Source organism: Manis pentadactyla, chromosome 1 (genome assembly GCF_030020395.1).
Source record: "Manis pentadactyla isolate mManPen7 chromosome 1, mManPen7.hap1, whole genome shotgun sequence".
In the NCBI taxonomy this organism is placed as follows: Eukaryota; Metazoa; Chordata; class Mammalia; order Pholidota; family Manidae; genus Manis; species Manis pentadactyla.
Window position 1 is genome coordinate 9,022,207 of NC_080019.1, and position 285,412 is coordinate 9,307,618.

General features: G+C 45.2%; 2 protein-coding genes and 1 long non-coding RNA gene across 8 annotated transcripts; 1 reads left to right on the forward strand and 2 right to left on the reverse strand.

Moving 5' to 3' along the window:
* Positions 1-62,571: 62,571 nt before the first annotated feature.
* On the reverse strand, positions 62,572-169,806 carry DPYSL2 (dihydropyrimidinase like 2). 2 transcript variants are annotated; one of them, XM_036888778.2, is made up of 14 exons: positions 169,318-169,806; positions 123,644-123,732; positions 121,767-121,951; positions 89,668-89,832; positions 87,402-87,463; positions 86,790-86,870; positions 86,240-86,308; positions 83,082-83,202; positions 74,989-75,145; positions 74,394-74,535; positions 72,262-72,432; positions 67,662-67,841; positions 66,644-66,809; positions 62,572-65,378 (listed from the first exon to the last, which is right to left on the reverse strand). In XM_036888778.2, exons 1-14 carry the CDS (start codon positions 169,669-169,671, stop codon positions 65,287-65,289), a joined length of 2,034 nt encoding a protein of 677 aa, XP_036744673.1. In that variant the 5' UTR covers positions 169,672-169,806; the 3' UTR covers positions 62,572-65,286. The 2 variants fall into 2 exon arrangements, with proteins under 2 accessions (XP_036744673.1, XP_036744674.1); XM_036888779.2 differs by lacking the exon at positions 169,318-169,806 and adding an exon at positions 127,017-127,292.
* A 70,806-nt stretch (positions 169,807-240,612) lies between these two features.
* Positions 240,613-261,163, reverse strand: BNIP3L (BCL2 interacting protein 3 like). 3 transcript variants are annotated; one of them, XM_036888925.2, is made up of 6 exons: positions 260,976-261,158; positions 254,014-254,197; positions 249,824-249,896; positions 245,119-245,222; positions 244,840-244,989; positions 240,613-243,342 (listed from the first exon to the last, which is right to left on the reverse strand). In XM_036888925.2, exons 1-6 carry the CDS (start codon positions 261,070-261,072, stop codon positions 243,294-243,296), a joined length of 657 nt encoding a protein of 218 aa, XP_036744820.1. In that variant the 5' UTR covers positions 261,073-261,158; the 3' UTR covers positions 240,613-243,293. The 3 variants fall into 3 exon arrangements, with proteins under 3 accessions (XP_036744820.1, XP_036744821.1, XP_057364089.1); XM_036888926.2 differs by lacking the exon at positions 260,976-261,158 and adding an exon at positions 254,911-255,033; XM_057508106.1 differs by lacking the exons at positions 240,613-243,342; positions 244,840-244,989; positions 245,119-245,222 and adding an exon at positions 245,281-246,609 and having other exon boundaries at positions 260,976-261,163.
* A 149-nt stretch (positions 261,164-261,312) lies between these two features.
* Positions 261,313-280,263, forward strand: LOC118914248 (uncharacterized). Of its 3 annotated transcripts, none has more exons than XR_005025536.2 (4): positions 261,313-261,473; positions 262,985-263,070; positions 274,972-275,068; positions 280,185-280,263. It is a non-coding gene; the product is annotated as an uncharacterized LOC118914248 (long non-coding RNA). The 3 variants fall into 3 exon arrangements; XR_008999480.1 differs by having other exon boundaries at positions 274,975-275,068; XR_008999476.1 differs by lacking the exon at positions 262,985-263,070 and having other exon boundaries at positions 261,313-261,466.
* The last annotated feature ends 5,149 nt before the right edge of the window (positions 280,264-285,412 follow it).

Sequence of the window (285,412 nt, forward strand, 5' to 3'; positions counted from 1 at the left end):
TATGTAAGGAAATAGACATGTACATGATTTTGGTGGCAGTGTAAATTAGTGTTAACTACTTTGAAGAATGGTTTGACAAACTCAAAATTTTAAATGTGCCCGCCCCAGACTCAAAATTCCACTTGCATACATCTATTCTACAAAGTCATCCTACTGCACACGGCTACATTTACAAAGATGCTTATTACAGCACATTTTTAATTGTTTACTGTTAAAAATGTACATTTCTATTTGTAATTTGAACAAACCTCTAATCCACTAACAGAGGATTAGAGGCCAAATAATTGTCATACATCTATCCTATAAAATATCCAAGGATTTTTTTTAAAGTGAGGTAGCCCTATATCATGAAAAGATAGGTAATATATACTAAGTGGAAAAAACTTAATTTCAGGAAAGCATGTATGTAAAGTCTATGTAAAAAGGGATGTATTACAATTTTTTGTTTAAAAAATATGTAAGAAGTTCCATTACTACCAGAATCCCCCATTTTGTCCTTTTATAACCACACTTACCTCTCTCTCGTCACTTCCCCATTCCCAACCCAGCAACCGAAAACCCATTCTCCATCTGTAATTGTCATTTCGAGAATGCTACATAAACGGAACCATACAGCATGTAAAGCTTGGGGACTGCCTTTCATTCACTCGGCATAATTCACTTGAGGTTCATCCAAGTTGCTGCACGTGTCAGTAGTCCATTCCTTTTTATTGCTGAGTAGTATTCCATTGTACCACCGTTTGTCTAACCATCAAAAGGACATCTGAATAGTTGTCACTTTGGTGCCATTAGGGATAAAGCCACCAAGGACATTCATATGGTTGTAAAGGGCCACAAAGAGATCTTTGTGGGGATGGAATTCCTCAGTATCTTGACTGTAGTAATGGATACAGGAATCTACACATATAATACAAATGCACAGAATTAAATACATACTCATGTAAATGAGTACAAGTAAAACTGAGAAAACCTGAATAGGTGATGTATTTTATCAGCATCCGTATTCTGGTTGTAAGGCTGCCCTACAAGTTTTGCAAAATGTTACCACCCAGGGAAACTGGGTGAACTGTACACAGGATGTCTTCTACATGGGAATCCGCAATTATCTCAAAATAAAAAAGCTTAATTTTCTTGAAAAAGTTACTCTCTTAGGAACCCCAGGTAAAACGCAGTTTGATTTCTGTTGTTTCTTATTTACTTACTAAATGTCACTGATTGTCTATGTGTAAAATACTTAACAATCAACTTTGTTTTATAACAGATTGATCTTCTTGTGCTATTGCTATTCCATAATTGTAAAGGATCAAATTAATTTAACAAAATATTAATATCACTTGAATACTTTAAAAATCATAAGAATTAAAAGTCATCAGTAATTTTACTACTTTAAAAAATTGTGTCAAGGCAGAAGTTATCTTTTCCCCCCAAGTTCCCTCTTCCCATCTGCTTCTGACCCCAATAAGTTCCTATTCACTGCATCTCTTTCCTGACTCCAAAGCACATATAGATACATAGGTAGATACATAGAGAGATATAGAGAGATATAAAATGGACATATATATATATATATATATACAGATACATGTACTATATACACATATATAATCATATACATACATTTTTTTAATGAAAAAAGAATCCAGTTATGATCTGCACCTTGCTTTTTCATTTACTAATGTACCTGTAATGAACAATATATCTGGGATGAATCAGGACATCTAGGTCTATGTTGGCCACTTTTAATGGCACACACCATAACTTACTCAACTCTCCTACAAATGGACATCTAGGTTTTTTCCATTGTTTTGCTATTACAAGCAACTCTACCACATTTGTACATATCTTTACATAATAGTGATAATATTTCTAAAGCATAGGTTCCTTGAAATGATACTGCTGAGTCCAAATACAAATATGTTTTTTACTGTTTACTGTTAAAAATGTGTTAAACCAGAGGTATTACAAATTTTGTTTTACTTTATGCACTCCAGTATTGCTTAACTTTTTGTAATAAGCATATAACTTTTATAATAAATACCTTTAAAAGAAGGTATGGTATAAAGGCCTTCTGATCACTGGGTCATTCTCTCTAAGTCTTCCTAGAAATTGTCCCTACTATTCAGTACTTCTCAATGGAGGCATTTGGTGATGGACTTTTGGAAGTGTTGGGAGGACTCTGTCTGGTCAGTTAGTTAGTTGATTGGTTGATTTTGCTAAGTGTGAGCTCTCTTAATAAAGAGAGCTTCTACTGGCATGTAGTGGGTGGGGGCCAAGGGCACTACTATCTTGCAATCCACAAGACATTGCACGAAACACGAAGAGTGCCTGTGTGGAGAAACTCCAAATCCTATTTTAGAACACAATGTATTTCTTCCTGCTTTGGTTTTTGGTCTCAGTCCTTTACCATTAGCTACCATGGACATCTGAGGGCTCCAAATCGACTTGCTTTTTGATACACAAGTGCACAGATCAGAAAACAGGAAAAACACTAAAGATTCCAGCTGCTGAACTGAATCTGTATCTGGCCAGGTCTCCCACTGACAGTGTGGGGTGGCTAAGCAGCCCAGAATATTACTGGCATCTCTACGGCATGTGACCAGCTCTTGTTAAAGCAAACATTTCAGTTGTTGATTCATTGCCCACAGTTGCCCATTGTGATGACTGAAAAGTAAATGAACTGAAAATCATCCAGCAGCCCAATGAGAGATTCACACATTTTTATTTAGGAAACGTTATTTCCTAATGGAGCAACAATGAACAATAACAGTCCTTTGACCTCAGTTGAAGGGTCGCAAGATGGGAAGCCAGGGCCTTTCCAGAGTGAATAAGCTCCCCATCCTGAAACCTCGTGCTGAAAACCACAATTTGTTTTCAATAAAACAGTGTGCACAGTTATCGATAGGGCAGTTTCCCTGTTGCCTGAAGGACACCTCCAGCAGTCTCAGTCTGCAGTCTGGCTATTTTTAGGCAACCCAAAACTGTAGTATCACTGACTCCCTTTGATGCATTCTACAACCAAAAGAAGCAGCTAAATTAAATTACAAAGCTTAATGTTCTTATTCCTGGCCTCCCAGCATTACCCAGAGAGGCTTCTACTTCCATTAGAGAACACTCAACTATAAATCTCGCCCCAAAATGCGTTTGCATATGGCTCTGTGGACACTGACGGGCTCCAGGGGCTTCCTCAAAATTACCCTCCACTCGTCCGCTCGTGTCTGAACGTCAATGCTGTTCCTGGTGCTGCCTGGGGATGGGGTTTGGTAGCAGGATGGGAGGGTCCCCTGAGGGGTTCAGAAGGGAGGGGACATGGTCCAAGGGAGGCAGGCAACCTTGCCTTCACAACCAGCTCATAAAAGAGGGAGGTGGAGGCTGTCATTTCTCCCAAGCCCCTGACACAGAGGAAGGCAGTAAAAAGCCTTCAGTTTTATCCTCAAAGCTGTCTGAGATCACCCCCACGGTGAGCTGGCTCCCTGGTGGACAAAGCCTTAATTGGAATCTCGCTGTTGTTACAGCTCCAGTTCAGCCAGGATCATACAAAGTGCCACAAAGAGACACAGGCTTCATCGTCCGCTCACAGTTCTGTCTTCGCCTGGGGACACATGGCAGCGATCACAGCTTACTCATCTGGGCCAAACGAGCGGTGTCTTATTTCCTCCCCTCCGTGCAAACCCTCGGTGCAGCCGATAGAGGCAGGGCTCTTGGGTGACATCCCACACTGCTCTCTGCCAAGAAGGTCTTGTTCCCTATTTCTAAACTCGCAGAACAATCCCATTTTAGGACATTTTTTATCGGGACTAGTTTTTCGATACTTTGCATCACCTTTTTCCTTTAAAAATGATTTATCTTTTTTCCACATGGGGTCACTTTTCTGGGTCTCCCGTTGGAATGTTCTTGGGTCTCTGTCCAGTGTTCCTCTTGCTCAGTTAAGAAAGCAGCAGCCCTCACACTTTGCTGAAAGAACAAGCTCCAAAGACTAGGTTGGTGGTTCTCAACCGTGGCAGCACATTAGAATCCCCTGGAAAGCTTGTTAACAGTCCCAGTGCTCCCAAGATGAATGCATTTGATTCCATTGACATGACATTCAAGGTGGAGGGCTATAGGGACAGAGACTAGATCAGGGGTTCCAGGGTGTGGGGCTCATGGTGGAGGTGGGAAGGGTCTGACCTCAAAGGACAAACCAGGGGAATCTGGGGAGGTGTTAGAATTGTTCTGATCCTGACTGTAATGGATGCTGCAAGAGTCTATGCACTCTTAGAAATGTAAGTTTTTTTTAAAAACGCATACTACTGTGGATATTTTATTTTAAATCCCAGTGCCCAGGCCATATCCAGACTAATTAATTCAGAATTTCTGGGTGGGATCCAGACATCCATTATTTTTAAAGCTCCCCAGGGGTTTCCAGGGTCCAGTCAAGGTCAAGAACCCCTGGTCTATGCGAGTAATGTTTGCTGGACATAGAAAGCTGTTGCTGTGGGGAACGGTCCCTTCCATGGAAGGGCAGCTCCTTCCCCAGCAACCAGAGGCACTCCCGCAGTCAGCACCCACCTGCCACGGGTCTGGGAAGGAGGGAGGTTCTTGTGGTTCAGTTCTTAAAGAGATGCTTTTCCTTATGAATAGTGTACATTTCTGTCTTTTGTCTTCTGACCCCTCCCCAAGGCCAGAAGTAGTCTTATTAGACACAGAAAAGACTGGGATCCTATTCCTGGACTATTCGAAATTCCCTCTGCTCTCCCACCCCCCAACCATAGAAGGAAAAAGAGATTTAAAACTGGCACATGTGATCAAGACAGGCAAGAGTTTTGTGTTGGATAAGTTTAGGTATTAACTTCACTGGGCCTCGGGGCGCCCAAACATTATTCTAGGTATTTCTGAGATGGGATTTGGGGATGAGATTAGCATTTAAATCAAGAGACTGAGAAAAGCAGATTTCCCTCCCTAACGTGGGCTTCACCCAACCAGTTGAAGGCCTGAATAGAACACGAAGTTCTGACCCTCACATGAGTAAGAAAGAATCCCTACTGCTGGCCATCTTCAAACTGGGGCATCAGCTCTTTCCTGCCTTCAGCCTGGAACTCAAACATTAGCGCTTCCTGGGTCTGGAGCCTGCCAGCCTGTTAGCCTTTCAGACTAGAACTGGAGCTTCTCCTGGTTCTCAGATCTTTGGACTTGGATGGGGATTACACATCGGCTCTCCTGGGGCTCCATTCTGTCGGCCCACCCCGAAGATCTCGGAATTTGTCAGCCTCTATAATTGCATGGGCCAACTCATTATGATAAACAGATAGGTAGATAGGTAAATATATATTAATGTATGCGTATATATGTGTATATGTACATGTGTATGTATATGTATGTATATATTCTATTCTACTGGTTCTACTCCCCTGGAGAACCCTAATACAGATTTCTTAAAATTCACAGTCATTGGCCTAGCAGGCCTAAGCTACACCAGTTTAAAGGTAACAAGATATCACTAATGTGGGCCTTTCTAGAAATACTGCGGAAGATTTACATGCCCTGTCTATTGGGCGCTTCTGTTCCAAGGCACCACCTCAGGATCTGAACATGGACTTCACCCCCTCACGCTGCCTCACAGATCAGTACTCCAAAATTAACAGCAACTAGGAGAAGGAGAGAAACCTTTTCCTGCTTTTCCCCAGAGCATGGTGAATATCTGATCCTTGGAACAAACTTAGGTAGGCTGGTTCAAGCAGATCTTTGATTTGCTTCCATTTCCATTGTTTTGTTTCCTCCTTGGGAAGATATGAAATTCTGAGGCTGGCACTCTTTGCTGTCTTGGGAAGCTATTATCCACTCCCACATCATCTTGCTTAAAAGTCCTTGTACTTTTCCCCTGCATCCCAGAGGAGATTATAACATTTTTCTCCTCCTAGGCCTCCTTCCATTGTGTTCTGTCCACCCTGCAATTTTACCACCTTCAGTGTGGGTAGGAATTCAGTGTTGCAGTTTGAATGGCTTTGCAATGGTTCCTTCGTGTACCCCACTTCCTTCTTGGCTCCCCCTCTCACATTTTCATGTTCTCCTGTGATGAATTTCCAACCCTTCATCATCTAAACCTTGTCTTCCAGCATCTGTTAGGCAAACAATTCCCTGAAATGTTATTCTATTTCTGGAGTAGACTGTTGCAGACTTTATTCTCCATCTGAATACTCAGGTAGATGTTCCCTTTCATTTCTGTTGCAGGAGGATTTCATAAGCTCCATGATGAAAGGTTTTCTGTTGACTTAATAAAGCAAAGATATCCATCTGGACTCAATATTTACTAAAATTCAAGGTGGGGGACTGTCCTTGGCCCTGAACTCTCTCCACTAGGGCACTGACTGAATTTTACTCTCAAATATGCAGTCAGAGAGGGGATGATATATTCAGCCTCTGGATCAATTTTCATGCCTAGGAAGCTTTCATCTGATGTGATTCATTTAAGCAAAAATATAATCAAGTTTTATGTTCAGTACCTGACTCTCTGATAGTGTGAACAGATGAATTTCATAGAAAACTACAGTCTCCAAAATGTTCTGCTATTGAGTACTTGTAGTCTTTGACTCCCACAGAGCAGACTTAATTATGGGAGGTGAAGAGGGGGTGTTAGTAAACTTCGCACGAAGCGATGCACCTTTGCTCTCTCCGTCTCCTTTGTGCAGTCTGTGAGTGGAGGTAGAGCAACAGGTGAAGATGGGATAAGGGCGCCTCCAAGATGCAGCCACTCCACACATTTTTCATTCCTGAAGCGAAACTGAACAGTTTTGAAACATGCACTCTTTGTGTTTGGCACTCTTGCAGATGGTAAGGGTTTAATAGCAAAGCAAAGTTCCCAGTTTGAGAAGGTTACATTCTAGGGGGTGTAGAAATTTGTCACATAGTTGAACGCTCTGAAGGGCACCAGCAGGCAAGGGGGTGGAGTGGAGGAGGGGCTTAAGGACTTAGGGGAGGCATCTCATAAATTGATTTTTACCAGCTCTTTTCCTCCAGAATAAATATTATCTAGAATCCCAATACAGAAAACACAAAATATCCAGTTAAAATGGGCCCTCAGCTCCTTTTGTCCCCCTCAGGGGCCCTCAGGTATGTCCGTGAGCGTCAAGGGACACAGCTGGAAAAACCACTAAAATGAGCCCAAAAAGCACATTTTCAAAACTTTTAGTGGTATTTTAGATTTTTGAAACAACTGATTCTGAATGGATCTAGTTCCTAAAGGGAATGAAAAACCTGGAAGACATCATTTGGATTCCAAAAAAGTAAGAAATACTTACTTTAATAAGACTATTTTTCTACAAGGTTTATAAACTAACAGTTTTAAATAGTAGCAGTTGTGAACTGAAATCTACAAGTCGCTCAGACTATGACCTCCTTGTTGGACTAAAGGGATACTCTTCCAAAGGTAGTCCTTTGAAGAAAAGCACCTATTTGAATAAATGGTTCTGATGTATTTATTAAACACCAGTCCCACTGCTTAAAGAAACAAGTATCAGGTGTGGATGAAACAAATGTTCTGTGTTCAGACAGACTTGAGCTTGAAACCAAGATTCCTGCATGCATGATACTTATATGACCATAGGCAAGATTCTTAACCTCTTTGAGCTTAAATTTTCTCAACTGTAAAGTGAGACATTTCACAGGAGAGGAAATACACATAGCTAATAAACAGGTAGAGAAGGTCAACATCACCTTGTTCAGACAAATGTAGGCTAAGATTACAAAAAGATGCCATTTTACATCGATTTGGTGAGAAAAAAGAGTAAAGATCTGAAAATACCAACTGTTGGTGAGCATATGGAACTACTGAATTTCTTATAGATTACTCATAGATATAAAAATTGGTGCAACTACAATGGAATATTACTCAGCCATAAGAAAAAAACAGATCCTACCATTTGCAACAACATGGATGGAGCTAGAGGGTATTATGCTCAGTGAAATAAGCCAGGCAGAGAAAGACAAATACCAAATGATTTCACTCATATGTGGAGTATAAGAACAAAGGAAAACTGAAGGAACAAAACAGTAGCAGAATCATAGAACCCAAGAATGGACTAACAGTTACCAAAGGGAAAGGGACTGGGGAGGATGGGTGGGAAAGGGAGGAATAAGGGTGGGGAAAAAGAAAGAGGGCATTATGATTAGCATGTATAGTGTGTGGGGGGCACAGGGAGGGCTGTGCAACACAGAGAAGACAAGTAGTGATTTTACAGCATCTTACTACGCTGATGGACGGTGACTGTGAAGGGGTATGTGGGGGGGACTTGGTGAAGGGGGGAGCCTAGTAAACATAATGTTCTTCATGTAATTGTAGATTAATGATACCAAAATAAAATAATAAAATAAAAATTCCGATAGAAAAAAAAAATTGGTGCAACTATATTGAAAAACACTTTGGTGTGATCTTCTAAAGTCTAACATATATATACTCTGACTCAGCAATTCCACTCGTAGGAATACACACAAGAGAAAGTTTGACCCACATACAATAAAAGACACAGATTAGAATGTTCATAGCAATATCATTCACACAAGAAAAATCCTGGAGACAACCCAGATTCCTATCAGCTGGATAGTGGATACCCTGTACTCGCACAATGGAGTAGAATGCAACCAATAAAATGAATGAAATACAGTTACCCACCTATAAAAAGGAACCCAAGGCAATAAAAGGAACACAGGATTCAGGGGGATGGTCACCTTGGTTGGGAGGAATCAGCAAGAGAGAAGTAGAAGCCTATGACTAGTTGTAGTTATTGTCAGAGCCTAGCTTTTGTTTTGGGTAGTGGATTTGGTGTGTATATCACATTAATAAAATATATGCAACTACATAAATAAAAGTAGACCATGTATAGTATAGTAACAACAATGTGTCATGAACCTAGGATTATGATTAACCCATCTGTGCACCTGGGATCCAATGAAAATAAGATAAAATAGAATGGGGCTGAACAAGACTTACCTTACATTGATCTATATATGTTTTGCTAGAAATTTCCTTAAAATATGCTGTGGTCTCACTGATTATTACATTTGCTTATGAAGAAAAAAAGAAAAAAATAGAAATGAAACAGGGCAAATTAGACTTACTCCATGTGATGATTGAGAAGATTTGAATGACAATGAAACAACTTTGTAAAAGCTGATGCTTAGAAGTAGATTTTAAAATTAACTCCCTTTATAGTTATTCTTTATCTACTTCTTAACAATCACAATAATGTAGCTCTACTTTTTTTCACACTTTCTTGCTAAGATATGGAGTAGTGGGGGGGGAGGGGCACATTTATAGTAAAACCTAGTTCTCCCAACTGCTAGCTGGTGGCTTTGCACAAGTCATTTGAACTCAGTGAATATAGCCGACTCATTTAGAAAAAAACTTGAATCAATATACTTGAAACTCCTGGATCTCATGTCAGTTCATGTCTTGTGATTTTCTCATTTCAGGAAATATTATACTAATTTATGTAATTTCTTCTCTGTCATTACAAAAAGTACCCCAAATACAGAATAAGGTTATTAGCAGTCTTCCTGCTGGCATATATTCTATGGATGTTAGAATGGTTCCACAGTAGTAAATAACATAATACATGCTAAGGAAATAAGAAGAAATTGAAAATCCCCATTCCACAAAAATTCTTATCTGTGACCATGTTTCATTTAAGTCATCATACCTGAAGAGTTTAAGACGTGAACAAAGTATATTAAACTACCACAACTCAAACTCAGATTAATTAGTTAGTGCAGATCAAAGCCCAGAAAGAATAAGATGCAAGATGAATGCAAGAGGAGTAAGTGGATAAAGGCAGGACTAGGGGAGATCCAGAAAATGGAAGATTTCGGGCATTGGTCGGGGAGAATGAGAGGCCTGGTGCTACTGCAGATGAGGCTTACTGAGGAATGAGGGACTCCGGGGGGAAGGACGAAGAGGGCACTGCAGACAGAAGGTGCCTCGATCACCACTCCCCGAACTGAGATGGGGGTGGCCCAGGTGCAGGCGGGCACTCTCACACAGACACAACACGACCCTCACGCAGATGAAAATACACAAGCCGAGCTTCATGTTCCCAAGAAACCTAGGTAAGTGCACAATCATATTTTATTTTTTCAAGATAGCACCCCAGTGGGTATGAGAACTATTTTAGTACTAATTCAGTCGCTTAATCAGTTTTGTGATATATTTCCTGAGTATCTATTATAAAAATGTCACTACTCCACTAGGTGGAGGAAGGCATGGAAGGAAGGGAGTTCAGTGTCTGACTTATGATCAACATGACAGCAAACACAAGAGGGGAAGGGGGAAGAGGAGAGGAGAGAGAAGATGGAGAGGAAAGGATTCTCACATACTGTGGGTGACAAAGGAAACCGACTTAATGCCTTTGGAAAATAGCTTGTATTATCTAATAATGTTTAAGATACATACACTCTGCAACCCAAAATTCCACTTCTAAGCAATACACTGTCTAGAAATGTATGCTTATGTGCTCCAGAACACAGTCACGGTAGTATTATAATTGGCAATAGCCCAAAACTGGAAACAAAAATCAGTGGAGTACTATACAGCAATAAAAATGAAGGTGCCATGGCTACACACAGCAGCCGTGATAGGGATGAATCTTAAATACATAATGTGGCCAAAAAAAAAAAATCCACAAAAATATTCATTCTGCACAATTGCATTTTTAATGTTCAAGACCAGGAAAAAGTTAATTAATTTTAGGGATGCATGCATAGGTGATAAAATCACAAAGTAAAACAAAAAAGGAAGGAAAAAGATTGTGACCCATGTGATGGTTACCTTATATGTCAACCTAGTTAGGCTGTCGCACTGAGAAGACCTCACTTTCAGAAAACAGAACCTGCCAACTACACATCTCCATGTGGTCAGACTCTTTATTACTACAAGATCTATATTCTATGTTGATACAGTTCCAAAGCCATTGATCAAAGCTACTGAAACACTTAGATTTCTTCCTTTTTTTTGGTTTTCAGCAAGAGATGTCACTGATATGAAGGCATTAACAGAATACTTTAAAACATAGAAATGATCATCTTAGAATAAGAGCTCTTGGTTTCTATCATATAAGCATAGGATGCAATTTCTTACATTGAATCACTGGACACAGGATACAAGGGTGAAGACTGCAAAATCGGTTAGATTGAGTTTTGCGCATGAGCTGAGTAATATTTTTCAGTTATTTAAATAATTGTTTTGACATCAAGTAGATTTAACCACTGACTTCTACTTCCTGTACTCTTGAGTTCATGCATTTAGCATCTGGGAATATTAATAACCTTTATGATAATGGCAGTGACCCCATAAAGAGATTGCCAATGTTTGGGGGATATGCCGGCCCATAATTTCAGTTATCTCTGTGCCATTGTTCTCTCTGAAAACTTCCTCATTGCTTTTCTTTTTCTTTAGATATACAGGGACTCTTAGTGCAGCCTTCTTAAGTCTATAGCCTTTTTTCTCTTTTAGTTTATTACACTCATGAAAGAAAAAGTAGCCCTCCATAATTAAATCTACATTAACCAAAAAAAAAAAAAAAAAGGAATTAAGCAAAAGCAGAGAAAATGGGAGATGGGGGAAATATCTGAACAAATGGTTGAAATTGTGGGCGATTTTCCAGCATGATTTATGCTGCTGTTAATTGCCAATTCCCAGAAGCCTCTTCTGCCTGTTCTTTAATAGGAGAGGGGATGATCTATGCTTCGACCCGGATTGAACCTGGAATGATGGATGGCATGGCTATTAAACAATTATGCTCTGTGCGTGTGAAGGAAACCTCCCTTGCCTGGCCTGAAAGCTTAGCTCCACGGTTTGTAATTCCCACAGAAGCCAGAGCCCACACACACTGCATCTGAATGCCACAGTGTCAACTCATCTGGTCTAAAGGACGACATTTGTTGTGAAATCTTTGTCCAGGAGTTCATCGAGAATGTTTCACACCTTAATGCAAAACAGGGAGAAACATATTTGGAGGTCATTATTTAACTGTAAGGTGTTGTAATAGCATTAGTTACCTTACATAAAAGGGAAATTTCTTTTGAAAACCAAATTATAAATATGCAAGTGCATTGCCTCTTTTCCTACTGTACAGAGATAAGCACTGTTCATCTGTGCACGTGTATTCTTCCAACACATTCCGTAGGTGAGGGTGTTGTTAGGAGCTGAATGAACCTTTGTGTCTTCCCGAATTCCATATGTGGAAGCCCTAAAGCCCAGTGGGAATGTCCGTGGAGGTGGGGCCTTTGGGAGGGCAAAGGTCATAAGCCTGGAGCCCCACAGTGGGATTTGTATCCTCTTAAGAAGATGAAGAGCCCAAAGATCTGTCTCTCTCTCTCCATGTGTGCAAAGTGGTCATGTGAGAACACAGCCAGAGGCAGGTCCCACCAGGAACCAAACCAGCCGGCACCCTGATCTTGGACTTAGAGCCTCCAAAACTGTGAGAAATGAAATTTCTGTTGTTCACTTATAGCAGCCTGAGCAGACGAAGATGGGTATATTTTGTTAATATGGACCTGGTTTTCCACACCCCTTTCACTCCCATCTTTTTTATTTTGCCCAGGTGGGAAGTATTCTTAGAGAGAAAAGGGGGTGTCTGATACATACTCCTCTTCGCAGCACAGGGGTTAGAAGCAGGGGTTCCATTCTAGTTGTCTTCAAATCTACCATTTATTTGCTGTGTGACTTTAGGTAAACTACTTAACCTCTCTGTGCCTCAGTTACCTCAACTAAAATAGTATGTGTACAGTACCTACTTCAAATGGGCTGTTGTGTGGATTAAATTAGTAACTATGTATAGTATTTAGAACAATATCTGTTAAGCAGCAATCACTCTCTGAGAATTTGCTGCTATTATTCCTGTTACTGCTAAGGACCCCTGGATGAAGGATCACCAGCACAGAGCTGAAACTTGAGAGGTCAGTGGGCGACAGAGCAACGTGGCAGGGAGAGAGAAGAAGAGAACCCAGAGAGAGAAGCGTATGCCAAGACAGCTACCTGACCCCATCGGGGCTGAAAAGCAATATAAAAGAAAAATTGTTGTAAGCCCAGCCTGGGACAGAACCTTTTTGTATGATGTAATTCACAATCCTTCTGAAAAGAAATTAGCATTTCTGATCAAATGCTTGAGCAACTTTCTGATAAACTTTAATGAGATTAAGACTTATTCTGGGAAACCACGCTCTGCACTGTCAGTCAGGAGTCTAGCGGTCACACAACCCTGGGTGCGGGGGAAAGTTCTAGGTCTGTCTCGGTGTAATCATTCATTGTTTGCCCTTGTGCTCTCAGATGTGTGCCAGTTGGGACAATAAACTCTTTGGGCAAGTATTCCCTTCTTATTTATATAGTTTAACTTTCTATATGTAGTTTAACAGTGATCATCTAATCATTCTCTTTCACTTTAGATGTGTCTTCCAAAAGTAAATTTTTAGAATGCACTGAAACCTTTTTCTTTGCAGAATGATTAAAATAAAACTTTGACTCATGCTCTTAACTAAAAAACAAAAGGAATTCAATGAAGAAAAGACAGGCTTTTCAACAGTGGTGCTGAAACAAGTGACAGCCCCATGAAAAAAAAAAAGATCTTATGCCTTTCACAAAAATTAACTCAAAATGGATTATAAACCTTAAAGGTAAAATGCAAAACCATAAAACTCCTAGAAGATAACATAGGCTGACATCTCAGTGACCTGGGGTTTGGTGGTGACCTTTTAAATACTGTACCAAAGTATAACCTATGAAAGAAAAAACTGATTAATTGGACATCATTAAAATTAAAAGTTTCTCCTCTGTGAAAGACATTGATCAGAGAATGAAATGACATGCCACCAACTAGGAGAGAATATTTGTGAAACACATGTCTGATAAAGGTTTGGCATCCAAAATGTACAAAAAAATCTTAAAACTCTGTTGTAAGAAAATTAAGAAATAGGCAACAGACATGAATAGATATCTCACCAAAGAAAATATACAAATGGCAAATAAGCCTGTGAAGAGATGCTCAACATCACATGTCATTAGGGAAATGCAAATTAAAACAATGAGATACCACTAACACACCTATTAGAATGGCCAAAATCCAAAACACTAAAACACCAAATGATGGCAAAGATGCAAAACAACAGGAAATTTCATTCATTGCTGGTAGGAATCAAAAAAGCACAGGCACATTGGAAGACAGTTTGGCACTTTCTTACAAACTAAACATGTACACTTACTATAGGATTCGGTAAGCAGACTTGAGTATTTACCCAAAGGAGTTGAAAACATGTCCACATAAAAACTTGCACGTGAATATTAATAGCAGCTTTATTCATCATTGCCAAAGCTTGGAATCAACCAAGATGTCCTTCAATAGGTGAATGAATAAACAAACTGTGATACATCTATTCCAGGGAATATTATTCAGCATTAAAGAGAAATGAGCAATCCAGCATTAGAAGACATAAAGAAACACTAAATCCACATCACTAAGTGAAAGAAGTCAGTTTGAAAAAGCTACATGACATTCTGGAATCGGCAAAACTACAGAGACAGTAACAAGATCAGTGATTGTCAGGGGTTGGAGGGGAGGGATAAACAGGCAGAGCACAGGGGATTTCTAGGACAGTGAAACTATTCTGAATGATACTATGATGGATACATGTCATCATACATTTGTCAAAACACATAGACTGTAAACACAAAGAGTGAGCCCTGATATAGACTGTAGATTTTAATTAATAATAATGTATTAAAGTTGGCTCATCACTTGTAACAAAAGTACCCCTCTAATGCAATATGTTAATAATAGGAAATTGGGAGGGCGGGAGTGGATGGGCACTCCCTGGGCTTTTTGCTCATTTTTCTATACACTAAAACTGTTCTAAAAAATAAAGTCTATTAATTTTAAAAGCACTGTTTTCTTTCTAACAATAGATTGTACCTTTACATGCTTTCAGATTTTTTTATGTAAATTAAAAATTAAATGGGCAACAATGGGATCATATTATCAGGATTCTTTTGTCAACTTTATCTGTTTTGGTAACTGTATATTATGAGGATTTTTCCAAGATACTAAATACTCTACAGTATTATTCTGGCTATATTGACTTCCACTTACATGTAAATAAGTGATTATACCAGTTTCCTAGTTTAGATATTTTGGTTGGTCCCAACAGCTGGTGAATAAGTAGCACTGTGATAACATTCATTTAATTATATTCTTTCAAGCATGAGTGATTTTAAGCTCCTAAAAGCAAAACTGTTTGATAAAGTCATATGCGGAGTTAAGGCTTTTCATGTTTATTGCAAAATTTCCTTCCAGAAACATCCCAGTTTTCACTCCTGCCAGTCTGTTTCCTTGCCAACCTGAGTATTATCATTATGTAAAACCGATGCTAATTCCATTGGCAAAAGACACCTCATTATCATTAGTTTCATTTGTATCTTACTACCGATGAGCTTAAATATATTCCAATATGTTTCTGGCTGCCTAGAATTTCTTCTGATTTTACTGGAAGGTATTTTTAATTACTCAACATATTAAAGTAAATGCTGGCCAGGGTCAGTTTTATTTTTTTTTAAAATACTAAATCTCTAAATCTATAGGCCCACATATTTAATAATGGTTAACTAATTTAAAGAATGCTTTTAAGTATTAAGAAAAAAACAGATGACAGTAACTCATTTTCTTCAAATAACTTTAGATTTATAATTTTCTATTCTGTTAGTGACTATTAACTGATATAAACGCTAACACATATTAGGCCTCTCAATTCTAGCTGGAAATTCTTAAAATAAGCTTTTGGGGTACTGCCCATCTTGTAGAAAAGACTCAATCTACAGGAAGACAATAGAAACAAAGTAAATGCTAAAAAGCCCGAAGGTCCCTTCTACATGCCAACCTCTCCATTGGCCTGTATGGTGGTGGGCTTGTGTGATTTGAATGAACTGTTCGCTGTGATTTGCCTGGATTCCTTGAAGTCTTAGAACCGTCACACAGAATGCTAGATGATAAATTTCCATTTTACTTACTTTTGAAACTGCCCATCCTGTTACCAACAGACTTACAGCCAAATTCTTAGTTTCATGAAGAGAAGGCGAGGAAGTTCAACAATAGACAAGCCATCTCAATTCATCTGCGAAAGATGGGAAGTGAATGGAAGCAGGTAGCCTAGAAGCAAAGCTTTGAACTCAGCGGTGGAAGCCTCAGGCCTGCCTGGCCAACGAGGAGGATGGGCTGGAAATGGGGCTTTAACAGGTCTGTGTATGTAAAAGTTCACTACACACCTACCCATATACCACCACAAAGCAGGCAGAGAGGGTAGGCGCCTACATACTCTTCCCAACACACTACCAGAAAAGACAGAAGAAAGAACAACACATAAATTAGAGGATGCTCTTTTAAAACAAAATAAATGCTGCCTTGCCATTGGCCAAGTAAGGACGACACAATTCGAAGGGCACTTATGTAACGACTCACCCGCTGCCCTCTCACTCAGGGAGCAGATCACGTCCAAATCTGTCTTTTTATCACCTCGTATTTAGAGAATAACAAGCAATCAAAGTTTACAAGACATGTGAGGAAAACCTACAACATAAAAAGAGAGACAGACTAATATAAACGCCCTTCAGGCAACCGGATTCCTCTTTTATTCCACTTGCTATCAACTATGAGCACAATTACAAGTTCGCCAATTCCCAGTGAACAGCTGCTGTTACCTCTAAAGATACAGAGCCAAGATGACAGTCTCAGTATGTGAAAGCTGATCATAAACTGAGTCAGCCAGCTAGAGGCTTCTATCGGTGACCGTCACAACCACAGGGCATTGGAGTCGGCTACGTATCCCCCGTACTTCGCGCACCGTAACCACAGGATGGTCGAAGACCTAGGCTCACGGTTAGCAGCTGCCATTCGTCCTTTGAAGTTTTGGGGGACAAGAAATGCTATGATTCACAACTCAGTAGGAACAAGAGAAGTTTAGCTCTACCTGTGTTCACACTTGCTCTCACTGGGAGGGAACCTGTCACATGACAAGCCTCCTTTCCCTGCCTGCAGTCCCATGTGCTACCATTTTAATCATGGGAAATAGATGGGGCGTGAATACTGCGGAGGATTCCTTCAGGCCCCCAGGAGAACTAAGCCACTGCCCTTCTGTGAGTAAATTCATGTCCTAGGCATTGAAAATGACAGCTGGACATTTCTATCAAAACCCATTATTTTTGAGAGAAGCCAGGAAATGTCATTTTATTGACTCTTTCAATTCCTTTTGCTTCCCTGAGTTCAGGGACTTAGGGCGCTGCTCTATTTTGCTTTCAAAAATAGAACTTGAAGCAAGTAAGTGGGGTGCTTCCTTGACATTTTATAGAGAATCATTTCAAACAAACTCCTGTATTTGCATCTGAGTTCTGGACATTTGGGGGTTTCCATCAGTGCTGGGTGTAGCTGTTGTTAAATTGCTTCAGCGGATTGCTGAATACTTCACTAAGTTTGGTGCAAACCTCACAATCAGGATGCTAATTTGTTTAGAGGAGGTGGACATGTAGCAATTAGAATGCATTCTCAGAGAGAAGAACTGAGAGACACAGTCTCCGGTGTCTTGATTCTAATGTTAGAAAGCAAAAAGCACCCTTCGGAAGCTTCACGCATGCTACCTAAGGCCAGAACGAATGCAGTTTGTAACTCCTTCCCTGCAACTGCTGAGAAGAATATAGTAGTACAGTTATCACATTTTAAGAAATTGTGATGAGAAGTGGGGGGCATGAATGAGTGAGCCTAAACTTGGCTGAGTTTCAGCGGTGGCCATAGCACACTGACAGAGGATGGCCCCAACATTGCTCTTGATATCTGGAAACAGAATCCCTTGTGTTGTCAACGGATTCTCACGGAAAGGTCATGGGATGCACACCAGACACTCCTTTAACACACAAGAAATCTGTCTAAGAGCAAATGTGGCCCACTCTGTATCCTTAACTCTGATCAACTCTTACCGAGTTAGAGAAGATACAGAGAGAAACCCTGCCCAAGAGCTAACATTTATAAGTAACCCCAAGTTCAATTCTTACAAAGTAAGTGCTTTTGGAAACATTAGTGCCAAGGAAGCAGTTGGTATGACATTCGTACTTCGGCCGTAACCATATTCAGTGACGATAGAAGCTTCCAAATATCAATTGCTCAGATCCTGTGTAAGTTGTAAGCAAGTGTTCCAGGCATCCTGTGTGAATAGACTTTCTATGAGCAAGGCATAGGCTCGTGGTGGATGAAAGGAGGAGCTTCACACACGCTAAAGTGAACTTGACCCTAACTTGTATAACAACATTGCTCTGGATTCCTAGAACTGGAATTTTAATTCTTCTTGTAAGCTCCAAGGATCTACAGGAGCAAACAATCCAATGTTAGCTCTTTGACCTTTTTAATATCAAAACAGTAGTTGTCAGCAAACTTAACTCAATGCACTTAAAAGCTCACAACGATGAGCATTCAGAGAAGCTTCTAAACAATAACTCGTTGTTATCAAGGACTAGAATCAGCGCTCTAAATCTTGCACTGTCCTTCCTGCAATACCAAGGAATCCACACCAACCATCTCTTGTGTTTTTATATTGTCAAACACTCAGTCACAAGACTATGGATTTTCTAGCAAGGGAAACAAATAGTAAGCCTACTGCTGTGCTGAAAATGTCTTCTTGAAACGTCCCTAAATCCTGGCTAACACTGTTTTTCCTGTTGACACACTTGTGCTAATTATATGACTTGTTGGATGATACAGAATTAGCTTATTATATATCTGCATCTTCCTATCACTTTCTAACAAATATACTTTCATTTTCTAGGATGAGAATTCAGCACTTGAGCTTATATGATTTGGTTCTCCTTGAATCTCCAAGGAATGGAGGTCAGATACGCACAGAAGTTCTGATTTTCACAAATAAGCTGAGGTTTTTGATAGAAGCCCCAAGGTTTCCAAAATATCAGCATTAATTCAATAGCAGAAGGCCTCAGTTTCCTTGACATTGTCAAGAATTCTAACCTTTACCCACTGAGAGTCCATCTGCTACTAACAAACTGGTAGCGATGCTTGGCATTATGAGCTTTTAGCAAAAAAATTTACTCTGTCAAAGCCTTAACAAGTGTAGACAGAAATCTGCAAATACTACTGCCATTGTTTAAGGATAAAAATCAAATTGTTGATACTTGGGGCCCTTTTCCCCTTTAAAGTTCAAGGGATCTATGCCCATTGATCACTGCCATTTTCCTTCCCATGAGCAAAAGCATATTTTTTGTTTTTATTTTTAGCTTCATCAGCAGGTACGAGAAAAGACAGTCACAGCCCTGGAAAGCCAGCATTCTCAAAAGCATCCACACATCCTGTCTTGTTTGGAGCCAGCTTCAAAACCCTGGAGCTTCTTCCAAGTTCTGGAAAGCACACACGGCCGCTCCTTCAAGTCTCCTTCAAAAAAAAAAAGCTGTTGTCAAAGTTTTGCAGCTTCTCAAAGACCCTGGCATATTTTCTTTATGCAACAGTCTTAACTATGGTGGCCCTGTCAGGAAGCCTCTAGACACTGCTGCCACTCTCCAGGTAGAAAGCACACATGCAAGAGGTTGCTCGTTCAATTCTCAGGCAATCACCAAGGCATGGACTAGAGCCGCTTCCCGGAAGGCTACTTCTGCAAATTGAATTAGTGAGGGCAAACATGTTAGGACAGCAAAACGAAAGTATTCGCATTTATCTGATTAGCTGTCAAGCAAACGGACAGCAGCTAAGACGCCAGGATTGTTGCCTGAGCCAAGAATCAACTTTCGCACGGTTCTCTCTCACTCCACAGCCTCAAAAACTCCACGAATCCCTGGTAGTTCCACTGTTCACAGACAGAATTCTTGATATTCATAATGAATATATTAGTATAAATTGTGACACCTCCCATGAAGGTTAATGAATAGGGAGGTAGGAGAGGGAAATGTGGGGAACAGCTGGCGGAGTCAGGGAGCGATCCACTGACTGGAGCCGCACGACATGACTCTCAACTACAAAGGCACCACCTACTCCTTCCAAGTCCACGGCCGGGGAGCAAACGAGGACAAGCAGGGGAGCTTCCTAACGGCAGGAGTGAGGATATTCCCCACGCAATGCCAAGCCAAGCTTCCGTCCTGGCAAGAGGGGATGTTGATGGAGCTTCCAAAATCTGCCATGGACTGGGCTAAAACTCAGGGGTTAGAGCTTGATCAACCGCTCCCCCAGCAGTTAACATTTATAAATGACCCCCCAAATTTCAAGGATTGCACTCCAGGTGTTCTCATTCCTGGACTGGTGAAAAGCCTGTGCAGTAGACTCTCAAGTGAGTCTCAGTCCTGGCCACAGGGGTGCAGACAGAAGCATCCACATGTTCTGAATGCCCAGGATTCAACTGTAAGCTGCATCCCCCACCTACCCACTAAAAGAATCTATTCACATAAAGCATTAATGACCGATGTGAACTTTACTGAAGATCTCACTGAGGAGACAGTGCAAGGACAGGTGTGACATCACATAGCCTACTCCCTAAAGTTCTCATTAAAGCCCTTCGTTGGCCCAGTCCCCGGACCCAGTTTGCATTCCCAAAGCTATCACTGGGGCCCTCCAGTTCACTGGACCCCCTCCCTTGGGGGGTAGCCAGATACCATCTTTATTATGTTACCTGCTCCAGGAGGTGGCATTTAAAATCCTCACTCATGGTAGGCTTTTTTTTCCTAAACAAATTCAGTACTACTGCAAACAGGAATTATGGTGAGTGAAACCACTTACACTGATAAAAGCAACCACATCATTAAAAAGCAAAGGAAAACCAGCCATGGTAGTGGAAGCATCAGCAATACAGAATCCAACTCAGACAGTCAGGGTCATGATTACGTCAGCTGAAGCATATTGGTTCCACGGGCAATAGGTCTTGGTCAGCAATGGGGGGTACCCAGGGAACTGGAACAAGGTCCTGGAGAAAGGAGCCCTTAGACATCGGCAGAGGGTCAAGGCATAAGGTAAAAGGGATTTGCAACAGGGATGCAGGTTCAGGAGGGAAATAGAGGCAGCAGCCCAGTCCTAAAGAACTGGAGAAGTAGGAAGTGCTGTGACTCAAAGGTGACATAGTTACCTAGAAGTCATACATAACCATAAGGTCAGTGAGCCCAAAGCTTTCACTTCTGAGAGGCTTCCTGCTCCTACTCAAACTTGGGAAGTTCTAAACCAAGTGGGAGGACCTCAGTGGCTTCACCTAGGAGGGCCTGGCCCTTAAGAAGGACCAAGGGGATGCTGCCAAACTGTGCATCCTGGGGCAGGCGTTGCGGTTTGATGTTGCTCTTAGTAATGGAGTTTGAAGTTAACAAAGTTGCATTTACATCCTTCTGGAAAACAGACACTCCCCAGCCTTGTCATTCTGATTGACGACTTCTGAGAATTACCTGGATGGTGAAACTATGAGTTATAAACAGAATACAAAATTATAGAGCAGTCTCTTGCATTTTTTTTCCAGCTTGCCTTTCAAAATCTTTGGTCTAAGACATTCAATTGTTTTCTGATTCTACCTGTTTCTCAAGTCAAGAAGCCAAGAGTGAACTAAACTCTCCAGATGTTCACTTCATTTCATTCAACAGAATATGCCTCCTTTAGTTATTTCCTTCCCAATTTTAATTATTTTTCTTAGCAAATAAGACTCAGGGCATATAATGAAATAATTTGACGTTCCATCTCAGAGTATCTTTAAAAGTATTTTGTTGTAAACAACCTAAACTCCCAGCATTAGGAGAACAGGCTAGAAAAGCATAGTTCAAGATAAAGGACTAGCACGCAGCCATTCAAAGCAATGTGAAGCAGACAAGGAAAAAATCTAGTGAAAACTATTAGGCAAAGAAAAGTAAAAGGCTAATTATCCTCAGGACACTCCAGAGGATCAAATACAGGATCTGACCTTAGAAGAGATAACCTGTGCCCCAAATGAAGTCACAGGCGGTGCTAATCTATAGCAGCAGAAACCTGGTATAGGTGGGGGAGTGGACTGTAAGGATGTCGGGCCGAGGGGAGGGAGCACAGGGTGCAGCCGGGCTAACGTAATGAAGCTGCCAGGGAGGCAAAATTTCATGCGTCAGCTGCCACAACTGGAAAAAGCCCTTCAGTCTATGTGGGTGGGCGACTGAAGCTTGAACTTGGTGGCAGCCTACGTCCGCTGCAATTGAAAGTCTACAGTCACCCCGATGAAGGACCCTGAAATGCTGTCACAAGCAGACCCTCCCGCAAGCCTCCTCCCAAAGGCACAGGACCCCCGTCACCAACGGCAGATGCACACTGGGAAAGGGGACATCTGGGGATTACTTACAAACACAAGCTCAGAACTGATGCATATTCCTAAGGACCTAAACTGCTCATCAAAGTGGGGCTTATAATAGTGAGCTGACAGGTGGGGTTTCAGCTCAAGTCTAAGTCACAATGGCCCAGGAGGTCCAAGAACCACCTTCAAGTGTACTCCTCAGTGTCTTGAATGTACAATTAGAAGGCCCCCCACACTGGCTCCTCGCCCCCCAGGAAGGGCTCAGCAGGGGCTCTGCAACACCCACTCTCTGGAGGGCTGTGAGCCCTCAGCTGGACTGAATCCTGAGAGGAGCCTGCAGAAATCAGCACCACCGTCGGCCTCCCAGGGAGAAGGAGTGTAGGAGTGGTGACACCGCTTTCCTCCCTTGACAGATCTGTTTGGCCTGCCAGCAGGCAGATGGCTCTCGGAGAATGTCTGTTGTCATAAACTTAAACAGGCGCTGGCTTCTAGCGCAGCTGCTGCTCCAGATGTGAAAATGTCACTGGAGCAGATAGGAGGACCCCATCACATCTCAGATGCAGTGTTTGATGGGGCAGATGCTTGGTTTCCTCTGCCCTGCTTCCCAAGCACCCACAGAAGGGACTGCTGTCGCTGTCACGGCCCACAGTAGACCTTCAAATTTTGCCATAGGATGGAAAGGTTGGTGACCTTGGCATCCCACAGAAATCATGCTGGTCTGCCAGGGCCACGATGTTGCGGCTGGTGTGCAGATGGGCCCAATGCACAGGAAGCAGGACCTTAGGCTCCTTAGTAGAAAGACAGGCACAGCAGGGGAGGAGACGTGAGTCCTGAGGTCTCACAGAGCATTCTGGGATGACATCTCCAGAGTGGAAACCCCTCTCAACCACTGAAAAAGAGATAATAACGCTTGGCAGGCCTTTTTTTAATTTTAAAAGGAACACATCAATCACATTAAATGTATTATTCTGACCCACCAGGCTTCCGGTTTTGAGTGGAGACCAGAGGCCAAGAGGGTGCCCTCAGCAGGGACAGGCTCCAGGGCAAGCTGCTCTGTTGTCCGGGCCTTACGACCCAGAACATTCTTCACGTATGAAGTTTCCGTGGACACGAGCAATGCCATCTGAAGGCTCTGACAAGCTTCAACAGGAGAGACAAAGAGCAGAACAGTAAGGCTTAGGAGCAGAGCCTTGCCCTCTTCCACAGATAATTATTCTTCTCTTGGCAAGTGACTCCAGGCTTTGTACTGGGCCTGATAGGGACTGAAAACCTGGCCATGGGTATCATATGGTTATGGCCCCTGAGCATCGCAGCATGAGTCAGGGGTGTCTGATACACTGACACTTCCGGGTGGAAATGGTACTGTTCATCAGGCCTGAGCAGGTTCAGAAGGCATGGGTTACTTGCACACGCTTGGGTCTCTTCCAAGCTGCTGGTGGTGATTTTCTTGCTCGCATAGTGAACAGGGAGCCAGCTCTCTGGTCTCTTATTAGGGGACTAATTCCATCCATGAGGACCCCACCCTTATGACCTAGTCACCCCCCACCGAAGTCCTCACCTCACATACCATCACCCTGGAGGTTAGATTGCAACATATGAATGTGGGAAGGACGCAAACACCCAGCCCATAACAGGGGCCGTGTGCGAATCCACTGACATGGGCTTCTCTCCACCACAGCCAGTCGAGCTGCTGCCCCTCCCTAACCTGTCTCCTATAGAAGCCAACCACCTGCCTTATGGCGCCTCTCCCCAGGAAGGCCAGCCCGCTGCCTAGTGGCAGTTAATTACCCTTGAGCGCTTCCATGAGGAGGAGGCACAAACCTGGCCTCACTGGCATGGACCTGCATTTGCCTTCCTGGACAAAAATGCTTCCGCCGATTATCTGTGGGTTTACACAACACCTAATTCACCATTATTCCACACAACATTGCTTCTGACCAAGGCACTGATTTTACAGCAAAATAAGTGGTGTTCACTTGCTGCAGCGGGTACGGCATCCCTAGAAAGGCCAGGCCTGATGGAACCTGGTGGCCAGTGTGGAATGGCCTCCCAAAGGCTGTTCTGATGTCAGTTAGGAGTGAACATTCTGAAAATCTGGGGTGCTGTCTTATAAGAAGCGGTATATACTTTGAATCAGCAGTTAATATACTGGTGCTTTGTTCTCTCATAAGCAGAATGCCTGAGTCCCATAACAAATGGGTGCAGATGAGTCACTCCCTTCATTATTACACCGAAACAATCGCCTGAGGAATGTCTGTTTTCCATCCTAGCAACTTTAAGCTCTGCTGGTTTGGAGGCAATTGAAACAATGGATTCTGTTATGACTGCCCTGGGGCCAACCTGGAGTCCTCTGGCCTCTGAAGCAACAGGCAAAGAAGGGGGACTCCTGAGCTAGCGAGGGTGATCAGTGCTGACTCCAAGTAACTGGGTCACTTCTACACAGAGGTCAGAAAAGGGTGTTTCTGGACCCCAGTGGTTCCAGAGGATTCCCTGAGATCCCACCAGTACCTCCCTGCTTAATAGTAACAATTAATGGAAAACTACAGCAATTAAACAAAAACAGAACCTCTGAGCATTCAGACCCTTGGGAAATAAAGATGTGGGTCACCCCAACAGGTAAAAAGCCCCAACCAGCTAAAGAAAAAGGGACCAGGGAACAGGCAGTGAAAGAAGGAGCACTTTTTAATATTTTCATATTGGAAGACAAAAAAGGTAGGGGAGGGAGTGCCTGGATACCCACACCCTCCACCCAGGGGCTCAACTCCACTGCTGTGGTGGGTTTGCACAACTGAGAAACCGTCATCGGTATGTCACCAGTAACTAAACCACAGGCTACATGTGGCTTTCTGCAGTTTTTCCCTCAATGTTCTTTTATTTCTATTCCAGAATCCAGTCCACAGAATAATTCCTAGATTCAGCTACCGTATCTCCTCCGCGTCCTCTGGTCTGGGACGGCTTCCCAGGCCTTCCTTTTCCCGGCCTTGGCAGTTTTGATGGGTTCTGGTCAAGCATTTTGAAAAATGTCCCTCAATTTAAGTTTGACATTTCTTTCTGATTAGACTGAGGTATAGGATTTGGAGAAGAATGCTGCTGGATGAGGTGCCCGTCACGTGACATCATGTCAGCGGATGCACGATGGCCATATGACATCATGGGTAATGTTAACCTTCCCTTCTTGTTAAGGTTGTGTGTGCCACATTTCACCAAGGTCAAGTCGCTATTTATCCCTTTCCATAGGCTGTGCATTAAAAGTGAGTCACGAAGTCCAGCCCGACCTGAAAGAGCAGATTGGGGTCAGAATTCCATTCCCCCCTTGAAAGTAGGATGGCATCTGCGTACATTATCTGGAATTCCTCCATAAGGAAGAGTTGCCTCTCCACCCATTTATTCAATCATTTGTTTACATCAGTATGGAGGCATACTTTGGGGTTAATCCAATAGTACTTAATATTTTGTTGCTCAGATTGTCCCATTTTGACCATAGGAAGCCCTTGCTGGTTGGCTCTTATGTCCCTTTGACAAACCTCCATCTTTTTGTTTTTTGAGTATTTCCTTATTTTCTGGCACTACAAGATGCTCCAGGATCATCTTGTATTTTCCCCATCCCAGATCTAAAATTGGCCTCCAAAGAACTATGGTTCTTTTTATTGGGGAAGAATATTTAGAAATCAAGATCTGGGCATTGGGTGTCCTCATTGCCACTGGATGTCACTGCTTCTAGGCCCTCACAGTGGACAAAGCTAGGTGATATATGTGTAAAAACTAAGCCAGTGTATACACACATCTGGAATTGTTTCTGTACCCATCCATCTGCTTACAGAAGTTCATGAACCTGAGTTCCTACTGCTTGTCTCCAACTCAGATCCAATACCACAGAGTTTACTCTAGGCTTTCCCCCTTGCTAATCTGTAACTTTGGAAAAAGGAAGTTTTAAGCTTTAACTATGGTTTTATAAACAAATTAAAAAACAAGTATGTAGCAGCTTATAAATATTTTTCCCTTTCTTATGCTGTATGCATATAGTATATCAGTCAATATAGACTGATCTTTCCCTCCTTATTTTCCCCTTTTTATTTCATGTAAGGATTTTTGGGAGCAGTTAACTGCCCATTTATTATTTATGTTACAGAATACTCCAGGGGACTCTAACTGAATTTGGGGAGCAGTAAACATCACCCAGAGATGGATGCCATGACTGACTCCCAGAGGCTTCATGTCTCCCTTTGGGGGGCGGGGGCAGAAAATCACAGCATTCTTCATTTATGTGAAAGATATTTGCATCTGATTATGCAGAAGCATGAAGTTATGGTTGTCATCTAGAAGCTCAGATGTGTGTAGAAAGCTGTGCATATGGATGCTAATGCCCAAGGAGCTGCACTGCAATGTCAGGCTCTTATCTCTTAGCTCCAGATCCGCACTACACGCCCTGCTCGGTGAGTCCAGCAGTGGACTTTTGCAAACTGCGTTTCAGCAGGCTTCCTGTTAGGTCCTGCCAAGAGGGGGCAGTAGTGGGAGAGTAGACAGCTAGAGGAGGAGAGGGCATGTCCCTTTCTGCTTGCTGCTCCTGCCAGCACCACCCAGCATCACCCAGCGCCACGCAGCTGTTTCGCTTCCAGCTTCTTTCCAAACGTCCAGAACCAGCTTCCTGTGCCAGCTCAGGTGCTCAGAGGGCAGTGCCCCCTTCTCAGAGATCTGAGTCCCAGCTCTACAGACATCCGCTCCAAGCTCCTGTTTTCTGAGCACCTTGCTCTCTTCCCATCTTTGACACAGTCCTCAGTGTGGTAGCTTCTCCCTGCAGTTATTGGCTATATATTACCTCCGTTTCCCCTTTGGGCTTTGTCAGTTCTCCATCTCCTGCTTAGCCAGTCCTGTATACTTAATTTTCTGTTAAAACAACTAATTCAGCTCCCTGTTCCCACCTGTGTCCTCACACATATTGGATAAATGTACAGGCAAGCAACTAAGAAACCACAGAAATATGCAGGTGAAAGCAGTTGGTTCATGGGTGTTTCTGTACTGTTCTTCAAATATTTCCAAAGTCCTGGTATGATTTAGTTTTGTAACTGTGCCTTTTCAAAGGACAATGTGGGCCTGGTGTACCAAGGCACACTACTCCTATGCGTGATGATAAGGTAAGGAGACCGGTTTGTGTAACTCGCTGGTAATTGCCAGATGGGAGGGGACAGAGGGCAAGTGCTAAGAGAAAAAGCAAATAGAAAACTGAGAAAGATGCCGTCTAATGGAGGAAAAAATGTTCTCCAATAAGAGGAAAATAATCCCAGAGTTCAAAACCAGCACCGCATTTTATTACATTAACATTCTTTTTCTTCCCCTGACATTTGGAAGTGGATAGGGTGCACAGTAAACTGGGGTACACCCTGGAGGAACAAGCTGGGTTCCAGAAGCAAGGGAGGGTGATGATGGGGCCTGACTCTCCGAGAACTGCCCCCTGCTGGCCAGGGTCAGTGAGGATGCCCACCCAGGGCCATGCGCTGAATCGTGTCTCCTCCAAAAGTCTCATGTTGAAGTCCTGGCCCCCAGCACCTCAGAATATGACTGTATTTGTAAGTAAGGCTTTGGAAGAGGGAGTTAAGGCTAAATAAGGTCGTTAGGGGTGCCCTAATCCAATATGGCCTGTGCCCTTATAAGAAGTGATTAGCACGCAGAGTGAAGAGCATGTGGAGACACAGGAAGAAGAGAGCCATCCACACGCTGAGGAAAGAGGCTTCAGAAAAACTCTGATGCCTTGATAGTCTCCAGGACTGTGAGAAAATAAGCCTCTGTCATGGAGGCCACTAGCCTGGGCAGTTGTTAAGGCAGCTGTGGCAGACAGCACCCCTAGCCTGTCATTACCGTGGCACCCACCCGCTCTGACCCCACTCCAGAAAGGTGCATATCTTTGTTACTAGATGGGCTGTGGCCCAAACCCCCATCAGGCCTCCCACTCTGCAGAATAGGGACCGTGAGGCAGTTTGGCACAACTGGAAGGGGCACCAGTGTCGATCCCAGCCACAACCCTCATGCGTGAGAAAGCAAATCAATTCCTTGCGGATTCCTCCTCTGCAGTAAGGATGCTAATATTTGTCCCATTCATGTAAGCTTTGTCATGGACTCCATCATTACGGAATGCTTCTGTCTACCCCCCAAATTCGTATATTGAAGCCGTAGCCCCCAGGATGGCTGTGTTTTGTGATGGGCCCACTGAGGAAGGCAGTGAAGGTTAGAGGTGGTCATGAAGGTGGAGCCCTGATCCCTTAGGATCAATGCCCTTATAACAAGAGCCACCAGGCACCACTCTACACCCCACGTCCAGCACAGTGCGCACGCTGAGGACAGAGCAAGAAGGTGGCCATCTAAAAGCAGATAGAGGACTCTCGCAGAAACAAACTGAGCCAGCCATCCCCTCCTCTTGGACTTACAGCCTCCAAAACAGTGAAAAAATTAATTCCTATTTTTAAGCCACCTCATCTGCGGTATTTTCTTATGGCAGCTCAGGCTAATACACCCATAGAGATACGTTAGGGGGTTAAATAAGAGAACATCTAACCAGCTCCCAATGTCCAATAAGTCCTAGCAGTGACTATCAAAAATCTGACACTAGAGGGTAGAAATGAAAGGTGACTTTATTTGCTTATGGTCAGAGTTGCCCAGAGTGGAAAGGGTTGCCTTTGCAGCTGTGTCTGCCACCGTGAAGTGCCCATCATGGGTCACAATACTTCTGAAGGACATTGCCACAGAGGTGATTCAAACATCCAAAGGTGGTTGAGGAACATACCTTTTTAGTTCCCTTTCAAACCCCAGAGTTTTTGAAATTATGCACCAGAGTTTTAAAGTCATTCCAAGCTGCCTTCTTACTCATTTTCTCTGGATAAGATATACTCAAATCTACAAAGTAATGATCACTGCCATAACAAATTATCAGAAGAGGAGTCCTCATTGAGCTATCGTGTGTGTGTGTGCATGCTCACACTTATAGTGTTGAAAATTCCCACTTTCATGTTTCTTTAATATGTGTGAAAATTCTGTAGATCATTCCCATGCAGCCAGTCGTCAGCAGGTAATTGCACAAACCCAATCTGTTAGAACCGTGAGAGAGGCTGAGAACTGTGAACCTGAGGAATGTGCTGGAGGCACCCTCTGGTGGACAAACAGAATGCTGCCTCATAGTCTGTAAAACCACTAAGATAATGTATTAATCTATTAGATTCATTTGATAACTTGGATAAAGTCAACCATATTATCTTGTCTTGAAAAATTATTGGTAAGTTTAATTGCATTAAAGTAGCATAGTGTCCAGGAATGTGATATTTAAAGACAGACAACCTGCTCCCCACCAGAATGACTGCAAATAGTCAGCCTGGCATTACAGCCAGCCACACCAGGGACCAGCCCTGCCCACCAGTGATGGTGCAGGAGTCACAGCCAGGCACTGCAGCCAGCAGGGCCAGTGGCCAGCTCTGCTCACCAGCATGCTAGCAGCAGTCATTCCCCAGACACAAAAGAGGGTGCACACAGCCCAGACAGGAAACACCCCTGGAGCATGTGATTCCAGTGACCAAGTGGGACTGTGCTTCTGGGTCCTACAAGACACCTTCTACATAAGATCGATTCTTCAGGACCAGGAGATGTTGCTCTACTTAATGCATAGAAGTAAACACAGAGAATCAGACAAAAACAAGAGAGACTACATTCCAAACAAAAGAATAAGACAAAACCTCAGAAAAAAAGGCTAAACAAAATGTAGATGAGCAATCCACTTGATAGAGAATTCAAAGTAATGGCCATAAAGATGCTCACCAAACTCGAGAGAAGAATAGATGAACACAGTGAGAACTTCAAAGAGGAGATAAAAAATATTAAAAAACAACCAATCAGAGGTGAAGAATACAATGACTGAAATGAAAAATTCGCAAGAGGAACTCAACAGTAGATGAAAGGATGCGAAACAGATGAGCAATCTGGAAGACAAGGTAGTAGAAATCATCCAAGCTGAACAGCAAAAAGAAAATATTTTTCTAAATGAGGATAGTTTGAGGGGCCTCTCAGACAACATCAAGTGGTCTAACATTCACATTACAAGGGTCCCAGAAGGAGAAAAGCAGAAAAAGGGACAAAAGAATTTATTTGAAAAAAATAATAGCTGAAAACTTTCCCAACCTGGGCAATGAAAGAGATTTCTGGGTCCGGCACAGAAAGCCCAATAAAAAGGAACCCAAGGAGGTCCACACCAAGACACATAATAGTTAAAATGTCAAAAATTAAAGATAAAGAGAATCCTAAAAGCAACAAGGGAAAAGCTATTAGTTACATAAAAGGAAACACTCATAAGACTATCAGCTGATTTTTCAGCAGAAGCTTTGCAGACCAGAAGGGAGTGACATGATATATTTGAAGTGCTGAAAGGAAAAAAAAACCTACAACCAAGAATACTCTACCTGGCAAGGTTATCGTTCAGAATCGAAGGAAAAATAAAAGTTTTCCAGACAAACAGAAGTTAAAGTAGTTCATCACCACTAAAATGGCCATACAAGAAATGTTAAAGGGGCTTCATTAAATGGAAAAGGCCATAACTAAAAGAAAATTATGAAAGAGAAAATCTCACTGGTAAAAACAAACATACAGTAAAGGAGAAAGATCAACCACGTATAAAGCTAATCTGAAGATTAAAAGATAAAACAGTAAAATAGTAAAAGACAAAATAGTAAAATCAAATATATCTACAGTAATCAGTTAAAAGATACACAAAATAAAAATATGCAAAATATGATTATAATACACAATACATGAGAAGAGAGAAAAATGGAGTGCTTTTAAAATGTGTTCCAACCTAAGTGACCATCAAGTTAAAATAGAATGCTACATACACAGGGTGTTATATATGATCCTCATGGTGGCCACCGACCAAGAACCTGTAATAGATACACAAAGAATAGCGAGGAAAAAATCCAAACATAGCACTGAAGAAAGCATTAAATAACAAGGGAAGAGAGCAAGATAAAAAGAAAAGAAGAGAGAAAAACTGAAACAAAAAACAAAAAAACAGAAAATATTTAACAAAGTGGCAATACATACAAACCTAGCAATAATAACTAAACATAAATGCACTAAATGCTCCAATCAAAAGATACAGGGTGGTTGACTGGATAAAAATCAGAAGACTCACTTCAAACCTGAAGACAAACACAAACTGAAACTGAAAGGATGGAAAAAAATATCCCAAACAAACAGAAGTGAAAAAGAAAGCTGGGGTAGCAGGACTTATATCAGACAAAATAGACTTTAACACAGACTGTAACAAGAGATAAAGAAGGGCATTAAATAACGATTAAGGGCTTGATCTAATAAGAAGATATAACAATTGCAAATACCTAAGCACCCAACAGCAGAGTACCTAAATATATAAAGCAAATATTAGTAGACATGAAGGGAGAAATTGACAGTGATCTAATAATAGTAGGGGTCTTTAACACCCCACTTACATCAATGGATAGATCATCCCGACAGAAAATCAATAAGGAAACAGTGGCTTTGAATGACACATTAGACCAGATGGACTTAACAGATGTTAACACGGAACGTTCCACTCAAAAACAGCAGAATACACATTCTTTTCAAGTACACATGGAACATTCTCCAGGATAAATCACATGTTAGGCCAGAGAACAAGTCTCAATAAATTTCACCAACACTGGAGTCTAAATGGCATTCTACTAAATAATTCATGGGTCAATGAAGAGATCAAAGAGAAATTAAAAAATAGCTGGAAGAAGGGGCGGAAGATGGCGGCGTGAGTAGAGCAGCGGAAATCTCCTCCCAAAACAACATATATCTATGAAAATATAACAAAGACAACCCTTCCTAGAATAAAGACCAGAGGACACAGGACAATATCCAGACCACATCCACACCTGAGAGAACCCAGCGCCTCGCGAAGGGGGTAAGATACAAGCCCAGGCCCCACGGGAGCCGAGCGCCCCTCCCCCCAGCTCCCGGCGGGAGAAGAGCAGGCAGAGCGGGAGGGAGACGGAGCCCAGGACTGCCGAGCACCCAGCCCCCGCCATCCGGGCCAGAGCGCAGGGCCCTCGATACTGGGAAAACAGGGCAGCAAGAACAGTGAGCGGGCACTGGAGGCTGGGCGACAGCGGGCATAAGAAAAGCGCGCGACCATTTTTTTTTGCTTTTTTGCTGTTTTGTTTTGGCGAGCGCTTTTTGGAAGTCTTAAAGGGATAGGGACCCCAATACTAGGGAAACAGGGCAGCAAGACCGGTGAGCAGAGGCCTGAGGCTGGCACCGGAGAATAAAGAAAAACGAACGACCACCTTTTTTTTTTTTAATTAAAAAATTTTTTTAAAAAATTTTTTTTCGTGGTTTTTTTTGTGGTCGTTGTTTTGTTTTGGCGGGTGCTTTTTGGAAGTCTTAAAGGGGCAGGGCGGGCCACTTAATCCAGAGGTAGGGAATCCGGGATCTCTGGGCACCCTAACCCCTGGGCTGCAGGGAGCAGGGAGGCCCCTTACGGAGATAAATAGCCTCCCAGCCGCTCCTGCTCCAACGCGACTCCACCATTTTGGAGTAGCTGCCCGAGCCAGGCCACGCCCACAGCAACAGCGGAGATTAACTCCATAGCAGCCGGGCAGGAAGCAGAAACCCTGTCTGCGCGCAGCTGCGCAGCACAAGCCACTAGAGGCCGCTGTTCTCCCAGGAGAGGAGGGCCACAAACCAACAAGAAAGGAAGTCCTTCCAGCCGTCACTCGTCCCAGTTCTGCAGACTATTCCTATCACCATGAAAAGGCAAAGCTACAGGCCGACAAAGATCACAGAGACAACACCAGAGAAGGAGACAGACCTAACCAGTCTCCCTGAAAAAGAATTCAAAATAAGAATCATAAACATGCTGACAGAGATGCAGAGAAATACGCAAGAGAAATGGGATGAAGTCCGGAAGGAGATCACAGATGCCAGAAAGGAGATCGCAGAAATGAAACAAACTCTGGAAGGGTTTATAAGCAGAATGGATAGAATGCAAGAGGCCATTGATGGAATTGAAACCAGAGAACAGGAACGCATAGAAGCTGAGATAGAGAGAGACAAAAGGATCTCCAGGAATGAAACAATATTAAGAGAACTGTGTGACCAATCCAAAAGGAACAATATCCGTATTATAGGGGTCCCAGAAGAAGAAGAGAGAGGAAAAGAGACGGAAAGTATCTTAGAAGAAATAATTGCTGAAAACTTCCCCACACTGGGGGAGGAAGTAATCGAACAGACCACGGAAATACACAGAACCCCCAACGGAAAGGATCCAAGAAGTGCAACACCAAGACACATAATAATTAAAATGGCAAAGATCAAGGACAAGGAAAGAGTGTTAAAGGCAGCTAGAGAGAAAAAGGTCACCTATAAAGGGAAACCCATCAGGCTAACGTCAGATTTCTCAACAGAAACCCTACAGGCCAGAAGAGAATGGCATGATATATTTAATACAATGAAACAGAAGGGCCTTGAACCAAGGATACTGTATCCAGCACGACTATCATTCAAATATGACGGTGGGATTAAACAATTCCCAGACAAACAAAAGCTGAGGGAATTTGCTTTCCACAAACCACCTCTACAGAACATCTTACAGGGACTGCTCTAGATGGGAGCACTCCTAGAAAGAGCACAGCACAAAACACCCAACATATGAAGAATCGAGGAGGAGGAACAAGAAGGGAGAGAAGAAAAGAATCTCCAGATAGTGTATATAACAGCTCAATAAGCGAGCTAAGTTAGGCAGTAAGATACTAAAGAGGCTAACCTTGAACCTTTGGTAACCACGAACTTAAGGCCTGCAATGGCAATAAGTACATATCTTTCAATAGTCACCCTAAATGTTAATGGGTTGAATGCACCAATCAAAAGACACAGAGTAACAGAATGGATAAAAAAGCAAGACCCATCTATATGCTGCTTACAAGAAACTCACCTCAAACCCAAAGACATGTACAGACTAAAAGTCAAGGGATGGAAAAACATATTTCAGGCAAACAACAGTGAGAAGAAAGCAGGGGTTGCAGTACTAATATCAGACAAAATAGACTTCAAAACAAAGAAAGTAACAAGAGATAAAGAAGGACACTACATAATGATAAAGGGCTCAGTCAAACAAGAGGATATAACCATTCTAAATATATATGCACCCAACACAGGAGCACCAGCATATGTGAAACAAATACTAACAGAACTAAAGAGGGATATAGACTGCAATGCATTCATTCTAGGAGACTTCAACACACCACTCACCCCAAAGGATAGATCCACTGGGCAGAAAATAAGTAAGGACACGGAAGCACTGAACAACACAGTAGAGCAGATGGACCTAATAGACATCTATAGAACTCTATATCCAAAAGCAGCGGGATATACATTCTTCTCAAGTGCACATGGAACATTCTCCAGAATAGACCACATACTAGGCCACAAAAAGAGCCTCAGAAAATTCCAAAAGATTGAAATCCTACCAACCAACTTTTCAGACCACAAAGGCATAAAACTAGAAATAAACTGTACAAAGAAAGCAAAGAGGCTCACGAACACATGGAGGCTTAACAACACGCTCCTAAATAATCAATGGATCAATGACCAAATCAAAATGGAGATCCAGCAATATATGGAAACAAATGACAACAACAACACTAAGCCCCAACTTCTGTGGAACACAGCAAAAGCAGTCTTAAGAGGAAAGTATATAGCAATCGAAGCATATTTAAAAAATGAAGAGCAATCCCAAATGAATGGTCTAATGTCACAATTATCGAAATTGGAAAAAGAAGAACAGATGAGGCCTAAGGTCAGCAGAAGGAGGGACATAATAAAGATCAGAGAAGAAATAAATAAAATTGAGAAGAATAAAACAATAGCAAAAATCAATGAAACCAAGAGCTGGTTCTTCGAGAAAATAAACAAAATAGATAAGCCTCTAGCCAGACTTATTAAGAAGAAAAGAGAGTCAACACAAATCAACAGTATCAGAAACGAGAAAGGAAAAATCACGACGGACCCCACAGAAATACAAAGAATTATTTGAGAATACTACGAAAACCTATATGTTAACAAGCTGGGAAGCCTAGGAGAAATGGACAACTTCCTAGAAAAATACAACCTTCCAAGACTGACCCAGGAAGAAACAGAAAATCTAAACAGACCAATTACCAGCAATGAAATTGAAGCGGTAATCCAAAAACTACCAAAGAACAAAACCCCCGGGCCAGACGGATTTACCTCGGAATTTTATCAGACATACAGGGAAGACATAATACCCATTCTCTTTAAAGTTTTCCAAAAAATAGAGGAGGAGGGGATACTCCCAAACTCATTCTATGAAGCTAACATCACCCTAATACCAAAACCAGGCAAAGACCCCACCAAAAAAGAAAACTACAGACCAATATCCCTGATGAACGTAGATGCAAAAATACTCAACAAAATATTAGCAAACCGAATTCAAAAATACATCAAAAGGATCATACACCATGACCAAGTGGGATTCACCCCAGGGATGCAAGGATGGTACAACATTCGAAAGTCCATCAACATCATCCACCACATCAACAAAAAGAAAGACAAAAACCACATGATCATCTCCATAGATGCTGAAAAAGCATTTGACAAAGTTCAACATCCATTCATGTTAAAAACTCTCAGCAAAATGGGAATAGAGGGCAAGTACCTCAACATAATAAAGGCCATCTATGATAAACCCACAGCCAACATTATATTGAACAGCGAGTAGCTGAAAGCATTTCCTCTGAGATCGGGAACTAGACAGGGATGCCCACTCTCTCCACTGTTATTTAACATAGTACTGGAGGTCCTAGCCACGGCAATCAGACAAAACAAAGAAATACAAGGAATCCAGATTGGTAAAGAAGAAGTTAAACTGTCACTATTTGCAGATGACATGATACTGTACATAAAAAACCCTAAAGACTCCACCCCAAAACTACTAGAACTGATATCGGAATACAGCAAAGTTGCAGGATACAAAATCAACACACAGAAATCTGTGGCTTACCTATATACTAACAATGAACCAACAGAAAGAGAAATCAGGAAAACAACTCCATTCACAATTGCATCAAAAAAAAAAAAATACCTAGGAATAAACCTAACCAAAGAAGTGAAAGACTTATTCTCTGAAAACTACAAGTCACTCTTAAGAGAAATTAAAGGGGACACTAACAGATGGAAACTCATCCCATGCTCGTGGCTAGGAAGAATCAATATCGTTAAAATGGCCATCCTGCCCAAAGCAATATACAGATTTGATGCAATCCCTATGAAACTACCAGCAACATTCTTCAATGAACTGGAACAAATAATTCAAAAATTCATATGGAAACACCAAAGACCCCGAATAGCCAAAGCAATCCTGAGAAAGAAGAATAAAGTAGGGGGGATCTCACTCCCCAACTTCAAGCTCTACTATAAAGCCACAGCAATCAAGACAATTTGGTACTGGCACAAGAGCAGAGCCACAGACCAATGGAACAGACTAGAGAATCCAGACATTAACCCAGACATATATGGTCAATTAATATTTGATAAAGGAGCCATGGACATACAATGGCGAAATGACAGTCTCTTCAACAGGTGGTGCTGGCAAAACTGGACAGCTACATGTAGGAGAATGAAACTGGACCATTATCTAACCCCATATACAAAAGTAAACTCAAAATGGATCAAAGACCTGAATGTAAGCCATGAAACCATTAAACTCTTGGAAGAAAACATAGGCGAAAACCTCTTAGACATAAACATGAGTGACCTCTTCTTGAACATATCTCCCCGAGCAAGGAAAACAACAGCAAAAATGAGTAAGTGGGACTATATTAAGCTGAAAAGCTTCTGTACAGCAAAAGACACCATCAATAGAACAAGAAGGATCCCTACAGTATGGGAGAATATATTTGAAAATGACACATCCGATAAAGGCTTGACGTCCAGAATATATAAGGAGCTCACACGCCTCAACAAACAAAAAACAAATAACCCAATTAAAAAATGGGCAGAGGAACTGAACAGACAGTTCTCCAAAAAAGAAATACAGATGGCCAACAGACACATGAAAAGATGCTCCACATCGCTAATTATCAGAGAAATGCAAATTAAAACTACAATGAGGTATCACCTCACACCAGTAAGGATGGCTGCCATCCAAAAGACAAACAACAACAAATGTTGGCAAGGCTGTGGAGAAAGGGGAACCCTCCTACACTGCTGGTGGGAATGTAAGTTAGTTCAACCATTGTGGAAAGCAGTATGGAGGTATATCAAAATGCTCAAAACAGACTTACCATTTGACCCAGGAATTCCACTCCTAGGAATTTACCCTAAGAACGCAGCAATCAAGTTTGAGAAAGACAGATGCACCCCTATGTTTATTGCAGCACTATTTACAATAGCCAAGAATTGGAAGCAACCTAAATGTCCATCAATAGATGAATGGATAAAGAAGATGTGGTACATATACACAATGGAATACTACTCAGCCATAAGAAAAGGGCAAATCCAATCATTTGCAGCAACATGGATGGAGCTGGAGGGTATTATGCTCAGTGAAACAAGCCAAGCAGAGAAAGAGAAATACCAAATGATTTCACTTATCTGTGGAATATAAGAACAAAGGAAAAACTGAAGGAACAAAACAGCAGCAGAATCACAGAACTCAACAATGGACTAACAGGTACCAAAGGGAAAGGGACTGGGGAGGATGGGTGGGTAGGGAGGGATAAGGGGGGGAGAAGTAGGGGGGTATTAAGATTAACATGCATGAGGGGGTAGGAGAAAAGGGAGGGCTGTACAACACAGAGAAGACAAGTAGTGATTCTACAACATTTTGCTATGCTGATGGACAGTGAATGTAAAGGGGTTTATAGGGGGGACCTGGTATAGGGGAGAGCCTAGTAAACATAATATTCGTCATGTAAGTGTAGATTAGTGATACCAAAAACAAAGCAAAAAAAAAAAAAAGGGGCAGTTCCTGTGTGGTGACCTCCAACGAGTTCTACACAAGGGTATAAAGGGCATATAAAAGTGTAGGCAAAGGGTCTGTTTGTGTTTATACAGAGGATCAAAGCCTAATTGGGCTACCCCGAAAATGAACTAAGATACGATATGAAAAAGAGCTTCCAACATCAGCACTCTCTGGAAGACTCATGCCAGAAGATGATCATCAAAAAACCCCAACAAAGATCCACGCACTGCTACAGCTGTAGATGCACTCATCCCACCAGCTCCTGGACTTGCCATGGGAATGAGGAAAGAGATATCTAAGCTGGCCTGTGCATACAGTAAAACAACAAATTTGACTGGATCTATACTGTTGGAACTCAACCAAGAATTTGGAGAAGTGCAAATTGTAGTGCTCCAAAGTCTTACAACTACAGACTATTTACTGTTAAAAGAACATATGGCATGTGAACAGTCCCCAGGAATGGGTTGTTTTAATTTGTCTGATTTCTCTCAGACTGTTCAAGTTCATTTGGACAATATCCACCATATCATAGATAAGTTTTCACAAATGCCTAAGGTGCCTAACTGGTTTTCTTGGTTTCACTGGAGATGGCTGGTAATTACAGGTATGCTTTGGTTATGTAACTATACTCCTATTATGTTAATGTGTGTGCGCAATTTAAGTAGTAGCTTAAAACCTATATATGCTGAAGTTACTCTACAAGAAGATTTGTCAAAGAAATAATCAATCTTCCCATGTTTTCTTCCGCCTGCTACTTCTATAGCTTTTCTTCTTCCTTCCTAATTACAACCCTTAAATAGAATTCGTGCCTCATATCAAATTTACCGAGTATCATAACTCCTCCAAGTGGTAAAGATACCTCAAGACAAATGCTGGGCATAGAAGCCACAGGGCATAAATATGCAAAGAAGTAAAAAGCTAACCTTTTCAAACAATAAGGCTTCCCTCTCACTTACCAACTTCACATTTCCCTGTATGGCCCCGGAAGATGACTGGTTAGCCAGAGACGGGTAAGATTCCTCAAGGGAGGAACAACCTAAGACAGGCACAGTCGCAGGGGGGCCATCAGGTGAGAAAGTGGGGATCAAGAGAGGTGAGGCTTAGAACCTCACCCCCCCTGTTCTGAGAGAAATCTTCTGCATACGTGGATGTTTTATTGCCCTTGTCTAGCTTGGATTAACACATAGTCTACAGGCACACACCTGATCATCTACATTTGCTCTCTTACAACACTAAACTATGTTTTCTACCTTTATCTTGCATCTACCTACCACTTAAGCATTTTATTAAAAATAATAATAATGAGAGAAATGTGGTATCCACATATAAATCAAGTATAAAAACCAAATGAGTATTCATATTTGAACTGACTGTTTAGAGTTCATAATGCATGAGCAAAACCGAAAGTTTCTGTGATGACTGCCCTTGTACTGTTCACTATGTAACTTATTCATTATGTAAGAATTTGTTCTCCATGTAAGAGCTTGTTTGTTATGCCTCAGAAGATTGGAGACTGACGAAAATTAGGCTTGGGGTGGATTAATGATTGTGCATTGAGCACTGACTCCCCTATACAGAATTTTATTGTCATTAACAACCATTTGATCAATAAATATGAGAGATGCCCTCACAAAAAAAAAAAAAAAAAAAAGGACAGACTTCCAATGGTAAAATAAATAAGTAACCGGGATGTAATATATAGCATAAGGAATATAGTCAAGATATTGTAACAGCTTGGTAGGGTGATAGCTGGAACCTAGAATTATGTATATAAATGTTCTACCACTGTGTTGTACACTTGAAACTCATGTAATGTAATACTGTGCGTCAACTACCCTTCAATAAAAAATAATTATTTAAAAAAAAAAAATAGCTGGAGAAGAATGAAAATAGAAACACAATGGTTCGAAATCTTTGGGATGCAGCAAAAGTAGTTCTAAAATGGGACTTTAGAGCAATACAGGCCTACTTCAAGAAACAGGAAAACCTCAAATAAACAATGTTGCACTTATAGGAAGCAGAAAAAGAAGAACAAACAAAGCCCAAAGTTACTAGCAGGAAGGAAATATAAAAATCAGAGCAGAAATAAATGAAAGAGACTTAAAAAAGCTATAGAAAAGATCAATGAACTTAAGAGCTGGCTCTTTGAAAAGATAAATTAATAAACCTTTAGCCAGACTCATAAAGAAAAAAAGATAGGGCTCAAGTAAAGAAAACCAGAAATGAAAAAGAAGTTCAACTCCACTTTAAAAAAAAAAAAGATTCAGGACTGCTACTTTCTGCAACAAACCTTGTAGAAGGTTCTACACTTTAGCTTTTAAAACAACAGCATGCATAATTTGACACCTAAAAAACCCTGAGAAACTAAAATGTAAAAATGACATAGGACCTAGATGCCTGAGCTGCTTAGAACCACTGTGGCTGGGCTACAGACACATCCCTCCCAGCATGGAAAGCAAGGCTGAGAGTTGGAAAAAGGCAAGGGTATATTTCTTGCTAGTGGAAAGGATAATATATTTTGCTGATGGAGGGTTAAAAATCAACTGATGTGGCACATTCCTCTCCACTATTCTCACAAAAATGCCACTAGGCTGGCAAACACTGCCATGTCCACCCTCCACAGAAGGACCCTGAGAAGCAGGGACCTGAACCGAGCATTGTGTTAGGTCCCAGCCCTGAGAACCCTGTCAGAGAACAGGCCACAGGAGGAACCTTGGCTGAACGAGGTCTCTCTGATGGTCTTTAAGCTCTCAATAAGGAATTGACAAGAAAACGCCTTGAAAAATTATTGGCGTCCATCAGAAGGCCGTTTCACATGGGTGGGGTGTCCTACGTGCCACCTGGGCCAGGCTAAGCCACATTGCCCAGAATCCCCTTTCTTTCGTGTTTCTGGATCTGGTGGTCACAGGCGAGGTGCTCCGGCAGTTTGGAAGGCGAGCGACAGCAACAGCCATGTGGCTCACACAGTGTTGCTCATCTGCCTACTGACTCTTTGGCATGAAGCAGCTGCAGGGCCGGAAGCAGCTCTTCTCTCCCCTGGATCCTCTCTGCTTCGCTGACTCCTGGGCCAAGGGTGTGGGTTTAGCCCCATTAAAAAAGTCCCCAGCGTCTGCAGGACACATATACTGCCAAGGTCAGAGGCAACTTTCAGTCCGTCCTTGGGGCTCCAGCTCCTGCCTGTGGCGTCCAGCCCCCCCCCGTACCTGCAGCTTTCCTTCCTGACTCCCTGTCATCCAGCATCAGACATGGAGACAACACACTCATAGGGATCCCTTAACCAGCTCACCCTTGTGTGAGCCCAGGCCCTGTAACAAGGCCTTGGTCATTTGTCCCTTTGCATATTTAGGTCACTTTTCCTACGGGTACTACTTCTCTGGTTGGACCCAGACAAATAATAATACACTTGGAATTTGTAAGTGAGGAATGCAGCCAGCTCTTCACGGAGCCTGGCTTGGAGCATTCACAGCAGGAACGTTGCGTGCTGCCTGTCTGGGGCACAAGACCCTGGGACAAGAGGTGACTGAGCGCCAGAGAAGGCACAGCAAGGCTTTCAATGCACAAAGGGTGAGGTTGAGGCATGGAGCCAGGGAATAAGTTCAGAACACAAAGAGCCACTTGGGGTGGTTGGTGGCAGACAAAGCTCATACCTGTGCCATGAAAGTCACAGGGGCTGAGGTGGTCAGGGCTGAGTAGAGCAGAGATGGGCTTGAGAAGCCAGTGACCCCCTGCACCCTCACCCCTTCCCCACCTGATCACGGTCTATTTGCACTGGGTAATTTCCATATTGTGTCAGTCAGTACCCAGACAGGAAAACAGAAGCCACCCTGGATACTCAGAGAAGAATGGGATTTAATTCCGTGAATTGGTTCCAAACATGGTGCCAGAACTGGAGACATAAAATAAGGCTGGGGGTGAAGTGGGGAGGGTGCTTATTCAGAGCCCAGGAAGCAGCTTCCTGGGCCAGAGCCATGCACACCGCTGTGGCCTCTCGAGCTCTGTGGCCACTGCAGGACTGCTCTGGGGCTCTCCACCACTGACGCAGGCGCTGCCCCCAGGGCCAGGGACAGAGAGAGAGGCTCCTCGCCACCTCATGCTTCCCAGCTTCCCGCCAGGGCCTGGCATCCACAGGCCTCCCCTGGGGAGCAGCCAGTAGGAGCGCCTGGGAAATGCAGTATTTGGACTTCCAGCTCCCTGCAAAGACGAGAAGGGCACAGCCGGGCAACAAGGGGCTGAGTGTCAGCAGATGCATCTGACACACACGTTCGTGCTCCTGTTTTTCCAAAGTGGCTGGAAGACTAGAGGAGGTGTTTTTGTGAATGGACATCTTGGAGAGAAATGTGGACCAAAGAGAAGATGGCATTAAATCTGTTCCCACCTAGTCCCATGGACTAATTTTTATCCACCCTGTAGCTGCAGGAGCTGTTTTCTTGAAAATCTTTGTGAACAGACCGCATTAGGGGCCAAGTGACAGAGTGGAACAAATCGGCACGAATGAGGTCTGTTGGACTGCACACACATGCTTAAATCCCTAGAAGAGCACACACGCAGCTCGCGTGCCCTGTAAGGATAAGTATAAAGAGGGCAGTAAAGGAGAAGAGAGGCCTGCTCTGCAACCAGGGGGAATTCATGAGCTCTGCGGGGCCCTGTGCCAGCTCAGGCCGCTGCTGTTTTCTCACAGCTCTGGAAGCCACGAGTCCACGATGAGGGTGTTGCAAGGTCGGTTCTTCCTGAGGCCTCCCTCCTGGGCACACAGACGGCTGTCCTCCTGCGTGGCCTCACGTGGCCTCTTCTCTGACTGTGCATCCCTGGAGTTTCTCTCTTCTTATAAGGACCCAAGTCATTTTAGATTAAGGCTCACCCAGTCACCTCACTTTAACATAATCATCTCTTTAAGGACTTTATCTCCAAATACAGTCGCATTCTAAAGCACTGGGAGTTAGGACTTCAATATGTGAATTAGGGGGGCAGGGACATATGTCTGGAGTCTGCAGAGTCAGGGGAGCCCAAGAATCCTCAGGAATGCCCCTCAGTTCCGAGCAACCACTCTCCCTGGTGGGAGGGACCCAGGTGATACTTTCCACACAATAAGGCATAGATAAACACGTTAAAGAGCCCACATATGCTACTACAACGGGCCACGTCTGATCACTGTCAGCTGATTTGTGATTCTGGATGCGTGCCTTCCTCTTCAAAGCCAGTGCTCAAACTTTCATGCACATACAAATCTCCTGCAAGCTTAAGATTCTGATTCAGAGGATCAGGGTGGGGCCTGGGGCTGCATTTCTCCACCTGTGCAGCTCCTCAGCAAACCATACCTTATGTAGCAAAATAGCAGTTCTCAATCCCGATCATGTCAGAATGGGGGCAGTTTAAAAAAATCCCAAATTCTGGGCTACACCCCAAACCGATGAAATCAGAACCCTGATTCCCAGTGCCCAGCCGAGACGGAGAACCACGTCTGTTGATGGATCCCCACTACCCGAAGTGTGATGGAACTGGGGAAAAGACATCTCCTCTGCCTGTGCCTTCACCTCACCCCGCCTCTGTCCGGCAGCTCGGACACCAGGCGGCACGCGGAGTGGTACCAGCAGTGCTACCTGCCAATGGCAGTGCCAGAAAGAGAGGCAGTTTCTAGTGTGGGCGCTGGGTCTCTAGGAGAGACAGAGGCAGGTTAGTTCCTAAGGATGTGGGGGAATGCCGGAGACTCCCCGAAATAACTGGGGGGTGGAATCTGAGGAGGCTAACATTTCTCATCAGCACGTGGGAGATAAGAAGGTTGGAAATTCTGGGTGTCAGTGTTAAAGTGACCTTTTTCTTTTTTCTTTTTTTTCTTTCTTTCTTTTGGTATCATTAATGTACAACTACACGAGTAACATTATGGTTACTAGACTCCCCCTATTATGAAGTCCCCACCACATACCCCATCAAAGTGACCTTTTTCACACCAGCAGTTTGGTGCCGTGTGGGGACGCTCAAATTACACAGGTTCAAAGACCATGGCCGTAGGCAAGACAAATGGCGATTCGGCTGCAGTTGGAAAACACTATGTTATCAGAACCTGCCCAGCATTCCAGAGACAGGAAAGTGGTAGCCCGGCACAGACCTGCATATTATTCTGCCAAGGGACTGAAAGGCAAGGGGCCTGGAAGGCTGGTCCGGACTTACACAAACGTGTGCCCGCTGACACACAAGTATGGTTCTGTCTGGGGAAAGCACACCTCCACTGGCATTTCTCTCTCTTAGAATATTTGGGCAAAAGTACTGGACATCCTGACACTCCCCACATGCGTGTACCTTCAGAATAAAGAATGAGGCTCAATTTATAGCACATACAAGATCAAATATTAAGTTTCTGGAATCTATAGGGAAGCCAAGTTTCCTCCCTAGTTCCATCTTTAAATACAGTTGTGTCACCCTTAGGGGCCAGACGGATGAGGGACTTCCTGTCCAAGGTCTTCTGTGCGGAGACATCGTTGATGACACTATTCCCCCTGGGCCAGACTCCCAGGCCTCTGTGGTCCACCTTCCTCCGTGTGCTGTGCCCCCTCTGGAATCTGCACCAATGCTTAATTCACCCAAATCCTAGGACAAGCAAGTCAGAGCGGGAGGAAGGAGGGGGAATCCCTCCATGTCTCTGCAGTAAAATAGCATTTACATTTTCCTTCTCTCTGTGTATCCATATTTTTATATTGGAAGCCCTCTGCCCACCCTCAACTTGAGGGCACTGCAAAGAGCATTCTGCAATGATCTCTTTTACTCTTCGGGTAGGCGGCCACTCTGTGCTATAAGACGCATGCCCTCCCTGGTCATGGGGATAAGACGGCAGCGGCCCCCTGGGCCCCTGAGCCACCCGCGGCCAGTTAAAGCTCTGGCTTTAGCCTTTGGAATCAGGGATGTGCAAAGCCAGACCCTGACCTGAAGGGAATGTCGTGAAAGTTAGGTCTGTGTCAGACCACACAAGAACCACCCGCAAAGCAAAGCGTGCAGGGGAGCCATGGGGAGAGTGGTGTACATGCGCAAAAAGCAGCAGACGTGGAGATACGTGATCACTGAGAGCAGAAGCCTGAGCCCGGCACACATGAAGCCTGGCGGTATCTCATTTCCCGGCCTTGGAGTCCTTTGAGAACAGGAGCTTTAAAAGCAGCTTCCTCGAGCACCCAAAGTGTCCGGAGCACCCAAAGTGTCCGGTAATAGATGAACGGCCGAAGATGTGGTACATATACACAGTGGAATATTAATTACTCAGCGATAAAAAAGAAGTCACTCTTTCCACTTGCAACAATATGGATGGACCTATGCTTGGGGGGTTATACACATAATACATGGATGGTATTATGCTAAGTGAAGTAAGCCAAAGACAAATACCCTATGATTTCACTTATAGGTGGGAAAACGAAGCAAATGAACAAAGAAGCCAAACAGAAACAGACTCTTGAGCACCCAGACTGGTGGTTGCCATTGTGGGGCGGAGGTGGGTGGTCAAAATAGGTGAAGGGGATCAAGAGGTACAAAAGTCCAGTTATACGATCAGTGAGTCTGCAGGGGATGCAGGCCCACCGCAGGGGATGCAGTCAGTGATACTGTAACACCTTTGCACGTTGACACATGGTAACTACACACATTGTGGTGAGCGTTCCCTAATGGAGGGCCCACCTGTAGCCCACCTGAAACTAATGTAACATTGTATATTAACTCTATTTCACTGAAAGTAAAATCATAAAATAAAAGCAGCTTCCTGGGAGGGAGGGATTCCCAGGAAGGGTGCGCTGCCGGCCTGAGTGGAGGGCTGGTGAATGTCTCCTTCTTGCCAGGTGGTGTGCCCCCTCCCTCCACCCCATCTGAACCGAGGGTGGAGGGGCCAGACAGCTCAGAGGGCCTGGGCCCTGAGGAGAACTGGGCAGTGCCCCAATGCCTGGGCACTCGGTGAGCTGCGAGCGCTTGCAATGCTTACATCTGCTGGCCATCTGCTGGTCCCAAAGCAGAGCACAGTGAGAGAATTCCTGGGGTGCTGACGTGTGACCTCCAAGTGTAAGAGAGATGAAAGGCGGAGAGGAAGGGGGGCTGCTTCTTACCTGGACTTCGCATGCAAGGCAGCTGGAGCAGTCACGGCTGCAGGACGAAGGAGCCGCAGCGCACAGGCGTGTGTGAGCCCCCTAAGGCCCAGCGGACGCTGCAGAAGGTGGCCAGACTGAAGCTGTCCTGGCGGCAGGAGCCCAAGAGGGGGCCTGCTGACATGAGGAGAGGCACACCAAGAGACCGCGGGGGGCACTCAGGACGGAAGGGGTGGGGGCCGGCAAGCCGCCAGCCGGTCAGTGCATCCCTCCTGTCCGGACACCTGCAGCGCGTCTCCCGGAGGCCTCCAGCTCACAGTCTCTGAAGAGGCTACACCTGAAGCCCGCAGAGAAGCCCAAATTTGCATGCCTGCCCCGAGAGAGCCAGCCACTATTAAGCCAGTGTTAGCCAAGAGCAAACTAGAGTAACTGGATTTAAAAATACTCTCTGATCCCTTCTTCAAACCTCCGTTCCCCACCCCCACCTCCACCCCTGTTACCCTGAAACAAGAGACAACAGGAAATGGAGAAGCTAGAGGAGAAATTACAGAGAAGTGGCCATGACCTTCCCCTCTGGGGGTCCTGTGAGTAGCTGAATCTCACCCCCAAATTCCTGTGTTGAAGTCCTAACCCCCAGGACCGCAGACTGTGGCTGTATTTGGAGTTGGGAGGGTCTTTAAAGAGGGTCTTTAACAATTAAGTTAATAATGAAGCAATTAGGTGGGCCCTAATCCCATATGGCTGGTGTATGGGTATATGCATAAAAAGGACGGGTATTAAGTCTGTCCTCTCCGTCCTATGAGAGGCGGAGATCAGGACACATATACACACTGAGGGAGGCCACACGAGGACTGGCAGAAGGTGGCCGTCTGCAAGCCAGGGAGGGACGCTCAGGAGAAACCTTGACACCTTGATCTCAGACATCGAGCCCCCAAAATTTTGAGAAAATTAATGTCTGTTGTTTAGGGCCCCAATATGTGCTACTTTGTCTTGACCACCAAGCACACTAACCTAGTCCCCAAGCCACAGCTCAGCCTCAGCCTGGAATTGGAAGGGAGGTGTGGAGAAGCTGAAGGTTCCCGGGGCCAGGATTCTCACCTGGCCCTGGTCAGCTTGCTCACGACACACCTGTGGGCAATACGTTGTTACTGACTCTGTATAAAGAGCTCCGCCCAGTGCGCTGGGCGGCACAGTGGCACAGCTGCAGGAGATCAGCAGCTGGAGTGGCGGCAGCACCGAGGACAGAGACTGAGACGGCAGCAGGGGCAGAGAGGCCCAGAGGCAGAGCCCGGCTTGCTGCATGCAGACCGGCTCTGAGTGGACCGGATTCTAGTGATTGACCTGCCACCGTGGGAATAAAGTTGGGTATAAACCCTTTCACCCCAAGAATGTTCCATTGTCATTTTTTCGGTCTCATTGAATCCATAAGTGAACTTGTCAGGGGCTGAAACCCACTGGCAAGACAGGAGGGTAAAAGCTGAGCTGGATATGGAGTTTGGGGCTGCTGGTCCTTCTCATCGTGAAATTTGGTTGTGACTATGAAAAAGAGACTTAGTTTTATTACTGAAAGCAACCCAAATGCTACAGACTCTATAGGAGACACCATCAAAGAGCAGGAAGCAGATCACAGAGCCGGTCTCACAGCGTGTCAGAGGTTTTCCTGTTTGAACCACACGGAGTTCAGCCTGTCCAATAACCACTACACTTGGAATTGTTTAGTGTCTTTCTGCTGCCCTTTTCCTTCTGAGTCTTTCTTGTCTAATTACATTGTTTCCAAAATCCTTTTGCTTCATTTTTCTGATTCTTAGAATTCAGTAGAAGTGAAAGTTCTTCAAAAGATCATAACTTTTAAGATCTGAGTGTTTTTATGTCATTTCTGAATTTTTAGTTTTCATCCATCATAGGATAAATAGGTCTTTACATCTCAAAAAACATGTCATGAATAATTTCTTATAGCAGCATATTCTTCCATGCTTATTTAGGTCCCTACTTTATTGAACCATGAATTCAGTTTACTGAGGCTCTTTACGGTGAGTCATCTGGACGGATCCTGACATCAGGGAACTCTCAGCCATGATAAAAAAAAACGGTGCTAACTCATTAGTGATGCATCTCAGGGACATTCCCTGGATGAAATGCATCCTAGAACACAGTTAAAGTAGAAAGTAGTTGAGGCTCTTCTGTTGGGAGCCACAGATTCTGGCTAACTTTTTAAAGGAGAGGCAGGAGGATTTCATTGGGAAACATGAAAAACTCAGAATCGAAATAAGAATTAAAGAGACAAACATTAGGAAAAACAAACCCCAGGAGCACACAGAGCAGAGAGGCACAAACCTTCTCCTGTGTGTTGCACGGTTGTGACTCAGCTCATTGGCTCCCAGATTCTGAGCTTCTCTGTCAAAATCCACACAGCGGGATCCCACTGAACCTTAAAAAGGAAGGAAACTGTGGCACTTGCTACAGGGTGGATGAACCTCAAAGGCATTATGCCAATTGAAATAAGCCAGTCACAGTAGGACAAATACTACTGGATTCCATTTATATGAGGTTCCTATAGCAGTGAGATAAATAGAGACAGAAAATAGGATGGGGTGGGGAGAGGGGAGAATGGGGGTTGTTTAATGGGGACAGAGTTTCAGGTTTGGAAGATGACAAAGTTCTGAGATGCATGGTGGTGCTGGCTGCACAACAGTGTGAATGTGCTTAATGCCCCTGACTGGGATGCCTAAAATGGTAAAAACATTAAAAAGAAGAAAGGAGAGAAGAAAAAGAAAAGATATCGAGATGGCTACTAAGAGGTTAAGTCACACTGCTGATCCTGGAATTAATCCCACTCTAAAGACTACAGGTTTATGCTTCAGTTATCAAATACACAGAGCCAACCCTAGGAAATGGGCACCAGCCTTACATTTGCCCATGAAAAAGAGAGCAGACATTGGGTGATGACAGGGTGCCTACCTTGATGTCAAAAACTGGTGCATGTCATCTGCAAACAGTGACAGTTTAACTTCTTCCTTGCCAATCTGGATGCCTTTTATTTCTTGTGTTGTCTGATTGCCATGGCTAGGACCACCCGTACTATGTTGCATAAAGTGGGGAGAGTGGACATCCTTGTCTTGTTCCCAATCTTAGAGGAAAAGCTTTCAGCTTTTTGCTGTTAAGTATGATGCTGGCTGTGGGTTGGCCATATACGGTCTTTATGTTGAGGTACGTGCCCTCTATACCCATTTTGTTGAGAGATTTTATCATGAATGGATGTTGAATTTTGTCAAATGCTTTTTCAGCATCTGTTGAGATGATCATGTGATTTTTGTCCTTCTTTTTGTTGATGTGGATGATGATGGATTTTTGAATATTATACCATCCTTGCATCCCTGGAATAAATCCCACTTGATCATGATGGATGAACTTTTTGATGTATTTTTTAATTCGATTTGCTAATATTTTGTTGAGTATTTTTGCATCTATGTTCATCAGGGATATTGGTCTGTAATTTTGTTTTTTTTGTGTGGTGTCTTTGCCTGGTTTTGGTATTAAAGTGATGCTGGCCTCATGGAATGAGTTTGGACATATTCCCTCCTCTTCTACTTTTTGGAAAACTTTACAGAGGATGGGTATTAAGTCTTCTCTAAATGTTTGCTAAGATTCAGCGGTGAAGCCATCTAAATGTTTGATAAAATTCAGCAGGCTTTTGTTTTTAGGTAGTTTTTTGATTACCAATTCAGTTTCATTGCTAGTAATTGGTCTGTTCAGATTTTCTGTTTCTTCCTGGATCAGTCTTGCAAGTTGTATTTTTCTAGAAAGTTGTCCATATATCCTAAGTTGTCCAGTTTGTTAGCGTATAATTTTTCATAGTATTCTCCAATAATTCTTTGTATTTCTGTGCTGTCCTTAGTGATTTTTCCTTTCTCATTGCTGATTCTGTTTATGTGTGTACACTCTTTTTTTCTTGATAAGTCTGCCTAAGGGTTTATCTACTTTGTTTATTTTCTCAAAGAACCAGCTCCTGGTTTCATTCATTCTTTCTATTGCTTTATTCGACTCAATTTTATTTGTTTCTGCTCTTATCTTTATTATGTCCCTCTTTCTACTGACTTTGGGCCTCATTTGTTCTTCTTTTTCTAGTTTAATTAATTGCAAGTTTAGATTGTTCATTTGGGATTGTTCTTCTTCCTTAAGCTAAGCCTGTATTGCAATATACTTTCCTTTTAGAACTGCCTTTGCTGTATCCCACAGGTTTTTTTGGGGTGTTGAGCTGTTGTTTTCATTTGTCTCCATATATTGCTTGATCTCTGTTTTAATTTGGTCATTGATCCACTGATTATTTAAGACCACGCATTAAGCCTCCATGTGTTCGTGGGCTTTTTTGTTTTCCTTGCATAATTTATTCCTTGTTTCTTACCTTTGTTTTCTGAGAAGCTGGATGGTACAATTTCGATCTTTTTGAATTTACTGAGGCTCTTTTTGTGGCCTAGTATGTGATCTATTCTGGAAAACATTCCATGTATTTGAGAAAAATGTATATCCTGCTGCTTTTGCTGGGAGTGTTCTGTAGCTGTCTGTTAGGTCCATCTGTTCTAATGCATTGCTCAGTGCCTCTGTTTCCTTATTATTTTCTGTCTGGTTGATCTGTCTTTTGGAGTGAGTGATGCATTGAAGTCTCCTAAAAAGGATGCATTGTATTCTATTTTCCCCTTTAATTCTGTTAGTATTGGTTTCGCATACGTAGGTGTTCCTATATTGGGTGCATAGATATTTAGAATGGTTATGTCCTCTTGTTGGACTGACCCCTTTATCATTATGTAATGTCCCTCTTTGTCTCTTGTTACTTTCTTTGTGTTGAAATCAATTTTGTCTGATATGAGTACTGCTACTCCTGCTTTTTTCTCCTTATTATTTGCATGAAATATCTTTTTCCATCCCTTCACTTTAAGTCCATGTATGTCTTTGGGTTTGAAGTGAGTCTCTTGTAGGCAGCATATAGATGGGTCTTGTTTTTTTTATCCATTCTATAACTGTGTCTTTTGTTTGATGCATTCAGTCCATTTCCATTTAGGGTGATTATTGATAGATATGGACTTATTGTCATTGTAGGCTTTAGATTTGTGGTTATCAAAGGTTCAAGGGCAGCTTCTTTACTATCTAACACTCTGTCTTAACTTATACACCATTTGAGACACAATCTAAAGGTTCTTTTTTCCTTCTTCTTCTGCCTCCACTCTTTCGATATTAGGTATCATATTCTGTACTCTTTGTGTATCCCTTGGTAGTTGATTTAATTTTACATTTCCTTAGTAATTAATTGTTCTACTTCCTTTACTGTGGTTTTATTTTCTCTAGTGATAGCTATTTAGCCTTAGGAGCACTTCCATCTAGAAAAGTCCCTTTAAAATACTCTGTAGAGATGGCTCATGGGGGGCAAACTCTTCAACTTTTGCTTATCTGGAAATTGTTTAATCCCTGCTTTAAATTTAAATGATAATCTTGCCAGATAGAGTGTTCTTGGTTGGAGGCCCTTCTGTTTCACTGCATTAAATGTATCATGCCACTCCCTTCTGACCTGTAAGGTTTCTGTTGAGAAGTCTGTTGATAGTCTGATGGGCTGGCTTTCCTTTATAAGTGATCTTTTTTCACTCTCTGGCTGCTTTCAGCATTCTCCTTGTCCTTGATCTTTGCCATTTTAATTATTATATGTCTTGGTGTTGTCTTCCTAGGGTCCCATGTTTTGGGAGATCTCTGCACTTCCATGACCTGAGAGACTTTTCATTCCCCAGATTAGGGAAGTTTTTGGCAACTATTTCCTCAAAGAAGTTTTCTATCCCTTTTTCTCTTTTCTTCTCTTCTGGTACCCCTATAATGTGAATATTGTTCTGTTTGCATTGGTAGCACAGTTCTCTTACTATTCTTTCATTCCTAGAGATCCTTTTTTCTCTCTGTGCCTCATCTCTTCGTTTTCCTGTTCTCTAACTTCTATTTCATTTATTATCTCCTCTACCTCATCTAATCGACTTTTAAATCCCTCTGCTGTGTGTTTCATTTCAGATATAGTTTTTTACTTTCTATCTCTTTCTTGAAGTCCTCCCAGAGACCTTGAATATTTTTCTGTAGCTCTGTGAACATGTTTATGACTTTTATTTTGAAATCTTTATCAAGAAGGTTGGTGATTTCAGTTTCACTTAGCCCTCTTTCTGGCATCTTTTCCTTAAGTTTTGTTTGGACAAAATTCTTTTGTCATTTGATTTTTTAGTGATTCCTATGGAATAACTTTGTATAGGTGGCGCCCTCTATTGCCCAGAAGCTCTACTCTCTGGAGCTGCTGAGCACCTGTAGCAATGGTAGGGGTTGCAGATGAACGAAACGGGCATGAACATGGAGGAAAGAGCTCTTTCCTACCTTCCTGGCTGTAGCACCTGCCTCCACTGCCAGGTCCAGCTCACAGGGAGGAGCCTCTTCATTACACCCCTTGTAGGTGCATAGGTGGGGCCACCCTCCAGCTGGCCTGGCATGATGGCAGGGGCTGCACTTGTGCAGACTGGTGCTTGCCAGGAGAAAGGAGCAGCAGGCTGCATGCTGCAGTGCATGGCCTCGGTGCTGTGCTGCCAGCCAGGAGGATGGAGCGCCTGAAGTTCCTGAGAGTTCTCAACTTGCTGGGCTGTGTGCCGGGATGATTTTGTCCACCTGCCTTTCTCCTGAGCAGTGAGCTCTGTGTAACCTTTCCCCCCCTTTAGTGCCCCTCTCGTTGTTGGGAAGTCTTTCAAAGTGCCCGCCTTTCTTTAGTTCCGGGGGGCCAGTTGGGCGAACCTGTTCTCCGCAAGTGGATGGAATCTGTCTCTTCCAGTATTCCTTCTGTCTTTGCTTCCAATCCCACTAATCTCCAGAGCACCATGTAATCTGGGTTCATGCTCCTGGAGCAGAGCAGATCTCCAGGGCTGGGTGTTCAGCAGTCCTGGCCTTCTACTCCCTCCCCACTCTGTTTCTCTTCCTCCTCCCTGTGAGCTGGGGGGGGGGGGAGGTGAGGGCGTGGGTCCCATCAGATTCAGCCTTTGCTACTTTACCCTTTTCTGTGAAGTCTTCTCTTTTCCCCAGATGTAGGCAGTCTATTACGCAGTCTTCAGGTCGCTCTTTCAGGATTAGTTGTATTTGCTGTATTTTTGTGTTTTACATGGTTTTGGGAGGTGGTTTCTGCCTCACTTCTCATGCCATCATCTTTTCCCAGCTGAATCCAACATATTTTTAAACTCTCAAAAATCAGCAATATTAAGTGCCAAAGAAGATATATAGATGGCAAATAAGTGTACAAAAAGATGTTCAGCAATATGCATCATTAGGGAAAAGCAATTTAAATATTAAAAAGACTGACCATACCACATGTTGGTTGGGGACAAAGCAACTGGAACTCTCATATGCTGCTGATGAGAATGTAAAGTGGTATAACCACTTTGTAAATAGTCTGGCGATTTATTTTCAAAAGTTAAACAAGCCATAGGATCTAGCCATTCAACTCCTAGTATTGCATATGAAAGCATATTCAGAGTTCATTCCTTTTTGTGGCTGGGCAGTATAATATGCACAGGTAAGTTGTTTACCAATTCACTTGCTGCTAGCCATTTGGACAGTTTGGGGCTATTACAATAAAATAGCCTGCTATTTTATTTAAAATTTACTGCTATAAATTTTGATTGTAGTCTTTGTATAGACATATATGCAGCAACATGGATGAATATAGAAATAATTATACTGACAGAAAGAACTCAAGGCAGAACGAATCATACATACTATAGGATTCCATCTATATAAAATTCCAGAAAATGCAAATTAACTGATAGTGACAGAAAGAAGATCAGATGGTTGTCTGGGAATAGGTGTAGAAGACAGGGAGGGGAGGGAGAGAGGGATTACATGGACACAATGAAACATAGGGGACATAAATTCATCATCTTTATTGAGGTGACATGTCCAAACATCAAATTGTACACTTTAAATATATATAGTTTAGCATTTGTCTATTATACCTCAATAAAGCTGATAAAAAATTAATATGCTTTTTAAAAGCTTTTAAAAAGCAAATGTTGAACTGGGGAAATATTTGCAAATACATCAAAGAAAAAGGGTAACTATAATCTGTCTATAAAGACCACACAAATTAATGAGAAAAAAAGATAATCCTATAGTTTTTAAATGGATAAATGACATGAATATGCAATTCACAATACGCAATAAGCACAAATGGCTAATAAAGAAACAGCAATCAAGGAAATGTAAACAATACAAAAAAGAATACTCTTGTCTATCAAATTAGCAAATACTGTTTTAAAGTTATTATATGCAGGGTTAGTGAGGATATAAGGGCACACATATAAACACTTTCTGAAGGTCATTTTGACAATGCATACCAAAGTCCCAGAATGGGCATACCTTTAAATTAAAGAATTCAGTTCCTAGTGATTTGTACTAAGACTAAAATCATGAGAGAATACAAAGATGTATTTTCAAATGTGTTCATTAACACATTAATTATAACAGAAAAAAAAATGAAGCCCAACAAGAACAGGGGATTGGTCAAATACATTGTATTTCCCTAGAATGGAGTACTAGCCAACCATTAAAAATGATATTACTAAAAAAAAATATTTCTGTACATTATATACAGAATGATATCAGTTTGTGGGGGGGACTATAGGAATATACATTTCAAAATATATTTCCCCCTTTGCATTTTTGTTTTTAGTATTGTTTTTTACATTGAACATGTATTCCTTTTGTTTTTCAATAGTACTTGTTCTATGCTCCATTCACTAAGGATGCCAAGCCTTAGCACAGATAAATGAATTTGCATCAACATTATGTAAGCAGTTAATGTACCACCTATCCCACTCATCAGAATGCCTTGGGTCACTGAAAATACAAATGTAAAGAGAGCGTCTCTCCAGCACATGACTATACTGGAAAGGCCACGTTTTTTGGTGTGTCCTAAGTGACAATGTGTAACCTCATGCCCCCTGTATATCAGGTGCAATAAGAAAGCCAAATCTTGGCATGGGGAGTGGCAGCTGGGGACAGGAGGGAATGAAATTAAGTGTGGTAACCCGTTTGACCAGTCACTGGTAACTTTACAGTACCTGTGTTGACAGGGGACCAAGGAGGACAGGGGATTTGCCTGCAGGACAGGAACATGAAACACCAGAACAGCCTCACCCTATTGCATCTGCGTGGCTAATTGACAGCACTGTTGCAAACTCTATCAGAAAACAGGCCATGGCTAAAGGAGAACCATCTTACTTAATGGGGGGATGTGAGATTTGGAGCCCTTAGTAATCAACTTTTTTAGTGACTCTTGTTAAGTCTGTGCACCCACTTTGTATTAATACATAATGCTCCTAACTCGGAGTCCTCTACCGTCCCTTTGTGGACAGCACACAGCCCACGTCCAGCTGTAGCTGTCCAGCCCATGTGCAGCTGACTGGGGGCTTGTGCAGGATTGTTTTGCGCTGACTGGTGCTGTATGCACTCTGTTCTGTCTTACTGCGGTGTCAAGGGTTCAGGGCCTCGCTAGCTCTTGCTCAGTTTGTACATTGCTGCCATCTAATGGAAAAACTCTGCAACCTGCCAGAGCTGTTTTTTATAGGCCTCATTCCAAATTCTTCAACAAGCATTTTGCTGAGACTATTGTGTTTTAAGCCTGTCGTCCAAGAAGAAAAGGGCACAGTGAGAGAAGACAGGACCCCCGATTAAAGTAGAATCAAGCCTTAAGAGCAATCAGGCAAGGGACATTCTTCTAAACCTGAAGGACAGGATGCCCATTCTGGAATGCATGGAAACTGAGTGGCAGGGTGGGGTGTGGAGGAGATGGAGCAATAATTCCAAGGGAGCAATCCTTTGTGAACAGAATACCATCTCAGTAAGTGGCCCCATATCAGATTTGCAAATGAGTCGCTAAGAACTGATAGAAAATTCTTGGGAGAATGAACAGCAGGACCAGAGAAATAAAACATCTGTTCCCCTTGGTTCTAAAGCAGTTTATACAGAAAGCTCCAGTTCAAGGATCAGATTGGTGCCCTTGGAGATGAACTGGGCCTGAGATAATAGATACCTGATGGGCCCATGGGTCACTGCTCGGCATTAGCTGACTTCTCCATTTTTTTCTTTGTTCTATTTTCTTCTTATTATTTTTTTACTCAATTCTTTGTGAAAGCTTTCCCATCCCCTCAACTGGCTGCATCCCCCTGCTTATGTATCTTGTGGTTCCTAGTTCCATTACAATATGAACCAGAATTACTTGGATACAATCAGCCTTCTCCTCTAGCCTGAGGCCTCATTTGATCCATTTCCCATGGTACTGGACGTGCCCAGGGCCCCCGGGGTTGGTAGAGGCCCACCTCCCGCACAGTCAGCTAGATTCACCAAAGGCTGAGCATCACCCATACCACACTGCCCTTTTCTCTCTGCCAAGTAGCCCCCCAGGAAGGGGACTGATGGACACAACACGGAGGACAGTGGTGTCCAGAGCTGAGGTCATGCCCGAGAGGGCTCTGAGATGCATTTACCTCCACAGAGTCTGGCCGAAATAACTACAACACTTTGGGAACCAGTTCCTCATTTTTCTTAAGATGATCATCTGGTGGAGAGACACTTGGCCCTTGCAAATAACCTTGTCATTAATCTGAGGGTAGGGACACCAATAGCTTTTTCCCCCCTCTCCTGCTTGGGTCGCTGTGATTTTCCCTTGGCCAACCACCCCTTCCCAGTGTGGCCAGAACAGTGCTCTGTGCTAACCACCCTGCTTCACTGTCATCCTGGGCACACAGGAAGCCTCTGTTGCCTAGGCTGCTTCCACATAGGTGGGTCAGAAGATGAGTTCTGGCCAATGGAATGTAAGCAAAAATGATGTATGTTTTTCCAGACCTGGCCTAAAACTCCCCTCTCTTCTTCTGGCCACACTGGAGGCCTTGTGTTTAGGATGGTGACGTCAGAGAATTGAAGGAGCCAGGGCACCATGTCACCACATAGAAGACAGACTCACAGGAGGACAGCCAATGTTTCTGACCTGGAACAGCCATGCTGGAATTTGTATGAATGAAAAACCAATGTTGCTATGTTGCCCACTGAGATTTGAGGGTCTTTTGTTCCAAAAAGCTAGTTTTCTGAGAAGGTAGTAGACTGAATGTGGGATAGGGTGAGTGGGTGTGTTTGCATATTGTTTTATTCATCTGGTAAGAGATGTAAAGAAGTTTCTGCTTGACGGTTTACATCTTCCTGGTAAAGTGGGAGACAAGAACATCTCCTGAGGGAGATACAGGGAACAGAGGGACAGAGATTCAAGACATAGCAGGTAGGACAACAGCCTGTAAAAAAAAAAAGAGAGGATTCCTGGGGAGTGTGCAATGCTCAGTGTTCAGCTGGAGTCAATGGCCAGGACTTTCTCATGGCGGCAACCTGCCTGGCTGTGCAGTTTTCTCTACCAGACGGTGGTGTTCATGCTCAAGGTACAGAGGATGGAGGGGTTCATCTAGAGTTGGGGTTTGACAGAGAAGATACAGGGAAAGGACAAAGGGTCAAGGGGCTAGGGTGTCGGCAAAACAATGAATGAAAGCTTGCACCGTAGAATCTAAGTAGCATTGGGAAGGCAGACAGGAGGACACTGGTGGAGGGAGAAACAGATGGAATGACAGACAGGGAGGCTGGTGCTGCCAAAGAACAGGAGCCCTGGAAGGATTTGAGCAAGCAAACCAAAAGGAGGAGAGCATATCTACCTTGGTGGTTTCAACAAATAGAGCTTTTGGGGACATTAAATGGCCCAGAGAGTAGATAGCTAAGGCAGGAGGAGCATCACAAAACTCAACTCTAAGATACTGAGGCGTCATCTGCGTGGCTGTTGAAGTAACTCCTCCAGATGGCAGGGATCATGGTGGAGAGCAAAACCAGGCCATGGTTTGGCAAGTCTCCAATAAACGTCACCATGGAAGTCCGTGGACAACAGCGGTGGGCACGGCATGAGGGCAGCACAGCCCAGGGGCAGGGTGGGGGAAGTGCTGTGGGTAGGACAGCATGTCACCCCCCGCCACCCTCAAGGATGTGGGGAGCCAGAGGCAGAGGAAACTCCACCTAAGGAGACTGAAGACAAAATTTTGTCCTTAGAAAGAGGCACCGGGTCTTCTTTTAAGGCAAAGATGTGAAGAGAATGACTAGCAAATGTGGGAGTTGACTGGATCACACGTGAGCTCGTTGGTGGTGATGCACAGACAGCATTTGGCCGGGGGAGGTTTGGTCAAGGGGAGGAAGGGCAGAAGGACAGCAGGTGGGTGCCAACTGAGAAAACAAAAGATGAGGTGCCATCTGGATTCCCATAGTCCCTTTTTGCACAGGAGCACTTGGGCCTCCCGGAATTCAGCCATTGGCAGCTGGGGATGGGACCTGAATTCTCCTTCCTCATGACCTGGCACATGGCAGGGATTGCCAGGCAGCAAGTAAGAGTCAGGAGGTGACGGGGTTGTCCCCTCCTCTGGGGTGTGGTGAAGAGGCTGCCGGCCAGCAGGGCTGCTGTGGCGGGGCATCCAGAGCTGGGGTTGGTTTACCAGGTGCAACGGGAAGACACGGGTTCAAGGAAGTTGAGAGAAGTAGGAGAGTTCAGGTGCCTGCCACGGGGTCCCAGTGGGATGCTGGTAGGGGCCTGACAGGCAGGGGACAATCAAGCCACCGGACTGAAGGCGTATGATGTCAGAAACGGGGGTAGGGGGAGTCGGTGGACAGGAAGGCTGGTCAGTGGTAGATAAAGCTGGGGGCCCATCTCCCTACAGCTAGGGGCCACCCACAGATGGTCAACGCTTCTCCTCCTTTAACCATCTTGAGGGCAGAGCCATCTTCATACATTCTGTGCTTTCTCACCTAATGCTTAACTATGTTGGACAACATCAAAGACGTGTCTTCAGCAGGGGAGTTCAACACCACAGATAGGCTGCTCTCTCATAGCAGGCTCACCGGGGGCTCAGAGGCTCCTTGACCTGCTGAGGAGCGTTAGGAAAAGAACCTTCAGAAATGCAAAGTCTCAATGGACAGTCCACTGCACATCTAGTCTTCTCTGAGGCGGGACTGATCGCAGAGCTGTAAACAGCAAAACAAAAAGTTCTCCCCTCCTGTCCCCTTCTTCCCTGAGGGGTCCATACTTGGGTCCTATCAAGGGTCCCTGGTGTCCCCAGAGTCACAAGACCAAGCTGAGAACAGCAGGTCGCAGGCAGGGTCATCGCTGGAGTACAGGCCGCTTCCCCTGACCGCCACGCCATTCCCAACCCACACACAGGCGGCCGGATGGCTCCACGTTGTGGGATGAAGTTTATCAGGACAAGGACTGTCGGTGTAACTACAGTGCCGACAAGGCTTAGTCGCCCAAACTAATCCCAGAAATAATTTCAATGAAATAAATGATAACCATAAAATTGCTGTAGTGTTACGTCTCCCACACCCCCAGAGTTCCTTCCGCAGGCCTTCACGCCGTCCAGCCGTGAGGCCCCAAGCCCTGGGTGAGGACCACACTCCTCGCGGCCAAGGGGACGCCGGTTGGCCCCCTCCCGACATCGAATCCTTACAGCGCCTACGCACTTACACGTCTGGTCCCTCTGCTGCTTCTCAAAGTATTTTCAGTGGACATTACTTTCATTCTTTCAAGATCCTTATAAAAATTATATATATTTGGGTATATACACATATTTATAATTTTTCACCAAATCAACACAATTTCTCCAAATCTTCATATAAAACTTAATGCACTCAACTAGTTTTCCTTTCATTTTGCCCTTCTCTAAACCACATTTCTGGTTCTCTGTGTATTGCATAGACCTCCCCGTTCTTCTCACCTGGAGCCCGTACATCTCCAGGTTTGTGTTGGATTCGCGACGTCAGTCGGTCTTTGCTGAGCTCTCATTTGTCTGTGACCTTTCCCCACGCACCTTCCGTCTTACTCTCTGCCACTTACCATCTCTTTTCCCCTCGTGCTTTTAAACAGAAGCTTTCTCCTAAGAGAAAGCATAATAATAATGATGAAAAACAGGGCCACTGGCCCCAGACGGAGCAGGTTCAGAGCCTGGTTCTGGACAAGTTGCATAACTCCTGTGCTTCTGTCTCCTCGTCTGAACCATAGGGAAAGTAATGGCGCCTCCTTCTGCGTTACTGAGGTTAACTGAGCTACAGTGTGAAGCCCCCTCACAGCACTGCTTGGCACATAATACAGAGACTGTCAAGTGTGACTATCCAACAGATCCGTTTTGTTTGATCAACTCTGTGTAATCGTGTTGGATGGCTCCAGGTTGTGGGATAAAGTTTATTAGGACAAGGACTGGTAGACCACCACCATCTCTGCTGTCTCCTAGATCTGCCACATCCTTCGTCCAACAAACCTCCGCGGACATCGCTCTTCATCCGCTGGTCTATTTCTATTTCAGGAGAGACACTTAGAACAGTCTCCAGCCGCTTCCTGTTACTCCTCCGCAATCCTCTCCCCTACCCTTTCTGATGGGTTCCAAAGCTGGAAGCTCGGTTGGCTGGGTAACATGATCTCCCCCATCTTGCAGAGACAGTAAATAAGGCCCATAGCTGAACAGCTTTCTGAAAGATGAATACCTAATCAGCAGCACCATCAAAACATATGCCCCCCTCAGTTGATGGGAAAGCAATAGATGTGCCTTTTCGTCCACAATATGTGTGCTTCAGAAACTTGTAAGGTAATAGAACTTTCAACTCATGGCAAAACAAGACAAAAACACTTCTAAAGGACATGCATTCCCTTATTTTTTTCTACGTGCTCTAAAATATTTTTGGATTAAACCCCACCACCCAAGCATTATATATCTGGTCCTGTTACTTAGCCACATGGCACCCATGGACTCCCTCTTTGAAGAACCTGCTCTCTGGCCATCCTTCCACAACTCCCTGTTCTAAGGGATCCAGACCTACTCCCAGCACCTACCTGGGTCTCTCTGCCAGGTCTGGCCTTCAGAGGACAGACCTCACAGCCGGTGTGGACAGCGCTTGGGGTGGCTGTTTGCGAGGAGTTGAGCAGCACTTGGACACACAAGCTGGGGTGTCCTCATAGCATGAGGCCTGTGTTGGTGTGGAAGCCAGGGTGGGACAGGAGGGGGATGGCCTGTGGAGCTGGGTCTCCACTTTAACCTTGTCACAGCTCCCATAAATGTTAGGGCGTGCCTTTTGCCCCCCCTCCTGGACAGATTCACTTTCCATGGATCACGGAGCTGTGCTCCCAGGAGCCAGCCCAGACACACAGCACTGTTCTCGGGAGGCCCAGGCCTTGCCGGAAGAGCTGAACACTAGGAATCTTTATTTCTTCTGAAGACCTTATTTTCTGGTCACTATAAATGTTCTGTGATCTTCTGGCTACATTGCCCTTTTTTGCATTTGCTGTTACCTCACAAGTTTAAAGCCCCCTGGCAGGCGTGTTGTGCTAAGGCCTTCCCTTATTTTTCCTACTCTTTGCTTCCTCTTCACTCAAACCCTGTTTATAAAAGCTTGGTACAGTATATGCTCTTGTAAGGCACCTCATATCCCGTTCAGACAGGGCTGGAGAGAAGGCAAAGACAGAAAGGCACAGAGAAGGGCTTCTGCAACCACAGGGGGGCCCAGGCAGCCACAAGTGCACACCTGCTTCATTCAGCATCTTCAGAACCAGTGACAGCAGCGCCAGGAAACAAGGACTGTGGGCAGCAAGCACCCACCCTGCTGGGGTGCGTGTGTCTCATGCCCCCTGTGCACTCTTGGCACTTGCTCAGGTAGTAGAATGTGAGCTCCGTCCCGGAGCACTGCAAGCTCCTTGACTGAGCTCTGGCTGCAAGTCAGTACACCTTACTGTGTCACCTTCCGTGCCTGCATGGAGCTGGAGGACTTTCCGGGTGAACAAGCATAAGGACGCAGAGGGGCCTAACCTATATGCACCCCCTCCCCAACCCCGGGTTCCCGCATCCAAACTTCTGTGTGCAGCTCGATTCTGGTGGCCTCTCTCGGATGGAGTCCACGAATTTCTCACACTCAGCAATGCCATGCAGAGCTCTGCTCAGAATCAGCCCTCAGCTGCCTGGGTGTCACAACATGCAACACACAGTGTCCCCCGTGGGTACAGTCAGCAAAGCAAGACCAAAGGCGGCTGTGGAAGCTTCCAGAAGAGGAGCTTTGCTTGAGGGTCGAGCCAAGCAGCTGCTTCCTTGAACATCTCAACACAGACACATCCCTGAAACAACCACATTTTGCTTTATTAGGCGTTCCATGGTAATATAACACAGAGTTCTTAAGGAATAAACACGAGACTTGTTTTTTTTTTTTACCATAATTATTTTGCCATTAAGACAGTGGTTACAAAAAAAAAAAGGGGGTACTTTTCTGGCTACACACATGATCAGCTTCGGCACTGGAACTTCCTCCACTCATGGGTCACAATCACAATTCCAAGGATTAAAAACCATCTAGTATTAAATCCTACACTGTTTTAGAGCATCAAGTCACTGCGGTTACTCAGCTCTGAGACACTGTCAGTTTATCTTAGCATTTACAAATGACATCCGTTTAACAGACACACAGCAAGCCAAGAGGGAGACATGCTTACACAGCCTGCGGAAATCTTCAGGTCTCAAGTTTTTTTTCGAGAAAACAATCAAAATAACCAATACTACCCTGACCTGGCACAGGGAAAACAGGAAGGCCCAAGTGAACCCTGGAGAGCTGCAAGTGTTTCTCAGAATTGAAACAAAAAACGGGTTTTTTTTCCAACTTGTTCAAATTTCCTCTAAGTACAAGAGAGAACAAAAGCAAATATATTAAGTTAACCAATTATTCTTTAAAAGTGCAATTTACTTTCAAAATAACAAATAAACAACAACAACAACAAAAGAAACCTCAACCGTAATCCCAGAGGCAAGACAAGTGTGGAGAGACACGGGCGGTGACACAGTGACCCACTTGTGTCTGCGATGCTTCACAAGAGCGGACTGGGTTCTATAAAAGCGGCAAACAGCGCGGCTTAGAACCTGTCCACGCAGGCACACGGGAGGAAACGCAACACAAACCGCAGACAGGGTGGGCACAAAGGCAGCTGGTGGCAAGAGTCACTCAGACAAGGAGCAGGAGGGATGGGGACACCAGGTCACCTGCGGTCTCAAGGGCGCCACACATTTGGTATTTTTCCCCCCCGAACAGTTAGGATACATCACCCTATCACTCATTAAACCGATTTTTACTCTTGCAAAGTAAAATGGACTTTCTAAGTCAAATTTCCCAAGGATTTTCTGTTTGGAAGGCCTCCCTATATGGCAGTCCCCCATTACCCAGGGTTTTGCTTTCTGCAGTTTGTTACCTGTGGTCCAGATGATGCTCCTTCTGACATATTGTCAGGTCAATATAGCCTAACACGACGTCACAGCGCCTACGCTGTTCACCTCTTCATCTCATCACACAGCATTTTATCACCTCCTACCATCACAAGAAGGATGAATAGAGTATAATAATATATTTTGAGAGATCACATTCATGTGACCTTTATTAGTCTCTTGTTATAATTGTCTTAGTTTATTTATTATTGTTCATCTCTTACTGTGCCTAATTTATAAATTAAACTTTATCACAGGTGTGCATGTATAGGATAAAACAGTATACACAGGGTTTCAGGCATCCCCTGGGGTCTCAGAAGGCCTCCCCATGGATATGGGGGGACTACTGCATGATATCTTTTGAAATAACTGGATAAGAAAAAGTATTTTTTGCCACAAAGTGCCACCCCTGTGAGCTGGTGGCTGGCTTGAAGCTGGCTGGCTTCCTTGGGTTCTGGGGCTCAATTTAGATTTGATCACGTCTTTAGCCAATTAACACTGCATGGAGGAAAAAAACTCTCAAGTCCTATACCCTGACTTCTTCAACATCCCGGCTCTATGGAGGTTCTGTTCTGTGACAGGTCACCAGTTACACTGTTGGTGAATGACTCAGTCTTTCTCTGAACCTGGGAAGCGTCTTGAACTCAAACGCATATCCCTGTGATGGGGGGAGGGGTGGCACCAGCCTTATATGGACGAGGACAGAGTATTCTAGGGTTGCAGTGACAAAGCTCACATCCTGCAAGGCAGATTCTTAGGACTACAGTAGACGGTAGACCTGGTCATCTGAAAAGACAATGGGGGAAGGAGAGAAAAAATATCCTCTCAGAAACAAGGGCTAGAGGAAACAGAGACAGAAGTGAAAATATGCATGAATGTAAAAGCTAGAAAGAGAACAGAAGAGAAGCAGAGAGAAGTGAATCCTCAAAAAATTGAATCTGCAGCAAAATCTAGGCCAAAAAGAACACCTGCTCTTTATCAAACGTTGACCCAGCAGATCATGGAATGACGATGCGGACACTCCGGAGCCTCTCAGGAGGGATGGGACAGGTCTGCCGCCCACTCCGGGTCAGCTCGGTGGTTGTGCAACTGCATCCTTCGGATGTCCAGTTCAAACCCCTAGTGTGAATAGTGATTCGGCTTCCCACGAAGTACTAAATAAAAAAAAAACTCCCCCCACCCCCGCCCACCCTGCCCCAGCCCCACAAAGAAAACATGTTCAAAAATTTAAAAAGAAAAATGCAGCTCTGGGCAGTTCACTCTATCTCCCCCTCCCCCCATGAAAAGGAAGCTGAGAACAGATACGACAGAGGCTGGACAGGAAAACCGCCCTCGCTGTGAGGTGCTTTGTTTTGCATGTCTGAGTGCTGGATGCAGTCATGTATGGGGTAGGGTGCCATATTCGTAGACGTGTAGGGACGTGGGTGAGCAAGGTCAATGTCTCCAGGGGTCCCCGTGGACTGGCTGCCCCACAGTAACTATCACAGGCTCTTAAAAAAAAAAAAAAGGAGGGAAGGAACTCTCAGAATGTCCTCAGGTGTGTCCCGGCCCCCAGCCCCAGGTGGACGGCGGCCCTGCGGCTCTAGCCCAGGCTGGTGATGTTGGCTCGGCCACCCGGGGGGGCCACGATGCGCTGGGTGGTGCGGCGAGGAATGTTGTCATCGATCTGAGCACCTGGAGGGGAGACAGCGGGAGGGTCACAAAAAGGTATGGAAGTTCCTGCTCTACAGGGAAACAGCACGGCTCGGAAGCAAAGGCCCACTCTCTGTCCTCCCCAAACCTCCCTGAACGTTTAACTACAACCTAGGGAAGGAATCACAGCCTGTGTGAAGCCGTCCTTGCAAAAGCCAGCTGGACCCATTACTGGGAAAGTAAAGCCATATAGAAAACAGCACTTTGGTTCTGGGGTCTGACTCAGACGACCTCCTGCCCCTCCGCTCCTTAGGCAGACCAAGGGTGGCTTTTTCTGAGGTGCAGCCCCCTCTGGCATTCCAGCCCCGAGCCCTAGACAGCTACTGTTTCATCAAAAGGAAGGGTAAGGATCTTCCTTCTATTTGAATGGCCTGTGTAAATAAGATGGCACAGACATTATCAGGCCCACTTCACTTCATCACAATGCTAAGATTTGCCGTTTAAAAATTTTTTGAGAATTGGTAATCCGTGTAATGGCACAGATGGCAACTTTCTGCAAACCAGTATATCTTACAAAAAAAAATTCTGTCCGATGAACTCTTTCTTGCACATGCCATACAAATTCGGATACATTATCTGTGGCTTAGGGAGCCAGAAAAGTGGACAGTGTCTAGTCGTGGGCTGCATGAAGGACCAGAAGGAGATTTCTAATAAGGAAACTCTAAAATCTGGACCCTTTCCTGTCACCCTCCCTAATAGCATGTATTTCAACCAAGCAAATAAGTAACAACTATCAAATGGCTCTAAGCACTTTACTCATTATTATTATTATATTACTTCACTGACTCATTTAATCCTCACAGCAACTGCGTAGGTCATTACCCTCACACTAGAGATGAGGAGGCAGGGGCACAGCTAGAGGCTGGGCTACAAACAGGCTGCGGAAGCTCCAGGCTCTGCAAGCTATGAACGATCACGGCATATGTGGGGAGCAGAGAAGTTCCAGAATGCCCAGGTATCCTTCTTCAGGGCAGACCTAATACACTGGAGAATGACCTCTTAATATACTGAGTATTACACACAGTGGATGCACCATGACATCACATGTGACAACTCATGGCGAGCTTCTGACACCCCACTGGCCATCTGCTGCGAACGACATCTCTCAGGATACTAGTACCTCTCACTTTGGGCAGGATGGGAACATCATCTCATTTCTGCTTCTGCCTCTTTAACAAAAGCAACCACAGACTCGCCCACTCCTTGCGCATGCCCTGCACAGCTGAGCCCTAACCAAAATCGCGTACCAGACAGGCTGAATCCAGACTGGTGCAGGTTCCGGACAGGCGGGGCCTGCTGCTTGGCAGGAGAGGTCTTAGCCGAGGAGGCTGGAGTGACTGTCTTGGGGGTCACAGACACCTCGCACACGGGTCCATCGTACAGGCCACGAGGAACCCCTCTCAGCTCTGCCAGCTGTGAAACACAAGAGCCCCTTGACTCAGGCCTCATCACAGAGAACACCGCCCAGGACACCCTCCTGGTGGAGAAGAATGGTGCCCAGGACGGGCCTTTGAGATCCAGAGATGGAGGATCTCTTTATGAATGGAGATGGCAGGGACAGATGGCGAGGGGCCAGCCTTCCCCACTGTGGGTCACGGGGAACTGGATACTCCATAAAAACTAACATTTCTGACCATTTTCTCCCAAGACACTTCAACTTAAATTCTGTAGGAACTCCTAAACATGTTGTGACCAGGATCTGGTCTCATGTGCGAGATCTGGCCCCAACTTTCTTCACAATTTCACTCTCCCTTTGATTCCCTTACATCTCTGTCTATTCCCTGCCTCAGTCCCCAAGCACCAGTGCTGTAGACTGTTCACCATGTCCTGAATACACTGTACATCTTCCTGCTCATGACATTCCCACTACCTAATTCTGTCTCCTTTCAAACTCCTACTTATCCTTCATCCTTATCAAACTTATCAAACTTACCAAACTCCTACTTAACCTTCAAAACCCAAACCAAAATGCCCTCTCCCCATGACACTTAACCCCATGACTCTACAACCATGATTCCCTCCTCTGGACCTCACCACATATCTCATCACAAGCACCTATCACTCTGAATTCATCCTGGCCAGCTGTGGACACATCTGACCCCTATGCTGGTATTCTGACCTCCAGGAATAAAAAGACCTTGTTTCTCTTATCCCTGAACCCCGCCATACTCATCTTGATATTCTGACTCAAAGAGCTCAGTCACTGTTTTTGGAACCGAACTTAATCCATGATAAGAACAACTGCGTAAGTTTGGAGCTACTCACTCGGCTCCTCGCCTTGATACGCTTGTAAACAAAATCAGGGAAGGGCTTCCGGGGGATGTAGCGTCCAGAGCCTTCGGTGACATGAAGGGTGCCGTCCTCGAGGACAATCTTGCCCTGGCTGATGACCACCAGAGGGGAGCCACGGCACTCCATGCCTTCGAAGATGTTGTACTCGAGAGACTAGAGGAGAGAGTGGGAGAGTTCAGAGCCCACACCCCCCCTTCCAGTGAGACCCCCTCAGCCTGGCAGCGCCCACCGCCCAACACTACACGGACCAAAGAAAGGCCCAGAGACAGAGTGCCTGTCCTGACTGGCAACCAGAAGCCCCTTCATGTCTGTCTTAATTCCTCTGTCTAGAATACGAAATCATCTTTTCCTACCTCTCACAAGTTTGGGGGAAACAAAATTGAACAGAAATATTGTATGGAAAAGTAGGAGAGTTTGTAAATGCTACACAAACATAAAAAAATGATTCTTGGCATTAGCAGGGGCTTCATCTTCACTAACAAGCTCCAGTCAGGTTGAAACCCAAAGGCCTTCTCCAACCGGAAACAGGCCATTCAAGGGCAGGGTTTCCCACTGGCTTGCCTGGCTTTCTCATGTGTTTGAAATGTGGTTGAATTCAAGCTCCTAAATGAAAGCCTGGTAACTTAAGAGACATGCCTTTGATAAAGTGTTTAAGGTTTAATTTCCCAAACAATGCAGCTCTCCTTTAGGCTTCAAGCTTTCAGGGTGAAGAGTCACGTATCTCTGCTCCTCTTGGAAAATAGGCAGGGTCTCTATGGACACATGAGTTTTTCTTTGAAGAACAAGGCAAGGAAGACAGTGGGTGCCATAACGGTCACCCCACATGTCGCAGTCACCTCCCATAGCTGGGGCTCACCCAGGGCTACCTCCCCAGATTCTAGGATGCTTCTGCTGCTCCCTGCCTGCCCTGCCCACACGCACAGACGGCTGTGGCTGGAGGATTAACAGGCAGCTCCAAACATAAAAAGCAGCTCGGCCTTGTGGGGAGATAAGTTCAGGCCAGGTGATCGGCACTGTGGCTTTGCTGTCACAGGGCCACACAGCTCAGGGGAACACTTCTGCTCAGTGCAGTGGCTGGCAAGTGTGGAGAAGCCGCGGGCTGGCTCGGCAGCTCACAGACGGTGTCGAAGTACAGTGGTATTGACTGAAAACAGCAATGAGGGGCCGTCAGCACTGTTCTGAGACTCAAAGGAATAACGTGGAAGCTACCAAAGGAATGAGGCAGAGAGGCATCCTGGGGAGAAAAGGGGGCCCAATACGTCAATTCTGGGCCAGTGTTGCCCCCACATCTTACGACTGTCTTCCATCGATGCAAAGACACTCCGCCCGGAAATGAGACTGTGTCTGACGGCAGATGGAGGGGTGCATTCGCCGTCAGCCTAAACTGACCCCGGTTCTTCCAGGGGATTCGGGATTTGGCCTGGGGATTCCCACGCTGAGGCCACTGTACATTAAATTCCCAGCCTGAGGGTTTCCTGGGCCATGCTGGCAGCAGGAATTTGGCCACCAACAGGCATGAGCACCAGCTTTCAGAGGAGACATTTTTGCCCTCCCTGCACCCAGCGCCACAAGCCGAGGCACACAGGGCTTTTTGCCACCACTTTCTGCATGCTGGACTGACCTCTCAATCATCGTCCACTAAGCCTAAACTGGCCCTTGGTGGCGTGGTGTATTTTTAAGGGAGTCTCCTATTAGAGTCCTCTGGGTGTGTCCTCTCACAGTGGTACGTAAACTAATGGAATATCTTAAAATCGATGGCATCTTAGACCTACTGACATCCCGGAGCTGAGTGCATGACTCTGAACAGATGAGAACTGCAGTCTCTTCATCTGCCTCCCTCCTGACACCATATAAAGCCTCAGACCTGTGCTGGTCACCGTGACAGAGCTCTGTCATCTCTGATATGACCTTTGAAAGGGTGCACTGCATCCAGCTGGCCCTACCCACAGCTGTCTCCATTCTGCAAGCTCCTCCGGCACACAATGGGGATAACAGAGACAACAACCATGGACGCAGTGCCACCTGCCCTGGGTTCGTATCCCAGCTTGGCCACACGCCAGCTGTGTGACTTTGCACAAGTCCCTTATACTCCTGAGTCTCAGCTTCCTCATCAATAAGGCGATAAGCCCCACTTTGTGGGACAGATGCCACAATTAGATGCAATGAAATGAACAGCATCTAGCCTATTACTTGCCACAAAGTAGGTATTAAAAAATGCTCACTCACTCACTGTCCATTTTTTATTGAGCTTTCCCAACAAGACTGCAAGCTTTTAAGTGTCAAAGACACCAGAAGTTGCATCTATTGAGTTTAGCTGCCTGGAAATGACTGATCACAAATGCCTAGAGGAGTTTTGGACCATCTCCCATTTTCTAGAAGATGGAAGAACCGCCCCCATGACTCTAAGCGACTTAAAATCCACAAGTCCAATGGTCAGGTCACAGCTAAGGGTTTTGCGTACCTACTCTGTTGAACCACAGGCAGTGAGGTTTCACTGCTCACCAGGTCTTCAACCTACACCCACAAGGGGTTCCCCAAAACTACTCAACTGGCCGGATGCCTGGAAAATCCAAGTAGAGGCTCAGCAGCAGGGCTGTCAAGAATAGTTAGCTAAATGCTCCCAATTAAAGCTAATTAGCCCCGTGGAAGGAAACACTGGATCACACAGGGAAAGCCTCCTATTTGTATTCTCCCAGATGATTAACGCTGCACAGGCATTCTTCGTGTGTGGGAGCTCTTTCAAACAGGTGAGGACGGAAAAGAGGCTTTTCCTTTTGAGTGCCTATGTTTCTGACGTGCAGATGCCTGGAGGTAAACACAGGGATGTCTGGAGAGGTTCTGGGGAAATGGGTGAATGGCAGAATCTGTCTTCTCGAATTGTTTCTGCACCTCCTCTCCTCTGCCAGGGTAACGACTCCAAAGGCAAGCTCCTAGGTGGGTCACCTACAGCTTCAGGAGCGAGTCCACATCACCCTCCATGCTACCGTTGGGGAAGGGACTCTACAAGGGAGGGAAGCACATATGCACCTACGTCTGACCAACAGGCTGCCTGTGCCATCTGGCAGGGAACATGCGCGGGTGGTCAGTCCTGGGCATCTGGCTCTACCACAAAACAGCTGTGTAACATCAGACCGGTCACTTAAACTCTACAAGGTGCCATTTATTTATCTTCCCAATTGGGATAACAATCCTGTCCCTTTATTGAGAAGGCCGAATGAAAGGTTAAGTGCACATGAACAGTAGGTTCACTGGGCAGGACCCTAGGACCCCAGCCCATATGAGGCCTTTGGGGCCCCTAAGAGGTTGTGACCCGAGTTACAAGCCCGTGTGGCCGTAAGGCTATGCTGCGAGGCTAAGCCAGCCAGTGCAGGAGGAGGAAAATGTCAACTCTAAATACTGATTGCTGAGCAGCCTCCCCAGAGGGCTGCTACCATCCCGGCGCCCACACGGGCCAGCAGAAGCTAGAGGTGAGCCCCGTAGCCAAGCGCCTCTGCCCACAAGGGGGAGGACTGGAATAGGGCCCGGCGCCCAGGGCTGTCCTGGAGAGATGCCAAAGCCAGCCCCTGAGGTGTGGTGGCACCTGGGGGAGGTGCCGGCCCAGGCCTTCTGGTGAGGGCAGTCTAGAATGAGATCCTCCATTGAGCCAGCTCTCAATCCAGACCTTTATTTAGAATCCTTTTTATTCATTAAGAATTTACTTAAAATTTCTTACGAGTTTCTGAGATAAAACTCTTCTGACCTCTGCCCTCTTCGTTCCCAACCCTCTCCCTTTGTCCATGTTCTTTCAGCATTTTATACACACACACATTTTTCTCGGAAGAACAATGGTATCTAACGCCTCTGCCCAATGCCCCCGGACCTCACAGAAGCACAGGACACTCAGAGACCTCATCTAAGCCCCTCATTCTCTGCTGAGGAGCCTGATATGACAATAAAGTCACTTGCCCAGGGTCTCATTAACAAGACAGGCCATCCCCAAGCTCTGCAGTCTAGACTGAGAGGCAAGAGATACCCTAAAATCATATCAGTACATCAGCTGGGGGGTATTTCTTCAAGAAGCCAGTCAATTAATTCCATTAGTACCATAAAAGCACCAGTCATTTTAGTTTCTGTATGACAACACTGACACGAGAAAGCAGTGGCTTAAAAGAATGTAAGTGGAATATACCTCAGGGGCGAATACTGGAATGTTCTAGTTAATTCCCTGGCAGAAAGCACTGCCAGAGAGGTGCTGCGCCCAACTATTGAAACACGGTGCTGCCTGACTTCTAGAAGCTTTTGATGTCCTGGCATGAGTCAGGAGGCTCTGAAGGTTTATAGATAGACACCCTCTATCTATGGAGAGGCTGTGATACTCCAAAATGAAAAGAGTGACAGGCTTGCTGACCTCACTAAAGAAAGGGAAATAGCTATTTTTTTCTCAGCAAACTGCCAAGTTATAATATATCCTGGGGAAAAGTTAGTTTCTATCAGAGTAAGTTCTTTTCATAAATCCTGGGGACTCTGTGTGCCTCAGTCTCCTTCGGTGACAGTGACGCAGGTGGAACAGGTCCGCACAGGCAACGGGACTCACGCTGTTGTGGGTCTTGGCGGAGATGGTTTTAACGCTGTCAGGGTCCCAGATGACCAGGTCGGCGTCAGACCCCACGGCAATGCGGCCTTTCCGGGGGTACAGGTTGAAGACTTTGGCTGCATTGGTGCTGGTCACGGCTACGAATTGGTTCTCGTCCATCTTCCCGGTTACCTGAGGAGGACCACACATGCACACACACCAAAAGCAGGTTAAGAAGCAGGAAGGGGACGACTTAGCCCTAAAGGAACACACTTTTGATACACACACAACCCATATGAATGATAACATTATGCTGAGGGAAAATCCAATCGCAAAATGTTACACACCATCTGATTTCATTTATATCACATTCTCAAAATAACCACGTTACAGAGACAGAGAACAGCCCAGAGGTGGGGTAGCCGTGCCCATAAAGGGGCAGTGCAAAGCCGGGCTCTGTGGTGGTAGAGGAAACCTGTGTCTTGACTGTGGTGGTTATCACGTACATCTACTCATGACAAAATGACACAGACTCTGCACGCACACACCACTGTTGACTTCTGGGTTTTGATATGGAAGATGCAACCCCGGGGGAACTGGGTGAAGGGTTCACAGGACCTCTCTGTCCTATCTTTGCAACTGTATCTGAAACTAATTATTTCAACATGAAAAGTTAAAAAGAAAGTTGAAGGAGCTGCAATGTCTCTCCAGGAAACATCAAGTGGCTTGAATGGCTGTTCTTTTAAAAAATAAAGACAGACTTCGGCTGTGAGTCCAGACAACTGACAAGTCACAGCCTCGTGTCTGGCTTTGCATAGCACAGGTGCCAATCACGTTTCCTCACGTCCCTCCCTGCACTTTCCCGTCTCCACCACTTGTGCTCCCCTTTCCTTTAAATGCAGGATTTGAGGAAATGACTGTGTATCTCTGAGTTAGGAAACATACTCTAAAGCTAACAGAAAAATGGCCAAAGGAAATGAGCTGGTACATGGCCAATAATCGTATTTAAAAAAAAAATTTCACTCTTATCAGCAATTGAAGAGATTAAATGTAAGACAGAAATTCACCAAATAGCAATACATCTGGGTTTGTTGGTAACAGTAGTTTGGACCTGGTAGAAAAAACTGGGAATGTATGCACTGCTTGCAGCATACAAATTAGTGTAGTTTCTGGAAAGAACTTTGACAATATATAGCAAAAGCCTTAAAATATACATACACCTTTTGACCCAGCAATACCACTTTTAGAAATTTCCCCTACAGGCCTAATGAAAGATGTGCCTAAGGATGTGTTTGCAAGGATGTATATCCCAATAAGAGAATAAGAAACAACCCAAATGTTCCAAGAGTTACAAATAAATTATAGTTAAAGCCAAATTTTTCAAGCATATTTAAGGATGTGGAAACTTATTCATGATATATTATTGTATAATAAAACAAGCCACAAAATAGTATGTATGATGCCAATGTTATTTATACACACACACACACACACACACACACACACACACACACTGTAATATACAGAGAAGAGCACGCTTACACTAGCAAAAATTGGGAAGACATTTACCAAAACGTTAAGCGTAGTTTTATCTTAAAGATGGTGCTATGAGTGATTTTTACTTACTTCCTTATTCTTTTTGGATTTAGGATACATCATTTTCATAATCTAAGAAATTCATTAACAGAAATCCTGTTCTTTCTTTTAAGACATTGGAAATGAAAAAGCCCAGAGGTCCTTGTTCAAAACAGGCCTGTCAGAAGCCTGCAGTGGATAGAAATACGCTTAAGCCCAGAGAGGCCTAAAGGACAGGAAACTGAGTCCATTTCCAAGAACAGAAGACTAACTGAGAAAGGCGGGGCACCAGGTTGCTAAGGAAGCTTTTTCCTGGCTGATCAAATCAGTCATATTTTAAAGACTTTTTTTCCCCACTCTCCACTGATCCACAGATGCCAATGATATGAAATACATATGTAACATCTAGGAGGAAATGACCTACAGGGAGGTCTTGGATTTCCAAGCCTAGGAAATACTATCATACAAGTACCAACTTCTATCAGCTGCCACGTCAGGCCCGCACGAGAGCCACGGCCCCGACACGAGGGGGGGAAGGGGGGTGCGCAGACCAGCCCGCCAGGGGACCCTGCTCCTACCACGGCCTTATCCCAGATGATGGACATCCGCTCCTCGGTGCCGTTGGTGCCCTCGGGGATCAGGGTGAAGTTGTCCTTCCCGACAGCCTTCTGGGCCGTGTTGAAAGTACAGTGGGCGCTGCCTGTGACCTGCAGATCTCCACTGGAAAGAAAACACATGACTGGTTTTGAACTCATCTTGGACTTCGAATCGTCCTTCAAGTGCCAGATCACTGAAAGGTGCTTAACAGCCCATCCTCGGCTCAGGAGTCAGGAAATGCAGGAAGATGTGATGACCTGGTATTGAAGCTTCGTGAAACACTAGGCATCTGAACTGACCTCCTGAGGTGCTTTAGGGGGGACATGCACCCCAGTGGAACGCTTCTGCTGCCTCAATCATTCCTTACGGCTGACAGTCACGACGGCCTGGCTGTGTATCTGGAATCCTCCCTGAAGGACGTCGGAGTGACAACCGCATTCCCATCTAGTGACCAAGCTTGGGGAGCAAGGTCTCCGCCTGCGAGACCACTTTTGCCCACCACGCTGTGACCTGCCAGGTCAGCCTGGCCTGAGGGCAGACTGAGAATGCAGAGTGTGGACCAGTCACAGGACTCACCAGGACAGCAAGGAGTTCAGAAAGTCCGGAGTGGCCGGGTCGGGGCTCAGGGGCGGGGAGGTGACAAACGCCGCGGCCTTAGCCCAGTTCTTGCTCCAGTAGTGGGAGCCATCAGTCCCCAGGCTGGCGGTGATGGGCTCACCATACACCACGGTTCCTGCCAAACAGAACAGAGCTGAGCGCAGCGCAACGAGGGGAGGAGGAGGCCACCCTGCCAGAAGTCACCACCTGCCTGGCGGAGACTGCCTGGAGAGATGCGCTGGCATCCTCTCATGGTGAGGAAACTGATGCTGGTCAGACACCCCTGCCAGGCACAGTCACCATCTGGCACGTGCTCCCTGAGACTTCACCCTGGCCCCGTTCTTCTAACTCAACACACTCTGCCTGGGCGACTGCATGCCTTCCTCCTCCTGTACTGCTGGTCCCCAAATCTATTAACAATCTCCAGTTCAGACTGCATTCAAGCACCCAGACCCAGGAGTGTCTACGCTCTTATTCCAGGATGGATGACCCACGGCACCTCAAGCTGAACCTTGCTGCTCACCAAAGCGTCTCCTGCTCTCCCCGCATTTCCCAGCCCTCCTCAAGCTGTCTAGTTCGGGCTAATGGACTGAGAGAGGAAATCAGACATCACATCAGTGGGATGAAGCATTTCAGAGCAAGAACACAGCCCTCTGGATCTGCCCCCGTGCCAGCCTGGACCCGAGACCCCACCTGAAGGCTGCTGTCCTTGGGGGCCACCGGATTCACAGCCAGCTTGGTAAGAGTGAGAAATAAAGGACTTTGTACCATTGCAATAATGAGATTTCAGAGTTTCTGGAGGCCTAGTCCAACTCGATACACTGTTCCAAGAATGTCAATTCTCTGATGCTCAAATCACGTCCTCCTCTCTATTCATGCAGGTAGAAGCCAGAACACTGCGACTGTTTACACCCTTCGATGCCAAAGCTTAAAGCCGTGTATACATCCTTTCATTTACCCTCCACATTCCCTTACGTTAGGTGGCTGTCATTTCTCCCCAGCTTATTCTGTCAGAGCTTCCCCATCAGAGGTTAGATCTAGTCTTGCTTTCCCAGGCTTCATCCCACCTCTCCACTCATGCTCCGTGGCACTGCCAGAGTGATCTTCCTAAAACATAATCTTCCCGTGCTATTCTCTTGCATGAAATCGTCTTAAGGAGCCCCTCTGCCTTCAAGAACAGAAACAAGTTCCTTAGTGAAGCATCTCTTGCCCTTAATTATCCAGGCCAAAGGTGATCTCTTGCCCTTAATTACATCTCCAAAACCCAATTACATCTGTACTCTAAGAATCCAATAATCCCTCAGTCTTGAATTTTTTGATTCCCCACTAGATGGAGATACTCTGGAGAAAATGAATCTGCCAGCACATAGTAGGCACTCAATAAAAGTGGGTTCAATTGACAGAAGGGTGTGATATTTTATTAACTGAAGGCATCAGAGCTGGACCTTGATCTCAGACCAGCCTTCCCACCCCTGGGAATTTACCTCCCATCTCCACCTACCACAAGGCTGACCCCCACATGGAGGACCTGCCAAGGGGTTCCCTTCCCTCCACACACACCGCCCTCCAGGCCAAACCCATCTCACTCAGGAATGTGTGTCCTTTCTGCGCCACAGCCTTTTCTAAGGACTTATCTCTGGCTAGTATACAGGACACTCTCCGCTGCAGTCGGCCGCGCCGAGCAACGGCTCCGCCAAGCTGCCCCCTCCAGCCTCAGGAATTTACGGGAGCTGCCGTTTAGCCAGGACAGAGCAGGAGGAGGGCCCGCAGGCCACTCACCCTAGGAAACCAGCACCTCCCCGGGCAGGAGGCAGGGCGCGAGAGCCCAAAGGGGGCCTCACCCAGAATGAAGTCCCCAGGAAGAAAAGGGCCAATGTCCAGATGCCCTGGAAGTCTGGGTACCTGACCCACTCAAACCTCCCCAGCAGGACTTGGTCTGAGGAGCTGGGTGGGCAGCTGTCCAAGCTGCTCATCTCCTCCCAGCCTGAGGCTGCTTATGAAATGCAAATGGCTGAGCAGGTACCCAGCGCTGGGCCCACGGCTCTCACAGGACCGGGGCCCCCAGCTGTGGTTCCAGCACCAGCCAGGCTGGCTGAGCCGAGGGTAGCTCTCTGACCCAGACATGTCTAGGGGACCCCACTAGCTACTGTCTGAGCAGCCAGGCAAGCTTTGGGCAAATCATTAGGAGAACAAAGACTCCATAACCCCAAGCTTCTCCTGGTTTTGTCGACATGAAAAAGTTCACGAGAACAGAGCTGCTCAGAGAAATCAACATGACCGACCATCTGCGACAAGCCTTGGGCAAGGACAGTATTTTCCTGATCATCCTGTCACTCACTGTTGCTCATCCCCTCCCTGAACCTGCTCTTCGGTCCTGCCTTTAGCAGTGTGCACACAAGGAGGGGCTGGCTCCTGGGACACGTCCTGAGCCCAGTAAGTGTGAGTGCCCTTGACTGCGGCCTTCACCTTGCTCTGAAAAACATCTCAGAGTGGGGCGGGGGACTGGCACACGGGGCTGGGCCCCTTCTCTCTCTGCACAGGGACACGCACCTCACCACAAAGGAATGAACTTGGCCTTCAGCCTCTGGAAAACCAGAAGTGGATCAGAGCTTCAAGGCCACTGCTGACCAGAGCCTGCCTTGGCTGAACCAGGATTCCCGGAGCAGGGCCCAGCTAAGACGTGAGCACTTGGAGGAGGGGGGCCCCCTGTGGGGCCTTCTGCTCAGCGCCGCTCATATTCCAAGGTACCCAGAGGCCCTTGCTGCGTTTGCATTTATCTCTTGGATTCAGAGCCCAGAGGCGGGGCAGGAGCTAAACCATCCTCCAGCTCCAGGGGAGATGGACCCCCAGGTGGGCCCCGCCTCTCAGCACCAAGGGCCTGCAACCACCCCGGGGCCGCCTCCCCGGTTTATAAGCAATGTCCCCAGGGGCGCTGTGGATGAGCCTCTGGGCCTCCTCAGGCCGCAGACACTGAACTGCATGCCAGAAATAATTACCACTAACAATAACAAACCATGAAATAGGCTTAATTGGCCTTTCTGCACTCTCCTCAACACACTGCTGACGCTTTCTTGGCGGCAGTTAGACCTTCACTATTTTCTCCTCCAGAGAAAGTCTAAACTGAAGGCTGTGACCCCAAGCCAGCCCCTGGCAGGCGCTGTCGGATGGCCGGGAACCTCAGAGGTGGTGTTTATTCACAACAGGCTGGGGCCTCAGTGCATTCATGAAGAATAAATGGAAGGCTGGGGTTTAGAAATGTTTGACAGCTCCCGGCCCTGACAGTTAGTCATTTCCCATGAACGAGAAGTAAGAGGACAAATTCCGAGTAGAAACAATGAAAAATCATGCATATGCATTTCAAAACACAGCCACAAAAGCACAATGAAAAACTGACTAGGATGCATACACACACACACGCGCGCACACACACACACACACACTTTCCCTTTTCTCTCAGCCCAGGGCCAGAACTCAGCAGGTTATCCAGGGATAAACCTGCCAGACTTTGGTCCTGAGAGTGGTTCTAGAGAAATAGAATCAAAAGTTTTCTGAACTGGTTCTGGGGTTTCCGGAATTGTCTTTCTAATCAGATCTGATTAAAAGGCACTAATGACTCCATTTCCAGTACTAGAGAGAGTGGTGAGAGCCCGTGACATGCCAGAGGCAATAGACGTGCACGGAAGCATATCACCGCTGAGCGGATACTCATTAAGAGGCAAAGGTTGGGCTGACTGTGCACTTGATACCTTGGAACGTACTTGTCAAACTGAGAATAAGCAGATTGGCTGGTTCTCCCCATCAGGCCGGACAAAGTGGGGGAGAAAAGGATGTGCTCAGGGATGCAAACGCCTGAGCCAAGGGCTGCATAAAGAAAGACCCAGGAGTTTCCGTCTGCCCTGTAAGAGCCTTATGTCCACGGCCTGTGGGCTGAGAAGGCTGTAAACCAAACCCAGAGTCTCAGCGAGCAAGTGGCTGCATCACAGCACAAATTCAATTCCCAGCCTCTCGAGGGCACCAAGTGGGAAGGAATTCTGCCTCCAGACAGCCTTTGGGTGGAGCTGCGATATCAACCACTCCGAGACCCCAAGCCTGAAGGCCCACCCTGCAGATTTCAGATTGCCAGCAACAGCAGCAACTGCATGAGCCAACTCCTTAAGGTCAATCAATCTCTCATTCCCATTCTCCTTCCCTCCTCTAGATTAGATACATGATAGATAGATAGATAGATAGATAGATAGATAGATAGATAGATAGATAGAAAGATGGATAGATTAGATAGATAGATAGATAGATAGATAGATAGATAGATAGATAGATAGATAGATAGATAGATAGATAGATAGATAGATAGATTAGATAGATAGATAGATTAGGTAGATAGATAGATAGATAGATAGATAGATAGATAGATAGATAGATAGATAGATAGATAGATAGATTAGATAGATAGATAGATAGATAGATAAGATAGATAAGATAGATAAGATAGATAAATAGATGATAGATGGACAGATGGATGGATGGATAGATAGATAGATAGACAGATAGATTGATTGATTCTGTTTCTCTGAGCAGCCCTGACCAATACACATTTTGGAAACTTAGGACATTCACAATCCAACACATCTGCCACTCTCAGGTTTCAAGACCGTTAGGTTGTACATTATTCATCCCCAAATTGGGGTGGTTCCTCGGTCCCCAGGACCACATGCATCTCACTGGTCCCTGAATCATTCCTACTGGCCCACAGGGCACAGGAAGTCGTCCTGAGCTGGCTTCCCAGGGTTTCCCATCTCTCAGTGGCCTCCAGACATCCTGCATGTTTCTGCATCGGGGGTGGGGTGAGGAGGGGGATGAAGAAGGCTGTCCATCAGGGGGGCCGTCAGGCATGGCCCACATGCTGCCCTTCTCACCCAGAAGGCATCAGCAGCCACCCTGGGGTCACACGTGGACAAAATGCAGTCAGCGGGGCTCATTCCAGACACATCCCACACGGCACCTCAGTGGACAGAGAGTGGCCAGAAGGCTGAGGCTGTGGGTTCTATTTCCCATACACTGGGTGATCTGGGTGAGATGTGTGATTTCTGCATCTCAGTTTCTCTCCCATGAAATGAACCTATTAAATCAACCAGTGCCTAAGCTCTTTAGAGGAGTAAAATCTGCCCTGATCTTCTGGTCCTGGCTGTGCCTTCAGCTCCTTATCTGCAGAATGGGTGACAGTGAGCTGCCCCTGACTGGCAGAGCAAATCAGCTCTCTCAGGGGGTGGCATGCCATCATGTGGGGTCTCGGGGGCATGAGGAAGGAGAAGCGCCCACTAGAAGCAGAAAAGAGTCCTCGGCAGAGCCCTTCCCCGAGGCCAGCAGGACCTTGGCTGTCCTCCTCTAAGCAGCCCTTTGGCTCTGAGTGGTGATGACCGTGGGCACAGCTATTACACACATCTCCATGTACAATATCCCATTTAACACCACCACACCCTGGGAGATGAGTCCCTGTGACTGACTTTGCGCATGGGCAGATGAGACCCAGAGATGGTACCTGACCTGCCCAGCGCCACGTGCTAGCACAGAGTGGAGCTGGGATCTGACCTAGGACAGAATACTGAGCACAAAACCACAATACAACCTTATATCATCTTCCTTCTTGGTTGTTTGGGAATCCTTGCGCCCATCACTCCGGAGGTCAGGCTCGTGTTTCTACCAGGTTTGTTGAGGAACTAAACCCCAACAGATACCAAGAAAGAGATGGTCACAGCATTTCTCAGATTAAAATACTCTCAAAGCACGAAGGTAAGTCCTATGTTAATGGGGACACTCATGGCCTGAAGACAGATGCAGGAGGACCAAAGCCCAATTCTACCATTCACAAGCTCTGACCTTCAGTTCACTTAGCTGCAATGTACAACCAAGAACCAAAATCCCTGCCTGGGCTGCCCCCCAAAGTTGTTGCAAAGTTCTGACATAATAGAAAGAGCCTTAACAGCCTGCAAAGCAAGCTAGGACTTCTGACTTGCTCACTGGCACCCAAGTGCACCCAAAATTCCTTGCTGGCAGCTCAGGTTCACCAAGAGCAAGGCTTTCAAGGACTGAAGGGTGGCAGTTTGAATGCAAGAGCTACTCTGGGCAAGGTTCTGGAATGAGCAGACTGAAGCAATCCCTTCTTAGTGCTCATCCCCCAGTATACACAGAGGGTCAAAGTCATGAGCAGAGGGACATCACTGGACACCGAGTGGCACAGTGTAAGGGCAGGACCAGACAGACGACAGAATTACGCCCTGCCGTTCTGCATCTTCTGATGAGAAATCTGAGGCAGACAGGAGGAGCCTGGCGCCAGCGCACTGCCACCCCGACCAGGGCCAGCTCCCCCTGCCCCGGACAGAGCTCTGCTGAGGCCGGATCCCTCTAGCTTCCAAATTGGACAAGTGGGACTCCAAATTGGAAAACAAGGTCTTGTTCTTAAACTCTGCTAAACTGAATGTTTAATTATATTAAAACTGCATTAAAATGTTTGACTAACTTTTTGTTTATTGTCATCTGGGCACCAAAATAAACAAAATAAGCTGCCCCTCACTTCCCCTTCCCCGAGACTGTGCCTACCGTGCCATGCTACATGGGAGCAGCGATTCTGAGATTAGTGTTGGCTGTGTGATTAGGGAGCTGAGGCTCATTGCCACACTGCACCTGCAGGCCTGCGTGACAGAGGGCCCAGGGGAAGGACGGTCCCCAACAGTAATCATCCAGTGTCTCCCAGAAACAACCCAAAGCTGATTCTGAGTAGATGTCATTAGTTTAGGAAAGTGTTCCTTTATTTTGAAAAGGCAATTCCTTCTAGCTACCAGGAGAGGGCTCATTTCCAAGACAGTAATGCAGCAACCACATAAGGCGAAGCCTAAGGACAGAGGCCCGGGGCACCAAGAACAGGGGCCAGGATTGCTGGGTCCATCTGGAAGCCATCATCTCCAGGGACAGACTGACTCAGTGGTCACTGAGCAATCTGTTCTAGGTCCTGACCCAAGGTCGCCCACCAGTGGAAAATATCCTACAGTCCTCCATCCATGTGGCTCACATCCCACAGAGAACTAGAAACAAAAGCACAGAGGTCAAACTGCTCCCTTATTGACAGAGAAAGAAAGACACAGGAGATAAAGGGATAGAAAGAGACTGAAAGGAAGAGAGAGACCAAGAAAGAGATTCAGGGACCAGGAGAAAGCTACACAGAAATCAAGAGACAAATGGAGACGGCAAGATGGAGGGGTTCAGAGAGGCCCAGGGCGGAGGAATGCAATGGGGAGAGAGGCAGGAAGGGGGGCAGGAGGGAGGGAGGACCCCTTTGTGATATTCATGTTCACATCAGGCCAAGATCTGCCCTCAAAGTCAACCGCACGCTATCAGGCTTTCCGTACGGGCAGCTGCACTCCACGGCAGGGGCCGTGGGGGTGATTCTCTAAACTCACAGCCAAGGGCGGGTTACGACAGGGCTCTGCTGCATTCATAATGGATAAGGTGCTCCTGAAGCAGTGCTGGAAGCTGCACTTAGTAAATTAGTTTCCAAGGACCTTCTCAATGGCTTCCCTGGTACCAGCAGAGAGCCAGCCTCAGCCCAGAATATATCAGTGTGCTTTATAGGGAGCGACTCAGGCACCAGACCCAGACGGGAGGAGGCCAGGGCAAGATGCCCCATCCTACACCCCAAGACCCTCTTACTGACCCGTACAGAAATCACTACCAGCCACAGAAGGGACGTGCATTTGTCAATAGAAGGATTCTGTAGCAGATGGAAACTGACATTATCTGTGGATGTGCCTAGTTTATTTAGACTGCATCAAATTAAATCCAACTTCTTTAAAGTAGGGGCAGGAGGGAAATGTGCCTGCCTACCCACTCTTTGCCATGTGAGGCTTTAAATAGATATTAACAGGGCCGCAGCGACGGGACAGAGGGAGAAACTGGAGCTCCCTGCCTCGCCCGGCGGTAATTAGGTTAATGCTGGAACGTGATGAAAGCGGCCCACTTGGCATGAAGGTCTGGAAAAGGGGCCTCCTGACCTGCCGGCAGCCACAGCCGGTGACACTCACCCTTCTTGCGGGCCTGGGCGATCACTTCGGCCGCGCTCCTGCTCATCACCTTGGTGATGTACAGGGGGCAGTTGGTCTGGTTGGCGATGGTAATAGAACGATTCACCGCTTCGGCCTCCACCTACAGAAGAGCATCTGGATGTGAGAACTGTGCCTAGTCGGTGCCCACCCCGCAAGCCCACCTTTACCCACTGAGAAAGGCTAAGGTGAATGAGAGGACTGTGTCCTCAAGGTCCTAACCCAAGTGGTGCTGCGGGAGGGGGATGTGACGTGCCCAGGGTCACTCAACACTGGTGGGCTGAAATGACAGGGCAATTCCTTCCCTGCCCTTCTGAGTGTGATCAGCAGGCCAGCCACGCCAGCATCAGCCCAGAGTCTGTAGGAAATGCAGGTTCTCGGGCCCTTCTCCACACTCACAGGATCAGGAACTCTGTGGGTAGGCCCCAGAACCACAGGTGACTTCTCTGCTAAGGCTTGAGAGCCAGCAGGCATGGGAATTTCTTCCAATCTGGTGCCTTCATTCCAGCCATATACTCTTGAGTCATTCAGTGATGTGATTTTGGCCAGGCTTCCGTCTAATGCCCACAGAAGAAGCCAGCATGGCCCCAGGAACAAGGCAACCTCACAGGGCACTGGGTCAGGAGCAGGCAGATTTGTGTAAACCAAAGGCCCTCTGTATGCAAGGCACAACCGTGGCCGGCCACAGCCTGGCACAACCTCTGGCACAAGATGGAAGAGGCGCTCCAGTTAATCATCTGACTCTACAAACCTGGTGCTTCAGTGAATGATATTTCCAAGACCCCGAGGGATCACTGCTAATACCTGATCACGTAAGACTACTGAGGTCAAAGGACATCTTACAGAGGAATAAGCAGGGCATGTTTGGAAAGGGGCCACTGAAGGAACACAGGAAACCATGGAACGATGGATCTCAAAGTCTCTTGCAACCTCCCAAACCCTTGCAAAAGGCTGTGGCTTCCCCTCTTGGAGGTAAGGGGCTGGGTTTTACTTGGCTTTTGGTATCCTCCATGCCCCACCCCCAAAACTCCCATCAGAGCACCCGGTACATAGCAGGTGCCCAAAAGTGTTTACTGAACAAATAAATAGTTTCAGTTTGCTTCCATGGTTAAAGCTAGACTGTTCCATAAAGAGCTGCTATTTTTCACAAGGAAGAACCAATCCTAACTGAATTATCTGAGCTAACCACGTTTCTACAGGAGCTTGGCCAAGAACTAAAGTTCTGTAATTGCATTAACTGGTAATCTAATTTAATAAACTAAGACAACTTCGTTCACATTTGGCCTTTCGGGCATCAACTATGTGAAGAGACATGTCTAGAAATCCAAAGGAAGCCAAATGGCTCTTGAGAAAGCTCATTAAACATCCAAGTGTTTTTAATTCCTGGAATAGCTAAACAATCGGCCCTCCCTCTCCTTGGCTCCTGTTACAACAGAAGGTCCTCTGGCCCGGGTGGCACAGAGAGGGGACGTCCTGCATCTCTGTGGTCACCTCAAAGTCCACAGGGTAAAGTGTGAAAGACCCTGCTGGAACCCTCCGTGCCTCCCAGGACACATGATTATCCATTTTCTGTCCCAATCTGAATGCTTTTGAAGTGAACAGAGGCCTTATTAATGACTGCACGGGAGCAGCAGGTGTGGATGGGGGCTCCTGGGGGAGTGGACAGTGCCGTCCTCCTCACAGCAGTAAATGGGACAAGAGAGCCATTTCTGTCCGGGCCCTTCCTCTGGAGGACTGGCTTGCGTGGGAAGAATCCGAGTCCCTGGGCCCCTGATTGGCATGCATCTGCTGTGTCTGCGTGCCAGTCTGTGTGTGTCTTCTCTGTGTGTGTGACTGTGCTTGCCTTGCCTGTCTGTGTGTGTGTGTGTCTGTCTGTGTCTGGTGCCTGTTTGTGCCTGTGTCTATCTCCACGTGTGTCGGTGTATCGGCATGTCTGTGTGTATCTGACTGTGTCTGCATGTGTCCGTCTGCCTATCTGTGTCTGCTTGTCTGTCTGTGTGCATTCATAGGAAGAAGGCAAACAAGGAAGCATAAACCCTCAGCGTGTGCAGACATTCCAAGTGGCTTCCGCCTTCTCTTTCTCCTGCCTCTTTCTTACACTCTCCTTCCCCTGCCTCTTCCCTCCCCAGAGTCCGAGGGAAAAGGCTGGCGACACCGTGCCACCTCCCCAGCCCAGGCGGCCTGTGATGGCGCCCTCATCACCCTGCACCCAGGTCCTGAGCCAGTGCGAGTCCTGTGCTCCAGGTCCGTGGTCTGGGGACACAGGCCCCCTTCACGCGCCTCTCAGCAAGCACTTCCCTCCACCTGTCTCCAGAAGGAAAAATCCCCACTTGAAGCCAACATCCAGTGCCTTGGTGATTTTCCGCCCTTTTCTAGCGTCCCTCCTCTGTCACTACTTTCTTGTCAGGAGACATTTCCTGAGATGCCTCCCCAGAGTTCTCTCCACTCAGAGCTGCCAGGTCCTCGAAAGCCTGACCTTGAGCCTTTCGTTAACAAATCAACTTCCGACAAGGCCAGGAATTCTAACTCAGCAGACCAGATTCTTCACCACACGCGAGGTGAGCACCCCTCTTCTACCTCACCGTCCAGGGATTCTCAACCTTTGTGCCAGCAAAGGGGAACTCTCCACTTAGCTCCTCTTAATTTTCCCTCCCTAATTCTGCAAGATTCTGTCTACCACTCTCTGCTGATCATGTTAAACCCTGTGTAGACTTATCACAGAAAAATTTACAATTCCCTCTATGCTTTTATAGATATTTAGAAGCGCTTCTAGAGCCCCACAATTATGTCTTGGTGGCTGGTCAGACTGTGGAGGCCCCGGGTTATGAATCTCAAAACCCAGATTGCAGGATGCTAATAAAACATAGTTTGAATCGACCCAAGAAAGGGCTTGAAGAATTTGAGACAGAAAGAGGGGGGTCTGCAGACTAATCAATCCTACTGCTTGACCCCACAGCTCAGGCTCACAGTACCCTTTGCCTGTGAAGACACGCATGCATGTAACAGTGACTCCTTAGAGGGGCCCAAGCCGGCATCCAAGAAGCCCCACTCTCGACAGGCAGGACCCACCAGTGGGGCCTGCGTGGCCCGGGAGCACCTGAGGGACAGTGACCCATGCATTCCCCTCCGCGGATGCTCACCTCCTCAGGCCGGCTCAGCACGTGTCCCTCGGGGCCTGTGATGCCCAGATCCAGGATCCTCTGCTGCTCCTGCATAAATGACAGCCAGGCTGTCAGGGAGGCCTGGACTTCGGATGGCTCTGACTGCTAGAGCTCAGAGTTGCTCAGGCAACACATTGCTGACCATTCAGCTTTCCAAGACCCCATGGAGAGAGGGGCTCGCTACTCTGTGACCAGTCCGGCCTGGGCTGTGACAGACCAGTTACAGCCTCCCAAATGCAGTCAGCTGTTCTCCTGGGCTGCTGAAAGCCCGTGCACTCCCAGGCCCCCACCCCAGAGGCAGCCGCACTCCAGCACCAGGCAACGAAGGGAACCGGCTGCATGTCCTGCAGGACACACCCACATCCAGGCTGCTGGTGACACTGTCAGCACAGCACCCCTGGGCATTCACACCAGGTCACCCTGCTTTTCTGACCTTGGAGTTGAGCTACTTCAGAAGTCCCTTCACTCTCTCAACACCGCCTCCTGCCCTGAAAGTCGTAAAGAAATGATGAAGAGGAAAACACCATACCTCTGCAATGATGTCGCCGTTTTCTGCGTGGACTTGGGCAATCGCGCCAATATCCCGGATCACACTCAGTACTTCATAGATCTGAGGGTGGAGATTAGAGACAGGGACTTCCATCTTTCCTGTTCACAAGAACAGTAACCTCCCTGCAGGCCCAGGGGATCAGAGCCAGCACCCTCGGGTGCTTCTATGAAGGCTGGGTTTGGTGACGTGCTCTGAGGGCAGTGTTTCTGGCTGCACGTGGCAGAGCAGGACTCTCAGTAATTAACAGAAGCAGCGCAACCCGAAGGGCATGGATTAGGAGAAGCCCGTGGAGGCCACCAGCCCTGCGCGAGGTTTGCTGAGGAGTCCCTGAGCACACAGCTCAGCCATGCTGCCCCACAGCAGGCAACTCTGAGGCTGATTCCGGAGCCTGGGGGCACACTGGTCCTGGTGAGCCGGGAAACTAGGCTCATACCCTCCCTAAAGGTAGAGTTACATCAGGGACACCATCCACCAGCCATCTTCCATGAGCCTAAGGGATGTTCATACACTGGAGGCAGCTTCCAAGACAACAGCAGGGGCCCAAGGGTACCAAATGCCAGCAAGCCTGTTCAGAAAAGCACATTTTCTCACCTGGGAATCTGTTAGCTGGAAGCGATCTTTGAAAGCCATGTACACCAGGAAGGAATTTACCCCTAGTGGACAGAAACAGAAACAGAGACATGAAGACGGGGCTTTAACAGATAAACCAAATAATCTGGAAGGGAATAAGAAAGTTATAGTTCTTTACATACATATATGCAGAGAGAAAGAGGAAGAGAGAGAAACAGAGAGGAGAGAGAGACAGAGATGGAGATGAAATATAAAGCAAATGCAGCAGAATATAAACAATCAGCCAATCTGGGACTAGGGTGCAAAGTTCATTTTAGGATTCTTAGAGTTTTTCTCTAAGTTTAAAACTATGAAAATTAGAAGTCGCCTGAATTTGTATACCCATACACACACAGCAGCACTATTCACAATTAACCAAAGGGTAGATGTGTCCTCTGACAGATGAATGGATAAACAAAATGTGGTGTATGCATACAATGGGAGTACTGTTCAGCCTTAAGCAGGAAGGAAATTCTGATACATGCAATGAGCCTTGGGGGCACAATGCTAAGTAAAATATCCCAATCACAAAAAGACAAATACTGTAGGATCCCACTTATATGTCAAGTCCATAGAGACAGAAATAGAATGGTGTTTGCAAGGGGCTGGGGAGGGAGAAACGGAAATCATGGTTTAATGGGCACAGACGTTCGGTTAAGTTCTGGAGAAGGATGGTGACGATGGTAGCACAACAATGTGAATGTTCTTACTACTGAACTGTACATTTAAAGATGGCAAATTTTACATTGTGTTGTATTTTGCCACAATTAAAAGTGAAAACTAAAAGCAAAAATTGTCCCCAACTGCTATGACTTTAAGAAGAAAATGAATCTGAAGAGTCTGTGGATCAAGAGCTATCACAAAGCTCTTTCTTTGGTAAACAGACTGCCCTCCCTGCTGACTTTAAAGAAACCATTTTCAGTAAGAAAAGGCCCACAAGTGCACCAAGCTGATGTCGCAATTCTCGGGCTGGCATTTTAGAGTTCTTGCCTCCCAAGGCACCAAACAGCCCTGCCCAACATCCATCGCCATGGTAAACAACTGTCCTGACAATTCTCTAGTCTTGGAGCTTAATTCAGGCCACCTGGGGATGCCTGAGTTCAATGCCTCAGGCCAACCCAGCCCCTCTGTCCAGCCAGGCAACAGTTGCTATGGCAACCCTCCTGGCTGATGTGAAGCAGATTCATTTTAAGTATGGAAAGTTGAGTCTTAATATTCTCAAAAGAAAGATCAAGGGTTGCCTATCTTCTTGTATGTGGGACCTTCCTGCCAGAAAGAATCTTAGGCTATCTAGTCCAATACCCACATGTGAAAGATTTTTTTAATTGAGGGTCATAAAATTTAAGTGTTTTGCCCAAGGTCATGCAGCTAATTTGTGGAAGAGCAAAGAAATAAACCCTAGGTTTTCTAGATTTTCATTCTGAACTCTTCCTATCATTCCTATGTATTTCTACCATAGCCATGCCTAGAGATCTCCCTCCTGCCGTCTTACTCACAGCTCCTGGTACTTCTGAGCTTAGAAGTCACAGAACTCAAAAGCAGTAGGTGTTTCCCTGGCAATTAAGATCCAGTGACCCCAGGAGTCTTGTCTATGGCCAAGCTCAAGGGGACCCCAGAAGGTGATATATAATCTGGCAATACCACCTAAACCCCCAAGATTCCTGTGGACAAGAGGATCTCAGAGGTACAGAGGTTGGCAAGATTCCTCAACCTTCCTGGGAATCTTTCAGAACCCAAACCTGGAATTCTGCTCCCCAAAATAGTCCTATGGAACAAAAACGGACTCCCACAGGTTGTCCCAGAGCCTCCTCACCCTCAAATTTACCCTGGCTCTTCCAGGTTTGCTGGAAGAGGCTGTCAGAGACTGGGGCATTTTCCAACGACAGCCAGAATCCTCACTGGGATATGCATCGTTTCCCTTTAAGGGCCAGTCTGCAGACTCAACTAGCCAACCTCGCTAAGGAGCGCGGTTCCTCCAAACCAAGAAGCTGCACGTAGCTGATCCGTACAAATAGATCAGATCCTGTAATAGGGCTCAGCTTCTCTTCTCAACGCAAGCTTCTGTCACTGGGTTGGGTTTTGCTAGCTCCAATCAGCATGAGCTGCGACCCAGCCCTCTCTCCCTGCAGGCACAGGGGCGAGGCATGGAGGGGATCCATGGGCACTATTCACAGAGCTTTTCCTCACAGAGCTGGGCCAGCTCAGGGGCTGAAATGCATCCCACAGGGTGTGGGTCAGTGCAACCTACCGTGGTCCTTCACCAGGGCCTCCATCTCCTCCTGGATGCCCTTATGCCACTCGGTGATGTCCACATGCAGAGAGTAGTCACAGCAGGACTTGCTGTCGGCCCATTCCCTCCACTGGTCGAAGGCGGCCAGCAGGCTCGTCCCGGGCTCGGGCACGACATGGTCAACTAGGAAAAGAACAGACATTTGGCACCATTAGCAGAAGCCTCAGGGCCACGGGCCCACAGCTGTTTTCCCATTTCACCTGGAAGCGCAGCTTCGTGGGTTCATAATGGAGCTGGTGATACCGACGGCCGGCTTCTAAGCATCCACGTAAACCAGCTGACACCCAAGAGGGAGAGAGCAAAGGGCAGAAACCGGGCATGGCACAACTACACCAGTGAAACCATGCATGAACTGCCCAGCTCTGATTTCCCAACCGAAATCCCTGAGAGCAAACACCCCGGGCACATTTCACAGACAATGAGCCCTTATGGACAAAGGCAGAGTCAGATGGCCGGCCAGAGCCGCCAAACCCTTCTTTGTGCTGATAGCTGCCTGTGAGACGCCCCGGCCAGACACCCAGGACCTTGAAGACGCTGGGCGGGAGCCACGCAGACGGGCCTGTCTACTGCCAGCGACGCTCACGTTTCGGCTCCACAGTACCACTTTGTCATTTAAGGGAGATCTTTCATCCTAAGAGTTCAAAGCATTTTAAAATAATGGTTACTGTTTTATTATTATTGAGCTAAACTGATAGGAAGGACAGAGGACTCTGGACTCAGGCTGACCGGAGCCTGTTTCCTGGCTCCAGCAACATGCTCCTAGGTAAGCTACTTACTCTCCACTTCCCTAAGCTTCTGTGTTGGCTTAAAATGGGGATATTTCCTACCACATTTACTTGTTGTGAAGAGTAAATGAGATCACATATCTATCAACCTTTCGTCATTTCCCTACTTCAATCCTCCAAAGGCTTCCCCTTGCTCTTTGGATGAAGATTAAAGTCCCCAACAAGGTAAATAAGATCCTGCCCAACCTGGCCTTGCCCACCTACAGCATCGCCCCCGGACCACTTTCCCCTTGCACTCTGCTCTCCAACCACACAAACTACATTTCAGTTCCTACAGTATCAGCCTGCTCCCTTCTGCCACAGGGCCTTTGCACATGCTATTGTCTCTCCTAGGCCTCAGAGAGCTGTCGCCCAGTTACCATGCTGAAGGTTTACCAGAACTGTTATTACCTACCTTCTGCAAAGAGACACTAAAATACAAACTCGGATGACTTGTCTAAGGTCAAATCAAACTTACACAACAAAAAAGATAAAACCCAGGACTCCCGACACCTACAGCAATGAATCATTCTTCTAAATAAACTATTAGATCTTCTACACCCAGGTAAGCAGTTCTCAGCTAAGAAAACACCGGCCCAGGCAATGCTAGTGAGCTCAGATTTCTGAAACAAATTAAAACTTGAAGATGCTGCAAAACTGTAATCAACAGAGCTTGGCTTTGTATGTCTCAAAAATATGGACATCTAAGCTGAATTTTCTTTGGACAAAATTCACTTTTTTAAATAGGTAGCAGTATGTCTAATTAAATGGGTACATACAGAGCTGGTACCGTAATACATATAATGTTACCTAATGAAAGCAATGAGGATGTACACTCGCAATGCAAACCTGGTCCATCTGTAAAATGCTAACATAGAAACTGTTGACAAAACAGTTCCAATTAAGTTGTACCCCCTGGCTTCCTACAAAAAATACAAGATGAAAATATGACTGTGTAACCATCACAGTTGGGATAGAATCTCCCTAGGCGCACCCCTGGCTTCATTCTTGCCCCTGTCCAAAGCAGCCTGCATACGCAGCCAGACGGGTCCTAAATCGGTCATCAGATCCTGTCCCTGCCCTGATGAAATCCTTCAGTAGCTGTCCACCACTGTCAGAGTCAAAGTCAAACTCCTTCCCTTCGTCCTGAGGGTCTGGTCCTGGCTCATCTCTCCAGTGCCCCCTCTGCCACCTACCCCCTGCCCACCACCATCAGGCCACCTGGCCGTTGCTCACCCTTTGACCCAGCTCCTCTGCACCTGCAGCTTTCCACCAGCTGTTCCTTTTCTCTGGAAGTCTGCTCTCCTTGCTCTTTACTTACGCATCTCCTCCTCGTCCTCCTCCATCGGGCTAACGTGTCACCCTCACCACGTGCAGTAGTTTCTGCATCCGTTGCCCGAGTTTGCGGTCTGACTCCCCGACCAGGATGCAAACTGCCTCAAGCAGGGAGTGCCTGGACAGAGCAAGGGTTCCACACGTTTCCAGTCAATGAGCGGGCATTCCCTTCCAGCTCACCTTCCACCTTGCAGCGTCAGCTTAAGCAGAGAAGGAGGTGCTCATCCTGCTCAACTCCGAGGGTGTCAGATCATCTGGTGCTATGCTCCTCAAACCTCAGGGTGTGAAAGGATTTTCCTGAGAGCTTATTAAAACACAAGTTCCTAGATATGACCCCCAAGTTTCAGATTTCCGTAGGCCTGGTTGGGACCTGAGAATGTGCATTTTGAATAAGCAACCTGGGAACTAATGAGTCTGCCTTGGACCACTCTGAACATCACCAACCGAGAGCAAATCTTTTCCCATTTATTGTCCTGCCGCCTCCACTCATGCCCATATTACCACGAGGGCCCTGTTTCCTACACATCAGCATTATCACATACAACGACATCAGGTTCCCTGGCTGGAGCGCTGTGACTTCCATCTCTTTCCAAATATAGCTCCTGGAGTCAAGGATTCTTGAACAGGCAGGACACAGACAAAGCTGAGAGCTTCAGGGGAATAAACATGTTTCCTCTAAGGGCTAATGACATTCAGAAACGTGTCCGTGAAAAGCCTCCTCCTGTTTTCCCACAGTTCTCTTTCCGTCAAAGCTCCCTGGGGATGAGCTGCACCAGGGAGCAGGGTGGAATGTCATCCTCACTTCCGGAGGGAGCAGAGATTGCCCCCTGAGGACATAAGCCTGGAAACAACTTGCATGGAACTCAAAGGCCTTTCCTTAAGCTACCTGTCCCTGAAAGACCCTGGAAGATGCCACGGAAAACCCACCAACCCAGCGTCCCACCGGGCAGTGAAGAGAGAACGGCCTTTGGGGTCAAAGAGCCCCCGGTCTGCTGTGGCTCTCGCTGCAGCCCTCCCTTGCTGCACACGCTCTCTGGGGCTTCCATTTCTTTACCTATAAACCGTGGGCATGAAACTACCTACCGTGTGGGGCTGCACGTTCAAGAAAGCCTGTGTGAGAGCACCTGGCAGAAGCCAGGCACACACTGGAAACCCCTCGGGATGAGCCATCGGAAACACCACTGTGGTTTCAGCGGGAGGCCTGTGATTCTGCTTTTCCAGGGAGCCGAGAACATGCCCCAGGGACAGTGGGCTGGTTTAGGGGTTACAACCAGTGTCCGGAAATGCTTTCATCTAGGAGACACCAGCTATTTCCACAGGACTGTTATTACTTCTCTTGAAACTGCCAAAGGACCTACATTTTTTTAATAGCTCTACTGAGCTATATAATCCACATACTATACAAGTTGCTCATTTAAACTGTGCAAATCAATGGTTCTTAATCTAGTCAACGAGTTGTGCAACCATCACCTGGAGAAGACCCTGTAACCATCAATAGTCCCTCGTCCCCAGGTGCCCTCCTATCTCCGTCCCAAGCAACCATGCGTTTGCTTTCTGTCTCTGTGGATCTGGACATCCAACATAAACGGAATCATATAGCAGGGGGCCTCCTGTGTCTGGCTTCTTTCACTCACCCACCGTATCTGCGAGGCTCAGCTGCGTTGCAGCATCCTGTGTCAGTACTCCATTCCCTTCTAATTCCTTGTGTGGTCTTGGCAACCTATTTTTATTTTTATAGGATATTGGCAAAGTGTTAGACACAGGGTAGATAAGCTGCTCCTTGAAAATTCAAATATAGGACTCCTCAGCAGTTTGTAGTATATAGAAGACCCTTTTTTTGGGCTTTTTATTTTGTGATTTACTTGTAGACTCATTTGCCCTTCTAAGAAATGATACAGAGTACTCCTCAGACCGTTCACCCAGGGACCCCCAGGGGTAACATCTTGCTTAAGCTTCGTACAATATCACCGCCAGGAAGTTGACATTGACAGAATCCAAGACCCCAGGTTTTTAAAAGGCCAGCAGCTGGTGTTTCTGATCAGCTTTCAAGGGGCCTTTGCATTTAAAACACAGAGAGATGCCAAAAGTCAGCGCCGCAGCCCCTATTCCAGAACTGGCTGAAAGGGAACCACATTCCAGAAGTCTGCTGGGGGATACGTAGTTGCAACAGGAGGAAAAGCGGGGTCAGCCCAGCTGGGTCCCCCCTGTCCGAAGCCTCACAGTCACACGAAGGGGCAGTTCTAGAAACTCCCATTAGTACACACACCACCTGGCACTCCCTGGGTATTTACTCTATCAGAATTGCCCATCCACTGCCTCCCAGTCCAGAATCATCTCTGCCTCATTCTCTGGTCCCTGAGTTTAACTGTGTGTGCGTCCACCTCTCCTTTTTTCATCTTAGATAAGTTAATGGACTTGAATTAAAAGCAAGCCATCAGGGAGATGAGAACACAGACTTATCTGCATAGCATCCCAAGCCGGCATCTACTCTGCAGGATGTCGGGTGACCTACTCAACAGGGAATGGCTTTTGTTCGCAGAGATGAAAGCCTCTGGGAACCCGGCCTGCCAGTTAGGACAATACAGTTTTGTTCTGGAACAAGGCAGAGGGAGAAAGCACCTGCCCTTGGGTATATAAGGGGCATGCATAGGAGAGGTAGTGGAGGACAGGCCAGGTCAGACACCTGCATACCTGGCCTGTTCTGCCACTTACTCAGCCTGAGGCTTTGGGCAAGATACTCACCTTCTCTGGGCTTCAGAGCCCACATCTGTAAAACAGGGCTAATACAAGTACCCAACACAGAGTTCTGGTGAGGGGTAAATGAGGGGATAGGGAAAACACTCAGAAGGGTGAGCTGCAGAGATGTGCTCAGTAACACCAGCAGGAAGACAGTTACACGGTTTGTAAGGAGATCTGCCATGCATAAACCCCTTCATGAAGTATTTAGGTTTACAGGCTAGCTACTTACTTGCAGAAAGGCACTGACCCTCCCACAATGCAAATAAACATCTTCCTAGAATCTGGAACTATCTAGAATGTCTGTGCCTGGTTTTCTCACCTACAAATTGGCAACAGTAACGTACCTCACAGCATTCTTGCGAGTGTCCAGAAAGATGGTGTTTGTAAACAACAAAGTGCTGTCAGATGTGACCAGTCACCACTCGTATTCTCCTCTCTGTGTCCCCCAAAGCATCAGAGGCCTGGCACACAGGTGTTCAAGAAGCACAGCACAGACCACAGACATCACGTGTGCCTCTGGAAGCAATGCCCTGGCCAACCCTAGGACTGGGAAGCTCTCCCTCCAAGGGCCTGGCCACGGGACTCTGCAGTCTGCGAATTCCCAGTGCCCCCCCAAGCCCTGGAGCACACAGCTCTCCTGCGCAGTGGCTGCTCTTTGGGGCCCAGCCCACCTGCGTGCTGGCAAGGGGCCCCACTGTCTGGGGTGAGCATGAGCCCAGAAGACAGTGACTAACGGTGTGGCAAGGGGAACCCACATACTTGGGCGATGGGAGTGATAGTAAAAATAAGTAGTGTTTATCCAAACGCATCCTATCTGCCCGGGACTATTCCACACATCCTCCAGGGAGTATCTCGTGTAATCCTTACTCCAGCCCCTTGAGGTCGGAGCCCAGGTTGGCCCCATTTTCAGTTGAAGAAGTTGAGGGTCAGTGAGATTAAGTTCCCTGCTCACGTTCCTTACCGTGCACCCAGCAGAGGGCCTGGCCTACAGGAGTGCGACATTCATGGCACCTGTGCCTGGGCCACGGGGACCCCCTGGTAGAACTCTGGAAGGTGGTCAATAACATGGCTTAGCCTGTGCTGCTGACGGATAGAGGGGGCGGTGATCCCAGGTCATGTGACTCTAACGTCCCTACACTCAGCCACTTCTGCTCAGAAATGGGGTGACGGTCAATTAAGAAGTGAAATGCAGTCTTACCCCTTTGTATTTTATAACTACAGCAAGTAGCTCAATAATTCAATAAACAGAGAGGAAAACCATTTAATTAGCCCAACAATCGCCAGCATATTAACGCACCCTCCTAACTGCTCCAACCTCGAGGTACTTCGGAAATCCCCTTATTTCTCTATCCCAAACTTTCTCTAATGCAATCTTGCTTTTAAAACTAAACAAGTATGTTCACATAAACCAACACGAGCTGCAAGTAATTTTTCAGGATCCAACGGTCACTGCTAGAATCATTAAGCCTGAATCTGGTGGGAATAAGGCTTGAGGCAAGATCCAGTAAAAGGTACTGAATAAAACAAACAACCTCTTCTGTGAGCTGGTGATCAGCCAGCTTTGGAGGAAACAAGAGGAAGAAGATACAAACCAAGCCCTTAAAATGTTTAAAATCTAATGGGGGGGAAAAAATTCATTAAAAAGTACACACAGCAAATTATTCCGCTTGAAACTCAGATTACGGCCCTGTCCCCACCCTTCCTCTCCCAACAGGCTCTGGAAAGAGCCGAATGCTGTTGATGCCCCACCTCTGGCCTCCCATTCACTCCCACTGGACCCACCCTGCCAAGAGGCACCCAGGAACTGCTCCTGATGCAGCCAGTCCTGCCCAGTCCCCGCTTCCGGCCTGGGAGTGGGGGTGCACCCCCGCCCACCACCCCAGCCCCAGGGCAGCCCTCCACAGCTGGCCTCTGCTCCTCTGAGTCACTGTCCCCTGCTCCTCTTTCTCCCCCACATCCTCGATGCCAAACAGCTGGTGCTTGCAGGCCATCTTGCTTCCGTCTGTTTTCTCTCATTCCTTCCTCCTCATCCCCTTCCCCCCCATTCCTCTGCCTCCTCAAAGTGCACTGGGCTCAGCACTTGCCAGCTGACGGACGTGGGCCCAGGGCCTTTTCGGTCAGGGGCCAATCCCTGGGATAAGCAGCTGGAAGCAGGCAGGACCCCCAACCAGAAGCAGAGAGTGAGCACCTGGGTCTTCCCAACGCCTGCACTGCACACCCCCTGCCCACCGCATTTCCCTCTGAGAGGCCTGGGCCCACGGGAGGGAGGAGCCGCTCCCTCCAGGCTGCTGCCACATGACTCAGGGAGCCCAGGACCAGCGCTGGCGGCTGCAGTGGAAAGAGCGGGCAGCAGAGAGGCAATGCCCAGACTCCAAACCCAGCACCATGTCTCACTCTGAAGATGAACTGGGAAAGGTATCTTTGACTTTTCATTCCAATTTCACAATTTAACACTGGTATAATCAGAGTTCCCCACATTCAGGAAATATATCCACCCCCCCAGAAACACACTGACATGGGGATGGCAGGACCGCGTCAGGCTATAATTTCATACCACTGTTTGCATTTACTTGGTAGCAATAATACTGGCCTCACATTAGCACAGCTTTTTAGCAAATGCCTTATCTTATTTGATGCTCAAAATAGGCAGGCAGGGCAGGAATGATGAGGAATTTGGGGGCCACGAGACTTGCCTGCCATGGACCCTAACTCACAAAGCTGGAATCCAAACCCGCCTTGTTTTACAGCTTTTCCTAACCACCTTCTTGGCATTTGTTAGAAGAGAACTCATCCCACCTTCCCCTACCTAAGCACTTTTCTACCCTTGAGAACATGTGCAGGTTCATTAAATGGGCAGCAAATGCACTTAACCCCATGGACACAGAGAGCAGAAGAGCCAGTATGAGCCAGTGAAGTGAACTTGGGGTCTCAGGCAAAGAGCACCTGTCAGCATCTCATAAAAGCCTTTTCTCTGAGGCTTGGTGTACCTTGCACATGGCCACCTTGCATGTGAGATCAGAGGCCAGGCTAATGAAACCTGCGTGCGGCAATGAAGGGTCGTTTATAATGTGCAAATCCTTAAGAGCAACAGAACAAACGATGAGCAGAAACCCTCTCCTTGACTCAAACAGAGCAGACCTGGACAGAGAGCCTGAGGCCCACCTGTAGGCAGCAGGGGGTCAGCCTTCCCAGGAAGGGGCCACCAGCATCCACTGGAGGGCATAGGGTGGAAGGGAAGTGACCCACTTTGCCAAACAGGCCTTCACCTCACAGCAGCCTCCAAGGCAGCACTTGGTAGCTTGCTCCCCATTCACTGAGCAAGCACGGGCCCAGGCTGGGGGCACCTGCAGGGGCAGCCTCGCCAAACCATGAAAGGTGAGAACCGATGTGCGCGACGGCCGCCAGGCCAGCAGGTGTGCTTAAAGGGCTTCAACTGTCGTTCCTAATTGCCCGAGTCTTACTTACTGATACAAGCAAGTCCGGCAGACTCTACTCGAGAGACTGTTAGTGGCCAGAGTAAAGCTCAGATCCAGGCACCCTTAGAAACTGTTCTCTCATTTTACTGATGCTGAATCCGAGTCCCAGGAGAGTTTCAAGAGTTGCAGAAGACACATGACGAGGTGTTACGATACCAGAATTAATCCTCAGTCTGAATCCAAACTCTATACTGCTTCCTCTGTTTATTTTCATAATACAAGAACATGTTACCTACAATCCCACCATCTTAATAACTATTAATCTTTTTCTATATCGTCTTCCACATCTGTCATGTGCATGTATTTTATGTGGGTATAATCACAGGGCACGCTTACTTTTAATTGTGGCTTTTTTCTTAATATCATGCTGTCTCAGAGTCTTCATAATTCAGTTTTTGCATGAGAGCTAATCTTGGGAAAACATACTCTCACTTTCTTAACATTCTCCTGTGGTGAACCTATAGGTGCTTGCAATCTTCTTCTACTGTACATAATGCTCTTATGAACATATTCACGCAAATAACTTTCCCCCTATGTTAAATGGTTTTCTCCAGAAAAGATCCTAGGGTTGGGATTACTGCATGAGCTACAGTTCTCAATACAGAAGGCCACGCTGCATTCCAAACGTGTCACCACTAAACGCTGCCACCAGCAATACATCAGGATGTTACCCAGCCAGTGCTGTTATTTTCATTTTATTTGCTTACTTTTTAAGGGAGTAAGAAACAAAGCTCTTTTCACTATACTAGGCTGTCTCTGTTTCAGATAAATGGCCACCTTCCAAGACCCAAACAGGGGGATTGAGTAATACACGAGAGATCAAATCCACCAGCTGTACAAAGAAGGCCCTGACAATCTAACAAGACATGACGAAATGGCCATGGCCATTTCATGGATTTGAGGCCCAGCTGTCTGAGAGCCACCATCTGAGTTCTAGTCCCCCTCAACCCTTCTCCCAGCTTTGTCACCTGAGCCCTAAGATGACGCCCACTAATGCCACCTTGTTAGGCACAAGAGATGTGGGCAGGCCGGCTGCAGACCTGGAGAGAGCCTGGGCCCCCGGGCGCCGAGCACAGGGAGCGAAGCTATGCTTTGTCTCAGCTCCACATATTCACAGACAGACAGACACTTCATAGAAGTGCCATTCCCAAAGCAGGGTGGAGCAACTGTGGCCGGGAGAAGGGAAGGAGAGCCAGAGGTGAAAATCCCAGCCAGACTCGTTAGAATACAAAGCTTCAAACTTCAGGTCGTGTAGAAGTTCTCCAAGAGATGTTGCAATCGTTGGCTAGCTGTGAGAGAGGGCTCTGTTTCCTGTAATTAGACAGGCATTCCGAGTCTGAGAAAAAGCCAAGTTTATGGCCTCTCATTTCCATGCACAGTAGGGGAAGCACACAGTTTGCTTCAGGGGAGCATTTAGATCCTGGAATTCGTCTCCACGTTCTGAAGGCCCGGGGAGCGACTTCCCGCGTACAGGACTTTACAGGCCCTTTCGACATCCTGCTCTCAGACAGCTGGGCCTCAAATCCACCATCTGAAAATCTGGGCTGGAAACACTCTCACTTGTGAAAAAGTGTGAGAGAAGCAGGAAGCACAGCGTCGTGTGGGAACGGCCTCCAGTGCTGTCGGTGACTGTCCCGCACTGAACGTGCTGGAAACGGGGCGAGAACCACGCCCACCGTGAATGTACTGTGCAGGCCCAGAGCTTTAGCTCTGTAGCTCACCTGTCTGGGGTTGAATCTAGGCTCCGCCTCTGACTAGTTCTAGGACCTTGATTAAGTCACTAAACCCCCCAGTGCCTCAGTTTCCCCATCTGCAAAATAAGAATAGCAACAGTGACTACTTCATAGACTAGGGGTTAAAAGCGTGAACTCTGGAGTGAGTCAGACTGCCTGAGCTGGCACCCTGGCTCTGCCACCCCCTGGATGTATGACCTTAGGGTCCTTTACCCCCTCTGGGTCTGTTTTCCTATCTGTAAAATGGAGATAATGAGAGCACCTACTCACAGGGTTGTTAAGAAAGTAGGTCCTGTATCAAGTACTGTTAAATAAATTAAATAAAGTAAAATGGGATTGTCTGGAGGCACAAAGTCAACCTTCTCCAAACATTTGATTTTACTGACAGGTACAATGTGAAGAGGGTGGGGCTTGGGGCACCTTGGGGGCACAGGATCTAGGAGACCCAGGACAAGGGAAGGGCTCCGTGGGAGGAGGCGCAGGCAGAGGACCCCCCCCACCCCACCCCCCCGGAGGAGGAGCAAGGTGTGGAAGGGAGGGAGGGATAAAGGTGTTCCTGAGAACAGGAGGGTCAAGGCTCCGGGCACCCCAGGAAAGGCATGGAATGTGGAGTCATTCGTCCAGCAGAACAGCCTCCTGCACAAAACTGAATGAGACCAAAACAGGCAGAGCAAACCTGTCCTATTCACACGGCACACAGGCCGTGAGCATAAAATGAGAGACAGTAAATGCCAGAGCAGAAGAATCACAAAGGCCCTCCTCTGTCAACAGACATCAATGTAGACTTTTCACCTCTGAGGGAACCTCCTTCCTGCACCCCTCCTAACCTCTGGACCACATGATGGAAACAATCTTCCTTGCAAACGGAATGTATTAGGAATGAACACATTCATCCCCTATTTCATGATGATTCAAGTGCAAAAAAAACCTGCCAGTCACAGCAGAAAACACAAACTAATCCCCATTAGCAGAGTTCACGTCATTCTAATCACAAGCAAAGAAACCTGATCCTACCCGGGGAACATCAGTTAAAACTCCAGCGGGCTTCTAGAATGTTGAAACTATATTTTTGAAACCCTGTAGGGATATGGGAACCAGAGGCTGGGATGGATCACCTGGTTCTCCCCTTTCTCTTTCCACATGGGAAGGGCTGAGCAGGAAGTGGGTTCCCTAAGAGCTGCCAGGGCAGGGAGTCCGAGGATCTGCAGATTTCCTGAGCAGATCCCCTTCCATCAGCACCGCTTACCAGACACCAGGCACTGGGCACAGGATGATGACCAGAAGGTGTGTACACGCGAGTGTGTGCACGTGCATGCATGTGCACGGCCACGTGCATGGGTGTGCACATGTGTGTGATGGGGGGTGAGGGGTGGGAGGCAGGCTCCCTCCTCTATCTACCGTGGCCTCCCAGCTGCATTAAGGAAATGAAGGGACTTCCCAATTTTCAATGCAAAGCCCTCCACAAAATAAAATCCGGACTACAAACAAATTACAGAAAGAGTGCAGGAAAGTAATGAGTGACAGAGACCCCATGGGGTCAGGGGGTGACAACCTGGAGGGACTCTGTATGGGGACAGGTCAGACTCAGCTCTGGGGAGCTCCACCTCGAAGGAGGGGTGGCAGCCGGCTGGGTCTGGCCGGGAGGAGGTGGCCTGGGAAACATGTGAGTAAGGCCACTTCCTCTGTTTGTCTCATCTTTTGGTTGCCCAGGGCTACCAGACCACAGATTCAGGGCTGGCCTGCCAAAAATAAGAGATTACAGGCTGTGTGGAACATCGCTTAAAAAAAAAAAGTCACACCACGAGGCTTTCACGTGCAAAGAGTGGGTCTGTCTCAGTCTCTTCCATGCTGCTGGCGCCTTGTTAGGAAGGGAATCTGACTAGAACTCAAGGACTGGCAGCTTCCTAATGAGAGATGGAAGAGGAACACACGTATACTCACATACGTCATGTGGGGCACTGCGTCAAATGCTCTGGTCAAAGCCCCAAGGTCACGGTCAGTACCAGGAAAGAATAGCCAGCAAATGAATGTAACAGGCTCATGTTTACATTCCTACTGAACCAGACGATCAAACAATGTGACATGATCACAATGATCTTTGTGCGGAGATATGACTGAAACAAAGGGTATGACATTCATGCCTACTGCATTTCAGGACTTCACTTACAGACACCCACCCAACAATAAAATGAAGACAAGGGTGCCTGGTGTCAATAAGAACTGAAGCGTACGCAGGACTCTGATTAGCGACTGAGCAGCTTCTCATCTCAGCACAGACTGACTACAAGGCAAAGAACCCATCGGCTCTGGGATTGGAGCTCAGCCAGCAACACAAGCACAAGGAGCCTCGTGTCCATTGTTTCTTCCAACATTGCACAATTCTCCTCCTTGCATCCACTCCAAATAAAGTCGGGCAGGGAAGGAAGAGTTGGTGATGTCATATGTTGACTGTGATCTATCTAGAGCCAACATAATTGACGGGTGTTTTCCTCCTAGAAACCTGGACTGAATTCAAAAATACAGCATGACACCCCTGGAGCCTGAACCGGGGCCACTGCACCACCATGTGCCCTCCCCTCGGCTGAGGGCTGACTGTTCCATGGGCCTTTCTCCTCTAGCTGATTAGTAAGACTGAGTAACAGCCAATGTCTCTGGACAATAAGGTTTAAGTCTGCTAAGGGACCCAGCTGTCAGGGAGCTTTTAATTACACTTTACAACTACATGGAGAGTTGAGAGGTCAAGTTCCACACAAACACCAGCGGCACCTCTGTGCTTACAGTCAAACACTTCCTCACATTATGTTCTCTTCCTTCCCAGGAATGACAGGGTAAGAGATAATAACCCAGATGCAAAGGAGAGAGCTCCAAGGGAACTTGTTAGAAAATTCCTTTAAGTGCAAAATACTTAAATGCCAAAAATCTGGAAAATCGGAAGGAATTGAGAAAACCCCAAAATTTCATTATTCCATTATCCAAAGAGAAAGTTACTGTTCATAAGTTGATGTTTACCCAATCTTTCTTCCTACCCACTTATGCATCCATATATAATGTCTTAATTTCATAACATGTAAATTATATGTCAATAAGGTTATGTTTTAAAAAGTAGTATCAAAGTAGTATAGTGATTGTGGCCTGCATTTTTCCATCCGTACATTATGAACATGTTCATATGAATAAATATTTTACACAACGGTTTTTAATGATGACACACTGTTTTTTCTTAGAGATAGCCATAATTTACTTAACCAATTACATATTTTGGTTGTTCCATTGTGTCTAGCTTTTCCTTATCATAAATAATGTTGCAACAAACATCCTTACAACTAAATGTTTGCACATTTTATTATTCTGGGTGAGAGGGTATGAATATTTTGTTCATAAATTTTTAAAGCTCTTAGATATTGTCTTACTACCTCCAGAAAAGCCATACCAACGTGAACACCTAGCAGCAGTTATGAGTGCCCATTTCACCACAGCCTAACCAACATCAAGTGTTATAACTCCTTTTAGTATTTGAAAATTTAGTAGACAAATACTCAGCTCACTGTTATGTTGTGTTTCTTTTACTACTCATTCAGTTGAGTACTTTTTCTTAAGTTTAATGGTAGAATTATTTCTTCTTTTGTGTTTGTACCCTTTGCTTCTTCTATTAAAGTGTTCATCTTTTATCAAAATGTTAAGACTTCATATTTTAAATGCCAACTCCATAACATATATTGTAAATCTAATTTCCTACTTCTTGTTTTTCTTTTATTTTACAACCAAAAGCTGATGATGTTTTGATTTCTATAGAGTCAAGTATCTCCATCTTTTCTGATTTATACCTCTGACAAAATATCTAAACTATGTGACTATATTTCCTTCTGTGTTTTTTTCTTTGTTGTTTAAATTCAATTTTAATCCATCTGAAACATTCTTTGGTATCTGATGTGAGGTAAGGAGTTTACCTTTCTTTGTTTTTCAAATGGTTAACTATTGCAGCATAATACTGTGACTGTCACCCTTCTACCATCAATCTGAAATGTTAATTTTTTCATACACTAAATACTTGGATATAGTTGGTTCCACTTATGGATTTTCTACTGTATCCTATTAATGTAGATATCTCTTCTGGAGCTAATGTCATGCCACTTTAATTATTATATTTTTATAATTTCTTAAATATCCAGCTAGTAGAGGTCTCCTGCCCTTCTTCATTATGTTTTTTAAATGTTTTCTTGGCTCTTATCATCTATTGCTTCTCCACCTGAACTTCAGAATCATTCAGTCAAGTGTCAAAGAACAAAAATCAAAAATACCTTTTGAAGTTCTCATTAGATCATTGCATAAATTAATCTTTAAAGAATATGCTTCATTCCAGTATTAGGTCTTTCTATTCTCTAACATAGCATTTCTTTTAATTTGTTAATGTCTTCTCTTGGGTCCCACATATAAGGATGTATTCTTGTAATTCGCAATTACTTTATATTTTGTATTGTTATTGTGAATGCGATCTTTAAATTATATTTTCCAACTGGTTATTTCTGGCATATGGAAAAGCTATGAATTTCAAATACATATTTTTAAACTGGTCATCTTAATAAACTTTCTTCTTAGATCCAGTATTTTCTTCAGTCAATTCCTTTGAATATTTAAGGTAAACCATAAAACAAGCGTCATTTAGTTTTCCTTTCCAAAATTTTTACTTCTTATTTTTCTTATCTTATTACATTGGCTAGGACTTCCAGAACAACGTTAGATAACAAGAGAGAATAATTGGCATTCTGGACCCTTACTCATCAGGGAAGGAGACACTGAGGTATTTTCTGGGCTAACCCTACTGCTCCTGCCCAAGTTCCACTTTAATTATTTTATTTTTGTAATTTCTTAAATATCCAACAGGGAACTGGTGCAAAATCTAAGTTCAAAGCAAGAAGACAACAATTTGTACACATTTTCCACGACCTAACAAAATGCCTTTGAGAAACACGTAAGATATTGGATACTAAAACAGACCATATGAAGACAATGCTAAAATACATGACTTGACAGGCAGGGGACTGGGGTGGAGATGGTCAGACTGGTCAGGCTTCCCATTAGTCCTGCAGTGAAGGAGTGTTCAAAGTCTGGAAACCATGGAGGCTGAGGGGCAACCAGCAGCTGACTGCCTAGCTCTGTGCTTCCTCTGATTCTTTCAAGAAAAGGGAGGCAGGTTCTCTCACACATCCCTTCACCCTCTCTTTTCCCACAGAGGCCATTCCTCCCTCCTCCAGGAAGCTTTCCAAGACCATCCACATAGAAGCTGTCCACTTGCCCTTCCCACCTGACAAAGTACTCATCTGGCTTTCACCTGCTCCCTGGGTTGACTTTCCAGGATGCAATGACACCTCACTGTCCAAATCTGGCCATCTGACTCTTCATTCAAACTCCACAAATACCAAAATAGACCTTTTCAGTCAAGGCAAAGTGCTCTCAGGGAAGAGTGGTTATAGATTCTCATTCAGGGCCTGTAACTCTCAACTTGCACACAATGGTGAGGATCTTAGCCATCTGGTCCCCAAGCAGAAGGTAGACTTGAAAATGGACTTAAATGAGGGAGGGTGGCCACCAGTCAGGACATAATAGCACTAAGAAGTGAGAGAGGATATGAAGGAGGAGGCAGGAAGGGAACAAAGTGGAGACGAGTGTTCCCAACAGCTGAAGGCCATTTGTCCTTGTTGCTAAAAGCCCAACACTTTGAAGGTAGGCATAGTGTTACAACACAGATTCAAAACAATACCCCTGAGCCATCAAGAAAAGCTTAAATTCCGTTCCATTCCCTTGACTTAGCTAAGGAAGCATGCACCATCCCTGAGAGGAACTTCATCAAAATGGTTAAAAGTGCTTGTGTTTTAAAAGGTAAATTTTTCAGGAGAGGGTAGAAGGGGTCTTTCAGAAAGGAAGGGACTGAGCATTTTATGATGTGTCAGGCACATGCTGGGTATTTTGCATACTCTGTCAAATTTAAGCTGCACAGTAACCTCAAAACATTATATTACATATCAGAAAACCGTGGCTCAGAATTACAGTGATTCAGCAATTCCACCTGCAAGTATACACCCAAAAGAATTAAAAGCAAAGACTAGAACATATATTTGTTCATAGAAGCATTATTCACAATAGCCAAAAAGTGGAAACGACCCATATGTCCATCTACAGATAAAGAGATTTTAAAAGGTGGTATATCCTTACAATGGAATATTATTCGGCCTTAAAAAGGAAGAAAATCCTGTTACAGGCTACAACATGGATGAACCCTGAAGACATTATGCTAAGTGACATAAGCCAGTCACAAAAGGGCGAGAACATATTATTCTACTTTTATGAGGGCTCTAGAGCAGTCAAACGCATGGACAGAAGGGAGAATGATGGTTACCTGGCGCTGGTGCAGGGGGAGAATGAGGAGTTAGTGTTTAATGGGGACAGAGTTTGGGAAGTTTGGGAAGATAAAAAAGTCCTGGAGATGGATGGGGAAATGGTTGCACAACAATGTGAATGTACTTCATGCCACTAAACTGTACACTTAAAAATGGTTAAGATGGTACATTTTCTATTACAGCGATTTTTTTTAAAAAGGAAGGAAAGAAAACTGTCACTCAGAGAAATGAAAGATGTGCCCAGCGAGTTATGCAGGGAAGGTAAAACTCAACACCCATGGCCAAATCCAGAGTCCAAGAGCCCTTCCCTCCCTCACACCTCCCAGAACTTCCCCTGCCTCAGGGCTCCCGCTCCTGGGGACCTGCCCTCAGCACCCAAGGCCTCACCATCAGTGCCCGGCTCTGCCCTCCCGGAAGTGACTGTCCAGCACAGGCGAGTCCGCTGCCCTAAATCCCAGCAGCACCCGCCAGCCAGTCCCTCGGCATCGTCTGTGAGAGGCCTGGCTGAGTTCCGGCGGCAGAGGGAAGGGCACAGAGACCGTGAGCAGGGGCTCCCCTCCGAGCACAGAGAACAGTGAAGAGCACTCACGGCCCACGGGCAGGACCCCACCCTTGGCAGACCCCCCAGCCTCCCCGTCATATCCTTCCTGCTAAAACTCCGTTTGGAAAAAAAAACACCCAGCAACAGTGATTTATTGTAAATCTAACGCACAGCAGACTCCTATTTACCAAGCGACACAGGCCCCAGTCCATTCGCTCTCCTTTGGCTGCACACCTCCTCCTGCTGCCCACCCCCTCGCTGGAATCCAGGGCAAAACCCTGACCAGCCTTCAAGCCTCACCCACACAGGTCCTGTTCAGAAAAGCCTCTCCCTGATTCCGTCGGGCAGATTTTAAAGATTCCTTGAACGTTAGTATAAGAAGTATCACATTGGAATACTTTTTATTATAATCTTTCATCAGTAGGTATCCCCAGCAGCTTGCAAGCTTGGAGACCAGGAGCCACGTCTGCAGCTCTAATGCCTAGACCAGTAACCACCATGTGGCCTGATAAATAAACATCCGCTGAATGGATGAATCAGCAGGGCTCTCTTAGCAGTGGAAACCACAGTGCTAATTAAACACAGGGAAGTGCCCAACCTTTCCTCTCCTCACCCCCTTCATCAGCCCAAGTGGGACAGCCTCGGCCATCTAGCATGGGATTCTCGTTTCTCCTTTCTAGTAGGTGATCGCAGCTGCCACACCAGAAATACCAACAGGTGGCATTGCCTCAAATCCAGCATATGTACTGAAACCGTGCTTCACACCTGTTGTCCCCCTGATGAGAGCCAGCAACATGCCACGTGCCACGAGGTGACGGGGGCTGCAGTCCTCACTCAGCCTTGTATCAGCTGTGTGGTTGTGGGTAAGTCACTTAACTGCTCCCCTTGGCTGAGAGCGGCCAGGCCTGGCAGGTACAGAAAGCATCCTTTGTCAGAAGAGGGACACCAGCAAAGAAGCTACCAGGCTTCCACCAACTTTCCTCCCTGGCACAGGCCCATGTGCCTGCCCACTCCACCGTAAAGCAGGATGATGTCTGCTGGTGCATGAAAGGCAGCCGAACAGGACTCACTCTGGGCCACACGGGGAGTGGGAGCAAATCTAGAGAGGGCAGGGGCAGCTGGTCCAGCCAGGCAGGGACAGGGCATCCCAGAGGCCTCCAGGGGCTGTCAGCGGGGAGGGCTGAGGGTCCTGCTTTTCTGGGGCATACCTGATTTCAGTTATGCTGTGTCACCTCTATGAACACCATGTACTTGTCACATCACCTGTCCTCAAACCAAGTCCTCACATCAGAGATCAAGGTAGTGTGACGAAGAGTCGGTGAACAGGCACACTGGCCCTAAAGTAAAGCCTAAAGTCAAAACCACAAGGAGACACCACCTGACCCCCCTCCCCCACCATGACAGCTACAATCAAAGCAACAGACAATAACAAGTGTTGACGAGGATGTGGAGAAACTGGAGCCTTCATACACTGCCGGTGGGAATATAAAATGCTGCCATTGTGGAAAACTGTTGGACAGTTCCTTAAAAAAGTTAAAGACAGAATTACCATAAAAGCCAGCAATTCCACTCCTGGATATATACCCAAGAGAAATGAAAACATTTGTGTGCACAAAACCTTTCCACAGATGAACATCATTCATTCACAACAGCCAAAAAGTGGAAACTCAAAAGACATCAACTGTTAAATGGACAAGCAAAATCCAGTTCATCCACACACCATAATATCCAGCCATAAAAAGGAAAGAAGTACTGTCACATGCTATGCACGCATGAACCTTGAAAACATTATGCTAAGGAAAAGAAGCCAGACACAAAGGCCACATGTTGTGCCCTCCCACTGACACGAAATATCCAGAATAGGCAAATCCGTAGGGACAGAAAGGAGAGTAGACTTTGGCATGGACTCGGGAATGGGGAGTAGCTGCTAACTGGTATGGAGTTTCTTTTTGGAGTGGAAAGAATGTTCTGGAATTAGATATTGGTGATGGTTGTGCAATTCTGTGAATAAACTAAAAACCACTGAATTATGGACTTTAAAAGAGTGAATTTTATGGCATATAAATTACATATTTTTTTAATCTTTAAAGAGTCAACAGTTTGCCTAAGCCAACATATACATACACAAATAATAAATGAACAAATGAATGCGGAGCAAGCCTAAACTGACAGGGCTGTTGCTTAGCATCTTTTCTTGATGAAATTTCTAAGAACCAGGATGAACAGGCTGGTTTTAGCAAATTGCACTGAGGACAAAGACGATGAGGAAAAGAAAGGGCCAAGGCAATACATGAAGAGGAAAAACAATTAGGAAAATAACATTTTCTAGCACAATCACAGATGGAAAACTTTTTAGTCACAAGAGGTGACCTTTAACTGGCAAGGAGATCGTGCAAACAGGGGAATGATGTCGCCGAAGCAGAAATGTTGTACAGAATGTGATTTCTGGATCATCTGACCCTCTGAGAATAAGACAGAAAAGTCAAATTGCCCATTCACTCATGCCAAAGGCACCAGAAAATACAGTTGAGTAAGAACTTCCTGTCCCCCTACATAAGAAAATCTGTTTCTTTTTCATTTATCAGCTTTTCCAGTCTGTCTTTCATTAACAGGTCCTGCCATTTAATGAAAACCCACATTTTACAAGAGAGAGGGGCGACAGCACCTTCTTCAGCCAGCTATCCCCTGGAAAGTTAAGTTTTTTTCTTAGAGGTTGAGTTTTTGCACAGTGGAGAAGCTTCTCTTTTGAGAAGTGTAAGCAAGCTCCTACCAGCTCTCACTGTTGCTAGTGAGCTGAAACGCACGCATATTAACAGCCACTCTGGGAGAAAGGGCAGAGAAGTAGCTCGGTCCTGCCTGCAAGATCACGCTGCCTCCTGGACCTTACTTTCCCCACGGCAAAATGAGGAGACCGCAATAACCAATCTCCAAGTCCCAGACACAGCCCTCACCGGGACTTTGCAATCAGGTGTCAGACTTCCAGGCATCCCCCAGTAGCAAAGATTTTGGAGTTGAAACTTCACCAGCCCTTCAAGCCAACCACTTAAGAGTACCTTTTTCTATAATATAAAAGAAGAAAATGATCCGTTATCTTGAATCTCCCATTGAGCAAGATAAAGAATTCAGCAAAGCAGGATATAAAATTTCCCAAGACGGAAAACTGGTCCTCCAATAAACAGAGCTGAATGCTTTCAGCAAGAAATTCTGGTGATGATGAGGATGTGCCTCTGTAATGTCAAAAGAAAAACCACCATTTCAGAACTATGCTGATCATTTTAATTGATTCTCAATGAAAGCTCAAGAGAGAAGAGGTGTACAATTAAATGAGAGGTGACAGCAGACGTCAACCATCACTTAACAAAGTTAGCCCTTCAAATATCTCAGTATCCAGGTGTGATGATAAAAAGTTGTGACTGTAGGGAGCAGAAAATGAGCTGAAGGGCCTATTGCCCCCTCATATGTAACCCCCCCAGCCCTGTCACATTGGCCATCTCACAACCCTTACGGCAACCCTATTAGGCAGGGAAGGCTGATTCAGGCCCTGCTGACAATTGACAAAACCAAGACAGACGAGGGACAATTTGCCCGAGCTAATAAGCAGCAAAGTGGAGGCCAAAATTAAGATCTGACTTCCTAGCTCTGTGAAGATGTGGCCTTAAGAAGTTGAGGCCTCAAATTCTTTCCAATACACCTCATGCTTCTCCTTGGATTGTCTCCATAAAGGAGAAAAGTGATGCACAGAACAGCCCTTCCAACTCAGAGAAGTTGGTTCTCCTCCCTGTTCCTGCTTCTCCTCAAAAAAATGCCATCTGCCTAAGGAGTTTCCCAGCCAGACGTGCGCGGCGCTGAGCCTGATGAAGCTGGTAGCGGGCCGTGCCACAGTGATTCAGGGAAATGAGGGGAGACAAGACCACGGCAAGGGCAGAAAAGACCTTTGAAGCAGCTTGCATGACAGAACTCGGCACCATCTGGCCCTGCACAGAGAGGGCTCCCGGGCCTCCCAGAGAGGGATTAAGCTCAGCTGATGAACGCCCGGCATCCGTGACTCCTGTCCATTGCTCTGCAGAGCCGCCCTGAGATGAAGGGGGAAATCTAGGTCCCCGATCCAGGGCTTCCGTTGGTTGACCAGAGATACTCAACCAACCAGCATCTTGGCGAGCATCTTTTTGCACTGGGCACAGCCCAACTGAGTGAGAAATACTTGCTCTCTGGTCACTTTCTCCCTTTATAGTACAGAAAAATACTTTTAAATTAAAGTCAGATCGAAGGGCAAGAGAAAGCTTGAACACCAAAATATTTCTATTTCTTGAGGATGGATATTAGCCCAATGCCTGATCGCCAAGTCCAGGTCAGGGCTGCATCTGGGATGTTCGTGAAGCATCTGGCACCATGCTGGGCACAGAGTAGCTTTCATGAGCAAACTTTTTAAAAACTGTGAAAAAGCAAACAGTACTCCTTTATTCTGTGATCTGTGAGCACCGTCAGCCCAGAGCTTGGATCAGAATCCCAGCCCTGACACTTGCAAGCTCCATGGTTTTAGGCAAGTCACCTGGCTTCCATGGGCCCCCCGTGTCTTTTATGGCATGAGAATCAGCCCACCTATCTTCAGGGCTTGACCAAAGGATTAGGAATGGTGTGCACAGGGTTTGTGTGGCCCAGATTCCCCAAGAAATGCTATCAATGATCTGTGCCCTCCAAATTATCTCATTTTCTTTTAACCATCTTGTGCAAATGGTAAAGGCATGCAACTCTCTCTGATTCCTTGCAGGCCAGTGGAGGGGTCCAGAGAGCAGCCAGCCACTAGGGTGGCTTTGCACCGGGTTCCACATAGCCCCTTTCAGAGCTCAAAAGAGGATGAGAGAGGTCAGCACAAGCCCCTCAGAGGAAGAGCGACATGTACCTGGGTTTACCTGGGACAGCCCTGGATTAAGTTGCTGTCCAGGGGTATACCCCCTTTTACTCTCAAAAGTGCACCTTTTGGACAATAACTTCAATGCCCATCCTACTTACAGAGCTGAAGCCCACATCCAGCTAATGTGAAATGACACTGAAAAAGCTGCAACACTCTGGCGGGTTTGCCTGTACTCTGAGCAAAACTTGCATTTCTTCCAAAATACTAAGTTCACCCCCCTCCATTGGGCTCAGGAGCCCCCAAAACCTGTCAACTGCTTAGGGCATAGTTTTCTAACTAGAATCTCATCTTGTCTTAACTATGCATCTGTTCTGCCTGCTTTTTTTGACCTCCTGTAATTTGTGTTATCTAATGTACCAAGGCAAAAAATAAGTAAGTAACAATAATGAAGACTCCCAGCTGAGTAAAACAACTATGATACTGCATGTGGAAGGAAAAGTAGCTATTTGCCTCTGCCAGAACCGGCCAAGAGTGGGTCAGGGACCCGCGATTTCATATGAGGGGTCCAATGCTGTCCCTTCATTTGATGCCACAAAAAAAGAATGAGTCACTCACTGTGTCTGCCCAGAAGGGAGAGAGCTCTGGGTTCTGCCAGGACTCTCACGCCAAGCTTCTCTGAGTGCTAGGCCCCATATGACTAAATGCTTCCTTCGCCAAAACACCCACTGGGGAAGGATTTGTCACTAATGCTGTCGAGAGGCATGACCCCCACGCCATGCACTGGAAGCTCGCGAAGCTGCAGGGCTATAGCAAGGGAGATTTTGTGCAGGTCAGCGAGGAATGCAAACCTCCTTGCAGACACTGTAATGAATCCACCCTAAGAAACGGAGGGACCCAGAGCAACAACAAATTAGCAAGTTGACCTCATTTGAATTCCAGTTCTGGCTGACATTTCAAATCCAACAAGAGATACTGAGGTGATGAGCTGTTCCCTGGCGACATGGCTCTGCATCTGTGGAACCCGGTGCATTGTCAAGATATTTAAAGCCCAAATTCTCCAGCAACTATTTGGAGGAGGGAAAAGGTAAAAAGTAAAATCTTTTATTTTTTCTGTAAAAGGAGGCATTCTAAAGGGCTTCTTATATATAGAGTTGTTTTTTCCTTCTATGTCCAGAACACAAATTCCAATACATGGGCTTAAAGATGAAATAAGCCCTGAACTCTTCCTGATCAGTAAAGGGAGCTGATCTATCTGGCATCAGCTGGGATGTGACTCAGCCTGGGAGCAGGACATGAACAGCTGACGGACAGACATGGAGAGACAGATAGATATTCGATTAAATAGATGGGTCAGATAGATGATACAGATTTATATGCATAATGGGTAGATAATAGATTAGATAGCTATAGAGATGACAGATGATAAATTAGATATAGATGATAGATGATGACAGATTAGATAGATGAGAGATATAGATTAGATAATTACTAGATTAGACAGGTAGGTAGATCAATCAATCCATTCACACATGTGCCACAAGTTACCACAATCATTATTTTTAAATAGTATGGTGCCCACGATCTCACATACTTTTCACATAACCTAAGAAACAGGAACCCATTGTCTCCATTTTATAAATGTAGAAACTGCCATCTAGAAATAACATTTGATGATCACAAACAGAAAAGTACTAGAAAGAGAAGTTAAAGTGTAGGTCTCCTGAGGCTTGGCACTCCCCCCCCGTGTCCTGCTGTGTTACCTGCCGTCCCACCTTCTAAAGCAAGTCCAGGCTGCTTCACCGGCTGCAAAGGAAGGGAGCATGGGGCAGAAGATCCGAATGGCTGCCTTAGGAGCCTATGGCTCTATGTTATTACCAGGCTCTTTCGATTTTTCCCTCACAGGCTCCCCACAAGGAAGGATTCCAGTTCTGACCTATCATTAGAGGCAGATTAGGTCATAAACACTACTGGTTCAACCTAAAGACAGGAGGGTTTTCTCAGGGAAACCAGCAGAGCAGGTGGCCCACAGGGCAGGGGACAGCAGTGGCCACTCCGGCTCCTCTCGGCCTCCAGCATGCCCTCTCGTCACACACCCCACCCCATCCCTGTTTACCACCTCTCCTGCCACCTCATCTGAGCCCTAGCCGGTGCCTATGAGGGCATGAGTCAAGTAAAACCTTCCAGGACACCAAGGAAGGAGGAAGTCCCTTCCTGTGACATTAGCTCAGGTCCACCCTGTCTCATGAACTTCTGGAGGGTACAGAGCCCCCCACCCCAGGTCCTGACAGTGGGGCCCCCTCCCTTTGCAAAGCTGATGATACAGAAGGGGCAGAAAGCAGAGGGCGCCTCTAGCTTTGAGGAAACCCTGGCAGACATTCATTCAGTTTCAGCCCAACGTCAAGCACCTAAATCCATGGCCCTTAACCTTGGCCTTCACCCAGAAGCTTTAAGAATTTCCAATGCCAGGCCCACCTAAGATAATACAGTCAGAAGGTCTGGTCTCTGTATTTTGTGAAAACTCCCCAGGGGATTCCTGTGTGCAACTGGGGTTTATAACTGCTGCCCTGGCTCAGTGCAAAACTCCCTTTGCTGGAGAGCCAGGCTGGACCACAGAGACCCAACCCCCAGCCCACTGCCTCCTCTCTATCATTAGGGGAACACTTAGTCACATTCAAAGAAAGCTGCCTCCCAAATGGGCTAACCAGAAAGAACTCTAATTTCTCCTCCCTGTAATTCCCCTTTATCATTACCGTGGCAGCTAAGATGGACTTAAAGCAAGGAATTTGGGTGAATGGCTTCACTCAACAACAGCAGCAAGTCAGAGGCAGAGCCCTCAAAACCCAAAGAAGTAAATAATCATTTCCTGAGAAGAAAAAGGATGGTCTCAAAGAGGGAAAGGGGGAAGGGGCCCCAAATGGAATGATTTGGGGCTAGAGCTATAATGGTAGGTAGGGAAATGCAAATCCTTTGGCCAACCACCCCCTAAGACACCCATTTTTCCCTTTCAAACACTGTGTACCATTAACTTTCTCAAGAAAGTTGTGAAAACTCCCCAGGGGATTCTTAGAGGGTTCACCTATCACGGGCTCTCTCGGAAAGCAAAGCAAACCAGCGCAAGTCTAGGCAGGGAAAAGGAAAAGGGTCTCTGTCCTAGTCTCTGTCCTGATCAGAAGGGGGTATGTTAAATAAAACCTCCAAAAACACGGTTGCTGTTAGGAGTTTTCTTACATGACCAGTGGGCATGGGACTTTGGACCAAGCAGCCTTTTCCTAACAACCAACATGAAAGCTGTACAGGGACCAGTCCCACTGCTCTGCTCTGGAGGGAAGGGAAGCGGTGGGGGAGGCAGTGGTGGGATGGGGTGGCTGCCCAAGCGGCTTCCCCAAGCCTGAGGATTCCCGGAGGCAGAGGCGCTCCAAGGGAGGCGGGGGCAACACCGTGCTCTCCCACAGCCCGGGTCCGTCAGAGCAGCTCTGCTTCCCCAGCCTTATGTGCCACACAGACGGTCCCGTGTAAGGTTTCACGTGAGGAAACGCTGGCCCCAAGACGGCAACGCTAAAGCCAGAAGGAGCAGGAGAAGAGGGGTCAGGGCTTTGCTCCAGACTCATTCAGCCTGTTGGGACTGGTCCCTGTACAGCCTTCATGTTGAGTTGTTAGGAAAAGGCTGCTTGGTACGAAGTCCCATGCCCACTGGTCACGTAAGAACTCATCAGTTGATCAGGCAGCCAGCAGGGGCAAATTCCGTGCATGATGGCGCCACATAGAAGTGGATAGGGAGTGATGTGTGTGCTCCAGAGGTCTCTGCCCAAATCCCTGAGCCAGGGCACAGCCCAAAGCATCTTGGACACATGTGTGACACACAGGTCCTACCCAGCCACAAGGAGCCCTGAGCCTGCAAGATGCTGACCACTGGAGTCCTGCCCCTTGCGTGCAAAGGCTAAGAGCCAACATCTCACTGCCTCGGCCACCACTCATGGCTCCAGCTGTCACTCTGGGCAACAGGACTGACAGGAAGTTCCCAGCGGTCCGAACATCCTGCTCTATGGGAAGGAAGAGAATAGGCTCTGGGGGCATCCGAGTACTGAAACTCTCCAAGCTGTGTGCTCAACAACCACAGGCAAAACCGGACCTGGATCAGGGGGGACGCTGACGCTGTCTTGAGATGACAGCGTCTTCGTGGGCCAAGGTGATTTCCAAAGCTGTGCCTGCCCGCTCTCAGAGCCAGGAGCCAGGCAGGAAACCCGGGGCTATTCAGATAACTGCCACAAGTCCATGAAATGGGGCCTAGGGAGGCGAAAAGGAAACGTCCCGCTTCTGGAAGAGCCTAACAGACCCTCAGCCCCAGCACTGGGCGGGGAGGCTGGCTGGTCGAGTCCAACCCAATGGCCGCCTTCAGGAGAAGAGGCATTTCGTGAAATGTGTATGCTGGGCCTCAAGGAAGGGCTGTGCTGTTTCTCAGGCTGCTTCCTCATTCTCACTGCTTCCTCCATTCTGCTCAGCACCAGGTGGTCGGCCCCGACTATCCCAGGAAGTGGACAGAGTCCTCCTGTCTGGCAGCCAAGACTGGCACTGTGACACTGAACGGGCCCATCCACGGCATCTGCCTGCAGAGGGCATTGCTACCCTCAGGCAAAGTCCATGTCCTCCCCCACGTGGGGCCTAAGGAGACTCAAGGAGGAGGCCAGAAGGAGCCCAAGAGCCCACACGGGCAGCCCATAGGATAATGTGGCTTTCTGATCAGCAGGCCCCGGGCAGATTTTGTGGTGCCAGCTTTGGTCCTGGACTTCAAAACCTTAGTCTGATGTGGTCGGCCTTTCTGTAAACACTTTCTAACCCGAGTCAAATGAATGATGTAAAGGGAATAATCAAAGTATCAATTACAGTCACATTGATATTACAGTGTGTGTGTGTTCACACATGTGTACTCCTCAGGAGCAGGGAGCAAACCCAAATGCCACATGGATGAAAAAAGGACAAGCAGCGGATGTCCCACACTGACACTCTGGCCACATCTCCACAGGGGAGCCCGGCCAGCAGGGCTGTGGGAAGGTGCCCTGCCTTTATCTCAGGCTGCCTGCTCCACAGGCAGGGCCCCCTAGAAAAAGCTGGGACAAGCCCAGGGGGTTCTGGGAATTGACTGCATGTCCACCATGACACTTAGGGCCACTTCTCAGAGCTGACCTGTGCACCTAGAAACCAGACTCCTCTGGAAAGAACAATCCAGAAGGAGAGAGCTGTCCCTGCTCGTGACCTCAGGCTGATGCTCACGCTCTGGGCTCTCTCCCCCTGCCTCCCCTGGCATCAGCTCATTAGCTCACTGGCTGACCAGTCAGCAGGTCTAGAGCAACAAAAGCAGGAGCACCACTGAAGAGCCAGATGCTTCCATCAAAACAAACACAATTTACATCAGATGTGAAACCCTCCTTCCCGCCCTAGGACTCTGGTCCTCTGGCATCTCACTCAGATGCAGCAGGAAGGCAGGTCCCATAGCACATCCATGTGTCCATTCAGTCATTCATTCCACTGCAGGTGTTAACGGAGAGCCTCAGGAGTGAGGCACAGCTGGGTAGGCGGGATATTAAAACAAGAGAGACAGAGGAGCCCTGATCAGACTAACACAGAATGAAAGTTGTCAGGGCCATGGGATAAAAACCCAAGGCTTGCCAGGGTGCAAAGGAGCAGCAGATTACAGTGAGGGCAGTTGAGCAGAGGCTCTCAGATGCAGGGAGCACCTAAGCCGGGCATCCAGGGTAAGAGATTCCCAAAGGCAGAAAAAAGATGGGAAGAGCATCCCTGGCTGAGGGGACAACATAGGTGGAGTAGCAGGACTGGACCACATCGTGGAGGGCTCTGCCACTTGGGCTGCGTTCTCCGAGCATGGGGAGCTGCTGAGGGTGTCAGAGAAGGGACACAATCAACGCCATGCTGGGAAAGGACCCCCCTGCGAGGAGCCTTGCAGGCTGCAGAGGTGGGATGCTGGGGCAGGGAGACTCCCCAGGAGGCAGGGCAAAAATCCAGCAGTGATGACAAAGGTCTGAATGGAATGAGCGGCAATAACGGAATGGGTCCAAAAGATAACACAGAGGCCAAATTAACTCGGTTCAGCACAGCAAGACCACGAGGGCAGACCTCTGGAACTGGGAACTGGAAGAGAGGCAGAGCTTGGGAGAAGATGAGGGTCAACCCGGGGATGGCTGGGTGGGGTGCCTGAGGCACCTCCGGGGGCCACACCGACAAGGTAAGTGACAAGTCTGGAGTCTGGGACAAGGGCCCCTTCCAGCACTGCAGCAGCCACCTGTCCTGCCAGCTCTGTGCTCAAGTCCCACCCTGATCTCTGATGAATGGAAGCAGCCCAGAGGTTGGGGGGCAGCCCCCTGGAGTTGGTTGTGTCTGCGGCTCTGCAGCCAGTAGGAAAAGCCTTGATTTCAGGTTAGTGGAAAGGACAGTCAGGCCCTCTCCTCTGAGCTGGGAACCCAGGTACGTGGGGACCTAAGTCTGCAGCCCTGGCATGGAACTGAGATCCACACTTTCAAACAGGGCAGGTGCTTATGACAATCACCAGATTTAAATCTAGAGTCACAGGTCCCACCTGCAGACTCCACTTCATTGGTTGGGTGGGCTCCAGACGGCTGATTATTTTGAGATGCACCCTGGGTGACACAGGGCAGTGTGCTGACCACACATGGAGAACCCCTGTTCCCAGCCAAGGTGCAGGTCAGCCCCTGCTGCAGATGGACCCTCTTTTCTCTGTTGAAAAAATAGATCCAGAGGGAGTCTCTACAGAGATGGGAGGCTGTGGCCCCTAACACACGATAGAATATAGCAATGACCGTGTCTGAGTGTTTCCTGCACACCAGGTCCTGTTTGGAAGGCTCCAAGCCAATCTTGGTGACAACGTCTCCCACTCTGCAGATGAGGCGACTGAGGCTTAGCCAAGTCACACAGCTGGCAGGTGGTGTGACTGCACGAAGCACAGGTAAGTGTCAACCAGTAATGCCTTTCCCTCTGGCCTCAGTCTTCCCCCTCTATAGAAAAAGAGAGGTAACTGCTCCCCCCTCCTTCCTGGAGACTGACGATCATGAAGGTCCCGGGACGCCAGCAGCGGCTTCCCCGAGCAGCACCCCTGCCACCTCCGTGGCTCCCTCCGCCAGCCTGAATGCCGCCTGCAGGGTGCGCCTGGAGCCCCTGCCCACCCATCACTGGACGGAAAGGTCCAAGGGCGTTCCTGCGCCCTGAGCTGAGTGCCCCTCACAAAGACCTCATTGTGCCGTTCTCAATGGGGGCCTCTGTGTGGTGGCAATAATATTATTTTCTGCTGCTGATGTATCACCTCCATTTAAACTGGGAGAACCCAGCTGTACTTTCCATCGCAGGCAGTGCCATTTCAGATGGAAAGGGAGCCTCCAGGTCCCTTGGGAAGCCCACAGCAAGGGGCAGGTGGCTTGCAGGAACTCAGGAAGATGGGAGGAAGGGGGCCTGGGCAATGGGGTACCAATCACTGCAGTGGCTTGTTCCCACAAGCTCTCACTTGCATGTCTTCCAAGTGCCTTCCGCGTTTACTTCTGGCCTCAACAGTCACTAAAGAAGCTACAATCTCATTGGAGGAGTGGGTCATAGGTAGCAAAAAAGTCACAGTAAGCTAGCCTCTCCTCTGCAAGGCTCCCTGTCTGTGAAGCGTGCCCAGCCACTCACTCCCTTGAAGCAATGCAGAATGGACAACCAGCAAGCAGAAAGGAATCCTGATTTCCTCATCGGTATTATCACCACTTATTACTCATCTGTGTTTCCTCAGCTGTATTATGGCCACTTATTTCCTGAGAGAAGGGCAGGCTAGTGGGAATTCTATAGGGTAGTTATCTGTAAGAGCAGTTCCTATTTTTCTCCAGCCAGGAAAGCTGTGGCATTAGGGGTGTGACAGTGCTGACCACATCCCCACTACCGGTCGATTTTCATTCTGCGGGGTCTGGGTGTGAAATCGCCCTGCTCTTTAGCCTGACTGACTGCGTCACAGGCCCCGCGTTAAAATTCGGTCACGTCCTGCCCACCTGAGGTGGGCAGGCTGACTTCTCCCTGCCGTTCATTCCAATCTGCAGTGACGCCACCTGGTGGCTGTGCTGGGCCTCCTGGGCCAGGTGCAGGGCTGTGGAGCCGTCCCTCGTCCCTGCACTGGAGCCCACCTGGAACGAAGGGAAGGAAGCCCACACGGCTGAGAAAGAAGGGCAAGGAGAAAGTCAGGGCATCAGCAGGAAGGGACATGCCCTCATGACAAAGGTGGGGGGGTGGAAAGCGGGGGCGGAAGGCAGCGAGAGAGGGGCCCAAGGATGGGTCAAGGGTGGGGAGTGAAGAGGAACATTCAGGAATGCAGGAGAGAAGAAAACAGACTCCCAGGCCTTTGAAGCAGTACGGGAGAAAACAGGGCTTTCGTGCACCTGCTGAGCAGCTCTGATTAGAAGCAAGACCGGCCTGAGCTCAGGGAGCCGCCAAATGTGGGGGCTGGGAAGAGGTGCAGGGTCATGGGGTACAAATCCTTTACTGGGCACGTGAGCAGCCCAAAGGAGGGAGGCAACCTGCCCAAGGTCGCACACGGGGCTGGTGTTAGAGGGAGACCGGGACGCCAGACTCCCAGCCAGGGGCATCTCCACGTGGAGGGCCCCCGTCCAGCAAGTCCTTCGATGGGGGACACCACTGAAAACTCACTCAGGAAACATGATTTGTGGCCGACTGACACTGACCCATGCAGGGGCTCACAGGGCCCTCACATGAACTCCAAGCTCAGGCAGGTCACCACCCCGACTGGGCTTTCCAGCCTCACACGCAAGCAGTCCGGGCTCCTCCAAGCCCCAGCGTGGCTGTGCAGCCAGCCCTGGGGGACGGGCAGGGGAGCCCACCAGCGAGCGCCACGTGAGTCCTGACACACACCGCTGACAAACGCAGGCTCCTCCCCTGGGCCGGAGCCCCCTGGGGTACGGCACCCACCGGGTTGGTAGGTGATGTGCACAACCAGATTTGGTAAGGCTTCGACTTGGAGGCTGTGATGAGAAAGAGGGAGCAGGAGAGGGTGGCCCCCGATCCCTCGGATGCACAGAAGCCAAGGACCGAGCGAGCATGAACACTGGGTGGTGATTTAAAGGGCAGGGAAGCCCAGAGGAGGAGGGGATGGCAGGAACAAAGCCCAGGGGAGGAGGGGATGGCAGGAACAACCTTCATTTAGGCGGCAGGATGAAAAAGAGAGCTAGGAGGCAGACCTGAAGCTCCAGGTGCAAAGGCCACCATTCTGAAAAACAACCAGTGAGACAGGCTCTTCTAAAACATGGACAGCCAAGTTCTTTCTACTTTGACCCTCTTCTGAAATGAACTGTAAGCTTTTAAGATACACTCAATATTCACTTTCACTCTTGGATGTGTTTTCTTTTATTGTGTCTGATGGGCCACTGTGCAGCCTGCCTACCTCCTCAACAGAATACTGTTTCGCAAAGGGGCAATCACAGGGACAGTGGAAACTGACATTTTCACAGGCAAACTCTTGCCATGAGGGCCATGACTCCTGGAAATATATTTTATGTTTGGCTGAATGAAAAGCATAAACCCTTCGGCACAATACATGAAGGGCACCGGCACTTGGTGCTGGCAACTTTCCTATCTAAATGACAATTAATAGTATCTGTGAGCTGTTCTCCAAGCAGGTCTGCCCAATTCCACTTTCCATCAAACCCAGGCCAGGAAAGACTCCCCCCATTTAATTTTTCTCATCAGAATAGAGGTTCCTGGTTCAACATTTCATTTGCTGCACCCCATCCTCATTCTGACAAGATGCAGCCTCAGGAATTCTTTGAAAATAAAATTCAAATATTTATGAGCAAAGGTTCAAAACTGAGAGTTTTGCCGATTATTCTGAAGGCTGTGCTTTTAAAGTAACCACAATCAAATCACAATTTCAGGTCAAGGAAGACAAAAGTTCTCCAGCAGAGGAACTAAGAAGCCATTCCTTTTATCCTACCAAAACTATCCAGAATCATATTCTCAAGTTCAACTAGAAAACTCAGAGTTAGAGAGAAAATGAGGACAAGGACACAAGACAAATGGCTAGCCCACTCCACCCCTTTATCTGGTAGAACAATCTGCTGCTCACACCAGCACTTTTAATAGGCAAGAATCAAATAAGATTCATTTCAATTGATAATGCTTCCTAAGCTCTCACACGATTATTTTTAAGCCATCTTACTGATCATGGTGGTCCCGCCAGCCAAGGCTGCCTTGGTGCCTTGAAAGAAGTCATCAGAAGAGGTCATTCCCTGGTCAGGCATCTGGAAGCGGGTGTGGACGTCAATCCCTCCAGGAATCACCATCCTGGAATGGGCTTCGATGGTCTTCACCCCTCCTGGCACAATCAGGTTTTCTCCTATTTGCCTAAATAAACAGGGTGGGTGACAACAGTTATAAATGAAACATCCTCAAATCAAATGGGATCTGACAGACATTTTCACCAGGCCACAAACTATTTTGGATATAATTTTTGGATTATTATTATTTATAATATGTGTACTCTTCACTCCTGATCCCCAACTAGGAGGCAATGCAGAGCATACTAGAAAACAAAATTAAATAAGGTATCGGAGGCCTCAATCAAATATGTTTAATTACAAAAAAAAAACCCTAAGATCAAATGATAACAAGGCCCCCAGATATTTACACAAAATGCCCCTACACTTCCTCTGTAACACACGCAGATGAGTTCATTTTTCCATAGCAATTTTCTCTACACCCTGGTTGCACTTACAAACATTTAATTTCACCATATCCTTTTCAACATAGAGAAAATTGGGGTGGATGGGCGGGGGTAGAAAATAAAAAGCAAAAAAAAAGGTGAACATTAGGATTGAAGCTAAAAGTTTGGAAGTGTACAACCAGCAACTCAGATAATAAAGGCAGAAAAATTAATATTCATTATGTCAGGGAGCACAGAACACTACCAACTGTTAGCAAAATATCTTTGCTGTATCTTTCTACCAGTTCTTTAAAAAGGAAAAAGTAATCAAGGAGGAGTTGATAAAGTTTGCAAACAAATTAGCAATGACTAAATAGTACACAGGCTTGTTCACTTCTAGGCCAGTATCGTTCTGCTGGACCAGATCATGCTGCCTTCTAACTGGGGGAAAATGGAACATAGAAGTCATGGTATTTGAGAGCCCAGAGCTGAGACTGTCACAAGCAAACACACATGGAGAAAACATTAAACGTGGAAAAGTTAAAACTTATTTTAGGTTCATAAATCAGGGTGTGAGTTTCCAGGCAACAGACACGTCCACTCCAGTTTTCCACTCCTCTGGACTAGTTTGCTGCTAGCACTTGATGAATGCCGCTTATTGAAAAGATGTCATTTGCTTCAGTGTTTGGCTTTAAACAGATGTGCTCTTTCTCCAGGGCCCTGGGAGCTATCCCTGTCAGAAGGGCACGAGGATACTGGTATGTACTCAGCTCACTTAACCCTCTAGAACCAAAAAATACTCTAGTTCAGTAACTGCTCTATTGTTTCTCCCTGTAACACAATACACAATAAGGACAAAGGCAGTGTTACTTACTTACTTTAAGCCTTACTTAAAGAATGAAACCTACAATTCCCCCAGGATGAGACAGTAATTTGTGTTACTTGGTCATTAGTTTGGTGTCCTTTGACCCCAAAGACTTGGATTCATGATTAAGAGAGCAGATGTACTATCTTGATAAAAAGAAAGTCTACTCTGAGTCTGTCCCCCATGACTGGGTAATCAATCCTCCCCAAACCAATCTCTACATTCTAGGAAAACCTTGAATATGTTCAGTAGATCAAACACCAAGGATTTGAGCTGGCAACAAGAAGCTACTGTATCCCTCGGTTCAAATAGTAAATTACGTAATACAAATGAAGAAGCCACATTTAATTGTGGCTTGGACTTCCCTAAACCTGAGTTTTCAAATTCACTAATGACCACCAATCAAAATGGGTTTAAAGGAAGACTAAGTTAGACACTCTTTGAAATCACTAAAACTTGACACTAGTGTAAGGTAACACAGGAATACCGGAAGGTACACAACTTGGTCTATATCATGAGTTACACTTACTTGATCAACCCATCTTCCATGTATATGTCTGCATAGAAGGACTGGTCATCATTAACAATTTTACCTCCTTTGATTAGAAGACGATCACTCTGAAACAAAGAAACATAAGGTCACACTACATACCTGACACATGAGAAACACTGGTTCTAAGATGAATGAGCTAAGGACACATTTTCAGTATTCAAAAGTCATGCTCAAAATGAGTTTTGGAAAGATTCAGTGACAAAGGTGAGCCTGTAAGTGGCAACCCATTTATCACGTGATGAGTGAGAACACACTGGCAAAGCTTAAAGCTTATCCTGGATAAAAGAAACACACAAAAAAGCTCTCTTTCCATTAGACCATACGCAAAAAAAAAAAGGAAGAATGAAAGAAAGCTTAACGTCCCTTTAAAGAGCAACAAAAACATTTCAGAAAAAGAAGACAATACTTTTTAAATGGCTTTAGGCTAAACTTCATTTAAAAAAAAAAAGTAACACCCACACATAGGGAAGTCAGTTCTTGGCAAGGTCTGTGTCGGGAAAAATTAACCAAAAGTCTGTCGTCATGGGATACCCTACACAAACACACTTGGTTCCATCACAGCAGGATTTCATTTCAATATGTTCTTTATATCTGCTTTTATCTTTGAGGCAAATCAGAGCAATTATAACAAAGGGTGAAAAACAAATGCTTTATATATACACCACTTTCATTAAGCTGTTAAGAAAAAGGTAAAGTTTTAGGATAAAATAGATGAGATAACAAGTTCTAAAATCTAAGATTATTGATGCACTTGTATTTTAATTGGCGCAAAAAAATTTATGACAAGCACGTGAGGGTCAGGAATGCAACAGAAATGTTACATTATGACTCATCTCTATTCCAAATGCCTCTGATGAAATGGAATATTAAAATGCTGTCTTCAGTAGATAGGCAACTACACTAATCCAAACTGGGTTTAGATGTTACAAATCGAACCACAGATTGCCCTTTTAATATGCAAAGCACTTCAAAGGATGGCATTCATTATGACAATGGTAAATTCAAAATTCAGTTATAAAGCAAAACTCTCAGCTGGTGCTACTTATGTTTAGTGCTACCAAGAAAAGAAAATTATAGCAAAGCTTTAAGCTGCTAGGGACCTAGGAAAAAAAATACTGTTACCCATAAAAGCACAGCACACACACCTGGGTATAGAACATATTGTCTCTCATAATGAAGAACAGTAAGATTGTTTTACTTTCCTGCACTGTAGGGTCCTTCATTCTTTTGTTGACTATGGAAAGTCACTGGAATTAAGGGTCAATAACAATTCCTGTGCTTGTATAAGGTAAATGTAAAGACCTTTACAGAAACCTGTCCTATACCCCGTGTCACCAAAGCCTCAAAACAAATCTGTGAGGTGGGTGGAGCAAATTCTTACTCCCAGAAGACATAAAGAAACTGAGGCTCAGAGACTTTAAGACATTTGTCAATGTCAACTGATCCCGTCGTCTTCCATGGTACTCCCTGGTTCCCGATGTCCAGCTTTGACAGGATAAATATGGCCGGGGATGCAAGGAGAAACCCTGCTCTTTACACCTGCTCCCGTAGCCCTGCAGTACCTGCCATCACTGTGAACCCCGGGGCCCACATCATGCCAAGAAGGAAACAACACAGCCCGGTTCGCTCTCATGCCTTCCAGAAGGCTTCTTACATAAGAGGCTGGCCGTGACGATGGAGGGAAGGAAACCATGCTATTGATCCTAGGATCATGCAGCCAGATTTTTTTTTAAAGGGTTGGAGGGGGCGCTCTTTTAAAAAATCCGTCTTGTTTCCTTTTTAAATTTTTTTCTCCCCACACTGTCAAAACGAAACTGGCTTTTTCATTCACGAAGACAGCACATTATCTGAGGCTTGCAGCAAATCTGCTCCCTACCCCCACTGCCCAGACTCCTTCCTCTAAAGCAGGGGACACGTAATGTCGGGGTTTCCCCGCACCCGGCCCTTTTGGGATCTTGGGTCTGCGGCCTTCAGGAAAAACCGGGTGCCCATCCTTGCTGTAGAAGAGCCTAGCTCATCCTCTAGAATCCTCCCGAGCACACGCCCCCTCCCCTGTGCATTGGCTTCCGCCTCCCTCTCCTGCGCATGGGTGTGCCCTGTGCATCCAGAGGAAGCCGGGGTGCCCATGGCTGAGGAGAAAAGCAGAGAGAAAGCGCGCCCTCAGATGCAGCCCGAACACATCTTGACTTTGCAAAGCTTCTTTCGGTCTCTGCCTCAGCCCTGGGTTCTACCCAGCAATCAGCCGGCCAATTGCAACTGCACATCATTATATAACAATGAATTTCCCTCGCCTTCCTCCCTCCCCGGGATTTCATTCGGGGATGTAGACAACTGGGCTGGCGACGCGGTTCCAGGAAAGGATGCGCAGTGGGGGCAGGGAAGCGGTGGGAGCAAGAACCGGTGCCCTCGCTACAGCATCGCTAATTCCTCGCTGAGATGCTATCTCGCGATTTACAAACTAACGGCCCCGGGCCCGGGACTGCGCGGCGATCATTGTCTGGCCAGGCCCGGCCGGGGCCTCTGCTCCGCGCGTAGGGCAGCGCCATGGCCTCCGCGAGCCGGCCCGGCGCTACCCGAAGCCCACCCTCTCAGCCCGCTTTGTATGCGCCAGCGCGGACGCCTCGAGGGCTGCAGGAGGGGCACAAAGGTACCAGAAAGCGAACCCACAGCCCTGCAGGGACCCAGCCCCCAACCATCAGGCGAGGAAGCCCGAGAGGGCCACCAAAAGCCCGCCTCTGGTCAACAAAAGCACACGCCTGGCCCCCCACCTTCCTCTGCTCAGCCCCGCATCCCTGTTTTCCCTTCGCACTTCCACACCATCCCAGTACAGCCTGCCCTCCTCAGCATCCTTCGTCTGTCATTACGCCTCCGAGCTGAAACTCGCTCCTTTTTCTGAGCCGGAGGAAGGCTCCAGAAAGCCCTTTATGGTGCGGGCGGGAGACACAGGGAGAATCCATTTCGCCAGCTCCTGGAGTCCAGCCTCCCAGCACGCAGCCCGGAGAACAATATCCGAGCTCCAACCATGCATATTCAATCTGGCATCCATTTGCTTCCACCCCGCAGGCCAGCACTGCAGCATCTCGCTCTGACAATAAAAGGATACAGCGGATCTGGCGCGCAACCTAGGGCAGCCTGAATGCACTCGCGCTCCTGTTTTCATGCCTTTTTTAAATTACGTGGGTTAGAATTGTGTATGATCGCGTCTCCCACCACCACGACCACCTTCTCTAGCAACAGGAAAAAAAAAGTTCAGTCCCTATTCTTCCCCCTCCTTTAAGAAAATTCCTTAGACGTTCTGTGCCACAAAGGGCTGCTGGCCGACGGCAGAGTTCCCTGGAACCACACTCACCGTGATGCGTGGAATATTTTTCTTCCCCTGATAAGACATCTCTCTCCTGGGAAAAAAATAATTTCAAGAGGGCAGCTTTAAAGCAGAAATTGCCAGGAAAGAGACTTGGTATTTTTTGCAGGATTCAAAAAGGCGCAATCGCTTAGCTGCTGGTCTTGTTGATAGCAAATTTCAGGAACGTGAGGGCAAAATGCAATCCTCTGTCTCTCTTTCTTCCTCTCTTCCAACACAGCCCCAGCTAGGGCGGAAAAAAAAGAAAGAAGAGAGAGAACAGGAGGGAAGGGGGTGGAAATAAACTACAGCAATAAAAGCCTCGGTTCAAGTCGGCCACCGCGGCGCATGCGCCGCCAGCCACTCCCTTTCCTCTCAGGCAAAAGCCATCCGCTTCGAGAGAGACGAGTCCTGATTGGCTACCGCCATGGGATATGCAAATAAGCCCAGGCGGGGAGGGGAGCGGCGCGAGAGCGCGAACTGCTGCAGTGTGCGGCCAGGGCGGCGGTCGGTGCGGGCGCCCGCGCGAGGAGCGCGCCTTTTGCGCCCTTTCTCTAGGCCCGGCTGGCGGGGACTGTGGCTGGCGGCGGCCTCAAATGCGGTATCTGCAACGCAGGGACAATGGAGGGGTGGCCACTGCGGACAGGGGTCGCCCAGCCCGAGGCGGGGGGCTCCGGCGCAGCCCCGGCAGCACGCACCCGCTCGCGCGCGCCCCGCTGGATGCCCGCCGCGCGCCAATCCGCGGAGGCCGCCGCTGCAGCCCCGCGTGGGGTGACTGCGCCGAGCCAATGGCTTTGCTGGCGGCGAGCGCGCGACTGCACCTCCGGCCGGCGCCGCGCCGCCCGGGAGGGGCACCGAGCCCGCCTCCCGCCGCCCTCGTCCTTCGCGAAGGCTCGCTCGGCCTCCGCCCAGAGTCGACGGGGCAAGTCAGATGGCAGCGAGCCGAGGGGAACGGAGCGGACCGGGGCGGGGAGGGCTCGCGTGTTGCCGGCGGCCACGCCCGCCCACCGCCCGGCCCCAGAGGGCGCCCGGGCTCCCCGGGGACGGAGAGGGCGCTGGCCCGAGGGTGGCCTGTCGAGCCCGCGTGCGGGCGCGGGATTCAGGCGTCCTTGGCCTGGCGGCTGGAAATGAGAACCTGAAATCCTTACTGATCCGGGTAGGGAAGTGAGGCAACCGGGAAGGCTGTGCGTAGCCCGCGGCCGGGGATGGAAAACTCCGCCCTGGAACGTCCTTTTGGTACCTTTGGACCATAAGGAACTTGGGGCTGTGGGCTGAGCTGCCACCTATGGAGGCAAAAATGGCCCTATCTAGGGCCCTGGTCTCCTCTTTAAGTCACGCCCACCCAGACCCATTGGGGGCCTGGGGGTCAGAGTGCCTGTTGGGGCTGTAGATGTGCTGAGGAAAAGCTTTTCGGGGTACAGGTGCGGGGAGCCCAAAGGATTTACAAGCGCTGTACACGGGCCCCTGCACCGCAGGCAGACAGCGAGGAGATGAACTGGAGGAGCAGCAGGAAAGAAGGATGGCTATATACCAAGAGAAGGGGAAACTGAGTCATGGAGGAATCAGTTAAAAACGGATTTCCCCCAGAAATTCTAGGCAAACTTTAAAGGGCATTCAAAACCTCCCTTCTGGGCTATAGCAGTTGAAGAGGCCTTGGACTCCTGGCACTCACGGTCCAAGTCATGCTCTGATGCTCTTACTTCAGAATCCGCCCATCCTGAGCAGTCTATCGGGTCATGTGGAGGGTTGCTCAGGCAGGTACCAGGACTAAGGCATCTAGGCTGGCCCATGGCTCAAGATCAAACAATAGAATCCCTACATCATCTAGACCGTCAGGCAACCATGATGAAAAAGAGTATTTAATTGGCTCACACCTGCTCGGCAAAGACTGGCCCGATGAATGCAAAACAATCTTGGGGCTACTGTGCACACTTGCCTTAATGCCTCACTGCATCTGGCCACTTTGGTGGCTGGCTGTGTCTGTCCAGAAGATGTAAAATGCACCCCTTCCCAACTATTCCTGTAAATTCTAAAGTCTCAGGGCTGTGCAGCATGATGCCAGCTTCACAGCTGGTTAATTCATTCAAGTTCCAATTAGCTGTGCATCTTGAAAATAAAATAGGAACACCTACCCCTCCGACTGTGTGATGTGCTAAAAGCAAAGTGAATTGATGTCAGCAAGTATTGGTGTCAGCCCATAAGGATTAAAGTAACAAGTATGAAAAAGCATAATATGACCATGTATACCCCCCTGACCCAACTTGCAGGGTCCAGCTAGGAGGGGGGGTAAGAACAGCAGGGGAATGAGTGACCTAATAAATCAAAAATAAAATACCAAGTAAATACTAAGATTCAAATTAACTTAAAACAAAGCGACTTCTAATTATATTGTTTGTATGCTTGTTACAATTTCCTGCTCCTGAACTGTTTGATCTTAAAATATTTAACTATATCTTGTACTGACCAATCTTCTACGGAATAATTTTCTGTGTAATTAAAGCCTCCGAGAGCTTTTGTGTCAGTCTTATTCGTATTAGTCTTATTTCTAGAGCTGTCGATTTGAGGTTCTTAGGCCATGATAATTGACATTTCAACTCATAAATATCCAGAGATGGAAGGTTTAAATTGATTATCTGTTCTGACTAGAGCACATGGAATATATCAAATTGTTTCATCTGACTGAGGGAAAAAACTGCAATCTATTTCTTACCATACTTACCACTCAGGGCAGTGCAGCAAAGTGAAGGGGGTTGGGGGAGGATTTTCCACCCACTCTGCACTGATAGACTTGTTAATTTATGCTACTTTTTTTACACTGTCTTTAGACACTCAATGAAAATTTCCTGTAAAGTCACAAATCATTATACCTGAACTAAATATTTGAACCTATTCTCAAGCATCCTTTTTCTGAATTTTTAATGTCAATACATGAAAAAGCATAAGATGGCCTATTCCACATTCATGACCCATTCCCAAAGTCCCTGCCTTCCCATATTCCTTCCCTGCCCTCTGGAAAGAGCAAACTGCGGCAAGGAAATGAGGCAGTCTGATGAGATGGTTCTATCCCAGGACTTCTGGGTGGTACAGAGGAAGGAGGAACCTGTCCCACCAGATCTGTGAATTCCAGGAGTGAGTCCTACCCAAGTGCTGGGTCAGCCTCTGACCACAGCCTCCTGCTGGGCAGTTTCTTGGCACCCGCAGCCCCATCCCCAAGCTCTAGGGGGGGATGCATGCAGACACGCACCTATTCACACACTGCCCCACAAGGAAGGTGCCTTCTCAAATCTGCCCTGTGCTGTTCTATGCTGTTCCGTTCACCTCCCTGCCTTTCCCTTGACATTTCTACAAGTGAGCTGAAATGTCACATCCTCAGTGAAGTCTGTCCCCATCCAGCCCCCTGGTGCGTCAAGCACAGACCCAACTGTAAGGGGCCTCCTGCCATATTGTAATTGTCCATTTCTTCTATCCGAGCATAACCTCCAGAAGCTAAGAGCCTTACATTCCTCCTCTTTCAGGGACCTGCACACTGCCTGGTCCATGGAGAGTGCCCTCAACATTTGGTGCATAAAGAAATGCTGCCATTGCTATTACTAGGAAGAAAGGTTCTTCCACATCACTGCCATGGCGAGTTTTGATGTCAACAAAATCCCCAACTCAGGTCTTTCTCTTAGCACCGCCACTTGGCTGAGTCTTCCTTCTCGACAGCCCAGCTCTCTCCTCCAAGTCCCTGGAACTGCAAGAGAACCTTGTTATAATGCAGCTTGTTTCCTTGCAAGGGTGTAGCTGCCTGAAATTTAGGCTACACCTCCCGGAAACTGCCGCGTTACCACCAAGCCTGATAAACCGCAGGAGAGAGCATCCAACCCCGAAATGAACTCCAGAATCAGACGAGGCATCTCTACTAACTTCTTCTCAGCACCGATTTCTTAAACCGTTCTTTTCTCCACCCTCTTTGGGCACGTCCATCTTACACATTTATTATCTCAGACCACTTGCCCTGTACTCTCCTCTCCTCTTCTGCCGCCGTAACTAGATGAGCAGGATTTCCTCCCACTGAAAGTCTGAGCTCACAGAGACTAGAGCTCTTTCAAAACTCTCACCCTTACATGGGGCCCAACAGGGTGGGGGCTCAAGAAGGGTGGGGTGCAGGGATAGGCATGCGAGTGACGACATCTCATCAGGATTTTTAGGTGTCAGCATCACACAGCCTGCAGGGAATGGGGTGAGGGGGGCGGCAGGGGAGGTGACGCAAACTGTCACTCAGGGGCTTGGGGTGACGGTTCTGCTTTCGCTTCCTCAGCACCCCGCACAGTCTGCGCCCTGTCCCAGCCAGGCCCGCCACCGCTCTGGGTTTCATCTCCCCCCTTTGGGGAACTGGGGTAACCATTTCTGCTTCTGTGGAAGTGTAACATGAGGATGTCACCGAGCAGTGAAAGCCACAACACAAACTGCTGACAGCAGGAACGGCGGCGCCTAGATGTAGCCCAGAAGAGCAGCCCAGGCCCCCACATGGCTGCAGCACGGACGCCAAGAGCTGCGACCTCTGGTGCAGCCTGCTGAGAAGGTCCAAATCAATGCAGTGGTCAAGAGAAGGTACGGGAATGCTTCCTGCCAGAAACTAAGGGCAGTGCCGAGGACGCTTGAGCTGGAAACGACTCCTTCTGCTCTGCAGACGCGAGGAGGACACAGTGTGGTCATTTTCTTTGCGGGTGTAACCCTGGAGGGGCAGAGTCTGTAGAGGGACAGCCGAGGGCCCTTACATCCAACCGGACTCAGATCCAGGGACTCTGGAACAGGGCCCTTTCCTAATCCTGAGTCACAGAGCGTGACCACACACCCCTCCCAGGGGGACGGAGCGGTGACCATGAGGGTCGGATGTGCCTGGCCCTCTGAGCCAGATTCTGCTTTTGCTGCAACTCGAGAGGCGACTGGCCGACTCGGTTGGGGCTGTGAAGGCGTCCTGAAGGCACCAGGCCCATCGTCCGAATCTGCCGGCCACCAGGGCGCGGAGGAGAGTGCGCTTCCCAGCATCGAGTAGCCCCTGGCTTCCTCTTATCTCCAGTGAACACACAATCCTCCCGAAGGACCCCTGCATTACCCGCCTTGCACGTCACCCTTTACAGGACTACAGATTTGTCCCGGGGGTCTTTCTGTCGGAGCTGGAGAAGGCATCTCGCGTCGGCCGCTGTGCCCCCGGCCCGCCCTCTGGTGGCCAATGAGGAGAGTGCGCTCTGGGGCCCTCGGTCCGAGGCCGGCGTGACTCAGGACTGGGAAAGGGCCTTGTTCCAGAGTCCCTGGAACCGAGTCACCTGGAGTGATTTGGCCTCTGCATCCGAATCATCTGGGGCCACTGCTCAGGCCTCCTGATTAGAATCTCCCGAGGTGAAGCCCAGGAATGTTTTTTAACTAGTTTACATCTGGCCACCAGCCCAGCCACCCTCCTTGTATGGAAGAGAACGTGGACTAGAATGGACGACCCTCTCGTGCCCAGGACCCTCCTGCTCAAAGTACACCCACGGCCCTGCTCTTTACAGTGTAAGCATCTTACGGGAAGAGTGGTAAATAGTATCACCATCGTACTGGTCTTTCTCCTAGTAAGCATCTCTATGTGGCCAGTAGGAGGGAATTAATTCCCTGAGCACCCACCGTAGTACAGGCATAACACTGAGTGCTTAAATACACCTTATCTAACCCTCCCCCAAATCCTTCTTGGTAAGTCTGCATATCCTTATTCTGTAGACAGGAGAGTAAAGCTCAGAGAAAACTCTTGTTCCAGACCCAGGAGCAAGAACTGGATTCCAGTCCAGGTCTGTGTGACTCCAAAGCTCAAGAGGCTAGTTCTTAAGTGATAAAGTACCAAATTAGTAGAAAGCAGGACCCCCCCCCCATCCCCTACACCTTGTGGAAAAGGCACAGGACGGCGGTGTCCTGCAGTCTCTTCCTTTACTCTTCCACAGTCCCTGGCTGCCACCCGAGAACTTAAATCAGGCCACCTGACCCTGTGTTCCTTAGGCGCTCCCCCACCCCAAATTAATTCCCCATCTCTTCCTTTCCTCATCACTCAACAGGACTCAGTTTCTGCCCGTGGCCCAGCTCTCCTCTCATTGGAAATAGGACTGATTAACACAAAGCTCAAATGAGCAATGAACCCTTAATGTGCTTCCCCTTAGCTAAACAGGGAAGCCCCGATAGGCTGTTCGCATAAATAAAACACAAACCATTTGTGAAGACCGCCCCCACTCCCTGCTCATCCTGCCGTCCTGCACCCGCAGCCCCCTGGCTTGCTTCCCTTCCTTTCTGTGGCCTGCGGCGGCGGCTGCTCCAACCCGTTCACTGCAGGGCCGCTCCTTTCCATCCTTCAATGCCGGCTTCAGGCTGCCTGCCCTGTCAGGTCAGCCCACACATTCGCCGCTGTTCCGTATTTCAGCACCGTCTCCTCAACAGCAGTGATGACAATTTGAGAGTATTTTTATGTTTGTTCAATTGGGTACTTTTAGTCCTTATCTCTCAACTCAAACTCCCTAAGTCACCTTGCTCACCACTGCACCTAGCGAGGACCTCACAACCCTCAGTCAACCTGGGCTAAGGAGCGGACACCTTAGCTCCCCCCGCGGCCCTGCCCCACTGAGCCAGCCCTCCAGCCTGTGTGAGGCCTCCCCTTCCACCTCTGCCTGTCAGGTGAACACCTGCTTCCCCTCCAGGACTGATTCACCCAGGTTTTTAAAATGCCAGATGGCAAGAAATCGCATCACTGGACTGGGCCATGTGGCCTGGTTCCCATTATCCATGGCAGAACATGCAGAGTCCTTTCCTGTGAAGGGCACTGGGATCTGGCCTTCAGAAGCACCAGGCCTGATGTTCTCAAAGGTCAATCCACCTGCAGGTGCAGGAGGGGTGGCTGCAGTGGCTTCCCTTCTCCAAGCACGGACTCCTTGCTCGGCTTCCAACACACTCCAAAAACACAGCAGATGCTTGTCAGTCTGGGCCCTCCTCGATTCAGAAGCTGTCTCCGTTCCAAAAAGGACCGAGAGAGTGTATGAACTATGTGCCCAGAGGATGTGAATAATAGTTTGAGAATTTCAGTCTCTTAGAAGAATCCAGCCATATTCAAATACTGGGCACTACTCACTTATTCAAAAATACTCCATGCCTCTTGCCCATTCATCCAAACCAGTTCCCTAGAGACCTCTTCGGGGGTGATTTATTAGCTCAGTCTCTGAAATCTTGGAAGTAATCCACTTGGACATTGTAAAGATTTAAAGAAATGCTGGACTTGCCCTTCATCAAACTAGCCTTCCTCCCCACTTCCTTTCTCCCCTCTCCCCTGCCCATTCTCTATTTGTTTTTAAGTTAATGAGAGTTTATTATCCGCCACGTGCCAGCCTGACAAGACCAAAGGGTAAATGGGAGGTAAGCTCACAAGCTCCTTTCCATGTGATACACGGTTTTGTGCACAAGAGGCCACAGGGCAATGATACATGGGGTGTATATCTAGTGCTTCCCCCTCTGCAGAGAATCTATGTGATCCTGTCCTAGGCCTGGGCTGGGGCTCTGTGCCCCCAGAGTGTCACCCATCCAAACACAGAGCACACCCAGCCTCCCTTGAGAAACAGCATGGAACCCCGCTAGGACACTAGCCAATAAGGAGGTCCACAAGGATACACAGCATATACCTTTTATAACAGTCCTACAGTTCTTGGATATTCTGCTCTGTCATTTTCATTCCTTTTTGTCTCTCTGCATTTCAATTTTGGAAGTTTCTATTGATGTTTAAGCTCACTGACTCTTTTTTGGCTGTGTCTATAATCTTTTGATAAGTTCATCAAAGGCATTTCTCATTTCTGTTGCAGTGGGGGTTTTTTGTTTGTTTGTTTTCTAGAATTTAGTTTCCATCTCTCTGCTATATTATCCATCTGTTTTTGTATGTTTTCCAGTTTTTCCATTAGAGTCCTTAGTATATTAATCATAGTTATTTTAACTCCCTGCTTCACAATTCTGAAATCTCTGTCATATCTGAGTCTGGCTTTGATGTTTGCTCTGTGACCTCAAACTGTGTTGTCTCTTAGTATGCCTTGTAATTTTTTTGAAAGCCGGCCACAGTATATTGAATAAAGAAACTCAGTACTTTCTCTCCAGTCTAGGAGAGAAAAAACTAGTTCTCTGCAGTAGTTTGCCCTGTGACCTTGACTATCTGATGAATCTAAAAAGAATTTTTGATTTTCAGTTTGTTCTTTTTTTTTTTTTTTTTCTCTGAGAACAAGAATCATGGCTTCTAACCTAACATGTCAGACCAGAAGCCGGAAGCCCTCTCACCTGATTCCACTTTTTTAAATGTAATATATACACAATAAATATAAGCAAATGCAAGTGTGAATATTTTCTAAAATACATGCACCAAAATGTTATTATTATTATTTATTGAGCATTTACTGTGTGCCAGGTATTATCTTAAGTTCTCCACAATAATCAATTATTACTATATGTTATAATTATTATATAATTATTAGTAACAGTGATTGATTACTTAGATAATTGTTTGTCATTAATTAGCTAATTATTCAAGTAATTAAATAGTTCATTTATTCCTCACAATATTCCTAGAGATAGTTTGCTATTATTATCATTTCAATGTTATAGATGAAGAAACTGAGGCACAAAGAGATCAAGTAACTCACCTAAGTATTGGAACCAAGGTAACCTATCTGTAGGATCTGCACACTCAACACAACAATAACCGTGGTTATCCTTGGGGTGAGATTAGAGATGAGAGTCACCTCTTCACCCCTTTCTGTAATGTATTGTTTTTTCACAATGAGCATATATTACTCCAGTAGGAAAGTAAATAAATCAAGATATTGTCTTTAAAAACAATCCAAATAGAAATGCAAAGCAGCTGGGGGAGGAAATCAGAGAAAACATTTCAAAGTCAAATCTCAAATTGCTTTTCCCACCATCCACTGCCGAGTTCGCATCACTGTTTGGCCCCATAAAGGGTTGTGGGCCATAGACTGTAACTGGGAGAAAACTTTAGACCAGTGTCTTGGAAATATCTGATGAAGATTCTTGGTTAAAAAAAAAATCCATTTTTACATCATGAACTAGTATACATATGCATGCTTGTGCAACTGGATAAAACAAAGTATCTTTTCCTTTAAAAATTGGCCAAAACCCACTACAGTGATCTCACTGCCCATTAGCCCCAATTGAAAGATTTCTCAGATAACATAATGCAACAATAATTGGTGTGACTGATTGACAATGTGACTGTAAGTCTCTTTCCCTGACTTTAAACAAAAGTTGGTACCGAGAGTTAGAGGGTTATGCACCCGTATGTTTATAGCCTCATTAGTTGCAACAGCCAAGATATGGAAGCTATCCTGTGTCCATCAGTAGATGAATGGATAAAGAAGATGTGGTATATATACACAATGGAATATTATTCAGCCATTAAAAAAGAAATCCTGCCATTTGCAATAACATGGGTAGATCTAGAGGGTATTAGGCTCAGTGAAATAAGCCAGGTGGAGAAAGGCAAATACCATATGATTTCACTAACTTGTGGAATATAAAAACAAAGCAGAACAGAATGAACGAAACAGCAGTGGACTCATAGACACTGAGAAGTGACTAGTGGTTACCATGGGGGAGGGGGTGGATGGATGGGGGAGGAGAGTGAGGGAGGTAAAGAGGCACAAAAATTCTCAATCATAATAGAAGTTGGTCACAATGATAGTAGTACAGAATACAGTCAATGATTCTGTAACATCCTTCTATGTTGCTAGATAGTAACCACTCTAGTTGGGGTGAGGTTTAAAAATATAGGTAACTGTTGAACCACTGTGTTGTATTCTTGAAACCAATATAAAATTGTGTATCATTAATACTTCAATTTTAAAAAGTTAGGGGGTTATTATTCTAAGTATATATTCTGATTTTATAACTCATGTGCCACAGAGCTTGTATGCCCACTTCTCAGATGGCCAATGTTCAAAACTGGAGAAGTGCCATGTTTTTTTTGAGGTTCTAACGTGACATATGGCAGGCATCTTCTGCAAAGCTCACCAGCTCCCAGGACTGGACATTCAAGGAATCCCCAGAGAACTCCCTCTCAGTGAAGCTCAACTGTGAGAATAGAGACTTGGCACTCCATGGAGCATGATGAGCAGGTCCTACCCAACAACTGCAGGAGACCCTCTCTGACCTTGGAGGTCAAGACAGATCACCCAGATACCTGCAGCCCCAAGTCCACGTAGCCAGCAACCAAAACTCCCAAGAACAAGTCCCAGAGACCCCATGTCAGATGAGGATGATCTGAGTACCCCAGCCCCTGCTTTTGACAAGGTATTTAGCAACTACCTCCCCTCCCTGAGCCCATTCAACATATAATGTACCAAGCGCTCTGTTAGGCCCTGGACATACAAAGACAGACAAGTTTGATATTATCCAGGAATGCACAGACTAGAAAAGGAAATAGACAATTAGATCATCACACTAATGAAGGAAGAAGCTAGAATTACAAACTCAGAAATGGGGACTGAAGGAATGAGCAGATGTGTGTTTTGAAAATATCACTGTAGCTGCAGCATGAAGAAAGGATTACAGGAGACAGACCAGAGCAGGGGCAAGCACACGGCAGGATATCACAGGGGGTCCAGGGGATACAGGCAGCAACTGAAACAGTGCAGCAGGGCAAGAACAGAGAACTCCACTAGTTCTAGTCTCGCACCTGTCACAGATTAACTGTGTCGCCTGGGACAGCAACACCTTTCTGAGGCTTGCATCGGCCAAGTGTCAGTTTCACAGGGTACTGTGAGGATCAAAATAGGAAAAAGGTCTGAAAATTATAAAATGCTACATGTCAACATAAAAATATATTATTATTTATGGTAGGCAGACTTCCAAGGTGCCCCCACCCAATGGTTCCTTCATCCTCATATTGACACTCTTGTGCAACCCCTTCCTCTTGAACATGGGTTGGACCCAATGACTGGCTTCTAGAGAACAGAAAGTGGCAGAAGTAATGGAATTTCACTTCTGTGATTGTTTTAGTTTTATGTGTCAACTTGGCTGGTCCACAGCACCCAGATACTTGGTCAAATGTAGTTCTAGATGTTGCTGTGAGGGCATTTTTAGATAAGAGTAGCATTTAAGTCAGTAAACTTTGAATAAAGCAATGACCCTCTAAAATATGAGTGGGTCTCATTCAATCAGTTCAAGGCTTTAAGAGACAAGGACTGGCCTCCCTCACAGAAAGAGGAGGAAATTCTGCCAGCAAACTGTCTTCAGACTTGAACTGCAACATCTGGGTCTCCAGCCTGCCAGCCCACCCTGCAGAGGGTGAGAGGACTTGCCAGCCTCTGTAATCACATGAGCCAATTCTATAAAATGAATCTTTCTTTCTACATATGCACATCCCATAGGTTCTGCTTCTCTGGAGAAACCTGACCATTACAGTAATTAAGTTAGAAAAACTGTGGCTTCCATCTGACTAGTCCACTCTTTCTACTGCCTTCTCTGCTGGCACGCTTTGATGAAGCAAGCTGCTATGCTGGGAAGAGCCGCCTGGCAAGCTGCTCAGGACTTGCCAAAAGCCAGTGAAGAAGTGAGACCCTCAGTGCAGCAACCTGGGAGGAAATGAATCCTGCCTACAACCGTGGAAGGGAGCTTGGAAGCAGCTCCTTCCCCAGGCAAACTGAGAGATGACTGAAGCCCGAGCTGACACCTTGATCACAGCTCACGAGAGTTCCTGAAGCAGAGGACGTAGCTAAGTAAGCCATGCCCGGGGTCCTGCCCGGCAAAAACTGTGAGATAATAATGGTTTGGGGTAATCATTACACAGCAATAAATAACCAATACATTATTCATTACTAGAATAGCAGAAAGACCCAAATTATCAAAATTACTACTATAACCACTGGAAATAAGGATTCTTAAATGTGGAAAGAGCCAATGGTTGTGTTTCAAGTAAGCAAATACTTTGGTGGAATGGCACAAGTTAAAGCAAGAAATCTATATATATTTTTTAAGTGTCCAGGCAATTCTGATGCTTGGCCTCTGTGGGAACCCTTGATGTGGCCCAGGCCCATAATTCCATGAAGTCACTTCATGATGAAGGAAGCTAAGCCTAGGGCTCACATTTCCATGGACATCCCACTGGACCACTATTTCCCAAGGCCTAGAAGTACCCAAGGTGGCACCCAGACAAACACTTCTATTTGGCCATTGAAATATTTATTGTGCATGATGAAAAGCATAACTAGCTTGTCAACCCATATTTTTACAGATATTACTGCTTAGACCAAAGTTAAAGGAAAAAAACAGAATGAAATAATGCAAGTTGCATCCCCGTTCCTCCCCTGCTTGTGTGTTCAGGCCCCGTCCTGGGGGAGCACTCCGCCCGCGCCCCCAGCAGGACTCAGGGGTGAGTGGGGGCGGGTGCTGCCGATGACCGGCTGAGGAAACAGCCTGCGTGGCCAGAAGCCAGTCGCATATGGAGTGATGAGCAAAATAAGTAAAAATGTTGAGGATAATGAGAGTCACATTTCTTACCATCAGAAAGGGAAAAGGAAAAAACTAGAATAAATCCTCTAGTGTTGGGATTGGAATTGGAAGAATTAGTGTTTCATATACAGAGGTAGATACACAGTGATAGATGAGAGTGTGTATATGCTTGTCAGTATTTATATTCCTACATATATTTCTCAGCTTTGTCCAGGGAGAAGGCCTAGAAACAATGATAATGCAGTAGTACGAAGCACATCTAGCACCCCGATCTTGGTTTCTGACCATCCTTCTCTGCTAAGAGGAACTAGGGTTCCATGGAGAAATGACCGCTTCCAGCACTGGGAAAGAGAAAGCACAAGGGGATTCTGAAATACACTGTCAAACCAGTAAGCAAGGCAGTACTCAAAAAAAAAAATTACAAGCCATGCGAAAAAGACAGGAGTGGCCTTGAAGAGGCTCCTCGAAGCAGCCTTTGGCAGCCATCATAGTAGCACTGCATTCAGCAAGAACCATCAATGGACGCTGAAGCAGGCGTGTAAAAGACTGATGTGGGGCATAACATTTATAGAATCTCAAATACAGAATTTTTTATAGATACAAAATTTTATCAAGTAACTTTGCAGTGGATAAATCTGAACAAACCAGTCGATCATTAGTAACGGGAGGGAATGACTTGATCGGCCTCCTGATGCCCTGAAAGGACGCAGCATCTCTTCGGAGGCAGCGCTGCGGACGGCCTGTCGGTGCCCTACCAAGAGCCGTAGGCGGAAGTCCAGTCCCCACGTGATGGCGTTAGGAGGTGGGGACTTTGGGGAGTATATTAGGTCGTGGAGTGGCACCTTCATGAATGGGATTGGCATCCTTATAAGAGGGACTCCAGAGAGTTTGCTCACCCTTTTTCCTCCAATGTGAGGACAACAGGGCGAACCTGGCAGTCTCCAACCCAGAAGCAGGCCCTCTGCAGAACCTGCCCGTGCTGGCACCCTGGCCTCCGACTTTCAGCCTCCAGAACTGTGAGGAATAAACGTCTCTTATAAGCAACCCAGTCTGTGGTACTTGGATACAGCAGCCTGAACAGGCTGCCAGGAATGGGTGCCGAGGGTCCGGTGCTGCTGTCACAAATACCTAAAACTGGGTGACGGGGAAAGGCAGGAAGGGTTTTGAGGTTCACTCTAGAAGAAGTCAAGTTGCCATGGAGGGAATTTTAAAGGTGACAGGTGAGGGCTCAGTGAGGAACGAGAAGGGATGTAGAGTCTTCCCAGAAAAGACAATAATCACGTACAGGGTGTTGGTAAAAATGTGGATGGTAAAAGCCATTCTGATGGGGTCTCAAACGGCAATAAGAAATATGTTATTGGACAATGGAAGGGTGGTGGCCCTTGTTATAAAACGGCAAAGAAGGTGGTTTAATTATGTTTCATATTTTAGTGTTTGTGGAAGTGGAAGGTAGAACCAGTGAGCAAAGAAATTGGATATTTGGTTGAGGACATTTTTTAAGCCAAGTGTTGAAGGGGTGGCTTGAATCGTCCCGACTGTTTATAGTACAATGCCGAAGAGAGAAATGACTTGAAGACAGAATTATTAAATAAAAAAGACCTAGAACTTACAGATTTGGAAAATTCTCAGCCTACTCATATTGCAAAAAATAAGAAAGCATGGCCAGAACCGTGTGCCGAGGAAGGTAGTACAGGCACGAACCGTGGACTGAATCAGCTACCCCAGCAGGAAAACTGCCCGTCTGAACTGAAGGGCAAGGAGACGGGAAGGAATGAGGGGAGGCTGTCTGACTTCTCAGAAGGCGCAGGCAGATCAATACTTGGCTTCAAACGTGTTCTATTCCCCAAGACCAGGGAACAATAATGCTGAAGGTGACTCAGCAGCCAGGGCTGCCTCCCTGGATTCAAAGGTGGGGGGAGGCAGAGCCTGGGCTTCGACACCCCCGAGGAGCTCTGGCCCAAGCTGGAGGGACAGGACCCCTGCCCGGCAGAGCTGTTGGGGTGGGACCCCTGCCCCCGCATGCCTGGAGGGCAGAGTATGGAGCCAAAAGGATTATTCTTGAGCCTCACGATCTCACGAGTTTACCTATCAGCTTTTGGACTTGCTGTGGCCCTTCCTTCTTCCCTGTTTCTCCCTTTTGGAATGGGAGTATCTATCCTATACCTGGCCCACCCTGGTGTTCTGACAGTATGTAACTTTTGGTTTGATAGATTAAGACAGGAATATTGTGATTGCCTCAGGATGAATCTCACCCATTCCTGATTTAGATGATATTTAGATGAGACTTTGGGCTTTAGACATTAGCATTGATGCTAGAACAAATTAAGACTTTGGGGGCTGTTTAAGATGAAACAGTGTTTTCACATGTGAGAAAGACATGAATTTGGGGGAGCCTGGGGTAGAATGTGATGGGTTAAACGTGTCCTCCCAAAATTCACATACTGAAATCTAATCCCCAATGGTTAAGACAGGCTGTCATGTCAGAAATGCATAAATCATGAAGAAACACCAAATTCAAGTTGAGAGACAGTCTACAAAATGACCAGTCTGTGCTCTTCAGTAAGTGTCAGGGTTATAAAAGTCAGGAAAGATGACAAACTGTTACAAATGGAAGCTTATGTAAAGGGACATGAAAATTAAATATAAATCCTGACTTGGATGTTGGACCCATAAAAGATATTACTGGACTATTCGTGAAATTGTGATGGAGTCTGAGGGATAGATTGTATCAGTGTTAATTTTCCAGTTTTGATGGTTTTACTTAGTTATGGAGGAGAGATCCTTGTCTTTTAGGAAATACACACTGAAGTATTAAGAGAGTAAGTATCTACAACTTCCTCTCAATTCAGAAAAAAATAAAGAAGGAGGGGTGTGTGTGTGTGTGTGTGTGTGTGTTTAGAGAGTAAGACAGAGAGTAACATGCCAACAATGTAGAGAAACTGGATGAAAGGTTTCAGAAATTCTGTACTATTTTTCAGCTTTTCTCTAAATTTTAAATTACTTCAAAATACAAAGTTAAAGAGTAAGCTTCAAAGGAGAAGTCGATTTTTATGAAACATTGAATAAAGGATAGTAACGACTGTGTGCAGACATGGTGAATACTAACGAGTGGGGTTGGGCCCCCTCTGAGTCATGGGGCAGCCCTGGGGTCACCCACACTTTGCAGGGCGGGGGGCAGCCTGCCCAGGTCGGCTCCACTGGTGGAAAGTGGGGAATCAAGGCCATTCCTTGGCTTTTCCCCGAGCACCTGATTCTGTTCCAGCTACCCAAACATTTAGGTAGTAGTGAGGAAATTATTGCCTACTCATTTTTATAAGAATTACTTCTAGTTCCCACAGCCCTTTGATGTAAATGTAGCTATAAACACATCCATTCAAGTCACCAATCAGAAGACAAATTTTTTAAATTTTCTATGAAATAAGTATACCCTTAGTATGTAGCATAACCTTCATTTGTAACCTCTCGGCTATGGAGGGACATCAGGTTCAACTGTCGTTTTAACTGACAGGCTGCATCAGACTGTCATTCACACCTCCCTCCCCATTCTTCCATTGCTGCATTGAGAACCTTCCCCATTTCTCTATTATATGCAAACGTTTCCCTTTTGTTTCCGTTTTGCTTCATTTAGACTTACTTCCAGATTCCTGTTTATTCAGACACAATTTACTCCCCTTGACAAGTCCACTGTTCATGTCTTGCCCACCTAATAATTTACCTTGTAAAGGTTGCCCATTGAGAACTTCTCGTTTAGATAGGGGAAGACTATATAAAGTAACAATACTGCACAAGGGAAACAGCACTACATGCAAACAAAGTTCTTGTTGAAGCAGAGTATGCTGTCCCTGTGCCCTGACACATTTACCTCAAGACTATGTCAACGAATTAACAATCTCATCTTGACCCACTCATCTAAGTAAATAACTAGCTGACATCCCAATTCATAATATGGATCTACGTTACCCCTACACTGAAAAAAGTAGCTCCTAACAGAAATGACTAGGCAGTATTTAGTTGTGCATAAACAGGCCCAAAACATAGTGTGTTTTTCTTTTTCTGTTTTCTACCATAATTTTCATACTTATATTTTATAAAGTGAATTCAGGCTTCAGTCTAGAGCAGAAAAAGGTCATGCAATATCAAGTAAGAGTTTGCTTTTTAATATGTGCCAACTCATGCTCTAAAAACCATATAGATACTACACATTGTATCCTCCTAAACAATCCTAAGGCTATGAACTGGACATCTGGATTATTGCCCCCAAAATTCGTTATGTAGCAATCTACCCGCACTTTGCTGGTGTTAGGAGGTGGGGCCTCTGGGAGATGACTGGGTCATGAGAGGGGAGCCTTCATGGAGGGAGTAACGCCCTTAAAAGAAGAAGCCGGAGAGCCACTTCACCCTCTTTCTGCCACCATGTGAGGGTACACAGAACAGCCAGCTGTCTGCAGGGCGGAACTGGGCTCTCACAAGAACCTAACTATGCCGATACCTGCTCTTGGACGCCCAGCCTCTAGAACTGTGAGAAATGTTTCTTGTTTAAGCTGCCCAGTCTGTGGTAGTTTTCTACAGCCACCCAAACTGGCTAAGACAACTCAGGACTTAGACACCATTCTGATTCTAGTCTAATCAATGAACAATCACAGAAACAATCACAGAAATACCACTGCCAGATAAAATACAGGATACCCAGTTAAATTTGAATTTCAGATAAACAGTGAATAATAGTTTTAGTATAAGTATATCCCATGTGATATTTGGGATACTGAAAAATGCAGTGGTTAGGACACCAACCTCCATAGAGTCAAAAATCCATGTATAACTTGACTCCCCAAAACTTAACTAATAGCCTACTGCTGACCACAAGCCTTATGATAACATAAACAGTCAATTAACACATATATTTTACAGTGTAATATATGGATTCTTACAATGAAGTGAGCCAGAGAAAACAAAAAGTTTTTTTAAGTTGTTGCAAGTCTCCAAAATATTTTCTGATACATTAATTGCAAAGCATCCGAATATAAGTGAACCCATACAGTTCAAACACGCATTGTTCAAGGGTCAACTGTATATATATTTTTACATACTGTACTAAAGTTACATATACTACAATAAATAAACAAAAACCATTTCATGTTTACCTGAAATTCAGAATTAACTGGGTGTCCTCTATTTTTACTTGCTAAACCTGGGAACCCTCCACAGAGAGGGTAAGTACATCGGCCAAGGTCACACAGCCACTACCAATATGAAGCCGGGCAGCTGACCGCAGAGCTCACTTTCCTGCACATGGGTCTCTGTAAGGATTAAACGAGGTAGTCCACATAAATGGCTTAGCATGGTGTCTGACACCTGGTAAGGATTCGAATGCTAGCTGTTGATAATAATACTAATAAACGGCATTGTTGTTAGGTGTTAATATCTCAACAGCCCATTCCCATTACATCCCCTGAATATTTGAAGAACATGGACTTCCCAACTGCTCCCCAACTCCTAGCTCCTCAATTCCCCCCATGCTCTCTCCTTCCCTTCATTCTTGCCAAATCTGCTTTCTCAGTTGCATTAATTAAGCCCTTCTTGTTTGTGGAGGCTTTTGCTGGGTTAAGCCAGCAGTGACTCCCAACCTTCCTCCTCGGCACCTCACTTCCTTAAGCCTGTTCTGCCATCCTGTCTCCATCCGGGATCCCAGGGACTCCTCTTAACCACACGTAAAATGTTACAGCCATGTTCATGGGCTTCACTACCAGTGTGGCCTTTTAAGTACCAGATGCTTCTCTTATGCTGTGTGGAAATGCTTTATCTCTATTTTCTTGCCATCTCCTAGAATAGTTTTGCCAGTCAACAAATTGTACTGTTACAACTGGATAGCCCCAAGCAAAAGAATGATGGTGGTCTCCTATCTCACACATTATACAAAAATTAACTCAAAATGGATTAAAGACCTAAATGTAAGAGTTAACACTTTAAACCTTAAGAAGAAAATACAGTGGTAATCTTTGTGACATCAGATTAAAAAATGGGTTTCTTAGATATGTGACATCAAAAACATAAACAACAAAAGACAGATAAATTTGACTTTAGCAAAATTTGAAACTTTTGTGTACCAAAGGGCACTATCCAGAATGTGAAAGGCAGTCCATAGAATGGGAGAAAAATATTTCAAATCATGTATCTGGCACATGGCTAGTATCTAGAATATAGAAAGAACTCCTACAACTCAACAAGAAAAAGACAAGCAACCTGATTAAAAAATGGGCATAGGACTTGAATAGATATTTCTCCAAAGATATACTAAGGACTAATAAGTACATGGAAAGATGTTCAACATCATTCATCATTAGGGAAATACAAATCAAAACCACAATAAGATACCACTACAGACTCAGTAGGATGGCTGTCATAAAAAACACAACAAGTGCTAGCAAGGATGTAGAGAAATCGGAACCCCCAGACATTGCTGGAGGGAATGTAAAATAGGGCAGCCACTGTGGAAAACATTTTGCCAGTTCCTTAAAAAGTTAAACCTAGAGTTACCACATGACCCAGAAATTCAGTTCCTAGATACATACTGAAGACTGCTGACAACTTGTCCACACAAAAAATCTGCACATAAATATTCATAGCAGCACTTTTCATAATAGCCAAAAAGCGGAAATAGTCCAAATGTCTGTCCACGGAGGAAATAGCAGTATCTCCATACAAGGAAGTATCACTTAGACAGATAAAGGAATGAAGGGCTAATACATATTACACATGGATAAATTCTGAAAACATGCTAAGTGTTTTAGTCACTCTTAAGTGCTGTAACAGAAGGCCACAGGCTTGGTGGCTTAAACAACATTTACTTCTCACAGTTCTAGAGGCCACCAGTCCGAGCTCAGGGTGTCAGCAGGGTGGGGTTCTGGTGAGGGCTCTCTTCCTGGCTTACAGATGGCCGTTGTGTCATCACACGGCGGAAAGAAAGAGGGCTACTCTCTCTTTTTATAGGGCACAAATCCCATCACAACCTAATCATCTCTCCAAGTCCCTGCCTCCCAATACGATCTCATCAGGGGTTAGGACTCAACATATGAATTTCGAGGGGACACAATCAAGCAAAATAAGTGAAAGAAGCCAGTCACAAAAGGCCACACCCGGCATGATTTCATTTATATGAAATGTCTAGAGTAGGCAAATCCATAGAGATAGAAAGTGAATTACTTGTTTTCCAGGGGCTGGGGGTGGAGGGAATAGAGTAACTACTTACTGGGCTTCTTTGGCGGGTGACAAAATGTTCTGCAAGTAGATAGTGTGATGGCTGCACAATTCGTGAATAAATTGAAGCCACTGACCTGTATACTTTAGAGGGGTGAGATCTTACCGTGTGTGAATTGTAACTCAATTTAAAAATGCTTTTACCAAAACTCATTCTTCTCCTGAAGCCCACCCTGACCCCGCTTGCCCTTGGAAGATACCCTCCCTTCCTCTGCTATGTAAAAATGAAGCCCACCAGCCATAAACTCCCTCAAGTGCCCTCTTTCACCTTCAGCGCAGCCCGGGGATCAGGTTCTCCTCCCAGCTCTAAGGGAAACTGCCGATCGGCCTGCAGCAGCCACGTGGGCCTGTGAAGCTGATCCCTCCCTGCGCATCAGGAACCACAGCCCGTGCTCTGTCCGTCCTGCCCCCCCAACCCAGCTGATCAGGGTCCCCATCTTACCAAAAGCACGTGAACTTACAAACACACAAGGGCCCTCCTGGTGCCTGCCGCCTAGCACGTACCTGCCTTCCCCAAGGGCACCAAGATGTGGTCCCCCACCCCGCCCACCCTCACCTCCCAAACTCACGACCAAACGGCACAGCCCCCCACCAAGACGGCTCACACGGAGCCTCACAGCCAGTGGCCTCCTTTCAGGCTTCTTTCTTCCTCACAGGGTTCTGCCTTTAACACTAATGACCATCCTGCACCTCCTCTAATTTCCCTCCGACCCCTCCCTGTCTTAACTTCTATGATGCTAACTAACAAAGAACAGCCACTGACCAAGCGCCTGCTAATACCAGGCACCGTACTTTCACCCCTCCTCCTGGTTAATCTGAGTGATGCTGCAGAAGAGGGGTTGTCTCTATTTTTCTCATGCGGCTCCAGAGCCAGTAGTTAGTTACACTGAGGTCCAGAATTAAGTAGCGGAGTCATCCCCAGCTGCAGATAACCCCAAAATCCATGCTCTCCCCACCGTGCTGCCACTCCTGCCTGGTATTGGTCCTGTTCCTCTGGCTGCTGCTTCTTAATGTCTTTTGGTCATTTTCCCGCCAGACTCTTCCTACGTGTAATGAATTCTTCACCTTCCTGCCAAAACAATCTTTCAAAACAGACATCTAAGCATGTCATTGACGTTGAGACCCTCCGGGCGAGCTCCAACAGACCTTCGAAGAACAGACAAACTTGATGTTCTACAAACCATCCCAGAGCAGAAAGAAGAAAAGCTCCTAAATTCTACAAAGTTAGCCAAAAATACTAATAGCAAATGTGGGGTAAAGCCCATAAAAGAAAAAAAGACTAAAACCTTCCACCATTCAAAATATTATAGGAGAAATAAAAACAAATGTCACCATTAGCCCTTCCCCCTCTCCACAGGCTGGATAATAAAAGTCTCTCCTCAGCGCGGCCCTCCCCGCCCTCCATAACCCCGCCTCAATATAGTTTGTCTCCTGCTCCCTTGTCCCTCAACTACCACCTTTAAGCCGGTGAAGAGCAATCCCGACGTCCCTCAAACCAATGTCACTATCTATTCTCTTCTTTCTGCCTACTGAGGTCCCTGTCTTTTCATGGTAACAAGTCCTGCTCATTCTTCAAGGTCAACCTCAAAAATCACTTCCTCTGTGTAGGAAACCCTGCCCCCACCACACCTTCACCATTCAGTCCACTTAATTCATCCAACAAAAGCATACTGAGGACATCTATGTCCCAGGCACAGGGCATTCAAAGTTAAAGGAGACGGCTGCTCTGCCATCAAGAAGGCCATAATCTAGGGGAGGAAGACCAATATTAAGCAAGGCAATAATAAGAGCTGATATTTATGTAGACTTCCTATATAACAGGCATTGTTTTAAGCACATGACAACACTAAGCCAGGAACTGTTCCTGTACTAGGTTAACAGATAACGAAATCAAGGCACAGAAACATTAAGTAACCGTCTCCATGGATTGTGCAGCAGGAAAATGGTGGAATCAGGATTTGAACTACATTCTCTAATTCCTCTGAATACCCCCATGACAGTGTCTATGAAGAAAAAAGAGATGTGATAGAGAGAGGGAGTGTCATTTCAAGGCAGTGCTGTCCAAAACAATTTCCACTGGCTATCAGCCACTAGAAACACGGCTAGTCCGAACCGAGATGTGTTATAAGTATAAATAAAATACATACCAGATTTCAAAGACTTAGTATGAAGGGACGTCAGCAAGATCACCAAAGAAGGCATCCTTCACTTGTACCCCCTCAATAGCAATGACTCGGCATCCGTATACAGACAGAAGTGCCTGGGCAGGAGCCGCGGGATCCAGCCCCACATGACAAGGGATCTGGTAACTACCTGATGCCCACCTGTGCATCAAGTAACAGGCAGACAGACCTTGGTGCCACCTGTGGGGTCTGCAGTCGCCTGTGAACCAGTTTCAGGGCCTCTCGGCCAGAGGCCAGGAGTACCCAGGACGACATCGTCTTACAGCTAAGAAACCTTCTGTGGAAGCCCAGGTTTCCAGTGGAGAAGTTCCAGCACAACACTGGAGGAAATAAATATATCAGTTTGGATGCTTACGAGTGGTAAGAGGAACAATTTGACGTTACCTGCATTGTACTTCCTCTAAGGGGGCAGAGCTCAGTGCCAAGAGCCTTTCTTGGCCTGTGATTCCTCCTGTGGAGGGAAGTGAGGATGTGTGCATGAGCACCCAGTAGTGTGGCAAGTTCCCAAGGAGGACCATTTCTACCAAACATTTAAAGAAGTTAACACCAATCTTTCTCAAACCCTTCCAAAAAGTTGAGAAGAGGACATTCTCAAACTCATTTTGCAAGTCCACCATTACCTTAACACCAGAGCCAGACAAGGACACTACAAGAAAAGAAAACTACAGGCCAGCATCCCTGGTGATTCTCTGCTTACTTGAGTCATATGATGAACACAGATGCAAAAGTTCTCAACAACATATTAGCAAACTGAATTCAATAGTGCATTAAAAGGATCTCACACCAAGTTCAAGTGAAATTTATCCCAGGAGTGCAAGGATAGTTCAACATCTGTAAATAAGTCAATATGATACACCACATTAACACAATGGAAGATTGAGAACTATATGATCATGTCAACAGATGCAGAAGCTTTTGATAAAATAAACATCCTTTCATAACAAACACTTTCAACAAATTAGTTGTAGAAGGATATACCTCAACATAATAAAGGCTGTATATGACAAGCCTACAGCTAACATAGGCAATACTTCCTAGTACTGGAAGTCCTAGCCAGAATAATTAGGCAAGAAAAAAATAATACTAAAAGGCACCTAAATTGGAAAAGATAAAGTAAAATTGTTTGTAGATGATTTCTTATGTATAAAAAATTCTAGAGACACCACCAAAAAACTGTTAGAACTAATCAAGGAATTCAGTAAAGTTACAGGACAGAAAATCAACACACAGAAATCAGTTACATTTCTATATACCAATAATGAATTATCTGAAAGATAAAGAAAAAAAACAAATCCATTCATAATAGCACCAAAAACTGTAATATACTTAGGAATAAATTCAACCAAGGAGGTGAAAGATCTGTACACTAAAAACTTTATGACTTTGATTGAAGAACACAAATAAATTTAAAGATACCCCATTCATGGATGAGAAGAATTAATATTATTCAAAAGTCCACACTATCCAAAGCCATCTACAGATTCAATGTAAATTCAGGAAAATTCCAATGGTATTTTCAAAGAAATCAGAAATCCCTGAAATTTTTTTGGAATGAAAAAGGACCCCAAATAGCCAAGGCAACCCTGAGAAGAACAAACCTATAGGCATTCTACTTCCTAACTTCAACATCTTCAAACTACATTACAAAGCTATGGTAATTAACACAGAATAGTGCTGGCAGAAAAACGGACATATAGACCAGTGGAACAGACTTGCGATCCCAGAAATAAACCCTCACATATATGGCCAACTAATATTTGACAATGGAACCAATAATACTCAATGGGGTAAGAGTTATTTCTTCAATTTTGCACAGTAAAAGAAACAACTAACAAAATGAAAAGGCAACCTACAGAATAGGAGAAAATATCTCAAAGCCTCTATCTGATAAGGGATTAATACATATAAGAAACTCATATAACTCAAAAGCAAAAAGACAAACTAACTAAATATCTGACTTAAAAACAGGCAGAGGAACTGACTAGACATTTTATACAAATTGCCAATGGGTATGTGGAAAGGTGCTCCACATCATTAATCACCAGGGAAATGCAAATCAAAATCATGAGAAATCACCCCACACCTGTAAAAATGGCTATTATCCAAAAGGTAAGATAACATTACTGGCAAATATTTGGAGAACAGGGAACCCTCGTGTGCCGTTGGTAGGAATATAAATTAGTACAGCCACTACGCAAAACAGTATGGAAGTTCCTCAAAAAATTAAAAATAGAACTAATATATGAATCAGCAATTTCACTTCTGAAAAAGATGAAATCACTAACTGGAAGAGGTATCTGCACTCCCACGTTCACTGCCGAACTATTCACAATAGTCAAGACCTGGAAACAACGTAAGGATCTGTCTATGGATGAGTGAATAAAGATGTGATATATATATATATATATTCCGCAGTGAAAAAGAAGGAAATCTTGCCATTTGTGACAACATGGATGGACCTTCAGGGCATTATGATGCTAAGTGAAACAAATCAGGCAGAGAAAAATAAATCCTGTATGATATCACTTACATGTGGAATCTAAAAAAGCCAAACTCATAGAAACACAGAGCAGAAAGGTGGTTTCCAGGGGCTGAGGGGGTGGGGGTGGAACAGAGGCGGTGTTGGTCGAAGGATACAAACCTCCTATTATGAGATGAGTAAGTTTGGGTGATCTGATGTACAGCATGGTGACTACAGTTAACAACACTGTATTATATGCTTGAAAGTTACTAAAAGAGTAACTCTTAAATGCTCTTGCCACAAAAAAGAAATGGTAATTATGTGAGAAAATGAAGATATTAACTAACCCTACTGTGATAATCATTTGCAGAATATATATATGTACATGAAAAGTTACACAATGTTTTGTCAACTATATTCTCAATAAAGCTGGGGGAAAAAGAGACTTAGCATGAAAAAGAAGGTAAATGATGTCATTAATGATTTTATACTGATTACATATTGAAATGATAATATTTTGGTTTATCTTTGGGTTAAATAAAATATAGTGTTAAAATTAATTTGACATATTTCTTTCTACTTTTTCAATGTGGCTACTGGAAAGTGTAAAGTTACCTATGTGGCTCTCATCATATGGTCTATTGGACAGAACTATTTTAGATAAAGGGAAGCCTTTCTGTAGGAAGACCTTGCAGTAAAGGTGACATTTAAATTGAGACCTATAGTCACAGATGGTAACCACACTTACCATGGTGAGCATTTCATAATGTATATAATTGTAAAATCACTGTGAAACTAGCATAATACTGCATATCAACTATACTTCTATTTTAAAATTTCTAATAAAATTTAAAAATTGAGACCTAAAGTATAAAAAGGAGTTATTCATGAGAAGAGCCAGGGAAAGAACAATTCGAGTAGAGGGAAGGGACGATACAAAGACTAAGAGATGAGAGATCACCATGTTCAAAGAACAGAAAATAATCTTGAGTGACTAGAGCAAAGTGAAGCAGGGATGAGTGGTCTGACTGCGGTTGGAGAAGAAGGCAAGTGGGAAATCATGAAGAGTCTTTGGGAGCCTAAAACTAAAGCAAGAGTTAGTTCAAGTAGAAGAATGGCACAATTTAATTGGCATATTTTTAAGGACTCAGTCTAGCTGCTGTGGGAGAACTGGATCATAGTAGCACAAGAGTTAATGATGATGATTATGAGACTGTTACTGTGATCCAGATAAGACATGACGGCAGCTGGGACCAAGTGGTAAGAGTACAGATGGGTGGAGAGTAGTCAGAGGTCAGCGGATTTGACGTATGCTGTGGAGGTAAGTCCTATACACTTGCTGATGGGACGGATGTAAAAGATGAGGAGACTGCATGGGTTTGTACTGTGATTTTTGATTTGCGCAACCATGTAGGTGCTAAAATCCATTCAGGAAGACCATTTAGTGGAAATCAAAAGTTCTACTTGGGACATATTAACTTTGAGATGTTTATAAGATATATAAGTGAAGATCTTGAGTAGACAAGTAGATATTTGAGCTGGAGATATAAATTTAGTGTCATTAGTACATGTGTTTAAAGTTAAGGGATTGGATGACACCATCTAGGTAGACATAGAGGATTTAAGCCCTAGTGAGTCCTGAAGAGCTCACTTCACCACTGTGAAAGTTCTTGCAGGGAGGTCTAGGAGATCAAAATCATCATTATTATAATAATCTAAGATGTAATTTACCTTTTTTAATTTCACGTTCTTGTGAATATACAGTAGGATTTTCCAAAGGCTACATGATGTGTGATAATAGCGTGGCTCTAATATCTAATGGAATATGTTCTTGCATATCCTATGTTTTCTAGAATTGTCTGAAGTAGTAGCCTTAAGTTATAAATGTGTGTATTTTCAGAGATTATTCTACTCTGTACTTACCATCTATCATCAGATACACCTGCTATGACCTCACAGTCTCATTATCATTCATTCAATAATCAGTTATTTTGAAATCCCAAAGTTTTCTTGAGCCTGTGTAGAAACATAACTAGAACTATGTATGCTTTGTTCCCTTGTTTTACAATGTTTTCTTAGATTTTGAAATGTTTTCTGTATCTTTTAAATTTATCAGACTGTTATTTAGAATAGTTTATGCTAAAATAAAATTTTATTTTTAATAAAACATATTTTTATTATTTTGAAATATATTTTTTCAATCTACTTTTTTTTATACTGAAAGATAGATTGTTGGCTTTTAAAAGATTCAATTTCTAGACACATAGCCTTACTGTCTACATTTAAAGATCATGAAGATGAAACTGACATAGGAAGTTTAAGTCACTTTTCACGTAAAATATGCTATTTATGCTCACTTATAATGGGTTTATTATTTTTTAATTGATTTATATTTTAATTCCCCAGTTTTAATTTCTAAAACAATAAACTTAGATATACTTATAAAAACAAAGGCTTCTTGGGGTTCAATAATTGAATTGAAATTTAAAAATTAAAATTAAATGAATTAAAAGTAATTGAATTAAACATTCAATAATTTTTAAGAATGTAAAGGCATCTGGGATCCAAAAAGTTTGAGAACAGCTGATTCAGAAAGCAGACAGAAGAGCTGACTCAGCATCAGGGACTAAGGCTGATGATTAAGGGAAACCGGGAGCCCCTCAGGTCATAAAGTCAGGACAGTATTTCTCAACCGAGAGTGTTAGATAAATTGGCTAAAGACGGTCCTGTATGTTCGCCACTATGTCGTTTACTTCCTCACAGTACACTGGAACCACTGGCTCAAAACCTACCAGCACCGAACTCAAGTTTTTAAACATCCATTGCTCTAAATATAAACCCCAAACAGTATATTTTTAGCCATTTAGGGCCTGTCTGCTTTGCAAATCCCGCAAAACTGCACCCAATATCTGCTAGCCCTAGAGAAGACAAACCTTACAGCTATTTAAAAAAACTCAAGCTGCTGCTGACTGTAGAGCATTCTGAGCCAGACACGTCATCACGCTACTGAGTAACGTCACCTAGACACAGAAGCTCCAACCACGCGCCTATGATGCCCCTCTCCCCCAAGAGTTCCCTTGGCCCCTCCCCATTCTGGGCGGTGGCCCCAACTTCTGTCCCAGGAAGGTCTCTTGCTGGGAGGGGCAAGCCTTTCCAGCAACTTGTCAAAACATCACACAAATAAATCTCATTACATGCTACTGCCATCTAGTGGCCATGTTTTTCCTTTACCAGCGCCAACATCTAACCCACTGCCCCGGGCCTGAGCATAAACAAAAGCCAGGTTAAGATAATGACAGGAAAGGAGCTACTGAATCCACTATAAGGAGGATACTATGACCTTAACAGGTTTCGGTGGAGATAGAAGCCGTATTAGAGTACATTATAGAGTGAGCTGTGGTATCCAAAATATATAAAGAGCTTCCATAAACCAAGAAGAAAATACTCCCACAGAAAATGGGAAAAGATTATAAATAGGCAGTGAAATACTCTAACTGGCCAACAACCACATGAAAAGATGCTCCACCCTCTAGTGCTCCATGGCAAGTGAAGATTAGCAGATACCATTCTTAACCTATGTGACTGGAAAATTTTTTAATCTGATATCAAGTGTTGGTGAAATCATGGGGAGCAGGTATGCTCCTAAAGGCTGATGGGAGTACAAAATGGGAAATCCTTCTCAAGGGTGATTTCACAATACACATAATAATGCTAAATGCGCTTACCCCACGACCCAGAAGTTTCATTACCCAGTGTCTACCACAGAGAAATACTCACACTTCTGTACAAACAAGCATGTGCAACATGCTTCCAGAAGCATTGTTTATTATCAATAAGAACTGGAGACAACTAGGAAAATAGATAAACATGCCATGGCATTTTCATACGGTAGAACAATATAGTGATTAACAGCACAGACTCTGGAGCCAAATGCCTGATTTCCTATCCTAACCTCATCACTTACCAAGCACATAACCTTAAGCAAGTTACTTAGTCTCTTTCTGCCTCTATTTCTTCATTAAAATGGAAACAACAATACCTCCTCTCCAGGGTGTTTGAAAGGCCTAAATATGTAACCACATACATATAAAACAATTAGAATAGTGCTTGAGACATGGCCGGCACATAGTAAATATTAGCAATTATTATTATTAGCAGCAGCTCCAAAGACATACATTTACATGAGCTAGTATAATGTATATATAACAGAGACCTTTGAAAGGGGAGCCCTCCTAGACTGTTGGTGGGAATGTAAATTAGTTCAACCATTGTGGAAAGCAATATGGAGGTTCCTCAAAAAACTAAAAATAGAAATACCATTTGACCCAGAAATTCCACTCCTAGGAATTTACCCAAGAATACAAGTTCTCAGATTCAAAAAGACATATGCAACCCATGTTTATTGAAGCATTATTTACAATGGCCCAGAAATGGAAGCAACCTAAGTGTCCATCAGTAGATAAATGAATGAAGAAGATGTGGTACATATACACAATGGAATACTATTCAGCCATAAGAAAGAAAACAAATCCTACCATTTCCAACAACATGGATGGAGCTAGAGGGTATTATGCTCAGTGAAATAAGCCAGGTGGAGAAAGACAAGTATCAAATGATTTCCCTCATTTGTGGAGTATAACAACAAAGCAAAACTGAAGGAACAAAACAGCAGCAGACTCACAGACTCCAAGAAGGGCCTAGCGGTTACCAAAGGGAAAGGGACTGGGGAGGATGGGTGGGGAGGGAGGGAGAAGGGGACTGATGGTTATTATGATTGGTGCACATGGTGTGTGCGGGGTCATGCGGAAGACAGTGTAGCACAGAGAAGACAAGTAGTGACTTTGTGGCATCTTACTACACTGATGGACAGTGACTGCAATGGGGTGTGGGGGAGACTCAGTAATATGGGTGAATGTAGTAACCACATTGTTTTTCATGTGAAACCTTCATAAGAGTGTATATCAATGATACCTTAATAATAAAAAAACAAAACAAAACACAGATAGAAAAGGACAAGTTGCTGATAAACAATGATATCATTCAGGTAAAACATATGTACACACACATGTAATAACTACACATTTTCTCCAGGGACATATAAACATGTACATATGTAGAAAAGGGTCTGAAGGATTCAAAGGACCAGATAAACCTTGGTTGACTCTGATCAGGAGAGTGGCCAGGATGGGGACTGGGGTCAAAGTGGGCTTTTGCTTTATCTCTATGTTTAATAATATATTCCTGTGTGACATAAAGCTCACTTTTCTAAACAGTGAATGGGAGATGAAGAAATGCAGACAGCAAATACAGATAAGACTTTAGAAAAAGAGGAGGAGGAGAATGATAGTTGTACTGGGAGAGGATTGTGGTGTCAAGTGGGTGTTTTGCGTTTACTGTTTTGCAATGCAGGTGTTAAAGGATGACTGTGTGCTGACAGCAGTGATCCAGTAGATGGCAACAGGAGTGGACAATTGCAGAAGCAGGAAGTGCTGGTACTGAGGACTGACATGAGCCGATGGCCATAGACACAGTAGGGGCCTTTCTCCTGCTAGGAGAAGCAGGACGTGATAGAAGACAAATTTGGTGATGAAATGAGTGGGTTCCTCTCTGAAGACTTGTTTCCTCCCCTACCTCCCAGGGAACGAAGTGGAGCCATCCACTGAGAGAAGGGGGATGGAAAGTGTGTGTAAGATTTGAGTGGAGAGGAGATAATAGCACCTGTCTTCACACTAGAAAGCATTCTATATCCATTTGTAGTCTGTGGCCTTAAATTAAAGGAAAATAAACATTTCCCACCTTGGTGTTCCAAAGTAATGCTTCCATACCTCTGCTAGGACCTCATCAAATGATGCTCTAATTATTCATACACACGTCCATCTCCCATTCATTTTACAATATTAACAGCTAAGTTGCTGAGCCCCTACTCAGGCCAAGAATTTTACACACAATCCTCCATTCAGGCCTCACAATAACTCCATAAGGTCCCTACTTGGATGCCCACCTTTCAAACGAAGAACCAGGTCTAGAAGAAATAGGTAATTTGCTCAAAGCAAATCTGGTGTAATCAGAAAGTCCTCCATAATAAGGTAAACTCATCCTAACGTCTGCACGCAAAATTCTCCAGTGACATTCAAGGAAACAACAAGAATTGAGTGTAAACACAACACTGGACTGGCTTTCACACAGAAGTACATCTTCTTACCTAACTGAACAGTCAAAAGAAAGGAAAAGGAACCGAGTGGTGATCCTGTTAAATATTAACGATTCTGAAAGCAGTCCAGAGTCCTATTGGACCTGAGACGTTTGTAGGATGTCCCTGCATTGTCTTATCTGATTCCAAACTTGGATAATTCTCTGCAGGGCTTAATTCTGGAGTCCTGCATAATTAAGATGTGACCAAAATACCACAGATCAGTTAAAGGTTAATTCAAGAATAGCACTGCACAGATAGACTTTTGCTGGTGCACCGTCATTAAGCTAAGATTGCTACAAAAATCATTAGTGTGCCCACCGCTGCTACGTGCATTCGTGGTCAGGAGGTAAAGTGATCCTTTCCAGAAACCCTGCTTTCGGTAATTCTGTCATCAAAGTTGGAGGAGACTCAGTGAGCAGAGCCGCAGACGACAGTGTTTGCAGTTGACTTTTTTCTAGCCATCTTCACTACCAGCTTTGGCAAAATCATATCATATGCCCTGTAAGACATGTAGCTCACTGATATAAAAGTAAATAAGGAGCACCAGTAGCATAATGGGCAGATTTTAGCTCCATTGCTTTTAAGGTTTCTGACAGTAATTCAGAACACACAGCACATTTTTTAACAGTCAGATTATGGATTTCCAGACTTGAAAACAGCATTAGGCCAGAAACCCCAGGCAGAAAATTCCAGCTAAAATACCCATGAAGATCATGCAGTACAAAAGCTCCCGATAATTCCGTAAACCTACAGACCAACAGACACCTAAGGCGAGAATCTAGAATAATCTTAGGTCTACTGTCGCCAGCTGGTGTGGTTCCCTTAGCCATGTCTTTTCACATTCCGTATCCCTGGTGTTCAGACACCTGGAGCCTCACTCTCCCCGGAGAGCCTGTCCTCCCAGCACAGCCCATTCCTGGATTCCCAGCCTCTCCCGGGAGAGCAACCTCCGTGTACAAAGCAATCAATCCAGAGCCCATACCCTGATCTATCTCCTTTTTTAAGCTCTTAAACTCTGAGCCACTATCCACCTGTCCTAGTCACCCCAGGGCCAGGTACCAGATAACCACGGACAACCCCTATGCCCCGGGGTCCACTAAAATTTTCCAAAAGCAGCCCTGACTGCTCCTTCCCAGAAACCATAGTAATGGCTCTTACCCACGTCCCCCCCTCACTCCTGCCTCCTGACTGACTGTGCCACTTCCCCCTGCAGCCCCACATGCATGTTGCCTCGTGTTTCTAGGGATCTGTGAATATAAAACATTCGTTCCTTCGTAAAGGCCATTGCCATGTCTGCGTGTCTTACCATATGTGATTAAAACGAATCCTAGATGCATTGTAAAACAACTGCCCAAGCTATCTTTAGCCAGCAGAGATAACTCCTGGGAAGACACTGAGCAGGAAAGGGCAGGCCAGAAGAGTAGAGAGACGCCTCACCCAGTGCTGGCCTGGCAGCTGATGCCAGGCCGCCTGGGCAAAGTGCTCACAAACCAAGGTCAAAGGGAAAAAAATAAGGACAATATATTTAATTATTTAATTTTTTTCATAAAACTCAATTTATGCATATTTTTTAATTCTAGAGTTATTTTTCCCTTGAATAGTTTTGTTGCTAAAATGTACTTCATTTTATGAGACAATACCATGTAGCAATCCCTATTTTGGCAACATAAGAATTTGGCAACCCTTAGGCTGTTGCCCAAATTTATTTTTGAAACTTAACTGGTGTGTGAAAGCCAAAGTCTGCAACCAGGGCACCAGATAGTGAGAATTAGACAAGGAGCTGGTGTTTGAATCAGTCCTCAAACTGCAAGCCTAATAAAGAAGATTATACTGATACACGTAGGCAGGGAGAAAGGCCAGAGACAGTTCACACGCTCCTCTGCTAAAACACGATTCTGAAGGGATCGCACCGGAACTGATGGTAATACAAGGGAAAAAATGTCAAACTTATCAAAAATGTTATAGAACAAGGGACAGGACATATCATGACGGGGTAGGGGGGACATTTAGGAAACTATTTGGCATCTTCAGTGGAGGGTTGGAAGAGATCTGTAAAACAGAAATGGATATAAAACTACAGGATGTAATCTACCACATCAAACCCTAGTTTTAACAGTAGAAACAGAAAATAGTCGCCAAGAGCCATCCTCTCACTCAGTGAGGCCTGGGTGTTGCCTTGTTGCGAGTGAATTCCACAGAGCATCGAAGTCAGACAAGGCCACTTGGTGAGCAGTGAGCCAAGACAAAAGCAAGAGCCTCCACAATCCTGCCTAATAAAGCAAAGCCGGTGTCCAAGTCACAAAATACTAAGCAACCCCTATCCTGACTTCTAGGAGTGGCTGTTGTTTCTCTACCAGTCACAGCGTTAGCCTTGGTCTGGATTTACTGAGATGCCCAAGCATAGACTTGTCCTCCCTTTCCGACAGCACCCTGTCTGGAGGGACTCCTCGCCTCCTTGGACCTCCCCCCAAATCACCCCACCGAAGCCCACATCTCTCTAAGGTCCTCGCACAGAGACACCCCAGTTCTCCATGGTGTGTGTTCTACCTCGTTGCAAGTAACAAACCTAACACACCCAACTGCACTGGTGTTCCTGGAGGTCCTCCTCTGGCTGAAGGACACCAGCTGTGCCCACGGAAGAACTGAATAGTTATTGAATGTGGCAGAAACTATCTGTCTCAAGCAATAATGAAGGCATAGAGGCCTTCCCATCAAAGTCAGAAATCACACAGTGAATCCTAATATTACCACTGTTATCCAATATGCTTCTAGAAGGTCTAGCTAATGTAACTGAGCACAGAAGAGAAATAATAAATGAGAGCATTGGAAAAAAAGACATAAAACTAATTTTGAAAATAAATCTGTCCCAAGAGAATCAACTGAAAACTATTAGAATGAAAAGTGAATTCAATATGGCCATCTATTATTAATTAACATAAAACTCAAGAGTTTCCCAGAAGGTAAAGAAAACTTAATGGGGAGATTTCCCATTCACAATTGCAACAAAGTATCTGAGAATAAATATAATGAAAAACTTCAGAGGACTAGAACAAAATATCTAAAGGAATGGCAAGACATACATAAACTAGGTAGAAAGGTTTACTCTCCTAAAAATAAATATTTCTTATAATTCAATGCGTAAATGTAACTGATAAAAATCATATCAGAATGAAGGAACAGAGACTTAGGCAGTATTGAACCACTGTGAAATTAGTAAGGCAGATCAATGAAGCAGAGCAGAAAGCCAAAAAACATGCAGACATATATAAAAGTTGAATACATCAAAGATAAGTGGAGAAACATTACTTACTCAATTAGGACAACTGGCTAACTAACTAGGAAATTGTTATACTTTACTTCAAGTTACAGACAAAAATTGACTGAGAGATTCAAATGTGAATAAACACAAAACCCAAAATGTTTTAGATGAAAATATAAGTTAAATAATAATCTTGAAAGGCAATAAAACATGTCATAAAAGATGAATTGACTTAGCTATGTAAAGTTTAAATTCAGATGACAAAAAATAAAGGCCATAAAAAAAAATCAGATGCAAAAGTAAGAACAAATTTAACAAGTGACATTAAAAAGGATACACTTTATTTTACAAATCAGTGTTTAAAATATGAATACATTAACAGGAAAATTGACAAAAGGTAGGATACCCCTTGTCACCTATCAATTTGGGAAATACCTATAAAAACAATGATACCCCGTGATGTCAGGGATGCTGAAAAAAAACTATTTCTCACTCATTTTTGGTGGGTGTATAAAGACTGGAAGAAATAATACAGTAAAATGCAATTAGTGTTTATTTCTAGATAATAAGATGACAATGATTTCTTTCTTTTTAAAAATATTTGTTTACCAGTGTAATCTATAATAAACATTGTACTTTGTCATGTTATTTCTAAAAAATAGAACAAGATAAAAATTGAATTCAATTAGGTTCTCAAATCTATTTTTCCCATATTCAGTTTCTTAGTCACTGCATTCCTCAACACCATCCCTGCCACTCCCAAATCACCACATATATTCTATATACATGTGTGAACACACAAAAGAACTTTTTTATATGAACAGGATCACGGGACAGAAAAATCAGATGTGCAGAGTACACAAAGCACTCCAGAAAACTGAACTATGGCAAATGCTACTCTAAACAAATTTCAAAGTTCCCATGAAACAACAGGATTTAGTTACATGAATATGATTCTAGAAAATGAGGCCCTAGAACATCTTTGCTAGATTTCAGTTGATCCAGCAGTTTTGAGAACAGTCAGGACTAACATAACATTGAAAGCCTAAGCAACAAAAGATAAGATAGATAAAATGGACTTCATCAAAATTAAAAACTTCTTTGCATCAAAGGACACTATCCAGAAAGTGAAAAGACAGACCACAGAGTGGGAGAAAATATTTGCAAATCTTCTATCTGATACAGGGCTAGTATCCAGAATATATAAAGAACTCCTACAACTCAACCACAAAGAAAGACAACTCAATTTAAAAATGGGCAAAGGATTTGAATAGACATTTCTCCAAGGATATACAAAGGACCAATAAACATACAAGAAGATGCTCAACATCATTAGTCATCAGGGAAATGCAAGTAGATGCTCAACATCATTAGTCATCAGGGAAATGCAAATCAAAGCCACAATGAGATACTACTTCACACCCACTAGATGGCTACAATCAAAAGAAAAGAAAATAGCAAGTGCTGTTGAGGATGTGCAGAAACTGGAATCCTTGAGTGTTGGTAGAAATGCAAAATGGTGCAGCCCTTGTGGAGAAGAGTGGGGCTGCTCCTCAAAAAGTTAAACATAGAATCTCCATAGAACTTAGCAATTCCACTCCGAGGTATATACCCAAGAGAACCAAAAACATAGGTTTAAACAAAAACTTGTAAAAAGAGTATCATTAACAACATTATTTGTAATAGCCAAAAAGTGGAAACACCCCAAGTGTCTATCAACTGGTGAATGGGTAAATGAAATGTAGTCTATACAAACAATGAAATATTGGTTCAGTGATAAAAAGGAATGGAGGAATGGGGGGGTGGGTGCACAGGGAGGGCTGTACAACAGAGAAGACAAGTAGTGATTCTACAGCATGTTACTACGCGGATGGACAGTGACTGTAATGGGGATTGTGTGGGGGACTTGGTGAAGGGGGGAGCATAGTAAACATAATGTTCTGCATGTAATTGTAGATTAATAATAACAAAATAAAAAGGAATGGAGGACTGACACATGATACAAAGTGGACGGGCCTTGAAAACACTATGTTGAGTGAAAGATGCCAGACCCAAAAGGCCACGGATTGTGTATCTCCATTTACATGAAATGGCCCCAACAGGCACATCCACAGAGAGAGAAAGGAGATAAAAGGCTGTTAAAGCTGGGGAGGAGGAGCAATGGGAGGTGACTGCTTCAAGGATTTCTTTTCAGAATGATGAAAATGTTCTGGAATTAGACTGTGATGGTGGCACCACATTGTGCCCGGACTAAAAATTAGTGAGTTGTAGACTTCAAGTTAATTAAAATGAGAATTTTATATTATGTGATTTTTGCCTCAATTATTAAAAAAAAAATAGAACAGCAGACACCCATGTTTTCTTTCTGGGCCTTTAGTGGAAAGGGGAGTTTGCCCTAGAGATGAAGGCCCAGCCTGATGTCCCAGCCTGGGTGACAGTACAGGCTGTGCAACTGAAGTGATCGGTGAACGACAGAGGCAGGACCACTCCATGCTTCCCGACTCCTAGCTGAGTCCTTTCTGCCTGAAAGCTGCCTTGGAACCAGAGCCCCAGCAAGCTGTCCATGCACGTCCCCAAAATGAACCCCAAGCCACCTTCAAAACCAGGTGCTTCCCCTTCAAGGCACTATTTGGGGGCAGCTCTTGGCCTGTGTGACCAGCCTTTGCCATGAGCTACAACCAAGCACTCAAGCGTCTGGCAGTCCACCTACCAATGCTTTTATTGACTCTTCCCTCATTATTTGCTTGTAGTTTATGATTTACATCAAGCAGAAAAATCACATTGTCATCACATTGCTCCACTCTTAGTAAAGCATGTCATTCATACCGTCAGAGTTGGCCCCTGTCCTGGTGATATTTGAAGACTTTTCTTGTGTTTAAAAAAAAATGATGGGACAAAATATCAGCAGTTTAGGGCACATTCATAAAGACAGACCAACAGTCCTTTAATTAATGGCTTCAAATGGTACATTGCAAAGCTGAAAACAAAAAAAGTAAGCACTCAGTACTTCTTCATAAAAGTGAATTCTTTGGACATAAAATGAGAAAAGAATAAAGTAGAAAGCAATTCAGTATGTCATAGTGATTAAGAGTCTCTTCAGTCCCACAGATCTGAATTCAAATCCTACCTCTGGCTTTTAATTAGCAAGTTGCTTTGCAAGTTTCTTTTACCTTCAGATTATTTCTTTTGCAAAATAAGGGTAACGGTAGTACCTACTTAATAGTTGTCTTAGCATTAATCAGACGGTGCATATAAAGCACTTAGCACAGGGCCTACTCCATAAAACAGATGGGTAGTGGGATATGAGATATTTTGCCTGCAAAACTAAATTGCACCTTTAAATTCACTAACTATGCTTGGCAGTGGAATTGAGCTGCAGAATGGTATGTTTGCAAGAAATACCACGCTGAGTCAGGAAACCTTCAAATCCTAGTTCATGTACTTACTAGATAGACCTTGGGATAGGTCATTAAATATCACTTAGTCTAAGTATCCTTATACTCAGAAAGAGGGTAGTGTCTACAACAAAGGGTGTTGCAGCAAGTTTTAAAATGATATAGTCTATGTGTTCTAAATTACAGGATGTACAATATAAAGGTTCTAGGATTAAAGAATGCCGCATAAACACAAGGTTCTATTCTGGATTGCAAAGGCCGGCAGTGGGTCTGAGCAGTGACAGGCCACCATTTGGGTCCTGGGACTGTCAACTGTGTCCCATGAGATGAAACATTGCTTATCTGGGCACAGCTTTCTCCACCTCTAGAGCAAGATGATGAGACAGTCGGTACATCTCTTTCAAGCTCCTGACATTCAAGGGTAGGGTCCATTGGAATCTATGCTCAATTCTGACTCTCTCTTCCTTTCTCAGGGAAGTAGAGAAGGACGCTGGCTCCAGAACCCACAAGAACACCTGGCTTGCCTTTACCAAGGGTAAGAAACTCCCAGCCCATTCCTAATTGCTATGGTCCATGAGTTTACGCAATGTTCAAGAGGTCATGGCCAGATGTTGTCTCTGGAGGGTCAGTGACAGGAATTTTCCTTCCCAGCCTTGAGCTGCAAGGCAGGAAGATGGTAGAGCGTTTTCTTGTACTCAGGCCTTGGGGCCCTGGGCTGGGGGAGACTCTCTCATCCCAAACGTGACCCTTCGTACTTTCTCCCACAATTAATTCATTGCAGAACTATTAATTAAACAAATGTTTAACCATCAATAACCTGTTAACATTTTCGGCCTTAAAAAGAAAGAAATCCTGTCACATGCTATAATATGAATTAACTTTGAGGACATTATTCTAAGTGACATAAGCCAGTCACAACAGCACAAATACTGTATGACTCCACTTATATAAGGTACCTGGAGTAGTCAAACTCACAGAGACAGGAAGCAGAATGGTGGTCACCAGGGGCCAAGGGGAGGGGTGGGGAGTTAGTGTTTAATGGGAACAGTCTCAGTTTTGCAAGATGAAAAAGTTCTGGAGATGGGTTGCCCAACATAAATATACTTAACACTATCGAACTGTACATTTAAAAGTAGTAAATCTTATGTTATCTGTATTTTTACCACAATTAATTTTTAAAATTTAACTAATGATATATTACTTTAATCATTAAGCAATGAAATAAAGAAATAAGCAATCATAACTATGGGTCATCACCATTTCCTTCTCCTCCCCAAGCACCCCTCTCCCTTTGAACCCAGATGGGCCTTGGGTTTTTGGAATCCTGAACATATAAGCATTCATATTTGTGTCTCCTCTTTTGAAACAATGTGGTCTCTAATGTATCAAATTAATGTCCTTGGTCTAGGCTCCCAGCCAAATCTCTACCACACATCCCACTGGCTAGACATTCATTTTGTTGAATAGGCTAGCCTACTGTCAAACAAGTATCTCTGGGGACAACTTGTGTATCAGTCATTCACATAGGGGATGGATGCCTTCAGTCACTGGGATTTCTCTGTAGCTAAGATTAACGCGAGGAAGGGATTCTGGATGGGAGAAAGGAGGGCAAAGGGGGAGGAGGGTGACTTCAGAACCCACTGCTTTTTGGAGGAAGAAAGATCTAGAAGGAGCCTCACCATCAGGATGGGATGGGAGTGGCACTGAACAGTGATTGGGCAGCAGTCCCTGGGCACCCAAGGCTGGAAGGGAATCAATATGAGGGGGATGGGGACGCAGGATGCAAGGGAAGCTCAGAAAGCATTTCACCGACCTGGAGACTCTGCCAAGTTCGGCAGCACTCCTGCACACTTCACTCGCTGGCACCCACTCACTGGCACGCTCCCCTGCCCCTCTAAGGAGAAGGGCCTGGGAGCCCCTTTGGGAGGGATGCCCATGGCCCAGTATCCCTAGCTGAATAGCTGGTTCTGGCTAAACTGTGTCTGAGGTGGAATGGAGGGAATTCCTAGGAGGAAGGGAGGAAGCTGGGGTCCCCTGGGCACTGGCAAGGGGGAATTGGGCCAGCGGTGCTGCCCTCTCGCCATCTGTTCTGGAGAGGCTGAGTCCTTGCAAGTGGTAGTCAATTTAACTTCACTGCAGCCCAAGATGGACTTTCCCAAGGCCGCAAAGGGAAATGAGAGCGATGAGATAGCTTTCCTCATTCTCATTCTCTGCTGTGGGAACCTAACATCTCAGCCCAAGCCACACCCGCTCACCCCTGTGAATGCAAATGCTGACGTTCAACCTTGCCTCATCCCCCACAAGCCACGTGGCATCTGGGCTAAGCAAGCCTGTTCTCTTCCTTCCCAAGGCTTTGCTAGAGGAACAGCAGGACCCTCAGAGCCACAGATAGACAAAGCCACATCTGACCATACATTACCAGCACCTATAAACACAGATTTCTTGGAAGAGGGAGGGCACGAGGCAGACCCAAGGATCCATTCAATCTGGTTCTCCTCCACCCCTCTCTGTTCCTGGGCTGCAGAGAGAAATACACTGAGATGCTGGCAGTCACCCTGCTCATTCACTGAAAACTAAGTAATGGCCACTCAATTCAGTCAAAATAGTGGCCCAACTGTGCTTTTGGAAATCACTGTTGTTATACACATATATACACGTACACTCTCCAAGTGCTTTTTCTCTCGTATAGCCATGAAATAGTCAAACACTCAAAGTACTGATCCTGGGAAATGCTCTTAGTCGTGAATGAAAAAAAAATCCCATATGAATAGCCCTTTCTGGGATAAGGCCAGATTGAAAAAGAAAATTCAGGGCAATCTGCAGAAATACCAAGGCAAATGTGGGTTTGCAGAGGCTGAAACTGTCTGGGGTTTTGGTTGGGTATGTCCTCTTCAAATCACCCATTCCATGCACCCAAGGTTTACACTTTAGAATTTCTATTAAATCTGGGAAGTGTTCAAACAAGTAGCTCTGATGATCAAACATCTAAGTTTCTAAATGGACAGGGAAAGAGATGTGTTATTCAACCCAGTGAAACTTTGCCTTTCAAACTTGAATTTTAATTAACTGCCATCATATATATGCCATGTAAGGGTGGCCACTCTCAACCTCAGCTCCCCGATCTGCCATTTTTTAAGATGATCTCTTCCTTATCTCAAGGCGTTTTTCTGCTCCCTTAAGGACATTAGAATTACCAGCACAACTTGCTGAAGATGAGGATGCTGTACAGTCATGGTTTGGCCCTCCAATGTCTCACACAGGGAAGTATCACACTCAGCTTCGGTATAAGTAATATTATTAGCAACTTTTCCTTCAATTGTCTGATCACTTGGAACAAAGTGAGTTTTTGGATTAAGTTCTTCAGGTTGTGGACAGTGACTGCAATGGGGTGTTGGGGTGGGCACTCGATAATAAGGGTGAATGTAATAACCACATTGTTTTTCTTGTGAAACCTTTATAAGAGTGTATATCAAGGATACCTTAATAAAAAAAAAAGTTCTTCAGGTTGACTCACAGTGAAATATGGACCAACTACTCCCTATATGAAAAAATCAGAGGACAAGATTGAGGAGGAGGAATCGACTAATTAGACACCCTCCCCCTTTGACTATGACAGCAAATAGTTCATCTTTCCTAGAACTGGTCCTGTAAAAGTCAAAAGTTGCAAAATTCTATGCCACTTCAGGAAACAGTTAACATGTCAGAGCCATTATCATCACCAACTCTTAATTGTTCTCCAGCGCATTCACTGTAAGCACACAACCTGGATGGCAAACAATACTTGTGGAATCAGGGAGTAAGTATAGGCCACTCCCAACTGCTCTGGAAGCCCTTTAAGAAATCACCTTGAACTCTATATCTAACCTTCCTCCTGACCCCAAGGACAAGGCATAGAATAGGTAGTCAATAACTAATCAATCTGACTGGTTTCTCATCTTCGCCAATGGGCATTGAAGAGACGCGGCAAACAAGTGTTAAAACACTCCGCATTGTAATTTATCGGCTGAGAAATTACAGCTGTGGGAAAAAAATTGCACAAGTATGAAGGTCACCCTGATAAAGAAAAAAACGTGGTGTGAGAGACTACTGCACTTGAAACGCACCGTCCGTGATTGCCAGAGATGACAAACATTTTCTAACATCAAGGTGTACCAAGTCGGTCTTCTTTGTTTCCCCATTAACACAGTACTAGGGGTTCTAATTCATCTTTGACAATCTACTGAAGATGTGAGGGATTTTTTTCTCTCCCTTTTTCTTTTCTTTTTACCCTTTGAAAATAATCCACTTAGTCTCCATCACCAAAGCGTCTCCCAAATAGCGGCGGGGGAAGCGCTCTGGGAAGCCCTTGCTGAGATACTTAGCGGAACTTTGTTCTCCACATGGGGTATTTAGAGTCTCAGTTTCCTTGGTGACTCCACCACCTCCCTCTTCTTGTTCTGCGAACGGGAGTCAGGGTGCTGAGATTCTCCGGGGCGGGCCCGGGAGGCGCTGACCATGGTCCTGACCTCCGAGCTCGGGACGCGCGCGCAGAGAGCCCGGAGGAGGTGCTGTGGGAGAGCGCGCAGGAGCGGCCGTCCAAGCCCCCGCCCCTCCCGACCCCCGGGGAGCCCTCGGGCCTTCTCGCGAACCCTCCACTGCACGCTCTGAGCTGCATCAAAAAAGGGTGGGGCAGCCAGTCACAGCTGCAATCGGAAGCCGCCCGAGAGGATTTAAGAAGAATGGAACCGCGGCCCATCCCCCCACCCCCCAGCCCCAGCCATGCGGCCCCCAGTCCGGGATCAGCCCATCCTTTACCCCCACCCCCTACCTCCCAGGCCCAGGGAGGCGGACAGCCTTTGTGGGCGCACAGACGCCCACCGCCGAGGCCGAGCTTCTCCGCACCCTGGACGGAGAAGGGGCGGGTAGGGCGGGGTGCGCGTACGGATGCGGGATGCAATATTCAAGCGGGGCAGGATGGTGGGCATGCGGGGACCCTCGGTTCTCCACCAAGCTGGAGGGCGGCGAGGAGGAGGCGATCCCAGCGCCCAGTCCTCGGTTTCAAGCTCCACGCACCCCCATACCAACCTGGTCGTAGATGTTCTGCAGGGCTTCCTTGCCCGAGGCCCGCCGGATCTCCACCTTCCGGCCGGATTCAACAGATGGCTCCCCGCCGGCGCGCCGGCCCTGCCGGGAGTACAGTGGCTGCGGGTCCGGGCCCAAGTGGGCGACGTCCCGCTGCTGAGCCACCACTTGCCCCGAGCCCCGGCCCACCGACAACGAGTCGAAGTCGATGGTCTTGTTCTCCGAGGACCCTTCCACCGGGCAGAACATGCCACAGAATTTCTGCCGGGGTTTGGGGCTGCCTGAGCCCAGGTTTTTAAAAAAGGCAGGGACCTCTTCGTCCTCTGCCGCCTTCCCGGATTGCTTCCTCTCGGCCATCGCGCGGGAGCTAGGGGAGGGTCCTTTCCGTCCGTCCGTCCGTCTGCAGGTCCCTAAAGTCGGCCTTTCTCTGTGCACAAACCCTGGCTGCTGCCCCGGCTGCCTCTCTCCGCCTAATGCAAGGTGTATGGAAAGGAAGGAGGGCTGGCGAACGGGCGACCCACCCCTGTCGGTCCCTCCCCTTGACCCCGCTTTCTCCCCTCCCTGCCCACGATCCCCGCCGCCGCACAAGCTCGGGAGAGCAGCAAAGTTGGGTCTGGGAGGGCGGCCGCTGCGGCAGCGGGAGCACAGAGGCTGCCAGTTCCCGGCAGCGGAGGGAGGAGGGCGGCGCGGGCGGGGCGGGGGCGGGGCGCGGAGGGGAGGGAGGGAGGGGAGGGAGGGGAGCAGCGCGCACGCGAGGGAGGGGAGGCCGGAGCCGCCAGGAGCCCCGCGCTCCGGAAGTGAAGCGGACAGACCACCGGCTAATGGATGCGGAGCGGGGAGCGCGCTGACCGCTCTCGGTGCCAGGGTAAGTATGGGGCAAAGCAGGCGAGGCAAGACCGGAGGGCTCAGCCCCTCGCCCCCGCGCCCCTTCTCTCCACCTGCCCGGTCCACGCGCCTCTCTCTCACCGCATTGCAGAGGCGGGCCAGGGGCGAGGGCCTACCGTGGGGAGGGCGTCTCCCCGCTACCCGGAGCGTGAGCCGATGGATGGAAAAAGGGGGGGCAGACTGACAAGTGTCAGGAAACCCGGGGGGAAGGTACGGAGCGGCACTGAGGGTGGGGAAAGGATGGCGCAAGCCGCTCAGAAAAGCGAGGACCATGCACGACGCGGGACACCAAAGCTTCAGATTACCCACGGGCTTTGATGGGCCACTGGGAGCAGAGACTGAAAGAAGACATCCACAGTGGTGGAGGGCGCACAGCATGGCAGGGAGAATTGCAGGGGGGCGTGACAAATGGGGAGTAGGGTTACAGAGACACAGGCCTACGGTCCTTGGGAGTATAACAAAGAGCGCAGTCCCCAAATTACAGAGAGGGCAGACTGGCTATACTGCCAGCGGGCGCCAGGTCCCGTAACGCGCGTCGCTGCGCCAGGAAGGGCCCAGGAGAATGCTGTGATTTGGTATAAGTTCTGAACCCTCTCTAGACAGTGGGGAGAGACGCAGCTTGAAGCCCACTCGCCCAAACTCCAGCCCTTCCCGGCGCCGGGGGGCGCTGCGCCTGGCTCCCCTACCTGGTTCCCCCGCCCGGGTTACGCACTGCACCAGAGCCGCGGGGTTTCCCAGGTTGCTAGGCTCCGCGTGCCTGGGGCGTAAGTGCGCGCGCGCCCAGTGGAGGGCAGGAGATGGAGCGCTGGCTGTGCTTGACTGCCTCGAATTGTGAGGCCAAGCAGGGGAAAGATGCGTGGGGACCTGGTGTGTATGTGCTGGTAGACCAGTGGGCTGGCGTCCAGGGGGCATTTTGATTTGTGCCCAGTATAATACGGTCTCCGAAGGCCCTTCATTACTTATTCCCATCCCCATGTCCTTTCTCTGCGTCAGTCCCTGCCTCTCGTCAATTACAGCCCCGACCCTCTTTCCATAGTGGCAAAATCCTGCAGAAATAATGCCAATCCTTTGGCAGCTCGAAAGCGAGGTCTGGGCGTGCTCAGAAACCCGGGTGGGTTTGGGCTCGGAGAGGCTGTTTACCGCAGGAAGGTTGCGCTGGGCAGTGCGACCAACGACTCCATCCCACCGGGGGTCCTTGCCTCTGGAAGGATTATATGCGATACCCTCCCAGCCTAATCCTGAGGGCTAGCTGGTGAACGGAGTTCCGTTTAAAGGACAACCAGTCTCAGCGTGAAGATGAACCCACCACGTGGGTGGGGAGGAGTCCTCGGATGAGCAACGGAGGAAGAGGAATACCCCTGTGGGGGGTGCGGGAGGCCAGAGGCAGGCATCCGGACTTGGCACCAGAAGTGCTTCGTGTTTGAATAAAGTGCTTCCACATGAATGACATTTCCCACTGTCAGGTGTGTCCTCCCTCAAGGCGGCAAATGCCCTCCGAGGACCTAGCCGTGGGAGGCACCGTTTGGGGAGGTCGCACTCCCAAACTTGGGAGAGTGGGCCCTGCCCCCCGGAGCTTGTGGCCTTGTTGCGGACATGGCCTGGATGCATGAAAAGCTAAATAACCTCGCGTCAGTAAGTTCATGGACGCCGACAGGAGTGTGCCGTTGCCAAATAGGTGCGTCTCCACCTGGAGGTTTCTTGCTTTCCTTACTTGGGAAGCTCTCCAGGCCCTGAAAATACAGATGACTCAGCCAAAGACCTGCTCTGAAGAGGCCCAGAGTGTGAGACGTCCTCAGGAAAGGGTAGGTGTCTCAGGAAGGCACGCTGGCGAGCGTGGGTATGCAGGCCAGCTTTGGGTTTTAGTGAGCTGGCCAGGCTGGTTACAGAAAGTTTTAGTGGCCCCGAAGGGTTAAAAGGAGAGGAAGGGAATTCACATTTACTGAGGGCCTACTATGTGCGAGGTGTTTAATGCCCATCTCATTTAATGTGTACAGCAACCCCCAAACAGCATAATTTTTCTCTTTTTTTGAAAGAAGGAAACTGAAGTTCAGATGCCTTAAGGGGGTCTCCTCAATATCGAAATGCTAACAAGTGGCATAGCTGACACAGAAAACGTTCTTTACCGTGATGGTGATTTTCAAATCGTGATCTGCAGTTCTACAGAGATTTTTCAGCAGTTCCATCTTTAAAATGCATTTCAAACTCTTTAAATCTCTAATAAATAAGAGGCAGATACAAGTGTGTTGCTATCCAAACTGTAACACACTGGCATTCACCAGCAGTCTCCCTTTTGTTTCCAGAATGACTTATTTTGTGCAGACCGTGGACAAAGCACCTATCCCTTGCATTTCCAAGCACATATCCAAACTTTTCTTAATTGTTCATAGATTAAGGAAGCTATAGCATGGAAGCTCATGGCTGTTTAAATCCAGCACACGGGTGTCCTCTGATGTAACATGTACTTTAGTAGAGCATCAAAGAACCATTCCGTTACTACGATGTCTAGCATCGTAGTAGCTTTGTATGTACAATAAACATGCTGTTTAAGTTCTTCAAACATGGGCTTGCTCCTCAGAGCACTGGGAAGATAACAGGGCAGGGTTGTTAAGATCAAATGACATAACGCCTTTTGCATGATGTTTGGACAATGAAAGCCCTCCACGGAGATGCATATGAAAATTTTCATGATGCTCATTGTCTTTCTGGTGCATCTGCTATTGTTCTAGCAGTTGTGCAATGACAGGTCACTCTAACCTGTCAGTCATGTTGGAACAACATTGCATTAGAAACCATTTTAGCTCTTACGGTAAGGGTGCATGGCTGTTGTCTCTTACCTCTTTGATAGGTATATTCCAGCACTTGTGGACTATTGTGAGTAGTTTCACTTTGAAACAATAAATTGATCTTTTAACCGAAGAATAGCCTGGGATTATTAAGAAAAGCATTTCTTTTTTAAAGCATACCACTGGTGATCATTTGTCTTTCTAAGTTATATTTTTCCATACTGTTCAAAGTGATAAAATTGTCATCCAATACAACCTGATTCTTTATGGTTTAGTGTTCATGCAAATAGCCTCACTGTTCTCATATACTGACAGTATACAAAGTAAAATGTTACAAAGGTGAAGTTATAAAACAAATACATGCTAATAAAATTTTGAGGATTTTTTCTATTTCATGGATTATGGTTCTGTATAAACTGTTGCTTGAAGAAGCTGCATTACTAAAAAAAAAAACAAAAAAACTTGAGAGGTAAGGTTAGAAAATCAAGGTGAAGCCAAAGGTCTTGAACTCCTCTAGGCATGAAAACCTGAGAGTTAAAGGCTGGAATGAAAGCCCTTGGGCTTTGTCTCCAGGGGTGGGAGACAGCTCAGCCTACCCATCCTCAATTTTCCTTTTAAAATACACAGAAATGGCAGATGGAGGCCTGTTCCCGTGATGACCTCCAGTGTCATCTGAGTATGGTCGGAAGGCCCAGGACCAGGGCAGCCATCTCTCCCATCCCCTCGCTTCAGGATTGGCCAGGAATTTCCTGACTTTGCCCAGAGAAGATGTACATGATCAGAAAGCTCTCTGAGATGGCAGTCAGCATCCTGCAGGCTCTCAGAAGCCAACCTTCTCACTGCAGCAGGCCCTGGAGCTGTCCTGACCCAGACCTGAGTTACACAACTCTGCTGTGCCTGGTGGTCCTCAACGTCCCAAATGGTCATTTTCTTAAAGCTAGCGCACCACCAGCCAGACTGCACGCCAAAACCAATCTATCATAAGAAACAAAGGTGTAGGATTTCAGTCTCCCGGACGCCAGCTGGAGGGGCTGCTTTAAGCAACAGCTGAGACTCTCCAATCTGCCCCATCCCCACCCTTGAAGGGAAAAGTTCCCAAAGGGAGGGTGTACCCAGACCGTGTGGTGGTGCTGAGGCCAGGAGCCACTGCAGGGAGTCCCCAGGGGGGCAGTGGAGGCTCACCCCATCCCATCCTGTCCCAGGCCTGCCTGACCCTGCACAGCCTACTGGCAGTCCCACTGAAGACCTTTCCTGGCTTCTTGGCACAACAGCCTTCCCAGAAAACTCAGTTACTGAAAAAAAGCATTCTTGAAATAACAAGCGATTGTCACAAAAGTGCACTTTAGTTTTTTCCAGCTTTCTTGAGGTATAATTGACAAATAAAAACTGTATTATTTAAGGAGTACAGCATGAAGTTTTCTGTGCCTAGACATAGGGAAATGATCTCCACAACCAAGCTAACTCTCCATCACCACACATAGTTGCCACTGTGTGTGTGGTGAGACCACTTCGATCTATTCTGTCAGCAAATCTCAAGTACACAATACATAAACAGTCGTCACCGTGTTGCCCATCACGTCTCCCCAACGTATCGTCCTGCATAAGCGAAAGTTTGTGCTCTGTGACCGACATGTTTCCCTTTCTCCTTCCTCCCAGCCCCTGGCAGCCACCATTCTACTCTCTGCTTTTATGTGTTTGACTTTTTTAGATTCTACATATAAGTGAGATCATGCACTATTTGTCTTTTTGTGTCTGACTTCTTTCAGTCCTCCATAATGTCTGCTTATTCACTTAGCATCCCTGTTGTCACAAATAACAGGATTTCCTTCTGTAAGTAAACAGAAGCAAGACCATGAAAACCAGGTTGGTGAGGAAGGGACGCCGAGGTCTGTGACCAGCCATCATACTGCACCCCTGGGAACATCCATACAAGGCTGTCATCCTCTGAAGACATTTGTTGAGCCTGGGGACCCTGTATTCCAAATAGTGGCTGGTGGACATTTTAAAGGTTCTAAATAGAAAACTTCTATATGAGCCTAAGACAACTGTAAGTGTCATGGACAAGGTGCATTGCCATCTTGGGAAAACATCTACCAATCTAGAATTGTCATTACTGTCTCCAATTTGTGGGTCTAAAACTGAGGGAGTAATCCTGTGGACTCCCACATCCTGCCACTGACATGAGTCTGTGGCCTACAAGTGGCAATGTGGAGTATGCCACCAAGGCATACCCAGGGCCTTGGATGGGCCTTGAATAGATCATAACTCGGCAAAGCCTTGGAATCCTTCGGTCATACTTCCCCACAGGGACCCCTAGGTTTTATCAGCAGCTAAACTACTTGGGCGCTATTCCTCCTTAACCAGGGCCCATCCAAAAGTTCTTTGATGCTCCAGAATGCCCCATGGCATGGATCTGGAATGCACTCCACTGGTGACTAGAATATTCTGGCTCAGCTTAGGAATCCATCAAAGTTGTATTGCAATGAGTAAGGGCTGGGCAGATGTGTCTCCTCTGTTACCAGGTGAACGGCAGTGTTTGCCAGCAGGTTAACCTGAACTGCATCTGCTCATGAAGTAGACAAGCCCCTATAGTCACAAGGATGGGAACTGATACACATTGAAGAATAAGGAGAGAGGCAGAGGGGGCCACATATGCCCCTTATCCACCAAGCCCGACTCCTGACACTTCCAACCTACCTCAAAAACAAAGGACAAAGCAATGGAAATGAAAACTGAGACAAGGAGTAGAATGAAACACAAGAATGGGAACAGACAACCCCAAACAGGATAAGTACAAAGAAAACTATCCATAGGCACATCATAGTCAAACTGCCCTAACCAAAGATCAGCTGCTGTAAACCAAGAAAATCTCAAGAGCAGCCAACGGGAGATGGCATATTACATAGCAAGGAACAAACATAGGACTTGCTGCTGACTTCTCAAGAGAAAATATGGAGGCCCAAGGACGGGGCTATAATATCTTGAAACTACCAGATAAACAGGGATTTTGTTGTTGTTGTTCAGCCAAGGCTTAATAAGATTTTGCATTTAAAATCTGGACCTGGGCTATATTTAGAGGAGGTCAGCCATGTGAGGAGTTGGAGCAACTGGCGAGAAACTTCTAACCACAGATTGGATTTCTTTAATGGCTATTGGGACATTCAGGTTTTCTGTTTGGAGTCAGTTTGAGTCGCTTAGATCTTCTATTTTTTTTCCCCATGTCAACTAAGTTTTTCATATGTATAGTCAGTGTTCTCTTCGGATGTTCTCTTTAAATTATTAATGGTTCTGTCATTACGGCTTCCTTTTTAATTCCTAATATCAATCATTTGTGGTGTTTTCTCTTTCTGAGTTAATATTCTCAGAAATTCAGCTGTATCATTGATATTTTTTTTAAAAATCAGCTTTGGGGTTTGTTTATCCTCTACATTATTATTGTATTAGCTTTTGTCCTTATTTTTATTATTATGTTCTTCTTCTGACCATGTTTAGAACTAATATACCATTTCATTTCTGGCTTCTTAAGGATTGTCCCTTGATTTCTATGTGTCATGTTTTTTCCATAAATGTATCGAAGCAAAGAAATTTCTAATTCCCACTTTTTAATTATATCACCTAATTTTGATATGTAATATTTAAAATATTTTCATTATGATTTTTTCAATTAAACCATGGATTAGAAATAGTTAAAAATATTATGGTATTGTGGTTTAAAATAAATCTACATTTTGGTCTTCCAGCTACAGTTCCTTGCTCACAGCTCCCATAAGCCTTGGAATTTCTCAAGTGATATGAGCCATGGGAGTGTCTTTTGTAATAATATTTGGTCTCTTGTCCTCAGTTCCTCAAACAGCTTCAGAGCCATAAAGGAGAAATGGGTGTCTTATGACAAGCCCCTTTCAATGACAGCTGAGCCTATATTAATGAGGTGAATTTGGAAATACCCCTAAAGATGGGGGATGAGGTACTCCTTACCCCAGGATTACCAGATCACTGATTACCCATTATTCAGGCCACCATGAATAGGGGGTTGGGGCGTTCAGTCCCCTCCCCCAGCCTATGTAATGAAGCCTCCATAGGAAAACCCGTGCAGGGAGTTCACAGCGCTTCCATGTGGGCGAACCAGTGTTTCCACACGCCGAAAGCATCAGATACAAAATAAATTTCTTGGGAACGAATACCTAATCACACAGTTAAACAGAATCACAAAATGATACTTTGAAAGTGAAATGTGGCTCTGGCTGTGTGTATGACCACCGTGGTTCCTGCCTCTGACTTGATACAATTTTCTAGGGTGCTTTCACCAGGTATCTTCCTGAATACTTTGTGTTATTTGTCCAAACCAACCCAAACTGTAGAGCAACGCTATTTTTTTTTCCTGTTAGACAAGCCTAGACGAGATTGCCATGTGTTCCCCCGAAACAGCCACCATCATCGTAAAAAATTATGGTAAAGCCTGTGAAAAGACAGCTTGTTAGTATTAATATTAATATCATCTGTAGGAGTACTTTAAGGGCATCAAACTATTTTTACATATGTTCTGGTTCTTCCCAACATTCTGTGACTTAGATGGCTTTTTTTATGCCGTGTTACAGATAAAGAAATAGGAGCTCTGAGAGATTAAAATAATCCCCAAAATTGTATAACTAGTAAGTAGCAGAAGCAGATGAGTAACTAGATAATCTAACCTCACATTCCATGGCATGTTCAGTAAGCATTGGTAATCTCAAGATTTATATATACTATTAAATGTTAACTGCCTAGATATTCCACAGGAATCTCAAGCTTATATTTTGCTTCGGTTTGTTAGAATGTACTAGTGAACCCCACAGGACCTGGAGATTGCTTCAGGGTAAGGTTTCAATTACAAAGAAATTCAAGTCATTCCAATATTCTGTGTTTCACTGAGTCAATTTTGGTGAATTCAAGAAACTTGTGCATTTCATCTGTGGAATTGTATAAAATTTCTGGACACAAGAGACTCCATTTTGAAGCTCTGTTTTCTTTTTTAATGAATTCCTGAACTGGGCTGGAATCGGTAATTGTCTTATAAGCACTTGCTCATAAAATCCAAACAACTGGCATTGGGGCCATAAAACAGTTGATGTGAACTTTATGGTGACAGAATAGTTAGCGAACGCATACCAAGAATAGTTGTGTTTAATAGCACTAATCCATCAGGGGGAAATCAAAAGCAGCTCAACGGGTTGGCACCAAATTAACAGAGTTTTTTCTTTCTCTTCTTTATCTAAATCATGTAATTACCTCCTTTCTTCTTTCCCATAAAACCCCTGGCTTTCTCCACATGAGTGGGACAGTTTTCTGGTTACTCCTGAATCTGTGCTCCCCAAATGGCAATTCTGATTCCCCAAAGGAAAGACCTGTGTTCTTTTTCAGTTTCGTCTCCTTTTCTCAGTTGACACATCTAATTGATCAAATGTTTTATCATACACTGTTGATAATATGCCTTTTATATCTTTTTCAAACCTGTAGGAGCCCTAGTACCCCTGCTTTCCTTCCTGATATTAGTAATTTGCATTTATTCTGTTTTTCCTTGATCACTCTAAATAGAGCTTTGTCAATGTTACTGATCCTTTGAAAACACAACTTTTGGTTTTATTGGTTCTCTATTTGCTCATTTTCTGTTTCATTGATTTCTGCTTTAACCATAATTATTTTCTGTCTCCTTACTTTGTGCTTAATCTATTCTTCTTTTTCTAGCTTCTTAAGGTAGAATATAAACATTGAAAGCTATAAATTTCCCTTTTTGAACTGCCTTACCTACAATCCACAAACTTTGATGTTTTATGATTAGTCATTTCCAACTATTTCCTAATTTCACTTGTGATTTCTTCTTTGCCATGAATTATTTAATTAATGTGTTACCTAATTTCCAAAACTTGGGGTTTTTTTGATCATCTTTGCACCACTGATTTCTAATTTAATTCTCTTGTGGTAAAAGAATACACTCTGTATGATTTCAAAGTTATTGAGACTTTATGATCTAATGTATGATGTATGTGGTCTATCTTGGGGAACATTCAATGTGAACATGAAAATACCATGGACTCTACTATTGTAGGTTATAAGTTTAATTAAGTCAACTTTGCTGAAAGGATTGTATAATGTTTCTATTTCCTTATTCATTTTCTGCCTATTTGTTTTATGAATTACTGAGACCAGATTGTTACAATATCCAATTATATTGTTGATTTGCCTATTTCTCTCTTTTAGGTTTACAGATTTCAATTGTTTTTTTCTTTTTTGCATGTGGGTATCCAATTGTTCCAACACCATTTATTGGAAAGACTATCATTTCTTCACTGATTGCCTTTGAATCTTTGTCAGAAATCAAATTGATCGTATATGTGGGTATCTGTTTCTAAACTCTCTTCTGTCCCATTGGCCTATTTGTCTATCTCAGCACCTGTGCACACTGTCTTGTCTACTCTAACAGTATAATAAGTCTTGACAACAGGTGGTGTAAATCCTCCAGCTTTATTCTTGCTCAAAGCTGTTTTAGCTGCTCATGGTCCTTTGCATTTTCATGTGAATTTTAGGAGCAGCTTCTAAATCTCTACCAAAAACAAGCTTTCTGGAATTTTTTTGGGATTGCCTTTAATCTATGAATCAATTTGGGGAAATGAACATCACAACAATAGTTAACCTCTGATTCATGAACATGATATATCTCTCCATTTACTATGTCAACATTTAATTTTGTTTAGTTCTACCAGGGTCTTATACACATTTTGTCATGTATATTCCTAAGTATTTCATTTTTAATGCTATCATGAGCCATTTTGTCTCTTAATTTGATGTAGTATATAGAAATACAATTAATTATTATTAAGCTGTGTCCTACAACCTTGTTAAACTCATTTATCAGTTCTAGGGGACTTTTTTAAAGATTTCATGGAATTTTTTTACATAAAGGATCATGTCATCTGAGATTAAAGACAGTTTTACTTCTTCCTTTCCAATCTGGATACAACATTTATTTCTTTTTCTTGCCTTATGGCACTGGCTAGAACCTGCAGCACCATACTGAATAGAAATGTGAGAACAAATACCCTTGTCTTGTTCCTGGTCTTAAAGGGAAAGCATTCAGTCTTTCACCATTAGGTCTGATTTCATTAGAGTTTCCATAGATACCTACAAACACCTATAGTAGGAAGAATTTTGAAAATGGTTCCTCATTTCTAAAATGACAATGACCAGACTGTGCATAACAACAGAATGCTGACCCATAACTTCTGCAACAACCAGCCCAAAACACTCAGCACTTGGTCAATAACTGCCAGCTTCCCTAGTTTTTGCCCCACTTCCAACTTATGAACAGTAAGAGAAAACAAATATGCACCTTAAACAATCACACAGGATGACATGCTTCTAACTAGCCCACCTCCAGCTTCACTATGTCAAGTCTCCAACCAGAGCATACCTTAAGCCTTCCCTTTTTCCATTATAAGTCTTTCCACCTCCCTAGCCTGACTCTAAGTCTCTGCCAAAAAGTAAGTGATGCTGTCTGACTCCATTGCTGTGTAGCAAGTGCTAAATCAATAGCTCTGTTTGTTCTCATTTGGGTGGTCTTCATTTACTCCCATGCCCTGGAACCTTGGAATATGATAAGACCTCATTCCTGCAATTAGGTTGTTGGATGGTACAGTGGACCATGTAAGAGGGAAATTATCTGTGTGGGCCTTAATCTAATTATATGAACACTTAAAATTAGAGACCTTTATGAGCTAAAGACCTTAACAGATACTTCATCAAAGATATACAGATGAAAAATAAGCATATGAAAAGACACACCACATTATACATCATTAGGGAAATGCAAATTAAAATGAGATACCACTACACACCCATTAGAATAGAAAAATCCAGAACATTAACAACAAATGCTAAAGAGGATGTGAAGACCTCTCATTTATTGCTGGAGGGAATGCAAAATGGTCCAGTCACTTTGGGAGACAGTTTGGCAGTTTCTTACAAAGCTAAACATACTTTTAGCATCACATTCCTTGATATTTACCCAAAGGAGTTGAAAACTTATGTCCACATGAAAACCTGCACACAGATGTTTATAGCAGCTTTATTCATCACTGCCAAAACTTGGGAAACTACCAAGATGTCATGCAGTAGGTGAATGGGTAAATAAACTATAGTACATCCAGACAATGGGATATTAATCAGTGCTAAAAAGAAATGAATTATCAAGCCATGAAGAGACATGGTGGGGGCTTAAATGCGTATTACTAAGTAAAAGGAGTCCATCTGAAAAGGCAATTTACTGCAGGTTTCCAACTATAGGACATTGTTGGGAAGGCAAAACTATCAAGACAATAAAAAGACCAGTGTTGCAGGGACTGGGATGGAGGAGAGGAATGAATAGGAGAAGCACCGAGGATTGTTAGGGACGTGAAAATACTCTATATGATAATATGAAATGAATATTTGCCCCTTCCCACAGAATGTACACCATCAAGAGTGAGGATAAGGGAAATGATGGACTTTGGATGCTAATATGTGTCAGTGTAGGTTCATCCATTGTAACACGTAGGGGATATTGACAATGATAGAGGCTGTTGACTGGGAATACTTTGGTAGAAGATGTCGCTAATGGGGGAGTTTATGCATATGTGGGGACAGGGGGCATATGGGAAATCTCTGTACCTTCCACTCAGTTTTACTGTGAACCTAAGACTGCTCTAAAAAAGGAAATCCTTAAGAAAAAAAAATAGAGTCCTTTCTCTGGATGACAGAAAGGGAAGTCAGCCAGATTGAGAGTGTGAGAATGGGCCCATCATTTCTGCTTTGAAGATGGAAGGGGCCATGTGAGAAGAGATGTGGGCCCCGGGACGCTGATGATGGCAGCCCCCGGCTATCAGCCAGCAAGGAAGCACAGACCTCAGACCTACAATGTACGACTTAGAACTGGGTTCTGCCAACAAGGTGAACAGGCTTAAAAGTAGATTCTTCCCCCGATCCTGCAGATGAGAGCCCAGCCCGGTTGACACTGGGAATGTGAGATTCTGACCAGGGAGCCCAGGCCAGCCCTCCCCAGTTCTGATCTATAGAATGTTAAGCAATAAATAAATGGGTGGTGTTTTTAAGTCTCTAGATTTGTGGTAATTTACTACACATCAAAAGAAAACTAATTCCATATGCTCTTTCACTCTAAGGAAGTTTTATCACTAATGAATGTTGGATTTTAACGTTTGTATCTATTAAGGTAACCGTAGTTTTCTTTTTTAGTCTATTTATAAGAGGAGTTACTTTCAATGATTTACAAATGTTAGACCAACCTTGCATTCCTGGGATATATCCCACTTGGTCATAATGCACTAGTCTTTCCATAAAACTTGTAAATTGTTGGACTGAATTAGCTAAAATTCATTAAGAATTTCCTCATCTATATGTATGAGGGATATTGGTGTTTAGTTTTGTGTTTTATAATTTCTTTGTCTGGTTTGGAAATAACAATAATGCTGGCCTCAAAGCATGAATTCAGTATCACTTCTCGAGGTTTCTGGAAGAAGGTGGTTAAAATTGGCATTATTCTTCCTTAAATGTTTGATAGAATTCACCAGTTAAACATTCTCAGACTGGAATTTTCCTTATAGGAATATGTTGAAAATATTTTAACTACAAATTCAATTTCTTGCTCATTTGAGTTCCATTTGCTCTTCTTTTTTTAGCTTTTTAAGTTCATTGACTTGAGACTTGCATTCTTTTAAAATATGGATGTTTTGTGCTATATATTTCCCTCTAGGTGCTCCTTTCACATCATCTCACAAGTTTTGATGTATTATATTTTGATTTTCATTCAGCTCAAAATACTTTCTAGTTTTCTTTTTGGCTTTTTTTTTCTTTAATTCATGGGCTATTTAAAAGTGTGTTACTCAATTTCCAAATAGTTATGTATTTTCCCAGATATTTTCTGGTTTGGGTTTGTAATTTAATTCCTTTATCATCATGTAGAATCTTTCTGGATTGATTGAGATAAGTTTTATGTCCCAGAATATGTAAATGTTCCATGTGCACCAAAAAACAATATGATTCTATGCTTGCTGAGTGGAGTGTCCTATGTCGATTAAGGAAGTTGATAATATAGTTCTAGTCTTACCAGGCTTTACTGAATTTCAGTCTGCTTTTCCCATCAATTTTTTTGAGACTCTCTGAAATATTTGACTGAAATTGTGAATTTGTCTATTTCTCCCTGCAGGGCTCTCTGTTTTTGTCCCATGTATTTTAAAGCTCTATTAGTAGGTTCATAAAAACACAGGATTGCTGTCTTCTTGATTAACTGACCCCTTTGTCATTATGAAATTACTGTCTTTATTTCTTCTATGTCTATTTTGGGACTCCACTTGCACCATGTTAGACCATTTCCTATTGTCCTAACAGGCACAGAGGCTCTGGGCCTTATTTCTTCAGCCTTTTTTTCCCCCTCTGTGCCTCAATTTAGAGAGTTTCTATTGCTAAGTCTTTTCTATTTTTTCTATTAAGTCTCCAAATTCATTGATTTTTTTTTTCCTTCTGTGGTGTCTCATCTATAGTTATGCCCATTTGGTGAATTTTTCACATTAGAAATTATATTTTTCAGCTCTGCCTATTCCACTGGTTCCTTTTTATGTCTTCCACTTTTCTCGTTTTCTTCAGGTTGTCCTTTAAATTCTTGAACATGTTTATGATGGCTCTTTTTAAATCCTTTTCCATTACATCCATCATCATCTCTGTCGTCATATCTGGGTCTGTTAATATTTTGCTCCTGGTTATGGGTACCATTTTCCTGCTTCACTGAATGTCTAGTTTTTAAAAATATGATAGGTCAACTTGATAAGACTAGGCTGACCTTACAGTCCCCCGAATTCTTTTTCTAGAATGTTTCCAGCTGGGGCAGAGCCCAAGGTGTACTCTCTCATGGAAGCTGGAGGACTGAAAGAAAGAAGCAGCTGTTCTGTACGACACACACACACGGCCCTTCTCCAAGTTTTTCAATCAAATACAAATATATATGCTGTTTTAAAGGTACTTTTCAGTTGTTTTGAAGTTAATAAAATGGAGATTATTCTAAGTGGGCCTGATTTAATGATTTGGAAGCCTTTGAAAGAGGTTTCAGACCTCCCCTGAGCTCAGAGACTCCAAACAACATCTGGGTCTGAAACTGCTCTTTTTCTTCCTTCATCTCTCGCTGCCAGTCTGCTGTGATCTTCCCTTCCTGCCTGCCCTATGGGCTTCAGGCCTGCTTAGCCAACTCCCACAATTGTGTAGGCCAATTCCTCTAATAAATTTACACATATATATCTCTTATACATATAGTCTCCTACGCATTCTGCTTTTCTGGTTGAACCCTGACGAATCACATCATTTTAAGTGTTAGGTTGTTGAGTGTCGGGATTTTTTTCTCTTCCTTTAAAGGGTGTTAGAAGTTAATTCTGGCAGACTGTTATTTGTGAAAAGCTTGAGGTTTCTGAGGCTTGTTTTAAGCTTTGTTAAGGGGAGTCAACTCCTAAGGCACGATCCTGGGGAGTCTACTGGATGACCCCGGTGTTCAAAGAGGTCTCTCTCCTTTGCTTGTCGTAAGTCACACATCTCCAAGCCCTGTGTGAGCTCTGAGGACTGTTCAGCTTGGGGAACTGTAGTTCCCTTTGCCTGGTGACATGGACACTTTCCCTCAGGGGGATATAACTAAGTACCCAGCCAAAGACTCAGGGGACCCAGTGCACATTTCTGGAGCTGTTTCTCTACATAGCTCCCACCTCTCACTACTTTGCCTGGCAAATGCCAGCTATCTCGGCATCCCCTCAGCTGGCTCTGCTTGGGTATTTTGCCATCATCAGGAAAGTGCCTCCAGGCAGAAAACCAGGGCAATCCTTGGCTTCATCTCGGTTGTTTCCCATCTGTCAGGAATCCCAGTCCTGCACTGCCTATTATCTCATGTCTGAAAGCATTTTTTTCATATATTTTTGTCCACTTTATTGGTTTCCCAGCAGGAAGGCGAGTCTGGTAATAAATATTCCATCATAGACAAAAGTGGAAATCCCCCTTCTGGCTTGGAAGTTATAAAAGACATTCAGCCATTAAATATTGGTAGGAAAGAACCTTTAGAGAGGAAGAAATTGTAGACAGAAAACAACGAGTGACTGATGGCCGCGGTCTCTGGGGCGTGGTGCTCTGCACACACACAGCCTTGGGGCGGAGGAAAGAAAGAGGGTCGGGGGCTCTACAAGGAAAGGCAGTGGCTGTTGGCTTGATGTACAGTTGGAACATTAAGGTCAGAGGCATCACAGAGACTGTCTGGGCTGAGGCCCCACTGAATAAATGAATAAATGTCAGCTGCTGTGCTTGTGACTTGCCTGAGCCACAGTTTCTCTGAGCGGCGAGGCAAAGGCAGCATCTCTGTTTCTGTCTCTCTGGGTTTCCTCCCAAAGCAGAGCCTTATTTCGGGGTACTGTGTAGACCCCTTTTCCTCCAACCATCCACTTCCAAACTCCAAATCCTTATTGCTCTTATTTGTGCACCAGGCCAGGAAGGGGGTGAATCAGTCAAGCTTGAAGGTGTGAGCAACTTCGGGCTGGACAAATGAGAGAGAGAAAGGGTGGTGATCTGAATCCCGGGGGGCAACCAGAGCAGAGTTATACACACGAGGCATTTTTCTGGGAGCAGAGAGGAAACTGCACCATTAGGGAACAGAAGCTGGAGAGCTTTGAATGCCCAGGGGAGGAATTAAGAATTATTTCTGCTTTTATTTACCCTTAATTCATTTTTTAAAATGTGTTGAGTGATAATGCAGTCTCTTTGCTTCAAAGTGTGGATGCTGGGAGCCATTGAAATTTTTAATGAAAGATGAAACAGGTCAAGGACATAGACTCACATCAGGTTCTTTGAAACTTAATAAATAAACTCACATTTTTCTGGCCCTAAGAGAATATGCTTAACTGGAAATACAGGTGTTCTCCTCCTCCTCCTCCTGACATAGGCAGATCCGCGGTTGGCTGAGTATTAAGTTTCCTGAATGGCAGAGCAGAAAACCTCCTAAGCCAAGAGTCAGGAGACTGGTTTCAGTCCTGGTTTTGCCTCTGTGTTCCTCGGGCAAGTCACTTCCCTTCTCTATGCCTTTGTCTTCTCTGCAAAAAAAATTGGAACAAAGGACCAGCAATGACTTGTGCTTTAAATCCTGAGGCTTCTTTCTCTTGGCCAGAATAAGATTCACTAGTGTTCAGAGACCTTGATTACCTGCCTTTGTATTAAGTACAGTCCTAGGGACCAGGACGCAAAGCGGAGGCATATAGCACCCCAACCTCAAGGAATCCCACGATGGGCTCTCACACGCATTAAACATACAGTAAAGGTGGGCAGGTGGAAGGACAAGCACACAGCCACTCACGTGGCCCAGGCCCTAAGCTGGATGGCTCAGACCTCCCTGCCTCCTTTTGCTGTAAACGGTGGATGGCTGGGCCTCCATCAGCGACTTCCCTGAAAGCTGTGTCCAGACCTGCAGACACACAAGGCTCAAGTGTGTCGCCGTCACACATGAGGGCAGGGAGCTTGCTGGTGGGCCTGGGGGAGCCCATCTCTCTCTGAACAGGACTGTGAAGCAGAATGAGTTCAGGCCTACTTTCCTAAGGCCAAGTCTGACGGACGGAGCCTCTGCAGTTCAGAGGGAAGTCATGTTAGTGTGCACAGGCTGAGTGACAAAATACACTGACTGGGCAGCTTAAATAACAGACGTTTATTTCTCAGTTCTGGAAGCTGGGAGTCCAGGATCGAGGCGCCGGCAGGTCGGTTTCTCCTGTGGCCTCTGTCCTTGGCGTGCCGGTGGCTGTCTTGCCCCTGTGTCCTTTCCCGGCCTCTCCTCTGTGCCTGCCCATCGCTGGTGTCACTTTTCCTCTTCTTATGAGGATCCCACTCAGATCGAAGGATCCCAGTCAGATCGGAGTAGGGCCCACCAGCGTGGTGTTTTAACTTAACCATCTCTCTGAAGGCCTACCTCCAAAATACACAGTAACATTCTGAGTTTCTGGGGGTTAGGGCTTCAGCATGTGAATTGAGGGGGATACAGTTCAACCTGTAACAGAAGTCAGGTCTTTTAGCACAGTGGGGTAAAGGATGAGGGGCAAGGCCAGCAGGCTCAGCTCTCCTCGGAAGGAAAGGCACTGCCCATGTGCCAAGGCCAACAGCGAAGGGAAAAAAAAGGAAGCCAGCAGATTCCAGAGCAGGCACTGTTGCTCAGAATGTGCAAACGTGGCCCTTTTCCAAAATTAGAGATCTGCGCTACTGTGTTGCTCTAAATAGAGCCTGTTGACGCCGCTGTCAGTTTTTTTCAGACCTCATCGTTGGCATCTTTTAACCCCTTGGTGAGGCGCCTTCTGGGCCAGCTGGAGCCCTCACGCCAGCCTGCTGGCTGCACTTGTCTGGAAGGGCTCCCCTTGTCTGGTCTGATCTCATTTCCAATGCTGGCCATTACTCCCAAGGAGAGAAAGGCGGGGGTCTGGCACACTGAACAAGAAGTGATTTCAAAGAAAGCCTGTTGCCATGGGAACCTGTTGTCAAATGTCTTTCTGCGCGGGAGGTGTCAAGACTGGGGCCACAGCTTTTCCTAAGCACTGCTTGCTTTTCTCTTTAATTTGCAACAAGAACAATGAATGACTGAAGGTGGGGGTGGGAAGGCAAGCACTCTCCCATCAGGAATTCAGCCCAAAGTGAGCCAAGGGCCTTACAGTAACCGCCGGTCCTGGTGGAGCCTTCGGACCGCAGTGCTCAGGGACGGGGCGGGGACGTGCCGGAACTGGGGTGAGGATGCAGGGGAAGCCACCTCACGTGCATCCGAAAGTGCTCTTCTACTCTGTGCTCAGCCTTGGGCTGGGCTCCATCCGGGCTGCAGAGGAAGTCAGACACAGTCTAGCTTTGGAGAGCTCACAGTCTCACTGGAGCAGCGGAACCAAGACACAGAATAAGGGAAATGACACAAGCCAGTGCGTGGTTTCAACTTGCACTGCGGCTGCAAGGGTGCCCCTGTCTGCATGGGTTATATTACCTAGGATGTAGGCAGACTCTGAGAACCACATGGTTACTCATAACCCACAGTCTGGAAGGGCCATTGCCCTGTGCTTAGGACCAAGGCCAGTGTGGCAGGCATGCAGAGGTGCTGCTCAGAAGGCCCTTCCTGCCTGGTCCCTGGGCATGTGGCTAACTGACAGCTCATGAACTCCTTTGGGTCCAGCTCAGCTTTGCAGTCAGTCACCCTCTTCCTGGGAGGCCGAGACAGTGCCGGGCATGATGTGACACAGTGCCTGGCCCTCCCGCCCACTGCCCCTCTGGCAGGTGTTGGCCGGGAGCTCCCATCGGGCCGGCAGAGCCAGCTCTGCACCATCCTAGCTGCTGGGCTCCCGCCACATCCTGCCTCCTTCCTTTCCCTTTTGCAGGTATGAACCCCCAGCAAACTTTTGCATCCTTAACTCATCTCACTGTCTGCTTCCTTGGAGACCCTTGCAGACCGAACTTTTCACCAGCCATGAGGCAAATGTGGAAACAACGGCTAATCACAGAGTATCTGCCATAAGGGTGGCCTTAGAAAGCTTTAGTGCTTATCCTTTTGGCCTCAGGGACTCCTCAGTGTCTGGAAAAAGCATCTAGATACAGTTTCTGGGGGCAGTGAAGGCCAACCGTGTGTCCAGTATGGGGCTACCACGGGGGGTGCCTGAGCAGGTGCAGGCCCTTCTGACTGGGCTGTAATTTGTTTCTGGTCATGCAGCCTCTGAGCCTGATTCTCCATCCTCCCTAGAGAGTCACTGACTTCCCAATACCCCTTACTTCATTCTCTTTCTTCATAAATTATCCAGAGACCGTTTATGTTGCTTCTCACTAAGAACCTGTTGCAATTTGGGAGCGAGGGGATGTTGGATTACAGGTAGTGACTTTCTTTCCTAAGGTGTAGGAAACTTCCAATCTGAAAATCCATGGGAGATGAGGCGAGTCTGAAAGAGAACTGTGAACAGGTGGCATTACTAATCATATTCCAGGCCGATACGGTTGATGAGAAAGTCTAATAATTCAAATGTTCAAAGTCAGTGCCTGCAGAGCTCCTTTCAGGAAGGATGCGTCTGCACAACCAGAGATGAGCATACAGTTCCCCTCTGCTCCCTCATCCCCAGCTCGCTGAGCCAGAATCCCTCCCCACATTTCCTTCTGACTCTGGGTACAGGCTGCTTCAGTCAGACCCCCAATGAAAAAAGAAGAGTAAAGGTGGGGTGTTATGGGTTGAATTGTGCCCCCCAAAATTCATATATTGAAGTCCTAATACCCAGTACCTCAGGAAGTGACCCTTTTTGGAAATAGGGTCATTGCAGATGTGATTAGTTAGGATGAGGTCCTACTGGAGAGGGGCGGGTCCCTAATCCACTATGACTGGTGTGCTTATAAGAAGAGAAAGCACAGGCACACACACAGGGAGAAGGTCACTTGGGCAAGGTGGCCAGAGGTTGGAGTGATGCGTCTACAAGCCAACAAATGCCAAGGAATGCTGGCAACTCTCAGAAGCTAGAGAGGGGGTCCTGGAACAGATTTTCCCTCAGTCTCAGAAGGAACCAGGCCTGCTGACACACTGATCTTGGACTTCTAGGCTCCAGAACGTGAGACAATAAATGTGTGTTGGGTAAGTCACCCGGTTTGTGGCGCCTTATGAGGGCAGCCAGAGTAAACCATTGAGTGGGCGGGAAAGAATGCATGCCCCATTTAGGAATTTCAGATTTTTGGTTTGGGGCAGCAGGTGCCAGGAGCCTGGCGAGGACCTATGTGGAATAGCAAGTAGACCCCTGGACAGGATAGCACCGGAAACCACAGGCGGAGAGTCCACTCATAAGCTGGTGGTATTCCCTCCAGCTGCCCTTCTACACTCAGCAAGGAGCCGCTCTCCTGTATTCGGAAGAGGGTAGAACGCGTGCGAGGGGATCGGGAACTTACTGAATCTTTGGGAACGCCTCCCTGTCAGCCCTGAACCAGGATGAAGCGCCTTCCCCTGGTAGATGAGACGTCGGTCTGTGTCCCGGGAAAGACAGCGCCAAGTGGTGGTGGGAGTTATCCCCAAACATCAGAAAGGCTGCCATGAATTAGAGCGCGGGCCCAGGTTGTTGTTACAAGAATATGGGAGATAGGAAAGCAGCCCCAGGACAAAACGATGATGTTGCCAGAGCTTGTCTCCTACCTGCCTCCTTTCCTGTGGCCTCTGGGCACCTCACCAAGCTCCAACCTCGTGCAGCCCCAGGACGCTAGCTCCTCCCCAAAGGCTCTGAGGTGCGGGGCCGACTTAGCCATTAGGCACATTGGGCACAGTGCCCAGGGCCCATGGGGATGTTCTTATTTTTAGTTTCTTTTAGAATCAGATTTTTTAAAAATTTTATTTTGGTATCATTAATCTACGATTACATGAAGGACATTATGGTTACTACGCTCCCCCCTTCACCAAGTCCCCCCCACATACCCCTTCACAGTCACTGTCCATCAGCGTAGTAAGATGCTGTAGACTCACTGCTTGTCTTCTCTGTGTTGTGCAGCCCTCCCCGTGCCCCCCACACTATACATGCTAATCGTAAGGCCCCCTTTCTTTTTCCCCCCCCTTATCCCTCCCTTCCCACCCATCCTCCCCAGTCCCTTTCCCTTTGGTAACTGTTAGTCCATTCTTGGGTTCTGTGATGCTGCTGCTGTTTTGTTCCTTCATAGAATCAGATTTTTTAAATGACTATAGTGATAACAGATTTGTGATAGCCAGTCCGGCCTGGACTGCATTTGTCTTTATACCACCACCACTGTAAGATACATTATTCTTACAGAGGAGGGAGAAGGGTTCTGACACCAGTGGGTTTCCTGCAATTCAATTCGATTCTGGCACAAACCGGAGGTGGCTCGGGCCTCCCGAGTTAAGGGCTCAGACCTGTAAGACGGCCTCTACTTCAAGTAAATCCTGGGTGTTCCCACGCTCCTGCCTCTCCACCTACAAATCTGGGGTTCCTCTGACACACCCCTTCTTGGTATACTGGTATCTTAACCAACCAGGAAGCTCCCTGTGCCTGGCTGTTCCAAGTTTCTGCCAAGGTTTCATTGTGTCGGCCTGACTAGCCCATTGGCCACGTGATGGGACTCCATCTCCAGCCCCCCACCCTCTCCTGGAGGTCGGGCTGGGCTGGGGCTGAGAGTGGGAACCCTCTAATCATGCGCATGGTTTTCCCGGCCCCAGGTTCCTTCCTGAAGCCATCTGGGGGCCCTGGCGTGAGTCACCTTGTTAGCTGGGGAATGGGCAGGAGGGCGCACCCATCACTCAGCACTTTTCAAGGGTTTGGGAAGCCAGGAACTGGGGACAGTGACTACATATGTAATTTTTTAGTCTATCATAGGCACTCACTTATGCCTAGGGCCCTTAAACATCATAAGGCAGCCCCGGAGCTCTGCTCCTGGGACCAGGGGGAGCCAGCCAGCTAAGGCGCAACCCACCCAGCAGAGGTCCCGACAGCCCAAATGCCAAGGTGGAGCTTCACCCAACCCCTGCCCCCAGGGGGGCCTCTGCTGCTCCCGTGCGATCTCCTGCTGTGCTCCGCCCTCCCACCTCCAGCCTCACCTGGGGTTTGGGGTCCTTGGTGTAGCATGTGAGTTTGCCCCTCCGTCCTGGCCCAGCGCTCTCCCAGTGGCTTTTTTCCCACACCTGACTTCCTGGCCTCAAGACCCACACAGACCCCCTCCCCAGAGTTCTGGACTCTCCTGGCCTCTGTCCCTGCCTGGTCAAACATGAACACAGTCTCTCTGAACAGTTCCCGCACATCGGAAAGGATTCTACCCTGCACATCATCTCCCTCCTCTCCTGCTGAGTCTGTGGGTTCCTCAGGCCCAGGTGCTTGGCTGGCTGTCCCGGGCCAACAGCACAGAATGGAACTAAAGAAAGGGACAAGTCAGAAAACCTCTTCCGGCTGCCACATGTTCCCAGGGGCCCCACTGGCCATCCCTTGACAACTTCATCTACTCACGGTTGCCAGGAACCGAGACATTTTAATTAGGAGAGCAAGAGCAATAGTCTAATTTTGGAACTTCAGGCACTATGACAGCTGGTGAGGGAAGATATCTGGGGGCAGAAGACGTAGCTGAAATCACTCATCACAGGAGGCCACCGGTGCCTCTGTCCCTTTCAGGGACCAGAAGTGATGCTGAATGTGGCTTTTGCTTTCTTTAAAATTAATGACTTTGTACATGTTGACTCAAAGGCCTTTAGTAAACTGAGACTCAATACAAAGGGAAGTACAGCAGTGAGATTGTTTGTGGAGCTGGGGGATCATAAATTATCAGTGCAATTAAATTTGCAAAGGAGAACTTCCGCCTCCTTCTGCAGGATGGACATGTCTTCTCAACATACTTTTTCCCATGTACTTCATTTCTTCATGTTCCCTCCCAGGGACCTCACACAGTGTCTGTCCTCTCCCAACCAAGCAGAGAAGAAGGGGAGCAGGTGGGGGCAGCTGAGTTCTAAGTTGCAGAAAGCAGTCCACCTATGGGACTGGCCTGGAGCTGGGGGACACCACTCTGTTCCGGGGTCCAGTGGAAGGAAAGTAGTTTTGTGAGTAATATTGGGCCCCCGATAAGGCAGCAGGCCAGGAAAAGAGTTGGTGACAAGTGGAGGGGATGAGTGGGAATCTAAGAAGTAGAAAGGAAGGGACCAATACTTAATTAACTACTTCTGGATGTCAAACACTGCTCCAGGAACTTTGCAGATTTCATTTAACCTCAAAACAATGTCTTTGAGAGTCACATTTTACAGGTGAGGAATCCGAGATCCAGAAATCCCCCAACTGCCCCATGACAGGCGTAGAGTCTGACCCCAGATCTTTGACCCAGAGCCCACGGTCTTTCCTGACAACACTAAAGCAGCTGAGAAGTCAGCTGAAAGCATGTCCCAGGGACCCCATGTAGGTGCTGATGCGCAGGAGGAGTTCTAGGAAGAGAAACGTTATTCTCCTTGAACTACAGGACCAAGTGCTTGAGTCCCCAGGAAGCAAAGGGGACCCGTTAATGCGAATGTGTTGATGCCTGAGTTAGAACAAGCGGCGCTGAAGCTGCTCACACCCCTCCTGCCTCGGATCTGGATTTGCCTGCAATCAATCACTTTCTCACTGTGTGTCTCCCTGACTAAGCTGGGTTCCTCAAGTGTTCTGTGTGTCCCCAGCTGGGGATATGGTACCTGGCATAGGAAAGTGCTCCATAAATGAAGGTGGAATAAATGAATGAATGAATGAATGAGTACTGCGGAGACTGCTAAATCAGGCAGTGACTGAGCAGACAAGGTTCAAAGAGAGCCCAGAATCCCCCAGGCCCTTCAGCAAACACAACAGGCTCTTGTTAGAATTCTCTCCTAGACCTATGTTTATCACTGCACTATTTACAATAGCCAAGAAATGGAAGCACCCTAAGTGTCCATCAGTAGATGAATGGATAAAGAAGAGGTGGTACATATACACAATGGAGTATTACTCAGCCATAAGAAAGAAACAGATCCTACCATTTGCAGCAACATGGATGGAGCTAGAGGGTATTATGCTCAGTGAAATAAACCAGGCGGAGAAAGACAAGTATCAAATGATGTCACTCATCTGTGGAGTATAAGAACAAAGGAAAAACTGAAGGAACAAAACAGCAGCAGAATCACAGAACCCAAGAATGGACTAACAGTTACCAAAGGGAAAGGGACTGGGGAGGATGGGTGGGAAGGGAGGGATAAGGGCGGGAAAAAAGAAAGGGGGCATTACGATTAGCATGTATAATGTGGGGGGCACGGGGAGGGCTGTGCAACACAGAGAAGACAAGTAGTGATTCTACAGCATCTTACTACGCTGATGGACAGTGACTGTGAAGGTGTATGTGGGGGGGACTTGGTGAAGGGGGGAGCCTAGTAAACATAATGTCCTTCATGTAACTGTAGATTAATGATACCAAAATAAAAATAAATTAATAAATAAATAAAATAAAATAAAATAAAATTGCAGCAAAAAAAAAAAGAATTATCTCCTAGAATTCTTTGTGATTCTAAGTGGGTTTGAGGGATACGAGTTTTTAAAACTCCCGCATACTTGTCTTCCTGAACAAACACAGGTTTTATTGTTTTCTACAAATCGAAGCCTGCATTGCCTTAACTTCTCACTTGCGTTTTGTGTATGCAGTGGGAGGGGCTGTGAAGTACCAGAGAAGGCAGAAGGGAGGCTCTGGGCTTCTCAGAAGCATCCAATCCATTGTTTACCCAAGGCCAAAAGAGCCCAGAATCCTAGCATCCTCTTCTAAGATGTTCCCATGGAAACCAGGCTTGTGCTGTGCATACAGAAGCACAACTTCGGGCACCATCGGCCGCGGCTCCTGAGCAAATATAGTGCTTGAGGTGGGAACCTGCAGACGAGCCATCAGGAGGGAAAGGCACCGAGATTGCTCTGTTCAGCCAGAACTGACACCTTCTTCTCAACCCCACTATCCCAGGTACCCCCACTTGCACCAGCCCCTCGGTGACATCGAGCACAGACCTCCCCTGGCCTGAGCAGCGGGTCAAACAGGCTGGGAATGCTAGAAGGTTCACTGCTCCCTTCAGGCCAGGGGAGCTGTGATGGGCTGAGGGGCGGGGGAAGGAACTTTGCACAGGGCAGTGTCTCTGGTGCATTCTGCCATGTGGACAGATGATGATCCGGTGTGACCAGGACAAGAAAGAAATGCTGCTGCTTCCCTGGACAGGGAGGTGACAGCCACACCAGCTGTCCCTCCGCCTCCAGTCAGCGGCCAGTCTTCTAGGCCGGAGCCACTCAAGTTGCCATCTTTGTTTGTAATGCCATCTCCATATCCACTTCCATGTCACCTACTAGTTGTGTGACCTTGGGACACTCTGTGACCTCTCAAGCCTCTGTTTTTTTGTCTGGCAAATGACAAAAGAATCTGCTGCATAAAGTTCTTGTAATTCAAAAAGGTGATATGCGGGAGGTTCCTAGCACAGCGCCCAGCATGAGCAGGCAATCAGCCCATGTCCATGCGCTCTCCCCCTTCATTCCACGCCAACGTCTCTGTCAGAGAGCTGGCATTTCTTCCTTTGAACTGTCTCCCACTGTTCCTGCCCTCTCCACCCCATCTCTGTGTCTGTTTATATGGAGTGTGCTCGAGCACAAATTAGAATCTACTGGAAGGATGCAAGGGTATCTCATGGAATATTGGGATGGGCACCCTAGCCAGGCCTCCTAACAGCCTAGAACCAGAGCTGGGGCCAAACAGTCTCTTGTCTTCTTGCACGTGGCCTGTGCCAGCCCTGACTTCCACTGGCCTTTCGTCTTGTACATTCAACAGGAACTGGAGGGGTCTCCATGCCAGCCCCCAGTTTCAGGAAGATCACTTATTAACCCACATTCAGTCAGGTGTCTTCCCTACAGTCTATTCAACAGATACCGCAGAGGCGGTGCCTAGGGTCAGACCTCCCTCGTTTGCAGGGGGACTTCTCAGAGAAGGGAGCGGGGATGAGCAGGCACCCACCTCCTGCCATTCCTCAAAGCCCCCCTTAGTGGGTTAGTTCCAAAATCTTTGGGCAGATGAGTCAGCAGGAGGATGCAGTCCAGACTTTATCCTAACACATGTCCTGTCCTGAATAAGACAGGCTGCAGGTTCCTGGGAGAAACAGAGGTCCCTGTCTGTGCCCATCATATGGCCCCACCATCCATATGGAAAGGAGGCAGACAGAGCCAACTCAGGAACTTCCTCCATGCTAGTCATATGGCAGGGTGTGGATACTGAAATCTTACAAATGTGTCCAAATTTTGGCATCTGAAATACTGAGAGTTTTGAGGAAATGGGGATGATGTAAAATACTGGCTAGATTTCAGGCATAGCTATAGGCTGGGAGAAGGAAATGTTAGTTCGTTGTACTAGATCCTTTCCCAGAAAGGACAAAACCCACTCTCCACAGGTGAGTTTAACAGGCTTCATGTGTTGTAGAGTCCCACGTGTTTTGGGTGATTTTTTATCTGATTATGCTATTCTTAGAAGATGCTAGTGAGGAGGGTCAGCCCTGTATGGATAATCTACCAGGAAGTGATTCATCTAGACACTCATTCTTTGAACAAATATTTACAGAATGCCTATTATGTGTGTGACAGTGTTTTAAACACCAGGGATAAAATGGTGTGCGAAAGCAGGCAAAATCCCCAATCTCGCGGAGTTCACAGTCACATGGTGAAACAGACACTGGGCAAATCAGGCAGTGGGCACAGGCGTCCACAGAGCCTGCGCTGGGAGAGGGCCTTGGGCTGGCTCAGGGCGTCATGTCCCCGGGGCTGAGTGGTACTTGAGCTGACCTATAACCCCTGCATAGGTGTTCCCAGGAACAGAGGCAAGGAAAAGGGGTTCTAACCAGGCCAAGTTGCAGGTGCAAAAGGCCTGAGGTGGCAGGGGCATGCAGAGTGGGCAGGGCTAAGCCCAACCAGAGTGAGTGGAGTGGGGGTGAGGGCCACCGTGCTGGAGTGTCAGGGCTCTTACCCATTCTGGAAGCAGGGGTAACATGAGGAGAATAGCATGTTAAAGCGGTCACTCTAGCTATTTTCCCAGTGGCACTAGTTCACATGAGAAAAACGTAGCCTGACGTTGTTATTGGTTTTGGTGGTGGTGGTGGTGGTGGTGGTGGTGGAGGGAAGTGAGTGGATCTGAGAACTATTTTGGAGCTATTGTTGCCAGGACTTGGATGCAAGGGTGAGGGTGAGGAGAGGTGGGGGTGACTCGAGGGCTCTGGCTGCCCAAGTAGACGGTGACATGCTCAGAGACAGGGAGTGCTGGAAGGGGTCGGGACTGGGCACTGAGCATCACACATTCCTCTGCTTGGTAAGGCGTCCCTTGTCTAATCTAGTCTAGATTTACCCCAGAGAGGGATGAATTTAGAGCTTGGAATAAGGGGGTTAATGAATCTTATCTGACTTTGAGGAACCCAAAGACCCCGGTTGTCGCCTGATAGCATGTTTTATGAAAAGAGAGCAACTGATGTCAAATAAGTATATGAGCAGATGCAAACACCATATATCATCAGGCAATTGCAAATTAAAGCACTGAAAAAAATAAGCTATTTAGAAATACAATCACCATGATCAGTATATATCAAAACTGGTGGATGAATACGAAGCAGTAGCCACAGTAAATGTATAGCCTCAAATGCACATATTTGAAAGAAAGTATTAAGCACAGAACAGGAGGGAACGAATTGCTTAAGTCCCCTCAAAACTAACAGAGAAGCTAATCTAAACACTGAAGAGAGAAGACCATTATCTGCAGTTACTGTAAGCATCTACTATACACATCCTACGAAATCAGCTGAAACACTCGAGTCCAATAAATAAGAATGAAGCACTGTGATATTTTTTCTCATTTGGGTAAAACTTAGAATTTCCAGTGTAGGTAGGGGTGTGGGAGGTAGTCAAATACAGTGTTGGTGGCAATGTAAACTGGCCCACTGTTGAGCCAAGTCACGTTGTCACCAGGAATTACCAAAATTTGAGCCAATAAAAGCTTATAAATTGGTTGTGGATTGTTTCAGAGATTGTTTTAATCAGGTATAATAAGACAGGCACAAAAATGGACGTCACGAAAGAAAAAGGTTTTTATACTCATACACCCCCTAAAAATAGGGGACATGGCAAGCCACGCAGGGCCCCATGGGAAGAACCAGGGTCAGTCAGGAGGCAGACAGAGGGAGTGAGGGGGAAAGGTGAGCAAGCGTCTTCACTGCGGCTTTTACAGAGCACAGGGGCTGTCCCTAGCTGTCTGACACCGGGCCCTGTGGGATTGGAGCAGGGGAATAGGGGCTGAGCCTGAGAGCTGATCAAGAACTGCGCAAGGGAGTGGGCTTTGGACTGGCTGCATTGCATATGAAAAGCACACTTAGAGGCAAGTCTTACCCATTTCAGGAATCGGCTAGCCCTGGCTATCTTTCCAGGGTCAGCAAGGCCCCAGACGTCGAAGCATCTCAAATACAGAAAACAGAAAAGCATGATTAATACAAAAGTCTCAGCTCAAAGTGGGAACTGAGGATCAGGAATTAGTAACAATGTCAAGGTGCTGGCAAATTGGAAGATAAAGAATGGTTTGTGAGGACCTTATGCTTCCAAAGAAAAACTTCGGGGTGCTTTCAAACCGCTGTCCACAAGTGGGCAACCTCTAGCCTTCTGTCCTCTAACAGCTCCAAGGCAATGCCTGACGTTGCCCAGAAACAGCAATGCATGCTCCCGGCTGAACCGTCTCGCCTCTCAGTTTCCCCGTAGCTCACATAACATACAAATAAGGGTGAGTGCCCAAGGATTTTTTAAATCAGTGAATTTCCAAGAAAAACTCTTTTAAACAAAGATAAAAAATTTACATCACATTTAACTGTTACATTTAGCACTTCAGCTCCATTCCAATGAATAAAATAACGACAATGTGAACTCTTCCAAAAACAGCCCAGACCTAACTCAGCCTGTTCCTCTGTGTACAGGGAAGTCTGGTTTCCGTCACGTGGTGGCTGCTTCCAGCTCCCGCTGCTGATGAGCTTCGGAGAAGTCAGACGAGGAGGGAAGCTGCCCGGCCTGCAGAGAGGCGCATGTGCAGGATGCCAACGTGCAGACCTAGGCGCAGCCCCGGTCCTACTCCCTGAGACCTGCAGCTCAGCAGAGCAGCTGAGGCATCCACAGAGTCCGCCCATGAATGAGAGGAAGCCCAGCCAGTCTAGGGCCAGCCAACACGTTTGGTCTAATGAAATCAGGCCTTTGGCTCGCAGCACTGGAGATGAGTCCCGTGCTGGGAGGTGGCTGAGGCCACTCCTTCGCCCCCTTCCTCCGCGGTCCTCGTAGCTGCTCTTACCCAGCACAAAGAAGTGCTGAAGCAGCAGGCCTGCTAGGACCCACAGTTTACGATCCACGGAGGGCAGTTGCAAGAAGAGCTCCGTCCATTACCTTCTCGGCTTCCCATCAGGGAGAGAGGCAATAACGCCAGGGACTATGGCTTCACACCCATTTTTATGACCATCAATTATCTGTGCAGCTGCTGTGAGCCAGGCGCCAGGCAAGGTGCAGAAACGGCCTCATCGGGGAGCACAGAGCTCCCCCAAACCAGCCACCACCTAACCACCTACTGGTTGGCCAGCTGGGCTGGGAGCGAAGCGGACACATCGGCTCCACCCTTGGGAATTCAGGCCGGTGCGGAGAAGCGGCAGCTGGGCCAACGCCGGCAAGCCAATGCCGCGTGTGCAGCCATAGCAGGGCACATCAGCCCAGAAATACACTGTGGAGCATTTGACTTGGGTTTTTTAAGCATAGGAAGGATTTCAGCAGAGGGGGAGGAGCTGACATCAGTGTTCTAGCCAGAGGGAGCCGCGCGTGCCAGGCAAACAGGCAAGCGTGTTCAGGGCACGTCCAGGCTACCCAAGCAGGGAAAGCAGGTGAGGGCGGGCTTTGAAAGGGAAGGTGCAGAGGATAGGTTTAGTGGATTCATCCATCACTCTTTTTCTTTTTAATTGTGGCAAAAAGCACGTAACATAAAATTTCCCATCTTAACTAAGTGTACAGTTCAGTAGTATTAAGTATATTCACGCTGTTGTGTCCCAGATATCCAGAATTTTTTCACATTGCAAATCTGAAACTGTTCCCACTAAGTAACTCCTCATTTCCCCCTGCCTGCTACTGTGGATGACTCCCGTTCTACTTCCTGTCTCTGCGGCTTTGACTACGTGGATTCCTCATTCAAGGGGTTTCATACAGTGTTTGTCTTCTTGCCTAAGCATGATTCACTTAACATGACGTCTTCAAGGTTCAATACGACATGAGTTCCTTCCTTTCCAAAGCTGAGTGACAGTCCACTGTATATACACACCGTATTCTGTCTCTCCATTTGTCTGTCTGCTGATGGACACTTGGGTTGCTTCTACCTTCTGGCTATTGTGAATAACGGCGCTATGAAAGTGGGTGGGTAAAAAAAGTGGAAAAGCCGGCATCTCTGCCTTCATGTTGTCTCCATCTCCTTTGCTGCCTTAATCTTGGGTCAAAAAGCCTCTGCTCGGCCCCGCAGCCCTGCACGTAGGCTGGTTAATCATCAAAAGGAATTTTGCTCCCATAAGATTGATGCAACCAGCCCCTTTGCTGAAACTCGCAACCCCCCCCCGACCCAAGGAGATAAAGAAGTGTGTACAAAAATGATGACTGGAACCACAGCCCAGTTTGAAAAAGACAGATGCACCCCTATGTTTATCGCAGCACTATTTACAACAGCCAAGAATTGGAAGCAACCTAAGTGTCCATCAGTAGATGAATGCATAAAGAAGATGTGGCACATATACACAATGGAATATTATTCAGCCATAAAAAGAAAACAAATCCTACCATTTGCAACAACATGGATGGAGCTAGAGGGTATTATGCTCAGTGAAATAAGCCAGGCGGAGAAAGACAAGTACCAAATGATTTCACTCATCTGTGGAGTATAAGAACAAAGAAAAAACTGAAGGAGCAAAACAGCAGCAGAATCACAGAACCCAAGAATGGACTAACAGTTACCAAAGGGAAAGGGACTGGGGAGGACGGGTGGGAAAGGAGGGATAAGGGGGGAAAGGGGGCATTACGATTAGCATGTATAATGTAGGGGGCACGGGGAGGGCTGTGCAACACAGAGAAGACAAGAAGTGATTCTACAGCATCTTACTACACTGATGGACAGAGACTGTAATGGGGTGTGTGGGGGGGGGGGACTTGGTGATGGGGGCTGTCTAGTAAACTTAATGTTCCTCATGTAATTGTAGATTAATGATACCAAAATAAAAAATAAATAAATGATGACTGGATTGTCAAGGACTTACAGGAACATCATCACCAGAGCCGTATGAGCACAATGGTGAGTCAGCTGACCAAGGACAGGGTGCTTCACTGCCTTCCTCAGACCCTTGCTGACGTCCAGATGTCTGAGGCCAATCGTTCCCTCCTGACCTCAGCCCTTTCCTGCTCCCCCTTCCTTAATGTAGAAGAGGCTTGAAATCAACCCTCAGTTAAGATGGTTCTTTAGGACGTGAGTCTGCCATCTTCTCCGTTTGCTGGCTGTCTGAATAAAGTCACTCCCCTTGCCCCAAAACCCTGTCTCTCCACTTATTGGCATGTTGTACGGCGAGAGGCACGAGCATCACTTCACATGCCCACCCACAGTGCACAAGGGTTCCCACTTCTCCACATCCTCACAACACTTCTTATCTTCTGTTTGTGGGTTGGTTGGTTGGTTTTGTGTGTGTGGTGGCCAACCTTGTGCATGTAAGCTTCCATCAGTGATTTTTGAGTGAGGATGTGATGAAATCAGAGCTGCACGTTAGAGGCTTCCTCTGGCAGCAGAAAAGCCAAGAGGCAGGAGATGATCAAGGCCTTGATAATGTGGGACTGAAGGGAGGGACTCCGGACCAGGGGTGCTGGTGGAGAAAATGAGGGACACAAAGGAAAGAAGCAGCCAGATATCCAGGAAAGGGGTGGCCAGAGGGAGGGAAGAGCCAGCCGTGACTCTAGTTTCCAGCACAAGACATGGAGAAAATAGCAGTACAATGGGAAAAATAGGAAGGAGGGAGGGTGGGCCGCTTGCGGGAAGGGGCGGAGCTCTGGCAAGCGCCGGCAGGAGGGAGATTAGTCATCAGGGCAGGCCCGTGCCCTGAAGAGCATTGGGGCCTAGGAACACCCATGATATCCGTCCTACCTCACCTATACTAACATCATGCTCTGGTGAGGTCAGCCCAAGCAAGTGTCATCTCCACCCGCTGAGCAATGAGAAGCCAGGGGGGACAAACGACCATGTGAGGCCACACGACACACAGGCAGAATCAGAGCCCGGGTAAGCCTCTGAGGCCGGTTCTAGTCCAGCGGCCTCTTCTTTTCCCGAGATAAGACTTGTCTAGGAGCACATGGAGGGTCCAACCAGTGGAAGACATATTCATTCACTTGACAAATATTTTTTGAGTGCCAGGCAGTGTTCTTGGCACTGGGGATTCTGTAGTTAATAGAATAGATGCAATCCTGCCATCATGGAGCCTACATCTTTGTAGGTGATGGAACTGACTGGCTGGTCTCTTGGCAGTTTTCCTAGAAGCCCAGAGAATTCCCCAGGAGAAATGTTCCTAGACACACCTGTGCCTCAAAAATGGAAATGGCTCTCTCACACCTGTCACATTGACTCAAGCTGGGCACATGTGTGGTCTTAACCAGCTGTATTCAGGGCAGCAAAGGAGAGCATTGCCTAGAATGAGTTCTTCATGTATTTAGGCACAAAGAATATTTCTCGTTGACTTTTAGGGCAAGCTTATTTTTTTTCTCTCTATTCTCCTTTCCTTTTACTCAACACTCACCAGCAAAAGTCTGTCTTCTTCACTAAACACCAATAATTCATGTTTACAGAGGAGGTTTTCTGTCCATCATGTTCAGGGCAGCATTATTCACAGTAACCAAAAGGTGGAAACAACCCAAGTGTCCATCAGCAGATGGATGGGTAAACAAAATGGGGTTTATACAAACAATTGGCTATTATTCAGCTTTTAAAACGAAGGAAATGCTGACACAGGCTACAACATGGACAAACCTTAAGGACATTATGCTAAGTGACATAAGCTAGTCCCAGAAGGACAAATGCTGCATAACTCCACTTATATGAGGTCCCTAGAGTAGTCACATTCATAAAGACGGAGGTAGAATGGGGGTGCCAGGGACTGGGAGGGGAGATGAGAGTATGATGGGGAGCATTTTAGTTTAGAATCATGAAAATTTTCTAGAGATGGATGGTGGTGAAGGATAGCTGGCACAATATTGCAAATACATGTACTGCCACTGAACCACACACTTAAGAATGGCTAAATGGTCAATTTTCTGTGATGTACATTTTACGACTATATTGGAGAGGGGGAAAAAAAGTTTCCATGCGGCCAGTAGGAAAGCCAGCAAATCTCTTCCCTTCTTGTCCTTAGTCTCATGGTCTTTAACAAGAGGGGCTGACTAGATGCTTCTGGGTGTGACCTCCTGTTTCCACAGTAACCACAATAAGCTGATGTCTGGAAGGCAGGATTTCACCACCAAATCAACAGGGTTCACCCAACTGGTCTCCCCCCGTCCACTCTGTTCTCTAAGCTGCTGCACAGGGAGCTAGAAATTAGTGTCAAACCTTGTGCCTCTTAGCACCTCACGCCATCACCCCCGCCACTCTGAAGGTTGGTTCTTCATGCACGCCAGGCGGTCATTTGTTCCCAGCCAGTCACACATGCTCTTCTCTCTACCCTGAAACACTTCCTTCTTCTTCTCACGCCCTGCTCTCCACTTGGTTCCTTTACTAGCTCTTCCCCCTCCTCTGAATTCTTCAGGGCTCAGCTGAAATGTCCTGTCCTCCAGGAAGCCCTCCTTTCCTGACCACCCAGATGGCACTGCATCCTATGTTACATGCTCTCATGACACCCCACCTCCTTGCAAGGGAAGACAGTCATGGAACAAACCACAGTGAGGGTGAAAAAATCAGGCAGCCCTGAAGAGGGGAGCCATCTCATATGCCTGTGATCTAAATTAGAGAAGCCTGTGAGCATTATGGATTATTGCTTCAGAACCCACCAGACCGGAACCCCCACATCTCCTGCTCAACAGGTGTGTGACCACAGCAAGTTTCTTAACTGCTCCACGTCCAGGTCTCTTTCCTCTGCTGTAAAGATAGGATGAAATGTCCTAACCCTTCAGGGTGTTTAAAAAATGAAGGCAAGTGGCACATCCTAACAGCTCTTGGCACAGGCCACTCCCACCACTCAAATGTCCTCACCCCTTCTTACCTCACACCTGGATTCCTTCCTGCTTCTGCTCCCTCTCCAGCCCACTTCCAGGGTGCAGCCAGAGCATCTTTCTCAACTGCACACGTGGTACACCCCTACGTGCCTCTAGTCATTCTCCACTGACCTCAGGATAAAATCTACCTTTGCAGTTGGCCCCCTGCTGCTCTCTCTGGCCTCCTGTCTCGGCTGCCCACTATGCGCCGAGCTCCCCCCAGACAGCCTTCACTGGCATTTCTTCCTGGAGAAGACCATCCCCTATCTCATGCACTGCCTGACAACACTTAATTATCCTCAGGTCGCTTCTTTTGTGAAGCCTCACCTGAACCTGACCACCACCACTGTCATGCCCAGCCCTACTGTGTGCCCTGTTGGACACTGATTTTCATCTGCCTGCCCCTTATTATTGTATTTTTGTGTGCATGAATTTTTTAAATTTTGGCTTTAACAACTTTTTTTAATGTATAAGGACATATAATAAGCTGCACCTGTTTAAGTGTACAGTTTGATACGTTTTGACATGTAGCCCCCTGAAAGCTTCACCACAATCAAGATAATGAATGTATCGCCCCCAAAATTTCTGTGTGTCCCTGGCACTCTCTTCCTCCTGCCCTGCTCCACCTCGCTCGCATTTGCAGGTGAACACTGATTGGCCGTCACCATGTATTAGCATTTTGTAGAATTTTATGTAAATGTAATCATACAATACATACTGTTTTTTTGCCTGGCGTTTTTTTACCCAACATAATTAGAGATTCATCCATGTAGCAGTTCATCCTTTCGGTTTTTTTGAATGTTGACTAGTACTCTATTGCATGCAAAGAACAATGATTGTGTATCCATTTATCTGTTGATGGACAACATCTGTGTTGTTCCTGCTTGTTTGAACATCTGCTTTGATTTCTCCAGGGTCAATATGTAGGAGGGCAATGGCTGGATCAAATGGCAGTACATATCTAACTTTTTAACAAACTGCCAAACTTTTCCAAGTGTCAAACCATTTTACATTCTCACCAGTAGCATATGAGTTCTCTTTTCTCCATCCTTGTCAACACTTGATATGATTGATCTTTTTAATTTTGCCATTGTAGTAAGTGTGTAATGGTGTCTTACTGTGGTTTTAAGTTCAATTTTCCTAATAACTAGTGATGTTGAACATCTTTTCATGTGCTTGCTATCTATATATCTTGCTTGGTAAAGTGTTCAAAAAACTTAAGAAAGAGAACTAATTGTAAAAGCAAAACCTGTTAGGTAAATTTTTTCATGAACTTAATTTCTATGCGTCACTCCACAACCTAAAGGCATTATCATAACTTTTTCACATTCTTAAGAATTGCAGTAAAGTATATACAATGTTAAATTTACCATTTTAACCACATTCACATCACTGACTGACCGCCACCATCATCCATCTCCAGAACTGTTTTCGTCTTCCCAAACGGCAACTTTGTCCCCATTAAACACTAACTCTCCATTTCTTCTTCCCCCCCGGCCCCTGGCAACCCCCATTCCACTTTCTGGGTCTATAAGTTTGACTGCTCTAGGGACAGTATGTGTCTTTTTGTGACTGGCTTATTGCACTTAACATAGTCTTCAAGGTTTCATGTTGTAACAGATGTCAGAATTTCCTTCTTTTTAAGGCTGAAAAATACTCCACTGTATGTACATATCACATTCTATTTATCATTTCTTCTGTTGATAGACTTGATGACTGGCCTTTTCCACCTTCTGGCTATTGTGAATAATGCTGCTGCAAACATAGGTGTTCAGATAATGGGTCCCTTATTAACTGCAGCTTTAATTTTTTTTAATTTATTAAATTGATTACATCTTAATGGTTGTTATCCCATAGCCTACAACAGTGCCTGACACACAACAAGCATTTAACAAATATATGTGAAATCAATAGCCAAATGAATGAATGGATGAATGAGTGAATCCCAAATTGGACATCAGCTCAGAGCTGTATCATCTATTCCATGGGCAGCAGTCACGGTGTCCTAATCAATAGCCAAATGAATGAATGGATGAATGAGTGAATCCCAAATTGGACATCAGCTCAGAGCTGTATCATCTATTCCATGGGCAGCAGTCACGGTGTCCTAACACCAAGATGCTGAGTTAGTTAAGGAACTGATCTCACTGGATCCCATCCAAGCGATGAAGAAAACACTTCCCCTGCCTTGGTTGGTCACCCTTCCCTCTGCTTGGTGCCCCATGGGAGCCCAGCTGCCTGAAGTCTCTGGGTTAGTCACAAGATACTAACTCGGGGTGGGACAGCCGAGGCTGCTCAGAGAAAGAATTCTTTGCTGAGACATCTGAAGAAGCACTCGCGACGGTCCTGCCCACAGAGTAATATTAATAGCTGACATTTTTGTGTGCTTATTCTATGCCAGATGCTGTATAAGCAGTGTCTCAATTACTCGGTAACCATGAATCAGGCACTGTGAGGCTCCTCCCTGTACAAAACAAAGGCACAGACAGGTTAACTAGCTTGCCCCATGGCCACTCAACTGGTCAGTGGCAGAGCCAGGTGTTGAATCCAACCACTCTGGACTCCAGAACCTACCAGGCAGAAGAACATGGCACAGCCAGCCAGTCAGGCTGGTGGCATTCTCCCTTCATTATGTTGAATTAACCAGGGTCCTTTCAAAATAAGTTCCAGCTTGAATAATATTTATTGAACACATTTTGGAAAACACATGCAAAAACAATTTTTTTTTTAAGTCACACAACCCCACCAAAAAAGATAGCTACTCTTTATGTATTCGAATGTTTCCTCCCTGTTTTCTCTCGTGTATTTTAACTTGTGGACATGAGTGTCTTCATTCTCTTAAGAGGCATCAGTCCTTCTAGCTCGATACATCTGCCACTCACACCACTCTCCCTTTTACAGTCTCTAATATATTCCTGCCAAATGACGCAATAAAGACGGGACTGTTAATTCATAGTAATAATGAGGGCAGTAGACACTGGTATCAGAAGGTCTCCACATACACAATCGCATGTAGTTCTCGCGGCACCTGTGTCAGGTGTATTATACTCATTGCACCGATGAGGAGCCTCAGACGATGGTTTAACATGTGGCTCTCCCCCTCCCCCTTCCCTTTCTGAATAACTCAGTCCTAACGCCGTTGGGTGGGGCTTAGAAACGAGGTGCCACCCCGTGGGTGGAGAGGGGTCCACACTGGGGATTTCAGCGCCTCCCTACAGCCCCTACAGGTGGTCTCCATGAGAGCAGAAGTGAGACATTTCAAAAGGACTAAAAGGCCAGCTTACAGAGGCTCCCCCTGGCTGAAATGAGGACAGTTTGAGAATCAGAATAAAAAATTACAGTATTAAATTGCAAGCTATTGAATAACACAGGAATCTGTGATTCCACGCTCATGTATATAAATACATGACTTCAGAGTTTGAAGAGCAACAGGTATTTATACAGTTTCAAAGAACATCCCCCACAAAATATGTAATAATTACAAAGGAAAAAGAGTAACTTTACAGCAGAGAAGCCTGAAAGACACCATCTTGCTCCAGTGATGCAAGCTAACATCTCAGCAATGGGACAAACTGAAATCAGGAGTGGCCCTAGTAGGACAAAATGAGAAAACACAGAGTCCCTTCTGTGGCGTTCCTGCCAAAGACTCATAGCCTGAATCCAATTATGAGGAAACATCCAACAAGCCCCAACTGAGGACATTCTACAAGGTAACAGGCGTGCAATCCACAGAAGTGTCAAGGGCCCCTCTGGGACAGATGGAAGGAGATACGAGAACAAGAAGCAATGTGGGATCCTGGATAGTATCTAATGCCGAGAAGAACGTTATTGGGATGAATGATGACTGTCAAGCCTAGTGATCAGACGGTAGTAAGGTATTAATGTGAACTTCCTGATTTCAGTGGCGTGTTGTTCATAAGCAGAAAGTCCTTACTTGCAGAAAATGCCTGCTAAAGCATTGGGGCATGATGTAGCTAACAGCTAAAAGGCTCCGTGAGGGAAAAGGGATTTTTGTTTTACTTGCAAAACTATTAAGTTTTAAATTGTTGTTGTTTAAAGATGCATCAGTATGTCCAAGGTCACCTAACTAGTTAGAGGCAGGATTCAAATCCAGGTCTAGACAACAAGCTCTCCACGCCTGCTCCAAACTGGTAGCCCACTCTTCCTTAAGAGGACTCGCTCCGGCATGGGGAGGTGGGCTGCGGGCGGAAGCCTCTGGAAGCCAGCTGCTGTGTCTTCTGAAAGGTCCCTTCCTTATTGTTACAGAACCTTGCGGGCTCGCCCTGTCCCCTCCCTGCCCCAGCCCTGCCTGCTGGGAGCACCAGTTCCTTCCGGCAGAGGTTGAGGGAAGGCACAGGTGCCTCACAAAGCCCTAGAGCAATAGTAACGACACAGCGGCCCTGGGGTAACATGCCTGCTCCACCCCACCGAGGCCTTCGTGTATTAGTCCGGGCCTGGCTTTCTCATTCCTCTTCTATCATCCTGCGTCCAGGACAGACCTGGACGCTCTGACTGGGAAAGTACATAATACCAGTGTCCGTGTGCTGATGTGTGCAGCGTGTCAAACATCCGGGGCAGGTGAGTGATAACCGTCTGTACATGGCACTGTGTGATGCCCCTCACAACAAGAAAGCAGCCTCATCCCGGCCCTTCTGGGCTTTGGGAGGGGACAGTGAAGTATGGGGTGCTCCCCAAAGATCACGTGAAGCCTGTTAGCCATGAACGAGAGCCCACTGGTAAATCTGGCTGCCCTGAGCCTTCCCACGAATGATGGGAGAAGAATGGGGACCAGGCCCTTGCTGCCCATGGCTGGTCTGCCCATCGCTGCTCAGCACAGAGCCCTGCGTGCGGCCAGTGATCAGTATCTGCCGAGCTGTGTGTTCACCTGGTAAATCCCCTGAAGTTCACGTGCACCCCAGTGGCTGACGCGGAGGGCACTGTGTCCTTTGCTCCCTCAGTCGGGAGAGCCAAGTTCCTGAAGCTGTGTGGCATTACAGCTTCCCGGGCTCCTCCCGCGCCTACCGCAGCGCTAGCTGAGCCATGGGGGCCGCTGGAGAGATGCGGCTCTTCCCACGGGAGAGCTAAGGCGCAGGGGCGCAGGCTCAGAAGGCTGCAGGGGCAGAGAAGGGCTGAGCGTGCTGAGGGCCCTGCTGGGGCCGCGATGCCAAGAAGGGCCTTTGCCACAGCGCAGGGGGCTTGCACTAACACCACTGCACCTGAAAGTTTAACTTCCTGATTCTCAGGTAAGTATTAGGATGAGAGATAATGGGTTGTTTTCTTCCAGAAATGTCTTGAGTAACCACTTATTTACACATAGCTCTTCTGGATTTGCTATTAGTATTTTCTGTTAGGGTGAAATTCTTAACGTCTATCAAGACACTTGTTTAACCTGTTCCCCCAAAGGATGGAGTAAGAAGGTAAAATCCACTGCCAGGAAAGAAAATGATTCTGGCCTGACAGGGACCACAGAATGGCACCCAACAGCTGCTGACCTTTCCTCCAGAGCCATCTCTGGCCAGCCCCCGTCCCTGCGGTGGGCACGGGTGGCCTCCCTCTCTTATCTCCCTTCTTGTTGTCTCTGGGATGCTCCGTCTCTCCACCCTTTGCCCTCGGCACAGAACCAGCCAGCATCAGGAGCCCCGGGCTCAGGTTCCATCAGTCCTACTGATGGTTTTCAGGCCGTCGCACCAGAGATGTGGGTCTGGTGCGCTGAGCAGGAGTGGGAGACCCTGCAAAGGAAAGCAGCCCTCTTGGGCTACTTCACAGTGACATTTCTAAAAGACATCCCTCTCTTGGTGAGGTGGTTCAGTTCAGGAAGTGGCCACAACCATCCAGCCATTCCCATGAACCCTTTTGTCATGTGACTTTTGCAATTCTTCCTATCAAGAGATGGAGTGCAGGAGTCCTGGCTGGCCCTGTGACTATTTTAGCCAACAGAATGCAGCAGAAAGGTGGCACTGAGTAACTCCCAGGCCCCAGCAATGAAGGCCCCTCAGGGCCCAGCTGCCACGTGGTTAAGAAGCAGTCTGGCCTGCAAAAAGGATGAGAGGCTCCCTGGAGAACTGAGGGGCTCCCACGGATGGCCCACCTCCACGGCCAGCCACAGGTGAGGCCATCTCGGACCTGCTCGGCGGGGCTCCCATTTGACTGCGACCGCACAGGTGAGCCCAGGAAGAATGTGCTGCAGAACCACCAGCCCCAGGCCAGCCCAGATGGCAGACTGATGAGCAAACAAATGGTTGTTGTTTTAAGTCATTAAGATTTAGGGGCAGGGAGTTGTTACACCGGAAAGATAACTAAAACATACGCTAAAGCTGACTGCTTTTTCTAGCACAGCTCAGGGGTGCTGTTATTCTAATAGTCTCTATCCCTTTTCCTCCACCTTACCAAGAACCTGTCTTACTATCCCAGCCTGGCAAGGGCCAGGGCCCCAGGAGGTCAGTGTCCCATCTCAGTAAGAGGGTGAGGGGAGAAGGAAGTAGATGCAAGACACCAGCTGTACCTGACCGTGTTTGGTGAGAGCCTGAACTCCATTCAGCATTACTCCAGGTGCTGCAGGAATACAAAGGCACATCTGGTAGCAAGTCTGCCACCAGGAGGCTTACAGATGAAGAGTTAAGACTCATAAATATAAAACAATGGCAGGCAATTCACAATCATATATGAGCATATGCAGTTACTCTAAATACTATCTGAGTTCGCAGAAAGAGGTTGGCGCCGTCGGGAAGGAGTGAAGTTGGAAGTGGGGCTTGCACTAGACCTTGAGAGCAAGGCAGACTGACTCAAGTGGAAAGAACATTCTAGGGGTGTGTATGGGAGTGCCCTGACCACGGGCATAAAGATGTAAGTGAGCTTGCTGAGGAATGGGGCAGCAGTAATGCTGCGAGAACAAAGGGGCAGGGAGATGACAGCCCGGCCAGGAGGAAGGGGGCGCCTCCCAAGGCCTTTTACTCACGCGGGACTGGCTCCAGCGATCCCCGGGAGGTTTCAGTGACGTTTAGGAGCTGACATCAGCAAAGACTGCACGGATGGCCTTGTGTAAAGCTCTGCGGAAAGACAGAATCTCGGAGAAGCCGAGACTGTCATTGAAGAAGGGCCCACCTGGAGAAGGAAACAGGGCTGGGTGGGGTTTGGGAGGCCTTGGCTGACTTTCAGGAGGAAAAAGCTGCACACCTGTGTGCATTGAATGGCATGCAATGTCTCAGCCCTCACTTTTCCATTATTTAAGCTACTTCCTAAATCAGGGCCCATGTTTGGCCCAAAGGGAAGCTTTGGCTTCCCAGGCCAGGGTCTTTGGTGTTCACAGGGCTGGCTCTGCCGCTGGGGAACCCTTGTGCCATGACGTCTCCCTCTGCCAAGTCTGCCACACCTTCCTGGTCTTCCTCCTCCCCTCCCTCTGGGGGATGCCACCCTCCCTCCCAGGCTCCTCCTGGTTCCTCCGTGTTGCTTTAGTCCTGCCAGGGCACTGATCTCACTGGGAGGTTGCACCCGCTCCATCCCCAAAAAATGACAGCCTCGCCCCACAACTGCCTTGACATGGGAGCTCATGAAGACTGCACATACCCTAAGGGAAGCTAAACAGCCAGTATCTTTACCCCTAGTTTCCAAGTGGAGAAACTGAGTCATGGAAGTGACTTACCAAGGCATTCTCAACCCTTCAGTGACTCAGTGAGGTCAAAATCCCACAAATCCCAACCCACAGGCTATGTGACTTCAGGCACGTCATTCTGCTCTGTGCTGGGTCATGGACCTGGGGCCTGGCTGGGGCTAGGTTTGCTACACGTCTGCTGTGGCGGTCCGGGGACCCCACCTTTCAGAAGCTGTCATACTTGCACCATTAAAGCAAGAATCCTGAACCCAACGCAGACGTGCAACTCAAGGAATTCCGGCTGAGGATTATCTGGATGGTTCTGTATACCTGTGAGAGAGACAAAGCCATCAGGTGTGCGTCTGTGTTTGTGTCCATCCATCCTAACGCATTCAGTATCAGTAAATTCCCTCCCTTGTGATAGGTAAAAATCCCCAACAAAGAACAACTGGACCACAGTCTTAATGCAGACCCAGTCTGTAAGGGAATGTCCACCCCAGAAGCAGATGGCCAGCTGGCCAGGCACCTATTCTATTTGACTGTGTGACACCCCTCTTCTGCTGTACTCTATCTGGCCCTTAGCTGTGCTTGTTAAGTGTCCACAGAAGCCTCACAAGTTAACTTCCTTTTCCTTCCAGGAGGGAAAAGGTCTGTTTAATAAGCAGCGCCATGCTGGGGGACATCACCATAGTTCCACAAAGAAGTCTTTACAACAGTGAGCTATTGTCCCACCCACAGATGAGGACAGGAGGCTCAGACAGGCTACCCTGACCAGGTCACACGGCTTGCACCTGCCTCGTACCTGGTGGGCTGAAGGGCACAGGACTTGCAGGGCTGGCCAGGACCTTCCAGGCGTCCCTCCCTCTCGCTCCTCCGGGCTTCCACCCCAGCAGGCCCGTGCCCCTGCCTCCTAAGTCTCATCTCGTTGCCTGGCACCTGCATCTGCACTGCCCAGATAGCTGCCATCATTCAAGGCCCGAGCCCCTCCGGCCTGCAGCTCACAACCCCCTATGGCTGTCCTCTTCGAGGTGCTCCCAGTCACCCTGCAGTCCAGCTGCACAACCACTGGGCCGGCACCGACCCGAGGCGGCAGGCGCCGCACCGGGTCACCCAGTGCCCCCTCCACCCCGCCAGCGCCCGGGACGCGACCCCGACGTCCCTCGCTTCTGGCGCGCGGCCCAGAAGCAAGGGGAGGGAGGGCGGCGCTGCGAGAAGCGCCGGGAGGAAACGAAATGCCCAGCAACGTGCTGGACCGGAAACCTCCCGGGGCGGCGACAGCGCGGGTGCCAAGCTCCGCGGCGACTGGAAACCGGGTCCCGCCTCGCGCCCCGCACCCGCCGCGGGCCACCGCCCTTTCCGGAACGCACCCCCCACCCCGATCCCCGGAGCGCAGGCTCCAGCTCCTCCCCTACGGGCCAGTAATGGTTCACTAGGGACCCGGTCTTCCGCGAAGGAGGGGGCGGCAGCCGAGCCGCCGCCGGGAGGACACCCTCGCCCCCACCTTCTTCACTCACACCCTCCCCTGTCCTCCCCCGTCGCCCCCATCCTCTCAACGCCCCACCCCCGTGCCCCACCGCCCTCCCTTCCAGCGCCCCTAACTCCTCCAACACCGCCACCTCCAGGCCCTACCTACCCTTTCCCGCCCCGCCTCTCACCTCTCCTCCCTCCCCCCAGTCACGCTCCGCCCCACCGGTGCCCGCCCTCCCCTCTGCCCCTCCACCCTGCCCCACCCTGCCCCGGCGCCCCTACCCGCCCACCGGCCCACCCCCACCCCAGACATTCCCCCATCCGCCGCCTCCCACGCGCCGTCCCCCTCGCGCCCCGCGGAGCGGTCTCGGGGCCGCACACGTCACGCTCGTCCCACCTCCTTCCCAGCCAATCAGCGCTCCCCCTCCGCGCGGGCCGGTCCTCCGGAGGAACCCACGGGCCGGAGCCGCAGAGCCCGGGCCGCGGGGGCAGGAGCGGCGCGGAGGACGCCCGGGGAGCCGAGGGAACCAGGAGGGGCGGGGCTCCAGACGTCAGTCATTTAGCCCAAGTCTTGGAGCTGAAATTCGTCACGGGCGTCTAGCACTTTATGACTTACAAAATGCTTTGCTATAAATGATTCCACTTGGGCCTCAGAACACCCAAGAGGAGGGTATTACAATGATACCTGCTTTTCACCGGGGAGGGAACTAAAGCGTGGAGAGATGAAGTTACTTGCCCAAGGTCCCAGACTGGACGGCCGAGCCGGGTTCGCTCAGATGCAGGCCAGACTCCGTCGTCGTCCTGCTCAAAAACCCAGGACAAGTAGAGGCATGGGTGATGCTCTCCGCCAGCCCCGTTTGACATCCACTTGCCTGCGCTGTTCATTCAAGAGTTTCAATGATGTAAGTCTGGGAAGATAGTGGAATGAGGCGGAGTTTAGGGAAGGTCGTCTAGGTGGAGAGAGCCGAGAGAAAAAAGTGAACCCGAAGGGTTACTTTGGGACTTCTTTCTCTACAAACCCTGATGGTACAGGAGGGATCTGTATTTTAAAAGAAAGCCCCTCCAAAAGATAGAAAACCATGGGGAGCTATGACAGAACGGCAGAAAGCCTACGCACGCAAGGCTTTACTGGGAATGCTCCAAAGAAACAGGGAGCTGGTGCCCCAGGTGCCCAGGGCCTGGCTCTCTGCAGTGCTGCTCAAACATGAGCTCAGATGCAGCCCTGCAAGAACACACGCAAAACAAAGTCAAGCCCTGGTGAGCAGTCGGCGCCTTCCCTTCATCCAGACTCCTCCACCTTCTCGCTCTGCAGCTGCCCCACAGAACAGACAGCGCCTCAGCGCCTGCTGGTCGAACTCCAGGTATCTGCAAAGCCGGGACCCTCTACTCAAAGTCCTCCTTGCCAGTGAGGCCCCTTGTGGGTAAAATTGCAATATTTCCAGAATCTCTTGCCTGGACTTAGTGCATCTCTATATCAATAGGTGTTTCCAAGGGGTGGAGAGAAGTAGTCCGTCTCTGTATCAACAGGTAATTATGAGGGCAAGTTAAGTGCATATATGGACCGGACTGGTGGGGTGGGGTCCCTTTTTCTGCAGCCAGGTCACAGGAAACACAAGAGAGCAGAAGTGGACGACTACTTGTAAGCAATAAATGGATTTCTCCCACTTTATTTCTCCCTTTGACTGATTTCCATTTCAAAAGGTATTTTACCCTGGCATTTTCCCCCAGAGGTGCATCTCACGTAGTCAGCAAGATCTCTGAACCCTAAATCTGGCTACATGGGTGTGACCTTTGGGCGGGCTGCCTCTAGAGATGGTGGGGAGATGCCCGGAATCCCCCCTGTGAATGGTGGGGAGGCCTCAGTGGCTGCAGTGGTAGAAGGCGCAGCTTTCCTCAAGAGCCTCCTACCTGTGGGGCTTCCAATTGGGGAGCCCCTAGTGGGGAATTGGTCTAGGGTAAGGCACCTCCTAGAGGGGTGGGGCCTTCCCCAGACCTGGGGAAGGGTGAGGACACTGGAAGCTGCAGAATCAGCTCTCTGTGAGAAGACTGCTTAGAGGCCCTGAGTGGAGTGTAGCAGCTGGGATTGTACGATGTCTTTTCCTCGAGATAGTGGAAAGGATTATCGAGGAGAGAGAGAGACTTCGGCAGGAGAGAGACACATTTCAGCACTGCTTGGAGGAGCTGGGTGATGACCTATAGGATGCCCTTAAGAAAGAGAGACAGTTATTGAGAAGATGGGTCGCGCTCCTGGAAGATTTTCCTTAGCAGCAGTGGGGGAGGCGACATCAGGAGAATCCGCTTTGCAGGAGGTCATGGGGAAAGGGAGGAAATAGCAGTGCCTTCAGCCCTGGAGATGGCAGAGGAGATGCTGGGAGAGGATGAAGGGGTGGGGCCTAGAGCCAATCTTTTGCTGAGGCCACCCCCTGAGGCACCAGCCTCTCCCAAATTAAAGGCCTGCCCCGTTGTAATTGAGAAAGCATAAACACAACAACCGTGGGCTCCTGAGGCGGAGGAGCCGCTCTCTCCCCAGGTTGTGTGGCACTGCATGCTGTGCCCCTATACCCAGGATGAGCTGGTGAACATGAGCGGCCAGTTTCAGCAGAAGCCATCGGAACCTCTGCCTTCATGGCTTTTGCGTCTCTTCGATATGGGGGTAGAAAACATTGTTATGCTGGGTGCTGAAATGGGTAGACTGGCTTCCCCAATGACTCACCCTTCCCTCCAGCAAGGGTTGCAAAGTGCCCATCACACCTCAGGGAATCAGGCACTTCTGGATCGGCTGACAGCAGCCATCAGGGCAGTTTGGCCTAATCAGGGTGATTTACCATACTTACCCACAGCCCTCCTAGCCCCTCACTGCCTACTTTTTCTCTTTAGCACTTACCAGGTTCTAAGCTGTGCTTCTCAAATGGGAGTGTGCCTGTGAATCACCTGGGGATCTTGGTACAGCACAGACGCACATTTGGTTGGCCCAGGGTGGTCCTCAAGCTTCTAACACATTCCCACATTATGCTGCTGCCGCCTCTCTACCTGTGAAAAGTTGGTCTGTGGAAGACACTTTGCATAGAAAGGATCTAACGCATTATACTGTATTGTTCCTATTTATCTTGTTTTACTTTCTTTTTCCCTGCACTAGAATGTAAGTTTCAGGGGGCTGAAGATTTGGTCTATTTTTTTCTCTACCATGTCCTCATCCCCCTAGAACACAGCTGGTGCACAGTAGGAGCACATCGTTATTTAAGGAAGGAAGGAGTGAATGGAATAAAAGCCAAAAAAGAAAGCGCAAGTGGTAAATCTAATTTTATGCAAAGTAAAATTCAAGGTGAAAACTAGAAACAGAACAACGGTTAATTTTGTATGTATATAAAAAGGAAGAAAAAATAAGTCACAAACCCTTAGTCTTGAATAGTATGGTGTCAACTTAATCAAAGTAAAAATTGTCCACACAATGAGGAAAACTGCAAATATCACATTGATTTTAGAAATTTAACTCCCTCTCTCTTGGTTACATCTCCTAAGCAGAAGAGGCAATACCGTAGAAGACTTGTATAAGAAATGAACTTGATTTGGGAGCTCTGCATTTTATATATATATATATATATATATATATATAACATAAGATGCATCATTGCAGCCACTTGTAAATATTACAGTTCACAGACATTATGCTCACGTTGTTGTGCAACCATCACCGCCATCCATTTCTAGAACTTTTTCATCTTCCCAAACTGAAACTGTCCCCATTAAACAAGTAACTCCCTACGTCCCTCTACCCCCAGCAACAGGCAACCACCATCCTAATTTCTATCTCGAATTTGAGTACACCTGTAGGTGGAATCATACAATAATTGTCTTTTTGTGACTGGCTTATTTCATGTAGCATAATGTTCTCAAGGCTCATCCATGTTGCAGCATGTGTCAGAATTTCCTTCCTTTGTAAGACCGAGTCATATTCCATTTTATGTATATAACACATTTTGTATATCTATTCACCTGCTGATGGACACGGGTCATTTTCCCCTTTTGGCTACTGTGAATAATGCTGCTATGAACATGGGCATACAAATGTCTGTTTTGAGTCCCTGCTTTCAATTGGTCCTGGTATATACCCAGAGGTGGGATTGCAGAACCTTATGGGCCATTCCTTCTTTAATTTTTTTGAGAAACCGCTATGCTGTTTTCCACAGCGGGTGTGCCATTTTTACATTCCCACCAGCAATGCAGAAGGATTCCACTTTGTCTACATTTGTGGTTTTCTTTTTTTTAATTTACAATAGCCATCCAGATGGGTGTGAGGGACTATCTTTTTAGGGTTTTGATTTGCATTTCCCTAATGATTAGTGATGCTGAGTATATTTTCATATGTTTGTTGGCCATCTGTATATCTTCTATGGAGAAATGTCTACTCAAGTCCTTTGCCCATTTTTGAATGGGATTGTTTGTTGTTTTGTTGTTGAGTTGTAGGGGTTTGCTACATAGTCTAGCTATTAATCCCTTATCAGATGTATGATTTACAAATGTTTTCCCCCACTCAGTAGGTTGCCTTTCCACTCCGTTGATAATGCCCTTTGGAACAGTTTTCAACTTTGGTGAAGTCCGGTTTACCTATTTCTATTTTTGTTTCCTGTGCTTTTGGTGTCATATCCAAGAAATCACTGGCAAATCTTATGAAGCTTTTTCCCTATGTTTTCTTCTCAAGAGTTTTACAATTTTAGGAGCTCTCCACTTTTACAGAGAATATATATTCCCGTTAAAAGCTACATACATTTCAAAAGTTGAAATTGTACAGGCCTCAATATCTAGCTGCCAAAAAATGAGTAATGCGAAAGAAACTAGTAATTAATACACTCATCATTGTGTATGTGAAAGTTGCTAAGGGGGTCGAGCTGGTAGAGCTTAAAAGTTCTCATCACGAGAAAAAAAATTGTTAACTATGTGCATTGGTGGATATTAATCAGATTTATTATGGCATCATTTTGCAATATATAGAAATATCAAACATTAGGTTGTGCATCTAAAACTAATACAGAGTTACTTGTCAATTACATCTCAAAAAAAAAGGCAAAATGCAGTGGAAGCCAAAGCAAGTAGTTGGGGCTTGATTCTCTACCAGGGCTGCCTTACCTGCCTCTAGGTTTCCTATGGAGTTCAATAAACGCCCTCACACAGCTGGTGCCCATTAATGCAGATCAAACAACTTTTTCCCAAACACACACACACAATAGCCTTCCTACCCACACCCCACCCACCATCAAAATCAAAATCAAAAGGAAGAAATTAATGAGGATAAGGCACATATAAGTTATTTAGGAAATTTAAAGAAGCTGGTGTTTCCAGCTGGGACTTTCTCTCCTTGCCCTCGTTTGGGTAGAGGAAGAGAAAGGGCCCTGCCTGGCAGCCCTTTGGGGAATCATCCCCCTCATCCCATAACAAATTACAGTTTTTTTTTCCTAATTAAGAAAAATGGGTACAGGGGGTGGCCAGCCCCTGGGGGAGAAAGGCAGGCAGTGCCAAGGACAGAGAAAAGGAGCCGAAACAGCCTTCATTCCCTGCAGCCTCCCAGAGCCTGAGGCTGCCCAGCCAGAGGTCAAGTCCGGCAGTCCTCTCATGTCCTGGGTTTGTGAAGGTGCACAAACCACTCAGGCTGTCTCTGAACTTCAGGACGTTCTTCTGAATAGTAGGGATGATACCTACTTTTCAGGAGGCAGGACTAAATGCTCTTCTGATCGGAGAGGACTAGACACAGATCCTGGCACATGGGGATGGTTGTCACTTTGTTGGTGATGATGATATTGTTAATGAGAGCATTAGTGTTTGTTTCACCCTATAGGGGTCCTAGAGAGGAAAAGGTGGGTGGAAAACTGTGTGTCAAGTTGGGGGCCCTGAGAGGGAAGAGAGGCGTCCAGCGGGGCAGCTGGTCAAGGTGCAGCTTGCGTCCCTCCTCCTTCAGCACACGTGGTCCCACAGCCGAGCAAGGGTGAAAATGAAGGTCTCACCATCCACAGCGGGGCTGCTGGCCTAGCTGCCCCTGAGGTTTCCTAGCTCTGCTGGCCTTGGTTGGGGAACTCGGAGGATAAGCAACAGAGGAGGGAAGCCAGCAGGAGGGAATGGGGTCATTTTCCAGTTCAGATGCTGATGGCAGTGGTAGTAATGGGACGTTTATGGAGTCACAACCCACCTGCGGGCCTCAGAATGGTTGTAGTTTCTTGCTTGCCTGTTCTGGGAGAGGTAGGCCAGTTTGGAGCACTAGGTAGACTGGGGTTCCCTGCACCCCAAGGAGGCCTGTGTAGGGGAACCTAATATTTGGCAGGGAGTCTCAAAGGGCACGGAGCAAGGAGCAGGGCCCAGTGGCCAGCCATCCTCAGTGTCATGGCCCCAGAGGCACAGAATAGTGGAGAAATTCTAGGTGCTGAGCCCAGCCTGCTCACTTGGGCAATCTTGTTCACTGGTTCTAATTTCCTGTGGACAGCTGAGGACCCGGGGGGCAAATGGCAGATTCCTGACCAGAATAAAGTAAGGGCTTGACAAACACGTGCCCATCAAAACCACATGAACAGGAAGTTGAATGCAGTGTCTGTCCATTGTGTAAGTTGCTTACAAAATCAAGATTGCTAGGCAGAAGCTGGTGTTTCCAGCTGGGACTTTCTCTCCTTGCCCTCGTTTGGGTAGAGGAAGAAAAAGGGCACTGCCTGGAGCCCTTTTGGGAATCAGCCCCCTCATTCCATGATAAGCCTCTTCAGTTATAATTTGGACAAGTTGCCTCCATGCCTCCAAGGGTGGGCTGTACCCATGACCTCTGTAGAGGGGCTGCCGTGGGCGCGGGGGAAATATTTGTCCTGAGATTCCCTTCGTGAACCTACATGTAATCCAGGCGGGTGGAGGGCCGTCTGAGCAACCCTGTGGAGAAATCCTTTCCGAGCATGAAGTAACACTGAGCACAGCGGAGCTATTCCCTGGTGCTTCAAGTTACGCAAATAGACAAACTCCCTTTCTTCCCCTTGGCCCGAGGTGGCCAGCGCTTGCAACTCGAGCAGGCCTCATCCACCGGAGGTGGGTTGAATTGTGTGCCCAGAAAAGATACATCCGAGTCCGAGTGCTAACCTCTGGTACCTGTAAATGGGACCTTATTTGGAAGTGAGGTTTTTATAGATGTGACCAAGCTAGGCTGGGGCCATGTTGGATTGGGGTGGGCTTTATAAGCCAGGAGCTTAGAGCACACAGACACGCACAGGGGAGGAGGCCATGGGATGGGGCGATGAGCGTGGAGTGAAGCATCTGCAAGCCGAGGGCCACCAGGATGGCCAGGAACCACCTTAGAAATATGAGAAAGGCCTGGAAAGTCCCCCCAGATTCTCTCAGAATCTCCAGAAGGGACCTACCCTGCTGACACCTGGATTTTGGACTTTTAGCTTCCAGAACCGTGAGAGAATAAATGTCTGTTGTTTTGAGCCATCCAGTTTGCGGTACTTTGTTATGCAGCCCTAGGAACCTAGTACCACCCGTAACTGCGTGCTGAGTGCGGTATCACATCCCACCTCTCCTTCCAAGAAACGCATGCAAGAGACTTTTCCGAAGTGGCATCGCTGGTACGCCACACTGCGCCTCAAGATGACATTTTGGCAGCTGTTTTCATCAGAGCCCCGGCCTGCTGGCTGCCCCTCCCAACTCCTGCCCCAGCAACCATGCTAAAAGCAGTCCTCATGCTGGCCCCCTTCCAGTCTTGCCTGGATTGCTATAAATAGCCTGCCACCTTTTTCTTTCTTGGTCCACCCTTCATACTGCCCCTTTTCCCCAACAAACTGATTTCATCACCCCTCCTACTGAAAATCTCCACTGGTCACTGAGGCACTATAGAAAATCCCAGGTTCTCCAATGTGTCACTCAAGAATCAACCTATCTCTATCTTGTCTGCCCCTACTCCCTTGCCATGTGCCCTATAGTCTAGTGACACTAATTTACTTGATCCTAAATATTTTACACACTTTCACAACCCTGTGGTTTGGTAAATGCAGTTCTGCCTAAAATGTTCTGTCTGTTATTGGGTCCCTCAGGAGTCTGTCCCAACCCCCTTCTCCTACATACCTTCCTAACTAAAAAGCTGGGAAGTCCAACGCTCTCTTTCCCAGCCTCCATTGCTGCTAAGGACATGTGACAGAGTTCTGGCCAATGAGATGTAAGGAGAAATCCACAGGAAAGTTCCTGCTTTCCCAGTAAAAGAGGAAAACATGGCTCGCACTGTCCTCCTTATCCTCTTTCACCTTCCCTTTGAGTGTGGAAACAATGCCTGGAGCTGTGGCAGCCACCATGTGACCATGACTATAAGGACAAGAGAATGACTAGAAACTTCAGCTCTGACATTCTTGAGCTAATGTGTCATCTTGAGTGCCTAACTCTTATAATAAATGTGTAGTATATATATATTGTATCTATATTTATTTATTAGTCTTATTTTTTAACCACTGTTAATCATGCATTCTATTTACAGTAGCTGAACACATTTCCAACCAATACATTGGTAAGCTGTTCAGTTTACCAGAACTTTCTGGTTAGATTGTTGCTTCCTAAACTTGGTTAGACTGTGACTTCCTCCCTTAAGCATATGCAATATTGGTTGCTTACCTCAGCTGCAGTACACGTCATCTTATAATTAGTTGCTTACTTCCTATAATAGGCAACGAGCTGTGATCTTAGTCTTGCATATATCTGCCCAAGGCATACCAGAACCAAGCAGAGTGGCTTACACTCAGGACGGGCTCCAGAATCGCATTGCAAGTAAAGAAATCCACTCACAGGCGCGTGTCACTATATTGTAAGTGCTGGCGAGGCCTCTTACCCATTGAGATCTATCAGACAAGAGCTGGTGGGCCTCACTGGGTCATCTCTGCAGTCAGAATGTGCTCTGTAAGCCAGTCCTTCCAGCAGATACTTACAGTGTGTCCAGGTGAAAGAAGCTGTGGTGCGCTCTGCACGGTATAAAAAGACAGGAAGAGCATGCCATGTCTTTCCCTTCTATGTGACTTTAAATAACCATAGAGCCAAAGGGGTGGGAGCAATACCTATCTGTTTACGACAGTTCTCAACCCCGGCTCAGTGTTGGAATGGCCTGGGGGCTTTTAATAAAGACAACTGCCCAGGCACTCTCCCTGGAGAATCTGGCTGAACTGGACTGCTGCTTTCTTCCCCACCCCGCCTAATTTTGTGAAGCTCCCTAGGTGAATGCAGCACACAGTCAGAGCTGAGAGCCACTGATTTAGCAGAAGAAGATGGAGAATGGGAAGGCATCTTGGAGGTCGTGGTCTCCAAGCCCTGTGGGCGAAGCCTTGAATGTGGGGCATACTGGACAGCAGGGAGTGGGGGCTCGTGAGGGCTGCGGAAAGCCGAGGCAGTAGCAGGAGTGAAGTATCAGTCTGGTGGGCAGCCAATCAACCAGACTAGTTGGACAAGGTTCCAGTAGGTTAGCACTGGGAGATGCAACAAGAAATATAAATGGACCTGTCTGGAAAGGACCTCAATACCTGGCCAACAAGCTGAGACAATTCTAAAGGCAAGGGTCACCATTTTGATGGCTATTTTTGTGCTAAGAAAACATGATCAAAGAGAGATGTGAGGAAATAACTCTGTGTGCAGGAGGAACATAGACTGAATTATTAAATAATGATACAGTCTGTTATAATCATTCTCAATGAAATGCAGCCACCAGTGAGGTTGTCTGTGGATCTGAGGTCCTCCTGGGTTAACCTTCCCTCCCACAACCTCAATTTATGGCTCTGGCATAAGGCCACAGGTCAGATGTGTTCAGACCTAAATGATGGTTCTAACAGAATCCCACGTGTCCTTGGAGTCCCTTGTTAACAGCAATCACGTGCCTCTCATCATTTCCCTCCAATGCCCATCCTGGTGTATCAAAGTGTCCGGCACCTTTCAGGTTCTCAAGAAAGGTTCACAGAAGGGAGGGAAGAAAAAAAAGAGGCCTGTGATCAGGTGAGGGCAATTCCATGGGGTTCAGGTAGGCTCAGGGCGAGGCATGCTGGGATCTTGGAAACATGGGGTGTCAGGGAAATGGCAGAGAAGGCCAGGCCCAGTCAGATCGGAAGGAAATAAGTGGTGCAGGACCGGCCTCTGGTGTGGGTGAAAACAGTACCACATAGAACACCGCGAGCGCTGCAGTGAAACACCAGGAACTGCTACAAGCCAGTAGCCGAGGAGACCTGAACGTGGGAAGGAAGGAGGGCCCTGTCATGGGCGTCTCCAGGTGGCAGGCATGCTGAAGGCAGGGGGACAATGGACCCGCCACCCAGCTGCTTTGCTGGGCGGGAAGGCCGGGGGGGGGCAATGGCCCACGAGCAAGGCAGGGTGCCAGGGCCAGACCAGACCCGAAGTGCCAAACAGAGCATGGAGCCAGAACCCCAGTGGAAAGAGGGGGCCATGACACCCGGCAGGAGGGCCAAGCGGAGCTCTGAGGGTGTACGGTGCCTGAGCCTCACGTGAGCCTGGGGCTCGTGGCAGCAAGGATAGGTTTGGAAGTACCACCACCCATGCCCTCTCCAGCCTTGATTTGGAGGCTGCAGGTGGTGCCCCACCCACCATAACTCCAGCTGATTAAAATGCAGTCCGAATGCACCATCTCAGGCTCCACCCCGTCAAGGGCAGCTGGAATGAGAATTAATGGATTAAAATGGGAAATTAATGGATTAAAATGGGAAGTGCCACAGTTGCCCAATGGCAAGATGCCTTCAAGGTAAAACAGGGGTTTTGGTTTGTTTTCGAGCCTTACCGTGGGTTCCAAATCAACGAAATGAAAACACAATTTTCTGGCTTCCTTGATCTTCTCTGCGAGAGAGGTGATGTGATCACCAGTCATTCCCCTGCACTTCCCCCTGCAGGACCGCCAGACAGGCCCTCTCCCTTGCTCAGCCCGGCTTCCCTAAGCCTGCACTGACGTGCTCTCTCCAGGGTCACCACGCAGCAAATATCAGCTCCGGGGGCAGACACAGTAAGGAAGGCAGCGAACTGTTGGTTAAAGAGCCCTGGCCCCGCTTAGGAGACCTGAGTCCCGGTCCTGGCTCATCATGAATTCACGATGCCCTCGAGCATGGTGCCCACCATTGTCTGTCATTTGCCCTCCTGCAAACCAGGTGTTTTCCAAGTTCCGTTCCAGCTCCTCCACTCTGATTTGTCACGTCCGTGTGCTGAATACGAGTCCAGATATGTGGTGAGTTGGGACAGATACAAAATGGCACTTGGAATTTGTTCCCTCAAGGCCACCATCTCTCCCATGTCACCGACCCCTTCACAGTGCCTATTCTACCTCACTGATTTGGCTGCCACTCTGTGTGATGCAGAGGCGGAGGGTGAGCAGGGGAGTGGTGGGGAAATCGTGCCAGACACTGGGCGACCCACTGCATTTGTGACGTAGAAGCTGTGGTGCCCTACGCAGAACCACTGCCGGGCCTCTGTGGTGAGCGCGGGCTCCCGAAAGCCATTGCACTCCTTGTCCAGTGAGCCCTCACTGACAGGAGCCCCTCAAAGTCACAACTGAGACAGTATACAAAGCTGACCCCTGCCCACAGGGTGAGTCAGCTCTGCAGAGAAGTTATGTTCCAGAACATTCCCACTGTGGATCAAGCCAAGCCTAAACTTAATACTGGAGACTACATCCTTGCTGGGCCCCAGCCCTCCCCTCTCTCCCTTACAGCTTCTTCCTGGGAGGCACTCTCTTCATAAATCACCACACAAGAATATCTGTGTCAGGTCCTGCTTCTAGGGACTTGATCTAAGACGATGTGCTTTCCATAAATAAAAGTAAAATGCCATTGATGGGTAAAACACGAACAGGAGCAAAACGTATGTGGGACTATGAGAAGTAAACTCCCAGATCCATTTTGGAAAAAGAGGAAAGGAAAGCCAACAACGAGTCTGTTTTTGGGGAAAGGAAGCCAGGGAAGACCAGCTTCCTGTTTGCCCCTGGAGTTGTTGCCTGGTATTAAAACCCCAATTTGCCTGATTCACTTCCTAAGCATCACGGGGAAGCCCAGAGCACCCCAGATTCTGGAACAGCCCCAGTGAGTGACTTACCTGACTCATGCTCATGAGGATATCCTCTTGTGAAGTTACTTCTTATAAAAGCTACAGTAAGAGGTGCAGGAGTCCCTTTTCATGAAACTCCACTAGGAAACGCGGTCCTTTTCCTTTTAGAGACCAGACTGACCTATGAAGAGTCCAATTCAAAAAGGCTACAGAGGCCAAAGCCAGCCAACCAGCCACTCCACCCACAGTGGCCGCTCAATCCCAGCTGAGATAACCTGGAGAAAGGTGTGTCCAAGAAAAAGCCCTCCTGGGCCCACACACTGCTCCCAGGCACATCAGGCTTTCTAGCCCGTCAGTCAGCTGGTTAACGGCACAGGCTCTGGACTCTCCAGGCAGGAACTTGATTCCCGGCTGTGCCCCTTGGTGGCTGTGTGTTTCAAGCCAATATGTTTCATTGTTTTATGGTCTCTCTCTCCTTCCAGAGAGTTTAAGTGCTTCCCAGGGATGAGTTCTTGCCACCTATCTGCTGCCATGACAGCCAAGCATTTGGAGTTGAACTTAACTTTAGTTTTAGAGGAGGGAGCCTTGGGTGGCAGGAGGGACCCCAAGCCCATGGTCTGAGTCAGCCAGCTCTTCCTTCAAATCTAGACTCCGTTACTTGGAACCTTTCACAACTGAGTCCTGACCTAAGTGAGTCCCATTTTCCTCTTCCATGATAAGATAACAATACCTACCTTTCATGAAAGGTGTGAGGCATAAATAGGAGGATGTATGTGTATGAGTCTCCTATTGCTGCTATAACAAATTACCATAGCTTAGTGGCTTAAAACAACACCAATTTGTTATCTTACAGTTCTGGAGATCAGAAGTCTAAATGGGCTCTGCAGGGCTGTGTTCTTTCTGAAGGCTCTAGAGAACCTGCTTCCTTGCCTTGTCCAACTTCTAGACACTGCCTGCCTTGGCCCGTGGCCCCATGTCACTCAGACTGCTGCTTCCATCCTCAGACCTCCTTCTCTGACTCTAATGCTCCCTCTTTTCTTAATAAGGACCCTGTGATTACATCAGACATACACAGGTAATCTGGGATACTCTCTTCCTTTCAAGGTCCTTAACCGAATCACATCCGCAAAGTGTCTTTTGCCATGTAAGGTAACAAACATAGTCACAGGTTCCAAGGATTAGGACGTGGACATCTTTGAGGGGTCATTATTCTGCCCACCGCAGCATGCAAAAGGCCTAGGACAACGATTCCAAACACAGAGTCAATGCTTCATAAGCAGCATTTATTTGGCAACAGGACGATGAATTAATGAAATACAGCCTTCACTGGTCAGCTACCAATTGCCAAACACTGAGACAGACCTGGGCATTCAAAGATGAGTGTCCCACTGTCCAGATGATGCATAACAACACACAATAACAACATACGATAAACGACACCACTGACATGGTTCCAAGAGCAGTGAGCCCCCAGAGGAGGGCACCACACAGACCCAGCGTGCCTTGCTGCTGGCCCCCACACTGCAGTCCGAATGCACCATCTCAGGCTCCACCCCGTCAAGGGCAGCTGGAATGAGCTCCCTGGCGGAAGACCTGACGACCCAACAGTCCTCGGATGATAACAAGCAGCTGACGCACTTCTAAGTATTGTCAACTACTTCCTGGCTCAAGTTCTGTCAATCAAACTGATTCATTTCTAAGGTTAGACACTGTTAAGGTCAAGTTAACCAGTTCTGCCCATTTTCCTGATGAGAAAACACTTCAGAAATAAATATGGTGGCTACTGGAGGACCATGGGGGGGTCATCAAGGGAATATGCCTAGATGGTGGCCTCTTAGGGACAGTTGTGCATAAACTGAGCATGCATCTTAAGGTGAATGGATTCAGAAAATAATAATAATAATTACCGATGTTCACTGAGCACCTCCTGCCCCTGGGGACTGCTCTGTGCTCTTTAGGTGAATTAGCACAGTTAATCCTCATAGTAAACCTATGAGGTTGATGCTTTTATTCCTCTTCCTTTTTGTTATTGTGGTAAAGTATAAAGAACATAAAATTTACACTTTTAACTATTTTTAAGTGTACAGTTCAGTGGCATCAAGTACATTCACACTGTTGTGCAACCATCACTCCATCCATCTCCAGAACTTTTTCATCTTCCCAAACTGAAATTCTGTCCCCATGAAACACTAACTCCCCATGCTTCCCTCCTCCCAGGCAACGACCATCCTACTTCCTGTCTCTACAGATTTGACCACTCTAGGGACCTCATGTAAATGGAAGAACACTGTGATTATCATTTTGCAACTGGCTTATGTCCCTTAGCATAATGTCCACAGAGATTGTCCATGTTGTAGCCTGTGTCAGTTTCCTTCCTTTTTAAGGCCGAGTGATATTCCATTGTTTGAACAAACCACATTTGATTTACCTATTCATTCTTCAGCTACTTGGGGTGCTTCTGCCTTTTGGCTAGTGTGAATAATGCTACTATGAACAAGTGTATATAAATATTTCTTCAAGTCCCTGCTTTCAATTCCTTTTGGTAGGTAGCCAGAAATGGAACTGCTAATGTAATTCCCTTTAAAAAAAAAAAGAATCCATCAGGCACAGAGAGATTACTTAACTTGCCTAAGTCCATGCACCTAAGTGTCAGAACCAGGCTTCTCCCCAGGCGGGCCGGCTGCAGCCTCCTGGCTGCTGACCACGTGCTGCACTGCCTCTCACCTGTGACCCTTATGCTCTGATGCCACCACACCTGGAGGTTGCAAAGTGTGGCCATGCTCCCCTGTATCCGCCGACTCCGCAGCCTCCCCACCCGCCCCCACCGCCCTGCAGCCTGCCAAGACCTCAGACTGGCTGGACGGGGTCTCCTGCAGCACCCACAGATCTGGTCCCCTCCATGCATCCCTTCAGGCAAGTTCTGGGAGTGTGACTGTTCACTGAGGTTGTCCACCAGCAGGACAGCTGTGTGTTGATGACAGTGGCCTGTCTCCTCAGTCGGTGGCTAAGTGTCGGGACAGCCAAGGGCCCGGTCCCAGGGGTGTGCATGCCATCTATTACTGACGACTCCCAGATTCACATCTCCGGCTGGACTTCTGTGAGCTCCAGACTTGTACTTCCAACTGCCTGGCGACTCTTCCCCTGGATGTCCAATCGGCATTTCAAATTTCAAAGAGTCCAGAAAGAACTTCTCTCCCACCGCCCCTCATGCACTTTGCCCAGGCTTCCTCCCACACTAAACGGCCCCACCATGCACCATGCGCAAGCCAGAAGCCTAGGAGTCATGTTTGATTTCTCCTGTCACTCGCCACCCCGTGGAAACTGTCACGGTCTCTTGCTGGCTTCATCTCGCGCTGAAGCCCTAAATGACTCTCTTTCCCACCTCCATCACTTCAAGCTGCCTCCATTTCCTTCCAGGACAACTGCAGTCACCTCCTAACCCCTTTTCCAGTCTCTGCTCTTTCCCTTAAATGAAGCCTTCTTCCCCCGGCAGCCAGACGATGGCTTTCTGACTTAACCTGCTTCATTTGCTCCCCTGCAAGAACCTACAACTGGGCGCCACCGCTCTTAGATTAGAGGTCAGAATCCTTGCTTACTGTGGTCTGCCAGGCCTAGCTGACGTGGCTTCGCTTCTCACCCCATCTTCTACTCCCACCCAACACTCATGTGCTCCAGGAAGACTCAACCCTTTCCTAGTCCTCAGTGAAGCCGCAGCAGGCTAGTGGCCACCCAAAGATGTGAGGTCCTAATCCCCGGAACTTATACCTGTTATCTGCCAAGAAGCCAGAAGCTTTGCAGATGTGGTTCAGTCAGGAATTTTGAGATGAGGCGTTTGTCTGGAATGATCTGGTGGGCCCTCGGTGCCACCACAAGGTTCCTTCTGAGAGAGCGGCAGAGGGAAATGGGGCAGATGTGCAGAAGAGTCGGGGGCTGGAGCGGGACGGCCACGACCCAGAACAACTGGAGCCACCAGGAGCTGGAAGAGGCGAGGAAGGATCCTCCCCTACAGACTCAAGCACAGCCCCGCAAACATTTTGATTTCAGACTTCTGGCCCTAGGACCGTGAGAGAAACAGCTTCTGTCGTTGGAAGGCTTTTAGTTCGCGGTGACTGGTTACATCGGCCATAGGAAGCTAACACACGAGCCAGACGCGCGGCTGCCCCGTGGCCTCGGCACTGTGTGTCTGCTCAGCCTCCTGCCTTGGCGTGGCTGCCTCCTGCCTGTCTTCAGGGCTCAGCACAGGTTCAGGTCTCAGCCTCCTCGAGGAGGCCTTCCCCAGGCCGCCACCCCTGCCAGCAGGCCCTCCCGCTCTCCAACCCATCACCCTGTTTACTTCCTTCATAGCCCTTTGCCACTATTGTTTTTATTATCTTCTTGATATCTTATTATAAATAAGACACAACTGTAACAAGATGGAACATAAAATACATTTATTTGTGTATCCTGTTTATTTCATCCTGCTCAACTCCATACGAGCAGGTTCTTCACCTGTCCTGTTCAAGGCTGAAACTCCAGGGCCGGGAACACTGCTGCGCTGGTCTGCTCAGGCTGCCGGAACAAAAAGGCTCGGAGTAGGGGCTTAAACAGCCGAAGCGGGTGTTCTCACAGCTCTGGAGGCGGGAAGCCCTCGCTGCCTCCGTGCAGATGGGAGCTGCCCGGCGGAGGCTCTCGGGCTCCTTGTGCTGCGCGGGGCAAAGGGTGCCGCGGTATCCCTGATTCCGGTCCTAATGAATTAGAACACTAATTCTCTCTTTAATTCTAGTTTATCATTCATCTTGTGTCTTTCGTATTTTAGTGACTATGTAATGCATTCCCGAGATATGTTTTTTATATCCATTTGATTTCATTTCTAAATCTTCTGTTTCCTAATTTTTCAACAGATGTTATTCTTTCGCTTGTCTCCTTGGCAGTGCTAACAAATGTACTTCAAGGTGTAACAATAAATATTTATATGGCCCTTATGAGCAAGGCATTGTTTTAAGATAAAATTTCATCCGATCACAACAGCCCTATAGGTGGGTACTATTATTATCCGATTTTACAAGCGAGGGAACTAAGGGTAGGAAGGGAAGTCCAGCATTGACAGGAGTCTCGTGACTTAGTACATATCAAACCCAAGCTGTTTGGATCGGGTCTGGCTCTTAAGCAACCTCTTTAAAAAACAAAAACAAAACACCGCCCTTTACCAGTGCTTATAAACCCACGATCACAGCAGCGTTATTCAAGGGCCACAGAGTGGAAGTGACCTGCGTGTCCATCAACACACAATGGAATACAATTCAGTCTTATAAAGGCAGGAAATTCTGACACAGGCTACACCATGGATGAACCCAGAAGATATTATGCTAAGTGAAATAAAACCTACTGTCAAATTCATAGAACTAGAAAGTAGCATGGTAGCTGGCTAGGGCTCAGAGGAGGCAGGGGAGAATGGGGAGAACAGGGAGTTAGTGTTTGGAGGGGGGCAGAGATTCAGTTTGGAAAAAGAAAGTTCTGGAGGTGGATGGCAGGGAGGCTGCACAACAATGTGAATGCACTTAATGCCACTGAACTGGATACTTAAAAATGGGATAAAATTTATGCTATGCATATTTAACCAGTTTTTTAGAAACTGTCCTTTTATTTCCATTTCATCTGGAATCAGTCACCTCCTGACAGCGGGCTGTGGGCTGCTTTGTTTAAGCACTGGGTATCCGCCTGTTCCATGGTCGTGGTCTGCAGGCCAGGCTTTTCTTCCTCTGAGGAAAGAGGTCTTTGCTGTGCCTAGAGAAGCCCGGGTGGGGTTTGCGGTGTCTCTCCCAGCCCCTGGCCCCAGCCAGCCCGCGGGAGGGACGGCAGGCTCCACTGCGAGTGAGCTGTCATCAGGGGGCCCTCCCTGCAGCCGCCAGCTTGCAATCCCGGCCGCCCTGGGCTCTGCACCCCCCCCCCCACTGGGTGCGCTGTCACTCCTCATTTCCAGGCCACTGCCTGCTTCCCAGGGCCCGCAGTTTTTACCTCTGCTGGACGTTTTATGTTTCTGTGTATGCAGATGTTTATCCTGGCTCTGACTACCCCCCCTTTAAAAAAATACTTTATTATCTATTTGATTTGCTTAGAACAGGTTAGAGAGAGCTTCTTACAGCAACATGAAAGCCAATAAAAACTGCTTGTAAAATGATTTTTTTAAAGGCATATTTGCAACTGCATCCAACACTTGCAATGATGTTGCTGCAGCCCTGGGTATAATTATAAAATCTAGGGAAAGCTTTGCCTGCTCCCATTTTTCTTTGGTCAGTTGACTGGCTATAAGCATCCCCACCTACCATTGACTGAGGTTGTCTCCTGTTTTCTACAGGATTTGTGCTTTAAAATCATGAGAATGTGGGATTTTGGAGGTGACAGAACTGTTCTGTTTCTTGATATTGTATGCATTTGTCAAAACTCGGAGAATTGTAAGTTAAAAAGATTTTTATATTAAATAAATTAAACCTACATTTTTTTTAATGGGGAAAAATAAGCTATTCAGTGAATAGAACTTTCTCATGTGCCACCTCAGAATTGCAGGTTTGAATTACAGTGGTGAATTCAGCATTCCTTTGAGTGACCCCAAAATAATTCACTCAGTCTCTGGGACAAGCAGAGCAGACACCGTTGGAGATTTTGTTTAGGAAAAAGCGGAGATTTACATTCCAAAGTCCTCGGCTAGGGAATACCTGTGGCCTGTCTCCTCTGCCCACTCCTCCTCTGCCTCCAGGACCCTGATTGCCACACTTGCTGCCAAATTCCTCTTCCTGGATTACAAAGAGTGGTTTTAGCTCTCTGCCTTGAGCTCTCAAATGCATATACTGGGTGTTAACTGCAAGTGTTGGACACAGTTCAAGCAAGCCTTTAAAAGTCCTTTACAAGGAGTGTTTATTAGTTGAAACGGTGTTGAGGGTAAGCACATCACCGCTTCGAACAGCTGCGTCCAGCGGGCGCCGTCCATTGGCCATGTTTGTGCAGCCGTCGGGAGGCTGCGGGCCCTGCAAGAGGCCTTCGCGCTGCTTTGTCTTCTTGTCATTGGACTTCATATGTTATAAAAAACCCAGAGTCCTCTTTCAAAAAAAAAAAAAGTCCTCCCTCAATCCCCTATCCCTTCCCTTTTCCAGAGCGGCCACGTTTTCCAGAAGGGCCGTCGGGTTCGCTCCTCTCCTCACTCCACAGCTCTCCCGCCCCGGCCCGGCACTGCCTCCCGTGAGGCCGACACCCGCCAGGGCCGCGCCCCTCGCTGCAGGATCGGGCGGCACGTGGCCTTGTGGGTCCGCGGGGACCCTTCCCGCGCTGCCCCCGCCCGGGCTCCCTCCTACTTCCGGGCTCTACGTCTCCAACCTCCTCCTAGCTCCTCCTCTGCCCAGACCTTCCGGCGCCGCAGTTGAACACCGAAAATCTGCATCCGAACCCAGCGCGTCCCGGACTCACTGGACTACACCTCTGCTGGCGCCCCTGACAAGCCCCGCATCACCCTCCGCACCCCAGACGGGCTGGCCCGCAGGGAACCGAACCATCCCGGCTAGAAACCAGAGCGGCGCATTCCACCGCCGAGTGGCCTATCAGTTCAACGCCACTGACTTGACTTCCTCGGTATTTCTCAAATCCGTTCTTCCTCCATCTGCACAACCGCATATTTAATTTTAAGCCACTACAACCCCTTCCTCCCAACGGCTCACCCACATCCATTCCAGTCCTCCCCGAGTTCATTCTCTACAGTTAAGAGTGGTCTTTTAATGATACAGACCCATGCCTGTTGGTCCCTCGTGTGAAATTCTTCACTGACTCCCTAAATTCTTGGAACAAAGTGCACATCATTTGCACGGCCTGCAGACCCTAAGCTGCACACGGTCTGCCTCCAAGCTCTCCCCAGCTCTGCAAGGCATCTCGCCAAGCTTCCAGTGACTCACAACATGTTCTCCTCCCCCCAAGAGCGCATGCGGCTTCCCAGGTCCAGAATGTTCTTCTCCACTCCCCTGGCAGCACACCACTTCTCTGCTTTCAGGGCTTGGCCAAGGCCACTTCCTCTGCTCCCTCACATTTTTTGATGTCCCCCATGTGATAGGCTGTCAAAGTTGTCTTTACTTCTTAGCACTTACCATAGTAACTTGTGCAATTATGCTTCCTTTCCCTGCTAGGTGGAAAGTCCCATGTCCGTTTTGTTTGGTCACAGATGACATATGTCTTTCCTTTTGGTGACCCGTCACCTGAGCTTCTTGCTCTGCTGGAAGAATCAGCACTTTACGAATCCCGGTGGAAGAGGAGGATGGAGAAAGGCCGTCCCCACTCAGCTCACTTTCCCAGCCACTCCTGAAAGTGGGACAAGCAGTCCCCCAATCGGCGCATCCTTAGAGGGTTTGGGCTCAAGAACTGGTAACACAGGAGAGCACTGGGAAGCCCACTTCTCTCTTTTGGGCAGACTGAGTGGTGGCGGCCCCAACAGTTAGCTCCTGGGACAGAAGCAGCTTTGGGCCTGGCAGCAGCCATGGCTCCCCAGTGCCTGGAAGCAGGTCCTGGAAGTAGAACTGAAAAAATGTGTGTCTTGCATCCAACACTTTTCATCAATTCTGAGGGGTGGCTCTCCAACCCTCAATGATTCTGTTGCTTGTGATCAACTTTTTCATAGACAACTATGTGCAACGGGGTCAGGGTACACCAGCGTCTACCAGTCAGAGGCGACCACAGCTACAGACCTGGAGTCCCAGGGCAAGTCCCTGGCACGGGGCATGCAGCACTGACCGTTGGCTGGTTACAAGAAGGCCTAAAACAAAGGGGTGAGATGTGCCTTTCTGGATTGAAGAGCCCTTATTCTTATGCAGAATAATCTTTAAAACTTACATCCACCTTAAATGTAAATGGCAAGAATCGCAAATGTTAAAGTTTGGGAAGCACGGCATTAGATGCTGGGAATTCCTTTCAGATTGTGCTCACTGCACCAACACATGATTTCTTTTCCCATTAGAAGAAAAAGTCAAGTCACCCAAGACAGAAGCTGATCCGGCACCCGGGGAGTGTGCATTAGGTGAAGGGCAGTTCGCTGGGCGGTGAAGCGTCACCTAGCCACAGACTAAAACTCACAAAGATTCAGAAGCCGCTCTGTGAGCAGGAATGCGGGGCAGAGACGTGGTGCATTCCCTGAGCCTAGATGTCTTTCTCTTGCATGCAACTGAAAGAGCGCTGACCTCGAAGGGACGGTGGAAAGGATGAAGCAGTGTCAGAGCTCAGAAGTCCCCGCCTGCTCGGGCTCAGCTTCCCCTCAGGATCGCCCTGTTTGGTCCTTCCCCTCTTCTCTCCTCACTCCTCACCCCAAAACAGTGATTCGTTTATGAAATCACATGGTCAGCACAGCAATGTTTAAGAATCCGGTGATACTGGCCTTTTTTTCAGGCTAGTCTCACCCTGAATTACACCCCCAAAATAAAGATTATTTGTAGGAAGCTTATGGCACTTAGAGACACACTGATGATATGAAGATTAGCCTTCGGAAATGGTTAAAAGGTGTATGATTTATTCACGATGCTGAGCCTAATGATGCCCAAACGGAGAGCTTCAAGTGCCAGATACCTTTACACAAGGATTATCTGTGTTGCCAAGTACAGCAAAACGTGTCACCTGACAACACTGCCCAGTGTTTGATCTGATTCTCTTTATCTCCCAGATCTGCCAGAACAGAATTGTTTGCAAGTATTTTTAAGAATATTAATTACTGCAGAAGTCTAATGTTTCTGCTCGAGCTGTGATTTTCAGGCTATAAATTGATATTCAAGAATTATTTTGGAAAAACTAAGAAACCCCAGATGCTTGATTCAAAGAGACAGGGGCCCTGGAAAGCGCCTTTGCTTTGAATTGCAGCCCAACTCTTGAATTTTTAATGGTGTGATACAGGTGAATTATTTAACACCTCTGAGCCCTGGCTCCTTCATCAATAAAATCACCTAGTGGCACTCTACAACAGCCACCACTTTGCTCCGCAAAAAGAAAATCCTCAGCAGATGCGGTTTTTCTCAACAGGCAGAGGAGATAACTTGTTGGAAACACTGACAAACAAGAAGTCTTAAACTCACCACACCATTCTCAGTAAGCTGACTTTTAGTCCAAACACCTCCGATGTCCAGCCATCTCATTTCAAGCCACTGCATGTAATCCCAAGCCATGAAGATGTCACATGGTGAAAATTAATCAGTTGATCCCATGTGTAATGTCAGACAAGCTGACCCTGCAGTACCTCCAGTGTCATTATTAAAACAAAGGACCACAAAGTTGCCTTACATGTCATGATTCTAATACGAAACTCACAAGGCACCCAGCTAGCACAGGAAGAGAGGATTCTGCGTTTAATTTTAAGTTATCAGTTTGACACACGTCACTGCAGGGGATTTCAGGTGGAATCCATGAGTACCACTCTCTTCTTTATTTTGCTCTCAAGAACAAAACCAAAAACCTGGTGCCATTGTCTGCAACTCAGAGACTTCAATCTTGCCTGATTCTGAGGTTCTTTCAATACTTATCCTGCTGTTCTAGTTTGGGTTAATTCAAGAAAACCAGCCGAAACTAGGAAGATTTTTGGTGTTGAAAATAAAATTCAGTACTTTTCAGTATTTTTAGCATGCGTTATGTGGCAAGCACCGTGTCACTTCTGGAACGTGGTGGGAAACGACGTGACCGCTTTGCCTAGAGGACTGCTCGGTCCCTGAGGGAGGCAGACAAAGGGAGAAAACCATCCTACTGCAGGGGGATGGCGCCCGGTGGGGCAACCAGCAGATGTCCTGGGAGATTGTGGGGGAGGCACCCAAACCAGCTGGGCGTTCGGTGTGCGTGGGATGGATGGGGAGGTTTTCAAGGAAGTGAGCTCTGAGCTGTGCCCTGAAAACTGTCAAGGGCAGGGGTGGGGAGGGGGCACCCTTGGAAAGGAGACAGCGCTGCCAAGGCCAGGGGTCAGCGCAGGAGGCTGCGCTCGGCCTGACCTCAGGGGTGAGCAAGGCCCGAGGAGGACAACTCCTGGCAGCAACTTGAGGGAACTTTTTAACTTCATCCTCAAGATAACAGGGGGCCACAAAGGGTTTCAGGTGACACAGCAAAATGATCAGGTGTGCGTTTTACAACACTGTGGCTGCTGAGAACAATACAGAGCCAGAGTCCAGCAGGAAACCTCCTTAAGCAGTGACGGGGGGCGGGAGGGGACGGCTGGATTGAGGCGGAGCAAGGTGGGGAAAGCAGGTGGAGTTGAGACCTTCTGGAAGCAGAGTTACCACAGTGGGGACCCCCTGGACGTCGGGGGGAAGCGCTGGCGAGTTTCTGGTTTGGGCCACTGGAACAGTGCTCGTGGTCCTCACGGTCGGAAGACGGGTCCATGTGTGACAGACAGACATAAGCAGGCGGAAGGAGAGTCAGGCCAGTGGGGCCCACTAACAGGGACTCGGAGAGTTCCAGATGAAACCGGAGAGCCGGAAAGGACTCACGGAGTTAATTACTTAATCAGCTGAAGTTTCAAAGGCCAGGAGTGACTTGGAATGTGCAGATATTCCCCAGATAAATAAAAGTATCAGAGCGCAGCCCATGTCTTCATTGTACGACTAGATAATGAATGCCCTTGTAAAATCTCCTTAACGTGCAAAAAAGGTCCAGCTTATTTTTTAACTTTAAGCTATATGCTGGTTTTCCTTTTTCCAGCCCCTTCATCAAGTAACTCTGTAACCAGGAAAGGAGATAGACCTCTGAAGTGTAAATAAACCTGTGGTTAAAGAATGCTGAGATCCAGACCAACACGTCATAGCCCCATTCTTAGGACAAAACTTCAAAGGAACTATGAGTCGCCTGTATACATCATGCTTTATGCTGACTCCTACCGAAAAACCCCTATAAAACCCCAAACTGTAAACCCTTAAGGGTGCCTCCTGAGGTTGCCTACACACCCCTTTCTTCAAGTGTGCATCTTTTTGCCTTAAATATTAGACTTCTTACTGTTCAACTCATACATCTTGTCTCTGCATTCTTTCAGCGGTGTCTTTGTTACTTTGCTATTTCATTCTATTCTCCAGACTTAAGCACAAGTCTTCACTGTCTCTGGGTTACTTCAGACAAGTAGAGAGGGGCTGCCGAGAGCTCTGACTTGGGCAGGTCCTTTCATCTGGGTGACCCAGGCACGACTGCAGCTGCAGGATCGAGCTCTTTAGCAGCTTGCCTGCAACTCCTTTCTTTGCCTTTGGGAAGTTCCCAGACCATAATCTCACTCCATCCAGTGCTCTACGGCTCCCCCGAATCCTGGGGTGGCAGGGGTTTAATCTGCTGTGTGGATTCAAGCAGACACTGGACACAGGTGACCCTGGCTTTAGGAGCTGGCAGAGGATCTGCCCTGTGCCGAGCAATCCAATGAGCTTCCTCTTCCTCCCTCTGCACCTCGTTGCTCTCTGCGGCCTGAGGCAGCTGCCATTCCCTGCTATTCCTGCTTTAATGAATTCCTTCCCCTCTGACTTCCCTGTATCTCCGAACCGAGTTCTTTCCCAACACGTGGATGGCAAGGCAGCTGCGGCAGGGGTGAGTTCAGGGAATGTGAAGTCTGAAACGACAATGCCTAGCAGGCAGCTGGATGGGCAGGCCTGGGTCTGGCAGAGCTGCGGCTTGAGCCCAGCCGAGTGCCATTCCCACGCACCTGGGGCCCAGTACGCACCATCTTGGCGGTGCCTCAGAATCTCTTTTGAGATATCTTTTTTTAAAAAAAACACTATCATTTGTTTCCCTATTAAATAAATGCACAATTTTCCACACTCATGTTAGGAGTGGGAGCAGAAGACAGGACATTAAATGGAGTGGAGGCAAAATTCACTGAAGCTGAGGAGATAAAAAAGAGTTTGCTGCAACACGGATGGAGCTGGAGGGTATTATGCTCAGTGAAATAAGCCAGGCAGAGAAAGACAAGCACCAGATGATTTCACTCATATGTGGAGCATAAGAACAAAGCAAAAACTGAAGGAACAAAACAGCAGCAGAATCACAGAACCCAAGAATGGACTAACGGTTACCAAAGGGAAAGGGACTGGGGAGGGGGGGTGGGAAGGGAGGGAGAAGGGGGGAAAAGGGGCATTATGATTAGCATGTATAATGTAGTGCGGGGGGGACACGGGGAGGGCTGTGCAACAGAGAAGACAAGTAGCGATTCTACAGCATTTTACTACGCTGATGGACAGTGACTGTGATGGGGTATGTGGTGGGGACTTGATAATAGGGGGAGTCCAGTAACCATAATGTTCATGTAATTGTACAGTAATGATAGCAAAATAAAAAAATAAAAATAAAATAAAATAAAGTTTGCTGCTTTGCTGAGCATTTCAAAGAATGATATAAGCCAGAGGAGACACACCTTTCACTAAGTGGTAACCAAGTACTTGGCAATCTGATTCGGAGTCCCTCTTCCCTCAACTCCGGGTTCAGTTCGGCAAACTTCCAAGTTTGCCTTTCAAAGTCTAAGAATTGATCAGCAGCTTGACCAGCCATTATTAGCACTTCATTCAAAGCTCTTGAAACACACTCAAATGCTCTTTTCAGTTATTTATAGGACTTGCTATTGTCTGATAACGTCCGATGAGTTTTCTGTCTTGTCACCGGGAGAAGTAAGGCCTTTAGCAAAGCTGTTCTTCTCTTACTGTGAATTTACAAACTGGCTAACATCACGACCTTTGTAGTTATATTTCTACCATTCTAGGTAAGAAGCAATAAATTAAGTAGAGGACATGGTAGAGCAAAGGTACGAGCCATCCCAGGACTAAGACAAGTAAATGTTAAAATGTCAAGAATGGGGTTTACGAGTTTATTGAAGATCAATCATTTGTGACTCAGACTCATAGGTCACCTAAACCCAGCATTCATAGCTTTTGGTTCTTGTTCCACTACCAGATATAAGGTTTCACTCCTGAAATGTCCATAATGTCTATACCTGATTCAGCCATTCTCAATCCTAATGGCAATCACAGAGTTAGCAGGTCCCAAGAGATCATGCAGCCCACGAGGCAGCTGATGCTCAAAAGCGTCACGTCGCCAAGGTGGCCGGGCCCGCTCTGTCGACGTGACGGACACTTTTGGCTGGACACCGATTGCAAGAGGAATTACAAAGCTTCAAGGACGTCAGCTCGCGCTTCAGTCTCCTTTCAGATCAGGAGATACTGACACCGAGCAGCCCCGTCCTCAGCTGGTCAAGGAGGAAATGGAGGCCCTCGGGGGTGGATCTCCTCTTGCCACTCCACACCTGACAGGCAGGACTTCACCCTTTACCACCTACTTTATTCCCTCGCACGTGTTTGGGTTGGGGAACTTTCAAAGGCTCCCCAAGTCCCTGCCCCAAGGTGAATCTCCCTGGTCCTTAATGTATCCCTCCTCCGCCATCTCATTCCAGCATCTCTACTCCCTCGAACCTGTATTCCCCTTTGAGCTCTCTCCTTACCCTACGAGCTTGCTCCTGTCTCTATACCCCACAACTAGCAATCTTACCATCCCGCCTCTTCCAAATCTTCATTTTCTTCATCTCCACATTCACTGAGAAAAGCCAACACTTTCTTCCTTGCTGTCCATTCATTGAACCAATACAATCTTATCTGGGACCCCTCTTCTGTTCTTGGAAAGACGCTTGTGCAAAGACTGGCAGATTCAATTACCGAGTTATAAAGCTGCTCCTCGCTGGCCCTCCTGAACCACTTATTTGACAGGATTGCTCACCTCTGATCAGGGATTCTCCTTCCATACCATTTACATCACCCACTTTTGTGAACTTCTCTTCTGCTCAATCTTGAAGTATTACAAGACATATATGTACGTGTGCCTCAGTGAGTTTCATTTCCATTCCAGACCTTTCTCCCGAGTTCCAGTTCTGTAAGTGTCCACACCAGGTTCATGTATTCAAAGCTCAACTCATTTTTCTCTCCCCCTGCCACTCTATCCCTCCTTCCGTCCCCATTAATGGCATCAATATTCAAACCAAGAAATAAACCCAAACAAACACGCCTTCTCCCCTCTGCATCGCCTTGCCAGCCGACTTCAGCTTTGTCTCCTTTATGTCCATTACCCGCCCCGCCCCCCCTCAGGGACAGCTGAGGGCAGGCCCTGTTCCTGGTCTCCTTTCCGGGGACCCTCCCCTTCACTCTTCCATAACTGTCTAAAATGTCAGTCTTCTGTCATTTCCCAGCTTTAAATAAGCTCTCAAAGGTATCCAACTCTACAATAGACAGGTTCAACCCCGTCAATGGGCTTATCGGTCTTAATTTGGTTCAACACTAAACCATGCACTCAGTTTCGTCTCTACCCATACTGCTTTCAGCCACACTGAAGGCCACTGTATTTCTAGAACATATTTTCACATGTCAGTTCCTGCCTTTCCTTTACAGGCATGCTCTTAACTGCCTTTTGCACTTGCTGAACACTTACTCACCTTCCAATGTACCGCACGTCCTCTGTGAATAACACTGATGCTGCCCACAGAATGAATGCTCGGGAGGTCAGGGCCCCACCATCCATCACACACACTTCTCCACTTAGTAATTCTATTGTGCGGCGACTGTCCTGAGCACAGGAAGCTCAAGAGGGCAGGAAGGCCACCCTGACATGCTCGGCACATGGCTAGGAACTGAACGATAGAAATTTCTGTGAGATGGGTAAGGCTGCCTCTCCTCTGAACTCCCAGGCAACACATGTAACATAAAACGATATACTGACAGAAAAAGTTTTCTGAGAGCTTTAATGGCACAAAATGCTTATAGCTACAAGTTATACATGTATTGTAAACTGTATATAATGATACAATGTACACTAACCAAACAGATGAAGAATGCATAATCACTTTGGCTCAGTTAATCCCAATAATTTCAACAACTGATTCACTTAAAAATTCATCTAATCCCTCCACTTTCATTTTTAGAACAGTAAATATTTTTACTGCAATCAAAGTAACTTGTTGCACTTTCCAATGTGCAAGTTTGTGCAGTTTTGCTCTTGATTCTATTTGTAAATATTCTAAGCCAGTTTTCACCAAGCATAAGAAAAATGAAGTCTGCCTTTCTGCTCCCAAATTGTAAACAGGTATAAAGCTTTGAAACAGTAACCTTAAAACGTCAACTGTTAATTGTTAAATTCACCTCTCAAATCACATAATGTGTTTCTGTTCAACACAAACCTAGGCAGGAGCACAGACATTTACCCCATGTTTGAGCTATTAATAAATACTGCGTGATTTCATTGTTAAGTTCTACTGTGATCATGTATTCATGTTTTAAGTAATGGTCCAAAATTTCATGGATATTTTAAGAAAAAGGGAAGAACTAAATTTATTATCACTTTTGAAAGAAAACATAGATATACCCAAGTTCAATCACATTTCTGACAGAACTGCTACTGAATTTCAAAAGAGGGCAATGTGTTGCCTGTAAAACATTTCTCTTATTTTAAGTACATTTTTACTTTTCCCTGCCATGATACCAACTGTAATACAAACTGTGTATTTTAGCAGTTTAGCTATTTAGTTCTCTTAACTTCACCAGCCTTTCCAATTTTACTCAGGTTTTGCAAAATCAGTGGGCCATCTGATTTACTTTCTCCCCAAAGAAATTAAAATATTAACACTTGAAATAAACAGGTTATAGAAGGCAAATCAAGTGTTACCAGGCTTAAGAGTAAGACAAACAAGATATAAGAAGAAAATACCCAAAATTATTTAGACATCTAATGCTAGAAAGAAAAAGTAATTCAGAAAACTATTTTAGATATAGCATCTTTCTTAAAGATAGCCAGCTATATTCTTGAAAAAAGCCAAAAATTTTTCTTAATCTGTATTTTCTACTGTAATAACACATCAATTTTACAAAACTTGATGTGATAGGGAAAAGAGTTATTTAGTTTCTGCAAACTGGCAAACCTGGTTGTCATAGTGTTTTTATTCAAGTCAACTTGATACACTTTATTTAATGAATAGATTGCTAGTTTTAAAATTAACAATGGTTCTCTCTGTATTCAACAGTATGTCTATATCACAAACAGTAATTATTTATATATAAAACAGACAATAGTATCTTTCAGAGTCATGCTGTGTTTCAGAGTCATGACCTCCAATAAATCTACTTGAAATAAGTGGTAATCCTGATGCCTTTGAATAATTTGGTCCTAAAGCTTCACATTTTAGAAACAAAGAAACAAAAAAGTGTATCATTGCAGAAAGTCACTGGGTGCTGGGGAACTGCAGGAGTCTAACAAAAATGGGAAGAGGGCTACGGGAGCAAAGGCGCGGGGCCTGCAGAGCCCGGCAGTCACCTTGGGAAGGGTGCCCAGTACACGAGAGAGAGGCAGAGACCAGACGGAAACCAATGGCATCTTTTCAGAACTTTGTCAATTGTTCCCACAACCTAAGTGTGTTTTTCAAAGTTGCACAAGTACTTGGAGCAGCTCTGGAACATTTATCTTTTGAGTTTAAAGGCTTCAGAGTATAAGTGATGTTTCCTAAAACAAGAAGCCTGTATTTATACCACAAATTGGAACTCATTCCAAAGCCTCTTCTTAGGAAAAAGGAAAAAAGAAAAAAAAAAAATGTAAAGTCATGAAAAATTCACATGCAGCTAATAAACATAAAAATACCACACAAAAATCCCAAAAGCAATTTCATCTATTTCTAGGCCTGAGACACCTCTTATTAGAAATAAAGACTCTATACCTTAGAAAAGACAGCATTACAACATACTAGTATTGAAGTCTGCTGATATGTTTCTTACTCGACTTCACACCTATCACCTAGACAGCCTGCCTCCTACAAATTACAAGGCGCCATTAGGAGGCTTAGACAAAAACTGGCTCCAAAGCTGGTTTAAAGTAACTTTTTATTGCCCAGGATAGTTTTCTTCTTGTGTCTTTTTTTTGTTTTCTTTTTTAATAACTATAAATTCAAGCTTAGGGAAGCCTGCCTTGGTCTTGAAAAACAAAACAACAGAGCTTATGCATCATTTGCTGACCTGATCTCATTTTGAGAGAGAGATGGTAGTTATCTTGCAAGAATAAAATTTATACTATGAATGATGCAGGTCTAAGTCTGGTGGTACTAAAAGGAGACAATAGCATTGTTGAGAAAATTATAATCTGCTGGTGGCATTTGCAGAAAAGAAGCCCTTGCAAATTTCTAAATAACAGTAAACTCTGTTGGGAAATTCTAAAGTGTCTTACAGGCCAAAAAGGGAACGAGGTTAGTAAAATGCCTCAACAGAGTTTGAATAAAATACTGGATTTGAGAGTTACTGGAACTTGGCTATGTAAAAATAGGGTGGGAGGCTGGGTCATGCTTACAATGGTCTCAAGTTCAAATAAACTACTGTGACAATACACCACTTCACAGTCACACGCTCTCCCGGGGGCTCTGTCTCCTCAGTAGGTGCTGGCGGAGGGTGTGCTCAGCCGCTTGCCGATGTAGATGCTGAAAGGGAACGGAGTCGTCATGTTCGTCTGCTGCAACAGTTCTGTACCTGCCTATCTACAGGCTGAACTCTACTTACCAAGTACACTTTTCAGACCTTGTAAGAGGCTCCAAAAAATACGTGCACAATTCCCCAACACCCTGAAATCATCACCAACTTATTTAAAACTAGTCACCAGCCAGCCAAACTGGTTTTATAAGATCATGTTTACTCATCAGGCAGGACTGGACAGCGCTGGGTTAGTGATCAGACCAAGTAAGGCCAGAGAGAGCAGAGCCCTCCAAAGGTAAGGCGGGACTAGCCTATCTGAAGAGGTTCCTTTGCGGTGGGCAAAACGACCTACTGATACTTCAGATACGAATTACAGTAAAATGCCGAATTATAAAGCTGCAGTGCTTTAAAGAGGCTCTCACGAACAGTTTAACTCCTAAGGATGAAGGGCCAAAAATTACTTGCCTGTGCCAAACAAGAAGGAATATCAAGGAAAATATGGAACTATCCCCAGACTCTAGTGCGATAAGACCAGCTTTCTAAATCCTTTTTTCTACACTCATCTGTACGCTTACACCAGCAGGAGAAACAAGCTGAACATTTATGAAAGGAAGAGTTACTTCCTGGTACAAAAACCAACCTCTGGAGTGCAAATGACCTCCGCTGCGGTCAACACTACCCCTGCTCCCACACCCACCCCATACAATGTCCCCACCTTCCCTGCACCATGAACCCCCTCCATTTCTGTATGTTTGTCATCACTGCCTGCCATCACAAAAGCAGGTAGTGAGCACCCAGAAAGACAAAAGTGGTGGTGGGGGGAAAGGCACATGTTTCCAGGTACATGACTGTGAGTATCTCTCCCACATGAAGGTAAGGGATGATGTAGCTTTTGCCTTTTACGTACATGAAATGACCAAGTGGGTGTGCTTCAAGACAGAAACAGACACGCCTTGAAAAAATCAACAGCCTGTGTTTTTCTCCTAAAATCTTTCAAAAAAAATTCCTCAATTTTTCAATCAAGAAATAAAGAATTAAATGATATGCCTGAGAAGTTGAGGAATTTCAGGTAAATGCCAAGTAAATTTAAAAATATATGAAAACCCTACAAAGAGGAAAAAAAAACAATACTCTCAACAAGCCTACCAGTTCAAAGACTATTTGATAAAATAGTGTCTTTTCAACAGAATTTTCCCATCTGGGAAAAAAAATGTTCCTATCAATCTGAGATTTACACACTAAAGATTAGTTTAAATTTAGCTAATCTTGAGTAAATTATAAACAACATCAAAATCCAAAAATAACAAAAAAAATCCTCCTTATTAAAAATGCCTATCACTGTACCAGTGGTGGAGCGACTCCACTAATCCTTTCCGGTTCACCCTGTTTGCACTTAGATATTAAAAGCAAAACACTAAAGCTGCTTTCACACACACTTCTGACATCTGGAAATAAGATAGTAGGATAAAATGAATGGAAGACCGGAGGGGTTTATGAGTACTTACCCCAGCCCCAAAGCCAAAACGTGAGAGAGGAAGAGGGATGGAATGAACACCTTAAGAAATTCTGCAGAGAAAATGCCCCCTTTCTTCATGGCCCCACTTTTCCTCATGCTCAGAGACGCGGAGCGCTTGGGGTGCCGGAAGTGGAACTCCCTGGGGACGAGATGGAGAGGCAGACGTCAGAGATCACTTGCTGACAAGACCTGGTGACCCGGGGGCCCACCGCCCGCAGCAGCGGGACCTGCACGCCCGTCCGCAGAGAAGACACGCGTGTGAACATACTTAGGTGGAATGTTTTCAGGTCGACTGGACCAGTCCGACACCCAGTCCACACTTTTCTTCAAAGCATCAACCTCTTTCTCTCCTTCTACAGCTTCTTCTTCTGACTATAAAGAAGAATTCAAAATTTAAAAAAGAAAAAGAGGAAGACTGATTCTTCCTACTCCGAAAGACAAATCTAGACAGAAAATATAGGAAAACTGTAAGACTGTGTGTGTCAGTAAACTTTATGTAAGGAACATGCTGTTTTTCCAAGAAGGTTGACAAAATGATCTCAGATCAGAGTATTTAATATCCTAAAAAGAAGCTGAGTAACCTTCACTGTTGTATCTAAACATAGAATAAAAACCTGAAAAAAGTGTACTTTGGGATTGAATGCTAACTAAAGTGTGAAAAATACTGGGAGTTGCTGAATCTGGGTCATGCTGCTAAGGAGGACCACTGTAATATCCTCTTTATTTTGGTATGCAAAGCTTTTCATAATTAAAAATAAAGGGGCACATACCCAAGAACAAGCTAACAAATTGAAAGTGATGAGAAAATACGTGGGAGGTGCGATGAGGAAACAAATAATAAAAATAGTATTTATTAGGCATTTATCAAGAGACATGCATCATCCTAATCGTTTTACAGGCATTAACTTTTACCTTGCACCAACCCTATAAAAATATAAAACTATTCATATTCCATTTTACAGATGAGGAAACAGAGACATAAATCAGGTAACTGCCTAAGGACAATGAGTAGTAAGGAGCAGGGACAGTATTCAAATCCAGACAGACTGCTAGAGCACCCCACCTTAAGCATTCGGTTTTACTCCCTGGACAACTGTATTTTTTACACAAAGCTTTATCCAAACATTTCCCAAGGTTTATTCAAAACTACTTAAGCCAAAGTTGTTGGAACAATTTATTTGATAGTGAGTCAGAATTTGACATCTTTCATAACAAATAAATGAAAAATAAATCCTTTTTCTTGCTACTAACTTACAGGTTTGGGCCAAGAACAACAAAATTTCCAATAGGTTCTATTTCACTAGAACCCACAAAAAGGAGATTTTCCTAAAAATGACACATTTTCATTCAACTGAATGAAAATCATTTAAGGAATGTGATGCTATGACCTCAAACCAAATGGTTGCAAAGTTAAGAACGGCTTTGATTTGCTGTTTGTTTGAAGAGGATTCACTTTTTGACCAAAGCTTTCATGCTTCTCAGGCGGCAGTTATGAAATGCAGAATATGACCACATCTTTTTTGATAGGTCTAGTTCCTGCGAGATGGGAGGCAGCTTCAGACGGCAAAAGGGACAAGCAGCCAGCAACTAAATCCCTGTGGAGTTTTGCTACTCTGCTACTAGTTCCTATGCAGTTCTGCTGAACTTGGCAAATTCCACTGAATGACACAATGTAGCCTTTAGGGTCAGGCTTTTTCCATTGGGCATTGACATTACTCAGAAACATGAGTTGGCTCTTCGGAGTAAATCTGAAAACATCCTAAATAAAAAAGCAATACACTGTCACTATTTACTTATAGATCACACAACAGCTGACTCTACTTAACACCCCACAGGACACTGCTACTTATAGTTTCCAACGCTGGTCTCACAGGCCCCTCTCTAAAGCTGCTCAAAGACTCAGGTGTACATTTGCAAACAAGTTACTATTTCAGACTTTTCAAGAGAATAAAAAGGCAGTAATATTTTATGCTCTATTTTTGTAAGATGATGTAATTTTCTCTAAGTTGAGTGAAGCAATGTTTTCTTTGAACTATTATTAAAAAACAAACAAACCCCAAATCAGTTTAGAATGATTACCTTAAGAACATGGATCCTAAGCTCTCAACTACTGCCATGTGCTTCCTGTTATTAATCTCAAATTTGCCAGTTTTGGGTTTTAAACTGCCTTGCAATTCTTGGAATTCCAGAATATGGTAAAAATGTACTTGGGAAGATTCACGTTTTCAACCAACTCAATAACTCTCTCCACCTACATTTATTGGGATAGAAGATTCTCATCATTTTAGTCTGTTTTCACGCATAAGCCTCTTATGTTCTCATCACTCACATTTACCTCCCCCGTTTCGTCCCCTTGGGCCTCTACACGTGGGTATTAAGCTGCACACTGCGGTACAGACACACGTTGTACAAGAGGGCAAAGGGAGAACTTTCCAGTTTGTATCCTCTTCTAATGATACCCAACACTGTGCTGGCCACTTTGGTCCCAGAAACACACTGCAGGAAATGCCTTCACGGTCTATATTCTGCTACAAAACTGAGTCTCTTGAGGACTGTCACCCTGAAAGTGTAGTTCAGAGGATCCTTCTCCTCAGTGCATCACACCTTAGGCTTCCGTACACTGTAAGTCTACCAGACGTGTTTTCATTCATTCTCCAGACCTTGTGAGTGCTCCTGAAATCAATTCCGTTCATTGGCTGACTGTGGTAGAAGGAACAGGGGCTCACACAGCCCTGCTCTCAATCCTGGTGCTACTGCTTACTTACACTGTGGTCTTAGATAAGTAACTTCCTTCAGACAAAGCCTGATTTTTTCATGGGGATAATATCACCTCTTTCACTGAACTGAGAACAGCAAGAGTGTGAAAAACTTTATATCTAAGATACATCAGTGCCTTGCCTTCCTCCTCCTCCTACAAAGGCTGAAAATGCCCTGTCATACAGGCATAAAGAAAAATACTCAACAAGAGCAAGTATCATAGCAGTCCTCTGTTAACTGTTTTTAACTGTTTCCAAACTCTAGGCTTGCTTCTCATTCTTAAAAAAAATCCATCCTCCTCCAAAGCCCCAAAATAATTCATTTTTAAATTAGTTTCTTCAGTTTAAACAATGCAATGTAAAAGGGTTTCTGAAAGTTTAAATACATTATACCTTTCTCCCTTATTAAAAGTCTTACTCTAAAAGATGCAATATTTTTCTTATAGGAGTTAGACCTCTTTTCCAAAAAGGTAACCTTGTTTAAATTGATCTGACCGTTAGTATTGCTCACCCAATATTGGGTGTGCTCTGAGGTACGTGGCCCTGAACAGTGACCACACAAGCAATACTCTCCCATAAGCTTCTGCTGAGAGGCCAAAAATCCAACATTTTCTGAATGTCACAAATTCCTTTGGAATTTTAGAATGAAGGCAGTTAGCTCTAGAATTCCACTTAAATTCAATTAACAGTTAAAACACAATTGCAGCCCAGCTACTCCAGCTGCCAGAACAGCTCTTATCAACGTGTTCCACTAGGCTGTTGTTGTTGTGATTTTTATTATTATTCCATTAGGTTGTTAGGTAAATTATTAGGAGAAAAGGTGTGTGTGGAGAGGAAGGGAGGCCTAAGATCAAAAAAGCTTGGGAAATACTTGGTTTAAATAAACAGATTACTTTACTGTAGCAATTGTCAGAGCCTTGAATAGGCTACTTTGTGCTGTGACTTCTGGGACGGGAGGGTGAGGAGACCAGGAACTACATTATTTTCCACTTATTTGGCTTCAGAACTATCTTATGGAACTTCCCACTGAGCAAATGTTCCTCAAAACCAATTTAGAAAACGCTCATCTAGATTTTTAACTTGTTTGTACAAAAGACAATATTGACTGAGAACATCTTCCTCAGGAAAGACTATAGCAAAGGATTAATTTCATTTCTCTATCTTGGGATTTCTAAGAACACTTTTTGCAAAGGAAACTTTATTTGCTTTCATTAGTGAAAGCTTATTGCCATGTGGCAAAACTGACATCTATAAGCCAGCAATTTAATAGTTTCAGTCAGAACATCTTCCCACATGACTATTATAAGCTTCCCATAAAATACTATAAGCTCATCATAGAATATATTTGTATCAAATACACTGATTTTCTAGGTTTCAGAGCACAGCACAAACAGACCACAAAGTAGGGAGAACTACGCAGCCTTCCAAACACAAAGAATATTGGGTGGCTCAAAGAAAACACACAGAGTATTTCTAGTTCACAGGATTTAGGACACTATAGAGTGGGAACCCCACAAAATTTTTGTTAGAATCTGTCCAAACAATCCTTCAACAAATATTCTACAAGCACCTTAACAGAATTTGCACTCTAATACTTTTAGGTGGCCTGACACATCAATATTGTTAAGTGCTGTCTGTGAACATTCTAAATCATGAACAACAATTATTTGCTTTTCCTAAGTTTATAATACATATCATGGTAAGCTTTCAATAGCACATCCATCTATGGATGCATATGTCATAGGCCTAGTGATAATGTCAACTCCTAGTGAGCCATATTTATCTCCTTTAACTTACGGAAACCCACATAATTTTGATGGTTATCTCTGGCTGCTGAGATTCATGTCAAGTCATTGCTTTGGTTTCAGATGAAGAAAATGTTTTCACACCTGGTTCTACAACAACGTTCCTTTTCAATTATTTTTGTGACCTTAAATAAGACATCTGTCTCAGTTTCCTATTTATAAGGTCAAGAAACTAGCCTGGAATTTTCCAATTATTTTATGGGGATAGGGCTCCGAATTCTCATAAAGTTGTTCAACAAGGACTATTGCATCCTAGCTAAACTCCAAAATCAGAAAATGAATGACTTAAAATAGCTTCAACTATTTTTTAAAGTTGTCTCATTCTTGAATATATTACAGGAAAACATACCTATTTACAGAGGTCTGCATTTTTCCTATTTATTGTAAACCAGAAAAATAAACACACACACACCTGAGAGCTATGGTCCCTGCTGGTATGCATTTCCACATCAAACATAATCTGCCCATCTTCTTGTGGGGAAGGGCTGGAAGAGAAAAAATTTAGCCATTAGTTTTAATTCTCATTTTGTCAAAGAAGCTAGGCTTTGATGAAAATCAGAGAATTAAAAGTTACACTCGTACAGCTTTGAAAAGGCAGCAAATCAGAGAGTCCATCACAACCCCGTACGAGAAAAAGGAAATTGCACACACCTACTCTCAAGATATTTGGGGATCTTTCAGTCATGAGGGAGTCCTTTGCCATGATGTATTTTATTTTCTTATTTTCACTCTTCTCCAATAGAGGTAAAATGATCTTCCAATTCAGGAACCTAATTTGGGGTTCTTTCCCTCCAAGTTCTTTCACCACTAAATAATTTGTCACCAGCAGCTCTTGAAGTGTAAGAGCAGTTCTCAAAGACTCTTTGTTGGTTCACAACCTCTTTGGGAGCTTTGTGGGTGTAATCGGATACTAGCCCCCAAATTTTAGGGGGGGGCAGAGAGAGACAGAAGAAAGAGGCAGGCCACTGTAGCTTGGTAGGCGGCTGGTGTAAAAAGCAACAGAGCTTACACAGGAGGACTTTCTTGGGTAGCCACAAGACAGGAAGATCTCTGAACCCACCTGCCCAATGTTAAAAGTTTATATAGAGGCCTGAATGGGGTTCAGTCATGCAGACGGTCCAGATGGTCCCAACGCCGCGTCACTACCTCCAGGCTGCATCCTTGGGACAGCCTCTGGGGGTGGGGAAGGCACGCAGGACACACAGTCTGGGGAGAGGCGAGCGCCAGGAGCCTCCAGTGCCAGGCGACACAGTCCCTTCTCCCCAAAGACCTCCCCCACTGCTCTTTCAAAGGGTCTTTGAGGTTAAACTGGTTTCATAATATTATTATGATTTCTTCGCCTTTTTCACTGTTATTCTCTCACAAGTGTACAGAGAAATTTACATGATGTGTTTTTTTAATCAGATTAAATGCAAAAGCAGATGAGAACCCAGATGTTTTCTATTAAGCCAGATATTAGAGATATGCAAAACTGTAAAACACCACCACTAATCCTTATTATTACTAATTTTTTTGTTAAGGAAATAGTTATTTTTCATCAAAGTTACTTATGTTAAAATGTAACACATTTATTATTGTTGAATGAATACATATTTCTTAATTTTTAAAAAATTTCTGACAGAGAAATATAAATACATACACATATCCCACAATAACAAAAGATCTTTGGGGTCCCTAATTTTTAGGAGTGTAAAGGAGCAATAGGATCAGAAAATCTGTGAATCATTATTCTACTTATTTCAGAAATACCTTCTTTAAGATATTCCAGAGTGAATTATATAAGCTTAGATATGAATACATAACCTTTCATGAGAATACAAGATACATTCCCAGAACTACAAATATTTACAGATAAATTTTTAGACCAACACACATGATCACAAACTGTACTTGATACGATAGATGAATACAATGTGCTGTTTTATTCTTAGCTTTATTAGCGATTGCTTGTGTGACCCCAGCAAGTCATTACATCTTCCACTACACACGCCCAAATCTGAACTTAAGTGAGGATAAAAAATGCTCCAGGCTTAACTATTAAAACTGTCAAGAGCATGTATCCAATGTTTATACACAGAGATGTTGGTGAGGGTGACTGAAAAATAAGGAAGATCACCAGAAATCTGTCACTCATTAGGTCCAGAAGTCTTAGACTATTATAACCGACACAGAAGATTCTTAAATGGAGATGGGCAAAGAGGAAAGCTGATTCTGTATCAAACAAACATATTAATGTACTTAGAAAAATGTTCTCTTGAACTAGAAACCTCAGGCTCTGGCACAGGAGCCAAAGAGACCCAGGCCCTCCTGGTGTCCCGTCCACAGCCAGAGATCAGGGAAGGGCCAGCCTCACACAGCCACGGCCGCTCACGGCAGCGGCCGCCAACGTCAGGAATCCTCCAGGAGCGCCATCTACCTCTACACTGTTCTTTACTATGGGCAAAAATCACTTAGAAAAAAACACTGAACATGTCACTGTAAAGTGTTCATTACTCCTAACAATTTGGAATGCATTAAAGTTTCAACCCTGGCTCATACTAGGATCAGCTAGGGAGCTTCTAAAATATTCTCATGTCCCTACCCCATGCCTGAAACAGAATGAGAATCACTAGAAATGGGGGTCTGTGTGCTGTTACTCTGAAAAGCCCTGTAATGAAACTAGCGTGTAGGTTGAAAACTCCTCCGGCTTTGGATGGAACACAAGCAAAACACAGGGATTATCTTCTAACCACCACCACAGTGACAAAAGCATATCTATGGAATAATTTTGAAGTTGAAAATATACACAATTAGCTTCCAGACTAATATTCAACAATCTGAGAACTTTCTCACCTATGAGAAACACGTCTCAACAACTTCAAATACAGAAATGCATGGCAATGCAAATGACATTAATTTTGAAGACTGTCTTCAATGCCCAAGCATGCTAGTCAGATGTCCTGAGCTAGAGCTCCAGGCCTCCTCTGGAAGATGGCCAGTAACCTAGAGCCTGAAGATACACAAGCTGAGGGATAGGAAAGGGTCCAAAAGCCACCCTTCTTTTTGCATGTTTAGAAGCCTGACTGAAACACAGTCATGGGGAGGGGACTTTATACTCGATCCCAAGTGTCACTGTGACCATAAATGAAGTAAAAAGAGCAGAAAAGCGAGCGGATAGTTTCCTCTCTGCTCAATGAGTGTGCCGAGTGAACAGCAGGTGAAGAGACACCCTGGAACCACAGAGCAAGTGTCATGTACTTGACTGTCTCGTAAAAGTCTTGTCAGCAGGCCCAAAGAAGCAGAAGACATCACAAACCCATCAACAATCCCATAATATAAAGGAAATATAACAAAAATTCATTCTGAAAGATAGACAAATGCTGTAGCTACTAGAAGTAATGGCAAGATGCTCAGAAAAGAGCCATCTGCTCTGCTTGTGCTTAAAAAAAGAGCCAGCCCAGGCTCTTAAGCAGCACAGGGACAAGTCAGACAGACGGGGTAGTGGGGGCGTACAGAGTGCCACAGAGCCAGCAGGCCAGCCCTCTGCTGCCGTGGTAACATCAGTGGATCATAAGACATGCAGGAATGTGATTTATTTCGTTTCTCCTTTTACACTTTTTCTGGTAAGTAGTATGTACTACATATACATTTCTTACAAAGTACAAAAATATTCAGAAGAAAAATATCCGTAATTCCATCTCTTAGAGATAATGACTGTTTACATTCTTAGCTGTTTCCTTAATCTTTTCTGTGCACATTTGCATGTTCTACATGGCTGGCATTAACTCTTAATCAATCAGAAGACCATCCCATACTCAATAATGCTGACAGTATGACTGTCATTGGTCTAAGAACTGTTAGTACTTCTATGTGATTTAATACCTAGTCCTTCAAGAAAAAGAGAAGCTTATTCTGAAAAATAAACTAACAACTTGGTTTCATTCAACTTATATTTAGCTCTATATTTTTACTCTCATCACCATATGCAGTCCTTAATCAACGGAATTAGTTTTCCCAAGTCAGACATAGAAAAATGAGGTCTGAAATAAAACCTCCTCTGAGGAAACAGAATGGCCTTCAAAATTAACTATCTTCACAGACCGCGTTGGTACGTCCACTGCAAATACTGCCGCAACTTGAATCAACTTGCAGTTCCTATGACTCAAACACCTACTGAGTGTCTACCACCTGCGAGCACCTCCTCTGTCAAGGGCACGAAGGAGATGAAATAGGACCCCTGCCCTTTGGTGCCTCACAATCTAGAAAGGTGACAGATATACACAGAGATAATTATATTCAAGGCAGTGTATGACCTGTGAAACAGGAACAAAATGACAAAGGAAAATGGAAGAAAGTTACATTAATTCTATAAGGGAACTTTCATGCCACTGCCTTTAAACTGATAAACAGAAAAATGGAGCAATCTGAATTAAGAAACTGACTTAATCCTGGGAAAAACAGTGGGTACTGTAGAACTCCTCATTTAGCTGATTTAAATACACATGCTGCAGTAAATCAGGGAGCAGATTGTGTTATATGAAGATGGCAATTTTTTTTCTGATGGGAACTAACCTTGTAACCCATGTGTTTCCTGATTTCTGCCAAATCACAGCTCTCACTTACCTGTCACAGTGGGAACTGCCTCTTGAACTACTCTGGCCTGATTCATGCTGGGCGTCCAGAAGAATCTTCTCCATGTCTCCATTGTGGATTGAGGATGAGGAAGGCACATGTTCCAGGCCCCCATTTTTCCCATTGCCATTATCATTGCCATTGCTGGTGTTCATGGGTAGCTCCACCCAGGAACCTGTTGGACAAGTCAGATAGCTTAATTAGCCACAGCAGAACTGAAACCTGTCATGCACACACAGATGTGAATATGGTAAATTCAGATAAGAATTCTGTCTTGCCTCAAACCAACGCAAAAATTTTCTGAAGAAAATAAGCAAGGAGCAATAAAAGTCTAAATATCTATATATTTCTGTTCCTAAAGTAACTCATGCAATCAACCAAGAAGCTGCAACTCTAAAACTAGTACCTTAGGAAATGTTTCTCAGCCAATTTTCTCTACAATTTAGAGCTAAGTTTATACCCAATAAACACTTCACTGAAAACTTTGAGCTTCCTTTTCAAAAAATAAATTAGCTACTTTATTACGAGACAGGCTACTTACCTTTAATACTTGAACTATTATCTGTATTTTTTCCCATAGTCTATCCTAGTAATTTAGTTCTATCCTCTCCACAAACGAAATAAACATATGGCTTAGAAACTTCATAAAGGACATTTTAAGTAGTTAACAACTATGTCTTAACTAGTGCAAACAACTGGGATGCTCCTAAAAAGGCAATGTAAATCCGATCAAAAAATTTCAATTTATGTAAAGCTATGGAGCATAAAATTAATGCATCTGGTTCTTTAAGTCAGATAAGACTAAAAATTCTGAAAAACCTTCCCCTCTGTCCCAAAAGTTTCCTCCTCTCCTTTCCATTCCCTCCTTTTTCTATGCACTCACCATACCTTGTGAACTCGTCCTTTCTTCTCTCCCACAAGTCCCTGCTTCCTAGGGTTTTCATTAAGGCTTTTGGTTTGTGGGGAGAAGCAACTCCTCACTGGTACTGATGACACTAAGGTTTTCTCCAGCAAAGGGTGGGTGGGGGTGGAGCCACAGGAAAGGGGGTGTGGCCCCAGTAACGGAAATTCCTTAAGTATTTATTGAAATCCCTGAAAATAATCATTGGCTCAATGAGTTTGAACACATTAAGGTGCTTTCATACCCTTTTTTTTTTTTTTGGTTGGTAACCCCCAGAGAGAAGTCTGCTTTATTTCTTACTAGGTGACTGCAAGGGTGCTTTCATGTTAATGAGAACTGGTAGCAATAGCCAATAAACCAACTTTAATACAAAAACAGAAAGTGGTGTAGTTTTTCCTAATTTCCATTCTTTACAACAAATTTTGGTTTGGAAAATGTAACTAAGCAGGTTGGTGGGACCCTTCCTCTAAACTCCCAGCAGTGTTAAGAGTTCTGTGGCTGAACCGCCTGGGCTATCAGTAAATCAGAATAATCACCCCAGCAGCCTCAAAGCCTCATGCGCTGTAAACAAGGTGACGACCATTGCAGCCCTACAAGGGAGCTCAGCATCATCCCTGGATGAAGGACAGGCTCAAAGGCAGACCTGGCTAGGAATCTGACCCTCCCACCTGTCTGTTTGTCTGACTTTCTGAGCTTCAGTCTCCTCACTTACAAAACAGAGAGATAATATCATAGGACTAACCTCTCAGAGTTGCTGTGAGGACTAAATACAGGGACATAGCTAAAGTGCCTAGTAAATGAGAGAGGTTGTGAGACACTAGTTAGGAGAGTTTGTATTTTGTAAAGTACTTAGAACAGTGTTTGCTAAATACAAATGAAGCTCCCCTTCCTTCCCCTGCATTGAAGGCAGTCCCAGAGGCTGTCACAGTCCCACAAACACCACCAATTCTTTGGGACCGTACTGCCAAACACAGATGATGACATCTCCGTGATCTCCTTCCATGTACACGCAAAAATGGACATAGACTAGACAGAACTCAAAATGGATTAACAAATTCAACTAGCAAAGCTATGAAAGAGCTAACACTGAAGGTAAATTAACTAAATATGTGGAGTGCCTCTGGAATACGAACATGCCAAAAGCATCCCTAAGTTTATTTTAACTGGAAAGGACGCAGAGAGAGAGGTATATGATAAACAAACTTTTCTCTACTCAACTGTTTCTAGGATTTTTAAATTTATTTTAAACCAATGGGACCAGTTCTTCTTGTACAGAAGCCCAATGTTTAAAATAAACAAAAACAAACAAAAGGCACAAGTTGTTCTGGCAGAAACAGAACTAAGGAACCAGGAGTTCCAGATGGGTCTCTGCATAAGCCAGTCTTCCCTAAAATACAATTCATGTTCACTTGAAGTAGCAGATCAAAGAGAAAAAAGGCTGTAACAATATCAGGTCTTCTAGATCTTACTTTTTTAAAGGGCTTCAAAACGAATATCTATATTCTACTTCCTGCACGAAAAACGCATAAGCAATCAGAACCTAGGAACATGAGACGTACCTAGAGAGCTTAGCAGAAGTGATCGTGAATGCCTTAACACCCAGCATAACTGAAAGCATCTCTACTTCAGGCAGACGACATTTGGTTGGCATATAGCAGGGGACTGTTTACAAGCACAGACTGAAGTCAGACTCCCACTCTACCACTTATAACAGTTACACTCTAGACAGGTCACTTAACCTCTCAGTTTTCTCATCAGCAAAATAAGGATAATAATCGTGTCTACGTCATATAGTTGCTAGGAATATGAAATAAAGTGCATAGAGAAATCATAAAGGTCCCTAGTACATGCTAAGTATGTTACTATTGTAATTATACCCTGTATCTTTTAAAAAACATTTATTGCAAAACTAATGTTTCTTGAACATGTAGACATCACATCTCCCATTCCTACTCCCAAAGGAAACCCCTTTTGAAGTTTAATATGTAAACTTATAGAGCTTTTCCAATGAAAAATATAGTTGTTCTTCACTTGTTTTTACAAAAAAAAAAATGGAATTGTATCATACGTATTTTTCTGTTTAGTGTTTCTTACCTAACAACTTACAGATGTCTTTTAATGTTAATATCTATTACCTTACTTCACTCTTTTAAACAACTGCTTTTCATCCCATCATAAAGATATACCACTTTAAGCATTATCCAAATGGCAATGGGTTAACCATTACCCAAACGATTACTTCTCATATTATGACAATCAGGGCTTTGGAGGAGGGTAATTTGGCAATACGTATGTATTAAGAGCCTTAAAAAGGTAATTTCCTTTAACCCAACAATTCTCTTTCAGCAATGCCATCTAGGGAAGTAACAGTACTGCACAGAAAGTTATGCACAGAAACTCATTAAGAGGCTACACATCTACAATTCTGAGTGCCTCGGAATATCGTGGTGTACTAACCCTTCCAGTCCTCACAAAGACCCTCTTTACTTGGAAAGGAAACAGAGCAAAATATGAAGGTTGTGCTGTTCAAGCCACACAAAGTAGGAAAGAAATCTCAGGGAGTTCTTTCCCCAATAATCATGCTTTAAAATTAAAACCTGCAGTCTCTATTATATTTAAAGACTACTTACCAACTGAAAACCAATCTATAATGCTGAATTATACATATGCACAATACATGAGTTATTTTCTCATTGATGTCTTTGATAATCTCTGAAAGGATTCAGAAAAGCACACATCTACGTTCTCTAACACAGTACATCACAAAGGGTGGCCCAGGATTGTAGTTAGATTCACGACTGTGTACTGTACATATTTTTTATGGTTTTCAAATCACCAGTTCAATCCCTTTGCAAGAGGAATGGGAGAGCTGGGGGGTAAGGGCAGGGAGAGAAGGAAGAAGTGTACAGTTGACCCTTGAATAACATGGTTTGAACTATGAGGGTCAAGTTATATGTGCATTTTTTTCAGTAAATATGTTGGAAATTTTTGTGGAGATTTGCAACAATGCAAAAACCGCATAGATGAACCATGTAGCCTAGAAATATTGAAAAAATTGAAAGCTAGTTATGTCACGAGTGCATAAAATATTATGTAGATACTAGTCTATTTAACATTCCTAACATAAAATCAACAGTAGTCTATTACAAGTTAAGTTTTGGGGGAGTTAAAAATGCAGATTTTCAACTGAACGAGAGTCTATGCCCCTAACCCCTGCATAGTTCAAGGGTCAACTGTATTTCTCTTTTGCCCCTCATTTTTTCAAGGCCCCGTGTGCAACTCTTCTCCTAACCAGGCATGACATATCTCACTGTCTTACCTTCTTTCCTCAAAGCCTTTATTTAAAATTAAAATACATGATGACGGAATTCAGACCAAGAACAGTCACTGACATTCTTCAAAAAAAAAAAGGGTCATCTTTTTGCACAAGTACATACTGCCACACTAATTACTTTTGTGTTCAAACCAGTATTATAAGGTAGTGAAGTGTCACATGTCATAGCCTTAAACACCCTTCATGCCATCCTGGGGAAGCAAGTACATCATGTTGAAGATGTTTAAAAACAAAAAGAAAAAAGGGTGTACTTCCTACACTAAGCAATAACAAGAATTACACTGTTACCTTGATTTTCCTTATATTACCTAATGCATTTTATGGCATAAATATCCTATACAACTATTCTTAAGTAGCTTGCTAGTCTGCTAGTCTTCTTAAGAATAAAATTTAACAATTGGAAACTGGACTTTTGGAAGTACTTCAGATATCTGTCCACTAATTTGTAATGAAAGTGAGAAGTCCCCTCTAAAACTGGAAATAAAAAAAAAAATCTGAAGGTTTCATTGTTTCAAATATTTCAGTAATTCACTGGTAAAACTCTGCTTTGACCCCTGAACTAAAGATAAAATCCTAAACCAGAGATAATCTGTACAATGAGTTCATCTCCTGTTTTTCATACTTGTGCAACTTTACCCAGCAAAGAACTTCAACTTATCAGCAACGCTGATATTAGATGCCTGAATGAGTTGTTTTTCGCCCAGTGCCCAAAAATCACTTGAAGGAATCAATAAGGCTTTTTGTTCAGTGCACTGTTGTATAATGAGCTAAAAAACAGAGTAAAAGGCAAGAGGCAAGTAATTAAGTATGGCAATCTCTAAAAGCTTTTCATAACTTTTAAATCTCACCCCTGCCCAAATAAAATGCTTTCTATACAGGTTTTCCCAAAGCAACACTTTGATCTCTCCCTCATACACACACACACCCGAGGGCTGAGTGTTCTTCCACTTCTCAAGAGCCAACCTAAACGTAGCAGTACCTGATTGGCCAAGGACATCAAACACCACATGCCTCTGTCATACAAAGATAATCACATACAGCTCAACTCCATTTTTTTGTTAAATGGTCAAAGGAGAATTAAAAGTCTTTTGTGTTCTGTGAAATCATGTTCACGCACTAACCAAACAGCTAACTTCTAAGTATCACAGGAAAACAATGAATACAATTAGGAAACAGTATGAGAGAGAGAGGCAGGTCACCTTTGTATTAGGTGGACTAACATACTGAGAGAATAAAAAACACATAACCAGGGGATTCTGGGGCACAGAAAAGAAGTGTTCTGAGAGGAGCACTAAATCAGGTGAAAGTAAAAACCTCAGTACTAGGTCTTAGCCTGCTATGAACCTGGACAACACTCTTGAGACTTGTTTCTTTACTGGTAAATAACAGGAGACAGTGGTCTCCAAAGCCTCTTTCCATTCTAAAGCCCCACGCTTCTAAAGGTGTGTGCTAAGAATGGGTAAATAGGTGAAGGAGATAACAAAGAGACAAATTAATCCTAATTTACTGTGGGGGATAATATATAAATCTAATATTCTAGAACATAAAAAAAGGCACTTACAAGTTTTAAAAAAGTCAACATTTAAGGAATTTATCCATCCAAAGATGGAGCAGCAGCAATGAAAACTCACATTCTATCCCCATTTTGTGAGGACAGGAATTCTTTTCCTTAAAATAATTTTTAGGCCATGCTAGAACCCCTCCCTCTTATGAAAGATACTGCAATGCCTTTAAATGTCATTTAAGCATCCAAATGCTTTTTAAACGATTTCATCTGCCATGTGCAAACTGTCCCAACTCCCTCTTTCAAGAGATGAATTACAGAAAGGTTCGGCAAGAGCCTTTCTAAGACTCGGGCTTTAAAGACAACTGGGAATAGCCTCAAGACAAGATGTCTGAGCACCAGAATGTCAGGAAAAGCAACCGTAGTTTGTCGTAACTCAATACGGCCCATTCACTTTCAGGAGCCCCTGCATGTGCGCTTTTATTCCCGTTTCTGAAAATCCACTGCCCCAGACTCTGTGATTTGTTCTGTCTTAGATGGTTCGAGAGGATCATAAACCGGCTTACATGGAACTCGACCCCATCGTTTCAAAAAGAGAAAAAAGAAAATCACTTAAGCAACTCTGAAAAATGTAAAAAAAAGTAGCATAGACTCCTCACCCCCACCCTGCAACGTGATGCAAGTAGCCACTAAATTACCAAACCCTTTTCCTGCCCAGCCTGTGGTGACAAAGGAACGCAGCGAGAGCGCTCGCTCGGGAAGCCCGCCGTGGCGGGGGTCAGCCGCTCCCCAGTCCCCCCCGGCCGCCCCCGCCGCCCGCGTCCATCCCCTGGCGCGCCCGCCGCACGTCCCCGGCCCAGCCCACGTCCCCGCGCCGCCCGGCCCGCTGCCCCCTGCGCCCCGCCCTCACGCCCCGATTGGTCCCGCTTGCGGCCCACAGGTGGGACCGGCCGGGCGCCCCTCTCTCCCCGGGGTCCTCAGAGGGAGCCCGGCAGCCCCAGAGCCAGGACCCTCGGACGGAGGGGCGGCCGGGCACGAGGCAGACAGGAGCGGCTCCTCCTGACAGGTGGCGGCGGCCGTCTGTCACCCGCACATCCTCGGCCTTGGCCTATGGGCTGCCTTCTCCTCCCGCCCCCCGCGCGGAGCTGGCGGCGGCGGCCGGAGCAGCTCCTCCTCCCCCATCCCTGCGCTGCGCCCGCCTGCCCGGCGCTCACTGTTGAGGCCGGCTGGCGGGGGCACAGGCTGGCCGCCTTCCTCGCCGTTGTTGTTGTTGTGCAGCGGCGGCGGCTGCTCTACTAAATGAGACGACATCGTCGGGCAGCGGCCGCAGCAGGATCGCCTCTGGACCTCGGGCAGCAACACAACAAGCCTGAGTCCCCCGCCCCCTTTTCTGCGCCTGCGTAGCCCCGCCCGCCCCTGACGTCAGGGCCTGGCCAGACCACGTGATGACAACACACCAGGCGGCAGGGCGGCCGGGGGCGTCCCCAGAGCAGTCTCAGACCCAGAGGCGCGAGATTTGCGGTGACGCGCGCTCCAGGAATGAATTCTTGCGTGTCATTTCGTGCTGGCAGATGAAGTGAGTTATGCGCTTGGAACTGGGATAGAGGATGGGGAGAGTGTGCAATGAGGAAGCGTAAGGTCTCACGTGTCGGCACCTGGACGTCCCTCACCTACAGGATCAACATTGTTTTAAGGACTCACTTCTGTAATAAGTATCACGGTGACACAAAGGCAGCAAAGCCCCGGTGCCTCTGCGTCGTAAACCTAAAATAAAGCTGGTGAAGCATTAACAGGGAACAACATAAGGCAGGCCAGATTTTTAGCTGTGAAAGGTTTAAATTTGAATTACAAACGTAATATACGGTGCTTGTAAAAAACTGGAAGAATTTTAGGGAAAGAAGAAACTAACCACTGAAATCCCATCTCATATTTTTGGGAAGCCGTGTTTCCTGTGTGTGGGCGATAGTAAAGTATGTTCCTAAACACTGAGCCTACTTCATTATCTCCATGTCCTTGTCATTTCCCTGGTCTGATTTATGTGTAGCATATATTTCCCTCAATCTGTCACTTATAACTTTGCTTCATTCTGCAGAAGTTTAAATTTTTCATGCAATCAAATCTATTATTGTTATTTGGCTTGGAATATACCCTCACACCAAGATTTTGAATATACCCCCTACATATTTTTCTAATTTTCTTATAGATTTAATTTTTATATTTAGGCCCTTAATTTATCTGAATTTTATTTTTGATATGTTGTGAATTACTTAAGTTCTTCCCAGTTGAGTAGTCAGTTGACCCAACAACATTTATTTATTATTAAGTCATCCTTTCCACACTGATTGGAAACTGCACCCTTATCACATTCTTATTTTCCACAAAAATGTGGGCCTCTCTACAATAGCTCTCTATTTGATAACTATTAGAGAAAGTTTCTCCTTGTTTTTTTAAAAATTTCTGTGACTATTTAATTACTCTTGTGATAAACTTAAAACTTGAATGTTCAAGACTAACTATGTGTTGGTAATTATTGAAGCTAGGTGATGGAAACATTAAGCTATTCCTCCAGTAGTGAATATACTTGAAAATTTATATACTAAAGAGGTTTTTTTTTTTTTTAAGGATAGAGTTGTGAAATCTCATTGTAAATTCTTTTAAGATTTTGGTCAGAAATGTACTCAGTTAATAGATTAATTGGGATAATGGACATATTTTTTAAATTGTCTTTCCATTCAGGACTTTTGTCAGTTGTTAAAAGAAAAAGGTAATCAGTTTATCCAGAAAAGTCAGGTTTATTCAGGAACAGCAGAGAAATTTCAACTTGGTACATGCAAATTGTGGCCAACCATAGGCAAGTCCAAAGAACAAAGGAGGGTAGCACCCTTTAATAGAGGAAAGGACCAAGTTGAGAGGGGTGGCTCTGAACAAAAGTTCACTGGAGAAGACCAAAAGTTTGGGGTTACAGTAGCTTTCTCATTGACTAGGTTGTTTCCAGGCCAGGAGAAAATCCTCTTCCTGCTGGGGTATGAAAAGTAAGTTTCAAGGGGTGGTGCATGAGCGAGAATTCTCCCCACTCCGTTTTGAATTAGGTTTTCTTTGTTCATTTTCACATTTCCCCCTTTAAGGCAAGGTCTTCCCTTGAAAACACTGCTCAAGTATCTGGTTATTTATCTATTTATTTATTAAACATTTTTGTCCATCTGTGTCCCTTGGTGCCAGGAAGGACCTTTCCCAGGATCCATGTCCCAGGCTGAGGGGCGACCAGGTGGTGATAGAAACCACAGACACCTCATTTAAGCAACAGAGAAGGTAGAGGGAGGGGCTCTCAGGCATCTTCCACTCTTAAATTAATATCTTGTCTATCGTAAGCATTGGAAATAATCTCAAAGCATTGAGCTAACATTCTATTTGGTGCATCACCTCTGCAGAGATTTAACAGGCAACAAGTACAAAGTTTAGACAGAAATATGCAAAACAGAATTAAAAGTAACATGACAAATCCAAGTCATATGATGGTTCCAAACCATAATTTTAGACCTGAAGGTAGCCAACTGAATAACTCAGAGGACCATGGAGAGTCAGGTGAGATCTGCTCTAACCAGTATGCTTGTTCTCTGACCTTGTATAACTGAGTCTCTACCTCTCCAGGGGAATTTACACAGGTGCAATAGATGGTTTTTGCTACTGCACAAACAACTCCTTGATCAGCAAAATAGGTAATCAAGAACTTTACCATTGTCCAAAATATCTTAACGAACTCGTCAAATGATTGTTGTAGGGCTGCTACTGCTTTGACTGTGGAAACAGCTAGCTCTCCTAATGTTAGGGAGAGATTTCTGATCATGTGCTCATTGGCACTTATTGTGACTCAAGGGAAAAAGGCTCTTGCTATGCAGACAAACTCAGAATCATGTATGCCTCTTGGAAGTTCCCTTTTAGGGTGGCCATGGAAGCTTAATGGGGTAGAGCAATGAAAGGACCAATGGGAGGCTTCTGATTTGTTATCAAATGTTAACAAATTAAAGCTGCTCTGGGAATGACCCAGGCCCAACCTGTCACCTGTTGTGTTGTCATCATATGGCCAGGGCAGGCCCTGATGTCAGGGGCAGTGAGTGGAAGGACTGCTGTTTAAATATCCCAGTAAGCACTGGTCTCCAATTCATCAGCTATCTAACATTCATGTGCCCATGGGAAATGCCATCTACTGTGGACAAAAATAAAACCAGGTGGAGCACAGACGACTGCAGCTAAGGTCTGGTTATTGATAGATCCATTAGCCAGAACTTCCTTATTGAACTTTTCAAGCCAGGGATCAGATGAATTGGAATGACCTTCTGTGAGGTACCATATTGTACTAAAGGGGGTCTTTGCTAAAAGACTTGCAAAGAGGAGTTAGCCCATTTGTATTTCCTTTGGGTATATGGGGACAGAACATATTTAAGGAAAAGAACATGAGGTTTGGGAGTGGGATGGGAAAATGTATAGTTGGCAAAGGTAGAGGTGTTTTGTTGAGCTAGGATGGTTATGACAGGAAAAGTTGAAACAAGGTATGGGAATACCTGGCCATGATAGCCAGTCTCATAGGTAACATGCAAAGGCTTATGGGTGTAATCAGTAGTGTCACTTGGGACTAAGAAGAGCTTGGCTCCAGGTAAGACTCAGGAGTCTTTGACATCAAGAACAGAGTTTCTGCTAACAATCCAGCAATCAAAAAGTTTTCCCCATTTTGCTATAGATTTGGAAATGTGAATAAGAGTATTGTCTTTCTAAGAAAGAGAGGGAGAAAATAAGGTAAGAAGCAACAGTGAGAAAAAGGTAAATAGACCTGATCCACTAATCTTGGGAAAGTTTTCTGCCTCAGCTGTAGGCTGCTTCAATTCTTAGTAAGGTCCCTTCCAGTCAGGGCGGAGGGAGTATTTCTAAAGGTGCCATTTCCAGTAGATGAAATCTCCAGGCTGCAGATGATTATGTGTCTGATGTTTTTTATTCCTGGGAGTGCACTGTGTAAAGATTCTTCTACTAAAGTGTGAGTATTCTCTAAGGATATGGTTAGACCTTTGCAAAATTGAAGTATATCCCCTTTTATCAGCTCTGGATCAAAGGAAGCAGGGCCGGGTGCATCGGGCATCCTGTGATTATCTCAAAAGGGAAGAGGTTATGACTTTTGAAAGAGGTGGACCTAAGATTCAGAAGAAGCAAATGCAGTGCTTTTGGCCAGGGTATTTGAAGGATTTCTCCAAATTTTGATAATTAGCTGCCATTAGTATGTTCAACTAGTTCTGAAGATTGAGGGTGGTAAGCACAGTAAAATGTTGTAAAACTGGCCAAACAGCACAAACTTATCAGAGTATCTGACCAGTGAAGTTAGGTCACTATGAAGTATGGTCACTATGAAGTTTGAAGGGGAGTGACTTTTTTCTAATATGTTAGCCACAGAGGAGTCAGTGGCGTGTTTATAAGGAGAGCATATTCTTCTTGAACTTACACAAATAACTAACTACATTATCATGAGGAAAATTACACAAGAGTTTCCAAATTCTGGAGGGATCAGGTAGGGAGAAAAGGAATCGTTTCATCTTTGTTCACAATTATTTTACCAAATTGTTGTAAGTCATAGATAGCTTAATAGAAAAAGTTTTCCTAAATCCAATTCAGTGGTATTACTTTACAGCTATCAGATACCTGAATTTTAGAATACTTGTCAGAATCCTTTCTATGAATTTCTCTGAAGATGAAATTCAAAAGCATCAGAGTAAAGCAATAACTGTCTATAAATGACAAAAGGCTTTAAAAAGCCCATTATTAAAGATTGATGAGAATTCATCATAACAGAATTAGCAAGGGGTTTGCTTATTTCTGTGACATACATTTTAAAATTACAACTGATAACATTGTATCAGAACATATCAGAATTTTAGGAATTTCGTATACTATTTGAAACACTATTAATATGTTATGTTAACATACACCTATACAAATATAAGGTAAAGAATGTTTAATATTCTTTTTGTTTTTTGTTGTTTTTTATTTTTATTCTTATTTAGTTTAGTATTATTTGACAAGCTTCCCATGTAATTAGTATATTATAAGCTTAATTAGTTTAACACCTGCCTTTTTATAAAGAGAGAGAACAAATCTTTTGAGATGTTTTAGGGGCCCTCTGGAAAATCCCAAAGTTAGTTCAAGGTCAAAAAGACTCCACCCAGAATTTGAATTTTGGGAAGTTTGTGAAAAATATCAAAAGACTTTAGGCACTTGACCAAATAGGATCACAGAAAATTATGAATTAAGACTTAATTATCCATTTAACCAAAGTGACAAAAAAGATTTTAAAGGCAAATACCGAAGGTTATATGGTTGCAGAAAGCCTTAGTTCTTTTTAACCGAAAAGATTTTTTTTTAAGTAATCAAGACCTGATCAACACAAAACACAGAATCTCTGTCTCCTGGTAGGTTACATTAAAAGTGAAGAAACTCTGTTTACAATTTCTTATTAAAAGCAGACCAGTGATCTAAGAAAACTGTCCTTTTATCAGAGAGACAAACTAAATTCTAATTCTGCACCAGTATATTTTTGATATTAAATACTTTTTTTTAGCTTAAATTCATTACAATCTTATCAAAAAGATTTGGGGAAGCCATTTTTAAGCACACATGCCATAAAAGTTATTACACCCCTACAAAACTCTTACCCATTTTCATCTACCTAAATCATTTGTTCCCGACAATTATGTTTAGATTACTCACAAAAACTTCATGAGACATTAGACAAAGTCAACCATATCTGAAGCAAATTTTCTGGCTAACAAATTTTGCAACAGAGATAAAATGAATTTATTTGACTAATCAGTCCAGGTAGAATAAAAGTTGTTACCTGCATTATATTTAATGCAATAACTCTGAAGACATGCCTGCTTTTTTATCAAACGACAAACTTCAACTTGACTTTATCAAAGACTATCTCAGATCATGTGAATTCAAAAAATATTCATGTCTATTTCATTTACGTAATTGCTTATATTTCTGTAAGACAATTAAACAGAAATTTATTTAATTAAATAAAATTTTAGAGTATCATGGCAATATTATCCAGAACTAGAAAACTATCACATAGATATATATATGTAGACATACGTAATATACACACACACAGAGATCTTACAAATTTTGTCTAAAATTTTTGCCATTTTTCAGATACAAAGCTCAAAATAATAGCTGGGTCCAAATTGTGTTTCTGGCCAATGTTCTAAGTTAAGTTTACCTGTTCAGAAGGACACATTTTTTTACTAAAGATATTTTAATTTGCATGCTGTAAGGGTCCTTTTAGAACTGGGTGTGGTGTAATTTTGTCTTTCAGGAACATCTGCATGCCAGTCAAAGAATGCATTCCATTGTCTCTAAGTTTAGGATCCTTTCTTTTAAGGGTGCCCATTAAGGTGGATTTATCTAAAATGAAGATTCCCCAGAATGGCCATCACAATTCCAAATTATCCAAAAGGTCATCCTTTTTTTTTTCCCAGAATGACACAAGATCCTGGCCCAGTGACCAGGTGGAAATTTTTTGCCTTTGGATTCCCTAAAATGTACTACATAAGGGGCCCTATTTTCCAACAGCTGTTCTAAAGCACTGAGAATCATGTGTTTTCCCTCATTTTGAACAGGATGGTGACTTAACCAAGAAGCTTCAACAAACAGAAACAGAACAGAACAAACAGAAACAGAAAACAAGTGTGCACAATAGAATTTGAGAGCTCAGAACACAGAGAGTGTAGAGAATCAGAAGTTTAGAAAACAAAATAGTATGCACCGGGAGGGTGATATCTTCTTAAAAACAGAGCCCAAAGAAAGTTGATCTTGATCAGAAGAAAAGAATTTGAATTCGAGAAGAGATTGAACTGATAGGAAGAAGACAATTTACAGAAGCAGAGAACAGAAGGGGCTCAAAAATGGGTACTGCATGTGGTTCCAGGGATTGTTAGTTCTTCAGGTTTATTTTTCCTTCAGATCCCACTTATGACACCAAGAAATGTCAACCATTAAAAGAAAAAGGTAAGCTGTTTAGCCAGCAAAGTCAAGTTTATTTGGGAAAACCAGAGGAATTGCAATTTGGAATATGCAAACTGTGGGGAACCATAGGTAAGTCAAAAGAACAAAGGAGGAAAGTGTCCTTTTATAGAAGAAAAAGACAAAGTTGGGAGGGATTATGTTGAACAAAAATTCATTGGAGGAGAGCAAGGGTTTGGGGTTGTGACTGCTTCTTCTTGGGTTGGTTGTTGTGGGTCAAGGAGAAAATCTTCCTTCCTCCTGCTGGGTATGTAAAGTAATGTGACAAGTGGTTCTTGAGTGAGAACTGTCCCTTAGTTGCTTACTGACCCTATTTTGAATTAGTTTGCCTTTGTTCATTTTTATACTATGATATCCGTCCTTATTCTATTTTTATTAAAATTTTAAAACATGCTTCTTCAAAAAGGTCTAAAACATTTCTTATTCTTTTTTGAGTTTTGGCAACCTTATGCTCATTTTATTAAAAAATTTTTATGTTTCCTTTTCTAGGGTGTTAAGTAGGTATAATTGAAATTACTTTTCCTTAAGTGTTTGGTATAATTCCCCTAAGGATACATCTGGACATAGTATTTCTAGGGGATGAGATTTGTTTCTGCATGATGTTGCCTGTATAGTTTATTTTGTGTTATTTGTCCTGTAATTTTTATTGATTGTATTAACTAATGGCTTATCTATTTATTGACTCTTTTAAATTCAATTTCTTCTTTGAAATTGTATTATCCTTACATCCTTTTTTAACAGCTTGAGATATAATTCACATATTCTATAACTAATCCATTTAAAGTCATAATTTGGTGCTTTTATTATATTCAGAGTTGTCAAACCACCACCACAATCCAGTTTTGGCCTTTTGTTACCCCCAAAAGAAACCCTGTACTCATTAGCCATCACTCCTTATCTTTTCCTAGCTTTTTACATTGGATGCTTATTTTATTCCTTCTTTATTAATCTGGATATTTTAAGAGTTTCTTCTTGGTCAGAATATGTTTTTGAACTATTTCTAGCTTGGAGATTTTTTGTAGGCTTTCTACAAAGCCTAATATATGGTTTCTTTTAGAGAATGTTCCATGACTATTTGAAAAGAAGCTATAATTTCTTTTTTCAGGGTATCAGATTTGGTGTGACTTTGGGACTACCTTAATAAGGATGTCATTTAAGATTTTATAATTTTCCACCTTTTTATGTATCATAGATTTCAAGAGATCAATATTTCTCACCTCTAGTATATGTCTATTTCATCTCCTTTTGTTATGGTTGATACTTCATTTTTTGATTCACAGATATTCATAACTCTGTTTATCTTTATGAAGTGGTCATAATTTTTTTCCAGGTCAAACTTGGCTGGTATTAACACCTAATATTTTATTGTTATAGTTTTTTAGTTGCAATGTCCTAAGGTACCTTTATGTATCCTTTTCTTTGCCACCTTTCTGAGTTACATTCTATTAGATGTGTCACTTGATAGCAGCAAAAAGTAATCTTTGCTTGGAGATATAATCAGATTTTTAATAGGGTAGTTTAACACATTTATATTTATTAGCAGGTCTATTAGGATTAATATTTTATCTCATGCTTCCATTTAATATCAAAGTATCTTTCACTATAGATTCATTTTACAATATATCTCATAACAGAAATTTTTATTTTTGTTCATTTAGTTCATGACTATATATTTATAGAATTCCTTTAGTCCTCCATTTCTTTAGAAAGTTTCTTTTAATGCCCAGAAAGGAACAGAAATGAAATCATTATAATTCTTCTACCTGTTAGGGGGCAGTTTATTTTCCTCAGTTCTTGTCCCTGCCACAATAAACAATTGAAGAGAAGAGACACAGTAGTGAAACAGAGTAAAAGTTTTATTTGGAGAGAGAAAGTGAGGGCATCCTCAGAGAGGAGGCCCCCTGAAAGGTTGGGGGTTCCCTCTTTTAAGAATTTTTCAAGAATGTGACAAAGGGCTAGGGGTTGTAAACTTGTGAAGTGATCTCAAGATGCTTCTCTCTGGTGAGAGACACTAAGTCTCTTCTCTTCTATTATCAGTCCTCTAGGTAATTCTGTAAAATTAACACAAGAAATTTACTGATCCAGTTCCTCCTCAGGATAGCATCTTCCCTCTGGGAACATATCCATCAAGATAGCCTGTCCTGCCCCCAAGTTATTGTCTGTTGTATGTATGTTGTATGTATGTACCCCAAGTTATGGACTGAGTTATTGTTTGCTAAAGAATATGTCAGGAATCTTACTTCCTAAATTTCTGGCTTTTAAAATACAATCTCAGCTTTAAGATGGACTCTTTCCTGTTCTTACTATACTGTTTATATCTGGGCATTTTTCATTATTGGCAGGAAAAGTTACCCATGGTGCTTGTCTCCTGCCCAGGTTGCAAATTACTTGATTAGGGGCTGGAGGAGGAAAAAACAGCATATAGGTTAAGCTAAAGAATAAGCTGGACCTTTTAGCAGGCTAAAGTAAATCTTACAATGGTGTGATCTAATTGACTTGAGATAAGATGACTGTAAGTTGTTGGGCAGAGTTTGGGAAAAAAGGGACCAATGCATGAAAAATAAATCTGCATTGATCCTCCCCCCCTTTTTTTGCTTAATACTAAACCATGCAAGTGTCAAGTGAAATTCTACAAGCAAAGAATCCCTGAGGAACTGTAAGCTGAACAATTTCCAGGGATGGAAATTATTCAGGAATAGGATATATATAATTTCTAATAAGACAGATTGGAGTGTTCTCATTAAACACCCAATAGAGACCCCAGAAAGGTCATGCCTTAGGAGTCCATCTAAAGTATCTCTAGAGTAAAAGGTATTATAGACTAGTGATTTCCAATATAGTTGCTACTAGCCACATGGCTGTTGTGTACTTGAAATGTGTCTAGGGTAGCTAAGGAACTGAATTTGTAGTTTTACTTAACTTTAGTTCATTTAAATAATTTATATTGAAACTTCAATAGTTAAATGTGGCTATATGCTACTGGTTTGGACAATGGCCAGCTTCATGCAGCTTAATAAAAATAAGTTTCAGCCTTTTGCCATTGAGTATGATGTTAGCTGTGAGTTTATCATACATGGCCTCTATTGAGGTACATACCCTCCATACCCATTTTGTTGAGAGTTTTTATCATGAATGGATGTTGAATTTTGTCAAATGCTTTTACAGCATCTGTTGAGGTGATTATGTGGTTTTTATCCTTCTTTTTGTTAATGGAGTGTGTGATACTGATTGATTTATAAATATTATATCATCCTTGCATCCCTGGAATAAGTACCACTTGGTCATGATGTATTTTTGAATTTGGTTTGCTAATATTTTGTTGAGGATTTTTGCATCTATGTTAATCAGGGATATGGGTCTGTAATTTTCTTTTTTTGTGTGTGGTGTCTTTGGTTTTCGAGTTAGAGTGCTGCTGCCTCATAGAATGAGTTTGGAAGTATTCCCTCCTCTTCTCTTCTACTTTTTGGAATGCTTTAAGAAGGATGGGGATTAGCTCTTTAAATATTTGGTAGAATTCAGCTGTGAAGCCATGTGGTCCTGAAGTTTTGTTTCTTGGGAGTTTTTCAATTACCAATTCAATTTCATTGCTGGTAACTGGTCTGTTCAGACTTTCTATTTCTTCCTGGGTCAGTCTTGGAAGTTTGTATTTTTCTAGGAAGTTGTCCATTTCTTCTAGGTTGTCTAATTTATTGGCATATAATTTTTCATAGTATTCTCTAATAATTCTTTGTATTTTTGTGGTATCCATTGTGACTATTCCTTCTTCATTTCTATTTTATTTATGTGCATACTCTCTCTTTTTTTCTTGATAAGTATGGCTAGGGGTTTATCTATTTTGTTTATTTTCTCAAAGAACCAACTCTCAGTTTTGTTGATTTTTTTTTCTATTGTTTTATTCTTCTCTATTTCATTTATTTCTGTTCTGATCTTTATTATGTCCCTCCTTTTACTGACTTTGGGTTTCATTTGTTCTTCTTTTTTTAGTTTCTTTAGTTCTGAATTTAGACTGTTTATTTGGTATTGTTCCTGTTCCTTGAGGTAGGCCTGTATTGCTATTTACTGCCCATTTAAAACCACTTTTGCTGTGTCCCACAAATTTTGGACTGCTGTATTATTAATTTTTCTTCATGTATTGCCTGATTTCTGTTTTGTTCATTAATCCATTGACTTTTTAGAAGCATGTTGTTTAGCTTCCATGTGTTTGGGGCTTTTTTTTTTCTTTATGTAATTTATTGCTCATTTCATACCATTGTGGTCTGAGTAGTGGCTTGATACAATTTCAATCTTTTTAAATTTATTGAGGCTCTTTTTTTGGTCTAGTATGTGATCTGTTCTGGAGAACATTCCATGTACGCTTGAAGAAAATGTATCCTGCTGCTTTTGGTGGGTGGAATGTTCTGTAGATATCTGTTAAGTCCTTCTGATCTAATGTATTGTTCAGTGCCTCTATTTCCTTATTTATTTTCTTCTGTGTGGTTGATGTGCATTGATGTGAGTGGTGTGTTAAAGTCTCCTAAAATGAAGGAGTTGCAATCTATTCCCCCCTTCAATTCTGCTAATATTTGTTTTACATATTTAGGGGTTCCTCTGTTGGGTGCATAGATATTTAAAATGGTTTTATCCTCTTGTTGGACTGATCCTTTTATCATTATGTATTGTCCTTTGTCTCTCATTTTTTTCTTTGTTTTGAAGTCCATTTTGTCAGATATAAGTACTGCAACTCCTGCTTTTTTCTCCCTATTATTTGCATGAAGTATCTTTTTCCACCCTTTTACTTTTAGTCTATAAATGTCTTTGGATCTGAAATGAGTCTCTTGTAGGCAACATATAGATGGATCTTGTTTCTTTATCCATTCTGCCACTCTGTGTCTTTTGATTGTTGCATTCAGTCCATTTACATTTAATGTAATTATTGATAGGTATGTACGTATTGCCATTTTGTTTCCTGGTTGTTTTTATAGTTCCTCTTCCTCTCTCTTTTTTTTCCTCTCTTATCCTCTTCTCTTGTTATTTGATGGTTTTATTTAGTGTTGTGATTGGATATTTCATTTTAATTTTGTGTGTATTATAGGCTTTAGGTTTGTGTTCACCAAAAGGTTCAGGATAGCTTCCTGACTATGTAACAGTCTATTAAGTTGATGATTGCTCTCTTTCAAACACAATCTAAAGTACTTCTTCTCTTTTTTCCTCCTCCTCCATACTTTATGTATTAGATGTCATAATCTGTACTTTTTTGTGTATCCTTTGACTGATTTTGTGTATAGCTGGTTTTACTAGTTTTGTTTTAACTTTGTAGTTGCTTATTAATTGGTCTACTAACTTTACTGTTCGTTTATTTTCACTGGTGAAAACTATTTAGGCTTAGGAACATTTCCCTCTACAGAAGGCCCGTTAACATATCCTGCAATGCTGGTTTAGTGGTTGTAAATTCCTTCAGCCTTCGTTTATCTGGGAAATGTTTAATCTCTCCTTCAAATTTGAATGATAATCTTGCTGGGTAGAGGATTCTTGGTTGAAGGTCCTTCTGTTTCACTACATAAAATATTTCATGCTACTCCTTTCTGGCCTGTAAATTTTCTGCTGAGAAGTCTGCTGATAGCCTAATGGGGTTTCCCTTATAAGTAATCTTTTTTCTTTCTCTGGCTGTTTTCAATACTCTTTGCTTATCCTTAATATTTGTCATTTTAATTATTTTGCGTCTTGGTGGTGTCTTCCTGGGGTTCCTTTTGTTAGGGGTTCTCTGTGCTTCCATGAACTGAATGTCTATTTCCTTCCCCAGACTGAGGAACTTTTCAACAATTAGTTCCTCAAAGAGACTTTCTATCCCTTTGTCTCTCTCTTCTCCTTTTGGTACCCCTATTACACAAATACTGGTTTGTTTGGAGTTGTCATACAGCTCTCTTAGCATCCTCTCGCTTATATTCTTTTTTCTCTCCTCAGCTTTGTTGTTTTCCTGTTCTCTAATTTCCATCCCATTGATTGTCTCCTCTACTTGCAGCAATCTATAATTCATCGCCTCCATTGTACATTTCATTTCAGTTATTGTATTCTTCAGTTCTGAGTAACTCTTTTTCAGCTCTTCTGTCCCTTTTTTGAAGTCCTTCCTGAGCTCTTCAATACTCTTCCATAGATCAACAAGCATATTTATGACTGTTACCTTGAAATCTTTATCAAGAAGATTGGTGATCTCCATTTCATTTAGCCTTCTTTCTGGTGTCTTATCCTGCAGTTTTGTTTAGAACATATTCCTCTGCCTCCTCATTTTGTCAGGGTTTGTGTGTGTCTTCCTTTGTATTTGATGGATCTTCTATGCTTCCTGGTCTACAGAGTAAAGGCTTTATGAAGAAAGTGTCCTGTGGTGCCCAGAAGCTCAAGACTCTTTACTCTCCAGTGCCTGGTTCTCCTTTGAGGTAGAGTCCCAGTTGCCCAATGGGTAGGGCTGCCTTTCTGTCTGCTGGCTATGGTCTATCTCGGTCCCCCATGGTCAACAGTTTGCCTCAGCTGGCTTTTTATAATCAGAGCAGTGGCTTCTACTGGGATCATTGTGGGTAGGGTCACCCTCTGCCTTCCCTGCAGCAATGGTGATGGCAAGGCTACTGGGTTAACAGGGTGTGTGGGTCAGTCTCCCTGCTCTGGGACAGGTGGATGGTACAGCAAGTCTGGTAGCAGTGGTGCAGCATGGTGTGCCATCACGTGGGGCATCGGAGGCAGTGAGTCTCAGGGGTGCTCTTGCTGAGCAATAGCAAGTGCATGCCACCAGGCTTGGCTGCCAGCAGTGAGGAAGGAGCACTTCGAGCTGGTTCCTGCAGGTGCCTCTCCAATTGGGCTGAGACAGGGCCAAGAAAGATGGGAGAGCCTCCCTCTCCCTGTCAGGCAGCAAAGCTGATGCTGCTCGGCCAAGTAGGCAGGCATGCTAGCGGTATGCAGGGGAGCACCTTGGGGCTGAGCTACCAGCAAGGGAGAGGGAGCATCTGGGGCTCCCAAGAGTGTCTGACCTCTTGCACTGAGGGAGGGCTGGGGAAGTACCATTCATCTGCACACCTCCACTTTCTCCTGTGGAGAGAGTACCGTCTAACCCACTCCCCTCTAGAACCCCTCCCACTGCTGGCAAATATTTCAGCTGCAGGCCTCTCTTTTTGGTCTCAGCAGGACTGGCGGAGCATGTCCCTGGTGTCCAGCCCTGCAATCACCAGAACCCAGTGCAATGTGGTCTCATGTTCCCAGAGCAGATCTCCAGGGCCAGGTGTGCAGAGTTCCTGAGTGCCTATCCCCTCCCCACTCTGTTCCTCTTCCTCCCGTCTGTGGGCTGGGATGGGGGAAGGGCTTGGGTCCCATGTGATTGCAGCTCTGCCACTTTATCCTTTTCTGTGTGGTCTTCTCTTTTTTGCCAGGTGTAGATGGTCTGTTCTGCACGTTTAGTTGTATTTGCTGTAGTTGCTTCATTGTTGCATTTGAGGGAGGAGGTTCATACCTTGATTTCCTACTCCACTATCTTTTTTACCCCTCAATAAAAGATAAGTCTTGAAGAGATAAAATTGAAATGCAAATGATTGCTTGCTGGAACAAATCCCATTACTCTTTAAAAGAAGAAAACAAAATCTAGATGTTCAACAATATAACATTCCCATGATTCAGAATGTCCAGGAACTAATAAAAAAATTGCTAGATATGGCAAGAAGCAGAAAAATGTAAACCATAACTAAGAGTTAAATCAGTCAATAGAAATACTTCCAGAAATGACAAAGATGGAATTAGTAGACAAGGATGTTTAAAGTAGTTATTGCAAATATGCTCAAAGATTTTAAAGAAAACCATGAGAGAAAAATGAAAGGTTAAAAAAAAATAGAACCTTTAGGGATGGAGAAGCACCTGAAATGAAAAATTCACTGGATATGTATAACAACTAATTGTATATTGCAGAAAGAAAATTTGTGAGCTTGATGACAAAACAATAGAACCCATTAAAAAGTACACAGAAAAATCATGGGGAAAAAAATTAACAAACCCTCAGTTAGGGGATATTATCAAAAAGTCTAACATAGATATAACTGGAGTCCTAAAAGGAGAAAAGAGATAAAGACAGAGAAAAACCATTACAGAGATAATTTCTTTGAAGAAAGATTTCCCAACTTGATGGAAACCATGATCCCATGCCCAGAAAATACCCAATGAATCCCAAGCAGAAAAATCATGAAGAAAATCATACCAAGGCTCATCATAATCACATGGCAAATAAGGAGAACATCTTAAAAGCAGCAGCAAAAGGATGACAACTTTTTATAGAGACAAAGATAAGGATATAACAGACCTGTAACTGGGAATTATGGAAGGCAGAAAATCCTGGAATCTCTTTAAAGTGCTGACAGTGTAGAAGTTAACCTAGAATCTATATCCAGTGAAAATTTCCTTCTATAAACAAAATTTCATTATCATCAAAAAGGCCAACATCACAATAGCAATTTTTAGTGCCTGGGACTGGGCTACGCGCTTTACATACATGGACTCAGTTGATCCCATTACAACCCTGAGTTAAATATCATTATAAGCATTACTTTATCAATGAGAAATCTAAAGCTTAGGTACATTAAGTATCTTGGGCAAGGTTAGAGAGGACTAATCAAAGAAGTCAGGATGTGTTCATTCAGCTACTCACTGAAATATTCTCTGAGCAATTTAGTGTCAGGCATGTTTTGGAGTCCAGATCACTACAGTTAGAGTTCAGACATGGCTTCTTTTCTGTAGTTTCCTGTCTCATTAGTGAGACAGATAATTACCAAATGAATGATTGACATAACTTCAGGTAGTAACAAGTGTCATGAAAATAGAAGGCCTGGGGGTTGGTGATCAAAACTAACCAAAAGGGAGTGGACTAGCTTTGGTCTGGAGAAAGCTCTCCGAGGAGGAGACATCTGAACTGAGACATAGAGAATAAAGCTTGGTGACAGACAAGACACTCAGCATGCCTGTGAATGGGAGTACAGGGCACGAGGGAAGCGTGGAAGATGGAAAAGGGGGGAGACAAAGGCTTCGTAAACTAAAATAGGGTTTCCTTGGTATAAAGAACCAGGTTTCAAAGCAAACTGAATTATTGGGTAAAGCCTGAATTATTTTCAATTGCCCTGGTAAATGTCCCTTTCCCTGTTTATTATAATGAGAAAAGCCACATGCAAGTGAGATCCTGTCACATATGTGGTCTCATTGCCCTGCTTTAGGGGAAAGCCTGAACATGAGTCTGTAAAGGGTGTTATCATGCACAGAAATTTGTTTTATATATGAGTTATACTGGGTCTGGATGCTAGAGATTTTGTAGGTTCTACACTGTATGTCATTTTCCCCACTGCCTTTATTCAAACCAAGTTAGATAATAAATCAGGTAGAAGAGTGTCAAGCATTTACAACAGCCACTGAAGTTACTGTACTTACATGTGCCAGACTTTATACATACTTCATGTAGTTAATTTCCTATTTAATTCTCTCAGCAGTCTTATGGGTTACTACTACTGTTTTACAGATAAGAAACTTGAGACATTTGCAAAGTACCATATATAAGATGATAGTGGCAGAGCCATGACTCGAATCCAGAATCCTTGGACACCGAAGCACAGACTCATTGCTACCACACTGCCTTTGCCTTTTCACACAAACATGAATTGTTTTCTAGTCTAGTTTCTCAGCCTCCAAGGCACTGTCTAGAAAGATGGCTCTGGTTAGGCCAGATTCTTCTAACCCGATTTACGGAGAGCCCACCTGGACTCGCCGAGTAATTCTACACCATCTGCCCTGCCAGGCACATTTCCTTCAGAACCTCATTAATCACGGAGTTCTACTTTTTATTTATGGGCTTACGCAAAGGTCAGTTTATGAGGTTTAATTATTTAGCATTTGACTAGTAGGAAAGGATGTTTCCTTTAGAGTGCTCAAAAAAAAAAAAGTGCTGGCTGCCTGGGTGTTAATCCAGGGAATGATCTCTCTCAAATTATTGTTCTACTCTCTTGTCAAGAGAAAGTTAACAGCCAGTTACATCCTGCAGAGAATGTTTTACCTTGATTTGTTAAGTTTTATCTAGCTCTAGAACTCTGGAAGTTTACTGCTCTTGGAAAAATTAGGGCCAAACTTAATATAAATTAGTAAGCAAATGGCCATTTTGATTCAAATTTTGAGGACTGCTTTGGCATCTGTAATGTTAATATCTAAATTAGGACTTTAAGCTTGTTTTACTACCTAACAAAGCTTTGTCTGCAACCTTTCTGGTGGACAGTTCTAACACTGTGTTTCCAGATTCAAAAGGTAGTCTTTATCTATAACTTCCATTTTCAGTAAATTGGTCTAATATATAATCAAGAGTATTAGTGTCTGTACATGGATAATCATTGCAACATTATTTGCCACAAAAAAAAAAAACAGGAAAAAAATTCTAGACATGGCCAACAGGACAATTTAAAATATGATGGTATATCCTTATAAAGCAGTCATTAAAAATGAAAATGCTTGTCAGAGATGGGAAAATGTGGGCCGTATGTGCAAAGTTTATAGGACAGTATGAATAGCAATCCAGTTTTTGTATATATGGGAGCAAAACAGGCGATGTCTGACAGGCTGATAGGGACGAACTTCCTGTCTTTTCTGGCAGTCCGAACTGGCCGCTGAGACCCTGGGCTCTGGAGGCGGCCCAGCTGGGCTTGAATCTCGGTTGCACCTCCCTCGTACGAACTGTGTGTCCTTGACAAGTCATGCAGGAAATGAAATGAGTGAATTTATGTAAAACCCTTAGTACAGTGCAACTATTATCATCATTCTCATTATAAAATGGCAATAAAAGTGCAAATGTCTTTAATATCACAGAGGCAGTGTGTAATAATAGTGCAAAAAATCCCACAGGGCCTGGAGTAAGAAAAACTGGGTCTGAGCTCAAGCTTACCAGTGGCAAGTTCTTGGGTGAGTCCCATCCTCTCTGAGCCTGAACTCAAGGCTCCAGTGAAGAAAATGCTCTTTCACCGTCTCAGAGATGTCGTAGGGTTCAAATGAGATGTTTGTCAGAGAGCTGCATGAACCGCGATGCACTCTGGAGAATATGTGTTATTAGAGCATTGGTTCCGTAATATTCCCAATTACAAATTATTTTGCCTAGCTTTGGCTCTAATTCTAAAGTGATCCTTTCAGGCATGAGTAAGTAAACTGTTAGGTAACAAGAGTTTAATCTAGATTTAGACTAATAAATCAACATTTCCAAAGATACTGTGAGGAAGCAAAATGTCACTTGAAAAACTTCAAATTAGTGTCCTGCTGACTCTGCTGGGTGATTCGGAGAATACAATAAAGAAATAAAACATTTCAGTTCCCGGAAGACACGTACATTACAGTTCTGTGTGAACAACTCACAACTATGTGACCCTTGACAAAGCAACTTTATATTTTGTCATATTTCAAATGAGGAGGCTGGCTTAACGAGGTCTGAGGTCCCTTTAAGCAATAAAGTCGTGATATATAGGCCAAGATTAACTCTAACAAATGGGACACCTTACTTGGTAATTTAGAGCGAATACTTTACCTATAGTAACTTTTACCTATTATAATCTTGTTGGAGTTCAGAATTAGAACAACAGCCTTTTGGAAGAGAGACCACCCAACAAGTATCACCTCCCCTCTGGCCATCTCACTGCCACTCCCCTGCAATGACTAAGAGTCCACCTGGGTGAAGGGAGGGAAGCCATGCTAAAGCATTCAGAGACAAGACCATCTCATTTAATTTTATGAAGCTGTCCCAATCTTGACAAAAATAGCTACACACAAAAACAGAACTCATTTAGTATATAAAAGTAAAATTCCAAAAATATTATTCATGACTTAGTTGAAAGGGGAAAAAATAAATTCAACAGCCAGCCACAGCATTTGCTATCACATATGTGATTAAAAAGGGAAAAAAACAGTAAAAATAGGACTAGGGAGATTGTTTTCTTAACATGATAAACAGTAGCTCAAATCATCAGCCCAAATTATACTTAATGTAAAACACCAAAGATATTCCCATGAAGTCATGCATAAAACAAACATACTCTGTTTCTGCCTTTTATTTAGCATTATTTTAGAAGCTTCTGCAATTTTAATTTAGAAGTCTCTGAAATAAGAGCCTCTAATATTGGAAAAGAAATAAAATTATTTGGAGGCAATATAAGTATATGAAACATCAAAGAATCAACTGACATGTTAGATTTACTAAATGCTCTAAATGGCTATTTAAAATATAGTTAAATTAAGAGCTCTCATGTCATTAACAAATGAGAATGCAATGAAGAAATAACATTTGTAATAAAAGCACTACATGTAAAAAGTGAACATAAAATAACTTTTTCTCATTTTAGGTTGGAGAAGGACTTTCTAATTAGAAATGAAGTAACTCTTTGGTTTGACTACCAAAAAAAAAAAAAAAGACGACACCAGTCTATGTTATTTTGTTATAGCAGCCTGAGCAGACTGAGACAAAAGATATGAGAATGTTATAAGTAACTATGCTCATAAATCTGACAACTTAGTTGAAATGGACAATTTCCTTGAAAGACAAATGCCAAAATTTTTTCAAGAAGAATATAATTCTATGTCTGTTTGAAAAAAGTGAAATCAGATAAAAATCTTCCAATAAGAAGTTCAAATGGCATCACTGGTGAATTCCACGCAACATTTTAGGAAGAAATTTTATGAACTCTACTCACATTCTCTCCATGGTATTGAAGAGGAGGGGAAACTCATTTTATGAGGTCAATATTACACTTATCAGACAAGGACATTAAAAGCAAAGTACAGATTAATATCCATCGTGAACACTGAGGCAAAAATATTCAACAAAATACTAGCAAAATAATCCAGCAATATTCTGGGAATGCAAGGCTGTTACCACCATTGAAAACCAATGTAATTCACCATATTAACATCATGAGGATATCATGAATGATCGTTTCAATGTTGGGAAAAATCTAAAAAAATCCGACATCTGTTCATGATTAAGAACACTCAGAAAACTAGGAGTAAAAGGGAATGTCCTCAGCCGTCCACAAAATATGGATAAATGCCATCCACAAATATCCTACAACTAACATACTTAATGGTAAAAGACTGAATGCTTGCCCCCTAACACTGGTGATAAGGCCAAGCTGTCTCTGACCTCCCCACTCCCTTCACCATCATACTGGAAGGTCTTATCAGTGCAGGACAAAAAGAAAAGGTACTGGAAAGGAAAACCGGCGAGACTGTAAAGAAATAAAACATTTACATGACTAAGTAGAAAACTTAAAAAAAATTTATGTAAGTGAATTTGGCCACAATACAAGGTAAATTAAAAAAATCAGTTTCTAGATGTTAGCAATGAACTGGATATTGAAAATTTTTATAGTACCAGTTACAACAGCACACACAAAAGAACATTTACTAACAATATATGTGCAAGATCTGTATGCTGAAAACTAAAAATACTGATCAAAGAAATCAAAGATCTACATAAATGGAGCAATATGCTACATTCGTGGATTGGGAGACATTAGATTTCCACTCTCATAGCTACGCTTACCATGGTGGTGAGCATTTCGTAATGTATATAATAGTTGAATTACTATGTTGTACATCTGAAAGTAATACTCTGTGTATCAACTATATACTGCAATAAAAAGAGAAGGTAAAAAAAAAGTTCACTCTCCCTGAAGTGGTCTATGCACTCAGTGCAGTTTTCATCAGAATCCAAGACGGTATTTTTGTTTTGGCTGTCAAGAGGCTGATCCTAAAATGTACATGGAACACTTACAGTAATCCAGGCAGTGTAGTATGGCTAAAAGCTCACTAACATACATATACAAGTATACATCTACACTAACAGTATAATTCAGAAACAGACCAACACTGTGTCAAATGATTATCTTCCACAAAGGTACAAAGAACATGAACCTCAATTTATTTGTATGGTGCATATATAACTTTCATATGAGCCACATGTTAAAACAAACTGAAATGGATCACAGACCTAAATTTAGTAAAAACTTTTATTAAACTTCTAAAACAAAAAATCATTGTCACCTTGTTAGGCACGTTTCTTAGATATGATAATCCATTTAAGAAAAAGTTGATAAAGGGACTTAGTGAAAATTAAGAACTGCTTTCGAAAAGCTCTGTTAAGAGAATTGAAAGAAAAGTTCAGACTGGGAGGAAGTATCTATAAAACATATGACCAATAAAGATCTTGTGTCCAGATTACAGAAACTAGTATCTCACTAGATAGATGGAAACACAAATTGGGTTACCATTTTTTACTTTTCAAACTGACAAAGATAAAACATGGGATTATTGTATATTAGTGCGAAGATATGGGTAAGCCCATGTATTTGTGATGTAACTTCCAATTTTAGAAGGGAATTCTGACAGTATATATCAAATCTTGAATATATCTGTATCCTTTAATACAGTAATGGCATTCTAGGAATGTATCTTAGGAATCTTACACACCAAGACTGACATGTTCACAACTGTACTACTTCTTGCTAAAATGAAACCAGGTGTCAGTCTTGACAACAGCGACTGGTTACAATGGCACATCCACAAACACGAAGCTATGCAGACAAGGAACCTTGCTTATGGAATCTGATATGGGAACTGCTCTCAAGATGTAAGTGGAGAAATAGGACATTACAACTGCATACAGATTCCATCTTCTATTTTAAAAAGAATAAAATAAATACAAATGTGAATGGGAGTTTTCTCTGCAGGATGAGATGGCTGGTGGGATATTTTTTTCTTTGTACTTTCTGAAAAACATGTACTGAGAACACTGAAATTACTTTTTAGAAGGAATTTAGGCATTCCAGCTAAATCAGGATAAATATGCAGCATGAAATCCCTGGTCTCCTTGTAGAGGGGAAAGCTACCATAATGGCACCTGGGATCTGATTTTGCAAAGGGCTGGGCAGACTGTATAATTTATTGTTGCAAGTGCAGCTCAAAGCTCTTCTCCAGTTTTTCATTTATGCTGCTCCCGCAGTAAGGGATGACCACGACAGACATCATGGCTGACATTTGGTCACCACTTTGCTGGGTGCTCAAGCACTCACTCCAGGGTCACGTAGAATCACGGATTTCTTTGGGCGTAAGTACACTTTGGACTTCCATTTATTTGGTTCCCGGTTTAGTTTTTCATAATGAAGCTCTTTCAGTACAGAAGCAACTCCCTTGTGTCTGCAGTCTGAAAAACATCTGGTAAATACTGTTCAAGACTTAACCATTGCCCTCTAGTGGAGAGTCCGCAGATAACTTGTTGCTGTTCAGGCATTACTAATCAACTTAAGCATACAACATTAAAATAGACAAGTGCTAGCTTCTCCCCTTATGCCAGCTTATTTTTGCCAACTTCCTTTTGGAAGAAACTAAATTCCGTAGTGCCTTCTTTGACATGTACTAAGGAGGGCCTTTTCATATGTATAATAAACTTTAAGCCTATAAGGTGGGTGGTTTCTTCTTTGTAGAGATGACAGGTTACAAAGTCCAATACTGCTGTGCAATAAAACGTCGAGACAAACTTTTCTATAAACCCATGTCTTCAGCATTTGAGTACACCCCGAGACTTTGTAAATTCATTAAATATTTGATTTATACTAGAGTTATGCTTTGATCTCATGCATAACTACACAATGAGGCAAGGCCAGTTTCCAAGGATTTGGGGGGAGGCGGGGAGATGAGGGGTGTATAAAAACCTGTCAACTATAAAGCACACAGCCTTAACTATAAACCATCTGAACAGATAAAGATGCCTGAAACAGAACTGCTCTCAGATACTAAATTGACCTGATTCTTGATCACCTCACATACCTACTTCTCTTTTCCTTTTTGGCTTTGTCTTCCAGAAATGCACATTACTATCTTCATTTGAATTTATGTGTGATGCAGGAAAGATGCTGAAGCAGGGTTCCCTAAGAAGGCAATGATTTACAGGGCACTGAAAACATTTTCATCAGTACTATTTTGCTTTCATATTTAATTTTCTAAGAATAGACAATTGTGTTGAAACCACAATGTTGTTCAATGCAAAACATTCATAAGATTGTGTATCAATACTTCAAAAAAAAGAACAATTACTTGCATAACTGTTACACACTAAAAGCTCTATTTTTGTATTTCTAAGTTTTATGAATATCGGTAACCAGATAATTCTCACACTTAAGGCTTAAAAAATTCTCAGTTAATTTAAGGAAAAATGAAGTGTCAATGCATTTTTTTTTATTCCAAAGACTGAGAGCTTCACAGAAGAAAGCTTAGTATCCAGTAGTTATATAAACATGTTTACAAAGATACTTATACAATAACTATTACCCAGCCACTAAATAAGGATCAAAGGAGGTAACAGTTGTAATTTTTCCTGTCATAATTTTAAAAAGTTAAGACAGAAGGGATAGAGTATGTATGTTTGTAGGTGTCAGCAGAATACAAGCAACTTGACAAGACTAAGTTTATTCTAATTTTTATTAATAAAAAGATTAACCATGACCATATAAGGTGAGTGGCTGGGTTTATAGTTTGCTACACCAATTAAATCAAACTTGATACTTGAGAATATTTTTACAATAAGGTATAATAGCGTTCCATTATAGAGGCATTTTAATTTTAATGATTTCTTATATATAAAAAACTAACCCTTAGTATCACAGATGAGAATAATCACAGCTACTGCTGAACAAAAAGGAATCTCCAAGATCTGTCCTGGTGGTGTTAGCCCAAGACCTGCCACCCAAAGTTCAGGAAAACAATCTCCTAAAAACATCTGGAAAATTAGAGACAGAGTATCAGTGTCTGACACTGTGGCAGGGGAATATCTCACTTCCAGGTCAAGGGTGAAGATAAATAACACAAACTGCAAACACATTCTAGATCCCCAAGTGTGGAAAAGTGCCACTAATTTCAGAATTACCACATATAATCAATATGTGTAAGTACAAATTCAGATTTGTTACGTCCAAAGATACAGTAATTTTATTACATAAAATTTCTCCTGTGTGCTAAAAATGTTAACTTACAAGACACCGTGTTTGTATAAATGTAGGGGGAATTATGATTGAATTGTTTATTCATTTTTCGCTGATGAGAACAGAAAAGGTAGTGGCCATGTAAGCCGCACTCAAGTCCTCTGAACCTCAGGGCTCTCGTATTCCCGCCCAACCACAACACACCAACTGTTCTCAACTATAAATGCCTATGCAATTCATCTTTGAAAAATAAAGTCCATTTTTTTCTCCATAAAAGCTTCTGTAAGGTTGACAAAGGTACATTCTACCTACTAAAAATAGCGGTACTCTTCATCTTTGGATAAGGTATCACCACTTAGGGAAACTGCAGCCATATACAGATACTAAACTTTTATTTGAGGCAGCTGTTGGAGTCCATTAAGCACTTTTTTAACATGTACCTTTAAAGTTTGTCTTTAATATTAATAGCTTTGGAAAACCAAAAATAGAGGAAAAACATCTATGGCAAAGTACATTTCATTCAGCTTTGATAGCAATAAAATACAAAATAAAGTATTTAGTGCACTGTCAATTTCTGTAAATCGCTTGTAGATAAT

Bases quoted from the DNA above. Each gene is read 5' to 3' on its own strand.
- DPYSL2 (XM_036888778.2), bottom strand. From the start codon at position 169,671: ATGGCCGAGAGGAAGCAATCCGGGAAGGCGGCAGAGGACGAAGAGGTC. The intron at 121,952-123,643 runs GTAAGTGTAACT...CTGTTTATTTAG, and splicing joins ATGGAAGATGGGTTGATCAA to GCAAATAGGAGAAAACCTGA. The intron at 86,871-87,401 runs GTGAGAAAATGT...CTCCACCCTCAG, and splicing joins TCCAGCTAACAGATTCCCAG to ATCTATGAAGTACTGAGTGT.
- BNIP3L (XM_036888925.2), bottom strand. From the start codon at position 261,072: ATGTCGTCTCATTTAGTAGAGCAGCCGCCGCCGCTGCACAACAACAAC. The intron at 254,198-260,975 runs GTGAGCGCCGGG...CTTGTCCAACAG, and splicing joins CCCGCCAGCCGGCCTCAACA to GTTCCTGGGTGGAGCTACCC. The intron at 244,990-245,118 runs GTATGTTCACAC...TCTCGTCCCCAG, and splicing joins CCTGAAAACATTCCACCTAA to GGAGTTCCACTTCCGGCACC.